This window comes from Ochlerotatus camptorhynchus, unplaced genomic scaffold (genome assembly GCF_037179485.1).
Source record: "Ochlerotatus camptorhynchus isolate MF236.1 unplaced genomic scaffold, CSIRO-AGI_Acam_v1.1 ptg000213l, whole genome shotgun sequence".
NCBI lineage: Eukaryota > Metazoa > Arthropoda > Insecta > Diptera > Culicidae > Ochlerotatus > Ochlerotatus camptorhynchus.
Window position 1 is genome coordinate 5,335,807 of NW_027040703.1, and position 265,141 is coordinate 5,600,947.

Sequence of the window (265,141 nt, forward strand, 5' to 3'; positions counted from 1 at the left end):
ACCCACTGGGGCGGTTTTTTTTTCATTCCTACTGCCGGTGATGGGTTGAGGATGTGGTTTTCTGCTTCTTGAAGTAAGTTTTGTTTCTAATGACTACAACACAGTTGAAATAGCACGACCACTTCTAACGAATGTTTACGACGAACTGAGAGCAGATGGTCGGTCGTTTACTAATCAGTAACCCATTAAATAGGAGCAGGAACACTTAAGTGAATAGTCAGCTGCTGATGGAGAAATGTATGGGAACAAGTAAGAGAGAGAGAGAGAGAGAGAGAGAGAGAGAGCTTTCCTCTTCCTTACATATGATGCATGTAGCTTTTCCGAAGAGCTTCATGAAGGAGCTTTTATTTAAGGGTGATTTCACCTATGATGAAGCTTGCTGTTCGGTTTCAGATGCTTGCAAGTTTTCTAACATGTATTTTACTCGTTTGGAGGTATTGGTACATGACTACATAGATGTTACCTTGCTGGTTTATTGCGAAGCGTTTTAATTAAATTTAGAAAACAATTTATGCTTACAAAATAATTGACGCTCATACCAGTAAGATAATGTAAGATTTACTCAAAGATGTACAGTATGGTGGGCCAACTTGACCTACTCCCCACAGATCATTCGACGCGTATTGAGATCCCCAACAACTCACAATGGTCGGAGATGAGAAAATCACATATACAATTGAATTGTGTATAAACTATTAATTTAATCAAAAAGGCGCTTTAGCCCACAATTTGACAATTTTAAAAATTTCTCAAAGCCTACTATGAACAAAATGAAGAACCTACACTCAGAATGATTTTCACGTCAATGCTACGTGAAAATCCATCGTACTTTTCACATAAGAGCTACGTACTTTTCTCATGCAGGGGCACTCATTTCATGAAGCTTAACCGTCACTGAATTATCACATAGAAGTTACGTGATTTGGTCGGTTAAATTTCTTTGGAGGATTCTAGTATCAATATTTTGACACTGTTTATACAAATATTTCCTTAATATGTAGATAAAATCTTTACTGTATTCATAGTAGTAAAATATAATAATATTCCTTTAATTTATTCATATATTCTAAATACATCACATCAGATTTTATTATTTTTTTTGTTTGCAGAACAAACAACCTGAACGATCATTGGGATGGACCGAGGTACTTTTTTCCTTAGAGGAAGAAACTGCTGGACAGCTTGATATCATTCTGTTGAGCACGATGAAACAGTCAGTTTGTTTTTGTCAAAGAGAATGATTCTTGGAGGCGAACCAGCCGTCAGTCCGCATCGTGCTCTCTTGCCGTGCGGATCTATTTGCTTTTTGCTTAAGGAAGTGTTACTACTACCTAAAGCTACAACAAATTTAAACAGCACTTTTCAGTGCTCAACCTGTAAAAAATTTCTACCTTGTTCAACTCCTCTTATTCCTCTTCGATCCTTGTTTGGACCCTACCCGAGGTAATCCTTCTTGGATATCGATTTGGAAAATTCCTCTTCGATCCTTCAGATTCTTATAGTAATCTGCTTGGAAGTCGATTTGGATAAAACATTTACTGCCGCCATGGCGCCTAAACGCAAAAGAAAGGGGCAAACTCTTGACCCCCCTTCTGAAGAAATTAATTTGAGTAATCAATTTGATTTGCTCACGGATGATGAGAATGATCCATCATCCAAGAAAAATTCTAGTAAACTTTCCCGGCTTAATGCCAAGAAGGAAAAGATTCCCCCTATTGTGATAACCACTACCGATTTCCATGCTCTTCGCATGGAACTTTTGAATTACGTGAAAGTTAAGTTTTCACTACAAATTGGACGTCGGGGTGAATGCCGTGTATTGGCTGAAACCTTGGACGGATTTAAATGTCTTCTCAAGTATCTTACTGAGAAGAAGCACAAATTTTTTACTTACGACACCAAAACTGAACGTGTGTTCAAGGTTGTCATGAAAGGACTGCCCAGTGGTGAATCCCTGGATCAGATCAAAGATGAACTGGCAAAATTACTTGGAGTTGTGCCACTCCAAGTAATCAAAATGAAAATGAAATCCCGTCCTGGCGATTCGCGCAACGGGATTTCTAATGATTTTTATTTAGTTCACTTCAAGTCTAGTGAACTAAACAACCTTAAGGCCTTAGAAAAAGCTAGCCTTATGCTCCATGTCCGAGTGAAGTGGGAACACTTCAGGAAGACTGGAGGAAATTTCCAAAACCTCACTCAGTGCCGTAAGTGCCAGGGATGGGGTCACGGAACTAAAAATTGCTACATGCCAGCTAAATGCATGAATTGTGGTGATTCCTCTCACGCAAAGGACGACTGTCCTGTGAAGGAAGATCCTAAGAAATTTAAATGTTCAAATTGTGGTGAAAACCACAAATCCAATTTTTGGGAATGTAAGACTCGCAAAGCGATCCTACAATCTCGTTCTAACCGACAGGTAGGAAACGCTCCACGTTTCCGACCAGGTACAAATTCCTCTGCTGTTAACAACGGTCAGCGAGGAACAAATTCTACATTCGTACCCGTAGGTACAAATATCACCCCTGCTTCAAATGTTTCATCTGTACCTACTCCCCTCGCTGCTAACAATGTTCAGCGAGTTAATGGAGCTACCTATGCTGCTATTGCAGCGGGTAGAAATCAAAATACTAACCAACGTTCTAATGGAAATTTTGACAATTTTGACTTAGGAAGCATTACTGCCCCCAAAATGGAATTTTTACAGAATTCATTAATTGACATGATTTCTGATATGCTTAAATCTAACTCCATGTTTGATGCTATTCAAACTGGAGTAAAATTTGCAAATAATATTGTCATGACTTTAAAATTCAGTAATGGATTTTAAAGCATTAAATATTGTAAATTGGAATGCTCGATCTCTTAAAGATAATGAAGACGAGCTATTTAATTTTTTGAGAGTTCATAACGTGCATATTGCCGTTATAACTGAAACGTTCCTTAAACCTGACCATAAGGTTAAGAAGGACGCAAATTACTTGATTTATAGAAATGATCGTCTTGATGGACCCTGTGGTGGCGTTGCCATCATTATTCATAGACGAATCAAGCATAAAATTCTTTCTTCATTTGAAACCAAAGTTTTTGAAACTTTGGGAGTTTCTGTTGAAACAAAATTTGGACAACTTACGTTTATAGCTGCCTATTTGCCATTCCAATGCGTAGGCCAGCAAAAGAATTTTCTCAAGGGTGACCTCCAGAAACTTACCCGTCATAGGTCTAAATTCTTCATTATTGGTGATTTTAATGCAAAACACCGCTCATGGAATAATGCTCAAAGCAATTCCAATGGTAACATTCTGTTTGATGATTGTTCTGCAGGTTATTACACTATTCAATATCCAAACAGCCCAACATGCTTTTCTTCTGCAAGAAATCCCTCAACTATTGATTTGGTCTTAACTGATTCATGTCATCTTTGTAGCCAATTGGTTACCCATGCTGACTTCGGTTCTGATCACCTTCCAGTTACTTTTGAAATATCCCAAGAAATAATTTCTAATCCCAACAGCTTTACTTTCAATTACCATAGGGCTGATTGGGAGCAATATCGAACATTTATGGAATATAACTTCGATCCAAACATTCCTTTGCAAACCAAAGATGAAATTAATTATGCTCTTGAATCTCTGACTACTTCTATAGTTGAAGCAAGAGCTGCCTCAGTACCAAAATGCGAGGTTAAATTCGATTCAATTATAATAGACGGTGATCTTCAGCTCTTGATCCGTCTTAAAAATGTCCGTAGGAGACAATTTCAAAGAACACGCGATCCTGCCATGAAAGTTATCTGGCGGGATTTGCAAAAACAAATTAAAAAGCGATTCTCTGCCCTGAGGAACAAAACTTTTGAAAATAATGTTTCTAAATTAGACCCGAGTTCCAAACCCTTTTGGAAACTCACAAAATTTTTGAAAAAACCTCAAAAGCCAATTCCAGCTCTTAAAGAAGGTGGTAAAATTTTGATCACAAATTTGGAAAAAGCTCAGAAACTTGCTAAGCAATTCGAGAGTTCCCATAATTTCAGTTTGGGTCTTACTAGTCCTATTGAGAATCAGGTTGCTCGGGATTTTCGGAATATTTTCTCTCGGGAAAATATTTTTGATGATTCCTGGGGGACTGATTTGGACGAAGTAAGGTCTATAACTAAAAAATTTCAAAATATGAAAGCTCCAGGTGATGATGGAATTTTCTATATCCTCATCAAAAAACTCCCAGAGAGTACCTTGTCTTTCCTGGTAAAATTATTTAACAGATGTTTCCATTTGGCATACTTTCCTGATAAATGGAAAAATGCAAAAGTTGTTCCAATTTTGAAGCCGGATAAAAATCCAGCTGAAGCTTCTAACTACCGTCCAATAAGTTTGCTTTCTTCAATAAGTAAACTTTTTGAAAAGATAATTTTGAATAGAATGATGCTTCACATCAATACGAACTCAATTTTTGCAGATGAGCAGTTTGGATTTCGCCATGGGCATTCAACTACTCATCAACTCTTGAGAGTTACCAATTTAGTTCGTTCAAACAAATCTGAAGGCCACTCAACTGGAGTTGCTCTTCTAGACATAGAAAAAGCATTCGACAGTGTTTGGCATGAAGGTTTGATTGCTATTTGAAAAAGTTTAATTTTCCACTTTACATTATGAAATTAGTTCAAAATTATTTAACTGACAGAACTCTGCAGGTAAATTATCAAAATTCCAAATCTAATCGACAACCTGTTAGAGCAGGAGTTCCTCAGGGTAGCATTCTTGGGCCTATATTGTATAACATTTTCACTTCGGACCTCCCTGATTTGCCTCAGGGTTGCCACAAATCTTTGTTCGCTGATGACACAGGCATTTCCGCTAAAGGAAGAAGTCTTCGTGTTATTTGCAGCAGACTTCAGAAAAGTTTAGATATTTTCTCTTCTTATTTACAAAAATGGAAGATTTCTCCCAACGCTTCCAAAACTCAACTTATAATATTTCCACATAAGCCCAGGGCTTCCTTTTTGAAACCAAGTAGTAGCCACATAGTCACTATGAACGGAGTTCCAATTTCCTGGTCAAACCAAGTGAAATATCTTGGATTAATACTTGACCATAAATTAACTTTTAAAGATCACATTGAGGTCATTCAAGCCAAATGTAACAAATATATAAAATGTTTGTATCGTCTTATAAACAGGAAATCCAAACTTTGCCTGACGAATAAACTTCTAATATTTAAACAAGTTTTTAGACCGGCCATGCTTTACGCTGTGCCAATATGGTCTTGTTGTTGCACTACCAGGAAAAAAGCACTTCAAAGGATTCAGAACAAAGTTCTGAAAATGATTTTGAAGTTGCCTCCCTGGTACAGTACTACCGAAGTACATAGAATTTCGAATGTTGAGACTTTAGCACAAATGTCCAACAAAATAATTAATAATTTCCGGCAAAAATCGTTACAATCCTCAATTGCAACGATTAATTCCCTTTATACTTAGATAAGATTTAGTTTTAGTTATTTAGTTTTAAGCTATCAATTGTTATACTGACATGCAGGTTTAAAAAACCTGTTTAAAATACTGAATTGCCAAGGCAGGAACAATGTAAAAACACTTAGATATATATCATAACAATTAAGGCTGGTAAGTTACTGTAGTAACTGGAGCACCTAGGTTAAAAATGAAATGTAATTTATTTTGAATTTGGAACAAATAAAGAGTTAAAAAAAAAAAAAAAAATCAATCAATCAAAGAGAATGTTAATAAAAAAATAATCCATAGTTTTATACTTACTTGCCACTATCTTTCAAAAATACCGAACAAAGGATATCGTGATGCCACCATGATTTTCAACGCTCTGAGTGTACCTACGTACCTCTACGTACCACTCTTTTTTAGATGTGGAAATTACATAAGCTTTACGTGAAACGCACATAGACTCAGTGTTATGTGAAAATCACGTATATTTAATTGATTATGTAGGTATGTTAAAAAGGAACTCCCTGTGAAATACAAGGAATATCACTTACATTCTACGTGAGCCACGTAAATTTGAGAGGAGAGGAAAAAGTGAGAGCTTACGTATTTTTTACCGTTGCTTCAACGCGTAGATTATTTTGAGTGTAATTTTTTTTTTGGCTGAAAAGACAGAGGGATACTTTCTTAAGCAAATTCATAGAACTACTCAAAATATGAAATTTTGTTGAAGGCAATGAGCAAGCCAGATATGCTCAGATTAAATATATTTGCACCAAGAGATATTCAACTCTGCACACCTTAATATGTTCCAAGAGTTTTGGCAGTGCCGAAATCTGTGCCATACGTTGTGCCGATCATTCCGAAGTAGGCCGAAGTGTATCAATCAAGGTGTCAATATCCCATGAGTTTGGCAACCCTGAAGTTAGACTTTTGTGATTGTGTTTACATTTTCAATTTATCTAATTCATAACTATGGTTCATGGCAAATATTGGGCTGCATTCTCATTAGAATGAGAGCGGATTGGGCAGTGGACGAGAAACTGGGAGCAATACAAAATCAAACCCAGAACTCGAACGGACGAAAGTTCACTACCACTCTAGAAACAACATCCTCGAAACAGTTCTGATCGACTCAGAACTACGGAACCTCGAAGACATCACCAAAGCCTATCGTATCGCAGTTTGTGATGTCTCCTACCATCACCCAAGCCTATCAAGTTCACGATCCTTTACAGATGCGATACCTTCCACAAGGTACCACCAATCAAAACCAATGGCCAATGTACCACCAGTGAAAATGAAATCACCAAATTTTAAAATGTCCCCCACAACAAATCTGTCATACCTCGGAAATGATGCACGATCCAGATAAACTTCGTATCTGGATTCCATACAGATCCTGTCAACGAAAGGAGTACACACACTGCCACCACCAACAAGCTTGTCCGCCAAAAGTATATCCAACTGAGGATCGTGATCTCCTTCCCAGTCACCAGAATTTGACTCGATCTGATTGAACAAATTATTCTGATCTACTACTTGTTGCTGTGTTTAACAGAAGCAGACTGATCCACACTGGCTGAAATAATCAAGATAGTAAAGTAAAGTTAATTTGTTTGTCTTGATCAGTCTTGTAAGCGATCACGGTAGTCGACACATTTTCTGTGATAATCGACTGCCTTTGCCTCCGACACTTGCAAAACAAGCTATCATAGTACAGTAATTAACTAAAATGTCATATGACAGGCTCTGTCATACGACACTGTCGCCGAAGACCGCGACGAATGAATGTTTTTAGTTTTTCTCATAATAAGAGCTGCTGATGTTGTGCTCGTGTGAATTCTGAAAATAGCAAGCAATAATGTCCTAGTAATAACATTTCTGATCAGAAATGGTTTAGTTTACACCAAATTGAGGAAACGAAATTACACATGTCATATGATAGTTATTTGATAATTTTCTTTTTGCTCGAATGTTATTCTACCGTTTGTGTTGTTTGGGAGAGACGACGGTAGAGCATGAGTGTACGAATACAAACAGACTGTCGCGCACGAAAACGAAGCGCGTGTAGTAATAAACGTCAACTGTTTCAACCCCTGGTCTTGATTCTATTATAACTAATTGTTAGTACTTACCAACAAAACCATACGAAAATCAGTCACCCAAATTTGTGTACGTACAGCATGCAGCGGAAGAGGAAAAATAAATAGATTTTCCACGCATGCATTGTGGGTAGTAATGCAGCTAAGCGGCAGCGGTACAGCGCACAATGGAACGAAATCAAAAAAGAGAGACATGGCCATTTGTGGCGAAACTATTGAGTGTAGCATTTTGATGCCTTCTAAAATGTTTCTTCAATTTTTAATCACTTTGTTGCAGTGATGATTTTTTGCCTAAGAGGGGTATACACTAAAATAAAAAAAATAAATTTTTTATGTCTTGTTGAAATTGATGATCATCTATGGAAACATTGTAGATGAAGTTATTTTAAGGAAATTTGTCGAAGACGTCAATTTTCCATCTCTCAAGTGGACGAAGCTATAGGGTGAAAATGGAGTACTAATGGTAGTACCCTCTTAAAAACCGTTTTATTTACCATAACTTTTTAGTTTGAATTTTACAATTTTTTCAATGTTCTACAAAGTTGTAAGTGCTTTAAAACCGCACATTTTTGCTGCAAAAAACAAATCGCTTTCTCTTTGTTTTAAGGATTTATGTCCCTTTTTATAATTTTCAAACGCTATCTGTAAGGGGTGTATCTTACATGTTAGCAGGTATTTCAGCTAATCTCAACGTTATTTTGTTCAGCACTTTTTAGTTTTCTCTTACATATACAATTCATAGGGGGATCCAAGGGGATGCCTAATGAATTTTCTAATGTAGTACCGCAATGTTTTGTTACGTTTTGCTGTTTTCATGACCAATTTTCTAAGTATGTACATTAGAGTGGGTTTTCCACTGCTCTTTCAATGCTTATTCTGGTCCCCAACAACTGGGAAAAATTTGAACGGATTTGGTAATAATCTCGATTAGCGGAAGGATTTTAAATTGTGTGTGAGAAACGGATCGATCCTATTCATTTGCTTACCAAAAATCCAAATATTGCTCAAATTTCACCAAAACTCGGACTAAGATAGAAAATACTATACCAAACAACTTTGTTGAAGCTACAACACACTCTAATGTACATGCTTGGGATAATGGTCATGAAAACAGCAAAACGTAACAAAACATTGAGGTACTATATTAAAAAATTCATTTGGCATCCCTTTGGATCCCCCTATGAATTGTATATGTCACAGTAGACTAGAAGATGTTGAATGAAATTACGTTGAGTTTAGCTGCTAATACCTGCTTGCCTGCAAGATACACCCCTTTAAAGTTAGTGTTGAAAAATTATAAATACGTATGTAAATCCTTTATATGAAGAGATAGCGATATGATTTTTAGAGCAAAAATGTGCATTTTTAGAGCACTTACAATTTTGTACAACATTGAAAAAACTTAAAAATTCAAATTAAAAACTACAAGGGACAGCCCTATGGTGTTGTACGTAATGGTGACGTAGGACTACGTGGTCTTATATAATAAATCTTATTTGTTAACTGCAGCATGAGCTTGTGTTTTGAGTAGGAATAGGAATTTGAGCGGGGTCCTATCTGCTTATACTCTTTAGTATGACGCGCTTGACATAGATGGCCCACAGCGACTCACGAAGAGCTACTGATTCCGATCAATAGCGCTGCGGCTTCTTCCTCCTTCTATGGATGCTTATGTGGACTGTAGCTCGCTGCTTACAGGCAGTCTTTCGTTGTATACTGCTGCTGCTGCTGCTGCTGCTGATGCCGACGACCAGACACCACCACACACGGTGATTGGAACTGAATCCGATCAGCGGTTGAGGTCAGCCTTGATAGCTAGCTGCTTGCGGGGAGCCTTTCGTTGTATACTGGAGAACACCACCACTCACCACGCAGTGATTGAATAAACACCGTTTGGTGAGACCGGATGGAATTCAACTTTGAAATCTGTGTTAGGGAAATCGTTTTTCGCAGGCAATCGGTGATAATTTTAACTATTATAGCAAAAGGTGCACATTCGTGCAATTTTTAATACTGACATTTTGAAAAATGATAAAATTTAAATTCGACAAAAGCGTCGAAATATTTCTAATCGATTGGTGATAAAATTATTGAAATTGGTCCAGGGGTAGCTGAGTTATTAACGTTCAAAATCTTTCATAATTTTGTTACATGTTCTAATTTCGGTTTTCACAAAGTGTACCCCCATATAGAAATCACAGACGTAGTCCTACGTCAAAATTTATGGTAAAAAACGGTTTCTAAGGGAGTACTAGCGATAGCAATCCATTTTCACCCTATAACTTCGTCCACTTGAGAGATAGAAAATGGACATCTTGAACAAAGTTTCTTAAGGTTCTACAAAGGGTAAGTACATTTATGTTCGTCTTCTTTTTGAAATATTCTTTAATCATCATCATTGGTTTACACATACATTCACATAATATTAATACAAAAATTCAACACTTGTATTTCATGATTTTAGAACGAAAACTTCTTGGCTAAAACATATTCACTGTATTTACATACTTGTGTTCTTCGAAGCATAGCACAATAACACACCATTGAATACACAAAACCTAAAACAGCTGCTCCTCAAAACTCTTGGTGAACAAAATTGAACACCAAGAAAACTACTTCAACTTTACTGCTTTGCCAGCAATCGTAAAACTATCATTGAAAAAGCGTTGCCAGATGTTTTACCTCTAGCAATGAATTTAAGTTTATTAAATAAGCAATTGCGAAGTTTGACTCATTACCATAGATGATTGGATGTATTTAATGGTGAATAAATATCTGAAACTGAGTAAATAAAACAAAAACGACCATTCTAGGCATTTTACCGGTCCAATTTAAATAGCCACAGAAGATTGAATTCAACCCTAACAGGGTTGATGGCAGCAGTGCACGTAGCCTGGTATTCACTTTCCCACTCAGGGGTGTAAACAAACTTGCATACAGCGCAGTCTGGCAGTGTGAATGTTTTGTCTGCTCCATTCTTATCCACTAGATAGTGTGACATCACATTTGCTGTTGTATTGAAATTAAGGAAGAAAACAGATGGTTAAGTTTTCCTCACCATACCAGTTGATATTTGTGAAACATTAGCAGTTTTGGCGTGGAGACATGCACTTCCAATGAATTTTACCAATACATTTAGAAAATGATGATCGTAGAATATTTCAAAAAGAAGAAGTAAACAAAATAATGACCCTTCTTAGAACCTTAAAATGACTTAATCTACAATGTTTCCATAGATATTCATCAATTTCAACTACAGACTTAGAAAAATCCATGTAAATTTAGGTGCTCTGAGACTGACATATACAAGCGTCAATTTTAACATAAAATTTAGTCATAATAGATGCGAAATTCAGCTCAATTAAACGTACTTTTTGTCGAGTAACGAACTTTTCAGTCTCAGAGCACTTAATTTTACATGACATGTTTGTTAACGTCTCAACCTTTATGTTAAAAATGTGTAGACATAAAAACGTTATTTTCTATCTTAGTGTATACCCCCCTTGAACAAAAATGTTCACTTCTCAATTAAAGTACTCAAAAAATAAAGACTCAATCTAAAAGAAATCAAAATGCTACACTCAATAGTTTCGTCGTAAATAGCCATGTCCCTCTATTTTTGATTTCGTCCCACTGTGCAGCGGTTAGTGCAATTTTAGTACATTGCGCATTTTTTGCTGTGCCGCTATGCCGCTGCCATTGTGTTCAGTCTTTTACTCTGAGTTACTCAAAAAAAAAAACTAAAAAATCAAAAGCTGTCTTGCCCCTAGTAAAAACCTAAGAGGAGGAGGAGACGACTGGCTTGTTACTCTTTTATGTATATCTCTATCTATATCTATCTCTATCTCTATATTACGCACTTCAAATCGTCCAATCACGAGCTGGTTCGCGTTTGATAGAAAAGTGTTTTTTTACCCCTCTTCTCTTAGCTAAAAACCCCATATCTTTTAACATACACATTACAATTAAAGAACTTACAAAGGAACGATGCAGAAAATTAGCAAAATAAAAAGAACACAAGTACAGTATTGTCAGTAAGTTAAAATAATCCTATGCCGTAGGGTCATATAATTGAAAACTTACGCCGCTCCGTTGATAGTGAACCATGAAAAGCAAAAAGACAACAGGTAGCATAAACTTCAGCAATGTAAATAAGGGGCTGTATATAAACTACGTAGACAGTTTAGGGGAAGGGGGGGGGGGTTGACATTTATTCACGGCTCATACAAATTTTAAAATTTGTGTATGGACAATTGTCTACGCAGGGGGAGGGGGGTCAATAATCCCAAAAAAACCATCTACATAGTTAATGAACAGCCCCTAATTGGACAGACACTGACCTACGCCATTAGTGGATTGCTTCCTGAGCCGTATCAAATCATTTATCGCCTTTCTATCCGATGACGGCAGGTTTCAGCGGTTCAGTTGAAGCCAAACAATGTGTAGAAATTTCGAAGAACTCGCTCAGGAGCGTAGATTTCTAATTTGACCAAAATTCTGGGACAGTCGGTTTCGCCTAGTAATACTTTTGCCTTAGATACTGCCTGGTTAACTGTTCGCCTATGTTCTAGTGTTTCAGGATCCAGGAGTAGACAACAATCCGTATAGGATGGAAGGTTCACTGGATCCAAACGAAGGTGACGAAGGCCGTAGCGAACGAATTTCTTTTGAATCGCTATCCAAACTGCAACTAGCTTCTGGCCATTGCTTTTGTCGATCATCCACTTTGACGTTTAGAATTGCTAACGGTTGAGAGTGTGGTACAGTTTTGTCTGTTCGTGTCTCAATTTTAACAACCGGTGGAAACTAACGATTTTTAATTGGCTCACTACTTGACTAGCCTAGGTCCCAAGCAAATCGATTAACGTTCCATTCTAGTCGAAATTCTAATACTACACTATGTTTTTTTTTTTGATTCGCTTTGAAAGTTTGATAGATCGAATGAGGGGTTCGTGGATTTTCCTATGTTTCGAGGGGTGTATCGATTAGCTTGGTACCGAAGAGAGTACCAGAGCTGAGCCAAAAAGTTGAGCACGTTTCTTCGGGACCTTCTAGTCTTAGAGTAACCTCTATGATTTTAGTATCTGTTCTCTCATCGCTGTCCCTTCCCAAGCCCAGTTGTAGTTGCCAACAACCATCACTCATCTTGAAAGAGATCAAGCGTACTTTCCCGTCACCGCAGTGCGTCTACCATGGTCAATCGTTAAGATTAAGATAAATACCTCGGATAAATATGTCAATCGTACCCTTGTGTACCTTTTCCTTGATCGCTTCCCTGCCTGTTAATAGATTGTAGCCCGTAACCTCGAGTAAGCCGGTAGTATTCAAACCTCACCTCACTTGTACTAACTCTAGTGTTAAGAAACACTGTAAAAAGTAAAATTAATTTCGGTTTCGTGAAGCTTCTGCATTTGAGCCTTAATAAATAAATTAATTTATACAAAAAATCTTTCTTATGACTTGAACTCTTTTCTTTTTTTTTTAAATCGTACATTGGACGATAAGCAACTCAAATTAAATTTTTTATTCTTTGAAAAAAAAAGGAAATACAATTTCAATGCATATTTTTTTCAATGAAACTCAAATGGTTGTCAACAAATAATTCTCCGACACAATTTCGTAATAATCAACATAATTTTTTGAAAAATACAGATGTGAAAACACTCAGTGGTGCTGGTGATGTAGTGGTAAGCGTGATTGCCTCTCACCCCAGCAGGCCTGGGTTCAATCCCAGTCAGCGCCGCCGGGATGTTCTGAGGCATAACATCTCTAATCACGCATTCCTTCGGAAAGGGAAGTAAAGCTGTTGGTCCCCGGTTCATGAGTTGATGGGTCGATAGGTAGGGTCCAGGTGTGGGAGCTGCCTTCCTGGCGTCGGTAGCATTGGTGCTCAGCACGGAAAACAAGATCGACAGAAAACAAATCAAGGAAAAAAAAGATGTGAAAACACATACCCTTTTGAATTTTTTTTTTCTTGATGTTAGATGGTCTCTTGGCCGGTGGAAAAAATCATAATCTCCTATACCGAAGACGTGTTGAATGTTTCGTCGTTTGCTCATTTGGCAGAGAATTTCTCCAGTCGAAGGAAAGTAATTGCTACCAGCAACGTGGGGAAGTAACACCATGGCAACTGGAAAATGTGTAAAACCTACATACAATGCGTCTTATAAACAGAAAATGTTCTTTCAATTGTTTTCTTTGCAATGCAAGTTTCTAATTAATGATATCGTAGGCAACAGGATTCTGAATGGTAGAATCCCATTTCGATAGAGCATACATTTGACCTGCCGTATACATTGTAGGTATCGTAAGATGAAGTTTTCTTTGTTTCTATCTGGCACAGCTTAATTAGAAATGTTTCACATCGAACAATAAATCTATAGGCAAAGATAAATCGTATTTCAATGCTTCATACATGTATCAATTAGCTAGGTGATGTTCTGATGAAAATGCTTGCTGGGATTCAATTCATACTCTATTAATATGCTGAAATATTACATGTCTTAGGGATCGATTGGTGATTCCACATTGTGAATGTTTTCTACCATATACCATAGAGATGACTCCACCGAACGCCAATTCGCAAAGGCCATTTCTTTCATCGATAATAAAGAGCATCAGTTCTGCTTGAATTCACGATTTATTTATTCCACGAGGGGAGCAAACCGCCCCTCCCGGGATTGCACCACATATTTGAACATCGAAGCTCGATTTAATTGTTCTTACCTGTCTAAGAGACGAAACTTTACACCATCACCTTATTGAGAAAATAGATGCTATTTTTTATGTAGACATCAAGTTGTAAATTGTTCTTTCTAAGCTAAGCCCTAAATGTAGTATTCAAGTTAATGGAAACCGCAAAGTTTGAAATTGTGCGAGAATAAGACATTAAAAATTTATCCGCTGAAACAGGAACATTCGACGACTTACGGTTCTATAGTTATAATAGGAGAATAGGAAATGATTGAAAGAGCTGAAATCCTAGTGTCATTGCTGTATGCCGGTTTTAAGCTATCTACTATATTCGTTTCTCTTGTTTTGCTTTTGCGGTTGATATTTCATTAACGACATTGATCACTGAAACGGGACCGATCGATTGCAGTTTTTGTTTGTTTCATCTTCTGTGCTACTTATCTTTTTTTTTTATTTTCAACGAACTATCCTATTGAGAGTTAAGGTAACTTCTGGGATTGTGACTAGCGCTAGAGCGCTAGAGCGTTTCTGTGGTTCTGCAATTATCGTCTGCTTCATGCTACTTTTATTCACTTTTTTTATCCGATAATCTGATTGTACTGATACAGTGCTGCTTCTTCGTTTTTTTTTTCGTTTCGATTCGATAACGATGTGAAACCAATGCGACAAAATAGTTGAAACCGATAAGCTTTTTGCTTCATTGCTGTGCAAACGGAAGTATACGATTGCTAATTATGACGCTCTGTTTTGCAGTCGTCCGCTTTTTTTGGTGATAGGAGATCCGCTTCAAAGAGACAATGCAGGAGTTACTTCAATGAATCGCTTGGACTGAGGACTTGAGAAAATCTCTGTACAATAAATTACAACGTCTAGATTTTACTCTCACCCCGGCTTGTGGACGTCAGTGGTTTAGACAAGCGAAGTACACGATGATGCGAATGCAGGAAACGCGGTGTTCTGCTGTCCCAACCATGGGTTAAAGTCGAGATTTGCAAATATGGAGAAATCATCGTGGGGCCACAGACAGTAACCGTTAACCACCGTCGATGGAGGCGTTTGGTCGTTGGTAAGAGCATCCATCGACGTTCGATCCGGCTCATCGGAAAATACGGTGAAATCTACCGACTCCGGGGACAACTGAGGGAAATCATCAATCGTGGTTATCAACCTCATCAGCTGATCGTCCAGTGCCTGCTGTTCTTCGGTAGATTGTAGTCCAGAAATCTCCTGCAGAATCGGATCCTCCAGCCTAATGGATGGTAAATTTGTAAATGACGTCTCACTTAACTCCAGCCCATTTCCGCTAATCGGCAAAGCAATCATCGAACCAGGGTTGAATTCAGCAAAACTGATGACTTCCACAAATATGCTAGAAACAGCTACCGTTTTCCGCAGACAATAGTCCGTCTCACTGGTTCGTAAATTGATATGGAAACACTCATCGGAGTTCAACTTTCGGAAGGCTGACATAAACTGTCGCTTCTCGCGATTACTGCGAAGTCTTACGTTCTTGGATATTTTCAAAGTGACGCCCTTTGGGAGCATACTTTTCCGTCTCTGCACTATGGCTGTTGCAGCAGAAACATCGGATTCACTTGGCAGTGCTGACGTTGGCAATGGCAGTGGCTGTTGGTCTTCCTCTGCTTTCGGCGTCGGTGGAGGAGTATTGAAAATTGTTTCCATTAGTAAATGATCGGAATTGCAAATTTTGGCCGGTTCGTGCGAACTTCTGGTGATTGTGTCTAGCGTTGGTCCGTTATTTTCACTGGATGGCATAGTTAAGCATTTCATTTCCGTATCAGTGCAATCGATGATTGGATGCGGTTCTTCTTCATCGTCACTGTCCAGAACGATTACCGGGCTTGGTTCGGATTTGACGATTTCTACTTCATCATCTTTATCATTGCCAGCGTCTTCGATGTGGATCTGGAAAAAATAGAGATATGTTGAAAATTACGAAAACAGTAATATTGATTAAAAATGTTAGGGGTTGCGTCCGAGACACGATCGCATTATTAACGTAGGAATACAAAATTGGTTTTGTTACATTAAATCAAAGTGTGTCGTTATTTCGTACGTGATGTTTACGATTTTCAGAGTTAGGAGGAAATGCTATACCAATATCAACATGTAGCTTTAGTGCGATAATTTATTAACTTGAAAAAGTTCTGAAGACGATAGATTGATAGTTCCGCTAGAGTATGGCAGTGTGAAAAATAAACAGAAGTTAAAATTTAGCGAGGGGCCATTACTACGACAATATTGATCAAACGTGCACTCTCTTACCTAACTCATTATATTTTGAGATTTACGGTTTAGCGACTTTGCAGTCTATTTAATTGTTTATGAGAAAGTTTGAACATACTGAGAGGTAAGCACATATCATCGGTAAGAGACGTGTGTGTGTGAGAAAATTTGCGAAAAAATCTAAGGGCACCGTTTCCCGCCCTAGTCTTTTTGCGCAAGCGTTCTCTGATACACAACAATCGTCTATTGTCGACGATATCTGCTTGTACTGCAACCACTCAGTATCAGTCGATGTGAACAAACACAGCTCATTTTTGTTGTACATCTTACATGTTGAAATATGTCCAGTACAGTATGAATATAACATTTGAGCTGCCGACCTCACCTCCGACCACCGGGCCGTAGTGATGAATATCATCAATTACTTTTTTTTTTAGTGTTCACTCGGCTGTTGACAAAAGCAGGCCACTCTCGATGTGTGCCACGCGATCGTCTGTTTTATCGGCAGCAACCATTGCACACTGGGGACAAAATCGAAACAATGTGTTAAAATTCAATAACTTCGGTGCTCGCTGGAACAAGAGACTAAAAAATAGTCATTCTTATAGAAAAAATTCTCAGAAATCGATTGGAGTGGGTTTCATCTTGGGCACGATAGGGTAAATTGGGGTTTTTCACAGGTTTGCCCTAAAATCTCCTATTTTGCATGATTTGAATGCTGTATCTCAAGATACCGATGATATAGACGGATGATTTCTTGCGCAAAGTTGATCAGGAAGTCAAGAACTGTTGGATGATGGACAGAACAATTCGGAATTCTTCCGCTAGGCGGCGCTAGCGAGCATTCGAAGTGTATTTGTTTGTGCTGCTGTATCTTAAGATCCTGACTATTCAGACGGATGATTTCTTCGTCAAAGTTGATCAGGAGGTCAAGGACTGTTGGATTATGGACAGAACAATTCGGAATTAATCCGCTAGGTGGCGCTAGTAATTATTGAAAGTGAATATATTTGTGCTGCTGTATCTCAAGATCCTGACTATTTAGACGGATGATTTCTTCGGCAAAGTTGATCAGGAAATCAAGGACTGTTGGATGATGTACAGAAAAATTCGGAATTCTTCCGCTAGGTGGCGCTAGTGAACATTCGAAGTGTATATGTTTGTGCTGCTGTATCTCAAGATCCTGACTATTTAGACGGATGATTTCTTCGGCAAAGTTGATCAGGAGGTCAAGGACTGTTGGATGATGGACAGAACAATTCGGAATTCCTCCGCTAGGTGGCGCTAGTGATTATTGAAAGTGAATATATTTGTGCTGCTGTATCTCAAGAGCCTGACTATTTAGACGGATGATTTCTTCGGAAAAGTTGATCAGGGGGTCAAGGACTGTTGGATGATGGACAGAACAATTAGGAATTCCTCCGCTAGTTAGTGCTATCTATGATCTTCTCTGGCTATTACGTCCTAACTGTAACTTAACACCTGCTCTCAACTTAGTGCTCTAGATGCACTTCCACAGTTGTTAATTGAAAGCTTTCCAAGCCTGTTCGATTTTTACATGTGTATATTGTGTGGCAAGTACAATAATATACTATGCCCAGGGAAGTCGAGAAATTTTCCAATCTAAAATCCTAGACCAACCGGGATTCGAACCCAGCCACCTCAAGCATGGTTTGCTTTATAGTCGCAGGCTCTACCGACCGGGCTTATGGAGGCCCCCTGATCTATGAATGTAATCAAACTAAAATGCGAGATGGTAGCCTAATTAACTAGTTTGAGGGCAATTTGATGAACCTAGAACGTCTTAAACATATCGAATTCAAACGTAAATAATGTGCATGATATGTTTAACCCTGTTTGGAGATGTTTTAATACAAAGGGCTTTGAATCAGTTAACCTGGATGAGAATTTGAACTGAACTCAAGGACAATTTGGAGAACCGTGAGTATCTTATACACCTCAAAATCAACTATAAACGAACAGCAGAAACTGTATAAACGTGTTTCGGAAAGTTTTGTCGGTGAGATCATCGTGCAGATTTTAGTTGAACCAGTAGATCAAATTGGTAAATCATTTGATCTGAGCTCAAGACAATTTGGAGAACCTTGATTATAAATCAAAATAAATCAAAAACGATCCGCAGAAACTTAATGAACATGTCTTTGTAGGTTTTGTCGCTGAGGACATCGTGTAGCTCATGGTTGAGCCAGTAGATCAAATAATCTGAACTCCAAAGCAACTTGGAGAACCTAGAACATCTCATACACCATCAATTACAACGAAAATGATGTGCATTATAGTCATTAACCTGGGTGCATAAACTTGCAATAATTATAAAAAATTCCCAAAAAACAAATTTCATTCTGTTAAAAAATGTCAAAATTAACCGGAAAATTTGAACCTCACTGTTTAAAACTTGTTGTCTTTGATATTTGTATGAATATTTTATAAAAATCCTAAGCAAAACCTACCGACTCTAAATTTTACGAAAAAACATCCAACAGTCCTTGACCCCCTGATCAACTTTGCCGAAGAAATCATCCGTCTAAATAGTCAGAATCTTGAGATACAGCAGCACAAATATATTCACTTTCAATGCTCACTAGCGCCACCTAGTGGAGGATTTCTGGATTGTTCTGTCTATCATCCAACAGTCTTTGACCTCCTGAACAACTTTGCCGAAGAAATCATCCGTCTAAATAGTCAGGATCTTGAGATACAGCAGCACAAATATATTCACTTTCAATAATCACTAGCGCCACCTAGCGGATAAATTCCGAATTGTTCTGTCCATAATCCAACAGTCCTTAACCTCCTGATCAACTTTGACAAAGAAATCATCCGTCTAAATAGTCAGGATCTTAAGATACAGCAGCACAAACATATACGCTTCGAATGCTCACTAGCGCCACCTAGCGGAAGAATTCTGAATTTTTCTGTCCATCATCCAACAGTCCTTAACCTCCTGATCAACTTTGCCGAAGAAATCATCCGTCTATATCATCGGTATCTTGATATACAGCATTCAAATCATGCAAAATAGGAGATTTTAGGGCAAAACTGCGAAAAACCCCAATTTACCCTATCGTGCCCAAGATGAAACCCACTCCAATCGATTTCTGAGAATTTTTTCTATAAGAATGACTATTTTTTAGTCTCTTGTTCCAGCGAGCACCGAAGTTATTGAATTTTAACACATTGTTTCGATTTTATCCCCAGTGTGCATTGTGTGGTCCTCCTCATTGTTCTTCATCTTCTTTCAGTCGATGCGTCGTCGACTTTAGAAAGCAACCGTTTCTTGATGAGTGTGTGAGTGCTGACCACGTTTTGCGTCCATCTGACGCGCTCTGACCCTCGATGACGTAACTGTCATACAATGAAACTACTGGAAGCGGCTCCAGTTCTGATGGAGAAGGCTTTTTGGATAGCGGAAGATAAAGTGTTTATTGTGTTGTACCTTTTGACTATAGTTTTAAGATGTATAGTATAGTGACCAAGAATCATCGGCTCTGTAAAATTAATTCGTTTGAGCCTTATCAAATAAATTAATAACAAAAAAAAAAATCAATTACTTTTACTTTGAGATTTACGGTTTAACGACTTTGCAGTCAATTTAATTGTTTATGTGAAAGTTTGAACATACTGAGAGGTATGTCACATCGACTGATACTGAGTGGTTTCGGTACAAGCACATATCGTCGATAATAGACGATTGTTGTGTATCAGAGAACGCTTGCGCAAAAAGACTAGGGTGAGAAACGGATTAGAAACTTAAATGTCATTAGCCAAATACATCCGTAGACCATAGGTCCACCCTTGTATAATTGGCAATGCACCCGTGTACTGAATGGGAATTGTGGGTTCGAATCCCACCGGTGCCCTTAGATTTTTTCGCAAATTTTCTCACACACACGTCTCTTACCGATGATATGTGCTTACCTCTCAGTATGTTCAAACTTTCTCATAAATAACTCATTATATATTGATAGATGGTATGTTCTCAAATCCACAGGCAAAAGAGAGTTGATTGACTTGCTCATATACTGTCTGCGGCAACCTGGGGCTTTAGTTAGTGATAAACGTTGCTAGAACTATTCCTCAGCCGCAGATAGAGCAAGTCAAACACGAATTCTTTTGCCTGTGGATTTGAGGACATGAAGCAGACGTTTTTCTCAGCAATAAGGCATATTTCAGCAAAAGTAATAATATCCAATGAATGCTACTAGTTTCTAACGTGTAAGAGAGAACTACTTCGGTCTAAGTGCTCATTTTGAAGCAGAAAACATAAAAAAAAAATCCATGATTTCGGCATTAACAGGTCAATTGTGCTTTTGGTACAATACTTTAGTCCAAATGCTACCGAACGAAGTCAATAAGAACGCGTGATATGAATGTTTGCACCCATTATTCCCAAAAACAATAGAAGCACTCCGACCGAATCAATTTTTATCTTCATCTGATAGGCTGAAGTGAATTCATTGGCGTTTAAATGGCGTTTCAATGCGTTAGGCCGAGTTTGGCGTCAAGAAGTAGTGTTAGAGTTTTGACAATATCTAAACGATTGGTTTCTTTTTATCAAATCTTACGGTACGTACTAAAAGGTAAATAAATTTGGAAGCCATCAGTAATAATAACATTCCGTTTGGTGCTAAACTGCTCTAGATGAAGAAAGACAAAGTGCGGATTGTGCTTAATAGGCCGGAAATGGGGTAGTTAACCCTATGTATACAAATGTGAATGAAGACTGGTACATTTATGGTATACAGGGTGTTTGGTTCCGGGTTTTATATATTTTTAGGGCAGATAGGGCTCCCAAAGTGATGAAAAAATAGGGTCGGAAATGACTGCTGAGTGAGTTATTCAACATTCTATGTTTTTTTTTTCTTCTCATAGCCAGCTTTGATTAGCTATATATTTTTATATACTCGATTAAAGTTAGTTATGATACATCAAAATTGAATCACCAAACAAACTGGTAAAATTTCGTACATTTTATTGTACGTGCACGGAACCACATAACATATGTCACATAATATATGTGGAACTTCATGCAAAATAACTGACGAAAAGTTGACCCCTTTTTTGTGTTGCCTGAGTGGTATAACCATAGAGGTAACTCTAAGACCAGAAGGTCCCCAAGAAACGAGCTCAACTTTTTGGATCAGCTCTGGTAGGTCCCAAGCTAATCGATGCACCCCTCGAAACATTGGAAAATCCACGAACCCTCTCATTTTATCTGTCAAACTTTCATAGCGAATCAAAACAAACATAGTGTAGTACTAGAATTTCGACTAGAATGGGACACGTTAATCGATTTGCTTGGGACCAATAGGCTAGTCAAATAGTGAGCCAATTTAAAATCGATAGTTTCGTATTGATTGCTGGTATAACTGGTATAGTTGGCCATCGATCTGTCAAAACAAAATTTTCATGATATCGACACTGAGCGTTCACAAGGACCAATGTCGAAAACTTAAACAATAGCTTCTAACGTAAATTTCTCGTAGCTCAAAGTCAATCGATGTAAGCCACCAATTCTATCGGATATGGGGACTCTCCCTCTACTTAATCATCGTGGTTTTTTACTTGAGTGGTTTTCCATTCTCGAGAAATTCGCGGAAAAAGTCATTGATTACGTTTGCGACATTGGCTCTTATGAAATGCTATGCATACTCAGTAAGCATTGACGTTGACGACTCTGCAACTCTTTACTCCTATGGTAAAATTCCAAAAGCATCTGACAATCTGTGCATGATATCTAAAGCCCGATTCAAAGTAAATTTGGACGCATTCAAGTGACCATAACTCAAGAATTAAACAACATACACGGTTGATCAAAACGTCAAACAAAAGGGTATTTATTCAGCTTTCAAACTATATACAACAAGTTATTGTATTTTACCGTTTCGAATGAACTGTCGCACTTTACTTGTGATCGATGCCATCATGATCTGCACAGTCGCTGGTGACACTGTACCGGCGAACTTATTCCACTTTAAACGCATTTGTTGTTTGTTGTTCTTTACCGCATCCTCGAAGCTTTCGCTTGACAATTGCCCAATATTTTTCGATCGGTCTGAACTCAGGGCATTTCGGAGGATTAATCTCTTTGGCGACGAAATTAACATTGTTTGCAGCATACCATTCTAGTACCTCCTTAGAGTAGTGGCAGCTGGCTAGATCCGGCCAAAACATAACGTTGGTCTTGTGTTGCCGAATGAAGGGTAAAATCCACTTTTTCAGACACTCTTTAATGTAAACCTTCGACGTCATTGTGTGAGATGTGATGAAAACCTTGGTTTTAAGGCCACAACTGCAGATTCCTTGCCAAATCATTAGTTTCCGAGCAAACTTATCAGCAAAAACATATTTATACCTGAAAGGGACATCCCGACGAACAGTTGCTAGGTAAAATTTTCGTCCGGAGATTTGTTTATAATCCATTTTGACATATGTTTCGTCATCCATTAAAATACAGCCATCAAATTTCGTCAAAACCCGTTCGTATAGTAATCGTGCTCGCTTTTTGGCCACTAAATTTTGTTTCAGGGAGCGATTCGGATGTTTACTGGCACAAAAAACCTATAATCTTTTTCTTGAAAGGATGTTACCCACGGTGGAAAAGTTTGAATCGTATTTCTTTGCCAAATCACGTATGGAGACACCTGGGCTGCTTTTCACGTATCTCAACACCTTTCTCCTCAGCTCTTTGTTCCTAGTGCCACTTTTATGATAGATGGGCTGTGCTCTATCTACACTCAGAGTTTCCTTGTAACGCTTGACTACAATACTCACCGTTGACTTTGGGAATTTTAACACTTTTGCTATTTTGGAGGCAGACCACGAAGGATTTTCTAGATGTTTGTGCACAATTAATTTTCTTTTCTCAAGTTCCATGATCCGTAATTTCGGGATGCGTCGATCAATCTAGAAAATTTTTTCACCAATTTCTTCGTCAATGAAACATAAACAAATGCCTGTATAACGTTTTTTGTTCCAATCACCAGGGACGCGGTGGTGTATTAAACTATGCCCGGCTTTAAGACCAGATTTACTTTGAATCGGTATCAGTGTAGGCACCGTCTCTTCACGCAAACAGGATCTTATTAAATTTTCATAGGAGTGAAAGGGTAAGGAAATTTCCACCATTTTCAAATCTGTCAGAAGCCAATCAAGAGCGTTATTAACCAGTTTTTTTTTCGATACAATGTTCGAACATATCTTTTGTCATAAATCTGCGCAAATAAAACCATGAAATTTTATTTCAAATTTGATTTAAGCCCTGGGGTCAAAAACTGTACCACTAGTATTACAGGTATCGAAGCGTTCGATTTGATTTATCGTCCTGCTGGAACGATGGTCACCTCAAAACACTGCATATTTTCCGGCCTAAACCAACCTAACGTTGGTGGCAGGTTATTGCATAAAATATCGATGAAAAATTTCTACTTTTTTAAATGCAAACCTTAATATATGTTTTGCTGTGTGAAGCAAGGTGATGAATTTGATAGAACCCAACAATATAGTTATAAATAAAGGACGTAAATAATTAACGATAAACAAAGGCATAAGTTCAGAAGTGCTAAGAAGTCATAGAATTATAAACGATTACTCTATATATATTATCTATTTGACAGATCGATGTCTTTCTATACCACTTGAAATCACTGAAATGGGGTCGATTTTGGATGATCAAGTTCCACATATGTTATGTGACGGAACACTTGCCAGTAATTATAGGCCAATATCAATTCTGTCGGTACTAAGCAAAGTTCTGGAAAAGCTTTTGGTGAGCAGAATGAATGATTTCTTTAAAAGACATGGTGTTCTATACAGTCATCAGTATGGATTCCGCTCCGGGTCAAGCACTCTAACTGCGGCCAATGAACTAGTTGATGACATTTACAACGCGTTGGCCTCCCGGAAATCCATGGGTGTGCTTTTTCTGGGTTTGAAAAAAAGCGTTCGATACGATTGACCATGAAATTTTGTTACGAAAACACAATTTCTATGGTATTCGGGGAACAGCAAACACTTTGATAAGAAGCTATCTATCATCAAGAATGCAGTACGTACGTAGTTGCAAATGATGCCTGTAGCTTATTCTTGATTTATGTCAACGATTTTCCTTAAATTGGGTTGCATGGGAAGCCACGTCTTTTTGCAGACGATACGTATCTGTCATATGCATCTACTGATTTGAATCAGCTTATCCAACAAATGACGGATGACATGGAGAAGTTGCAGATATACTTTGCCAAAAACTTGCTGTCTCTCAACATATCAAAAACGAAGTACATGATTTCCAAATCCACCCGGTTTAGACCATCTGTAAATCTTGCTTTAGTTGTCAACTCTGAAACGACAGCGAAAGTTGAAACATTCAAGTACCTTGGATTAACATTTGATGCCAATCTCACCTGGTATAGCCACATAAGCAAACTTCAGTCGATAATCAGCTCAACCTACCAAGAAAACAAATGCTTAGGCTTACCATCCCAAGTAACATTTTAAGTTTTATGAACTACTACAAAGCAACTATAAAACAACATTCATAAAACCCTGGTCAAGGCTATTTTGTCATTAATGCATCCACCAAAAACTCATTAAGACAAGAATATGTCTAGTTGGCCCACCCTGGAGAAGGTTCTGAAGGGTGCATTCTCGAAGCTCTTCAAGATTGATTTACTGCAAAAGGTTGTATGACGAACGCATTGAGAACCATTTGAAAGCTACAATAAAAGCTATTTAGCAACAATAAAAACTCTTTCCGAGCACTTTCCCCTATCTGCATGCTAAATCCACTAGGAAAGCATCAATCAAGATAGACAAGGATTTATGAATCCAATCTTATCGAAATAATTAAAATAAAAACTGATGGTATAAAAATCTTGTTGAATATCCAAATTTATTACAATAGTTCTCATTAAGTGGCCTAGTTTTAAGTGTCATATTAAATTTTATGTGAAATGTACGTGAAAACATCGAAAAAAAATAAGTCCACCCTCGTAAAACGTCGATTTGACTAATTATTTAACATTGAAAAAAAAAAAATATTCTTCAGATCGAGCTTACCAAGATTTTTTTTTTTTATTATTTTCGCATTTAGAATTTTGCTCATTGCTAAATTTACCAAAACATAGTTATATCTAAGGAAATATAGATTGAAAATCGAAGATTGTAAAAAACAAGCAAACTAATTGTAACATGGCGGTGGCATAAAAGTTGATTTTCTTGGGTCATATGTGAAAAAGTTGTTTTGCTTTCAAGAATTCCTTAACAAATTCATAAGGGTTTAAAATGGCTTTTATGAAGAAAACTTGCAAGCTGAATTGTACTTATCTAAAGCCATTTTGCTTGATCCTAACCCGTTCAGATTTATGGCAGCATTTATGGAGGCAAAGTTGCCTGCAAAAAGTTAAGCGTCAAAGTTTGTTTATCTTTCGATAGTTGCGCTGTGGGATCCTGGGTTCTTCCAGGTGGTTTTCTTCCGATAGATTGGGAGCAGTTACTCAGATAGTATGCTACTGTTTCACAACATTTCGCATTTCGAACAGCTGGAAGCGAAATCGTTCCCGAAAAAGATCCCCTTCTTCCGGATGGTTACAGAAGTGCACCATCCAACGCTGCAGTGATGTAAGCTTGGTGAATTTTTCGAAGAGGTGAATCGCTGCTATGGATCGGAAACCAGCTAATCTCCGCTAACTAACAGTTTCAGTGGTTTGCTGTCGGTTGTCATCTATTCGCAAGATCTGGAGAAGACTGGTATGTTGTTTAAACATTCGACAATGTTTTATGAATTCGAGGGGCCCGCTCAGTTTGCTCTTCTCCGCCAGATGGTCAGTCGTTGATGGTGTGCTGGTTCTTCTAAAGAAGTAAATTTTGCTGAAATCGACTTGAATTTTTCATCCTACTTCGTCTATCCTTCGAGATTTCCTTGTCATAAATTTGGCTTTTATTAACTATGAGGAACCATCTTTTAAGCTCAATTTGTAAACAGAGTAATTGGGGAGTTTAAGATGCACTTTAAAAAGCCTAAAAAGCGACAATAAATGCTTTTTGCTCTAATGCAAAACCTAATGGTTTTAGAGTTGCTTTTATAATGATAGAACACGTTTATAAAGTATTTTATCAAGACATTAATAAACAATTGCTAATGAATTTTTTGCTTGAATTACAGAACAGTTTTAAGGAGGGATTGAGTATTTAAATTTATTTTAAAACAAGACAGATTTTGACTTTCTTGCCAGCCTATAAAAGATTTTTTAAACAGCAAAAAGCTGAATTACTAAGTAGGAGTGGTTTACACTTTGAAATGCTGTATTTAAACTAAATGGATTGTACATTGCCGTTATAAAACCATTCCTAAATCAGAGTGGATGCCAAATGGTTACTGAATTGTTACTTGGGATGTATCATGCTTTCGTCCAGTCAAAATTCCAGTACATGGTTTCAATCTGGGGGGCTGCCAGTAAATTCAAAATCATGTCACTGCATACCATCCAAAACCGTTGTTTGAAAGCAGTTTACCAGAAACCACGTTTTTGTATTGGTATAATTGTGTGGCAAGTCCAATCATACTTCTATGCCCAGGGAAGTCGAGAAATTTTCCAACCCGAAAAATTCCTAGACCGGACCGGGAATTGAACCCAGCCACCTCCAGTATGGTCTTGCTTTGTAGCTGCGCCTTACCGGCTGAGCTAAGGGTGGCCCCACCTGTAGCTGCACTACGTGAAAAGCAAACACTAGTTCAAATGCATAATATCCTGTGGAATACTTCAACGCATCATAATCAACTGGTTCAGCAATCTCTGCATAGTCACTTCACCAAAACTCAGTCCAACCTAACGATAGCAAGAGTAAATACCGAGCTTGGTAAAAGAGCGTTCTCATACTATGGAAAAAAAAAAGCAGTACAACACTCTTCCAGCTACGATAGAAGCAGAAAGAAAGTTTAAAAAGTTCAAAGATACTGTGACGCATTTAATAAGACGCAAACTTCAAAACTATATACGTTAAATGAATTTAGTAACTAAAAGCTAGCCAGCATCGTACCCCTTTCAAAGAGATCCATTCTCACTGGGGGTGCAAATCTGCCAATTCCACTGCCTGCAAACTTTTTATGTCCTATGACCAGTTTACCAAAACAAATTGTAAGCCCCACATCGAGAAACTCTTTCGTTACCGACATAGCAGAACAGGCATCAAACAACTCTGGAATCATCTGCTACACCTAGGATCTAACCAGACATCCATCACCTCTGGGTTTTCTCATCGGGTCTACGGTCTGGTAGGACACCAGCTCTCTGTCAGGTAACAATATGTGTGTATGTGCAACATATGGTTCCAGTTTTCGATTATCCGTGACTCCGCTGACGCCTAGAATGCTGACCAGGCATCGACGGCCCCTTGGACTATCTGCCAGGTGTATCGGTCTACCAAACGGAGCGGGACCCTTCGCCGAAGATGGACGGTCTCACCAGACTTCCACCGCCTCTGGGTTTCATCATCGGGTCTACGGTCTGGTAGGACATCAGCTCTCTGTCAGGTAACAAGACTCGTATATGTCTGGCCAAAGACGCCGGCGATACTGCGCTCTTTAATTTTGTGCAACATATGGTTCCAGTTCTCGCTTATCCGTGACTCCGCTGAAACCAGGAATGCTGCCCAGGCATCCACCGCCTCTGGGACTATCTGGTAGCAGGCATGATGGAGCCTCACTCGCTATTTTGAAATGAGCCGAGCGTAGCAATTTTCTGAGGAGTAGAATGCCTACTGCCAAATCATTCCACTGAGCCTCCAGAGCTTGTGAGCGAAAGGGGATAAAATGAGAGTGAGGCTTGCTGCTATTCATGTTCATGTTTTCTATCACACGCTCTTACCATAGAAGTAACTCTAAGACCAGAAGGTCCCGAAGAAACGAGCTCAATTTTTTGGCTCAGCTCTGGTACTCTCTTTGGTCCCAAGCTAATCGATTCACCCTCGAAACATAGGAAAAACCAATAACCCCTCATTTTATCTATCAAACTTTCATAGCGAATCAAAACAAACATTGCGTAGTACTAGAATTTCGACTAGAATGGGGTACGTTAATCGTTTGCTTGGGACCAATAGGCTAGTCAAGTGGTGAGCCAATTTAAAATCGTTAGTTTCGTATTGATTGTTGCTCTTACTCTCACTCTGGGTGAACTCTGAGCTTCTTGCGTCAAACAAAAAAGTCATCCGGAGTCTCGAAAGGTGGCGCACGTCAAATCGTCCTCTCACTGAAGTTCGCTCTCTCTCTCTCTAGAAGGGTTTTTGTTTACTTCTTCCATATTCCAGCCGCCACTCACTCGAGGTGAGGGCTGGCTAAACTCGCAGGACAAGAGTGTTTTAAAACCTCCAGTGAGTTTGAGGAGCTTCAGCAAGCCTGCTAGATGTTTCGATTACCAGACGGAGCGGGACCCTTCGCCGAAGATGTACGGTCTCACCGGACATCTACCGCCTCTGGGCTTCATCAACGAGTCTACGATCTATCTACTATGCGCGTTTTGAGTTTCTTCCGTTTCTTCGACAATGGGACATATCAACAAGGATGTAGGAAGGGAAAGGTGAAAAACTTTGAAAGTTTGCATTTAAGAAAGTAAAAGTGAATGAATTGTCGTATTTTTTAGACACCTACACGCACACTCGCAATTTTTAACACTTTTTTTCAATTAGGGACGCAGTGTATATTTATTTATTTTTTGGATTCAATAAAGCTTATTTTTCAAACCTTAAAAAAAATTAAAAAATTATTGGTGGTACACTCTGTCCCCGAAGAACGCGTGACCTACTGAGTTGCACCCACCGCTTTGTCTCGGTGGGTTTTCAACCAAGCGCTCTCATTTTCTGCGAGTGACTATAGTTCTCCATTGACCCTACTCACATGCAATAAATCAGACCGACTGGTTGAAACCCCGCCGATCGCAATAAATCAGACCGACTGGTTGAAACCCCCGTCGATCGATCGTCAATCGGTTTGGACGCGTTTTTAATCGTTCCTAGCCACGTGCGTTCTGTGCTTTTTTTTTGCGTACGTTTCGTTCTCGCTGTAGTAATTTCGCGCGATAGCTGTTGGTTCCGTTCATTTCAATATGAATTGTGAAATTTGTTCATTTGACTCTTCCGTTGATTCGCTGATGTGGAAATGCACTGGCTGCATACGCACATTTCATGCAGCCTGCGTAGGAGTGACCGTGCAGAGGAATTCACTACGCAGGAAGGACAATAAAAAAGTAGGGGATTTTAATTCTTATCTTCTACCATGCTGCGACTCGTGTCAAGAGCATCTGCAAGCAAAGTTAGAATTCAATCAATTAGCGGCTCAACAAAAACTTCTAACGGAGCAACTGCATGCCAACACAGAAGTGACACATCGTTTCGCGATGCAGCAAGAAAATCCTCGAATTGTTCACGAAGCTGTCGAAGGCCTGGAGGTACTGCTGGTAGGCATAAAAAATGAACTGTCTGCAATTAACAGAAACAGCACCTTAGCTGGCAGTGTCGTTGCCCTCAAAAATCACACTACATCGCTTTTCGATACAGCTATGATGGCAACAAAAGACAGTGTGTCTACGTCATTGAGAACTGTGACGTCAGATATATCCACCGAGCTCCGAAATATCAGTAATGAAATAAATCAACTGAACCAGCTGTCGCTCGACATTGCGGCAAGTTGTACCATGAGCTCTAACTCTGTGCTGGAACTCGATATTCTTGACGAGCTGAAGTCACTGTCAGCAAATATAGCCTCAACACGGAGCGCTGCACCTTTGCAATCACCATCTGACTCGTGCCCCAGCTTGGAGGTGGAATTAAATAACAACAACGATGACTCAGGGTGGCGTCTACTTGGTACCAGGAAGGTATGGAAGGCAGACTGGACCGAGTACGATGACCGAAAATCACGCCGTTTGATACAGCAAAAAATAGCTGGAAAGGCTAGAAGGCGAAGGAAACAAAACTTGCTCAACAACAACAACAAAAACAACAATAACAACAACCACAACAACAACCACAACAACAACAACAACAACAACAACAACAACAACAACAATAACAACAATAACAACAAAAACAACAACAATAACAACAACAACAACAACAACAACAACCACAACAACAACAATAACAGCAAAAATAACAACAACCACAACAACAACAACAACAATTTTGGCAACAACAACAAAAATAACATATCTAACAATCATCGAAACAACAACACTAACCGTAACAGTTTCCGCAGCAGTGTTAGTCAGAATAGAAACAACCTACTGCCACCTGATCGAGAGCTTCTTGCGGCAGCGAAATATCGGTTTTCCAGACCGCCGCAGGCTAACTATCGACCCACGATGCAATTCCAACGAGGGGAAATCTTAAACCCCTACCCGGCGTGCGATGTATACCCACGTACCGTTCCAGCGCACTTGCATAACGGGATGGCTGCAACTGCATCATGCGAGGCGTGTGTATGCAGGAATTCGTGTTTTGTACGAAATTGACGCACCCCTTGGAGGAAGACAATGATCCGGCAGACCCCGACATTATCCAGGACTTGACGACTTCTCTACATCAAGGAGAGGCACTCGTTTTTTCTACAAAACTGACACACTCCATAGAGGAAGAAAATAACGAAGATCACGACACTTTGCAGAACGAAACAAATTCGGAACATGGATCAGGGGTAAATAATTTTGATAATAGTTTTATGAATGACAGGTTACCATCAACTTCTTCACCTAATCTTCAGACCAGTACAGAAATTTTGGTATATTGCCAAAATGTTAACCGCATGAGAAGCGCCGGTAAAATGAATGAAATTAACAAAAATATATTAAGTTCTACTTACTCTGTCATAATGGCTAATGAAACAAGTTGGGATGATAGTGTGAGAAGTGAAGAAGTTTTTGGTAACAATTATAACGTTTATAGAGACGACCGCAATTTTCAATGGTCTGGAAAAAAATCGGGAGGTGGAGTATTAATAGCGATTTCGACCCAATTGAATTCAGAAATTATTATGGCTACTAAATTTAAAGAATTCGAACATGTATGGGTAAAAGCGCAGGTAGCAGACGAAACACATGTCTTTGCTTCGGTATACTTTCCTCCAAACAATGCTCATAAGGACACGTATGATAAGTTTTTTGGAAAAGCGGAAGAAATTTTGTCTAGTTTACCCCCTGAAGTAAAAGTTCATATATATGGGGACTTTAACCAACGCAATGTTGACTTTATTTCTGATATGGACAATGAAAGCATCTTACTTCCAGTCGTTGGGGAAAATGAAACACTCCATTTCATTTTTGACAAAATTGCAAATTTAGGACTCTATCAAATTAACCATGTGAAAAATCAACAAAATTGTTATTTAGACCTTTTATTAACAAATACTTATGAAGATTTCTGTGTGACTGAATCGTTAAGTCCCATATGGAGAAATGAAATGTTTCACACAGCAATAGAGTATTCTCTATTCGTTCACATAAATGAAAGAACCAACGACTGCGAATTTGATGAAATCTTTGATTACAATTCAGCAAATTATGATAACATTAGAAATAGATTGAACATTGTCGATTGGCAAGCAATATTAAGAACTGCAGGAAATGTTGAATGTGCAGTTGACGTATTCTACAATGTGTTGCTTGAAATAATTCTTGAAGAAGTGCCAACTAAAAGAAGAAGACGTCAGAGTCATGCAAAACATCCAGTTTGGTACAACAGGGAACTGAAAAATTTAAAAAATCGAAAGCAAAAAGCGCACAAATTTTATAAAAAATATAATAGTGAAGAAACTTTGGCATACTATTTAGACATTTGCGATCAGTTAAATTTGGCCGTGAATATGGCATTTGAGGAGTATAATTTAAAAACTGAACTTGAAATAAAATCTTGTCCTAGAAACTTCTTCAATTATGTGAAAACCAAATTAAAATCTGATAATTTTCCCTCAAAGATGCATTTGGACGATAGGATAGGTGAGAACTCGGATGATATATGCAATTTGTTTGCAAATTTCTTCCAAGAAATATATACTACGTTTTCAGAAGAGGACCGTGACCGTGAATATTTTGAATCATATCCAGAATTTTCAAGTGACATCAGCGTAAGTCAAATCAAGGTTCATGATATCTTAAAGGGTTTAAACAATTTAGATGCATCTAAAGGTCCTGGCCCTGACGGTGTTCCGCCAGTTTTTATGAAAACTTTAGCAATTGAACTTACTGCTCCATTATTTTGGATTTTCAATATGTCACTGGAATGCGGAAACTTCCCTAAAATATGGAAAAACTCGTTTTTAGTGCCTATCTTTAAATCGGGTAAAAAATCCGACATACGTAATTATCGTGGTATAGCTATTATCTCTTGCATTCCGAAACTTTTCGAGGCGATTGTAAATGAAAAACTCTTTCTTCAAATTAAAAACAGAATAACTACTATGCAACATGGCTTCTTTAAAGGCCGTTCAACAACTACGAATTTGCTGGAATTAATTAATTATTCCTTGAATGCAATGGATAACGGAAACCATGTAGAAGTGTTGTATACAGATTTCAGCAAAGCGTTTGATCGAATTGACATACCCATGCTTCTTTTTAAACTTCAAAAAATGGGAATTCATTACGCACTCCTCAAGTGGCTTGAATCATATTTAACTGACCGTTATCAAATAGTAAAATACAAAGGAAAGATATCAAATCCCGTTGATGTCACTTCAGGAGTTCCTCAAGGCTCCCATTTAGGACCACTTTTATTTATTCTCTTCGTCAATGACATATCTTTCATTATTAAGAAATTGAAAGTTTTAATATATGCTGACGACATTAAACTTTTTTTGGAAATAAAAGATGCCAAAGACATCATCACATTCAAAGAGGAAATTCAAATATTCCATACTTGGTGTCAAAAAAGCCTGCTACAATTAAATATAAAAAAATGTAACTCCATTACCATTAGTAGAAAACAAAAGCTACCCGATATAACAGTCACTTTAGGAAACCAGATCGTAGAAAAATGTGATAGAGTCAGGGATCTAGGTGTTATTTTGGACTCAAAACTTACTTTCACCGATCATTATAACACAATTATTAACAGAGCTAACAACATGCTTGGTTTCATAAAACGTTTCTGCTATAACTTTCACGATCCGTATACGATAAAAACATTGTACATTGCTTATGTAAGATCGATATTAGAATATTGCAGCATAGTTTGGTCACCTTTTTCAATCACACACGAAGAAAGAATAGAGTCCGTTCAAAAGCAGTTTCTATTGTATGCACTCCGCAAGTTAGGTTGGACTGTATTTCCTCTGCCATCTTACACAGCTCGGTGTATGCTCATAAATATCCAAACATTAAAAGAACGTCGTGAATTTGCTATGATTTCTTTCGTAAACGATATCGTATCACATCGAATTGATTCAATAGAACTATTGTCATCCTTAAATTTATATACACCATCTAGGCATTTACGAAACAGAAATATATTTGCTACAAATCGTCATCGTACGAATTATGCCAAATTTGGACCCTTGAACCAAATGATGGATACATATAATAAGCACTGCGATAACATTGACTTTACAATGACAAAAACTAAATTAAAGCAATATTTTAATTCGTCGCATAACGTCAACTAGAAGTAATGTTTTAACTTTTTCTTAAGACATATTATAAAAAATATAAACAAAGACAAAATTGTAAAAATAGCACTTAAGACAACAATTGTAAAACGGTCTACACTGATTGACGACAAATAAATAAATAAAAAGCGGTGGGTAGAACTCAGTGGGTAAGGCGTTCTTCGGGGGATAGCTGTACGTACCGCGTAAATCGAATTCGCGAAATGGAGCACACGTAGCATATGGGATTTGACCTAAAAGAGGGACCAACGTGGAATACCTCACGATCCTGGACATATAGAAGGTTACTGTTTTCGGAAAAGTTGTTCAGTGGATCAAGACCTAAAGGTTGGTGGACAGAAGTTCAGAATTTTCTCACTACGCGGCACTAGTGTGCATGAATTAATGATGCCTTTGTCTTTGTGATAACTTGAAATTCTTGTCATCTAGGAAGTTGCTTTCTTCGGAGAAGTTGTTCAATGGATCAAGACCTTATTGTTGGTGGACAGAAGTTCGAAATTTTCTCACTACGTAGCGCTAGTTTAAATGAATTAGTGATGCCCTTGTTTTTGTGATACATTAAAATTCTTTCCACTTAGGAGATCGCTGCCTTGGGCAAAGTTGTTCAGTGGATCATGACCTATTGGTTGGTGGACAGAATTTCGGTAAATTCTTGCAACGTGGCGTTAGTGTAAATGTGTTGATGATTTCCTATTTTACGTGAAATCTTGAAATCCTTGCCATCTAGGAAGTTGCTGTCTTCAGCAAAGTTGTTCAGTGGATTAAGTCCTAATGGTTGTTGGACATTAGATGAAATTTTCTCACTACACGGTGCTAGTGTACTTGAATTTGTGATTTCCTTGTTTGTGTCATATCTTGAAATCTTTGCCATCTAGGAAGTTGCTTTCTTCGGCAAAGTTTTTCAGTGGACCAAAACCATATCACTGATGGACAGAAGCTCGGAATTTTCTCATTACGCGGCGCAAGGATGCTTGAATTTGTGATTTCTTTTTTATGTGATATCTTGAAATCCTTGCCATCTAGGAAGTTGCTGTCTTTGGAAAAGTTGTTCATAGGATCAAGACCTAATGGTTGATGAACATAAGTTTGGAATTTTCCCACTACGTGGTGCTAGTGTGCTTGAATTTTGATTCCCTTGTTCATATCTTGATATTATTTCGATCTAGGAAGTTGCTGTCTTCGACGAAGTTGTTCTGTGGACCAAGACTTAAAGGTTGGTGGACAGCAGTGCGGAAATTTGTAGTGTGCTTGAATAAGTGATGTTACATGTTTCTTGTTACACGTTACACGTTTCTTGTTACACGTTACATGTTACATGTTATTTGTCTTATGTTACGTGTTTTATGTTACTAGTTACATGTTACATTTCATATGTCACGTGTCATGTGTTACATGCTTCATGTTTCTTGTTATAAGTTACATGTTACATGATTCATGTAACATTTAACATGTTATACACACTTAATTTTTTCTACCGAGCTCGGCTGTGCAAATCTCGGCAAAAAAAAAGTTTCACTGAGATCTCAGCAAACGTGACATTTGATTGCTTAGTCTCGGGTAATGCTAAGCTGAATCTCAGCAAACAAATGAAATGTTTGCTGAGACATCAGTAAAACTTTTGTTGTCGAGAATTGCACAGCCGAGCTCGGTAGAAAAAACTAAGTGTGTATGTTACATATTTCATGCTATATATTACATGTTACATGGTTCAAGTTACATGTTACATGTTACATGTTTTATGTTCCATGCTCTATATTTTATGATTTTGTGTCTGGTTTTGTTTTTTTGTTTGATTTCTCATGGTTCATGTTTTGTGTTTAAATGTATATTTTACGTTTTGTGTTTTACTTTAAAGGTTCTTCGTTTTATGTTCAATGCAATATGTTATACGAACAATATACATTTAACATTTATATATAACATTTTATTTGCTACAAGTGAAAAGTTTGTTTCGTTTTTATTTTTTTTCTATTTTCACAATCACAAATTCAAGCACGCTAGCGCCAATCGGTGAGAAAATTCCGAACTTCTGTCCACCAACCATTAGGTCTTGATCTATTGAACAACTTTGCCAAAGATAGTAACCTTCTATATGTCCAGGATCGCGAGATGTTCCATGTTGGTCCCTATTAGGTCAAATCCCATATGCTACGTGAACTCCATTTCCAACTTTTTAGAAGCTCGCAAATTTCAGAAAAGTTTTATAAACATCACAGAAATTAGGCAAACTTGACAGAAAATATATGAATTGAAAAGTGAACATCCAGAGAAAATGTGCAAACTTCAGAAAAAAAATCTGCGGAAGGAAAAGAACTTCTAAGAACCTAAAAACAATACCTTAAAAATTTAGAAAATAAATACAAACTTCAGAAAAGTCCTGCAAATTTCGAAGACCTTTCGAAAAATTCAGAAAAATTTACAAAGCAACACCATTTTTTTTTTGCATTTATGCTTACATGCGATTTTTTCTAGAATTTTATTAGCTTCTCAGAGGATTGCATATTGCATTATTGAAAAAAAAAGTTTTCTAAACTTGCACAGAATAACCTCCCTGATCAGATTTCAAAATATTCCATTTCCAGTTTCAACTTGGAAAATCAACACATTTTACGGTATTTTTAAGCTGTTTGGCGTTTGATTTGACGCCGATAAGTCAAAAATTTGTACGCATAAAAATCAGCCACAAATTACTAACTATATAAAGACAAAATCGTTATACCATCGACAGCCAAGATTGTACTGACGTTGTAATCCTTTAATCTAGTTTGCCGATTCTGGTACTAAATTGAAGAGTTATTTTATTCATCAATGAATTAAATTTCTCCTTTCAAGCTTCTTTTCTTAATCAGTCAACCTCATCAGTTAAGTACCTCATTTATTCTTAATTAATCAACCATCATCAAGGACCTAGCGGATGCATCAAGCTGTAGAAAGCTATGCCATTCATTACGATAATTACTCTTGATGTCGGAATTTTATTGAAACCCATTTACACCTCTTAAATGTGCAAATCATCAAAGGGAGAGGTCGCTTGCTGCCTTGCGTTAAAACGCCAAATCATTCGATTTAGTGGCTCGGTGCAGCTTTTCCTGCGTTGCAGTTCAGATGCTGCATTTCCGCTGTTTTTTTTTTCTCGATCAGCTTCATAGACAGAGTGTTGTGTGTTCCGCAAATGCTCTGTACTTACCGGCTGTGCTTTCTCCCGATTGGATCGCCCATCACAGCAAATGGCCAGGAATTGCAAGCACATTTCCTGAATATTATCCCACACGTGCTTCGAGTTCAGTAATGCCCTGTGAACAGGAAAAGGAAATGGAATGAGCGAAAATCGAACCGAACGCTACGACATTCATTATTAAACAGGATGGAGGTGGAAAAACAAAACCTTTTGTGAGCAAGAAATAGTGTTCCCGATCGATGGGGACAGTTCTGATTCTGAGAACTTTTATAATGGTCCGTAGAAAATATGAGCGATTAAAAATTAAACTAAAGTTTCTATAGTTCATACAAAAATATACTCGGAAGTGGGAACACAACTGCATCTGGTTTAGGAATAGACATTAGAATAATTGACACTTGCCCGGTGACGCTGACTTTCGCCGACTTTCCGTTGCGGCGTCCCACGGCGGTAGCGACCCGAGGAAAGAGTGCCTTGATTGCCAGCTCCCTTCGCTTGATGGCCCGCGGAAAATCGTACGGAAGCGTTGCGAGAGCAATTGTATCGATGCGCTCCCACTGGCCACTGGCATCCTCAATCCGGTACAGCCGTTTCCACTTGACGTAGCACAACAGTAGCCGGCCGTAAGTTTCTACATTGTTGGTACCGAAGACGGAGGACGGCGACAGTTGAGAACCGGACAAAAATCGTTCGTAGACCGGTCCCAGGATCGCTTGACACTCCGGGCACGTTTCCACTCTGAGCAAGGTCAATGCTATAAATTCCTCATCGCGGCGGAATATCAATCGGAGACTGCTGATGATGGCGTTGGATTCATGCTGCAGCTGTTGTCGTTGATGGCCACTGCGTCCGGCGTTGGGCTTCGCTGGTTCGTTGGGACGTCGATGGATACCCCGCAGCAGCAAATTACATTTTCGCTGAATAAACTCGGCCAATGCATCGATGTTGATAAAATTGCTTTTGACTTCAAGGGGTGACTGCAATTAAATTTGAACGTAGGGAATAGTTTTTGCTTGCGACCAGGACAGTTGAGTAAATGGAGAAAACGGATTAAGTTTGGCTTAGATTGCTTTTCTGCTGTAGATTTATCTGTGTGCATCTGTTGTTTCGAAATGCATTTGGATTAGATAAATATTTGATCCTAAATTCAATGTTACGTCAATTTATTATACTGATTTTAATTGAGTGCTCCAAGAAGTGACCTGAAATTATTGTAAATGAGACGATGTTTGAGAACCGCTTGAGTAAGTGAGGGCTCACCCGAGTATGTATCAATGTTAGCCCACCAGGGTAAACTATCACTGACTACCGTTGGAACAGCCTATTCCGATCAGGTACTGTTATATTCCGATATTCGAGTTGAAAAAGATCCCGAGCGTCGTGGAGTTGGTTTTCTGCTTAGCCTTCAGGCTAATGCCACGCTCATCAAATAGGAGCCTATTATTGAGAGGGTAATCGTTGCTAGATTCAGAACACGGGTTCGAAACTTTACCTTAGTAAAGTGGGCAAAAGTTTAGGTGGGGCATACATTTGTTTTGAGGTTTTCAAAGCCCTTGCAAAATAAAACTATATGAAAGTCGTTTAGAGCCAGACTTGTGTGCTGTTTCGGAAGAGTTCCAGGCAAAAGTTTGTATTTATTGTTATACAGTTTTACGGTAAATACTCAAAAACGGGAAGAGATGCCACTGCGAAATTTTTATCGGTGAAAGATAAGAATTGTTTATGCGTTTTTATTTGCAATATTCCTCCATCTTGACAATTTTCATGAAAAACCTTTTTCAGCTTATATTTTTTATGGATTGCGGAGATAATGTCATTACCATTTCACTTGAAACCTTTTTTACTACGAGACTTGGACTGTGTTCCATTTGGTGAATTTTCACTTCGAAAGCTAATTATAATGTACGAAAATCCCTCTGTTGTTGATCGTCCAATTTTCGAGAAGGTGTTTGTCAAAATAGCCGGTCAGAAATTAGTCTGGTACAATTCTTCGCTGCACACATTTTTTGATTTTTTGGCAAACTCAGATAATCATGACAAATCCTGACGCAGTATGTCTGTTTTTTTTTTACATTCACGTTGTTTTCAAAGATCAAAATGTCATGATTAGCTGAGATTACGCGTCGTGTAAAAATTTACGCGTCGTGCATTGAAGAATAGCAGGTTTATGGACTTTTCTGACGTTTGTGAATTGCACACGCATTAGTGCAGATCTCGGGGTAAATTATAAGTATTAGTGCAAGAAAACCTTTGAATTTACCCAAAGTTCTGCAATTCACAAACGTCAGAGAAGTATATTTGAAAGTTTTCCGTCAGTGAAATTTAAGTAAAAATTCACCAAATGGAAGCCTTTGTTCCATGTGTTGTGGATTTTCAAAGTATGTGAATTTCGGAAAAATCAGATTTTCCGTGCCATTAGATTTCTGAGCATAGCTCAAGACTATCAAGAGACACCACTCCAAGGGGTAATCAACTCTGCAAACTGACACGCTAGGGCACAAATTGACAAGAATGACACAGAATATATTATAAAACGACATCACTGTGTTTGCTGACGATTTTCCAATAGTTGTCAAGGTTTCACACTTTTTTGACAGTCGCTGATCTTCGCTTCAGGATGAATTTAATAAATCCATCGGACTAGACGATCGTATTCCGGATTAGAAGTCAAGCCTATAGGACTTTGCTCGGAACTCTCCTGCAGTCAGTAGTTCGTCTAATTCCCTGCAAGAGTTGTTAAAGGGTGGTGATAAGTAGCAGCGCCGAGATAATAAACAGCAACAGCAATAACTAGATCACCCTCAGGGTCATCCACTTTTGCAACCAACGTGATTGCAACAATTGCTTGTCGTTTCCGGTAGCGACAATATCGGTTATCACGGTTTAATTGGGTCAATTCTACAGGCAGGGTGGCCAAATACATAGCGTCATACGAATCAATCGCAGTGTGTACCGACTATGAATCGAAAAAGATTGAATCAAGCAAGTGAGAGTTTGATCATGTTTGGGTCAAATGTTTTATTGGAAATCAAATTCACATTTTTGCGACAGTGTATTTTCCTAATGAAAGTGCCAAAAAAGGATCATATGAATTGTTTTTTAGTATTGCTGATACTATTATTTCTAAATGTGAGCCTGAAGCAAATGTTCATATTTACGGTGACTTTAATCAACGAGCAGTAAATTTTATTGTTGACGACGAAAATGAATCTGTTTTGATATCGATTGTTGGAGACAACGAAACGCTCCATTCTTTATTTGACAAAAGCGCAGAGATTGGACTTTTTCAAGTCAATCATGTCAGAAATCATAACAATTGTTATTTAGATTTATCATTTACGAATATGACCGATGATTTCTGCGTGATTGAGGCTCCTGCACCTCTATGGAAAAATAAAAATATTTCATACTGCAATAAAATTCTCCGTATTTATACACGATAACACCACAATGTTGGATGGCGATTTGTTGGAAACCTATTTTGACTTTAGACATGCAAACTATGAGCTTATCAAAAACAATTTAAATTCTTTTGACTGGCAAAATTTGATTAGAAATTCGAGCCCAGAGCCGGCAGTAGATATGTTCTATGAAATTGTATACGATATATTAGAGACGACAGTACCGAAAAAGCTAAGGAAAAAATCAAAGAAATCTAAAACTCCAGCATGGTACAATAGGCAAATAAATAATCTCAAAAATATTAAAACAAAAGGCTCATAAAGCCTACACAGATAAAAATTCTGAATTTTAATTGTGATGTAAACATTCATTCACGTAGACTTGTATTTCATTTCAAGAAACCGAGCAACTTGCAAACAATGTTGTTTACAAAGATGGGCATTTGTATACAATATTTGCTACATTGACTGGGATTGCCAGTATTTCTCATACCTTCCTGAGCCAATGAGAGATATTGTAGTTAATAATGTTACCCTCAAAGAAATCTTACATTCTCTAAATACATTGGATGCATCAAAGGGTGCAGGACCAGTATCACAGGAGATAAATAGTAAAGCCATTGTTCTGGCTGTTCAACTCTTCTCTTGAATCCTGTTTTCTATCGTCAATTTGGAAGGAATCGTATTTGATTCCAATTTTCAAAAGCGGAAAAAAATCAGGCGCAAAAAATTACCGTGGAGTTGCTATATTGTCCTGCATTCCTAAACTCTTTGAATCTATAATAAATCAAAGTGTTTTTGCACAAGTTAAACATTTAATTACAGGCAAACAGCATGGTTTTGTTAAATGACGTTCAACGACTACTAATCTGTTGAATTTTGTAACATTTTCTATTAACGCAATGGATAAGGGACATTATGTTGAGGCACTATATACTGACTTCTGTAAAGCGTTTGATAGAGTTGATATCCCTCTTTTGCTATTCAAATTATCTAAGTTAGGTTTTGGTCAACATTTATTAAAGTGCACAGTTCGAAAAAGTAGTGAAAATTTCTGTTCAGTATGATGTACATAAATGGAGCGTCACATATCATATAAGTTTACATTATATATCATGTAAAGTTCTGAGACATATCATGCAATGTAGCAAATATTGCAAACAAAAGCCTATTTTTGTAAACAACATTGTTTACAAGTTGCTCGGTTGCGTGAAATGAAATACAAGTTTACGTGGATGACTGTTTACATCACTATTAAAATTCAGAATTTTTATCTGTGTGGATTCAGTCATACTTGACCGGTAGGACACAAAGAGTAACATCTGGTGTGCCACAAGGTTCCCATCTTGGACCATTACTGTTTATTCTATTTGTTAATGATGTAGAGCACATATTGAATATTCTGAATGTCTCAATATATGCAGACGACATGAAACTTTTCCTGAAAATTCGTGAAACGTCTGATCTTGTAGTATTTCAACAAGAAATTAATAACTTTTACACTTGGTGCTCAAAAAGTTTATTAAAGCTTAATGTGAAGAAATGTAATTCTCAAGGGGTAAGTCACTCAGCACATTGTGCCGAAATTATATTCGGCACAGCTTGGGCACATCCATCGGCACATTTTCATCATACCTTCGGCACAATCTCATAGGCATTAAATTGTTGTAAATAAAATGGGAGCACTGCTGGACAACTGTCATTGAAGTTGTTCAGAACATTACGTGTTGTTTGACTGTATGTTCAGGGACATCTTCTAATTGAATATACTAGAGGAACTCAGACCAGCAGTTCACTTATAGATCTAAACATGAAATGTAGGTTCTAGAGTGGACTCAAGAGGAAGAGGCAGTTAATCAGACTTCATTAGTACCCTTAATTCAAATAATGCTGCAACTCACACAAAACAAACTAAAGAAGTCTATTGATCACCCTCTATAGTCGGTCTCCAACAATGCTCCCCACCGGTTCCAACTCTTTCCGACCGAAAGGCTAGGTTTCTGGTCTGCCTTTGAGGACATTATAAAACACTAAAATTCAGGACTTTAATTACCCTATGGATCACAAAACACCAAAATTTCACACACTCGCCACTTCCCGCGTCATCCTCAATCCGATTTATCCTCGCGATTTCAAACCAAAACATTCAAGGTGTCAGAAATACCGGGTTGCCGGGATCGGTATTTTACAAACAATTGCAGCTTGCTCTATGACTGGCACAATCGGCATACTTGCGGCACACTGACAAAAAAGATGACCCAAGATTGGTGTGCGGAGTGACCTACCCCTTGGTAATTCTATTTCATTTACAAGAAAGAAAATTATTAGACAAGAACATGTAACAATAGGGCAAAACAGAGTTGAAAGGTGCAATCAAGTTAGAGATTTAGGTTTTATACTAGATTCAAAATTAAGCTTTGTTGAACATTATAATAACATTATCTACAAGACAAGCAACATGCTACAACGTTCGAAAAATTCATGTAAATTTCTGCGAGATATAGCGCACATAAAATTAACGCTAGATTTGGCATACATTTACGTGATATTTCGTGTAAATTTAAGCGCAATATCGCATAAATTATCAATATTGTATGCAAGCTTGTAAGCGATTTCGCTGTTTATGCCAAGTATAGCTCAAAATTAAACGAAGGGATATTTCACGCGATAGTTAAAATTCAGAATTTTTTCTGTGTAGGGTTTATTAAAAGGTTTAGCTTTCATTTCAATGATCCATACACAATCAAAACATTATATGTTACATATGTTAGGCCCCTCCTTGAGTACTGTAGTATAGTCTGGGCTCCATATCAAGATACTCATATAAACCGCATTGAATCAGTTCAAAAACAGTTTCTATTATTTGCTCTAAGAAAGTTAGGCTGGACGAGTTTACCCTTACCATCTCATGAGTCTCGATGTATGTTGATCAATTTGGATGCACTTGAAAAGCGAAGGCAGTTTGTAGCACAAAGAGTGAATGCCACAGAGATTTTAGAAAATCTAAATTTTTATGCTCCCACTCGTTCCTTAAGAAACAGAAATATGTTTTATATTAACAACCAAAGAACAAACTATTCCAGGAACGCGCCTCTAAATAGAATGATGTCTTGTTATAATGAACATTATGAAAAAACGGATTTGACAATGAACAAAAATGCTCTTAAAAAACGTTTCTTTTCGAGGTTAGTCAGAGATTTAAAATTAAAATAGATATTAAGTGTTTTTGTAAATTAAACTGGTCTACATTTGATTGACGACGAATAAATAAATAAATCATCCTCCTCGGATGAGCGATTTTCATAGTCACCGGTAGCTCACCCTGTTTAAATAATCAGGATTCGTTCATCAAATATTATGATACCCTATTGTGCACTCTTCGACATATTAGATAGGCTTTCTTTAAACATTGTTTTACAGGTATACCTCGATATAAAGTATGGCTACTTTTAACTTCCATCGTCGATATCTCACAAATAACAATTCAATTATTCAAATTGCCATGAACAAACGATTGAGGATTGTCGCATATCTTCGATGGTGTTATTACATTGCTTGATTTAATGATTGTTAGCTAGAAATCAGTGATGGAAGTCAAAAGTGACAGTTACGTTACATCAAGGTATACCTGAATACATTTCAACAGCCTAAACCCGATCCTTAACCCCTTCGAACCTTCCCCTTGGCATACAACATAATCACATTGGACACCACGAAGATGTTCACCTCGACGAAATCGATAAACTTTATTTTTTTTCAAAATCCCCACTAATCTTCATGTAGCCGCCCTCCGCTTACAGCTGATTGAACAGTTCCACCTCGCAGTTGCTATCGTTGTTGTACTGTTTCATAGTCAACGCCACGGATGAAGAACCACATCCAGCTTTCCGGAATCCATCCGCCGGAGTATAGGTAAGGAACCGGCATGTACCAGGGCTACAATCAATCTTCTTGGAACAGATTTGGTTTGGTTAGCTTATTCTAGTAAAATTTCCGTGCTGCAGCAGGGATTTTAGGCTGCATACATCAATTTATTTTTATCGCGCTTCGTAAACAATCACAAAAGTCATTAAATCTTCAGGGTTGCCAAACTCATGGGATACTTGATTGACACGCTTCGGCACAGCGTTTCGCATAGCTTTCGGTACAGCGAAAACTATCGGCACAGATTGAGGTGTGCAGAGTTGTACCACTCTGAAATTTTCACCAGTGGAAACTAATAAGTAATGAAGTATGAAAAAAAATAATTAAATAAAATTTAATTTCCCTAACAATGTTTTTTCTTGATATTGCTTTTCGTGCAAAACATGTTTAAAATAGTATTTTTGTGGATTGCCGAGATGATTTCATTATCATTTTACAGCGTAACGTTCGTTCTACGATAACGCTGATTCACAGAAATTCACAGCAACATTCGCAGCTGTCAAACATAAACAATACAACAATTCCGGAATATACACGTAGACTACGAAACAAATCACAACCACGGATAATAACTATCATTCTTCGAAGCCAAGGTTGCAGCCGGATCGAACTGCTTGATGCATTTGACCTGATCCGATCAATTGTATCACTCAGGCTATACTGGAACCACATGTAACCCTACAATCTAAGAAATAATTGTGGAGACGGGGGTCCTCATGAAATAAAGCTGTGTAGTAGTCCATAAGTTGGATGGAGGATTTTCTTGTGCCAATGCGCTGAAATGCAGTTTTCATTTACTTTTCTTTTCTATCCAAAAACAAGAAAAATAATAATCTTCTCCTATTTAGATAGAAAACATCATGCGCCTTTTGATGTTCCTGATGCCAAATGTCAGTTTTTTTTTCTGATGAGGCCCACGTAATGAGGCTTTTGTTTACCGAAAAACTTTAAAAGCCCTTTCCGATACGGCCGATTGTTGATATCGTTTTCTGTTGAGGCCGATGTGTTTTTCAATACAATGGTTAATAAAATCGTTTTTCCGTTAGGAGAAGGAGAGACATAAAACTGCTTTATCCTTCATAGTGCATTACCCAACAAACATTGGAAGCAGAACAAGAGCTTATTCAGTCAAAAATTTGGTTCTTCAGCTAAAAAATAGCTTATTCAGCTTTTAAGCAGCTCAAATTGTTTGTTGGGTAGGGTCTATTTTGACCCGGTGTCACTTTAAAAAAAGCTATAACATTTTAACGAAGTAGGATAGAGACCTGAAATTACCTGACTTTTCCTAACATTCGGAAACGAACATTTTGCTGTCAAAAGAAGCTTTCAGCGACCTCTCGCTCCCAACTCGCTCCCAAAAATCCATTTTTGAACCGCTTCTTGATCTATTGGCCTCAAATGAAAGATAAAGGCTCCTAAATTAACACCCTTCCTAGGATTTCTCCAACTCCGTCATTTAGGTTACCTGGAACCGGTTCCGATAGGACACAAAAGGACTCTTCCAAAACCTCAGTACTGGTACCGTCCGACGGTTCAAAATTTATTATTTTTCAACCAGAAGCAAATAGACATCATGCCATGGATGGCCACAACTGGATCTCCAGAACCGGTTCCGGCAGGGCCCCAAAAAGGACACTTCCAAAACCTTATGGACCGGCCTACAGCTCAAAATTTATGATTTTTCATCCAAAAGTAAATAGACGTTATGCCACGAAAAAAAGGTGGAACTGGCCACATCCGATACCCAGACACGATTCAGGATAGGACACATCCTAAACCTCATGTAGTGGCCCGATGGCTCAAAATTTATGATTTGTCATGCAGAACTAGTGTTCGGAAAATCATTCTCAAATCTCATTCATTGAGTCTCCTTGCGAGAGTAAACTCGCTTGCGAATGCGGCAAACAAAATTCATGCTTGAAATTCTCATGCATCTTCACGCACTCACACTCACAAAGCCAAAAATCATTCCAGCTTTAAGCTCATAAAATCCTCTCAAAAGTCAATTGATAGCATGCTTATGCATGTTGTGTTAGTTTTCCAACCCCTGACGCACAAACAATAGTAATAACAATAAATAGCGCCAACATATACAGAAATGAATTTTTGAACCTGAAAACTCAGCGGCGATTTTAACGACGTTGAATTTTGGAAAGCTAAACTCATAGGCGCATAAACTCATGCATGAGATTTAAGTTTTTGAGTTTTTCCGAACACTGAGAAGTAAATAGACATCATGTCACAAACAAACAGGTGGATCTGGCCACATCCAGTACGCAGACCCGTTTCCGGCAGGACCCCTAATAGGACACATCGTAAACCTCATGTACTGCCGTTCTACGCATATCTGTCCCATGTTACTTTTGGGCGTTTTTCACTTTTTTTCATAAACAGTACTTTTTTAGGTAGACTTTGGATTGAAAATAGAAAAACATATTGTTTGTTCTGGGTTTGTATAAAAACAACATCAAGCCTAATTGTCCCATGTTGAAATTATGGAAACAGGATTTATACAATCAAAAGAAACAGTATGAACCATTTTGGGAAGTGGCAGTTTTATTTAATGTTGATAAATATTAAGAAACCCACGCATATTAAAACACCAGTTTCTAATTTCAAACAATGCAACATTAGACACTAACGTAGACACTCGCCACCCCCCCCCCCCTCCCATACTCCCCCTATAGTGTCTACTAGAGAGGGTCTAGTATAAAAGAGGAGCGGATTCAAAACAAACTGCCTTGGCAACCTATGCCTGGGTAGAATCTAGAAACACTGCCAATGCAGTCCAGATAGCCGCTGCGCGATTGACTCTGGCTTTGACAGTTCGTTTGGCTCAAAACCCAGGCCAGTGACAAGGCCTATACCAACAGCAGCGTTTGACAGTAGGCAGCATATCCCGGGCTCAAATCGTTTAGTTTGCTCTGCTGGGCCCGCTGTCACGGTATAGCATGTTGCCTACACGCCTGCCACTGGGCTGTCAAAACCAGCTAGTCCGTTCCTCTCTTATACTAGACCCTCTCTAGCCCCTTATATAATATAATAATACATAGTATAAAGGTCAACTCCGTGCGGAAGAAATTTGAATGTGCATGTCAACTCTTCCAAAGGATTTCTTGAAATCATCGAAGCCCACGTTCAACGATCGTGTGACGTATTGATCTTTTGTCCACAGCATCATGCTTGGCATGCACAGTTGTACACACCAACTGCTCATTTGATAATAACTTTTCACTCAGATGTTGAAATTTATTTTTCTTTAAAGTAATTGATAGATTAGGCTCATAGTTTACTATAGATATGTGAAGATTACGTAAAGCTTAACATTTGAATCAACACTAATCAATTTAACACTTAAATTCCGAGATGTGTAGTGAGCATTTCTCACCTCATTTTTACAACGCAAAAACAAATACAGTTTACTACTAGCATTAAAATCTACTTTTTTTCGCTTATCTATAACAAGCTTACACTCTATTCTATCTACTACTTCAAAAAGAACTATATTCCGTCAATTGTGTGCAAAGTTATTAGCAAATGAGCAGTTCGTGACCAAAACTGTGTATGCCAAGCATGCACAGCATGTCAGCCATAAATCTATGGTCGGACTCAAAATGATTAAGCACAATCTCCTTTAGGTCTACGTTCATCTTGCTAAGGAGAAGAACAAGATGCTAAGAAGTTTATGTTCTCAATAGTGCATTCATCATTAGTTTCTTGAGATGCCCATACTTTTAATTGTTTTATAGAAGTGTCAATAAATTTATTGTTGGTATAATTTAATGATGGAAAGCTATACAAACTATCCAGGATCTTCCAAAACTGCGGAGAACGCAAGCACACTCATGTAATCACAAGAGTAACGACGTCAAACGCAACGTGGCCATCAAAGCAACAGTTCCTTGTGGGACTAACCTGCGTAGAATTTCCTACTTCAGTGCAAATTTTTAGACATAATAGTCCCATTAAATATTGTTCGTATAAAAATAGGCTTAACTGATTTCATTGAAGATAATTTCTGTAGTTTTCACTAAAACATATTGATTCTGTTGAAATGTGAACAATGCGCTAACTTATTTTAACGTATATTTCTTCCAATGAGCAGAAATGATTCGAAACATTATTCGCGATTTTCTCAGAAGCAACTTTTGAAACGTGGGACTGATATGCTTAGAACGGCAGTGTACTGGTACCATCCGACGGTTCATTTTTTTTTTGTTTTTCATCCAGAAGTACATAGACATCCTGCCATGGACCAACAGGTGGATATAACCACATCTGGATACCCGGATCTGGTTCCGGCAAGATCCCAAAAAGGACACTTCCAAAACCACATGTACTGGTACCATAGAGGTAACTCTAAGACTAGAAGGTCCTGAAATAACGTGCCCAACTTTTTGGCTCAGCTCTGGTACTCTCTTCGGTCCCAAGCTAATCGATTCTCCCCTCGAAACATAGAAAAATCCACTAACCCCTCATTTTATCTGTCAAACTTTCATAGCGAATCATAATAAACATTGTGTAGTACTAGAATAGGGCACGTTAATCGTTTGCTTGGGACCAATAGCAACCGGTGGAAACTAACGATTTTAAATTGGTTCACTACTTGACTAGCATTCTTGATAGCAAAGTGAGGAGGTGCGACCCTCGAGCGCCTGTTCACCATGGAGGTGCGGCTCAAACAGCGTCTGTCTCGGAGCGAGCGGCTGAATAAGAAATGCTGTATCACGTCAGCTACACCTAAGGTGGCAGCCCCACCAACATGATGTAGGTATCGCGACCCCGGTAAGGTAGCATACTGAAACCCCCAACATTACTCAGAAAAACGAAGAAAGAGAAAACAACGAATGGAATTTTCGGCAACCGACCCGGCAACGAAATAAGGACAATGAATGGAAACTCGGTACTTGGAATGTCAGAACCTTAAATGAACCTGGACGAGCGGGCCTTTTGGCTCGTGAACTGCAAAAAGTGAATGTGAGCGTAGCTGCTATTCAGGAAGTACGGTGGCCTAGATCCGGAGAACGTGAATTCCGGGCGGTGGATCCCATCGCCAACACTTCCTTCAAGTATCATATCTATCACAGCGGTGGCGATAGGGCAGAACATGGAGTAGGGTTCATAGTGATCGGGAAGCAGATGAAGCGTGTTATGCGGTGGAGACCGGTAAGCGACCGCATCTGTGTATTAAGGATTCGGGGCAAATTCTTCAACTACAGCCTGATCAACATCTATGCGCCAACCAACGATAAAGCCGATGACGTGAAGGACGCGTTTTATGACAGTCTCGATAAAACTTATGATGAGTGCCCAAAACACGACGTGAAGATTGTAATCGGAGATGCAAATGCGCAGGTCGGGAGGGAAGATTTCTTTCGTCCAATCATTGGTACAGAGAGCCTACATACAGTAACCAATGATAACGGCCTGAAACTGATAAACTTCGCCGCTGCTAGAGGTATGGCCATCAGTAGCACCTACTTTGCACGCAAGAATATCCGAAAGCACACCTGGAGACACCCAAATGGCGAAACTTGCACCCAGATCGATCACATGTTGGTGGATGGCCGGCACTTCTCAGATGTCATTGATGTAAGGACTTTTAGGGGGCCTAACATTGACTCAGATCATTATCTTGTTATCTGCCAAATTCGGGCGCGTCTATCGACCGCTACGAATTCAACGAACCGGAGATCGATGCGTTTCAATATCCATCGCTTGTCAGTAGAAGGTGTTGCTGCAGAGTACCGCCAGAAGCTTGATGAGCGGATTAGCGAAATCAACGTGAACGAGGACCTCAACAATCTGTGGAACACAATCCACGGAGCGCTGAACACAACAGCACAAGAAGTGATAGGTTTTTTTTTTTTTTTTTAGTCTTTATTATAGAGATTTTTAGCCTGGGGCTAGTTCATCTCTTGAAGTGATAGGTACAGCTCAAAGACGACCACGTAATGGCTGGTTTGATGAGGAGTGCCAGAGGTTGACGGATGAGAAGAACGTTGCCAGAAGCCGGATGTTAGTGTCTGGTACCCGGCTGAACAGAGAGCGGTACAAGGTAGCAAGGGCAGCTGAGAAACGAACCCACCGCAGAAAGAAAAGGCAATACGAAGAACGCGTGATTGCTGAGGCGCAAGAAAGTATGGAACAGAACGATATGCGAAGGTTCTACGCGACTGTCAATGGTGTGCGGAGTAAAACAGCGCCATCTCCCGCCATGTGCAATGACCTTGAGGGGAATTTACTGACAGATAAAACAATGGTGGCTGCCAGGTGGAAAGAACATTTTGAGACATTGTTGAATGGAGAGAGTGAGGGAGTATCGAGGAACAGAGTAAACATCGCAGACGACGATCAAGCTGTGGAGCCTCCAACGCTAGACGAGGTTAAAAAGGCAATACGTGAGCTGAAAAACAATAAGGCTGCTGGGAAGGACGAGCTCCCGGCCGAACTTTTCAAACACGGAAGTGAGCAGCTGCATCAAGCAATCCACCGTATTCTAACGAAGATATGGGAGGACAAAGAACTGCCTGCTAGCTGGTTGGATGGCCTCATTTGCCCATTATTCAAAAAAGGGCACAGACTCGAGTGCGCCAATTATCGAGGAATAACTCTTCTGAATTCGGCGTACAAAATACTGTCACGCGTTCTGTTTAACAGATTGAGACCGCTTGAGGAGTCCTTCGTCGGTGAATACCAGGCTGGTTTTCGTGAGGGCCGATCAACGACGGATCAAATGTTTACCCTGCGTCAAATCCTTGATAAATTCCGGGAGTACAACTTGCAGACTCACCATCTGTTTATTGATTTCAAAGCAGCATACGATTCAGTGAAGAGAAATGAGCTTTGGCAGATTATGCTGGAACATGGTTTTCCGGCGAAACTAATAAGACTGATTCGCGCAACGCTAGATGGATCGAAATCAAGTGTAAGGGTTGCAGATGAGATTTCGACCTCGTTCGTGACCTTAGATGGATTGAAGCAGGGTGATGCACTTTCAAACTTACTGTTCAACATTGCTCTTGAAGGAGCGATTAGGAGAGCTGGTGTGCAGAGGAACGGTACCATCATCACACGATCGTACATGCTCCTTGCCTTTGCGGACGACATCGATATCATCGGAATTGACCGTAGAGCAGTGGAAGAGGCGTTTGTGCCTTTTAAGAGGGAGACGGCGAGGATTGGGCTCACGATAAGTTCTACCAAAACGAAGTACATGGTAGCCGGTAGACAGCGTGGGAGCAATAGTGGTGTTGGTAGTGTAGTGTTGTTAGATGGTGAACAATTTGAGGTAGTGGAAGAATTTGTGTATCTTGGAACACTAGTGACATGCGATAATGATGTTACCCGCGAGGTGAAGAGACGTATTGCAGCTGCAAACAGGGCCTTTTACGGATTACGTAGCCAGCTGAAGTCCCGTAGCCTGCAAACGAAAACGAAATTCGCTCTGTATAAGACGCTGATACTTCCGGTAGCCCTCTACGGCCACGAATCGTGGACGTTAAAAGAGTCTGACCGGAGAGCATTTGGTGTCTTCGAGCGTAAGGTGCTGCGAACAATACTCGGCGGTAAACAGGAGAATGGCATCTGGCGGCGTCGCATGAATCACGAGTTGTACCAAGTGTATAACGGTACGGATATAGTGAAGCTTATAAAACACGGCAGACTACGGTGGGCTGGGCATGTAGTGTGGATGCCGGAAGAACGACAAGCAAATATTATATTCAGCAGAGAACCCGGTAGAGGTCGTCGACTCCGGGGTAGACCTCGGACACGTTGGCTATTTGCAGTTGAGGAGGACATCAGGTCGCTAAACGTTCATGGCGACTGGAAGCGATTGGCTCAGGACCGAGTCCAATGGAGAAGAGTACTTCGTTCGGCGTTGAATCAACCTGGCGATTCGTAGCCCATCAAGTATCAAGTAAGTATTTAGGTTTAAGGCTCAAACATATGGTGTAATATTACTTGCTTAAAAGGACAAAATTATCATTAATACAGTGCATGAACTGAAATTACACTGCTTTTACTGCATTTGTTTATTTCTGTGGCCATAAAAATTAATCAGATTTTCGACACGATTGAAGTGCATCCTCTTGGATGTAATATTAAAATTTATTTTTTGCTGAACACATGAGTTTTTAAAAGTGGCCTTTTGTGCTCTATCGGAACCGTTGCCAAGTAGCCTAAATAGCCGAGTTGTAAAAATCCTGGGAAGGGTGTCTTTTTAGGAACCTTTATTTTTCGTTTGAGACTAAGAGATCTAGAATCGGTTCAAAAATTGATTTTTGAGAGCGAGTTGCAGTTTGTGTCTTTTTTCACCCTAATGCACAATGTGTAACTTTTCCATTGCATTAGGAACGTTAAGTGAAGAGCTTTGAGTGTGTTGATTTTTTCCTTTTAATTCCGTTATAATTGCTTATCTTTTGACAGATACCCGAGTTTCGTCTACTACTATGACTTCATCAGACTTCATTTATTGGCAACACTTCGAATCAATTGAAAGTTTCAAACCCTATTCTACCTAGGATCAAAGGTTTACCAAAGATTCACAAACCAGGAAACGAAATGAGGGAGATTATCTCGGCTGAAGGATCCCTAATGGCTAATAAAGGAATTTCAAAATATGCCTAAACCCTTTTCCACTCGCTCAGTTAACAGCACACAGGAATTTGCAAATCAACTTCAGGCATCAGGAGAGATTCGGGAAGATGAAGTCATGATTTCATTTGATGTCACAGTACTTTTTCCAAGTGTACCAGTAAAGGAAGCCATCAGCCTTTTAGAGGACTGGCTTCTGAAGCAACGTGAGGATTATTCTTAGAAAAACAAAGGTCGGGAAATTATTTCATTTTCAGAGGAAATTTTTATAAACAAACTAAGGTGCTCCTATGGGCAATCTGCTTTCTCCATTTTTATGTGAATAGTTCATGGCTAACCTAAAAAAAACTCTGGATGATAGGAATGTGTTGCCCAACTGTAGGTATAGGTACGTGGATGACATTTTCAACATTGTCAAAAGAGAAGATTTATCAAACATTTTGGAGGCCAAGCAACGAAGGAACATTACTAAACCAACTAAACTGATCTAGAAAAAAAACGAACTAAACCTCCGGCGAAGCTGCTGGCGAAGCAGCTGGCAAAGCAGCTGGCGAGTCAGGTCAAAATCAAACAGTGCGGAGACCCTATTGAAGAGTCTCTGTAAACCACCAATTGCACCGAACATGCTATAATTAGTTCGCTGTATGGGCAGGCCCAGCATTGAATTATTCCGTAGGGCTTGGGGTTTAACATTGATGTCAATTTGCTCAAGGAGGACAGGGCAATCGGTGCGTCCTTGCAAAATACCCACAATTAGCAATGCCCTTGCTGTATCTCTTCGGACCGACAGGCGCTCCAGATGGATCAGTTGCAAACGACTTTCGTAGCTAGGCAATCGGAAGGGATCCGTTCACGGCAGTTTACGTAGCGCATATCTCAGGAACCGTCGCTGAACAGACTCAACTCTTTCGACACCGTTGTTGTAGTGAGGAGTCCAGACACCCGAGCAGTATTCTAATATGGAGCGAGACAAGGAGCAGTTCAACGATTTAAGGCAGTAGATATCCGTGAAGTCTTTGGCAATCCTGAAGACAAACCCTAGAATTCTGGAAGCTTTGTCGACGGCGTGCGAGATGTGCTGCTTGAAAGAGAGTTTTGTATCCAGAATCACGCCTAGGTCCTTAATTTGGCTGACGCGCTCAATTTCAGTGCCTAACAAAACATACTTGAACATAATATTCTCTTTCTTGCGGGAAAAAGAGATAACCGAGCATTTGGACGGGTTAATCTCCATACGATTCAGAATACACCAATCAGCAAAAGCATTCAGCTGACGTTGAAGGAAGCAACAGTCTTCAATTGAGTGAATTCGGAGGTAGAGTTTAAGGTCATCTGCGTAAGATAATCGTGGTCCCTCAATTACCAGATTCACGTCGTTGAAAGAAATCAGGAAAATCAGCGCTCCCAGGTGACTACCCTGGGGTATGCCGGATGTGGCAGCGAACGTACGGGACTGGTGATCACCAATGACAACAGTAAGATAGCGATCGGTGAGGTACAACTGAAACCATAGCAAAAGGCAGCCGTGGATACCAAGCCTGTCCAGTTTAGCGATTGATATGCGGTGATGCAATTTATCGAAGGCAGCAGATAAGTCAGTATAAATGACATCCGTCTGAGCACGATCCGACATACTGTTAGAGATGTAGGAAGTAAGGCACAGCAAGTTAGTGGCAGTGGAGCGACCAGCCATGAAACCATTCTGGTCGATACTAATATACGGCTTACAGTGAGCGAGTAACGGTTCCATAACAACGAGTTCGAACAATTTAGCAACAGCGCTAAGCGAAGTAATGCCACGGTAGTTGCCAACGTCCTGTTTGTTGCCTTTTTATGTACTGGAAACATGTGCGCTAGCTTCCAACAGGATGGGAAAACACCGACCTCCACAGACCGTTGAAAAACGTGCAGCAGTGGAGACAACAAACTGTTCAAGTGCGTTTTGAGGAACGCCGACCCGGATTGTACGACGACTTGAGTTTCGAGGAAGCCCTGAAAAACATCTCGGGATTGATGTCAATTCTGCTCATGGTTTGGCCAGAGAGTGGTACGTAACTGGCAGCCAGTCGGACATAGTCGTCACTCAGTCTTTAGTCCGTGAAGACACTAGCAAATTTTTCAGAGAACAGCTGACAGATATCTTGCGTAGATGTGACCACGTTACCATTATGTGTCATAGACGACGGCAGACCAGCTTCATGACGTTGTTCGTTGACAAACTTCCAAAACTGCTTGGGACGTGACTTAAGCTTTCTCTGCAATCCACGTCGATACTGAAGAAAGCACCGTTTCGCAACTCGTTTGTATGCGTTATTGATCCTGACATAGTGACGTTGAAGGGATAGTGTGCGGTGCTTGGTGAACTTCCTAAGAGCGGCTCTCTTTCTGGATTTCAGTCGACGAAATTCGCTCGTATGCCATGGTGGATGGGTCGTATGATGATGAATCTTTTTCGGAACGTGTCTGTCAATAATATACACAGCTAAAAAAAAGTAGTGTAAATTTCCGTTACTATGATGCACATAAATGGAGCGTCATATATCATACAATTTTAGATTATAGGTCGTGTAAATTTATGAGATATGTCATGCAATATCCCATATATTGTATGCAACTGTCCACTTTTGTTTGCAACATTTCTTGCAAGTTGCTAATTTACGTGAAAAGGAAGTTTACATGTATGAATGTTTGCATGCATGGATGTTTACATCGCCAGTAAAATTCAGAATTTTTTGGTGTGTATGCCAAGACATTGGAAATAGTTTGAGCGGCGGACTCAATGTCAACGGTGTCCAATAAGTCGTCCCAATCTAAATTGGAGAGTAGCTCGGCGATACTACCATGGTCGGCGTTGCGAAAATCGTAGGAAACGGTGGCAGGTGAAATATTAAAATCATGCATCAGCTTAGTACTTAACGTCACCAGTAGCGACGGGTGGTGACGATCCAGTCTCACCAGAGGAGTGGGTGCCTCGCATAAGAAAGGAGCCATGTCCTGGGCGCTTACAAAACAAAGATCCAACATATCATTATATTATCTAATGATTGCATAATTCAGAAAAATATGTTTTTACAGCAAGTGAGTGAAAGCAACCCTGGTATCAAGAAAAAAATTCAAGCAGTTATCGATAAAAGAACAAGGGATCATTTAAGGCGTACTTCAACAACTCTTACACCAGTAACTGAGGGTTTATAACGGTTAGCAGTGAATTTCGACAAAAACATTACCAAACCATTGATTTAGAAGTTTAGAATTTTTAGCCTAGATTTAGTATTCAGCAGCAGGACAAATCAGCTGAAGTCACTGTTAGGATCAACAAAAGATTCAATAAATGTCATAGGGAAAGCCGGAGTCTACAAAATCTCTTGCAATAAAATTTACATTGGTCAGACGAAAAGGACTTTGGAAACAAGGTTTAAGGAACACATCGCAGAGGTAAAAAAGGCTAACAAAGAGATGGATAAAGGACTTCATTATGAATTTAAATCCAAGGTTGCAGAACATATCTTTACAAAGGGGCACAATTTGACAAAAGATAACATTAATATCCTGCGGAGTGGATCTTCGCCTTGGAAACTAGACGTAGCAGAAAGTTTAGAAATATTTAAACATAATCCATCAACATTGCTTAATAGAGATCAAGGAAACGGATACTCGAGACTCTTTAGAATGCTACCGAAAACCACATATCGTAGCATGCCTCTACATGTTGGAGACTAAACTTAGGTACATGTTTAGGTAAATTGTGACATGGCAGAGGATACATGCTGATTTTTAGTACCTATTGATTAGTATATAACTCGTAGATAAAAGATGGTTTCTTCAGTATTGTTGAGTACTTGACACTGTTGAAGTCTGCAAGTAGCAGACGAAATACGCGTATCTCTCAAAATATAAGCAATTATAACGGAATTAAAAGGAAATAAACCAACATACTCAAAGCTCTTCATAAAGGGATTCCGTTAAGAGGTTCGATAAATTTAAAAGATTGAACGTTAAATGGAAAACATTTTATTAAACGACATCTGTGATAAGACGCATCAGAATCTGGAAGAGCGGCACGAGCATTTCAGCATCGCAGTTCCGACGAGAAGCCCGTAATTTCCAAAAGGGCCATTACGCTAAACCATGTGCTTCCGGAGGTTCATTTCCAGCGGAAGAGTACACTTACATTTTTCCGCATTACACGAGAGGGGGGGGGGCATTTATAGGCAGCTTAATAACGCTTTCAATTGGTTTAGTTAACAACAAGATCCAGCGGTTCACAGGACACATTCAAGTCAAATTATAAGGTGACTCATTGTTGGTCATGGTCCAAGATAAAGCCAAAGCCACTGATCATCGTGGATCGAAAAAAAGTTTTAATTGGCTTTGAGGAACGAATCTTGCAAAAGGAAACGTTGAAGCTTTGAGATCAGAAACTGCGATGGGATACCGCCTCGTAACGCGGAACTGGCATAATAGCAGCCCAACTTCTTCCTCATCCAGTTCTTCAGCCGCAGCTTAAAAATAAAGTGTATAATGTCAATTAATAATGTGTAGTTAAGTACATAATACATGACTGGCTACATTTACCTAGAATAAATTGGATTAAGCTATTGGGTGAACTCCATTATTAAATACCACAAAAGTTTTAACTGCAAACGCTCAAATTAAATTCAACGAATCGATATTCGGATGCCTGTGGCAAAAGTGTCAAACAGGCGAAGAAAAAAACAGGTTAATCTTACATTTAAAAAGGCCCTATCAAAAGCAATAAATCCGTTTCAATCCCTCTCAACATATTGACATGGTACAATAAGAATACGGCGCATCACTCGGATCAGCTTTGAGGCTCCATCATTGCAGGATATAGAAAACATGTCTTCTGACACCCAAATGAAATTACAGTTAATACTGGAAAAGCTGACACTAAATCGCAAACGGATTTGAAAACACAGATCCGATCGAGAACGAATTCACCTTTCGTGGATGCTCTGCAGGATTGCCAACTTTGTCCAATACGATTTCACAATTTTATTAACCATCAAAGTGCACTGAAAATTCCATCAGTTTCACATTATTTGCTCTGTGATCTCGTCGCACACCATTGACGGCACTTCAGAAATTCCCCAAGCAAAATCGAAACGTGATAATATTACCGCAAATTTCATAACGCGATTGAATCGATATCCTCTTTCGCATCCGAAAGCAACTGCAGAACTCTGTTCAACTGTATATACTACTGTATATGCAAACGACCACCTCGCAAAAACAGTGTTGCAAAATGTTCGTTCTCGCACCTCCACAGGTCCACGTAATGCTGTAGCCAAGCCAGCGAGTGATATTTACTCGATTCAACTTTTTAATGAACCGCCACGGGCGCATTATCCAAATTGCAAAACTAACCGTCAATGGGGAAGAACGAAAAAATGCCAGTAGAACTGTGCCAAGTCAAACACAACTGGATGGACGCACATCAATTAACTCGGAAACGCTGCCAGCAAATTTCAATCACTTTTCAGTAGGCTTATGTGCTTCCTTGTATGCGTTCAGCATAGCACCACCGTTCATTCCGCCACAGCTTGGCGAGCTCGTTCGATTGATCTGTGTTTTTGATGTTTTAATTAATCTAATCGTGTATATCGCGATAAGGCACGTTTTAACACAGGTCCATAGATGCAATGCAAGGAAATATCATCAGTGGATTGGCGGAAGAATTATTGTTTGAGCATATTGTTTTGAGTGCAATGAGAGTGAAAATTTAACCACCAGTGATGATTTACTTGAACTTACTAATTTAAATTCCGACAAGAATGCTCTGATATAAGAATGTCTTAAGGAAACGATTGACAGAATCCTTTTTTCATATAGTTTATTTCCCTACTTCGCATTTTCTCGGGCCCATATCTGGCAACCTACTTCGTGCTTTTAAACGACTTCTGAATGTTGAGATTAGTGCTTCTGAAATTGCGATGTGGAAAGATTTCATCAATATTGTCCTTAATGACGACAATAATGTGTGTTTCTTTTACACACTCATAAATAAAGTGGAGGTGGGTCTACAATGCGCAAGCAGGGTAAAATAGGCAGGTACATGTTTCGTCGGGAATACGTTAAATATTGCTGTATTGATCATGTACCCTATGCTGTATTGATCATGCACCCTATGCTGTATTGATCATGCACCCTATATTGCTACCTTCCCAAGCAACCACAAGTTTCGCATTTTACGTTAAAATCTACTTTCAGGCTCCATAAAGTTCCAACAGAACTTTCTGTTTGCTTTAGAAATTTAATAAAGTACACGCGGAACTTCATGCTCCAAAAAGTTTTGATGCTTAGCAATTTGAAAGTTCAAAAAAGTTCCAAAAAGTTTTACAAAAATTCTATAAATTTTGAAGAAATTTTCAAGTTTTAAAATGATATTTACATGCCAAAGAAGTTGTGACGAGATCGTTGAGGTTCTGGGAACTCCATCGAAGTTTTCCGAATTTGTGGGAACAATTCTTGAAACACTTTTTAAGTCACTGTAGCTTCAATGAAGCTTGAGATTTTTTTCTAAAATGACGGAGATTTTTGATGATTTAGATTTTTTTCTAAAATTCTTGGAAGTTTCCTAACGTTCTGAGAAGAACTTTTCGATAGATCATGGATGTGGATGAATTTGCCAGAACTTCAAAAAATGTCTACTCTGACGTTTTGGGAAGAAGTTCCCTGAAGTTCTGAGATGAACTTCCCTCAAGTTCTGGGAAGAAATTCTCTCATGTTCTGGGAGAACTCTCCTCAAGTTCTGGGAAGAAGTTTTGGAAAGAATTTTTTTGAAGCTTTGTGAGGAACTTTTCTGAAATTCTGCGAAAAAGTTTCCCTGGCAGCACACTTGGTGCAAAACGGTTCAGGCAACTTGTATGTGACTTATCCTTCCGCAGATTTGTGCTGATTGGGTTTTTGAAGTTCTGAGAAGAACTTCCCTAAAGTTTTGAGAACAACTTCCCTCAAGTTTTGCGAAGAACTTCCCTCAAGTTCTGGGATGAACTTTCCTCAAGTTCTGGGATGAGCTTCTCTTAATTTCTGGAAAGAATTACCCTAAAGTTCTGGAAATACCATCTCTGAAGTCGTGGGAAAAATTTCCTAAAGTTCTAGGAAGAATTTCCTTAAAGTTCTCTGAAGAATTTCTTTAAAGTTCTCTGAAAAATTTCTTCTCAAGTTCTAGGAAGAATTGTAAGACGTAGGTTCTGAGGTTCTGGGAAGAACTTTCCTAAAGTACTGACAAGAACATTCCTTGGGGAAGAGCTTCTGGGAAGAAGTTCCATGAAGTTTTTAAAAATACTTCCCAACATAATTTGGGTATAATTTTCCTAAAGCTCTGGGACGAACTTCCCTGAAGAAATGGGAAGAATTTTTCTTAAGTTCTGGAAAAATCCTCCCTAAAGTTCATGGAAGAATTTTCCTATAGTTTTTGAACGAGCATGGAAAAACGTCCCTGAAGTTTTTGGACGAACTTTACTGAAGTTCTGGGAATAACTTCCCTGGAGCTCTGAAATGAGCTGTTCCAAAGTTCTGAGAAGAACTTTTCTTAAGTTCTCGGAAGAACTTCTCTCGAATTCTGGGTAGAACTTCTCTCATGTTTTGAGAAGAACATCTCTGAAGTTCTGCATAAAACTTCCCTGGAGTTCTGGGAAGAACTTTTCTGATGTTCTGAGTTTTTGGAAGAACTTCTTTGAAGTTTTAGCAAGAGCTTTCCTGAAGTTTTGGGAAGAACTTCCTTGATATTCTGGGAAGAACATCCCTAAAGTTATTCTTGATATTCTGGGAAGACTTATTTATTTATTTAAATCCAGACCGTAGATACCGATCGATGGATCGTACTTGATGCCCAGATCGATATGTTCTTGGATACCGAAACCGAAGTTGCCGGTCTGGGAGAAATTGTCGCGTCTCAACTCATATTCACGCACCTTCAGACCACGTTCAAGGATTTCCTCGGCCTTGGCACCACGGACAGTGCCAGCGTTCTTTTCATTACGGCGAATACCGAAGGAACGGACGGTATAACGAGCCTTCGAGTAAACTGGGGTCTGACCGGTCAGCTGCTCCAACACCTTGGCGGCACGGGTCAGCCTATCACCAGATTCAACGACGCAAATGTTCAGACAGAGCTTGCGGATACGCAGATCGCGCATAATATTTTTGGACTTGTCCTTTGAAGCGATCGTTTTGGTGGCCATTTTGGAAATTATCCGCGGAACGATGAAAATGTGTTCATCAAACAACACAAGTTACCGGAAATGTCTAGAATTTATCTGGAGCTCTGGGAAAACTTTTCTATAAATCCTGGAAAACTTTCCTTAGGATGTGGATAGAACTTTTCTAGAGTTCTAGGAAGATTTTATCAAGTCTTTAGGTTGATTAGGTTTAATTCTGAAGATCTTCAACTGGCCAGGAAGATAATAGCGTCTCTCAGATACTCACCCATGATACAAGTGTGATCAGAAATTATTTCTCTGAAATCCTCAGGATTTTTTTTTCAAGTTTTCAGGTGTTATTTTGAAGATCTTCAACTGTCGTCTCTCTGATTTTCACCCAAGATACAACGATGATCAGGAATTATTTAAAAAAAAAATCATAGCAAAACGATATAGTGGTTCTCAGAATTTCGTCATAATTGGCAGTTTTGTTCCTTATCGCAAAATATTAGACCCATATTTTTTATTTTGTCATTAGGGTGACCATTTCCATGTTATGGTTGTCCAAAAAATCGGTGATTTTGAAAAATGACGTTTTTCAAAACTGACTTGTTTCAAAAAATCATAACTTTTGAACCACTGATCAATATATCAAATGCAAGGTAATTAGAAATATTTTTTAGAAACTATCATTTTTTACAAAGTTCTGAAAACTACTATATCGTTTGGAATGGCTGCATATCAAGACCATATGTTTATCTGATTCATTTTTTTAAAGTCCGTATGCTTCCCTATTACTTGCAGAGATTTTCTTAAGTTTGCACAAATTTATTGGTGTAAGCAGGCTTGACTGAAGTTCTCAGAGTTTTCACGAAGTTCACCGCCTTTGCTGAAGTTGGCAGAATATTAAAAAAAAAATGGCAGACTTTCTTGAACTAAGTCAATTTTTTCTGAATTTCGTAGTCCTACTTGAAGTTACCAGACTTTTCTGAAGTTCCCTGATCTCTCCTCAAATTTGCAGAATTTTCATGAAATTCCAAAGCTATCCAAAAATTTGCTGAACTTTCTTGAAATTCGCAGAAGAGTTTTTGAAATGTTTCTGTTACATTCCAAAAAATCGTTAAAATTTTTCGGAAGTTCTCAGAATTTTTCTGAAGTTTCCTGAAGTTAACTGAACTTCCCTGAAGCTACTAGATTTTTTTTTTTAGAATTTTTAAATCTTTCTTGAAGTTCGATGAACTTTCATGTAGATCTCTGATTTTTTCCTAATTTCACAAAAATTTCCTGAAGGGCTTACAGCTGAGCTCGCAGAATTTTTCCAAAAGTGAGCTGACAGTCTTTATTGAAGTTTGCAGAATATTCTAGAAGTTTGAAAAATTGTATTATGGCTTTTAGAACTTCTCGTAGTTGTGCACTGAACTATAGGGAACTCACAGATTTTTTCAATTAAAAATTGGCAGATTTTAGCGTTTGCAGTGTTCCTTACATTTTGAATGCATTTTCAGAATTCTGCAGACTTTCTTGAATATCGTTATTTTTTCTGAAGTTCATAGACCATAGCAAGATGTCCTTCACTTAAATATAATTAAATTGAAGTTAAAATTACTGTACCCGTTCGATTTTGGCAACAAGCCCAAAAAGGAAGTGTTGCCAAAATCGAATGGTTTTATTTTGAAATTTAATATATGATTTCATTGATTTTGGACCACCGTGAGTCATTTTTTGCGGCACATACATTATTAATAATAAATCTTTTATGAAAAAATGGAATCACAGGCAGCATGATACATTATTTTCATGTTCCGTTCGATTTTGGCACGGTGACGGTGCATTCTGTTATAGTCATTTGCCTCTAACTTTTTTCATCAACAGAATTCCGTAAAATTATATATGAAGCTTTTGCAGATTTTTATATAAGCTACAGCTGGTGAATAATTCACATCTGTATCTCTTTTGCATGATGAACTAGAGTGAACAGAAAATGTTATTGTTTTTCAGTGAATGTAATTTACATTCATTGAAAAATAATAGTGCGTTCAGTTTGCTCTGGTTCATCATGCATAAGAGATACAGATTTGTGTTTTTCACAAAAGTTACAGCTGATTGCAAAACCTACAGAAGTTTAATATTTTATTTTACAGAATTCTGTTAATAAAAAAAGTTAGAGTCAAATGAATGTAAATGATTTTTCATGCCTGATCACCCATGTTTAATCGACCACAAGAACGACTAAATTGTTGAACGATATCGACAGACAATGAAAGGCAATCAAACAACAACAGTGTAAAACAACTAATTAACTATGTTCAATGCATATTTTCCCTTGATAAAGGCTTCAACCCATTGCCAAAACGTCGAGCAGATTACATCGTAGTCATTAAAGTGTTTAATTCTGAGAAAGCCGTGAAATTAAACAATTCCTCTCAAGTCCCAGTCGTCACCATCATTTATGATAAAAATTTCTTAACTTCGCTAAACTTTCCGAAGCTCGCAGAGTTTTCCTAAAGTTCACAAAAGTTCTCTGAAATTTACTAACCCTCATGTTGATCTCAGAAATTTCCTGAAGTTTGTAGATTTTTTGTGGAGTTCGCAGAATTTTTTGTATGTTTATAGCAAGCTCGGAGAAGTCGCAGTTTTATTAGGATCAATTTCATAAAGCTCGTAGTTCTTTCCTGGAATAAGTAGAATTTACTGAGGTTTCCAGTATTTTTCCAGAATTACGCTAACTTCAGTGAGAGACTATTTTTGAAATATCCAAACTTCGCTTAATTCAGTAGAATTTTCAATATCTTGCAGAACTTTTCTCCGGTTTGTGGTGGATAGGCCTTTTAGTATGTAGCTCCAGAAATTAGCTGCTGCTGATGATGGGAATGAAACTTTGACAGTTGGATGTGTATGGATTGGTTAAACTGCTTTCACTCATGCATACGAATAGTTTGAATGTGTCCGTGTAAGATTAAGCTCGCCGCATCGCACACTAGCTTATGTTTGTAACTTCAGTGTCAACATTTCAAAGGGGCGTAATTGCTTTTGTAAACAATGGCTTTAACCGTCGATTTCTCGCGAATAAAAGCTCACACATGAAAATCACTGACTTCAACAGGTAGATGAATGTATCCTCTACCAGCTGGAACTGTTAATTTGGAGGGGTGAGCTTTAATTTGCGAGAAATCGACAGCTAAAGCCATTGTTTACAAAAGCAATTACGCTCCTTTGAAATGTTGACACTGACTTGTTGCTCCCGAGGTTGATGTCTTGGCTTCGCACATATTTTGACACATCGGCAACGATCAATTATTGCTCTATGGCCCGTGTAGATCAACTTTGAGATCTTAAAGAGTAAATTCCAGAAACTGCACGTATAGAAATCCCCTTATACCTTTTGGCAAATTTGTATTGCTGATTAATCGTAAAGTGTATGAGTAAACTAATCAACAGACGCCTTGCAAAACGTTAATAAAGATCATGTGTTAAATGAAATGTATAAATGGTCACACATACCGTTTACGCATTCTTATATGACCTATGTGGTTGTATTATGGAATTGATAAGGCTGATGTTTTGGCAAACATGTATGTAGGGGAAATATCTCTAATGTTGGCCTATGGATCTAAGATTGGGCCCATCGCTAAAAATCTGCTATTTATCAATTTTATCTAGATGAACGCGTTATTGGGACGTTACTAATGGATATTCTTGGTTGCTATTGAAAATTTAGTCGATTGCTGAATTTATGTATGGGCTCAAATTAGGGACACTTAGTCCGACATTACCTGCATTTCCCCTATGTAACATATGAATAAAATAATTAATTTTCATTTCGTGTACAGGACAGTTGATTAAACTTCAGAAAAAAAAAATCGTGAACTAAGATGAAGAACAGAGAACTTCGCGGCAGTTTTATTATCGTCAAGAAAATTTCAGAAGCTTTGGAATTGTGGAAACTTTAGGGAAGTTTCGAAAACTTAAGGGTAGTCCAAAAAACATCAAAAACGACCAGAACTACAGGCAAGTTTTTAGATCTTTCAGATAAGTTTCGATAGCTTCATGAAAGTTGTAGAAATCTAACAGAAATTGCCAAAACTCAAGTTGAGTTTAAAGATCTTAAAGGGAGTTTCGCAGCTTCAAGCAGTTCTATGAACTCATACCATATCAGGAAAATTTGCAAAAACACTAAAATTAAAATTTCTTAAACCTTTGGGCCAGTTCCAATAAGTTCAGGAAATTGTTGGTTACGTAATAGTTTGAAAAACTACTGAGAGCAACAAGGAAGTTTAGGGAACATAAGAAACTCTTCGAAATCTTCACTGACGATTCTGAATATTTCCTGCAAAAAGATGATGCGCGATGCAAGTAGATGCGAGAAATGAAAGAAGATTGTTCGAAGATTGATTCGCAGATTTTTCGAGCATCTAGAGATTTAGATGTAACGCCCCTCTCGGTTCCATCATATACTAAACAAGCCACACAACCAGTGCACACTGGGCAAAAAGTGACAAAACCGCGAATAAATTGAATATGGCTGCCAAACGGTTTCAGTCAATATGTTAAACATATTCTCAAAGGAAAAACTCTCCTGAATCGATTGGTGGTGATCTCATTGGCCGGAGACTTTTGCGTACCGAGATAGAGGGTCGGGATCAACCCGAGTTCCCGGTAATGTAGGAAATGCCACTATCTATCGGCATAATTTTAGACTTTACTTAACATATATTACTGGAAATTGATAGTACTAAGTATATATAATGTAAAGACACCATATACGCCCTCAGGAAAACTCTACTGGCCTAAAGGAGGATCCGGAACGACCGATAAAGTGGCCACATTATAAAAAATGTCCTAGAACCTTGCGATTTTTTCTATGTTGTTCAGAATCAAGAGATCGTAGCGTATTTAACTTGGAATATATATTTTGGAATATGGTGGCCATATCATGGTTCACCGGATAATCTGGATTGACCGATAAAGTGGCCACATTATAAAAATTGTGCTAGAACCTTGCGATTTTTTCTATGTTGTTCAGAATCAAGAGATCAAAGCGAATTTCCTGAGGGCGTATATGGTGTCTTTACACCATATATACTTAGTACTATCAATTTCCAGTAATATATGTTAAGTAAAGTCTAAAATTATGTCGATAGATAGTGGCATTTCCTACATTACCGGGAACTCGGGTTGATCCCGGCCCTCTAGCTCGGTACGCAAAAGTCTCCGGCCAATGAGACCATCACCAATCGATTCGATTCCTTTGAGAATATGTATAACATGTTGACTGAAACCGTTTGGCAGCCGAGATATTCAATTTCATCGCGGTTTTGTCATTTTTTGCCCACTGTGCAGTGCTGCGTGCTGCCAACAATGTCAATTGACGTAATATTAATCTAGCACTGAATTTCAGTTCCGATACTGATATTCGTAGCAAGCATGATATCAGGCGCTAAGGCTTTCACACAACTATCCATATGAATATTACTAGGGAAAAGTTGAAACTCTTACTTTTATCTCAATAAACCATTTTTTTTTTCGTATAACCGTTGCATTTTTTTAATATTGCTGATGCGTTTTCTAAAAATTGTCCGGTCACAATTAACGAAGATAATAAAATAAAAAGTGAAAATCGGTATTTGGTTAGGTGCTCGTACCTACTAAAGGAAGAAAGGATTATTTATGGATATTAATAAATATAATCCAGAGCAGGGCTGGCAAATGTAATTTTCAATGAAAGCTCTCACGCGATATTTACAGAGATGCTTCTGTCACTATCATTGGATGAGAAAACGATGATAGACATTTTCTTCAAAATCTCATCGAATTTTTTGTCATGACAGAACGTGACAGTGTTGTGATCATAGTAATTACTGGCTCATTTAATGCTATTAAAGTTACTTGTACCGAGGAAATCTTAATAATATATTCACTCTACCGGTTACATACGGTTGTTTGCTTAAATTCATCAAAATCAGTTAGAAATGTTGATGTCAAAACCGCATAATAATTATTCTCATGAGTGTTTGATCATTGAAAAATGACAAGAAAACTAATGATAGGTAGTTTCGTCTCGTGATAGTGAGAGGATCGTCACATGACGGCCGTGATATTTACCAGCTCTGATCCAGAGTCAAACAAAATAGCTATTTGAAAAATTTGATAAATCTGTATGTATGTAGATATCTGTTTTAAAATTTTGAGAAAAATCTGTATCATTGTATATGTGGCATCACTGGCCAGAGCCTCACTCGTTCAAGCATCCATGTGTGTGTGTGCGTGAGTGCTCGTTTATTTACATCATACTACACGCTGACTTGATTTCGATTTTTCAAGTTTAGAGCAGTGTGAGTAGATCAAATTAAGTTAAAAGTGTTTATTATATTTTGAAAAATATGTTGATATCATTATAATAGAAATGCTTATATCGTTTTATTATTATTATTATAATTATTGATTCAAACCAACCATATCTATCACAGATAGTTACTTTATATGTATATCGCCAGGATCACGATTCCCTGTTGGAACCAAATGAGCCAAAATACTCCATTAACGTGGTTTACCCGCGCTCGAGAACAACGTTGATGGAAATCCCACAGACGAAAACCGCGGTAATCGGGAGATCGATGTGGTTTGTTATTGAACAGCACATTGAATAAACCCAAATTTCCACAGGTGTGGACATGTTCTTGATTTCCATTTACCATTAAAAGCTTTATGAGTATTTATCAAGTAATCCAAATGGATTGAACCGATATAAATGCCATATGGCCATCGGTGACTTTTTGCTATTCAAAACCACCCATCAATCAATTTTCCAGGTTTGAATTTATGCTTTGATATCATTGAAAATCGTCAAGCCATTATAAATGAATTGCAATTGATTCGACCAAAACTTTAGCCATGCGGTCATAGCAATATCGGTGGTGGTTGGTTTTAGAGTATACCCATCGGTGCAGATGATTAGGAACATGCTGGTTTGTTTAGCCAGTGAACGCATATTTCGAATTACGGTTCCGTGGAAATCAGCTGTTGTTGTTTGGTCGCATTCGAATGCACGCTTTGAAGGAGTAAGTACACATGTCCCATACAAATTAATAATGGATACCGAATGTTGACCCCGCTAATTACTGTCAATTAGAGCGACATATATTGCACACGTGTGTCCGAACTGCATATAAATGCTTTCAATGGTATCGAAAATTGATGGTTTAATGGTAACGAACCATTTCCAATAACCTGCTAGGACCAAACAATCACTGCTGCAGTACAGCTCATGTTGAGTGAAAGCAGTTATCGCAAAGTTCATACACGATTGAAAACTTACAACAATTTAATAGCAGAGTTGATTGATGAATCGACGGTTGGGTTGATTGAAGAAGCCCGGTGTTGGTTGTTGATTGATGAGTTGACGGTTGGTTGATTGTAGATCGTGAGATTCCCCACGTACACACATACATTCGCGACCATACTTGTGCTCGTACGCGGGGGTAAGTTGCTTGTGGTTGAGCCCGGTGCATCCTTAGGGCAACTCTTTCCCCCATTAGTCCCCTAGGATGCACCTCGGCGGAGTTGATTGATGACTTCGATGCGGGAATCTGTGAGGAAACAAAAAACTATTTATTTGATTGCATTTAATGCCATTATTGTCTGCCGCGTTAAAACGTTAGTTGCGGTCAGAAGCGAGTGGTACGGAGGACCATGAAATGTGGTTTCTATTTTTCATTTCGATTGTTGGTTGCCGGGGATGCTGGAGAAATTTATTGACAGGTTTCTCTGGTCAACAATGGCGATTTCTATTACGGACAGCGATTCTCTATATCGCAGTGCTGCGGTGTTCTGTGGTTGATGAAGAATAAAAATATATCCTGTCACTGCTTTTGCTGCTGTTTCGAAGTGACTATCGATTCTAGTCGGAACAGCACAGGACTAAAAATGGATTTGTTTCAGGTCTTGAAATATGCAATAGTCGGACATGTCAGTTCTTTGTAACGTCTGGTTGAAATACGAATATCTAGGATGGAACATCACGTATAGGTACATGTTGAGTTTGGATTATGTAGGTTTTTCTATGACAGGTAATGTAAGTACGTGCTTTTTCATGATGATTCGACGACGGGCAGATATGTGACAAAATAGGTATATATATATTGTACCATTCAATCTCTTCATTTGAATATTTAAATCACTGCCTTCCCATTAGCTTCTCATTCATTTTGATAGGCGTTAATTGGCAATATTGGATTTTTGTTAATTGTCTTTTGGTTACTTCTTAATTTTTTTATTTATTTAAATATTGCAACTTTTAGCTCTTAATTGGTAATTCTTCAATTATTTATGAAGTGTTTATGATTTTTTTTTTCTAAAACATATGTTGACTTTGAAATTTCTGTTGCCTCTTTTTTCGGAGCTTCCGGTGAATTTTTGTATGACATCTTTTTTTAATTTTACATTGCTACTTTAAAATAGGCAGTTGCAACTTTTTAACACTTTATTGCTACTCAGCAAGTGGTTTATTGGCTATTTTGAATTTGTGAATTAAAAGTGCAAAATTAGAATTCCTTAAGTGCTGTATATATTGTTGATGGATAAACATTAGGGTGGGTAACCGTTATATGGAAAAACGAAAACTTGACCTCATCATTGATTTTTTTGGGGTCCCAAATAACTGTGCAAACTATGGGGACGATTTTGTGTATCCCGGATTTCCGCATTGCGTTTGAAATTTATATGAAAATTAGTAAAGGAAAACCAACTTTTTCACATTTTCATCTTAAGTATCAGAATTTTGCTTGAAACATGCAACTTATCATGTTCAAATATAGTCCAGGAAAGGCTAACAACTTTGCCCAAGGAAGTATTGCGCTAGATTTTCTATAGAAAATGTTATAACTGTTCGAATATTTATGGTTAAAATTTAATACCAAAAATCACTTTTCCTGGTACGGAAGTCAGATTCCAACCTGAAATAATTTCGAAGTTTCTTAGCTTATCGATTTGGTATGTTCAGATGAATTATTCAAAAATAATTGCCCAATCTAATATGCGTACTTGGAGAGGGGGTTAAATACACCCCTCCACCTCCCCGGTCCCCTCACTCATATCAATGGAAGGATAGTTTCAAACTGAAATAACTTCGGAGTTTCTTATGTAAGCGTAGTTAGAAAGGATTACTATAAGCCCCACCCCTTGCATACATGCACATTTCACTAGATACGAAACGTCAATTGCCAATGCTATGATTACAAACCTTAAACTGGCAACACGGTCAGCTGTATAAAAACACAAAGCAGAGCTTGTTTGGTGAAGCATCGCACGACCCCAGCATGGGGAAACCACCGCGCGTTGACGTGACTGCTATTCCGGACGGGAAACGATCCCGATCGGACACCGCCAGTGCTCAATCGGTATCGAAGAAGCTGTTGGCGAACAATCGTTACGCCATCCAAAAAAAAAAACGGCGATGAATCGAAGGTTGAAAAGAAGGAGAAAGTTCCACCGTTCTTCGTAAAAGGATTCCCGGAAAGCTTGCAGAAGAAAATCGACTTTAAATCGGTAAATGGGTGTTTACATCTGTGCGGATTTGCTAGCGCTTGTGTACTAGCCAACTAACACGAATTTCCGTTGCTCCTGAAATCTCATGCAGGTAGGCGCTGATGCCCTGTTTACATTATGCTGGCTATTTACACTAGCGCTAGCAAATCCGCACACACGACTAACGATTTTAAATTGGCTCACTACCTGACTAGCCTATTGGTCGCAAGCAAATCGATTAACGGACCCCATTCTAGTATAAATTCCAGTACTACACTATGTTTGTACACTATGAAAGTTTGACACATAAAATGAGGGGTTCGTGGATTTTCCTATGTTTCGAGGGGTGCATCGATTAGCTTGGGACCGAAGATAGTACCTCTATGATATAAAGGTCTCACGTGTACCATGCGCCTGTGCACTGAAGGCATCAAGCTGATGGATCCAGCGATGAAGCACTACATGGATTTCGAGACGCTATAAGTACCGTGACCAGCTGTATCTGGTCCATCTGGAAAGAAATTCAACATGCTTGAAGGACCTTCAGAGCATTTGGGCCCTTTTCCACATTAAGCTAATTTGGGAACGGTACAAGCTAGCCAACCGTGATGTCACCCAAGCGCCTACTGCATGCTGTTCGGGCATGGAACGAGAAACTGCCACATGGCCTACTGCTGCAACAATTGTGGTGCAGCACATCGGGCAACCAGCAAGACATGCCCTAAGCGAACGGAATTAATTAAAATCCACAAAAAAGCCTCTACGCAGAATCAACCTAGTCACAGAAGGGTGCCAGAAAATAACGGGCAGGACTTTCCTGCAATTCCCCAACGGTGTCAAATTCCGGTGCTTCCGCCACTTCCACTCATCAACCGTTTTGCTGCTGCTGCATCGGTCCCGCAAACAGCTGGGGTGCCTAAGACTCCGGAAAACTCAAGACGTCAGTCATATGCGGCTAGCGCTGCATCCCAAAGCACCTCTCCACCTCCGGGACTCTCGTGGCAGCATGAAGGTGCTCCCCCTTCACCAACGATCGAGAACGCAAACACTCCGCTTACAACGATGGAACTTGCTCTACTCGTGACAGAAGCCATCATGATCCAGTGTACCTGCAGAACCAGAACAGAACAGCTTCATGCTCATCAATAAGTATGGTCAGTGAAGCCTTCAAAATTGACAATTGGAACGATTGCTCGCTCAAGACCAAGAGCAAGAGCATCGAGTTCTTTGAATTTCTCAACATCGATATCGCCATCACCACCGAAACACTTCTGAAGCCCGAGATTAACGTCTTCCTTCTTGATTTCGGCTTGTGAGGCTGGATCGAACCAGCTGTGGAGGAGGAGGAGTGGTCATCGCTCTAAGGAAGAACATCGACTATCGGCTGCTGCCGAGCTTCTAGTTGAAGATAACACTAGTTTACAAAACAACATAAAAAGTGTGAACTTTAGTGGTTGACCAACGTTTCTAATGCAAAATCCTACGCTGAATTCAATGCCGTGGTCAGAAAAAATTAAAGTAGAGCCATTTTTGAGATATACAAAAGTTTTGATTTTTTGAATTTTGGACAAAAGTACGATTACTAAAATGTCAATATCTTTGGAACTAGTGCACCAATTTTAAATCTTTTTTATGAAAGTGAAGCTAAATAAATTTGCTATCGTTCACTAGAATATTATGTCTTAATTAAAAATTTAATTTTGAAGTCATTTAATAATTTACAGCATTTTTTTTTTTATTTTTCCTGCGAATTTTCCATAAAAATCTAGTTTTAATCAACATTTTTAATGGGATAAAAAGATTCAAAAAATCATTCCATAATTTATTCTTAAAGTCCATTAAAAACTGGAGAAAATGAGCCTTTAATGGATGAAATCGGTTGGAAATTGTCGAAGTTATGAAATTTTTTGTAAAATCATGGAAATTGAATGTTCCAAGATTGGCCGTTGTCCCGCTCCTAGGTTCATGCACCACTTCCAGTAAGCCTTTCTGCGGACGTGTACGCATACGGTGCATTTCACTAACACTACCAGCTGTCACGCAAAATTAAATGGGATATTTTCAACAACATAATTTACGCTAGTGTTTGTGAGACCGCTCGGCGAGAACCTAACGCAACCAACTCAATTTGACAGCTTTCTTTCTTTAACATTGCTTAACGATGTATACGACAAAACGTGAATTCAAGTGTAAAAATGATCCTCAAAAGTTTTGTTACGCGTGTGGCAACTATATATTTACAAAATCGGTCAATTTCACTGCTTCGTTGCAAACTGCATACAGGCTTTATTTTAAAATTGATCCTGGAGACTTTGACAAACCGTGGATTCCAAAAGTATTATGTAGTTCGTTCAAAACGTGCTTGGCTAGGTGGATGTCAGGCGCAAGGTAAATTGATTTTTTGAATAACTTTCATATAAACAATTTATGTACAGCATGGTAGTGCTTTGTTCTTTCCTGATCGACATTATCTTATTTCATCTATTTTTGATAAGTGTTAATGTCTTACTTACTAACTCACTTATTTGTTATCTGTCAGTCGCTATTTGTCCTTTGACATGCCCACCATATGGCGTCGACCGTTTTGTCATGCAACGGATTGTTATTTCTGCTTGACAAAAGTTAAGCAACAAGGACGTCACAAAACAGTTGAGTATCCACAAGTGGCTTCTATGACAAAACCTGTTCCACATTCAAGTTCGGTCCCGTATCCTGTTTATCCAAAGCGGAAACGAGCGCCCTCTGTTGAATCGACCGTTACAAAAAGTGAGGAGGAATTCAAGGAGGAATGCGAGGAAGACTTCGAGGTGGAATTGGAAAGAAACCCAAAACTGTTTACACAATCCGAATTTAATGATTTGGTGCGAGATCTCGACTTATCGAAGGAGAAATCCGAATTGCTGGCATCACGCTTGAAAGAACACAACATGCTGAGCAAGGAGCTCAACATTTCTTGTCACAGGAATCGTCACAAGAAATTTGACAAATATTATTCTACAAAGGACAAGGCATGTTTTTGCCATGACGTAAACGGCTTGTTTGAAGAGTTTGGTGAACCATATGATCCAGCTGAATGGCGTTTATTCATCGATAGCAGCAAGTTGAGCTTGAAAGCCGTTTTACTGCATCAAGGGAATGAGAAACCTTCTATTCCATTAGCTCATGCCATTAATATGAAGGAAACGTATGAATCAATGGCTCTATTGCTCAATTTGATAAATTACAATCAACACAATTCCGATTGTGTTCCGATCTTAAAGTGGTTGCCATGTTGACTGGATTGCAACAGGGATACACAAAATATATGTGTTTTTTGTGTAAATGGGACAGTCGAGCTCGTAAGGAACACTACGTCCGAAAAGATTGGCCAAAACGGGATAATTTCACAATTGGTAAAGACAACGTTAAAAATGATCCTCTTGTGGTAAAAGAACGCATAATACTTCCACCACTACATATAAAACTTGGGCTATTCAAAAATTTCGTCAAAGCGTTGCAAAAAGAAGGGCCGGCATTCCAGTACTTGAAATCAGTATTTCCAAATTTATCTGACGCAAAGATAAAGGAAGGTGTATTTGATGGCTCACAGATCACAAAAAATTGCTCAATGATTCCGCATTCAATACAGTTTTGACACCAGATGAGGAAGAAGCGTGGAAATCGTTGCAGCGTGTTGTCACAACCTTTTTAGGAAATTTCAGAAGCCCAGATTATGAGGAAGCCGTCGATGAATTGCTCAAAAATTATGAGAAAATAGGTATAAATCAAAAATATTGTGTTTGTTACATATAATTAATTTCAAATCCTTTTATTTCACTGAACACAGGTGTGAATATGTCTTTGAAGATACATTTCCTACATTCTCACATGGATTTTCCCCGGGAAAATCTTGGTGACGAGAGTGATGAGCACGGCGAACGTTTTCACCAACAAATGAAGATGATGGAACGTCGTTACCAAGGGTTTTGGGATGAAGCAATGATGGGTGACTATTGTTGGTTTCTGATTCGAGAAACAAGTTCAAAACATCGAAGACAAAGTCATTCGATTCTCAATCATTTTTAATAAAACCTAAATAAATTTCTTTTGTATCAACTCGGTTTTAAATCCTGATATGCCTTAATCAAATTGATATGTAGAGAAAAGAATCTCCCATGAAAACTTTACATGCGATTTGGATGCTTACAACGACACCTAGAAAAGGAACTCTAAAGCTGTTGTATTTCAGCAACATTTTTAAGTGTTTTACAAAAATGCTCATAACTTCGACAATTTCCAACCGACTTCATCCATTAAAGGCTCATTTTCTCCGGTTTTGAATGGACTTTAAGAATAAATTATGGAATGATATTTTGAATCTTTTTATCCCATTAAAAATGTTGATTAAAACAAGATTTTTATGGAAAATTCGCAGGAAAAATAAAAAAAAATGCTGTAAATTTTTAAATGACTTCAAAATTAAATTTTTAATTAAGACATAATATTCTAGTAAACGATAGCAAATTTATTTAGCTTCATTTTCATAAAAAAAAAGATTTAAAATTGGTGCACTAGTTCCAAAGATATTGACATTTTAGTAATCGTACTTTTGTCCAAAATTCAAAAAATCAAAATTTTTGTATATCTCAAAAATGGCTCTACTTTAATTTTTTCTGACCACGGCATTGAATTCAGCGTAGAATTTTGCATTGGAAATGATCATCACCTTACCGAGTTCAAAAATGCTGTAAACTAGTGTAATCGAAGCCGTAGGGCTGGATGTTTCTACTGCTATCGACCCCATCACCATCGTTGAGGATTACTGTTCCCAAACAAGTCAACACCAGGGACGGTTCGGCAGCAGATCTGAGACGAGATATTGTCAACTTCATCATCGCTGGCGACCTGAACGCCAAACATCAAGCTTGGGGCAACAGTCGATGCAATCAAAATGGCACCATCCTGTGCAATGACCTGCAGGAAGCGCAGTACAACATCTTGAGTGCGGACCCTCCCACCCGGTTGAGTAGGTCCGGTGCCCACGCTACCATCGACATCTACATCAGCAACTTGGCCTACAAACATCTCGCAACCTGTGATCAAAAGCTCAGCTCGGACCACTCGGATCCGGTGGTGGCCGAAGTTGGTTCCTCGGTAACCATTGTGTCAACTGGGCTCAATATCAACACTGCGTCGACACATCCATCGACTACGATGTCCAACTGGAGAAGTTTGACGATGTTGAACGGTGTCTACAAGTAATGCTCGAACGTGTACGAGTATCATAAAAAAAATATTTATTCACCTTTTAAACCGTTTACAATGGAACGCACGCTTGAGACTAACTAAATTTCCCTGTTGCTAAACCTTTTATTAACTAACACTAACTATTCAGCACAAACCAATATCGTTCGATCGGTCCTCCACGTTGGTACGCGTTGATCGGGTCCACGTTGCTTTCCTGGCTACGCTGTATTCTTCCTGGCTCATCATTTCTACGGTGCATCGATCGTAGTCGTCGATCGATGTCGCTTGTTGGCGTTGGTCGTTTTGACGTAGCTTCCCCGGCTGTTGCTATGCTGGTTTCTCCTTGCTCGTCACATCTATGGCGCATCGGTTGTTGTTGTTATTGATCGATGCGGCACGTTGGCATGGTCGCTTGGGCACGTCTTTTCGTAACGTACATACCATCGAAGAGGCGATTTCCAGACAGGTGAGTAACACTCTGAACCTGCTGTACTATAGACCTCATTAGACTCCGTAGCACCATTCGTAGGCAGTACCAACGTTCTGATATGCCTAACTTGAAGACCAATTGTAATCGATTTACAACCATCCTGAACATTCAGGTCGGTGCATCTCCTATATAACGATTTTGACAATAAGATCCGTTCTCTCCCAGATTGTGCAAAGCCTTTCTAGAAGCTGACCAGAATCTTAAAAAAAAATAAGCCCAGACCCATTCCACAACTGGTTCCACTGAATCGTCCCGATGACTCAGTTGTTCATCTGATAACTCCTGTTACTGACCAACACTTTGTCAGCTACCATAGCCTCGGACAAAACATGACACAAGCTGAAAATGCAACCAACCTCCATCAAATTTCCATCAACTTCCCCGAAGTTTCAGAGATTTCAGCTGACAACTGTTGGCCTAAATCAAATCTTCCAAAAACATGAAGGGTCCAGGTTTCGATAACATCTTGAACCTAGAGCTCAAACATATGCGTTCTAGATTCTATGAAGTTAGCTAAAGTCATACCCATCCGCAAACCTGGGAAGGATCCTTCCTCTCCTTCCAGCTACAGGTCTATCAGCCTTCTCTCAGGGTTATCAAAACTACTTGAAAAAGCGATATACCGGCGAAAATATTTAATATCTTACTTGAGGAGCAGTTTGGTTTTCGACAAGGTTGGTCGACTACTCACCAACTGAATCGAGTAAGAAATATTCTCAGACGGAACAAGTCTGTATCGAAAACATCTGCCATAGCATTGTTGGACGTTGAAAAAGCGTTCGACAACGTCTCGTGTACAAACTACAACGATACGGTATTCCAATCTTCCTTGTAAAGGTCATTCAAAATTACCTTTCCGACAGGACATTTCAAGTCTCTCTCAATAGCATCACTTATGATGCCTTCAACATTGGCGTGGACGTTCCGAAAGGGAGTAACCTTGGGACTATCCTCTTCAACTTGTTTGCCTCCGATATTCCGACTCTCACAGATGGTGGGACGTAGTCTCTGTTTGCAGATGACACATCCATCGTCTACAAGGGAAGAGTCATCAAAGCTCTTACTGGCAAACTTCAAATAGGCTTGAATGTCTGAGTATTTCAACAACTGGAAGATCCGTATCAACGCGACAAAAACCCAGGTCATCATATTTCGACATTCCCGATCATCAAGACAGGTTCCGTCTGTTCTTCTTGAACGCTCAGTGGAGGAATGGTCCAAATAGGTTGTGTACCTCGAACCAATACTAGACAGCACTAGACTTCTTTTCAGGGAGCACATTGATAAAACTAACACCAAGTGCAACATCTTGATGAGATCATTGTATCCGCTTATCAATAGGAAGTCCAGCTTATCCCTGAAAAATAAGCTTATTAACTATGGTATGCCAATCTGGGAGAGTTGTTCCAACTGTCATCATCTTAAACTGCAAAGGATTCAGAACCACACCCTTAGGATGATCTTAAACAGTCCTCCGCGGACTCGAAACTCTGAAATCCACCTCCTGGCTGGAATTCAGACATTAAAAGAACGGAGAGTATCCATCATGGAAAGGTTCAGAGACACCTGTCTGAGATCAGATCAACAGATCATCCGTGATCTAGCTCGTAAGGTTAAGTTATACTCGTAGATAGGTAGGTTATCACATTTTTCAATTTAAATAAACGAGGTATTCTGTAAACTACTTGAAAAACGCAAATATTAAATTAGAATATCCATTGAAACATAGTCGAAGAGCCAGGTAGGCTAATCAATTGAAATGTTAAATCAATGTACCAGTGTTGGCAAAATCATCAATCAAATTATATTTTTCCACTCCCATACGTTCTCAATATCACGCGTGATATTGAAACAAAATATCAAATTGATTTTACAAGCTCCTTTGATATTGCGAGACTATTTACAACGTGCAAAAATCAAGCGGAGAGTTGACTAGACACAAAAATCATCCTGTTGCACATCGTTTTCTTAGAAAGAGAATGTATAGTTTGCTATCTCTTTTTGTGACTGCTGTCAGCCGTTATGAAAGTTCCGGTTGCGTTCGGGTGTAAAGCAAAAATCATTAAACTCAATCTCACCAATTTGTTGAGATTTGCAGCTGGTGAGTTTCGTTAGCTCGATATTCCGAGCTGCGCTGTATGCTTGTTGATTTTTGTCTACGAAAATCAGGCGTGATCTTGGGCATTGGTGAGATTATATTTTTTTGATATTTTACCATCACTGCAATGTACTATCGTAAACAACAGAAATAAACTACTGCTACTAGAGCAGAGCCCGGATATTCTGGAAGTGCAACAAAACGGTATTGTTTAATTTGGTTCCGCAGTCCGTCTCATTTGCCCTTTTTCAACTCCGTTGGTCGTACATAAAGGTGCCGATGATAGAACAATTGAACATCGCGTGCAAAAATTAGTGGTATCACGAATTCGGTTGTGAATGTGAAGATTCGGAGACACGGGAATCGGAGAAAAACCTTGTTTGCGTGGTGCCTAAGTGCAGCAGCAGTTAGTTGTCAACGGCAGTGCACAATCAGCAGCAGGAACACAGCATCACTGTCCACAACCTGCACGAGTTTTTCCCATTTCGGATCGCCTATAAGGATTACAGGGGTAAAGGTTGACGGAAATTTTCCGGTAGGGTGGAAAACCGTCCAGCGAAGAGCGCTCCGGGCAGTGGCTGATAAGTTTATCCTTAGTGTTCATCTCACAGAGTGTGATTATACGGAGGGCAAATTGCCCACATCGTTTCGGCAGCCGCTAAATTAACCAAGGAGGAAGCAGCGGCTTTCAGTGGTGGAAAAACTTCACTTGTGCGCAGCAGGAAGTTCTGCAGATCCGTTCCGTTGGTGGCATACTCGGAACGTGGAGGTCAGCTGACGGCTAGCGGAGACATTTTGGATTCGTTTGGTTGGTGCCTGAAATTGTGTCCTTATCTAAAAACTCTGCGAATATTGCCACCAATTATAGTTATATTTGATAACTGCAGGCAGTATTTTCAAAAAAAAAAACTATATAGGGGAAATGACGGCTTCGGCATGTCAGACTATTTTCGGCAACCCAAATTGAAACACTATTTTCACTGGATTTTATTACGAAAACACTTCGCTGAATGCATGCAAACGATTCTTTATGCTTTCAGCTTCAATTTGACTATATTTTTACCACTGAGAAAAAGCAATCTAGCAAGGTTTTCATGAAATGAAACACACGCACTACAAATTGTAGCTGATTTCGAGTTGCCGATAATAGAACAGCAGATTGACATGCAGCTCAAATGGAACGGTTGCCGAAGAAAAACTGGTTGCCGACAATACTCGCTCTCACTAGAGAAGATTGGAGCTTTGTAAAAGTGTTTCAAAACAGTTTTTGACAATTCTTTCGACTGAAATTGTTAGAGCAGCTGGCAGCAAAAGATTGTAAACAAACCAATACTGCATATGTGTGCGTTTCTTAGAGAAAAAGGCTATAGAAAGAAGGTCGCTGCTTAGGTTGCCGAGAATACGTAAATTCCCCTATACACGCAAACCAAAAATCTATTACAATGAATGTTAGTTCCGTTTCCTATCATCCTCTGTTCATGAACATCGCAACGAATGTTAAAAGTTGACCTTACAGGCGATGTAATGGTTTTTTGTCTTTTTTATGTTGTGTTCTATCTACGCTTTTGACTATACCAGTAAGTTTGTAGAACGACGCACATTGTAGAACATTGTAGAACGACGCACACACTTGCCTCGAATCTCTCCAGCAGAAAAAGCATACGAAGTCGAGTATGCGAGAAAATGAGCGCTTCATGTTTGCTTTTAGGCTACCCATTTTCAGAAGCATGGAGAGAGCAGTGGAGAAAGCACAGGTCTGGTAATCGCAACGTTCGTGGTCAATCTGTTTCCTATTTTTTTCGACATAACTAATTTACCTAACTAATACACTCTACATTTTTCGGTCTCCAATTTTCTTGCATTGGACCGCAGCTAGGTATATCGCATCCTCGGTTCATGCGGTCTCCACTAACATCCTCTGATGATGAATCCCACATAATTGTAAGCGAATCTTACATCCCCCGGTTGGGTGTATTTTTTGTTTGTTTATTAATTGTTTAATTTAAACATATTGTTAGTAGTTGACACGTTATCTGAACTTCAATTTTATAGGGTAGAGCGTTACTTCATCGCAATCTATCAATTAGAAAAGATAAATAATATAAATGATTTCACCGTGCACAAATCAATAATAGGTTTGTTCCGATGCGTTAGTTCATTAGCTAGAACATAAATCCTATTTGAGCTCATTGTATGAATATTTACGCTCATTGTTCTCAAAACAAAAGAAGCGCTCCACCCAACCGGTGGATGTAAGATTCGCTTACAATTATGTGGGATTCAGCATCAGAGGATGTAAGTGGAGACCGCATAAACCGAGGATGCGATATACCTAGCTGCGGTCCAATGCAAGAGAATTGGAGACCGAAAAATGTGGAGTGTATTAGTGAGTGAAATGAATTATGTCGAAAAAAATTGGAAAAAGGTTGCCGACTGGACTCGAACAACGAACGTAGCGATTATCAGACCTGTGCTTTCTCCACTGCTCTCTCCATGCTTCTGAATAAGAATAGCCTAAAAGCAAACAAGAAGCGCTCATTTCCTCTCACACTCGACTTCGTATGCTTTTTCTGCTGGAGAGATTCGAGGCAAGGGTGTGCGTCGTTCTACCATGTTATACATAAAAATCAAGGCAAATGCTTGCTTGTGTAGGTGAAAGCACAGATAGAACACGAAATAAAAAAGGCAAAAAACCATTACATCGCCTGCAAGGTCAACATCTAACATTCGCTGCGATGTTCATGAACAGAGGATGATAGGAACTGGAACTAACATTCATTGTAGTAGATTTTTGGTTTGCGTGTAGCGAATCCCCTTTTTCTACGTTTATCCGTAGGACGAAGAAAACCTAATGGCGTTTCAATGCGTTAGGACGGAATTGAAACTCGTATGACGAATTTAAAGTCAAGAAGCAGTATTAGATTTTAAACAATATCTCAACAATTTGTGACTCTTTATCAAATCCAAAGGTACGTAAGGAAAGGTGAATAAATTTAGAAGTATCTTTGACAGAAATATTCCATTTTTTATCAAACCGTTAAAAAAATAGAGGTAAAGCGCAGGTTGTGCTTAGTAGGATGGAAATTAGATCAAAAACCCTATAGAATAATATTTTTTAATGCAATTTGAGATATTTTAGGTTTTTATTTAATTTAAAAAAAAATGTTCCAAAATACACAATTGTTTTTTTCTTCAGTGTATATATTTTCTAGAAAGGCAAAATACTGCTCTACAACTTTGGCAAAGACACCATTTCGATCAAACATATCGTTCTCGAGATAGGTATTTTTGAATTAATGGATATCATTTTTGCACAAACCCTTTTAAAGAGTTAGTTGAGTACAACACTATGGAACTAAATGTATAAAGTGGAATAAACTATAACAACTATGCAAAGTTTAAACTTAATCGGTAACGATCGGTTAAAAAATTCGAAAAAAAAACAAATCGACATTTGGAATGGAACCGCTCTGGTCCAAATGTGGTATAAATTTGGATCTAAAACAAACCACCGTTAAATATGCTTTTAATCCAGAAAGCGTATTTCGGATAATTCCTCACATACTAGAAACTGGAAGTACCAATCTTGCATTTCAAAATGGCGTTAAATATTGATTTGTGGCATCTTCACCTCGGCCTTTTTCCGTAAATATACCCATGTTGAACGATAGCAGATCCTTTTTTCATAACCCGGAATATGCTCCTTATTAATTTTAAAATGGGATCCGACATTCATTTCTAGCTTTAAGTCACCACCCCCAAATATGCAGCTGCAGTTTTGAATTTGAAACAGTTTCTCAAACCAAAAGCTATCATATCAGATTCCTTAATCTCGATATTTTTCAAGGTAAAGTCACTAGGTAGCGTACTGGGTGAAAGCACAGACAAACAGACGTAACTCTTTGAAAAAGTTTTTCTTGAAAACATAGTATCTCAGAACATAGGACCTCAGTAACGACATCTCTCAGGCTTCTCACGGAAAACAAGCTTGCTCCCTAACTCGCAAACAATATTGCATGAAAGTTCTATAGAATGTATAGAAACGTCAAAGTGATCCGATGCTAGCGCTGCGGCGAGTAGTTCGCGAAACTGATAATATTCAAATCAACCGTTAAATGCGCGAACGAAGATACACAATAAAGAGTTACGTCTGTTTGTCTGTGGTGAAAGTGTCCACTGGATTGCTCGTGGCATCAATAAGTTGACCATCTTGCTAATTGAGTGTCTTTGATATAAGTAATGCCATAAGGATTTTTACCACAAATGAGCTAAATGCTAACAAGTACTTATCAATGTGTACGAAAAGTTACCTTTTTGTTTATTCTAAAGATATTGTTAAATAGTTCAAATCTCCAGGAGGTTTAAACAAACATCGAATCTCAATTATTAATATCGGCATCGTTCCATCACATTGAAGGAGTGATATTTTCATTAATTACCATAAAAACTATCTTTGTTCATGCATTTATAACCAGCCTTTGCTCCGGTGGAGTAAGTCGTACCACAGAGAACAGACGTTCAAGCTCGGTCATAAACTTGTGTAAAATAAGTGGGAACGTCGCCGTTACGTGGTGTTAGCATCTCCTGATTTTCTCTATAAATTTTCCACTTTCGACCAACTTGACGCTAGTATCGATACATTTTCTGTTGAAAATTTCCACTTGGCGCTACTAGCACTTAGTGTCTAGTGTAATTTGTGCAACGCCAGCGCCATCATGTTGTCAAAGAGGGTTTTTAAGTGGGGAAGTCGCCGTTACACAAGTTTTTAGAGAAATTTTGTTCGAGCCTCCATGTCTGTTCTCTGTGGTCGTACGATGAGTCTTTCCAGGTTGAGCCTCAATCGGTTCTATCGGCTGCTAGTTCAACGCTTATCGACGGTTTCGCTTTACATGGCCTCACGCAGATCAATCGAATAGGAACACTCGCTTTCTAGACCTTGTTCTGTTTAACGAAGCTGCAACTCTAGCATGCACCGTTTCGGAAACCATAGAACCTCTGATTAGACGTCCTGATGAACCTCCCAGCGCCAATCGTTTTTGAGGATTGTTCCGAAAATAATCGTACACTGGATTTCCGTTTAGCCGACTATGTTGCGATTTGTGCTGCTATTTTCGGTATCGACTGGCGATCATTAGAATTAGCTGGATGTGTTGTCGATGCCGTTGAATATTTCAATCAAATTATTTGGGATATCATTCCAATTGCCCACCCCGCACCAAAGCCACCGTGGTCTAACAGTCACTTGCGTCGACTGAAACGGTATAGGGCTAAATCACTAAAAAGATACTGCCAAAATCGTTCGTACATTACGAAACAGGAGTTCAACCGCACAAGTAACGACTATAGGAAATACAACAGATTCCTGCATCGACGATATGCCTTCCGTACGCAATCATCTCTTCGCAGAAATCCAAAGCGTTTCTGGTCGTTTGTGAACTCTAAAAACAACGAAGTCGGTTTGCCATTGTCAGTTCATCTCGGTGAGCAAACTGCTAAATCTGATCGGGAGAAATGCCGCCTTTTCGCTCAACATTTTATGAGTTCGTTCAATGAATCTTCGGCCTCACCAAATCAAGTCACGATTGCTATAAGCGATTCTCCAACAGATGCATTTGAGCTCTTTGCGTTTCACATCAGTGAACATACCGTCAATCTAGCTCTTCAAAGATTTAAAATTCTCGTTTGCTGCCGGGCCACTCCTGCGTCCGTTCTGAAGCTGTGTTCGGAGTCGTTGCTCACTCCATTGGTGAAGTTATTTAATCTGTCACTACAGGAGAGCAAATTTCCTGAGGCGTGGAAATTTTCGTATGTGTTCCCCGTCCACAAGAAAGGCGATAAGAGGAATGTCCAGAATTTCAGAGGCATCACTATATTGCTGCTCCAAAGTATTCGAGATCATCATCAATGAGGCGCTCTTCAGCTCTTGAAAAAAATACATCTCCACGGCTCAGCATGGATTCTACCCAAAACGATCAGTTACAGCCAATTTGACCGACTTCGTGTCACTCTGCGTTCGGACCATATGGACTCTGGCGGACAAATCGACACTGTTTACACTGATCTCAAGGCTGCATTTGACCGAGTAGACCTCAACATTCTGTTGAGCAAGCTTGAGAAACTCGGAGTGTCTGGATCCTTCATCTCGTGGTTCAAATCTTACCTTACGAACCGTTCGCTTTGCGTTAAGATTGGAGCCTTTCGTTCTGAAGTGTTCACGAACGTTTCCGGCGTTCCGCAAGGAAGTAATCTGGGACCCCTTCTGTTTTCGCTTTTCGTCAACGAGCTTTCGTGTCTACTGCCACTTGGATGCCGGCTATTCTACGCTGACGATGTCAAAATGTATGTGGTTATCATTTGCATCGCTGATTGTGAGGAGTGCAGCTGACTGTGGATCGTATGCAGAGTTGGTCCTCTCGTAACTTCTTGACGCTCATCAACAAATGCAATGTGATATCATTTCACCACAAACAAAACCCGATAATATTTGATTATTCCATTTCCGGGCAAACATTAGAGAGGATTAGCCAGATCAAAGATCTGGGAGCAGGCATGGAAAATCATTTAAATTCATTTCATGCATTCATTTACATTCATTTGCCTCTAACTTTTTTCATCAACAGAATTCCGCAAAATAGTACAAATTGCGTTTGTAGGTATTATTATTAGCTACAATTTTTGTCCAAAACAGAAAACTGTATCTCTTATGCATCACGAACTAGAGCGAGCACAACTTGCTACTGTTTTTCAGTGAATGTAAAATACATTCACTGAAAAACAGTAGTGACTTCTGTTCGCTCTGGTTCGTCATGCATAAGAGATACGGATTTGAGCTGTTGACAAAAGTTGTAGCTAATAACAAAGCCTACAAAAACTCCATATATTGTTTTACGGAATTCTGTTGATGAAAAAAGTTAGGGACAAATGAATGTAAATGAATGCACGAAATGAATGCAGATGATTTTCCATATCTGTTTGGGAGTAACACTCGACTGTGAATTGACCTTCAAACCGCATTATAAGGACATCCTGACTAAAGTTAACAGGCACCTTGGCTTTAAGGTGTATTCAGATCTAAGCGTACATTAGCGGAGCGGAGCAAAATTTGCGTTATAACGAGAGAGACAGCTTGTACTTTTCTCCCTCTCGTACTTTCGCAAAATCTCTCTCCGCGCGTGAAATATCGCTCAGATCTGAATACACCTTTATGTTCAAAATATCTGAAGACTTTCGCGATCCGCTTTGCCTGTGGGCGCTGTATTGTTCGTTAGTACGTTCAATCTTAGAGTATGGGGCTGCCGTCTTGTGCCCGTACCAAGCATGCTGGATAGCCAGATTTGAGAGTGTACAGAGAAAGTTTGTTCGCTACGCGCTTCGTCATCTGCCCTGGCGTGACACGGCTAACTTGCCGTCTTACGTGGATCGCTGGAACAAAGAAGACGGAACGTTCAAGCTGTGTTTGCTGCTAAGATCATTACCAGCGAGATTGATTCCCCCGAATTACTTCGGCAGCTTTTCGTTTACGCACATATGAGAGAGTGATTAGACAGCGTAATTTTGAACATCTCGCAGCTCGTAATCGGCGATATGGGTTGAATAAACCTATCGGTGCCGCCGCTAATGCGTTTAATGAAGGCTATGCATTGTATGAATTTAATGTGCCGTTAACTGTTTTTATTAGAAGACTGTCCTGAATTAGAATGTGCCCTGTTTTTGTTTTAATAATACTTTTTTAATTCATTAAGACAACCATATGTCAGATGAATCATTGAAATAATAAATAAATAAATAATATAGTAATATATAATAAATATTAGACCTGTTCATTTTAAACGAAATGTTCGGAATGTAACGGGTCAACCGTGATTACTGTTCGTCGTGTTAATTTGAACTTCTGTGCAAATTTTCAGCAAAATCGGTGATGATTTAGAGGTGCTTCAAGTTAATTTTATGTTTTTAAGGTAATTTACGGCTTACAATATTTGTATCTCGAGACTGAAACAACGAAAGCTGCTGTAACAACTTTCATAGCAAAGTTTAATGTGTTATGTATCAACTTTGTAACCAAAGGTTGACTATTCGAAGTGATTTTATTGAAGTTTGACTTAGTTTCATGCTCGAAGATATCTTAAAAAGTGAAGAATTTTAAAGTATTTGTTCTACGAATTTTCCACCCATATGATATAAAAATGTGTAGTGTACGACATAATGTTCCTCATATTGTTCTAGAAGTTTCGTTCCAACATAGTTTTCGTGTATATTTCATAGATTGAGAGATAAAAATCAGAAAAGAGGCCGTTTTAGCAAAAATTCACAAGACAACAGAACCAATAAAAGTCAATTAGATTGACAGAACATAGTTGCATTGCTTTTCAATGACGACCGATGACTGTTTCATTGATATATGATTTTTTCATAAATATGAATCCTCAGTAGACGTGTTTTTTTTATCAAAGGCAAGTGTCACTCGAGCCATTCAAATGTTCGTTATTTTATAAATTGCTGTTATGGTTCGAGTGACACTTGCCTTTGATAAAAAAACACGTCTACTGAGGATTCATATTTATGAAAAAATCATATATCAATGAAACAGTCATCGGTCGTCATTGAAAAGCAATGCAACTATGTTCTGTCAATCTAATTGACTTTTATTGGTTCTGTTGTCTTGTGAATTTTAGCTAAAACGGCCTCTTTTCTGATTATTATCTCTCAATCTATGAAATATACACGAAAACTATGTTGGAACGAAACTTCTAGAACAATATGAGGAACATTATGTCGTACACTACACATTTTTATATCATATGGGTGGAAAATTCGTAGAACAAATACTTTAAAATTCTTCACTTTTTAAGATATCTTCGAGCATGAAACTAAGTCAAACTTCAATAAAATCACTTCGAATAGTCAACCTTTGGTTACAAAGTTGATACATAACACATCAAACTTTGCTATGAAAGTTGTTACAGCAGCTTTCGTTGTTTCAGTCTCGAGATACAAATATTGTAAGCCGTAAATTACCTTAAAAACATAAAATTAACTTGAAGCACCTCTAAATCATCACCGATTTTGCTGAAAATTTGCACAGAAGTTCAAATTAACATGACGAACAGTAATCACGGTTGACCCGTTACATTCCGAACATTTCGTTTAAAATGAACAGGTTTAATAAATATATAATAACCAATTATTGGGTTATAGAGGATTCATATAAATGTAAGCTCAAAACCATTCAATACACCGTCAACCATCCATCTTCATCGCCCCAGATTCGAAACTTGGATAATTTATCTTTTCGTCAACATGGTCCTCGAAAATGTCCACTTCCTAGAACAATCATTTTTCAACCAGAAAATTACAACACTTTACCTCTTCTTTTCCGCTCGTCCAACAATGAATGGAATAGATGAATTGCCATATTTATGCCGCAATTTCACGGCATAGAATGACATAAATCGCACAACTTTTCCACTTCGACTTAGCTGAAAATTTTTGCACACAACCAGCGTCATCGTCATCCGCACCACTCACTGACGCTGACGGGTTCGATTCTCTACGGTGATTGAAGAACGCTGTCGGTGAGATAAGCAAACTTTCCGGGTAAATTCAAGTTCTATACAATCTTTTTTTTGCAGCAAACTCAGGTCCATCGTTGCATGCTGCTGCTGGTGAACGAAATTGAATAGATTCGGTTAGCTGCCATGAATGACTTACCAGTTTCGGTTCGTTTCGTTGGAAGAATCGCTTTTCATATTCACGGAAATAAATTGCACAAAGTTGCTCGATTTCCATCAAATCCTTCGCTAGGAGGAATCTGGAATTGAAGAGAATGCAGAAAAGGAGAACAGAATGTTAACAGCTGCTTGCGTTGATTTTATTTTTAAATCTATAGAAGGCAGAGCGAACAATCCCAGTCCTTGGAAAAGTTGTCAAGATTTAAGGATTTCTTTATTTTCTTAATACTCTGCACGGTCGTACAGACCGATTCAAAATTGAGTCGACGGAACTCAATTCGAAATTCAAAGTGGATTTACTCAAAAGGGAGTTGAATTTTTCCGATAGATGTTTCACTCAGTCCATAAGTATACTTCTGGACTGTAAAAGATTTTCATGGATTTTCCTCATATTTCCTGGTTTTCCGCGGGTTTTGCTTGGAAAATTCAACTCAGTTTTGACTCAGTCTGATCGACCGTGGGGTCTGCAACAGATCGTAAATAAGCTTATTTACTAAAAGTTTGTTATTGAACAGAACTTTTCTGCTGACGCCAACTTAGGGGAGGGGCGTCACAGTTTTACCATCCTCCACCCCACCCCAATAGTTTTCTAAATTCAATATTAACCATATGTTAAAAGTCCTTTTGCCCCCTCCCCCAATGCTTGAGTCAAATTTGCGCTACTGGCGGTGATGGTTTATTACAACGCGCAACTTATCGTTAAAATTGATTTCAACCAATACGAATGAAACGGCACACGTGGAAGCAGCAGGGTTTTTTTTTTTTTAACTTTTGGACAAATTGGCGGAAGGTTCTCAAAATTTTATGAACGTTTACGCACAGGTAGATTTTATGGTTATATGAACGAAAACAAAAATTAAAAAATAATCGGGGAGCTTAATTTTTCTGGAAAATTTTAGTTCAAGCTTTCAAGGATTTTCCCGGACATTACGTACTTTGGAAAAAAATATATCACGCAAAATATCACGAAAAAAAAAAAATATTTCGAAAACCATGCACCCTACCAGAAAAAAAAAATCCTTTTTGTGTAGGGGTGGTTCTCTATTTTAAAATTAAATTTTTTGGATTTTTATTTTTAATGATTAAAGGAATCAACAACGTTATAGATAATCTAAATTCAAGCAACATTGCTAAAAAAAGATCAAAATTCTGTCTCATGCACATATCATTCTCTGATTTTTTTTCGAAACTCTATTAGGGTGGTTTTGAAGAAAAAACAGCTTTTTTTTATTATAGTCTCTTTAACACTCTTGGGTCATTCGTGACTTGTCCGGGGGTGAGATTTGAACTCGTGACTTTGGCGTGAGAGGCATGAATGCTAACCACTACGCTGGGGTCGCCCCCTTACAACAGTTTTGTTGTACTGTAACTTTTTTATTTTGATTTCATTTTGAGAACCATCTTCGGATGACTTCAAGAGCATGAGAGGACACATCTTTTGAAGGTTGTTGATGATGTAGATCCTCTTTTATTAGGACACTTTTCTCCAAAAGGAGCAAACATGAGCAAAACTTTTACGCATATTCTGAAAGTTGTTACGATGTAATTATATTTGAGTTTTTTGTGTTACAAATGAATTAAGTTATACGCGTAACAAAGAAGAACGGGAGTCCTTTTTTGCATCGAACTCAAAGATGAACGGCAACGGCAATCCAAAACCGTACCGCTTACTGCAAGCGAAAGGCCTTTTCATTCGAGTTTTCAGCAGCAAAGCATAGACTTCTCTGCCACCGTTAGTATTAGCAACCGGTGGAAACTAACGATTTAAAATTGGCTCACTACTTGACTAGCCTATTGGTCCCAAGCAAATCGATTAACGTACCCCATTCTAGTCGAAATTCTAGTACTACAAAATGTTTGTTTTGATTCGCTATGAAAGTTTGACAGATAATATAAGGGGTTCGTGGATTTTCCTATGTTTCGAGGGTCGATATACCACGATATATAGCTTGGGACGAAGGTAGTACCAGAACTGAGCCAACAAGTTGAGCACGTGTCTTCGGGACCTTCTGGTCTTAGAGTTACCTCTATGGTATTAGCATAGAGCTAACTGTTTTACATTGTTAGTCTAGCACTTTTGGTTTAGAGAGATCTTGCGGCAAGAAGTCTATTACTGCATGATCGAATAAGATACACCACACGCACACCATCACACCTTTCGACGGTCAAGTGTGTACGACGGCAGCAGGCAGAGTAACATTTAGCAATTATGTTCAACTGCAGGTGACGTAGGTGAGTTATTTAGTGCTCAAATTTCCCAATTTAGTAGAGATTAATCTTTATTTAATTGAGCGTATTCTATTTACTGTTGCCCTTTTTGCCATTTTCACCGCTCACATTCAAATTATTAAAATAAGCTTCCTATTTGTTTATTGCCTTTTCTTCATTTCTATTGCAACTTTTGTTTTGTTTATTGGTGCACCCCTGTAGTATTTAGTAGCCAATTTGAGATTTTTAATTGCTTGTGCTTTGTTAATTAGGGTACGTATATATTTTTTTTCCTTCGGTTTGTTTTCCGTCGATCTTGTTTTCCGTGCTGAGCACCAATGCTACCGACGCCAGGAAGGCAGCTCCCACACCTGTACCCTACCTACCGACCCATCAACTCATGAACCGGGGGACCAACGGGTTTACTTCCCATCCGAAGGAAGGCGTGATCAGAGATGTTATGCCTCAGAACATCCCGGCGGCACCGACTGGAATTGAACCCAGGCCTGCTGGGGTGAGAGGCAATCACGCTTACCACTACACCACCGGCGCCGCTAATTTGACAGTTAGACAATAGATTTAGCTGTCACTTTACGAATCTAATGTGGGTGGCTCTTCACAGTGGTTAACAGAATGAATACTCATAGATCATAAAACCACTGATTGTGACTCTCTGAAAGCAAAATCTCGCAGCGATCATCAAATCTCTGATTGTGACTGCCCATTTTTTAATGTGCCCATTTTGCTCATTTTTCTGCAAGTTGTATGAAAATCTAGCTATACATAACTAAAAAAAAAATTTCGATTGTTCCTTCCATATTGAACGATCTGCCTCTGATCAAACAAGCAAAAATGGCACTGCTTCCAGCCTACAAACCCAAGATCATCAAGAAGCGTACGAAGCAGTTCATCCGCCACCAGTCAGATCGCTATGACAAACTTGCCCACAACTGGAGCAAGCCGAAAGGTATCGACAACCGAGTGCGTCGTTGCTTCAAGGGCCAGTACCTGATGCCCAACATCGGTTACGGATCGAACAAGCGCACCCGTCATATGCTGCGCAATGGCTTCAAGGAGTTCCTGGTCCACAACGTTCGCGAACTGGAGGTGCTGATGTTGCAGAACCGTATCTACCCGATTACTTTAAAATTGATGCACCCCTTGTTAAATATAACTAAAGCAAGCAACAGCAAGTACACGGCCTTTGAGAATAACTCAAAGATAGAGTCACTTACCATACATGTTTTGTAGTGTCAGGTACTCTATTTTGTAACCTGTGAAAGGGAAACCACAAATCGAGTGTCAACAAAATACATGGCATGTTGAGAGATTGAGCTCGTGAGAAAGAATTTCTCCCTCAAATTTGAATTTTTTTGGCTCTCTGGAGACTGGTAGTAAAGCAGGTAAAATTGTATGGGAAAAAATCTTTTTTATTTAATTGTAGCTTGTTTAGCATTAATTTCCGAGGAAAAACTGAACGACAAAGCCCCTGACTAATTTCTTTAGGTTGTCGTTCACTTTTTTTTGACCTGAATATGCACCGAAAGCGAATTATTCCCACTTCTCTCAATTTCTTTATGGGGATTTTTATCACTTCCTAACAGTGGAACAGCGCCATCTCCGTGGAAAATGGTCGAATAAAATGATTAATTGACGAATCCAACTTAAACTAATGCGCGCCTGGTGACAGGAAAAAGCACTATCCGACGGTGATCAGCTAGTGGCAGCCCTTGGAAATTTCATTATTTTTTATGGAAATTTGTTTAATTACAGTGCTAGTTCGTGTAAATATGCTATTAAAATGAATGAATCATGTACAAAACCTAAAAAAAAACTATTTCTGAACTAAACCTTAACTAAAGGGTGATACGGTCAAAATTTGGTCAAGTGTAAATCGGTGAAATCGTTTATTTAAAAAATCAAATTAAATTTCTTTTTCAAGTTCAATTAGTATAAAATTCAGGAAAAATATTCAGTTAGGCTTCCGCTTTTCCAAATCCGAATTGCCGGGCCTTACGCTTGACCCCTGCCATCAGATTTTGTACAGCCACCTTGTCCACCTTCTTCGCCGCAGAAAGCCAGTTTGCCTTGAACTGCTGCTCGCCCTTAGCAGTTTTTTTGGTCTTCTTTAGGTTCCGCTTGACAATAGCCCAGTATTTCTCAATTGGGCGGAGCTCTGGCGTGTTGGGAGGGTTCTTGTCCTTGGGAAACACCTGCACGTTGTTGGCGGCGTACCACTCCATGGCCTTTTTACCGTAATGGCAAGATGCCAAAGCCGGCCAAAACAGTACGGAACAACCGTGTTTCTTCAGGAAAGGCAGCAGACGTTTATTCAAACACTCTTTCACGTAAATTTCTTGGTTGACAGTCCCGGAAGCTATGAAAATGCTGCTTTTCAAGCCACAGGTACAGATGGCTTGCCAAACCAGATATTTCTTTGCGAACTTTGACAGTTTCATGTACTTGAAAACATCTGCTACCTTTCCCCTTCCTTTTGCCGTATAAAACTCCTGTCCCGGAAGCTGCTTGTAGTCGGCTTTGACGTAGGTTTCGTCGTCCATTACCACGCAGTCAAACTTCGTCAGCATCGTCGTGTACAGCCTCCGGGATCGCGCTTTGGCCGTCGTATTTTGTTTATCATCGCGATTTGGAGTCACTACCTTCTTGTAAGTCGATAGTCCGGCTCGTTTTTTGGCTCGATGCACGGTTGTAGACGATACACCCAGCTTATTTGCGGCATCTCGGAGAGAGAGGTTAGGGTTTCGCTTGAAACTACCGGCAACTCTCTTTGTCGTCTCAGCGGCTTCCGGTTTTCGATTTTCCCCCGATCCAGACTTCCTGGCTGTCGACAAACGTTCCCCAAACACTTTAATTACATTTGTAACGGTTGATTTGGCAACTTTTAGCGATTTTGCCAACTTTGCGTGCGAGTAGCTCGGATTTTCGCGATGCGCGAGCAAAATTTTGATACGCTGCTCTTCTTGCTTGGACGGCATTTTGACAACTGAAGAGTGAATTCCAAAATCAAAATAGGAGCAACATTCTACACACACACACCTTCAAAATGAGGGGTGTTCAGGTTTTTTAAATGCAAAATTGAAAGAAATACGTCAAGTTGATATTGACCAAATTTTGACCGTATCACCCTTTAAAACTAAACTAAACCTTAACTAAAACTAAACCTAAACTATTTAAACTAACTAAACTAAACTATCGACGGAATTCTTCTCTGAATTTTGCTCCAAATTATTTTATAGTACAGCAATGACCCGATTTTGTCGGCCCTCTTTTTGAAAACAATTCTTATGTTCAACAAAACCCATGCGATTTTTCAGTGGTCTTATTGCACCAAAGCATACATTAAACATCTATTTTGAAGATGAATGAGAATGATTTGGAATTACGGTTATGTAAAATTATTGAAAAATAAAAGTCTGATGCCCGGAGGGGCTGACAAAATCGGGTCATTACTGTATACCATATGTATATTTTTTCAATGCCCCTCAGAATATCCTTAGTATTCTCCTCTGAATGCTCTAAACAATGTCACCGAAACAACATTGAAATACAGTAGTTCCCTTGAAATTCTTCTAATACTCTTGAAAATTTTGTCGGAACTGTCTTTGGAATTCAACCCCCTTGGAATTTTTCCCGGAATTCCCTAGAAAGTCTTCTCAGAATTCTTTTGGGTTTAATCTCACCAATTTTCATTGCGTACTTTACAGAATTGCCTTTGTATCATAGGCGTGGAAGTGTAGCACTTTTTCTCACCAATAATTTTCGGATTCCCATACAAAGTCTAATTTCAAGGTGGTTTTTCTCCTCCTTCCTTTGGAAGTCAATTCAAATGAATTTGAAATTTAAGTCAGAACTCTATTGGAACTCGTTTGAAATTCTTCTGGAATATTTCTCAAATTTAATTGTAATCCTCATTAGCATGTCCTAAAAATTCTCCGATAATTCCCATGGATTTTAATATTTCGGATTCGTTTTCGATACTTTCAAAAATTTCCTGAAACTCTTCTCAGAATTCTTTTGGAGTTTTTCTTGGAATTGCCTTAAACAAATCTTCAAAATTATTCTCAGAATTCTCATGGATTTTTTTTCAGAATTGCTTACACACTTAGAAAAAATCACCGACTTCGGTAATTCATTTACCGAATTCTCAACAGCTGAACGGTCGGTAATGTTTTCGGTAATCGAGAAAATTACCGAAAAATTTGTAAACTGAATCAGCAAAATTAGCTGTCAAATTTACCGAACGATCGGTAGCGTTTACCGATGTGCATTGCTTGATTTATAGTTGACTTTACCGGAGAACTGTAATTTTGAGGACGATATGCAAATCGAAAATTACCGAGAGGTCTGTAATTTTTTAAAAAGGTCACCGACTCAACTGTAATTTGCTTTAATATTGTTTCAAGGTGGCGGTCATTGCAACCCATGCAAAAGTTTGGCTGCAGTCGTGATCAATAAGTTAGTGTTGCAAATTGCACCACCAATGAACAAAACCGTTGGCGACGATCTGAAAACTTAAGTTTTGTCGGAAAGATTCGGCGCTACACTGAAAACAAGGAAGCATTGGAAGAAGATTCCAAATGCTGTTTTCAGATCGTCGCCAACGGGAATGGAACTTGGACCGACAGAAAAAAAAAACAAACAACAACATCGGCCATCTGTAATCGGCATTTATTTAGATAACGGAAATTAATTATTTACGGGAAATATCTACGATTCGCTCATCTTGGCGTTGCCGCGGGCGTTGCATAACAGCCTCTATAATTTCACCTTTTTTATTTTTCACAAGCACGAACGCTTTTAATGTCGATCAAAAATAACAATATGGTGGATTTGACGTTTACCTAGACCGTTACCGAACTCAGTAATGGAACGCTTTGATAACCGAAACTTCAGTAAAATATTTCACCGAAGTCAGTGATGAAGCTGATTTACAGACCTGCTAGTAAAAATGTTTACCGTTTTCGGAAAATTAAAATAACATTTCCAAAATTCGGTCATTCCATTTACAGTTTTCAGCAATAAAGCGAGAAAATATCGAAACATCTGTAATTTTTGTATTACCGATCTAAGGCGGTTTTTTTTTTTACCGAACTCAGGGTCTCTGTTTAAGTGTGTAGTAGCTGAAATTCTAATGAATTTTCAATAAAATTTTCTAGGCTGTTTCATTGAATCTTATACAGTATTCCTTAGGTCTATTCCGATCTACCTTGGAATTCTTCTTAGGTTTTTGCAGGAATATGGAGTTCCACAGAACTACCTTGAAAGCAATCCTCAGAAAGTTTTGAAATGGCAGATATTTCAATGAAAGTTTATTTAGTAATTTGATGTTGACATTTTCTGTGACTATGAGAAATGAAGGTTTTGATGTCAGATTTTCTTCAATGTAAAATTATCTAGTTATTTGATGATTATTTGATTCTATAACTATGAAAATTACGAGCGCTATTTTTAACCTACAAATGAGTGACATTTATAATTAATACGAAGATATTATTAATTTGAATGTTATCTAATTAACTGAATGTACTTTTTTTTATTAATTTATTGATCAATCATACGACGACCACATAACAGAATCTATATAATCGGTAATTTGTTACAATTTGTTATATCTTTTAAATCAAATTAACTTACTTTTACCAGTTGAGTGAACAAATAAAAGTGTCTTTGTTGTTCAAATCTCTGCATGATATTCACGCAAATCTATCCTGTCTCTTGAACACTCATTAACGACATGAAAAGCCACTGCAAGAGAGAAACTACTCAAATCACATCCTACAAAAAAATGCATACATTGTAAGATGGGGAGTTTTTAGAAAGCACTTTCCCATTACCGAACTCTTTCTTCTCCCTCTGACTTCCAGCAGAAGCTTTTTTTGTCGCTCTATTATTCCAGTGTCCTGCTCATGAGTGATGCTGCAAATATTATTTTGCCAACGACACTAACAAATCGTTTCCCAGAGGAAAACTCTTTTATTCGCCAACAACATTAATGCTAATGGATCCTTTCCTGGAAGCTGGTTGTGGCATTGCAAATATGCATTCAAGATTTCGAATACATTTTACCTTCATAAATCATTTTGGCTGCTCGCTGTCTGTGGTATCGTTTACAGCTCCCATGCTCATCATACTGTTTGAATGAATGTGAATGCAAACTGCTTTGATTAATACATGCAATCTTGATCACACAAAACCTTATAATTTATCACCTTTCTACAGTGGAGGTTCCTGTGTATCCTCGAGTAATAAGAATTTTAAAAAGGTAGAGTTTAAAACTATGCTGGTAAAAGGAATCAAAGGAATCTTTCCGTCTGTTTTTAGCAGAAATCGTTGCTAAACGTTCTTGATTATTCATGAACCTTTCACAATACGTCCCTCATTTTCCGTGAATAGAATAAACACACTCACCTGGTTTCATCTTCCTGCTCCTTGGCAGAGGCGCTCAACCGGGGCAGCATTTGCACAAACGGTAGGTCCTGCTTTGACTCGGCCGGTGGACATCGGGGTGGCAGTATCTTGAGCGCCAGTGCATTGATAGCATCCTTATCTCGGCGAGCCGGAACCATTGCCTTCCATTTCTTGTAGCAGAGCAACAACCGCACGTAGTACATGATGCCGAACGGTGCGACCGAGCGTCTCGCCTGGTTGGCCAAGATCTGCTCGAATACCGGATACATCAGGGCTACGGCCCCACTGCCGGCCAGCAGATCCATCTTCAGCAGCGTGAGCGTGACAAACTCACTGTCACCGTCGAAAATGATGTACAAACTGCTCACGATCTGATTGCACTCTGCCAGCAGTACCGCCGGATTGCGCTCCCCGGCCAGGGCCGAGCATTTGTGGCGGATGTAATCAACCAGAACATCCATCACTGTCAGCCGATATCTCCGGGTCTCGGGCGGAAGCTGCAACGAAATACAAGGTGGAAAAAAACATAAGCCAACAACAAAGATACGTATCACCGGAGCACAACCTTCCCCCCTCCATTCAAGGATTATGAATGATAACAAAAACAAATATGGGATGATGTTTTACTCGCGGATGAACATGGGAACAAAACAAAAAAGGATAACGTTGTCGGGAGTTGTTATCCGAGAATATTGTGAGCTTTACAAATATATACAGTTATATACAGATTTTACTCCACTCATTGGGTTGAAGGTTGAAGGGGAGGAATCTCTAATTTCAATTAAACAGAATGGGAAGTTTGAGTCTATGCTGTTCACTAGAATGCAGAGCAAACATATTTCCGGTTGTAACCGGCTTCCGGACAGGCAGACTGACAAAGATGAAGACGCCCGCAATGGTTACTATTGCTCCACATTTAGGAGCGATTTAGTCATATACGGTTTAAATGTACGTATCATCTCCGGTGGAGAATAACCAACAACGGTGTGTTAATGAGTGATATTTCGGAGAAGATACATAGTTGGGCTTGTCAGTTGATTTAATAATAATTAAGGGTTGAGTTCCAAGCTTCCGCACTATTGACGTAGGACTGCTAGTTTGTTTTATTTTTGCTCAATTTAATAATAATTACAAAATTATTGATTAATACATTTTATTCCAAAATGAATAAACATTCAATATCCTTAATTGAATTCAGTTTTCATATTTATAAATTCAGTTCCTGTCCCATGCAAAACTAGGTTCCAAATATGTACAACCAGTTTTCAGAATAACGTTCGTTAACAGTTATCTGAGTGAAAATTTTACTAATTAAAATGCATTTCATATAACAAACAAATTTAAAGTACATATAAATAAGTACGTTGTACTATATTAAAACATTTTGATGTTGTTGACTGGAAACTGCATCTCATTTGAGATAATCTTTTATCTGTGTTCAAACAATCCAAATCTATCAAATAGCGAACGCTGTAATTCAATAAATTGAATGTCAATTAAATTGTTTCATAGGGTTACGGTATGTAATGTGGGTCTAGTCCTTTCATTCGGCCTATCACGCAAATAAATAATTAATTAAGGAATATTACACAAAAAATAAGGAAAATATTGATCACTGATGGTTGATAAATGTGTACCACACACAAATCAATTTATATCACAACATTTCAATACATTTTCAGCTCTCGTAAGTAATAAAACTGGTTGAGAATATCACAATGTTCGGAGTTTTTAGCCGCCATGACTTATAAGGTTAAGATGGGAAGGTTGACTGACGATCATCAAATGGCCTGATTATGGCATTTATTGATTGGAATTACCTGATAATACACACTAGACGTAAAACTTACAGTTGCTGTTTGAATATTTTATGTTTATTTTAATTGTTTAACAACGTTTTCACAAGTAAAACATGGACCCAACTTTAGGGACACATTTCTTTTCTATGTTCCTAACTATGGCCCATGAAATTCATTTGACAGCATATAGCAATAAGAGTAACGTCAACAATGTTGTTTTGCATTTGGATGATAAGGAACGAACAGGAAGGGAGATTTTTTCTGCCAAACCTGTATAATGAACATCACAATGTTCTGATTTAGATATTCTGCGGTCAAAAGACGATAAGCGAAATTTTTAATTTTTAATTTTTAAATTGAGTGATTTAATGTAGTTTTCGTAAAATTTTCTCTAAGAAATGTTTTGAGGAATGAAGAGCATTAAGTTAACAGTGATAGTGATAAAAAAAAATACATCAGAAAACGTTACCAAGAGCGTTTTTTTGAGGATCAAACAAGATAGGACGAAGTTGCATCCATAAATAGACCCAATTTGGGGACAATAGACCCATATTACATACATTTCCCTCGTGAGTTATTGTCTTAAAAAAAGTAAGTTTTTCAACTTTTCGTGGTTTCTGATAGCAAACGACATGATAAGCATATCTAAGCATACCATTTAGCAGTAGAATATCGTTTGCAGGTAAATTCATTGATGAGTTATGATTAAAAACGTAATCGATGGCTGCATATTAGACCGAGGTTAGGGACGTATACCCTATTAACATATTTTGTGAGTTTTAACAGATCTATCCTCGTTTACATAAAGCATATTTTTTTTTGTAATTCGTTTATTTGTACAGGCTCAGTCGAATAAACTTTACAGAGCCGAGATGTTCTTTTTCTTCAACAATAAGAATCTTAAAACTAGAGTTAAGGGGGTTTAACCGATTACTCGCGGTCGTCTCGAGGTTAGGGAGTTTTACAATTTAAGGATGGGGAAAAGTTGAGAGGATTACGAATTTTATTTGTTTTAATGTGGTAACTATTTCTAAAACACTTACTTAAATCTAAAGAGCTGATCATTTCAACATGAGATGAACATGAATACTACAGAAGGAATGTATATACACACACACACACTTTCTCGCAAACACATTCATCTTGACAAATATACCAAATTAAGAAAACAAACTATCTACAACCTAAGGTTAATGAATTTTAAAAATTCATATATGAGTTTCATATATTCCAAATCGCGCCCAGCCAAGATATCTCGAACCGGAACATTGGGTTGTCTACCTCGAGCCCGAAGGAATCATACAAATGTGTTCTGACTCCACGATACTCCGCACAAGACCAAAGGATGTGATCAGCGTCCTGGTAACCTTGTCCACATTCACAGAGATTGCTGTCTCCCAACCCCACACGGAACAAGTGAGCGTTTAGACAATAGTGATTGGACATGAGACGAGACATCACGCGTATGAAGTCTCGACCCAAGTCCAACCCTTTGAACCATGCAAACTTCGACACCTTAGGGATAATTGAATGTAGCCATCGTCCCAAGCTCCCTTCACTCCATTGATGTTGCCAGCTAACGAGCGACTGCTGACGATAAATAGAGACAAATTCACTATAGGCGATCTGTCGATCATAAATGTCGCCTTCCTTAGCGCCTACCTTCGCAAGTGAATCCGCCTTCTCATTGCCCAAAATTGAGCAATGCGAAGGGACCCACGCGAAGGTGATGATGAAAGAGCGCACGGATAAAGTACTAAGCAGTTCTCGTATTTTCAAGAGAAAATACGAGAAGTGCTTTACCGGCCTAATGGAACGGATAGCCTCGACAGAACTGAGACTATCCGTAAAAATAAAGTAGTGGTCTGGAAGAAGTGAAGCAATAGTTTCCAAAGTGTAGTGAATTGCTGCCAGTTCAGCCACATACACAGAACAAGGAGCTTCAAGTTTTCGAGAGGCGCTATGAAATTCATTAAATACACCAAAGCCAGCGGACTCCTCTATTAGAGATCCATCTGTGAAAAACGTTCTTGCAGAATCAACATGGCCAAACTTTGCAGCGTATAATGACGGAGCAATCATAGGACGATGATGCTCTGGAATTCCGCGGATTTCCTGCGTCATAGATAAATCAAAATTCACCGAATTGCCGAAATCGGAGAAGATTACACGATTGGGAATATTTCTTGAAGGGCTGACATCCTGTGTTAAATATAGGTAGTACAAAGTCATAAAACATGTTTGAGGATTTAGCTCCAGAAGCTTCTCAAAATTTTCGATCACCAGTGGGTTCATTACTTCGCAACGGGTGAGGAGCCTCAGAGATAACTCTGAAAAACGGACGGATAGTGGCAACATGCCCGCCAGCACTTCGAGACTCATAGTATGAGTCGAGTGCATGCATCCTAACGCGATACGAAGACAACGATACTGGATCCGTTCCAGCTTGATGATGTGCGTTTTAGCTGCCGACTGGAAACAAAAACTACCATATTCTAGAACCGATAAAATCGTTGTCCGGTACAACGTCAGAAGATCTTGTGGATGGGCTCCCCACCACGTTCCGGTAATTGATCGAAGGAAATTGATCCTTAGTTGGCATTTTCGTCTCAGATACTCAATGTGTGATCTCCAGGTGCATTTGGAATCGAACCAGACCCCGAGATATTTGAAAGACATGGAATGAGTGATCGGTTTACCCAAAAGTTGAAGCTTCGGTTGTGCTGGGCTATGCTTCCTAGAAAAAACGACCAACTCAGTTTTCTCCGTGGAGAATTCGATACCTAGCTGAATAGCCCAAGTAGACAAATTGTCCAAGGTATCCTGTAAGGGTCCTTGCAGGTCAACCTCTTTTGGCCCTGTGATAGACACTACGCCATCATCTGCAAGTTGTCTCAACGTGCAATTGTCACTAAGACAATTGTCAATTTCTCTAACGTAGAAATTGTACAAAAGGGGGCTTAAACATGAGCCTTGGGGGAGACCCATGTAGCTAAATCGAAAAGCTGTAGAGTTTCCATGAGAAAAGCTCATATGTTTTTCTGACAGCAAATTGTACAAACAATTATTCATTAATGGAGACAATCCACAAGCGTGGAGTTTCTCTGAAAGAACTTCAACGGATACTGAATCAAAAGCCCCCTTGATATCCAAGAACACAGAAGCTATTTGCTCTTTCATAGCTAAATCCAACTGAATTTCCGAGGAAAGCAACGCGACCAACGGAAACCAAATTAAGTATCTGAAAGAAGGTGGTTCGTCTCAACCCATTTGTCGAGGCAAAAAAGGATCATTTTCTCCATTAATTTCCGAATACACGACAGCATCGCTATGGGCCGATACGAATTGTGATCCGACGCGGGTTTATCAGGCTTTTTAATGGCTATCAACCTTACTCGTCTCCAATCGTCGGGAACAATATTGAGCTCCAAGAACTGATTGTACAAGTTCGACATGCGCCTCTTAGCGACGTCTGGGAGGTTTTTCAGCAAGTTGAACTTGATTCTATCAGATCCCGGGGCAGAATTGCCACACGAAAGGAGAGCGAGTGAAAGTTCGAACATTGAAAAAGGCTGACTGATTTCGTCTACCGAATTCGCGGTTTCGCGAGGAATCAACTGCGACGGCACGGAATCCGGACACACTTTTCGCGCGAATTTAAGAATCCATTGATCCGAGCATTCCTCGCTTTCGTTGTTAGTGGACCGGTTACGCATTCTTCGCGCCGTACTCCAAAGCGTATTCATAGACGTTTCGCGCGACAATCCGTCTACAAACTGCCGCCAGTAACCCCGTTTTTTGGCCTTGATGAGGCTCTTGAGTTCGCGTTCAAGAGATGTGTATGCGTAGAAATGCTCGCGTGTTCCGCGTTTCCGAAAAAGTTTAAACGCGTCGGACTTTTTACGGTAAACCTCCGTGCATTGTTGATCCCACCAGAGCGATGGTGTTTTCTTACGAATAGACGATCGCGGCACCGGTCGTGTTTGAGCTTGAAGTGCGCTGTCGACGATGAGATTAGAGAGGAAATTATATTCCTCCAACGGCGGAAGCTCTTCCACTGACGATGCTGTATCGTCTATCGCGGATTGGAACTTAGTCCAATCGATGTTACGGGTTAGATCATACGCAACGTTAACGGATTCTGACGAGTTGAACCCACTGGCAATCGAAATTTTGATCGGCAGATGATCACTACCGTGCGGATCCTGGATTACATGCCAAGTGCAATCCAACGATAGTGAATTGGAGCAAAAGGTGAGGTCTAATCTGCTACCATTCGAGGATGGACCAGCCAAACGTGTTACTTCTCCATTGTTAAGTATTGTCATGTTGAAGTTGTCGCAGAGATCATAAATCAAAGTAGAACGGTTATCATCGTACAGCTCCCCCCAGCCTGTACCGTGGGAGTTAAAATCTCCCATGATCAACCATGGAGCGGGAAGTACCGCACATATGTCGAAAAGTTGTTTGCGATTAACAGAGACTCTAGGAGCAATATATACAGAAGCAATACAAAGGCTCTTACTTTTAATGGTAGCCTGACATGCGACAACTTCAATACCGGGGAATTCGGGAAGATTCACTCTATAGAAGGAATGGCACTTTTTGATCCCCAAAAGTACCCCTCCTCCACGTGAATCCTCACGATCCAATCGAATAATGTTAAAATCATAAAAAGGGAGATCAATTTCTGAAGAGAGCCAGAGGGCAAATGCATCGCAATTATTATTATGGACTAAATATTTGAACGAATCTAATTTCGGAATAAGGCTTCGACAATTCCACTGTAGAACAGTGATCAAATCCCCGACCTCGTTTGGAAAATTACCCATCGAAGGAGATGATAGTTGCAAGAAGTGGCCATTTTGAAGTCAATTGCTTCAAGAAGAATTTCACAGTGGGAAGCAATGTGAGGACAATGCTTTTCAGAGGATCAGAAATGTTGAGGTATTTGAGAATACCATCCACAATGTCATCAAATGAGAACAACCCAGATCAAGAAGGGGTTTCTGTTCTTAAAATTGGGGCATCAGGGGTTTTGGATGTCCCCGGAAGAGGTGGAAAATCCTGGGTATAGTCAGTTCTCCGGAATCCAGGAGGAGTAGAAGTCTCCTTTTTTCCACCACTCCTTGATTTGGGCAAGCTGATTTGGGGTTCTTGATTGTCAACTTTCCGCGAACGGATGCGTTTTCGTTTCCGTGCAGAAAAACGAAAAGAAGTTCCCTCCTCAGCCAAGTCAGAGTCAGTCTCGTCATCTGACAAAAGAGAAAAGGGATTTTTGTCATTGGTCGATGGCGTGGCTGTCTTCAGCATTTCTGCAAAAGATCGCCTGGAACGTTCTTTAAGGGAGCGTTTCATTTTGTCCCCGAGTTGTTTGTACGCCGGGCACGACGAGAGAGCATGAGGAGGGGTTCCGCTGCAGTACACGCATTTTGGTGCAGTAGCTGCGCAGACGCCATCCTCATGCTTCTCCCCGCATGTGGAGCAGCGTGCCTTGTTGCCGCAGTGGGAGGCCGTATGTCCCAACCGCTTACAATTCTGGCAGTTCATGACCCGAGGTACAAACAACCGCACAGGAAGACGAAGTTTTCCAAGCTCGATGTATTGAGGAAGGGCAGATCCAGAAAAGGTCACCTGAAACGAGTCTGTGGGGGTAAAACTCTTTTTACCCTCGCTGAGCGATACTGCTTTCATTCTATGAACGGCCAGTATCTTTACCGGAGGAAGCAAGGGGTTCTTGAATCGGCCAACCGCTTGCTTCTCCAGTATCTCGGGGCTCAGGCTCGCCTCAGTGACCACGCCTTCGATCTCCACATCAGCCCGAGCAGGAACCGATAGCTAATCGATAATAAATGAATATCTTAATGTGGTATGATACCAGATTTCGGTATGCTTGTGGTATAAAACCTTGTTTTGATATTATTCAGTTATCAGATTTGTATTTTACAAACAAATCTGATAACTGAATAATATCAAAACAAGGTTTTATACCACAAGCATACCAAAATCTGGTATCATACCACATTAAGATATTCATTTATTATCGATTAGCTATCGGTTCCTGCTCGGGCTGATGTGGAGATCGAAGGCGTGGTCACTGAGGCGAGCCTGAACCCCGAGATACTGGAGAAGCAAGCGGGAGGAATAGTGTTTCAAGTAGGGGATAGTCGGAGTAACAGTAGTAATAGTTGTAGTAAAAGTTGGAAAGTAAACGTACAGAGGACAATGTTTTGCAATACCTTCTTAATTATGATCTTTTTGAAATGTTTGAGAATCAGTGACAGTCAGTGCCATTGTCTTTGTCGAAATCTTAACGTTTGTCAGTTGCCATTGTCATTATAGGTGTTGTCTCAACGTATATGTTCTTGTCAATGACAGTATTGAAAGTATCCGTGGAAGTATTTTTCACTGTGTGTGTTTATGTGTGTTTTCACCAAATGATTATATGTCTTCCTCATCTCCTAGTTTTAACTGCGTTCAAGTATAATTAACTAAAAAAAAAAACAAAAATGTAGCAAAAGTTCATACTATAACATGTCTTACTTACTATCTGCTTTTGTTGACTAATACCTAAATGTAATTTTTAATCTTTAAATTTGTGGAACCTCTTCGGAATTCCTTTATAAGGCACTTTGAGTGTGTAATTTTTAATTTTATGACGATAAGTTACTCAAAATAGCAGCCTGTAATTCTGTAACTATTGAATAGTTGGGTAAAGAAGAATTGCATTATAACACACCATCGACTGGAAATGCTCTCGCAAACGTGGGGCTTTAGGCAGCGATGAAACGTCACTAGAACTATTCCACAGCCGCAGTCAGTTATGAGCAGAAGGAGGACGCACATCTTTTGCCTGTAGACTTGAAGACATACTTCAAGTCTCCGCGTACATCGTACGGGTTAGGCAAAAGATGTGCGTCTGATTTCAAAAACTGTCGCATTAATGGCCCTTCGCTCATTTTCAACTTCTATTCAATTTTCATACTGCCGTACTCTAACGGAACTATCCACCTACCCTCTTCTAAAGATCATTCTCTAGCTAATAAATTATCACACTAAAGCTTCATGTTAGCATTTCCAACCAACTCTGAAAACGCTAACTTCACGTATGATGTAACATAAAAACACTTTGAAAATATATTAAAATAAAATAAAATTTTAATAAAATGATAAGCAAAATTTACTAGAAGATCATTACTTTATTGGTGAGAAGTTTCTAATAAGCCCTCCCAGTTCTTCTGTATACAGAACAAATCAGATATTATGATCAGAATTGCTCAGTCTGCATGAAGCAGCCGATTTCATCAAGGAAGTTCTATCAACAACCAAGAATTAATCGTTTGAGACATACTGAAGCATTAAGCAGGTGATATGTGTCACTATAGGAAATCATCATCGTTGGAAATATAAAGAAATTAAACATAACCCTTGGCTTCAGTACCGTCAACCTCCATGTTCATGGGGAGGGAAGAATAATAAGAACTTGAATTCTGAACTAAACTGCACACAATCCAATAGGTCTTGTGCATCTGAACAACTCGACCAAAGGCAGTATGCCTCTTCGTATAATAGTGCCGGCTGGTAAAGAAATTTTTACAATAGGTCTTATAAATCTGATAAACTTTGCCAAAAACAACAACTATTTATCTAGTTGAGCTTTCAAGTTAAATCAAGTAATTATAAGTCAAATCGTATATTCACGCTGCCTGGTGTTAGAATTCAGAACAAAGCTGTTAACAGCAACCTTCTATCTAGTCGAGATGTCGACTTAAGCAAGTCTTTAGTATCAAATGGCACTAGTGGTTGGTCATTCAGAACAACTTTACTGAAGACAGTAATCTAATCTTAATGTCAAGTTAAAGCAACCATCAGATGTATAATTGCACACTAGCGTCACCTGATGAGTGCATTCTGAACAGAGTTGCCCATCATATAATATACACAACGGAAGGATGTAAGATTTGCTTACAATTATGAGGAATTCATCATCGCAGGATGTTAGTGGAGACCGCATGAACGGAGGATGTGATATACTGAGCTACACGGTCGAATGAAAGAAAATGGAGAGAGAAAAATGTGGAGTGTATTAGTGAGTGAAATGAATCATGTAAAAAAATAAAAAAAAAGTTGTAGGCTGGACTCGAACCACGAACGTTGCGATTATCAGACCTGTGCCTTCTCCTCTTTTCGTTCAATGCTTTGGAATATAATTGCAAAATTTTAAATTTTCGCTCCACGGTGCTCAAACGGTTTCAAATTAGATCCTGATTAGCCTCCCAAAAATTGAAAAAAAAAAATTGTATGTATTCTAGTGAAATTGATTTGGCATAAACCTTATGAAGTTTAAATGGAAATTTCTATCGAAAAACCTTTATCTTTTGTTCATATATATCTCAAAATTCATCATTTCACTCTGCTGTTAAAAATGATAGCTTGTAGGAAAATTTCTCAGCTACAACTTTGTTCAAGACCACTTTCCGATTAAATGTAAGGAATAAAAGTTAGTAGTGATTCAAGTCACTAATGTCTTATGATTATGCTCAATCAACTGTTCAGCAGGCTACATTGGTGTTTCTGGCACGTATAATATGGCTATTATGTCACACTGCAGAATACAGTGTTGCCCACAAAACAACTGCTTGATCATGCCATAAGATTGTCAATCTCTTAAACAATTACTTCTTCTTCTTTTTTCGAATATGATGGTTTCTGCCAATCGCGTATTAGCTTATTGCGTGCTCTCAACTTAGTGTTCTAAAGGCACTTCCACAATTATTAGCTTTCGAAGTCAGTACCAAAAAAACTTTTAAATCAAATCTGAATGAAAAAGTGTGAACAGAATTGAAATCCATCAATAAATGGCCAAGTTATAGGCGTTTAAAATCTGACACTATTTCGTCACACATTTTTTTTTATTTGCACCCCAACATAGTGCACAAATACGTAATTCCACGTAAATAATTGCATAACCGGTATATTGGCTCCTATTACGAATAACTGCATCGTAGTTCTGTTAGTCAGTTTTTAACCAAAATGTGTTAAATGAGTCCTTGATTATTCATGAACTTTTGATCGCTGGGAATGCTTGTGAATATTTGAGGTGCACAAAAGAGTAAACAAAGAGGTGAACGCCTAAGCTTTTTCACATTTATATCGTTGTGAACCAGCTAAATTTTGTTGTGCGAATTTATATCTGTAGCTGTTACCAGTTCGTTTTGTTTGCTATTCTGGTTAAGATGACTTAATCATCTTAATCATTTGTAGGGGTCTAGGGGTCTAGGGGCCAGACAGCTTTAAATCATGAGTAATTTTTAAGCAAATTTTGAGTAGCTCTGAGTTACTCGCGCTGCTCAATGATTGAGATGTGCAATATTCTTGATTTTATAGAAAGACAGTTTGGTTTTGTACCATCTTCGCATATTGTTCCTAAGAACTTTCAATCGTTTTCGATCCGAGTACTGTTTCGTCATTCGTTCGAACATCCCTTCTATTTCCGAACAGAATGCAACAAACGATTCTCCTTTCCTTTGCTTCCTGTCTTTAATGTCTTGTAAGATCTTACGATCCTTGTTGGGGTCACCAAAACGAATTTTCAATTGTTTAGAAAATTTATCCCACGTTTTGTACTTCTTTTTGTAGGTAAAGTACCAGCGACGAGCTTCACCCGCGAAAAGGATGTATGCTTGATCAAGGAACCTGTCGTTTGGAATCCGCTCAGCGATGATTAGTTCGTTCACCTGGAAAACGAAATCCGAGACGTCCATCCCATGAGAATCTCCGGTGAACTGGATACCCCATTTATCTAGGCGGTAATGCTGGAAACGATCATCTCGTCTTCTGTAATCCTGGGATCTTTCCGTGAGAATACTGGAGTCGGAATCGGAGCTAGACTCTGAAGAGAGCAGACTGCTCAACGAATCCAGGGATGAACTTTCACCTTCTGATGACGATTGTTTCGGTAATTTCTTCTTTTTATCCCTTTTTGACCCTGTTTGTTCAGTAGATTTGCTCTTTTCTTTTTTCTCTTCCTTTCTTTTTGGTATTGCACCCTGATACTTGTTTAATTTCTCTTCTTTTTTGTTATCAGACCCTATTTTTTTCTGATCGACATTCAGAGTTGAGATGTTTGGTAATTTTTTAAAATATTTTTCAATTGATTCATTAACCGTCTTTGTAATTAGGTCTTGATCAATAGATTTTCGTACTTTTTTTTGATATTTTCGACAAAACTTGCTTCTGATTGTTTTTTTTCCCGTTTCTTCTGTTTCTTTTTTCTAACTGATGTTTCGGAGTCTTTAATCTTTGCTTCCTCCAGTTCATCTTCTGAATTGCTTAAATTCATCAATCTAATTGCTGTTTCTTTGTAAATTTTAGTAAGGCTTCTGATTTTAGACAAAATGTCTACTTTCTGTTCTCCTTGGGCTAAATCAAGGACCTTCGATCTATAAATTCGATCTTGCCAATGGCGAAGTTGTGTAATCCACTTTACCTGGAATGTTTCCTTAAGACCAGTTTCGATCTCCTCAAGTTTTCTTGTTACTAAGGGTAATTCATTGACGAAAAAACTATCTTCGTCGAGGATGATGGTATCGTCACCTTCTTCAAGTAAAATATTCCTGAGTCTCCGTCTTCTTTGGCTATCCGTTTCTTCGTAATATTTATTTCTTATTGCCAGCTCATAAACTAACTCTTCCTCACTTAAATCATCCACATTCATTCTTTCTGCATAAAATTTTGCTGAAGCCATAATACTAATTTGTTGTTTTTCTTTTGTTTCAGAAAATTGGTACTTTAAAAAAAAAAAAAAAAAATTCAAAAATATATAGTAGAAAAATAAGGAAAATAGTAATATATACAAATCAAATCAATTCACAATGATGTTTTTAATCAATAAACCTTACCTCCGACAATATTTCTGGGTACGCTATAACTTACGGTAATTCAACTCTTATCCTAAGAAATTCAAATAATATTAACTTGTAGAGTGCTCAAATCAATTATTTACAACTAATAAAATATAACTTATCATTAGAATTTCAATATCAACAAAAATAATTCAATAAATTTCAATTCTGAGTGGGCCGTGCCATTTGAAAGTTGGGCGCCAATGTAAGGGGGATCCTGCTAGGGTTTTCAAAAAATTCCGGCTTATGCGCCAGACGAAGAAGTCGTCTGCCGAGAATTGCAGATATGTGTGCCCAGCTAGCAGTTTTCTCAACCCAGCAGATTCCACCCACTAGAGTAACCCAACGACCAAAAACCATCAACGTCCCAAGTCCAATAGTCCAATCGTTCCTTTTCCCCCCCAATTTTGTTATTCTAATTTTATCTTCCAATTGTTTTTAATTGATTGAGTAAATTTTAAAATACGGTTCATGTGAAATAGGTTTATTAAAATCAAGTTCAGTAAAGTCAAATTCGATTTAACGAAAAAAAACCTGGTTTTGAAAGGTTCAAAAAATCCATTTATGGTTTGCTCGTTTTAATTTTTGTTGTTGTTGTTTTATTCACAAAACCCTGCTCTACCTTTTTCTCCTATGTGTGACGTCACTCTTCCATTCCCCCCCTTTTGTGTTCCCTTGTGAGTCGTTCTAACCCCTAAAAAAGCTTTCTTCCCCTACTAAATATAATTCAGGGTCCCTACTTATAAATCGGTGTGCTTGTGTGTGTGAGGAGAATGGTTCGCGTACTTACGGTTGCTGCTCAACGGTACCTGTTCGAGCCACACTCGTCCGTAGTGGGTGGCTCTTCCGTATGATGATGGACGATGATGATCACCCCGACCGTTGCCGGGGGGGGGGGGGAACCAATCTACTTCAGACCGGCTCGATGATGCTCGATGGTTCGGTGCCAAGTTGTTCACCGCGACCAAGATGAAGATGCGACGGTTGGAGATCGCTTTGACCGCAACGATCGCCGGGTCAGACAACGCCGTATCCTAACCTCAAAAAGGGAGCGTCGCCAGAGTGGCGACCAATAGCGTGCACCGGGTGGGGCGGATGTCGTCGAGTGACATTGCCGGGCGAAACTCGCTAGATAAGAAATTCACCGTTTGGGATAGTTCCAGTGTGCACTAGCGTCGGTGGGCGGTTTTTCTGTGGGGTGGTATCGCACGGAGGGCCTCCGGTTTTCAGGACGTGAGTCGGGCGGATTACGCTGGCGTTGGCAGCCTTCCCCCTTGTGGACCTTCCCACGAAACAGGCAATCACTTTAGGCGTGTGATGCACGTGGGGCCGAGTTCTTCATCCGATGACCAACGCTCTCCGAATGTCCTATAGTGGTACGCAACCACGAGGCGATAGGAGCACTCAGGGTAACCAAGCCTGATACCACCAACCAAGGACTCAAATTCACTCTGGGAGGTGAACCGATGGAAATACCGTCCAAAATAAACTCGCAATATGTTTAGCGAACGTTCCTGCCACAAGCCCAAATCGCTGTTGCCACCGCTCAGTGGCTTCTGTAGAAACAAAGAAAAACTCCTCAGAAACACATCACACATGTTTTTATCCACTACTTTACCTGAATTCTCAATCTTTTCACTTAAATTACTCCGACTCACTTTTAGCTACCTTAGCCTGTTTTTCTAGAAAAACCTTTCAATAAAAATTTTAACTGATTAGGAAACTATCTTCACTTTTGCAAATAAACTTCGCTTACTTTTATAAACAATTTTCGCACTCGTGACTCACGTTTTTGTGTGCTTTTTATAAAAAAAAGGTTAATAAATTCTGAAAAAATAATTACACCACATTACAACATTTTCATTTTTTTTCTTTAAGTTTTCACCGTACTTGATTTTATTATAGGTTTTGTTCACTGCACTGATTTTCTTAAAATTCTGTACTGATCTTCTTCACTCGGCGGTCCAAAAGGGAAAGACCAAATAGCTCTCCCTGACCAACCAATAAACTTCCCTTCTATTCATTTCTTTTTTTTAATATTCCAAGTTTTGTTTCCGGTTCTATCTTGATTTCTAAAATTCATCATTAGATTTTCCCTGTCATTAATCATTGACATGGGTGAAAACACAGTCACCCCACTATCATCGTCATTTCAAAACAAATTGATTCGAGCACTCGAATTCACCTATTGCCTAAGCACTAGGAGCAACCAACTCTAACGCTTCTATATGAAACGATCGTTTGACCGTTTCAGAATATCGTTGTCAACATGTCAATATGTATCGCAGCAACTCAGTCAACGAGAGAAAAGTTTTGATCGAGTTATGTGTCACTCACCGGTGAAAGTTCAAAACAATTTTGTAATCTGTTGATACCTTGTCGTAATGTTCTTTTAATCTAGCGTATCAGTTGCATTGCTGGAATTTTACATAACTTTAATTACTTTGGTCAGCCATGATTGAGAAACAACCCAACAAATAATTTGAGTTGATTAACAGCTAAAAAGGCCATTTTTTAGCTGAAGAAGCTTATTTTTGCCTGAATAAGCTCTTATTCAACATTCAATGTTTGTTGGGAAGTCGCTTCTACCATAGAATTATTCCAGACATCGCAGCTTGTCTTGTCAGTGGAAGTGGCACACCGACAACCCTGCCATTAGTTCCTGAAAATCCATGAGCTTTATGGATCAGTGTAACATATAATTGAAAATACTTTCAAAGAAACTAATCAGTTGTAAATAAATAAAACATCATCATTTATTTCTTCATAACTGCATTTAAGGACAATTTCGAAATTTTGAACATATTTGAAAGATATATATGAGTCAGCTTAAATTGTCCAAATTCGTTTCAAAATATGAGGTTGTACTGGAACTGTGTCAATCGTTGGCCATTTGATAGGGATGTGCAGGTGGTTCAAAATGCTGCAGGTCCGAAAAAATATGTACATAGACTCACCAGAGTTGACCAGGTTTCTATCCTTTATTTTTTGCATTTTACTTGTGGTTCTACTAACGCAAACAAAACAGGAATAGTTCTTGATGATCTGGGAATAATAATACGGGTTTTAATCAGGGTAAATCTTAACAACGGTATTAGCGCAGAATATTAGTTAAAACACAATTCTTGCCGTTACTACCGAATGTACAAATAATAGGATGACTAACTATACAATTACTCCCGGATCATTCCTGTAAATCCATATTAGTTGTTGGAATTCGTATGATCGATGTTGGAATATAGACATACGTTTTCAGTTCGTAGCAGTATCTATATATACTTTAAAAAGAAAGCTTTTTGGAGGGAAAAATAAATTACTTGCAATTAAACAACCATAAACTGCAGCTGAAAGTATCTTTGATAAAGAAATCTAAATCTAAATTTTAAACAAAACTGTTCATGATAGCTGACGTTATTTTGTTTATAAATACGACAGATTGAAAAATTAAGGCTACTTCGTTATTTTTTGAGTAGCTACGAGTAACTCACAGTTACTCAATGTTAATATATTAACTCAGAGTACAGCTGACTTGCCCCTAGGTAGGGGTACGAAAAGGGACCATCATCACCATCAGCTTTCATTCGATGTTCATGCCAAAATCCTAATAAAACAACACTGTGTCGACGCGATATCCTACAAAGCACCACGGACCTCAAAGATCTGCTGCCGGAATGACATGTTTGTCTGAGAAGCAAGTCAAACAGCTACACCCACCTTTGATTTCATTTACCATGAGTAGAGGAATAAACTATCCATACTCACAGTGAATGGGTTGCAAAAAAACAACTGAACTGGGACAAGGTCTTTACCAAAATCACGTTATTCCGATCCATATGATGTGAAAACGCAAGCTTTTGCATTCTACTTCCGTCAATGTGCCTTTTTTCCTGCAGCTGGCTGTTATTTATATGTGATTTTCAATAGAAAGTTTAACGAAAACTTAACTTTTCACTGAAAGTGCATACAGCTTTCCCCCGGCGAACGCGCTACCCTCTGAGTTCAACCCACCACTTTTTCTCAGCGGGTTTTCAGCCAATCGCTCTGATTTTCTGCCAGTGAATATAATAGTTCTCCATTGACACTACATACATGCAAAAAATCAGACCGACTAGTTGAAAAACCCCGGGGAAAAAGCGATGGCTAGAGAACTCAGTGAGTAACGCGTTCTTCGTGGGATAGCTGTACTCAGTAACTAGGAATTTTTTTCCAACGCTTTGCTTTGATGTTGTGTTGAGATGAAAAAAATGGCCGGATTTTCCGACATTTTTGTGCAGCTTGGTTTGAAGTGTGTCTTGATTCTTGTCTGCTGCATCGTAGCATTAAGATTTTTCTATTTCAGTCCATATTTCCCGAAACATTAAATTTCGCTAGTTTCCCCAAAATTCTTCTTGAATTTTCCCACCGCAAATGTAATAGGAACTGCCTTTCGGATCCATTTCCTTTCGACGAAGCTGAATCGTTCGGCAATAGAGAGAGAGAACCGCAAATAATGAACAAACAGAGACGTGTGATGTTCTATAGACATTTCCGTCTTGCTGCTTCTGCTCGCAACGCTCGTGTACCCATCGATATACTCTGCTCTAATGGTGCCCGGTGGGACCTGGTCGGACTATTTTCCGGTTTCTTTGCTGCTTCCACCGTATACCAAGTTCCTTCGTACATGGTGCGCCTGGGAAGACGTTATTCTAATCGATGAAGATTGGTCTATTAAAGTGCCCTTCGGTCTGCGTCAATATTGTGGCAAAACTGGTAAGCGTAAGCTGATGAAGACACAAGACGGTCTAGTCTAGAGTCTAGAGCTTTAACCATTTTGCAAGATAAATATTTTTACTCGTTTCTGTTCATTGGAGGCGGTGACGGAGTGAAAATGGAAATTAGTTCGTTACGGATAATCATAGTTGTAACGGAGGATTCGACATGATAGACGTTGTTTTATCATTGTCCGTTAGTTACTGTTGATTTTTCTAGCTCTGCTGTTGGTTCCAATTAAAAGATGTGAATATTTGAAATTAAGAAGAACTCAGTGGTGCATTTTTTCAGCTTTTTGTGTGCTTTGGCAACTTGACAGTCACAGTCACTGTTCCATAAACTCTTAGCAGTAGCGTCGACTTTGGGAGCTTGAATGGTGTGGCGTGGTATCGGATTACGTTTTTCTCGATTCTGGAATCTTGAAAAAAAAATGTAAGTTGCTGGAATTACAACGCTTTACTTTAAAATCTTAAAATATTTTTCATAGTTCAAAATCATCATAGTTAGGGATCTTGAACATTTGTCATTATCATTTTCTAAATACATGGAATTTTTTTATAGGAGACTCAGCAATCAAATGTCACTTTTGCTAAGACCTCAGTGAAACTTATTTTTGCCGAGATTTGCACAGCCGAGCTCGGTAGAAAAACTTAAGTGTGTAGCATTGGTGCTAGGGAAATATGGTGATGTGAAGCGTGTAGTTCGAGAGAAATTTCCAGCTCCCTTGGGCCTCGATATGCATACAGGTGTGCGGGGTCTATAGGGTAGAAGTATTATATTTCACCACTGTGTTAGTTTTCGCCTTTAGGTAAAACATTGCCCGATTTTTTAATTAACAATAATTTATTTAATTTATTTATTTTGTTTTTCTTCATCGGACTTAACGTGTCTAAATGAAGCCTGATGGGGAAAAGCCTAGAAAAGGCGTAAAAACACCATATCTTTTCGAAATACATGAATCACAATAATACAATACAATACAATTACAACGAACATTAATCAAGTCTATAGCATAAAAAAAGTTATCCTCCTATGGCATAGAGTTGTCCGTGAATCAGGTAGAAGTCCTCGTCATGCAGTTGAACCGGAAACAAAAAAAAAAACAGGTAGCGCAATCCTTCACGTGTTCATTAAATGAACAGCTACTCACCTTCTCAGAAGTCTGCGTTGAATACGGTGACGAAAGGTTTCCGCTGCACAGTTGAAGTCGAAAAACTCGTAAAACTCGTTGAAACGCCCAGACATGAAACGTATTGGGTCATGCAAGCTGTAGTTCGCAGCACGAGGTCCAAGATGCAGGAAACTCCTCGACCGAAGAACTCGTTTGGGTGCGTAGATTTCGAATTCAGCCAAGATTCCTGTAGAGTCGATATCACTAATAAGTACTTTCGCTGCGAACACGGCCGGACTAATCGTCCGCCTATGTTCTAGTGTTTCAAGACCCAGGAGTTGACAACGATCTTCGTACGGCGGAAGGTTCACAGGGTCATTCCAAGGAAGGTGACGAAAGGCATACCGAACAAATTTCCTTTGAACAGATTCAATCCTCGCTATCCAAACTGCTTGATACAGGCACCATACTACCGAGCTGAATTCCAAGATCGATCGCACTAGAGAGCAGTATAGAGCTTTTAGACAAGCAGGATCGCGAAACTCGTCAGCGATCTTGAAAATGAACCCGAGCTGTCTGTTAGCTTTCGCAACGATGCCCGAGTAATGAAGCTTGAATGTTAAGGCACAGTCCAGCGTGATTCCTAGGTCACGAACATTGTCCACACGTTGCAGAAGTTGGTGATTTATCGTATAGTTGAATGCCACTGGTTTCAGCTTGCGATGAAATGAGATAATATTACATTTTTGTACATTCAACGTGAGATAGTTTCTTGAGCACCACTCTTCGAAAGTATCGATTAGGTGCTAAAGCCGCAAGCAATCGGCGAAGCTACGAACAATCACATAGATTTTCACATCATCCGCGTAGAACGGTAGGCAACCAGTTGGAAGGATCAGTTCGGCCTCATTCACAAAAATCGAGAATAGCAATGGTCCCAAGTTGCTACCTTAAGGAACACCGGAGCTGTTTGTAAAATAGTCCGATTGCTCTGATCCGATTCTAACACAAAGTTCCTGATTGGTCAGATAGGACTTGAACCAACGAGTTAAACCCGAGGATACACCGAGTTTTTCAAGTTTAGCTAGCAGTATGGAGTGGTCAACCCGGTCGAATGCAGCCTTGAGATCTGTATATACAACGTCCACCTGCGCTCCAGCTTCCATACTCCGAAGACATGAAGAAATGAGCGGAGCTAGATTTGTTGAAACTGATCTCTTGGGATAAAAACCGTGTTGGTCAGGAGAAATGTAATTTCTGCAGTCTAGAGAATAATGCGTCGTTGATGATGATTTCAAAAACTTTAGAGCAGGCACTGAGTGATGTGATCCCTCGGTAATTTTCGACGTTTCTCTTGTCTCCTATCTTGTAGATCGGGAACATGAATGACGATTTCCAACGCGTAGGGAACTCCCCCTGCTGTAATGAAATATTGAACAGCTTCGAAAGCGGTGTTGCAAGCTCTGAACAGCATCGCTTCAGGATGCTTGAGGGGATCGCGTCAGGGCCAGCAGCATTAGAAAATTTCAGCTTCTTGATGGCGGATTCGACGAGGTCTACTGTAACCAAGGTAATCGAACAATTGAAAGCATCACTGGGAGTGTCCCTCACCGCTTCAGCAACTTGGGACAACGAAGCCGTAGTGTCATTGAAAATGCTTTTGAAATGTTCTGCCAGAAGATTGCATTTCTCAAGGGAATTGCTGGCGATTCTATCACCCAGGTGAATTTCGACTGGTAGCCCCTCCTCGTTTCGTTTGGTATTCACGATTGACCAGAACTGCTTTGGATTAAGCCGTAAATTAGCCTGCACACGCCTTGTGTAGCTCTTGTAAAGAATGCGGTTATATGTGCGATATTCGTTGCTCGCTGTTGAAAATAATCGTTTGGTGAATGGGTTACGAGTACGACAGTATTTACGGAGGGCCTTCGATCTCAGACGCTTCAAATTCCGTAGTCGAGCATTGGACCATACGGGTTTGGGAGAGGGTCTCCTCAATGGGACAGAATCAGTTATTGCCCGGCCGACGACCTCAGCGAAGTAGTTGAGGGCTTCATCAATAGATGAACACGTGTCAAGGAACTGCCAATCTGCCTGGGCAAGCGAGTGACTCAGCGCGACGAAATCTGCTCTACGAAAGTCGAGCTCATGTACATCAACAGGGGGGTTATCGTAGCGAACAGGAACAGATGGGTTGATGGAAACTTCCAACGCAGGATGATTGGTGTCGATGCCAATCAAAGGCTCTGGGGCTTCTAGGATAGAACATTCCAGTCCTGCAGCTTCGTTCGCCAGAACGAGATCAAGCAGCCGAGAGTTGCTATTCAGTATCGAGTTGATTTGCGTTAAGCCAGGCAGGTTGAAACCATCAAGGGGAGCACAGCATGATGCGGGCATGTTCGAGCGAAGAACATCAATGCTAGGAAGATCGTTTGCAGGAACGTTCCATGAGAGCCCAGACTGATTGTAGTCACCAAATATCAGAGCTAGGTCGTTTTGTTCTAGTCGAGAGAACACGGTACCAATCGAACTGATGTGGTTTGCATAATTTTATAACTCTAGCCACATTGCAAATAGATGCACGCAATAGTTATTGATACCTCAATATATTCAAATTATACGGTAGTTGATATTATTGTCGAAAAACTCTGTGTCTAAAAAATAGTGACACAATATTGAATTATTTTTCGATCTATTGAAAAAATGGCAAATTAGGATAGGCAATGACAACAGATAGGACCTTTTGAAATGTTTATCTAGAAATGGAGATGAAACTTCATTTCAATTGAACCCCTAAACAAAAACCCTTCTCGCTTTACGTGGGAGTCGCAATGTTTACGATGTTGAGCGATGCTCCAGTAAACTCAACATAACGACAATGTTTTCGTTCTTCGCTTCTGGGGAAACTATTCCTCTCACTATCATTTACCGCTATAAAACAATACCAAAATCTGTGGTAAATTCAGTTCCCCCGAAATGGGGCATCGCCAAGTCTGATAGCGGGTGGATGACTGCTAATGTCTTTCGTGACTACATTCGAAATGTCTTGGATCCCCATCTGGTGGCTAAACAGGTGAAAAAACCTGCCATTATTGACGGCCACAGTAGCCATATCAATGTGACTTCACAAATGTGTCGAGAGCTGAATATCATTTTGATTGCGTTGTATCGAAGACTACAAATCAACAAGACTGGCAACTCTGCCAAAAATCAGGAGACAGTAAGGGCAACGCCTCTTCTGAGCAAAAGTGGAACCTGTGTATGATGGTGTGTGTGTTACCTCACGAGTGCATTCACAAACATAGATAGAAATAATTAGCTGTCAATCATTGGTTTTATTATGATTGTCGTAAAAAGTGAAACGTTTCGTTCTTTGCTTTATTCTGACAACGAGTTAAACATCCAGCTGTAATTGAACAGATGCGTAAGTAAATTTGTTTTGAAAATTAAAACTATGGCAATGATGCCATTAACAATGATGGTGGGACCTTCCTCGATCATTAATTTACTATCTCAGAATTATCTTCCACTTTTCCTAAGCCCTTTAGTGATGTTTTTATGGGCATTCGTATGGTGCATTAGTAAAATGCATGCCCGTTCTGCATGGCTTTAACACCTGGCCACAACGAGGGGAGTTAAGTTGTGACGCTCGGCAACTTGGCACAGTACTCGCTGACCATTTGAATTTCACTGGTCAATCCGACACTGTTATCATTCTCTGGAAGGGGTTGATCGATTACAAGAATTGTTAATGCATACAGAGGATCACATGTTCTGACAACATCTAAAATGGAAATATATACCGTTTGGGATTGTAGTCCTCCAACCTTTCATTTTCATTTTTTCCCAACATTAGATCCTGCTACGCCTTCCGTTGGATCGTGATGTAGGTACCGGATCTTTCTTCTTTTTGAATCCTTGAATTTTCAGCAGCTTACGAATGACGGCAGTTCACTCAAAGGAGGTGGAAGCCGCCAATTCCTTATATTTGATTGCTTCCAACAGGCAAAGTAAACAATATTTCGGTTCATCGTACACAAGTAAAAGTTACTTTCACTAGGTATCGATTCAAGTTTCAATCCTCTACTTGATCCACCATGACCAGTTTTTCGGTTTGGAGTTGAAAAACCACCGGCTTGCTGTGATTAGGATACAAATTGCCGTGAAATTTTGTAGAGCAAACCAAAAACAACAACGAATACTGTGTTATGATTATTCGTTTAGGTAACATTAGGTCACACACACACTCACTGTTAATGAGCAGTCTCTCAAACACTTGTGCTTCAAAGTTCCACCTTTGATTGTCAGAGGCGCTGTTATCAGTGACGTTTGTCAGTTGTATGGCAGAAGGGAACAGTTGTCAGTCTTCTTGATTTTTAGTCTTCGGTTGTATCCTAATGTAACTAGCATACTGCAGCCGGCAGATGTCGCTGCATTTAAACCATTGAAAAATGGATGACCAAATGCTGTACAACGGTTTCACGATGGAAATCCTGAAAGTTCTGTTAATGCGTCTAGAATATTTTCAGTCATATAGCAAAACTACTCGGACATAATGAAAACAGATTGAGAGAGCGTCAAAGGCAATAGACAACTATGTGACTTTGATTATGTTGAGGTAGTTGAAACACCTCCAGGTGAGAAAGACACACCTGAAGAGTCAGGAGCACCATAAACTAGTCTTGACCAAACACCAATGTTGACTCCTGATGCTGCAGTTCCAGGACCTTCCAGAACACCATTGAAAAACTTTCTCAATACACCGCCATCTTCAAAACGGTCTTCTAAGCGAGCATATAAATTAAAAACGCTATCACGTGTTGACTTCCGATGAATTTGTTCACGAATTTGCGCAAAAGGAAGAAGAGAAAAGGCGAACTGAGGAAGATAAGGAGAACAGGAAGCTCATTCGAATGCAGAAAAAAATTGAAGCAGAAGCGGAAAAGAAAAAAGAAGCAAGAAGAAAAAGTCTTGAAGTAAAATCTGAACGATAAAGCTTTCTGCGTGCTTCATTGTAACTACTGCAACTAGCAACATGTTTCTCATTTTTGTTGTCATTTAAGTTTAAATAAACGTTACTTTGGTTTATTGGCTATTAATGTTCATTATTTTCGTGGCTGAGTAGTTAAACGGTGAAACATTAGACTAGGATCATGCATTTCCTGATTGAGGCGAAAACTAGATCTCAAGGGTGGCGAAAATTAAAAACCTATGGCGAAAATGGAAAACAATATTTGTTTCAAAAAAAAAAGTACTCAAACAGCCAGATAGTGACAATTTGTTAATGAAAAGGCATTTTAATTTGAAAAAGAAGTCCAGCTCTCGATATTATGTTAATTCATTCATTATTGTTTTGCCAAATTATCTCTTATTACGTGTTTTCATTGCAAAAATACGTTTAGTATGGCGAAATATAGAACATCTACCCTACATATATGGATGTAAAAATATATTTTTTTTTTTATATATCTTTATTAAGGAGACTTTCAGCCGTTGGCTGGCTCGTCTCCGAAAAGGATGGATGTAAAAATGAGGATTTCTAACTCACTTGCATTTCCTCAATCGAAAGGGGAACATATTCTATCAAGGGGCAGCTGATCAATTCCTGCCCCAAGCGCAAGGAGAACAAACGGAAGAAGAAAACCATCAACGGAATGAGGATGAAATCAGTACAGCGGTGCCGGTGGTGCAGTGGTAAGCGTGATTACCTCTCACCCCAGCAGGCCTGGGTTCAATCCCAGTCGGCGCCGCCGGGATTTTCTGAGGCATAACATCTCTGATCACGCCTTCCTTCGGAAGGGAAGTAAAGCCGTTGGTCCCCGGTTCATGAGTTGATGGGTCGATAGGTAGGGTCCAGGTGTGGGAGCTGCTGCCTCCCTGGCGTCGGTAGCATTGGTGCACAGCACGGAAAACAAGATCGACGCAAAACAAATCAGAGAAAAAAATCAGTACGTAGGTTAGTGTAGTGACTAGAGGTCCATCGCCAATCAAGGAAGCGGTTGAGGTTCTGGAAGAAGAAGCAGTGTTGGTGATGGATGTGTCGTCTCCGGACGCCGAGAAGAACAGTGGAGAGGAAGCAAGCCGCCTGTTTTCATGTGCAAATGATGCGTACTACTACTACAAACTCGGGATAGTGAACTATTCCGAGAAGAAGCGTATAAAGGACGAAGATGAAAGCGGAAGCTAAACTCAAGCCGCCTTCAAGGAAGAGTAAAAAGAACTCGTAAACAAAGTCCCTCATTAATAGTTTACTGTAAATTCAATCAAAGTGTTTTGCTACTTCATACTGTAATTTTTAAATTATTCAATGGTTTTCGGCTCCATGGAGTTCTTTTGGATATTTGAGCATAACAAATAAACTAATTTGAAAAAAAAAATTGACGAGATGACCACGGATTCTGGAGGGAAAGAAGAAATGATCTCATAGTATGTCTCTCTACTTTTTTTTTTAATTTTAAATAATTTAATAAAAACATCCATATTACTCGGGCTTGTAAAGTTTTATAAACATTCAACCCTAAATAAATAAACGGCTTGGAAAAAGGTCCTATGATCTGGAGGTTTTTTCCAAGTTCGGGATTTTAATAATTCGTCTAAACCAGAATTTAGATTTTTGAATTCTGAAACTAAGTTGCCAGCGTGTACAGGGGAGGGTAAGTGGAGGAATACTTGAATAAAGGAACTCAGACTTCGGGTAAGTGGTGGCAATAAGGGAACTCAGATTTCTTCGAAGTTCCAAAATAATGAAAAATATTCTATTCCCTGAACATCGATTTTATTGGAATTGTCTTATTCATGACTCTTGAGAGATGGTGTAAAAATAAAGACCAGAGGGTCATTCAAATGATATTTTATGTGGTATTAAAGGTAAAAAAAAACAAATTTGAAACACCTAACAAAAACAGATAAATTAAAATTTATGTAAAATTACATTTAAAAATGTAAGCAAGGTAAGGAGAGTTACGATATCTTTCAAAAACATAAGGTTTAAAGCTTCGGTATGAAGCTTTTTACTTTTACTTCTACGTATTTAGAATAGAAAACTACGCTTATAAAGTACGACGAGGAGACCAAGCAGCTAACGCTGGCAGATCAAACACAGATTGGAGAATTAAAGAAATTACAAGCACTGAACGCTGGCGCCGGTGGTGTAGTGGTAAGCGTGACTGATTTCTCACCCCAATGGGTCTGGGTTCAATCCCAGCCGAGGTCGGTAGGATTTTTCTGAGGTATAAAAATCTCTGGTCACGTCCTTCAGAAGGGAAGTAAAGCAGTTGGTCCCGGCCCATGTGTGTTGAATGGGTGCGATATTCTACGCAGGTGTGGAAGCTGCCTTCCTGCACATTCGATTGCCGTCAATGGATGGCAATCGATGTTCGTTGGTGATTGGCACTAGATCGACGTTAAATAAAGAAAAGAATCAAGCACTGAAGAAAGCAGAAGTAAAAATGAACTCGCATTTCCTCTAGAGCGTCTTTTCAACATGTCTCTGAAAAATGGAAAATTCCCTGAAATTTGGAAATCATCTTATTTGTTACCTATTTTCAAATCAGGTGCAAAATCAGACATTCGAAATTATCGTGGAATTGCTATTATTTCTTGCATTCCAAAACTTTTTTTTCAATCGTAAACGGCAATATTTTCAGCAGGTGATAAATCTAATTACAAGTAAACAGCACGGCTTTTTTAAAGGTCGCTCAACTACCTCTAATCTTCTAGAATATGTATCTTTCATTCTTAAAGCGTTGTACAGTGACAAACACGTTGAAGCGCTATACACCGACTTCAGTAAAGCATTTGACCGCATCGACATACCATTATTAATCCTCAAATTGCAAAAAGATAGGAATGGAGCTTGGACTTGGACTTTTGAATTGTCTTCAATCATACCTAACACATCGTAAACAAATAGTCCGCTTTCAAAATAAACATTCAGAACCAATTTTAGTCACCTCTGGGATACCACAGGGTTCTCATTTAAGCCCACTTCTTTTTATTTTGTACATAAACGACATTTCCTGGTACATTTCCATTTGTGGTAAAAGTCTACTTCAACTGAACGTAAAAAAATGTACCGCAATAGCATTTAGCAGGAAAATTGAAGCACCGCATATTGAAATATCATTAGGCCACCAAATAGTAGAAAAATGCAAAATTGTAAGAGATTTTGGTTTAATCCTAGACTCCAAACTAACTTTTATAGAACATTATAATACTATCATTAGTAAAGCAAAAAGAATGCTAGGCTTCATTAAAAGGTACAGTCATAATTTCGAAGACCCATACACTATTAAGCTATTATATACCACATATGTAAGGCCAATTCTGGAATACTGCAACCTAGTTTGGAATCTACACATTTCCATACACGAAGAACGCATAGAATCTGTCAAAAACAATTCCTTTTATATGCTTTACGTAAATTGAATTGGACTGCATTTTCATAACCATCTTATGAAGCGCGCTGCATGCTCATCAATATACAAACACTTAAGGAGCGCCGCCAATTTGCAATGCTTTTCTTCATCAACGACATTATTTCAATGCGCATAGATTCGGCAGAAATTCTCGCACAATTAAACTTTTACACACCTTGTCGATATTTTAGAACACGGAATTTATTTTCTGAAAAATCGTACAGAACAAACTATGCAAAAAATAGCCCAATCAATAAAATGATGCGCCTGTATAATTTGCATTGCGGAACTATTGACATCACTATGTCCAAGCAGCAAATAAAAACTAAGCTAAAACAGACTAGAATTAATGCATAGTATGTAAGTAAACATTGTAATAATCATTGTATGTAGTCTACATTGGCTTGACGAAATAAATAAATAAATAAATAAAAAAGCATGTCACTTCCCACGTGGAATGACTCACACACTGAAACAGAGACCCAGAGTTCGGTAAATAAAATTACCGTCTTAGATCGGTAATCCTAAAAATTACAGATGTTTTGGTATTTTCTCGCTTTATTGCTGAAAACTGTAATTAAAATTACCGAATTTCGGTGATTTCATTTCAATTTAACGAAAACTGTAAACATTTTTACCGACAGATCTGTAAATCAGCTTCATCACTGACTTCGGTGAAATATTTTACTGAAGTTTCGGTAAACAAAGCGTTCCATTACCGAGTTCGGTTACGGTCACAGCGGGAAACGTCAAATCCGTCATATTGTGATTTTCGACCGGCTTTGAAGACGAAGTGCCACACTTAAATTTTTTCGCCGAGATTCCAACAGCCGAGCAGTTCTGCAATTTATTTCGCTGAGATTCAGTAAAACAATTGCCGAGACTCAGCTAACAAATAACATTTTGCTGAGCTATCAGCTAACAAACAGATATTTTGCAGAGATATCAGCAAAAGTAAATGCCGAGGTAATCGGCTGTTGGAGATTTTACCGAGCTAGATTAAGTGTGTGGACACTGATTATGAACAATAAAAAGTGAAATGATGGAGGCTGTTTTGGACCAGCTGCAACACCAAGATGAGCGGATCGTAGATATTTTCGATACAGGTGAGCCGTAAGGTGCAATCAAAATTAGTTGTTTTATTAATATTTGTTTGTTCTAGCCCGAAGATAACTTTCCGCAGGATAGTGGAAGCATCCCACTATTGGTAGTACGAGGAAATTTCTCTGATAAGACAGCAGGATGGGCAGTATGCTTGGGTTGGTGACGATCTAGAAAAAGCATTTGGTATATTTATCCAATACTTCCATGTGTTCAGTGTTGCGCCAAATCCTTCAGTCAAGAACTTCTTTTTGTTTATCGGTGGAGCAATTTGTAACATTAACATATTGACCACGACTGGAGCCCAATTCTTGCATGGATTGCAGTAACCGCCAGCGCTACATGTAAGTTTTTGAGTTTTCGTGTTACATAAAATATATCCGTAAGAAGAAAATTTTATTTTATTTTCAAAATCAAGAAAATTTCTCAAAACAAGAATAGAACAAATTACAGCTGAGTCGGTAACCTTTAAAAAAAAATACAGATCTTTCGGTATTTTTGATTTTCCACATCGACTCCAAAGTTACAGTTCAACGGTAAACTCGATTACAAATCAAGTTTGTTTTTTCGGTAAACGTTACCGATCGTTCGGTAAATTTGACACCTAATTTTGCAGATTTTTCGGTAATTTTCTCGATTACCGAAAACATTACTGGCCGTTCAGCTGTTGAGAATTCGGTAAATGAATTACCGAAGTCGGTAATTTTTTCTAAGTGTGCATAATACCCTCAGATTTCTTAATTCTTTTCTTCTGTAGAGCTATTCGATGTCAGTCGGCTCCGTTGTTTTATTTTTTCAAAAAACTTGAACAAATAAAAAAAAAATATATTTTTGGTACATAAATTGTTATTGAATTCATATTCGAATTTGTTAAAAATGTTGTTCAATTAATTTCATTCGTTTGAACGCAGATACTTTATGGACTTGCTTGGATATATCGTTGATAAAGGCATTCCTCCAGTCTTCGACTACTCCTTCGGTTATCTTGATATCAAAAGGCATACCAATGATTTCCGTTCAAAATTGTACGTGTAAGTGCTATGACAGCCTATATTTATTATGTGATATCAACTATAGTCTGAACATGCTATAAGACAAAAGAGGAGAAGGTTGTTCGTACGGTACTTTTAGACAGCTAGATGTTGACAATACTCCTGAGCTCAGGAAACCAGTTTGCCCCCTCATCATTCAATTCAGAACAAGTCGGCGGCGTCACTGTCTGGTTCTTGTACAAACTTTTGGACTGCGGCTGGAGTTGATTAAAAAAATAATGGAAAAAGAAAAAGGAAACTTCATTTGTTAGGCAAATCCGTCCTGCACTCTTTCTTCAGTTAAACTCTTTGGAAACCACCTTTCCCCATGGTGTTTTTCTTCTATTTCTGCGAAAAGCAAAAGCGCAAAGTTCACTCCAGGAGACAGACTGTTGAAACACCCGAAAAAATAGTTTACATTTAATACGGAAAAGTAATTGCTTCACTTTATCCAGTCGAGTGGTTTTTTCATGCCTAAAATGCTAGGATATATTTAACAGGAAGACACGAAAATTGAATAACGCGGAATCGGACCTGGGTGGACGGGAAAAAGTAGAAAATATATACCCATGTACGAAATAACACAGCGAGAGATTTAAAACATTCAACTGAGATAGACTTACGTGCATGCTGAAGCACGTACGTAACTCTCGTGGACGATGTGTATCAACAGAGCGATGCGATACTTGTATATTATTTGACGGTAGAGAATTTTTCATAAAGGCTTGTCTGGAGTGTAGATAAGCAACCTCCAATGGAAAAAGAGTAGAAAATAGCAGCCGGGGTGCACAGGATTGAAACACTTGCTCCCTGCCTGGAATAGGCACAAGCAAGTGGTTGTAGGTCCTGAAAAAGATAGACTCCCTGTGGTTCTGTAACAATAAAGAACATTTGTCAACTATTCTTTGCTTCTTCCATTGAAAAAGATATCGAAAAACCAAAACTAAACTTGTATAGCTATAGGCCAATTCCAAACTTTAATTTGGTTTGCTTGTCTTGCCAGTCGAAGACTTAAATGTTGACAATTCGGTGTCATCCTTTCATTATGGCGAAATTGCTTTGGTAAACAATGACAATGACCGCCGATTTTTCGCAAATAAAAGCTCAATGCAAACCATACCATTCATCTACTTGATAGTATCGTTAGTTTGCTTGTACCATTAAACAGGGTATCTTTGATAATGCGGGTAATTTTGATAGTAGAATATAATGATTAAATTCACTCTCTGCAATTTTCCCGTATTCGAAACATTGATTCTATATTGCAGATAAGAGTATTGCCCTTGATATCGTATAGAGTTTTATAGAGTTTTAGAATGTGTTACAAATTTTTCAAACATATTAAAAACAATTTTATTATTTTTATAAACGCCCGCAAAAGGCACTCAAACAATCACTTATGACATGTATTTCACATATAGCCATCACAAATTCAATGTTGTCTTATTTTTGCTAATGATGTTTTCTGATTATATACTCATTCAGTGTTTCATATTTCTCGAACATAATTGTTTGAGTTTCACGCATGTGTTTCTACATTCATAGAACATCATCAAAGTATGTACTAGTGCGCAAAACATTTAGGTTCAATGAGTCATTTTCATAAAAATATGAACAGCCTCATGAGAGTCTCAATTATTGGGAACTAAACGAGTCAGTGACAGCAGAGCACTCAGTTAGTAGTTCACTCAGCACGTTTATTCTGCCGTTATGGTACCCAATTCATGTTTTGAATGACTGAGCGTACATTTTCTGAAAAATGCCTCAATTACCTACATACTGTGTGAGCGAAGGAAAGCGGTGTGAGTCTAGGCGCTTAATACAAAGTGACACACAAGGAAGAAATGTTAGTTTGTTTACTAAAATGAACGATGCCCATTTTGTTATGGCAAGTTTTGCTATAAGAAATGCTTGTCGTAATTATTAGCAAAATTCACATCAAAGGTTGATTAATTGCTTAGGAAATCAGTTTGGCACGGCATTTGTGACCAGTATATACCTTCCGGTCGTATGAAACAGGTCAAAAACTGTCCAAACCCGCCTATAAACTTTTCGTGAACATTAACGGCAAAGAACTCACCAACACTGGGAGACCGTGAGCTCCTGCCCACCTGTGATAGAACCGTCTCGGGTGTGAGTCGCCTTTTCGTGAGTGACTGAATGTTTTTGTTGGCGCTTTCATTTCCTCGTTTTTTACCGTTTGGTACATAGAGATCTTCAAGCGCAATCTCACGAACACTAAAATCCAACATCCATATATTCGGGCACAAGACTTAAAAAATAGTTCAAATGCAATAATTTCCTCTAAACATATTCCTAACGAATTGATTGTAGGATAATCAGTACTTGTTCAAAAATAATTAAGTTTGAAAAATATTCATTGTTGTATATAAAATTTATAATATACTAAAAAAAACTATCGATGCTACCCCGTTTTACGGTATGATCTTTTACTCACGAGAAATCGATGGTTCACACAAGCAGTTTCGCTCTTTTAAAATGACGATGAAGAATTGATTTTTTAGCTGCAGTTTCCTATTTTTGAATCAATCGTATACTAATGTTATTAATTTTTTTAAATGCTCTGTTCTAAATGTCAGTCATCTGTAGAAAGTGGCTGTTGCAGTCAGTTTATTGAGCGGAGTAATCATATAACTGGCAATACACCAAGGGGTGATCGACTCTGCACATTGTGCCGAAACACATCGTGGCACACTGATCGGCGTGTCATGGCACACGATGACAAGTACAAAATACAATATAAAATGGCATCACTGTTTTGTGTTGACATTTTGCCAATCATTGCTAAGGTTTACTTAATAGACTTCTTCGTTTACTTCAAAGTAAGGGGAAATGAATTTTTTGTTAGTGCCATTTTCCAGTAAAATTGTCCCCAATCATAATAAGAGATTGTATAATTGACGAGACTCTCTTTGTCCTTATGCCTTCTGGGCGATGAACCTCTACAGAAAGTCTACATGGCTTTTGAGAGATGTCCATAGTTTCAGGGAACTCCAAACGACCCACGTCCGCAGAATAGGCCAGAATTAACTAGAATTAAGTATAAACTTGATGGCCATAGGATCCGAGCCGAGAGTCAATTGTATGGGTTAGGAGCATTGCAGCGATAATGTACGATGTCAACAACACCCCGGTGCAGCTGTTTCTCCCGCATAACACCCCGGTACGATTGATGGTTCACCAATCAGTCAGCCGTGTTCATTATATGGACTGAACTCGGATTCGATTGACTGTGGAGGTCTCTCTACACTCTTTCGCAACTGTTCGTATCACCGATGGCAACAGTAACATTAAGAAAGATGATGCACGGCGAATGAGAACGACCCAAATTTGAGTTTAGTTCACTCATAATCGCCAAAAGTGCAGGAACTCAGCGATGAGTAAAATTTGTCTCATGGTTTCCTGTGGAAAACCTAAAAAAATCTGCCGGAAAATAAGGAAATTGACGGAAATTTTATTCAGACTCGGAGTAGTACCAATAGACTGAATGAATCCAATCTTTACTTTTCTCAAATTCGGGATTTTTTCCCTGGAAAAACCTGGGAAAACATGAGGCAAATTTACTCATCGCTGAGTTCCTGCACTTTTGGCGATTATGAGTGAACTAAACTCAAATTTGGGTCGTTCTCATTCGCCGTGTGCTAACAGAATTGTGAAGGTAACCACACCGGAGGTAACAGAGCCAATCTGAATCGCGGTCTTAATGAACGCAATCGGAACCGGCAGCAGTTTCAGGGAGATTAATATGTGATTCCAGCATGACCAAGGATAATAAAAAAAAACAGGCAGATACAAGGAGGAGGTAATTATCAAACGACTGCAACCAGTATCGAGATTCTGGACCGACATTTGGATAAACCATGGACGAAGTAGTTTGAGTCAGACGAATTTAGTACCTAACCACGACTGCTGACGCTGGAAAGCTACTGCAGGTCTATTGCTGCTACTACTACCGCCAATGCACAGTGGTTCCTCTTAGAACAAAAGTTGGCCAAAACCTCAAAATTGTTGCAAATAGGCAAAAACAGTTGAAATAAATGTTTTTTAGCTGTGCGAAGAAAACTTGACAATCAAGACGTCACAAAAAGGAGTATAGTAGAACCTAGCTACGAAAGTCGTTTGCAACTGATCCATCTGGAGCGCCGGTCGGTCCGAAGAGATACAGCAAGGGCATTGCTAATTGCGGATATTTTGCAAGGACGCACCGATTGCCCTGTCCTCCTTGAGCAAATTGACATCAATGTTCAACCCCGAGCCCTACGGAATAATTCAATGCTGCGCCTGCCCATACAGCGAACTAATTATAGCATGTTCGGTGCAATCGGTGGTTTACAGAGACTCTTCAATAGGGTCTCCGCACTGTTTGATTTTGACCTGACTCGCCAGCTGCTTCGCCGGAGGTTTAGTCCGTTTTTTTCTAGATCAGCTTAGTTTGTTTAGTAATGTTCCTTTTTTTTGCGAGATGACTATCTATGTACTTATTGATGTTTTGTTTTAGTACTTTTCATGTTTAGTTTAAGTTACATCATTGGGGCAAATAACGCCTGTCGATGTTCAGTCATATAAATAAATAAATAAATAAAACCAATGCACAATGCACTATGGGAAAAGTGGTAGCCAAAAATCGAAAAATTGACTTGCTTTGAATGACGTATCTTGTAAACCATTTGATAGCCAGATAGTTCAAACCTAGATGCCCAAAATTTCAGCCCTCTGTGATGAAAACTCATTGCGCCACAGACATCAGACTTAGGAAAATTTTGAAAATTGTAGAAAAAATGCATTTGAAACAAATGCAATTTTCTCAGCGAATAACGGTCTAAACATTGAATTTAATACACCATTGGAAAGCTAATTGTCTAAACTTTAAAATGGGTATGTTGATAAGGTTACACGGTTAATTAAAATTGGTTAAAAATAAGCAATTATTGAAAAAAATGTTTTTTTGCCTAAGTTGGACTATATCTAACGAGCAGGGCCGAGCAGTCTCAAGAGACCACCACTACGTTTTAGTTTAGGGTCTATACTATCTGCGAAACAAGGATCCAGCTGCGTATAGCTGCGTATGAGCGTCATTTTGGCACAAAGTCGTAAAAATGATTTTTTAAATGTTTTTTTTTTTGTTAATTACATATATCGATTATACGAGCATTAACCAAAAAAATCGTACAAATTAAACACTGGTTGAAAAATGGAACTGTTAAATGTCAAATTTGGTCTTAAAAATGTTACACACTTAATTATTATTGTTGTTAAAAATGGGTAAAAACAGACCGAAAATTATCATTACATATAGAAACCGTATCTACCCAACTGGACTAAAAAGTTTTCAATGTTTTCACGATAACCTTTTGATATTTTCAATACATAATAACCAACGGAAAAAGAGTTTAAGTTAAGTTTAATCGAAAATCTGAAAACAATTGTTTGTGATAATATGGATCATAGGAGCATCGTGTTACTTTTTGATCCAAAAGAATCTCAAGTAGTCAATGCAACAAAAGAATTTGAATATATCAAGAAAAAACATAATATTGATTTTGCCAAAGAAGAACAACTTCTTAAAAAGATGAAGTACGTAGCACAACATTTTTACAATGCGTGGCAAAAGGCTCACCGCCTACAAGAGCGCTTTGAGAAATACAATAAGGATTGGCTCGATAGTCATTTGGAACTTGCAGAGTACATCGCAGAAACACCTTCAACGTCAACTGGCCATGATGGACGCGGACGTCCACAAAAACAGTTTGATGAGCGTAGTGATAGAAGTAAGCGAAGGAAAACCGATGAAATATTTGGCGGTAATGTTGGCACTATAGAAAGGACTCTTTTACTCACAAGACAAATTGCGTATAGACATGGGGATTCAAATATGGTGAATTTGATTGGCCATGTTCTCAAAAATCGAGAAAGTGCATTTAAAATGTTTACGACTCTCAAAGATTCGCATGGAATGATGTCACCTGGAGAGGCGTACGAATATTTTTTCGACTGCGATTTTTCTAAATATGCATATGAGCAAACAGTGAAAAAGAACCCATCAAGATTTCCGAGCTACAATGTAATTAAGAGAATGAAAAAAGTATGCTCACCTTCAGCCGAGTTAATCGAAGAGTCATCATCAAAAATTCAGGTAGACATAAATATCCACATATTTTTCCAGTACACCATCTTTAAATGTTTCTTTCTTTTCAGGTCAAATTACAGGCACTCATGAATCATACAACAGAAAGAATCATTCAAATCATCGATGCGAAAATCGTCCAACAAATGAATATCAACGATGACACAGAGCTAGTGCTTTTAAGCAGCTGGGGTATGGATGGCTCAACAGGCTATTCACAATACAACCAAGCGCTATCAACGCCAAATCAAAAAGATGACAGTGACGTCTTTTCAGTGACAACTACTCCTATACAACTTTATTATAAGAACAACAAGAAAAACATTTTGTGGCATAATTTAACACCCCGAAGCATTCGGTTCTGTAGGCCAATTATGCTGGAATTTATCAAAGAGTCAAAAGAGATGGTGCTTAACACCAAGAGATATTTTTTTTTTTTCCTTTATTAACGAGACTTTCAGCCTTAGGCTGGTTCATCTCTCCAAGAGATATATTGAAAATCAAATAAGTCAGCTTGTTCCAGTAAAAATCCAATTATCGAATGGAGAATATGTTTTGGTTGATTTTATTTTCGTTATGAGTATGATCGACGGCAAAGTTCTTAATTATGTAACTGATACTTCTTCCATGTCCAACTGTCCAATTTGTGGAGCTACTCCGAATGCAATGAGTGATATAGAGGTAATATTTTTTTTCAAATTTTAAGGGCCATAAAAATAACAATGTTTTTTTTTTTATACTTTACAGAAGTTTGAAGCAGGATACGATTCGAACAAAGATGCTCTGCATTACGGCATATCTCCACTGCACGCTTGGATGCGATTTTTTGAGTGTTTATTACATATTTCCTATAGGATGGAAATTAAAACGTGGAAGATCACGAAGGATTTAAAGGCCAAATATCTTGAACGGAAAAAAAACTCGTTACTCAAAAAATGTACGAAGCGTTCGGAGTACGAGTTGATCAACCCAGAGCAGGCGGAGCTGGGACCAGTACAACAGAAAAAGTGTGTCGAAAAGCATTTTCAACTCCTAAATTACTTTCCAAAATTTTGGATATCGACGAAGAGCTTATTATTAGATTTCGTATAATTTTAATAGTAATCAATTGCCAAGACCCGATCAATCCTAAAAAAATGGATGACTATTGTAAGGAAACATATCGGCGGTATCTTAATTTGTATGATTGGTATAAAATTCCAGCAACAGTGCATAAAGTACTCGCTCACGCTGGAAGCATAATAATCCATTCACCTGCTCCTCTTGGCATGTTAGCTGAGGAAGCAGCAGAGTGCCAACATAAACTACTAAAAAAATGTCGTACCCATCATGCTAGGAAAAGGTCACGAGTTGATAATCTACATGACGTCTTTATTCGAGCTATGAACTCATCTGATCCTTTGATAAGTTCAATAAATCTAGGTAATAGAATCCGAAAGCAGGTATCACTTGAATATCCAGATGTTGTGAAATCACTTTTAGTATTCGAAGATCTTGACAGCTCTGAAAATATAAACACTGAAGGCAATGCACTAGATGCATTAATGGATGATGTTGAACAACTGGATGATGATTTTGGTCTTGATGAAAATGTAGAAAATGAGTAGAATTGCTTGTGAATTTAATTTAGTTTTAAGAGAAAGTTATTAAATAAATTTTATTATGACAATTAGTCAAAGAAAATTATGTTTTATTTTGTAGTATATTCATCCCTGCAGTATAAAAATGTAGTTCAACTTAGTTAACGATGTTGATATGTGTTCAGTAAAAATAATGGAAACATAGTAAAAAAAAAAAATCCTTTCGACTAGCTTTAATGATTTATTTCTCGCCTTGAGTATCATAACGACATAACTGCATTGATCGATTTGTCTTCATCGATTTTCTCTTTTGTTAATAACTTGACCAAATCGAAGCCGATCGACGTGATTTTTTTACTGACGGGAAAGGATCATAACCAGTGCTGCAAAATTTCGACACTAAAAACTGATAATAACAAAACAACCCTGGTCACTCATTTCAGCAGAGAGTCACCATCAGTAGCAATCAATATCAATTGTCAGTGATATTACTATCAGTGACGACGATGTGCAGTTTTTTTCATTTGCTGAATTACTATCGAAATCAAATTAATTTAGCAAAACAGTTACATAGAACCATCAAAGTGAATACGAATCATCATCATTATCAGCCTGGAGAACAATAATGTGACACAGAATGTGCAAATTCACAGTTTTTTCACCAAGGGAATCTTTGTCACTGACAAAGAAAAGAGTGAGATTTTGACAAAGGAAATTTTGATTTTCAGTTCTATCAGTGTTGCTGCTGAAATGAATTTTGTCTATATCCACTGAAGTTCTCTCAATGAAAATGACAAATCGCAGCACTGATCATAACATCTTGCCACAGTCCAAAAATTGCGTCGATCGGTTTCGGTTTGGCCAAGTTATTAACGAAAGAGAAAATCGATCAATGCAGATACGCCCTTATGATGCTAAAGGCGAGATTTGGAAGGAAAAAATATTTTCAGTAGAGGGGAGGTTCGATAGACAAATAATTCTTCATCAAAATACCTGATTGGTAAAACAATACTCTTATATCACATGTATAAAAAAATGGGGGAGGGGTCAGGTCTTGGCTAGGAGGGGGGGGGGGGTTTCCACCTCCACCTTTCCTATTTAATCTTATGCACAGCAACCTTATTCTAGTTTTGATTTGCATTTGAACTGTCCCTAAAATTAAAAACAAACTTTCAAGTTTATTGTTCAGGAATAAGTAGCTCATTACTGGGTTTAATACTAGTTACACCTTCCGGATGCGATGAAAATACATAAATATGACTAATTTTATGCTTAACTTACTATAATACCATCAAAAAGTGCGGAAAAACCAATAAAATATTTTTGGCCACCACTTTGTATTGAGCCGCAATGGTGCAATGGTCCCAAAGCCGTATTTAGGAAGACAAAAATGTTTGCGCCCAAACCGTCAGTTTTAGGTATATGGTTTCTTAGGAAAAGTTGCTTCATATTTTTTGTTCAATCTTTTAATGTTTCTAAAATTAGGGCGGTCATAAATTGGTGAATTAAAAATACAAACTTTTTTATTATTTGGGATAGACCAAGGCAGTGTTGTAAACAGTTGTAGAACAATCAATTCAAAGCAACTTCGTTGAAGACACAACGTTTTAATCTCTTATGGTTCATGAGTTATGATTTTTTTTAAACAAGCAGGTTAGGGTGGCCACTAAAATCGGTTTTCTTTGAACATCTTTTCATGCGTTAATTTCTCGTAAAAACATTGTTCCGATTACATTTAGAACTTTTGATGACGCATATTTTTGCTCAAGCAACTTGGTTACTATCTTTTTGGATTAGAAAGTTAAAGGCTATTTTCTTCGAAAAAATAGCTCTTTTCAATTGTCAATATCTCAAAATGGAGCAAACCAATTTTCTAAATGTTTGAAAATTGGTTTGCTCCATTTTGAAAAGAGCTATTTTTCTTAGCTTGGAAACATAATTTTTCTCATGTTTGGTAAAAAAAACTGCAGGAACTTTTTCTGTTTAAAGCATTTAATTTAATTTAAACAAAGTAATATTTTTCAGCAAAACCTAGCCATAACTTTTCAAATAAAAGAGATAAAAATTTAGCAAAAATATGCGTCATAAAAAGTTTTTAAAGTGTCTAGCATAAAAATTCACGAGAAATGAACGTATAAAAATATATTTAAAGAATGCCGATTGTCTAGGAGCCACCCTAACCTCCTTGTTTAAGAAAATCATAACTCATGAACCATGCGTGTTGTATGCGTGTTGGTGTGCTTTGAAAAAGGCATTGTGAAGCTTGCTACAGTATACACCGCATATTATATAACTTAGAAACAGATATTTTCCAAAGAACACTTTACTTGTGATTCCTAATTTCAACATCTTTCGCAAAAAATCGCAAAACACATTAAAGCCTATAAGAAAGCTAACTTTTCTAGCTATCTTTTGGTTACTAAAGGATAGTGGGCGAATGTGCCCGTCATATGTTTTGCTTAGTCTAAATGTGAAAAAAAGTATATTTATGCCAATTTTTTATTAGAAACTGTCACTTAAAACACTGCAGATGCTCTTTTTTACCATGCATTTGATGTGAAATAAGTCGAGGAAAATTTTTCTGAAGCAACCAAGTTGATAAACACATTATTTTGTTGCTATATCTGAGCAAAACAGTATCAAGAAACATTACGATTTTTTTCAAAAAATTGTGATATCGCTACACTATAACAACCATCAAAAATATGTATTCAATAGAACTGCACAAATCATTCAATTTAAGATACTTGTTAGATGTATAAATGATAAAAAAAATATTGAAATATTCAACTTTAATTTTTGAGGTTTTGGCCAACCAGGAACCACTGTGCGATGGGCAGTTTAAGTCGAGTCCTTCCTATTTTTCAGATTGTAGCATTGCCCGAGTTGTATGACAATAATGCAGACAAGATTCATGTTCCCCTTGCCGGTTGGGTTCTTGGTTTTGGCAAACGTCTGCCAGAATGACGCACGGTAGAGAACTGTCTTTTCCTGGATGGACTATCAGTCACCCTTCCCCTTCTCGCGGAGGGGCTAATCTTCGAGTGCCACTTCCTTGAAGCGGATGACCGGCAAGCAGAATATTATCACGACTTTTTTCCGTCCTTGACTTGAAAATGTAAACACAAAATCTCAAAGGTCATAAGTGCAGGGTTACCAAACTCATGGTTTACTGAGACTGATAGCTTGATTGCCACACTTCGGCACGTTCAGCACAACGCTTGACCTAGCTTTTGGCACATACAAAGAACTCAGCACAGATTGGGATGAGCAGAGCAATGCACGGCTTTCAAACCGACGGCCTATTTGAAGTGAAAACTTGAATTTAACGAAGTTCAAAAGATCCGTGCGAAGAACATGGAAATCGGAAGTGGTTATCACAATGGGGGGAAATGTTTAATGGAATATAGCCTGGATGATGTATCATTGCCGTCATCCGTTAGCATATCAAATTGATCGCTCAAATAAATTTCATCAAAAGGGGGGTTCAAGAGATTGCCCTTTTCTTTTATGTTTAGGCCAAGGGAAGAAAGTTTCTCCAAATCGACTTCCAAGCAGATTACTATAAGAATCCGAAGGATCGCAGAGGAATTTTCCAAATTGATATCCAAGCAGGATTACATTTGGTAGGGCCCAAACAAGTATTGAAGAGAAATCTGAATAGAACAAGGTAGAAAATTTGCAAGTAATATTTAGCACTGAAAAGGGCTGTTTAAATTTGCTGTAGCTTTAGGTCGTAGTAGCACTTACAGGAGAGCTGGATGCGGACTGCAATCGTCAGCATTATTTCAATGGACATCTCCAGTTGTTTGCTTCCAACGGGGCAACGATAAGGAGTTCCTATCGAAAAACAGACTATCGCGCGACTCAATTACTAATTGTTCAATGTTTTAAAGAAGGAGTTAACTACATTAGAGAGAAATAATTTTGTAGTTTTTCGGTTTGGTTACTGAAAGCCTAAGCTTGCTCTACTCAGTATACTGCCTTTCTGACCTTTCAATCTTAGGATTAGTAATTTCCATTTAATTCCACTACCTTATTTGCTTATCCTTGACAGATACGTGTATTTCGATGTGCAGACTTCTTCAGTGTCTTGTACTAATACTCGTCGAGTATTACTTATACTCGTCGAGTATTAGTACTACTAATTAGTCGAGTATTAGTACTACTAATTAGTCGAGTATTAGTACAAGACACTGAAGAAGTCTGCACATTGTAGAAGAAATACGCGTATCTGTCAAGGATAAGCAAATAAGGTAGTGGAATTAAATGGCAATTATTAATCCTTCTCTCTCTCTCTCTCTTTATACAGGTATTCCACTAAGACGCCCATATTCATCAGGATTCCTTCAATCTTTTTATTATGTGATTAACTGAAAGTGATTTCACCTTTTGATTGTCATCCATTGGCCATTTCAATCTTTGGTCCGCTCGACTTTTTGTCCCTTTTAATTTCATGCGAGCTTTTGCCTATTCAACGTTTTGCCCATTCGATCATTTGTTCATTTCGACCTTTTGTCCATTTCGACCATTTGTCCATTAGCCTTTTGTCCCTTCGACATTTGCAAGAGAGTTCATGGGACAATACCAGGCGGGATTCATGGGTGCCCACGCTACCATGGATCACATTTTTACGTACACTCAAAAAATATTGAAAGCTAAATAGTATAAAAGTTACGCTAAATCGCAACTCTCCGTGCTGACGTAAAGGTCGGTATAATGGGAGTGAATGCAGACTTAGTATAAAAATGATTTATGCCTGCCATAGTATAAAATCGAAAAATACTTCCAATGCATACATACGGTTTATTCGAGATAATGTATTTTCTGCTTCTTTTTTGTTTCATGATTAATATTATTGTTTTCAAATCAAAATTCAAATTGCCTTAGGAAGGTTTCTTAATTATTTTCATTTTATAAATATTTATTTTTATGAAAAACACGTTCGGTTTTGAAATGGATGATTCGTCAGACAGTGCTCTGAGAACCAGATTTTGGGATATCGATCGCTGGGCGGCAACGTCTCGAGCGAAGGCATAACGCGCCTACAGAAGCGATATTCCATATCTGGGGATGCGAAGTGAAGCAGGATATTTTACACAGAGATTTTCTCAAGAATAAGGATTCTGCAACGATCAATTCTTCTCAAGCGATGGTTATTAATAACAATTTTAAAAAAAATACCAATCACTCAACTATCTTGGCACAAAAATAAAGCTATGCAAACAACCAGGAATGGAAATTGGGAAACAGTTATAATTGTAATTGTATTTAAATAAAACACTAAACGCACGACACCAACGCGAAATAAAAGCAACAACAAAATAAATACACTGACCGAATTCAACTCCGATAGTCAGATTTAGTATAATTTTTACAAAAAAATAATCGTAACAATGTATAAATTTCGATTAAACATAGAATGCATACAATTTAATCTTTATTCGTTTTGTAATATTTTTGAGTGTAGATAAGCCTACACATCATTTGTACATAGATTACAATACAATCTATCGAGATCAGCCATGGCAGATTATGCACGAGTACGGATTTCTGTTTAAACTGACGCGATTGGTCAAGACAACGATGGATCGAGTTATGTGCGTTGTTAGAGTGTCAGAGACTCTCTCGAGTCCCTTTGAATCTCGAAGGGGATTACGGTAAGGGAATGAACTTTCAACATCGCGTTAGCAGATGTGATCAGAAGAGCTGGGATAGACTCGAGTGGCACAATCTTCAGGAAGTCCATCCAGCTTCTTGGCTTCACCGATGACATCGAAATCATGGCACGGAACTTGGAGACGATGGCGGAAACGTACACCAGACTGAAAGCTGAAGCTAGGCGGATTGGACTTGCCATCAACACATCGAAGACGAAATACATAAGAGGAAGAGGTTCTAGGGAAGACAATGTTAGCCTCCCTCCCCGAGTTCAGATTGATGGTGATGAAATCGAGGTGGTCGACGAGTTTGTGTATTTGGGTTCACTGGTGACCGCCGAAAATGGCACCAGTAGAGAAATTCAAAGACGCATTATGGCAGGGAATCGTGCCTACTTTGGACGTCGGAGGACGCACCGGTCGAATAAAATTCGCCACCGCACGTTGACTGTCTACAAGATGCTGAGTAGACCGATGGTCCTCTACGGTCACGAGACCTGGACTATGCTCGTGGAGGACCAACGCGTCCTTGGTGTTTTCGAACGGAAGGTGTTGTGTACCATCTACGGTGGAGTGCAGATGGATGACGGATCGCGTAGGAAGCGAATGAACCACAAATTGTACCAGCTGCTGGGAGAACCATCCATCGTCCACAATACAAATATTGAGCGACTTTGGTGGACTGGGCACGTCGTAAGAATGCCGCACGACAACCCAGTGAAAATGGTTCTCGAAAGCGACCCAACAGGAACAAGAAGAAGAGGCGGGCAGCGGGCAAGGTGGATCGACCAAGTCGAAGGCGACCTGCGGACCCTTCGCCATGGATCGAGTACAGTGCAGACGACTTCTTAGGACAGCAGAGGACATCAGAGCCTAAGCCTGATTGGTAAGGTAAGTACTCAAAGCCTATGCTTGATTTACTTGCTTTTCTCAGAATACTGCCTTTCTGACCTTCTAATCTTTTAATTTGGTGATTCACTAAAAGTGATTTTAGCCGGTGCCGGTGGTGTAGTGGTAAGTGTGACTGCTTTCTCACCCCAATGGGTCTGGATTTATTCCCAGCCGAGGTTAGTGGGATTTTTCTGAGGCGTAAAAATCTCTGATCACGTCTTCCTTCGGAAAGGAAGTAAAGCCGTGGTCCCGGCCAATGTGTGTGTTCAATGGGTGCGATATTCTACGCAAGCGTGTAAGCTGCCTTCCTGCACAGTCGATTGCGATCAATGCACAGTGGTCCAGGAGGGTGTTTTTCAGGTAAAAACTAAAAAAGTGCATAAAAATGCAGTTTAATCAAGTTGGTATCTTGAGACAAGTTTAGATTTGAAAAAAGGCGCATCTGATGAAGGGGTCGTCCATAATTTAAATCCGTTAGAACAAAAAATAAAATTTCTAAATTTTTTCTATGCGGTTTAGAAAAATAAAATGTTCCACAAAGTTGTAGATCTTATCATTTCCATAAACTTTGCGCAAGACATCAAAGGTTTAAATCGTCGTTTTCATTGAGATATGAAGTATTTTTTAAGGAAGGTCCCTTTAAATCGTTTTTTCAACCATATGTTTTTTATTTGATTTTTTCATGGCATACTATGTAAGAAGGAGTTTTTTCATTTAGCAAAACAAGCAACTTTCTAGAATACTTTAACACTCTACCTCACAAATGCAACATGTTAAGAGCGCTTATGTGTTCAAAACATAAGATATTCTGGTGGATAATTTGCAAATTGGGGCAACCAGTTTTTTAAACTAATGACGTGATAAAATTTTACGTGATGAATATTTTCATGTAAAAATATCAGAGGGGAAGTTATTTTTCATTCCAGGACAGCTAATTTAAAATCATGGTTTTTAGCTCAATTTTACTTAAAATTGGCTATTTTCTGAGCTTACTTTTATACATGGTGAGTTTTGGATCAAGTTCGATTCTGCTCACTTCCCTGGGGGCATCCGGAAAATGCCTAGAAGTGGCTAATGTGATCATAGATACTTAATATGGACACCATTGATCATGTTGTTGAATTTTGGTGTATTGTAGATGACCTGAACGAAACCGACACATCAATTTCCTTCAGGTCATCTTCTCTGTTGACAGCGTTTAGATTTTTCCCCACACGACCACAAATAGGTTTGGGTATTGGTACAGGTAACATAATTCACAACTTTTGATCGATTGGATTCAGCTGACCGATTTGCCTTCCCTAATAAACTGGTACCATACACTAACGATATCATAGATGATATGACCATACCACATAAAGTTGGGATGATATCCCGAATTGGTGGTTATGCGCTTCTTATGGTTATTGTTTATGCGGGTTTCCATATGCTCAACTTATTGTGACATTAATTGTGCATTTTCTATGGAAAACAGTAATTTTCTTGGGCGACATAAAGTAACTGATGATGGTAAAGTATTGACCCAAACAATTTCCTCCGTAGCTGACCCGGTTTTCTTTGCTACTATACGCAGAGGGGTCGAGAATACGGATATGTGCGAGTCACTATACTCCTTAACTTCACCGTCTTTGAGCTCGTGACTAAAACCTTTGCTATATTTGGCGTGATTACTGTTGCCATCACATACCCACTTGTAGATACCGGTTAGTTCATAGCTTACATAGAACTGTTGCAGTTTTTCAACAGGAACCTGACTGCTTATTAAGCGGATCTTAGTGTGGTCCAGAAGTTCTTGAAGCCTAGCTACTGCCACGGATGGCGAAATCGATATTCCTGTATAAGGCATAAGTGTAATAACAGTTTTAGTTCATCCTATACTCCCTTTTAAAATTTACCAGATGGATAATACATTTCCTTTGCTCCGAGAATTTTGCCATACGCTGGATACATATCTACGCCGTTTTGAAGAATACTAAGCCGAATACTCGTGTATTGCGCTTTCGAGAAATTATGTTTACATATAAACGCAAAATCTTCTTCTGGTCGTATTCCCCAGAAGAAGCATTTGCGTTTATATGCAAACATAATTAGATTTTGGTTTCTGAGGATACCATTAAACTTGGTGCTTTCATGATGTTCTCTAAAATCTCGGCATTCTTCTTTCCTGTTACGTAAAATAAGGTAATGCATGTGACATTAATTTCAAATATCATCAAGCCAGGTATTAATGGCGGTTCAACACTAGATGCTGCGGCAAACATCAGTTCCTTTGGAGAAAATTGCTCCCGCAATTCATCCGCCCTATTTGTGCTCGACTATGAGAACGTTTTCTTGGGGCGACCCTTGACGTACTTGAGACGTTCAGCGTCTCAAAAATTAGTTTTCCCTTCAACCAGTTCAAACAGAGTTTTTCAAATATTCCCCAATGATGGCTGCTTTTCCTTCACCAATTGTTGAACTTGGCAATGATGTCTTTTTTTTCGCTTCCGTGATATTCAACACACTACTAAATATTTTTTTTTACATGATCCAACATCTCGGTCACAACTTCCCTTCCATTAAAAGGTAAACCAGCTCCTTGTTTGCAATGAATATTTCTGTAAATACTTATGACTAATAAAAGCCCTACAATACTTGTGAAAATACACTTACTTTCCGTTATCTTCAAACCCTTAAGCTTCAGCGCGTGCAGTTTTCTTATAAAATACTGAATAGTAATACTGTAATACTGTATAATAATACTGTAAAATACTGAATAATGAAAACTTCGACTGATTCATAACTGGCGAAACTAGAGAATATCCATACTACAAGGCTGGATACTAGAGATTCGATTGAAATTCGCTTCGTCAGATTATTTTCGGTTAACGATTCGCGGTATCGAAGGTCTTGAATAGTTCTGATCATAATGTCAGTGTTGATACTCTCCGAACCAACTAAATCCAAATGCATAGATAACTTCGTTCATTCATATTGACGTATGAACTACGTCTTTGTGGAATAAACTGGGGTGCAAATCGACAAAATAGTGTGACGAAATAGTGTCAGCTTACAACTTGCCCAATTATGGATGGATTTTGAATCTTATTACACCATTTGATTGAAAATTGATGTAAGATTCGTTTGGTGTAAATATTATAGTAGTTTATCAATAGTAAACTATAAAAAAAATGATCAAACATTTTTACCATAATCAACCATTTAGTGCTCGCTTGCTAACGCACTTGCTACGACTATCAGGCAGATAACCGATAGTGAGGTTATAAAAGAGTGCACCTGTAATTTGTTGTGTTAGTTCATCTGCGGATGTATTAATGCAAGAGAAAGTTAGTGAAGCGAATCGATCAAAGGAGATGGAGTCTTTTTAAATGTTCATCGATATTTGGCTTATAGTTTTTACAAAGCCGTTCAAAATTACACAAAAATGTGTAGAATAGGATGAATTATTTTCGGAGTAAACAAAAGAAATTCAAAAATAGGCAAAAGCTTTGCCAACAATAAGGTAAAAACTTACTTAAAATTAATTAATGTGTCGAAGTCAAATTCAGTAGGCCTCACCTGTTTACGCTCATTGATTTTCCATATGTGAATTTGGTTCCAAACATCGTTGATTATGGCTTGTTGTCGTTTGCAACAAGTTGTGCGAGGAAGGCGACGATTGCTCGTATTTAAATTTGACAGTCACCTCCCCCCTTGTACTGCACCGGTTGACCATGACTGTCGGGGAGGGGTCTAAAATCTCTCAAGGGTCTAAGGGTCTTTCCATAAACAACGTAAACAGCTAAGCAAGGAAAGTAGATGAGTGTCTTCGGTTTATTAAAAATGTTTGAACACAATTTGCATGGATGATTGTCTACGCAGGGGAGAGTGGACCTAAAATGCCTCCTTTACTCTCTACGTAGTTTATGGACATCACTGCATCCAGAAGTGGCGCATTTACTTCACATGAATACATCATACATGTTTGTATGTGCGCTGTACAACATGGAAGAATCGTTTCCAAGGCGGAAAATACACAAATCCCTCGATGAGCGCGGTGGGTGGTGCTGTTCGCCCACTCCGATGTCTCGGCTATTTTTCAACTGATTAAGCTGATTTTTTGTATGATATTAACTAAACTAACCACCTACAGAAAACCAATTTTTCATATTGTCGAGCAGTTTTGGGACGACCTTCTACCAGTGATTTTAAGAAAAATGAAGGAATGGTTGCAGTCGAAGAAAAATATTGTTCCTCAGTAAAGTTCGAGTGGTAGGAAACGTCATTTTAAACTAATCGAATTATGTGATCCATTTATTGAAGAACATATGAGAAAAAAGCGATGAAGAGATGGCACCACCCATCGCGCTCTTTGGGGGATACCTGTATTGCATGAACAAAAAATAACAAAAATACCACCGGCTAGGTCAGACATATAATTCATCATATCGGGGGTTGGAATTGTTTATGCTTGCCGGTTGGGTGTAGTAAAATAATAAAACAATAAAGAACAACAAAGCAGCAGACTGGATTCAAAGGGGAAGCTTCACATTATCCATGTAGCACGTCGATTCTCTACGTTACCCTCCCGGGAGATCAAACTCGCTCTACATCACTTGTAAATACTTCAAAGAACACTAAGTTGAGAACAGGCAAAAGCTCGTGTAAGCGCATAAAGGTCCAGTAAAGGATAAGTACGGTAAAGCAAACTGCATACCTTATGAATATTAAGATTCATGCTTACAAACTCGCTAGGTCAAGCAATCTAATGGCCGATTTGAGGATTCTGTGATATCCATAAAAATGCAATCATCTTTATAAAAGCTCCCCACAAAAAAAAAATCGGTAGTTAAATTACAGTTACTGAGGATTCTAAACACTAGTCGTAAAGTGGCTTCAGAGTGCGTTCAAGCAGTCTCAAGACCTGTAACAATTCTATGACCGTGAACCACGTGGAAACACCATCGTCCCTAAACGGCAATTCAAGCTTATTCACTTTTTCGCCTAGCAATTTTCACTCCATGGGCGACGCTCCTATTACTTGCTATATATTATTACTATGTCAACTTTCGTTCAACACTTGCTCTAAAATACGTCTGACGGCACCATCCCGACCGGAACTCGGCACATGAAGACAGTCATATAGACATACAGTAGTGCTGCTCTGCTGCTATGACAATATCGTTACAACAATCGCGCATAGTTCTACAGTGCTGTCCCTATGGTGGTTTGGCTCTAGGATTCATTCTCTACCCAGGTTTTTTATTTGCCTAGCCTTGCATGAACCATTTATTTGCAAAGCGATAGATTTATTCAACACGGCAGCTTTTGTGCGGTTGTCACCGGCTCAGACTGAGATATTTTTTTTTTTGTTTCATAGTTGGGAGGCAACTGAATAGTTGCCCTTTGGAAGAATGATTCAAAAATTGCATTCAACCAAGCTTGGATTTGTATGGCGGTTAATCCATTCATTGATTCGTTGAAGGTGTCATTTTAATTATGATTGAAACGATTTAACAAACCCCATGATCGACATTGAATGTTGATGCACCATTGACGGTGGATCAATTAAAAAGGGCAATTTGCTGTAAATTAACCGGTCGAGAAGGTTTATTGAAATAATGTTATCATTTAGTATAAAGTGCCAAAGTGAATGATTTCCAATCGAGTCACATAATATCCTACCTGATTTTGTTTTTTTTTTCATTATCTGAAAATTATCATCCCCTGCATCCCCTGCATCCCCTGTTTCCCTGCAGTGTAGTGAAATCTGTTGTGTTGAATACGTTTTGTGCAATGCTAAAGAGGTGAGTTTTCAATTATCACAATTGCATTCAATTATACGACCAAGTCTAGCTAAACGCATTGATACTGTAAAACTTCTTACTCATGTTGAGTTATGAATTTTTATACGACAATCAACGTACCCGGAATAAACAGAATAAACTTTGACATCCTGTTTGGAGTTGTTCTCGGTTGCAACCTCCTGTCCGTGGATTGTGAGATGAGCATTTACAGTGTATCTCAAAATTGAGCGTACACCTGAAGGCACAAAATTTTTGAAACACTGTGAATAGATAGCTTTTTGAAATCTTTGTTGGTGGTTGAGCAAATATTTATTGATTTATCCGTATAGTTTTGGACTTAATTGGCAAAGCCTATATGAAGTTTAAGTTTAAAATTAGCGGCATATGAAAGTTCTTTATTATGACTACAAATGAGCAAAATATCAAAATTTTTGGTTCGTTGAATTTCAAGAAAATGTGATTTAAATAAAAATGCATTTTTCTAAAATAGATGCAACTTCTTACACACTAAACCAAACAAGCTCAATACTATACCGATAACCGATAAATTAATGAGACAACAGCGAAAAAGTTGTGCTCGTACAGCTGTTATTCTTAAATAAAAAGCGGTACCACAAACGAAGTGACAGACGACTAACTGGCGAATAAATCAATTATAATAATGTGGTTCACTGTAATAGAATTTACTTAAAAGCTTGTGCCATCATCCACCAGATGGGCTAGTATTTTTGTTTTGATTTGAGCAAAGTTGATTTTGTGTGCATTGATATTTGACAGTGTGCAAAGAGTGTATCATTTTGTCATTTTTTATGCATTTCAGTTTTGAGTAGAGTGAAAGAGATAAAACCAAAACATTCTAGTAAATTTAGTGTTGCCCTGTGGTACTATCCAGTTGTAGTGTTGTACACTGAAAAAATGCAATAGCAGGTTCGTCACCAAACTTTTCGAACCGCTCCGTCTGTCACTTCGTTTGTGGCCGTACGCTCAATTTTGAGATACACTGTACAAATGAACACAACTATCCCGTGTTAGCAACCAGTACCAGTGAGATATTCAATTAAAATTTCATTCCAAAGAAATACAATTAAATATGATTGGCATACACCGACGACGACAACCACCCAGGACAGGATGGGGTGCAAAACTTTTGCTTTGCATAGCAATTTCCGAGATGCGTTTGCGACGGGTTACATGCCATGAAGAACCATAACATACAATCTTATACAACCGAGGTGGGGGGTGAAAGCATAAAAAAGATAAATAGCATCCGAGCATCTTCGTTTCGTGGCCGCATCATTCCAGCAAGTGCAAGCAAATCTATTGTTGTTGGAAACTATTGTCATCAAACGTCCGGATGGCATCGATTGGGATGTCGATGTCGAAAGAAAACGGGAGAAATTCTCGACAAAATTGCATTCCTTCCCGGAACGGAAAAGTGTCATCTTTTATCAGCGAGATTGATGTGAGAAGAGCTTGCAGCCAACCATTCCTTGGCGCATTAGGATTGATACATTTAGAAATAAAAATATGTTATAACTGAATAAAGACAAAGACAAGACATGAATTTATACAACTTGGAGAGATTTGATTCTTCTAGCTAATCGTCAAGTTTGCACTCAGGGAAGAGAAGTCTAAGTTAATCTGGGACAGATAGCGAAGAAAAACGAATTTCAGACTTTACCCGCTCCAATTTACATGAAGCTTTGCATACCTAATTGATCGCTATGGGCTGAAATTCGGCCATTTGAAGTCCAGTATCACACCAAGGTCGCCCAAAGCAGCGAGATCGGAATCCAATTCACGACGAAGCAGCGAAAAAAGATTGCCAGATCTGCAAAAGACATCGGCATCGCGTCAATGAGTGCATGGTCTTCCTTGCATTATGAGTTGATGACCGCTGGAAGAAAGCGCAAACTTTGCAATTGTGTGCAAGTCCCAGTACGAAGCGCTGTGAAGTCGACGGGTGTCAATATCGGCATAATCTACTCCTACATTATATTTCCAATGGTAAGAGGCAACGAGTCTCACGAGTCAGGACTACTCCATATACTTCATATTGCATTGCACAACGGTCCTAAGACTGTAGAAAGCTTCACCTATTTGGACAAAAGGTCGTCCGTAACCATGATCGCAACAGTTTGACAAAGGAATGGGTACGAAAAACCACTATGCCTTAAGTGGACCGGTGACATCACCAGAAAGGAACGTGACTTACAGCGAATTTCAATTCTCATCTCCATTCAAAACTATATATAGCGAAATCAAAATTCGAAACGATATAGGGTAGAGCGTTACTTCGTCGTAATCGCCCATTTCCGTTCTATTGATAAGAAAAGATCAATAATATCAATGATTTCACCGTGCACAAATCAATCATAGGTTTGTTCCGATGTGTTTAGTTCATTAGCTACAACATAAATCCTAAAAGAACGCATTGTATGAATATTTACGGTCATTGTTCTCAAAACAAAATAAGCGCTCCTAGTGAATCCCCTTTTTCTACGTTTATCCGTAGGACGATGAAAATCCAATGGCGTTTCAATGCGTTAGGACGGGATTGAAACTCGTAGAACGAATTTAGAATCAAGAAGCAGTATTAGATTTTAAAAAATATCTCAACAATTTGGACGGAATTTAGATCAAAAACCCTATAGCAGTACTTCGCCAAATGACGAGGGTGCGACACATCTACTCTCAATTCTAGATGCTCAAAAAACCTCACACTAGCGAATCCATCTTTGAAAAACCTTCTCTCATTTTTCGCATCTACTTGCATCGCGCAGCATATTTTTGCAGGAAATCTTCAGAATGGTCATCAATCTTCATTTTATCTACTTAGCGTGTGCGCAGCTAGCCACAGCAAAACACAATCTTCCCTGCATCGTAGTTAGAGTCACCCCCCTAGTCAAATGAGAATCGATCTGATTCAACTATTGGTTTAATTTAGCCCCCTGTAAAATTGTTACTAGCATTACTTATTTTCCTTACACATCAAAATTATTCGCTAATTGCCTAATTGAGGAGTTTAATAATTAAATTTAGCCACCCTAGCGACCTTCTTCGATTTTCATGAAACTTTGCATAATTATTTGCTATGGTTATGGTTATGGTTATCATTATCATTTGAGCTCAAATTCGGCCATTTTGAATCCCTTAAAAAAAAACTTCGAAATAGCGTATTCGATATCTTTCAACAAATCATAACTCGAACACGTCACCTCGCACGTCATTTCCAATCGAAATAACGTGTAAGACAAACAGGAACTTGAAATAATTCCTTCTCAGGAAAAAAATATACCTGTATAATAATTACCTTCTCTATATTTCATTCAAAAAGATTGAAAATTTGACCAAAAGCTGTTATTCATTTATTTAATTTTTTAATTCTTATGTGTCCAACTTGAAGTTTTCACAGAAAATAGCATTTTTCATAAGCTTTTTTATAATTTAAGTTTAAATACTTTTTTTTTATTTTTGTGAGCAAAATCACTTGAAATTTTTTACCGTGTAAATTTTTCCGGAAAAGAATTTATTTATTCTTACAAATTTGTCTCAGAAGTTATTTCGATTCGAAGTGGTGTTTTCGAGTTGTGATTTGTTGAAAAATATCGAAACCGCCTTTTTGAAGTTCAAAATGATTCAAAATGTCGGAATTTTAGGTCAAATTAGCTTGTAACCAACTGTTGGTTTAGCTTAATAATAGAGACTTTCTTTTCCTTAATTTGTTGTCCGTCGATCTTGTTTTCCGTCGATCTTGTTTTCCGTGCTGGACTCTACATATCGACCCATCAACTCATGAACCGGGGACCAATGGCTTTACTTCCCTTCCGAAGGAAGGTGTGATCAGAGATGTTATGCCTCAGAACATGCCTCACTACACCACCGGCGCCGCTTATAATAGAGACTTGCAACACCTGGCTGGTTCGTCTTTCAATTTTAGCTCAATGTGATTGATAGACCACCTAAAACAATCATGCAAAGTTTAGAAATTCAAATTTTGTTTTGCTATTTGTTCTGAAAAGGCTCTGTATAGAATAAACGATCTTAGAACAATTATTCAGACATTGGATCAGAGTCTGCCAATCGGCAATCTGGCAATCTACTCACATTTCTCTAGACTTTATATTCGAGGATTCACAATGCAGTTCTTAACTCTTTTTTTTTATCCAGTTGATGATGATGATGATGGTCCCACCTCTTACCCCTACAAAGGTTTGAGCTGGACGATTTATCTTTAAGATAATTATATATGACATTTTAACCAGATTGGCAAACAAAATCGAACTGGTTTCAGTTACAGATATAAATTCCCTCTAGAGTTTACAGTTGCTTCACAGCGATATAAATGTGGAAAAGCTCAGGCGTCCACCTCTTAGTTCGCCTTTTTGTCCACCTAAAATATTCATAAGTATTACAAGCAATCAAGAGTTAATGAACAATTAACAAAGCATCCTATTACACTAGCAACCCCACAATCTGATGCTATCATAATTTTCAGCAATGTCAGGAATGCTCACGAACCCTCAACATTTGCCAGAAAACTTACTACTAACTCAAGGTATCTTTCAAATAAGCTTCAAAATTGCATTTTTTTTTTAATCAAATGTTAAATTCAGTCCTCTATATCCGTAGTTCGTTTATTTGGAAGGCTCAATCGTGCTAGCTTTACGGAGCCGATTATTCATTGTTCATTATTTGTAACACAATGCGCTCAATTCTATGACTAAAGTTTGAGTCATTTAATATCTGGTCGCAAAAAACGGATGTATCTCGAAACCATTTTAATGAAAACAAAATGCTGAGTACTCAAAATGTAGGTAATTTATTGCACTTTAAAAGAAAAATAGTGAAACAAATTATTCCAATTTGGTGTTGATGAAGTCTTGAACTTTTCTTCGAATACCACTCACACCAGCCAACGAGAGCGGGGCGTTTGGACTTGTACAAACTCACATATTTATCTTTTAATTAAATCCCATTCGAGTCCGATTTTATCACATTGACTTTCAAAGGCACGCTATTATTAACGGTTATCCATCGCTCTGGTTCCCGCTGGTTGGCCGGCGCTGCATCGTAGATCTGGCCATTTACGATTGGTCATTGTGGATAGTTATTTGGCTGTTTTCACGGAACGCCAAGAGATAAGAATCTGACCGGATCGATCGAAAGATTGATCTTTTCTGTGCCTCATTCTGATACACACACCTCCTCGTCCCCTAATCGTCACCGATGGAACCCTTCTTGCTAGGCCAAGTATATCAGCTAATCGGTTTGGATTCCCTTCTATTGACTTGTGTTTGGTACCTATGAACTTTGGATGTTTGGAAGTTCACATTGTAGTTCCATTTTCCCAATTTTCCTCGTCAGAGTGCCACAACCGCTGTGTGGTTGTGGTCACCGGGAAATGGATTGCTCCCATATGTGCCGTAGCAAGTTTCATTACGTACCTGCTAATCGTACACTGAAACACCACTGTTGTGACTGACTGCGCTGGCTAATCTAAGCTCATTTTGCCAATTTTTGACGCATTTTGAGTGCCAAACTGCGTTCGTTCTTCCCTCTTGGAGCTGCATTACACAGAGTGACCTAGTTGCTGAAGTATCTGTCACTCTGTTGGCTAACCTGATGTGCCGTTTTGTTCCACCATCTCTTCATTTCTGTCACATCCAGAGTCACCTTTCCACTTTTAAATAAAGCAAAAAAGCCTATCTTCCATTTAATTCCACTTAATTCATTTTGGTATCTATGACAGATGCGTATTTCGACTACAATGTGTAGTCTTCATCAGTGTCATTCCCACAAAAGGATCTAATATCTAACCCCCTGAGTACTTACATCCCCTAGGTCAAAATGTCAAGATCACAGGTATAAAAATGAAACTACAATGTGTAGAATCGGAACCTACCTAACTAAAAAAAACAAAGATTTAAAAATCTACCCCGTTATCTCGAAACCACTGTAGAACTTCTCCGGTGTAGTAGCAGCTTGTCAAATCAGGCCAAAACTTTACAGGTCCATTGTGAGCCTTAATGTACGGAAGAATACGTTTTCTCAGGCACTCCTGCATGAACATTTTGGAATCCATAGTCTTGTTGGTCATGAAAACCTGGGTTTTTGTCCGCAGCTGGAAATACCTTGCCAAATCATAAGCTTTCTAGCAAATTTATTGGTAAAAACGAATTTGAACTTGCTAGGGACATCACCTCGACCAGTGCCTTTATAGAACTTTTGTCCGGGAAGCTGCCCATAATCCGTTTTCACGTACGTATTGTCGTCCATGAGGATGCATCCTTCGTACTTTGTAAAAACCTCATTGTACAACTTCCGGGCATGTCTTTTGGGCACTAGATTCTGCTTCAGTGTCCTGTTTGGTTGCTTACTGGCCCGAAAAGATCACAATCCTTCTCGCTGACGAATCCTTCTGACGGTGCTTTGGCTGGCATTGAATTTCGTGGTGATATCATAAACCAACAGCCCTGGCTTTGCGCTAACCGTTCTCAACCAGTGCTGAGATTTGTCATTGTCATTGACAGACTTTAGAGCGATATTAACAAAATAGTTTTTCACATAGTCACTGACAGACTTTATCCTCAAAAAATCCTTCGTCAAAATCTCATCCATTTTTTCGTCAATGACAAAGATTCACCTGGTAACAAAAAGTATAATTTCGTGCCTTCTGTGCCACATTATTGTTGTCGAAGCTGTTCAGGACGTAGATGCTTGTTCACTTTAACGGCTCCATGTAAATGTGTTGCTCAAGTAATTTAATTTCTTTACAAATTTAGTTAATAATAAAATCTATACATGTTCGTCACTGACCGAATTGTCATTGACAATTGACATGGTTTGGTTTGCCTTGACGATGACTGTTAGCTCAAATGAGTGGCCAAAACAGAATTGTCAATATCACCGTGTATCGTCAAAATTTTACAGCACTGTTCTCAACACCTTCAAATGCAACTTTCGATCCTTAGTTCCACTACTCCGCTTGCTATGATCCTGCTGATCGATAGGCTGCCGCTCACGGAAACGTTTGAGAACACTGCACACGGTCGATTTAGCCGATTCAACGACTTCGTGATTTTTAAACCTGACCACGTCGGATTTTCCAAGTGGATATCCAAAACTAATTTTCGATTCGCGGCTTTCCATCAAGTATAACTTCATTTAAGCAAAATGAATCGTGAAGAACATTTCAAAACAAACTGCTGTCAAAACATTCTAGATCCGACCGCTAGGAGTACTGCAGTAAAATAAACAGTGCGTCCAGATATTAAATGACTCAAGCTTTAGTAGGAGTTGGGCCGAATACTCGTGGCTTACTCAAGGATAGAAGGGTAAATCAACAATCAATACGAAACTAACGATTTTAAATTGGCTCACTACTTGACTAGCCTAATGGTCCCAAGCAAATCGATTAACGTACCCCATTCTAGTATAAATTGCAGTACTACACTTTGTTTGTTTTGATTCGCTATGAAAGTTTGACAGATAAAATGAGGGGCTCGTGTATTTTCCTATATTTCGAGGGGTGCATCGATTAGCTTGGGACCGAAGATAGAACCAGAGCTGATTAAAAAAGTTGAGCTCGTTTCTTCAGGACCTTCTGGTCTTAGAGTTACCTCTATGGGTACTTTATCGAAGGATAGGATCAGGGAAGGAGCCTGAGGTGACGTTTCGTTGTCTCATCAGAGCATTTTCGCCAATTTGAACGGTGTGCGGTTCTAGCTTCGTCTGGAGTTCAACCGGCTATGGTGACTAGTGGGCGACGATGAGACTTATCAAAACCGGCCGATGAAACAAGGTGCTCAATCCCAGGCAATGAGAAGGCAGCCTCTCTCGCAAAGGTGGGCGCACAAAAAGGCGAGATTTATAATAGAAGAATTTCACATGATGAATTTTTTCCCATTAGTAGTTTTATTTATTTAATTAAATCTTCAACATAATGTTGTACAGATATTTTCTAGGCTAGGTGTCGAATTCTATGTCTGTAAGTAAACTTACTAATGTTTAAATCATATACATCAAACGTTTCATTATACACACGACAGCACAAAGTCCACGGTTCGTTGAATCCATAGTTGGTCCGATGGGTAGGTTGCCACAGAAGTGTGTAACTACGTAGAACTCTTTGAGGAGCATTGATGTAGATTTGGCTCACAAGAGAGTTGCAATCCACGTCACCGTTAAACAATCCAAACACGAAGAGTCGCTGAAGTAGTTTCCTCCTTGCTGCCAACGTGTCCAGGTCAATCAGCCCGCACCGTTCTTCGTAAGGCGGCAAATTTACCGAATCGTTCCAGGGCAGAACACGTAAAGCGTATCTTACGAAGTTTCGCTGAATGGCTTCGATTCTGTTAGCTTGAATAGCGTAAACAACACAACAACAGCATACTCTAGAAGACTGCGGACGAGAGCACAGTATAGTGATTTCAGCGCGTAGATGTCCTGGAATGCGTTTGTGTTTCGTTTCAAGAAACCTAATGTGGCGAATGCTTTAGCAGTTATCATGGAGATGTGCTCATTGAATCTGACTTTAGAGTCGATGATAACACCCAAATCCTTAACTGAAGAAACGAAGAGCAAACTACTGAGTCCTACCCTATAGTCATGTCGTAAGGGCTCGCGTGAACGGCTGAAAGATATTGCGCAGCATTTTGTGACATTAACCTGCCTACCGTTCAATGTACACCAGCGCAAAAGGGAATCAATATCCTTCTGGAGTGCGCAACAGTCAAGTCTTGTTTCGAAGAACACAGTCGACTACACAGATCGTTCACGAACAGGATGAAAATTAAAGGCCCCAAATGGCTACCTTGGGGAACACCAGAGGGTATCTCGAAACTAGGCGAATTAACACCGTTAATGCTCACATAGGCTGAGCGGTCAGTTAAGTAAGACTGTAGCCACTTCGTGGCCCATTTAGCTAATCCCATACACCTCATTTTGTCCACTGCAAGCACATGTGGAACCCTATCGAACGCCTTACTGAAGTCCACGTAGATCGCATCAACTTGTCGTCGTTTTTCAATGGAGTTGATCAGCGAATTGACAAACACCATTAAGTTGGTTGTTGTAGAGCGTTTCCTCACGAAGCCGTGCTGATGTTCGGTAATTATTGGCCTAACCGCTTGATATACGAACAGTCTGGACGAGGGCCTTTAGAAGGATCTACAGATGAAAGAACTTTCATCACCTCTTCAACAGATACATCCAACTGCGGCAAATGCAAGTTGTAATGAGTTATGCTGCTCATCCAGTCACGACGATCATCCGGAGAATGTGCGGGAGGGGTAGTCGAAAAAACATCCTTGAAGAATTTTGCGAAGAGATCTGAAGCTTCTTCCGCGGAGTCAGCACGAGCTTCTTTATAGGACACATCGAGTGGTATACCGCCATTCCGCCTAAGTTTCTTCACGTAGGTCCAAAAAGACGATGGATCCCGCTTTGCCTCCGACTCAATGCGCAATACATATTCATGGAAAACTGTGTTCAACCGGCTGGTGTAGTGCTCCTCCATGTCGTGAAGTAATCGCCTGTCAGTCCGTTGTTTGAAAAGACGTTTCCTTGCTTTCCGTAACCTGTTTCGGAGGTTCCTAAGTTCCGTGGTCCACCATGGTTGATTGTAGTGAACACGGAGGCAATGTCGTCGAATAGGAGTATATTCGTGGATGATATCGAAAATGGCACCATAAAACCGGAAAACAGCATCGTCAACGTCACAATCAGTCAAATGCGTCGTCCAGTCTATCGAGCCTATCCGGGCGTTGATAAGGGGTTCATTGTAGAAGTTGAAATCGTAATAACAGCGGTCCAGCCCAACGTCGTGAGTATTACGAAGGTAGTCAAATTTGATGATAAAAGATTTGTGATGAGAGTCGAGTTTTAAAATTCCACAGGGCGATTCGAAAAGTTCGATTCTGCCAGTATCACTAACGAAAGCCAGGTCATGTACTCTCTCGTTTACGTTACGTACATCCTGAACCTGCTGTAATCCACATGCAAGGATCGACTGGGTCAAAGCGATTTCTTGTTCAGATGAAGCGTTCGTCGGGATGTAAGAATTCATGTCGGAATCAAATTGCCATGATAGTCTAGACAGATTATAGTCTCCCAAAACTATGACTGTATCGATAGTTTCAGCAAGCTCACACAATTCATGAACACAATATGCATGATTGGAGTACGTCAGAGTTCTCTTTTATGTTGGCAAAACGATTGGACAAGAAATTCTCTTGGGCAGTGGTTACATTCCATTATTCCAAATGTTTCTTCGAGAGCGTGGTTCAAAGGTCTGGATGTATATCGGGGCTTCATTTGCATGATGTCAAGACTTATGTTTAACCACTACTCGTTAGACGCACATCTCTACAGAATAAACCTCGTTGACAGCAATATATGTAGGTGTAGAACCGGTTATGATGACATCGATCACGCAGTTTGGTATTGCCCGGGTAATGACGCCTCCAGAGCACGACTGTTGGATACCCTAGTGGCCCGAGGTAGACAACTCTTCCGTAAAGTAAGAGATGTATTGGGAACCCATGGTCTTCCCTACATGCAGGCAATCTACGAATTCCTTTGTTTGTCTGATGTTAGAGTCTGATGTGACCATCCCCTTCTTTCCAAACAACTTCCAGTCATTGTGTCCAAGTCTTAATATCCTCCTGATTCTGTGCTACTTTCCCCTGTTTAGCCAGGATTTGGTCAACCGTCCGAGAGTAGTATCTGAAGGAGGCTTCAGAAACCAGTTTCCTACCTAGCTACTTCCAATCAAAATTGTTAACCATTAACCTCGAGTCCGCCACGAGTAATTGTTACCCAATACTAACCTAGAACTGCTGCTGTTTAAAATGTAAATTCAAGCATTACTGATTTTTGGCTCCGCAAAGTTTCACACACGACTGAGCCTAGTAAATAAACGAACTAGTTTAAAAAAAGACGGGGCGACAAGAAAAACTATTATAGAGAGAAAAAATAGTTCTTAAATTGTTCATCGGTACCGACAACCAGAGACTGTAGCTTCCGTTGAAGTCAAGTGGTCAAAACGCGGCTAGCCTGGTGTGTCTACGGTGGCCAGCTTATTCAGAAACATCAAGAATACAACTATCACAACTGAGAAGTTCACGCCAACTGACGAATCAATTTTATTATACCGTGAAAAAAAAAAGTTCAAAAATTTCACTAAAAGTTTATGTTTTACTATTTTGGTCAATTTCCAAAAGTCCATTGTGTCTATTTTAGTAAAATTAGCATTTTGAATAAGCTATAAAATAAACAAAAGATTAAAAATCTTAATAATGTACTTTATTTGCTATCGAAGTTTTTAACAGTTTTCATAATTTAAAATTTATAAAAATTTTATCATCATGTATTTTTTTCCTGAAAAGGCAAGGCAAGTTTCCTACAACTTTGCCTCAGACGACATTTCTATTAGATGAACCGTTTTCGTACTATGATTTATTGAAAAATAATGAAAGAACTTGAGCATTTGAAAAATAAGGCGGGAGTCAAAATGGTCGGGGATCAATAATACAAAGTTTCATAAAATTCAGAAAAGTTAAATCTAATATTTGTTTATTTTGTCTTTTATTGCTCAAAGTCAGCTTTATTGTTTGCCTCCAACGGCGCCGGGTGGTATATGGACAGCACCTTAGTATATTGACCCAATCGTGGATTATCTAGTACATCATTTGGTCTGACGTTTGGTGAACCTACGACCAGGGCTGAAAAGCGCCTTAGAGCATTTACAAAGCAACTTTTGGATCGCACAACACTCGAGAGCAGTTGAATTTTTGAATCGACTTTCATCGATTTGTTTGAAACTTTGCGTAATTGTTTGTTATGGGCAGTGATGGATCACACTTTTAGGGCTTTTTATTATAAAATGCTAACGTAGAATCCAGTTGAATTTTCACCTAATCCATCGTAAAATAGATAATTTAATGCTATTAATCTCCTATCAAAATGCAAAGTTTCCGCACCGTAGAGCCACACTCTTTGTTTTCACTAAAGGTGCAGCTCAAGTGTGCATTCACTGAAAACACAGGTTGTGGTTCTGCAGTGCGGCAATTTTGAATTTTGATAGGGAGATTAATAGCACTAAACGATCTATTTTAAGATGGGCTAATTCAATTGGAAAACGTTAGCCTTCTATATTAGAAAGAAATGAAAAAGTCCCAAAACCCCGATCCATCCCTGATTATGGGCAATGAGTCTTTTTTTTTTGCAAAAATTCAGTCATTTTGGATCTTGTTAAACTTTTGAAATGCTAAAAATTGTAGCATGGAAATGATTGAAATTACGTCCGAGCGTAAGTAGTAGAGACAAAAAAAAATCTTGCTTGGAAAAATATCAAACAATGTCTTTTTTAATTTATGTTAAGGAAAAAAATAAAAATTAAAAAAAAAAACCATATAGGGGAAATGGATGTAATGTCGGCCTAAATGCCCCTAATTTAGGCCCATACATAAATTCAGCAATCGACTAACTTTTCAATAGCGTCTTTAAATATCTATTAGTACCGTTCCAATGACGCGTTCATCTAGATAAAATGGATAAATAGTAGATTTTTAGCGATGGGCCCAATCTTAGATCCATAGGCCAACATTTGAGCCATTCCCCCTATCCCTAAATGTTTTCCCCGATTATTTCAATTTTTTTTTTGCAAAAAAAAAGCTTATTTCTTTTTTTTTTTTTTATAATTACTTTATTTGTACAGGCTCAATCGAATAAACTTTACAGAGCCGAGTTATCCTTTGCGTTATACATTATTACTGTCTTAAATTTAAAGTTAAAGGAACTGGACCGAGTACTCGCGGTTGTCTCGAGGTTAGTGGAGATTTACATTTTTTTGGATAGGAAAAGGGAAGAAGGAGGTTTGAAATGTGGTTTACGATACAACTATTTAATTAATCCTAAAGCATGAAATTATTTCTATTCATCTTGAAAACAAACATTGAAAAAAAAACCCACACGTACAAAATACAAACTAAGCACAAGGTTAATCAAACTTACAATCTAAGGTTAATATCCTTAAAGTAAACATATATGAGTTTCATAAACTCCAGATCGCGTCTAGCCAAAATATCCCGAACTGGAACATTAGGTTGTCTACCTCGAGCCCGAAGGGAATCATAAAAATGTGATCTGACTCCACGATACTCCGCACAAGACCAAAGGATGTGATCAGCGTCCTGGTAACCTTGTCCACATTCACAGAGATTGCTGTCTCCCAACCCCACACGGAACAAGTGAGCGTTTAGACAATAGTGATTGGACATGAGACGAGACATCACGCGTATGAAGTCTCGACTCAAGTCCAACCCTTTGAACCATGCAAACTTCGACACCTTAGGGATAATTGAATGTAGCCATCGTCCCAAGCTCCCTTCACTCCATTGATGTTGCCAGCTAACGAGCGACTGCTGACGATAAATAGAGAAAAATTCACTATAGGCGATCTGTCGATCATAAATGTCGCCTTCCATAGCGCCTACCTTCGCAAGTGAATCCGCCTTCTCATTGCCCAAAATTGAGCAATGCGAAGGGACCCACGCGAAGGTGATGATGAAAGAGCGCACGGATAAAGTACTAAGCAGTTCTCGTATTTTCAAGAGAAAATACGAGAAGTGCTTTACCGGCCTAATGGAACGGATAGCCTCGACAGAACTGAGACTATCCGTAAAAATAAAGTAGTGGTCTGGAAGAAGTGAAGCAATAGTTTCCAAAGTGTAGTGAATTGCTGCCAGTTCAGCCACATACACAGAACAAGGAGCTTCAAGTTTTCGAGAGGCGCTATGAAATTCATTAAATACACCAAAACCAGCGGACTCCTCTATTAGAGATCCATCTGTGAAAAACGTTCTTGCAGAATCAACATGGCCAAACTTTGCAGCGTATAATGACGGAGCAATCATAGGACGATGATGCTCTGGAATTCCGCGGATTTCCTGCGTCATAGATAAATCAAAATTCACTGAATTGCCGAAATCGGAGAAGATTACACGATTGGGAATATTTCTTGAAGGGCTGACATCCTGTGTTAAATATAGGTAGTACAAAGTCATAAAACATGTTTGAGGATTTAGCTCCAGAAGCTTCTCAAAATTTTCGATCACCAGTGGGTTCATTACTTCGCAACGGGTGAGGAGCCAAAGAGATAACTCTGAAAAACGGACGGATAGTGGCAACATGCCCGCCAGCACTTCGAGACTCATAGTATGAGTCGAGTGCATGCATCCTAACGCGATATGAAGACAACAATACTGGATCCGTTCCAGCTTGATGATGTGCGTTTTAGCTGCCGACTGGAAGCAAAAACTACCGTACTCTAAAACCGATAAAATCGTTGTCCGGTACAACGTCAGAAGATCTTGTGGATGGGCTCCCCACCACGTTCCGGTAATTGATCGAAGGAAATTGATCCTTAGTTGGCATTTTCGTCTCAGATACTCAATGTGGGATCTCCAGGTGCATTTGGAATCGAACCAGACCCCGAGATATTTAAAAGACATGGAATGAGTGATCGGTTTACCCAAAAGTTGAAGCTTCGGTTGTGCTGGGCTATGCTTCCTAGAAAAAACGACCAACTCAGTTTTCTCCGTGGAGAATTCGATACCTAGCTGAATAGCCCAAGTAGACAAATTGTCCAAGGTATCCTGTAAGGGTCCTTGCAGGTCAACCTCTTTTGGCCCTGTGATAGACACTACGCCGTCATCTGCAAGTTGTCTCAACGTGCAATTGTCACTAAGACAGACATCAATTTCTCTAACGTAGAAATTGTACAAAAGGGGGCTTAAACATGAGCCTTGGGGGAGACCCATGTAGCTAAATCGAAAAGCTGTAGAGTTTCCATAAGAAAAGCTCATATGTTTTTCTGACAGCAAATTGTACAAAAAATTATTCATTAATGGAGACAATCCACAAGCGTGGAGTTTCTCTGAAAGAACTTCAACGGATACTGAATCAAAAGCCCCCTTGATATCCAAGAACACAGAAGCCATTTGCTCTTTCTTAGCAAAAGCCAACTGAATTTCCGAGGAAAGCAACGCGAGACAGTCGTTCGTTCCCTTACCCCTACGGAAACCAAATTGAGTATCTGAAAGAAGGTGGTTCGTCTCAACCCATTTGTCGAGGCGAAAAAGGATCATTTTCTCCATCAATTTCCGAATACACGACAGCATCGCGATGGGCCGATACGAATTGTGATCCGACGCGGGTTTATCAGGCTTTTTAATGGCTATCACCCTTACTCGTCTCCAATCGTCGGGAACAATATTGAGCTCCAAGAACTGATTGTACAAGTTCAACATGCGCCTCTTAGCGACGTCTGGGAGGTTTTTCAGCAAGTTGAACTTGATTCTATCAGATCCCGGGGCAGAATTGCCACACGAAAGGAGAGCGAGTGAAAGTTCCACCATTGAAAAAGGCTGACTGATTTCGTCTACCGAATTCGCGGTTTCGCGAGGAATCAACTGCGACGGCACGGAATCCGGACACACTTTTCGCGCGAATTTAAGAATCCATTGATCCGAGCATTCCTCGCTTTCGTTGTTAGTAGACCGGTTACGCATTCTTCGCGCCGTACTCCAAAGCGTATTCATAGACGTTTCGCGCGACAATCCGTCTACAAACTGCCGCCAGTAACCCCGTTTTTTGGCCTTGATGAGGCTCTTGAGTTCGCGTTCAAGAGATGTGTATGCGTTGAAATGCTCGCGTGTTCCGCGTTTCCGAAAAAGTTTAAACGCGTCGGACTTTTTACGGTAAACCTCCGTGCATTGTTGATCCCACCAGAGCGATGGTGTTTTCTTACGAATAGACGATCGCGGCACCGGTCGTGTTTGAGCTTGAAGTGCGCTGTCGACGATGAGATTAGAGAGGAAATTATATTCCTCCAACGGCGGAAGCTCTTCCACTGACGATGCTGTATCGTCTATCGCGGATTGGAACTTAGTCCAATCGATGTTACGGGTTAGATCATACGCGACGTTAACGGATTCTGACGAGTTGAACCCACTGGCAATCGAAATTTTGATCGGCAGATGATCACTACCGTGCGGATCCTGGATTACATGCCAAGTGCAATCCAACGATAGTGAATTGGAGCAAAACGTGAGGTCTAATCTGCTACCATTCGAGGATGGACCAGCCAAACGTGTTACTTCTCCATTGTTAAGGATTGTCATGTTGAAGTTGTCGCAGAGATCATAAATCAAAGTAGAACGGTTATCATCGTACAGCTCCCCCCAGCCTGTACCGTGGGAGTTAAAATCTCCCATGATCAACCATGGAGCGGGAAGTACCGCACATATGTCGAAAAGTTGTTTGCGATTAACAGAGACTCTAGGAGCAATATATACAGAAGCAATACAAAGGCTCTTACCTTTAATGGTAGCCTGACATGCGACAACTTCAATACCGGGGAATTCGGGAAGATTCACTCTAAAGAAGGAATGGCACTTTTTGATCCCCAAAAGTACCCCTCCTCCACGTGAATCCTCACGATCCAATCGAATAATGTTAAAATCAAAAAAAGGGAGATCAATTTCTGAAGAGAGCCATGTTTCACAGAGGGCAAATGCATCGCAATTATTGTTATGGACTAAATACTTGAACGAATCTAATTTCGGAATAAGACTTCGACAATTCCACTGTAGAACAGTGATCAAATCCCCGACCTCGTTTGGAAAATTATCCATCGAAGGAGATGATAGCTGCAAGAAGGGGCCATTTTGAAGTCAATTGCTTCAAGAAGGATTTCACAGTCGGAAGCAATGTGAGAACAATGCTTTTCAGAGGATCAGAAATGTTGAGGTATTTGAGAATACCGTCCACAATGTCATCAAATGAGAACAGCCCAGATGAAGAAGGGGTTTCTGTTCTTAAAATTGGGGCATCAGGGGTTTTGGATGTCCCCGGAAGAGGTGGAAAATCCTGGGTATAATCAGTTCTGCGGAATCCAGGAGGAGTAGAAGTCTCCTTTTTTCCACCACTCCTTGATTTGGGCAAGCTGATTTGGGGTTCTTGATCTGCAACTTTCCGCGAACGGATGCGTTTTCGTTTCCGGGCAGAACCTTCCGGAAAACTGAAAGAAACTCCCTCCTCAGCCAAGTCAGAGCCAGACTCGTCATCTGACAAAAGAGCGAAGGGATTTGTTTCGTTGGTCGATGGCTTGGCTGTCTTAAGCATTTCTGCAAAAGACCGCCTGGAACGTTCCTTAAGGGAGCGTTTCATTTTGTCCCCGAGCTGTTTGTACGCCGGGCACGACGAGAGAGCATGAGGAGGAGTTCCATTGCAGTACACGCATTTTGGTGCAGTAGCTGCGCAGGCGCCATCCTCATGCTTCTCCCCGCATGTGGAGCAGCGTGCCTTGTTGCCGCAGTGGGAGGCCGTATGTCCCAACCGCTTACAATTCTGGCAGTTCATGACCCGAGGTACAAACAACCGCACAGGAAGACGAAGTTTTCCCAGCTCGATGTATTGAGGAAGGGCAGATCCAGAAAAGGTCACCCGAAACGAGTCTGTGGGGGTAAAACTCTTTTTACCCTCGCTGAGCGATACTGACTTCATTCTATGAACGGCCAGTATCTTTACCGGAGGAAGCAAGGGGTTCTTGAATCGGCCAACCGCTTGCTTCTCCAGTATCTCGGGGTTCAGGCTCGCCTCAGTGACCACGCCTTCGATCTCCACATCAGAGGCTGGAATGTACACCCTATATTCCAGTGTGAAAAACTGGGAAACAGCAATTTCATTGGCCTGTTTCAGGTTAGCGACGGTCACACGAAGTTTGTTGTGCCTAACCTTCGTTATTTCGGTCACGGCAGAGAATCGCTTTGTCAGATCATCAGATATCTGAACAACATTCAAGGGTTTGTTTCTGGGCTGAAAATAGACAACCCATGGGCCAGTCGAGTCATTCGGGTAGGCCCGCAATCTGGTGCTTTTCTCATCCTGCCCATTGACAGACTGAGACGACGAACCAGGGATGACATCATCATTATTCTGAGATGAATGGTCATCCATGTCGTCTTCTGACAAAACATCCATTTTGTTCAACTAGTGGGAGCGCAAAACGCTCTCCCACTGAACGCACAGACACAATACACAGAAAACACTACAAACACAGAAATACAAAATGAAAATTTAACTAATGGAGGAGGAAAAGAAACAAAAAAAAACAAAAACTTATCTGATAATTCTATACTTCTACCACCGAGCGTTATATGTGTAGGCGTTTACACAGATGGCTGGTAGAGACGCGTTGCGTGGATGACCTTCGTTGTGGTGCACTTGATCGAGGCTCGGTACTCAGCGCACACAGGCGCACGATGATTGATGAACGATGTAGATGTAGAAACGGGTGCTCACACTCGATGATGATGATACGTGAGCGGGTATGCGTGAGCGCGTATGCGCAAATTACCAATAGCACGGATTAATCGTTCCGAGAATGACACTTTCTACTACAAAAAAAACTCACTTTTCGATCAATTTACCGGGAACTATGCCAGGAGTCACTTAGTGAGAAAAAACTGATAATTTATATCAAGCGAATACCGAGAAAACTTCCAAAACAACGGAGCGCGAAACAAGTCGACCGTACTTCTTGCTAAGACGCAGTGAGATGCAAAAAAAAAAAAAAAAAAAAAAAAAAAAAAAAAAAAAAAAAAAAAAAAAAAAAAATTTGTTAATGTTCAAAACCATGGACACTTGAAAACTTGCAGAACTTTTGGTAAAATGTTTTAACTTTTTGATAGTAGAATTTTGTGTGTATGTTGTAAAAAATATATTTTTAGATTGAATTAAATTTAAAATAACCCATTTTCATCAACTATTATATTTATACATATAGGGGAAATGGCTCTAATGTTGGCCTATGGATCTAAAATTGGGCCCATCGTTAAAAATCTGCTATTTATCAATGTTATCTAGATGAGCGCGTCATTGGGACGGTATGATTGGATGTTTTTGGTCGCTATTGAAAATTTAGTCGATTGCTGAATTTATGTATGGGCCCAAATTAGACCGACATTATATCCATTTCCCCTTCGCATGTTTTCTGGCGCATACAAGCTCACTCAAGTTTATAATGTCTGCACTACAATTTCGGTCTAAATTTGGACACATATATCCGAGCATATATCAAAACCGCCCCCTATTGAACATATTTTGAGGAATAGGATTAGAAAAAGAGACCCGTACATTCATCAGAATTATGTATCACCTATACGCTTCTCATTCGATTATTACACAAGACTCACAGATTTGAAGGATGTTGAATGACATTTTGGCAAAATCAACTTGAAATTTCATATCAATCAATATCGTGTCCTGTGAAAACCTATCGAACTCAATCACGTCCAGCAAAAGGAGACGTAACTAAATCCTTCCATTACTTATGCAAATCCTTTATTATGTGCGATAAGCTGTCAGTTGTTTTCTCGCTCGATGGGCTGCTCTCGAAATATCCTCTGCTGGTACAGATAAAAGCAAGCAGATAGAGTTTGTTCCGACGACGGATCAGTCTGATGACAACCTTCGCCGGCGGATGTGGGATGGAAATAAATCCGAACATAGCTGCTACAATCACGTCAATCAAACACAAAATCATTGATTAACCTCCCACCGTACACTTTCACATTGCATTTCCGTGACAACAAGAGCTTTGTCCTCGCTGCGAGTGTGAAGAAAAGCCTTGTTTTCAATACCTACATTGTTTATATGTATATTGTTTTATCCATTGAGCTGTAAACTTTGAACCAAGTTTGAACGATGCACTGTCAGGCAAGTCCTTATACAAGCAGGGATGGATCGCTCTTTGGTGTATCGTTCATTACTTTATAATAGAAAGCTAACGTTAAGTCCAACTAAAATTTCAGTTAAACCATCTTAAACCTTCAAAACTGTTTTCACTGCAGATTCAGTTCACAGTCGGGTGCACCTTCAGTTAAAACACAAAGTGTGGCTCTACGGTGCGAAATTTTTGAAATTTGATCGGAAGAATACTAGCACTAATTTATCTATATAAATATAAATTATCTGAAAATTCAACTGGACTTAAGGTTAGATTTCTATAATTAAAAGAAATGAACGATACTGCAAAGAGCGATCCATCCCTGCACACAAGGATTGCTTAACTTCACACCGGAAGGCTGGAAGGGGGGATACGAGCTGGGAATTGTTTGTTTTTCGATTTGGTTAACGGTAGGCCACAAAATAACCAACTGGACACGTACGACGAATGCTTTGATAGTTTATGGAAGAGCGGAGCTAGTTGGCCGTAGGGGCAAGTTATTCACTGGTGATATCTCCGAAACTGCATAGAGACAATTTAAAAATTGACGTTCGCAAATATTTCGACATTTTTTGATCCGCTACCATCCAACAAAGTGTGTCCGGTCCTCTTCGAGTGACTAAAAATGGCTACCAACTGAAACATGGACACAGCTGGGTGCCGCAGCCTAATAGGCAATGTTGATAATAGCACAGTGAGGAGATGCGAAGCAAACACTGTCACGGTAATCATAGAATGGCGATTATTGAATCAAAATCACCCCCCCCCCCCCTGGTTAATATAAAAAACTAGCAAAGCGATGATGACTTCAAAATATCCATTCTATCCATTCCAATCGACAGAATTGTCCAAAACAGACTGAAAACATTTTTACAGCGCTTCAAACTTCTCAGGTGGTGAGTGTGACCTCATTTTCTCCGGCAACCTTTTCATTTGAACTACGTGTTATCCAGCTGTTCTATTTACGGCTACTCGAAATCATCTGTATTTTGTAGTGCGTATATTTAATTTGAAGAAAAACCTGACATAACAGGTTTGGTCAGCCGTAAAAATTTAATCAGAAGGAAGCTGAAAGACTAAGCAATCGATTGGATACATTCAGCGAAATGTTTTGATGAGAAAATAACGTTTAAATTTTGGTTGCCGAAAACAGTCCACCCATTGACTGAAGCCATAATTTACCCTATGTGTCCTGGAACGAAAAATAAATATTTACAGTTTTAGCATTGCTGAAATCTGCCAGCTGCTACAGAAAATTTCTCAAAAATAAAGTGAGACACAAGTGGCAAAGTGAGAAGTTCAGACCTTACCCTTGATGTGGCTTCTGCTTCAGAAACGGCTGACAAAACAGTCCCGGACCTGACCGTGACTCCGATCAATGGGGGGGGGCTCCATACAATAGTCAGACAAAACCTCAAATGATTCTGAATCTGGCTAAAAATCACATATTAAGTAAATTTTGGGATGCTGATTTCGTTTTTGACGTACTAAAACATAATGAGTACTGAAAACTCGGTACTCTATTTTACTGAGTTTTAGTCATTTACCGTAAATCTGTTATTTTTCGGAAAATTCAGTAGGGGTTTTGATCTAATTTCCGTTCTACTAAGCACAACCCGCGCTTTACCTTTCTTTTCTGAACGAGTGTAAACAAAAAATTGAATATTTCTGTCAAAGATGACTTCTAAATTTATTCACCTTTCCATTGGATTTGATAATGAGTCACAAATTGTTGAGATATTGTTTAAAATCTAATACTGCTTCTTGATTCTAAATTTGTTCTACGAGTTTCAATTCGGAGAAAAATGGGAGCGCTTCTTTTGTTTTGAGAACAATGAGCGTAAATTTTCATACAATGCGCTCTAATAGGATTTATGTTGTAGCTAATGAACTAGCGCATCGGAACAAACCTATTACTGTTTTGTGTATGGTGAAATCATTGATATTATTGATCTTTTCTGATCGATAGAACGGAAATAGGCGATTACGACGAAGTAGCGCTCCACCCTACTTGTTATAGATATTTTCACGCCTGGTTGGATTGGTGCGCTGTGTGAAACTGTGTTACACTGAGCGAATTTATCATGTCGTCATTGCATGATTAATCATTCAGAGCTATCAGATTTCTTTAACATCGAAAATAATATGAGATAGATCGATTGACTGATAATTGACATTAAATGGGATGATTCATCATACATATCATAAAAAAATAACATCAACCACTTAATGAAGTACCGTCAATAACGAAAATCATGCAACAACTGTCATGTGATTCATTTTGATATCGTTTCAGTCTCCCATTGCGTTTTGGTTTTTTGCGAGGGGGGCGACACATCTAAATCTCAATGTTAGATGCTCAATAAATCTCGCACTAGCGAATAAATCTTCGAAAAATCTTCTTTCATTTCTCGCATCTACTTGCATCTCGCATAATCTTTTTGCAGGAAATCTTCAAAATCGTGATAAATCTTCTTTCTATCTACTCAGCGTACGCGCAGATAGCCACAGCAAAACACAATATTTCCTGCATCGTAGATAGAGTTGTCCCCCTCGGTTTTTTATTAGGTAACAACGAACGAAATTGGTTTCTTGTCGGAACCGAATGTGTAGCCGGGGTTGGTCAAGAAAGATCATTGTGGGTTTCGACGACCAAGGCTGACATAACCGGAGGTCTGAGTTTAACGTCTCGCTAAAAGGTATGTTCTTTCCATCTTTCTTTCATAAGGGAAGGGTGGCCACTGATCGGGAAAGCCGAGAAATAGCTGAGGCTCGGACAACAACTTCTAGTAGAATTCGTAAATTTGCATGATTTAATGCAAGTTTCCTAAATCAGTGTAGTGAAAATCCAAGGAAAACACATAACAAACCGCTGTCAAACTCATTTTGACATATCTAAGTACATACATTTTTAGGTTAGCCCGAGGAAAATAATAAACAACTTTACACGACGATAGACCTGAGACGGGACTTGACAATCGGGTAGCGATTTCGAGCCAATTTTCTGTCAAATCCGAGCCAGTTTCTGATTGGTCGATTTGACAGTAGCAATCGTGGAATAAAAAGGACAGAGGGATCGCATCAATCTGGCTGGCAGTGATGCCGGAATCAATGTTGACGTCAATGGCGTTGTTAATTGTTGATATTTGCGAAAGGAAAGTTGAAAAATTGAGTGCACTGTGTGTTTTAAGCGATGCATATTGATGTTTGTTTATGGTTGTTTTTATTGTGTTGAGCAAAAATCAGGCATAACATTTGATAACGGCACAAAAGCATTTGTAAACAAACTTTCTAAGGCCCTTTACATACGAACCAAAGTACGCTCACGCAAACCAATACCACTTTTGGAAAGGTGATAGTTGCCCCTATCCGATGATTTTGTTAGTTTGCGTAGGCGTACTTTGGTTAGCGTGTTAAGTGCCTTAGAAAGTTTGTTTACAAATGCTTTTGTGCCGTTATTGAATGTTATGTCTGAAATGATGTTTAAGCTGCTTAACTGCGGTAGAAACTCCAAATAAAATCCAAATTAAAATAGAAAAAAATATTTTACATTCCTGCCATCATTGGTCAACTCCGTCAAACACCACGCACATCTTTCCCAAGGGCATACTTCAAAAACCTTAAGAAGAGTAAGAAGCTCGATTGTCAAGTCCCATCCCGGCGATAGACCACGGACGAACCGACATGCCACTGGAGCATTTCGATTTGTCAAATGGTTGGTTGGATGGTTGTCTTTATTAAGGAGATTTTCAGCCAGACGCTGGTTCATCTCCGGGATTTGTCAAATGAGCGATTCGATCTGGCAAACCACCCGCTCATAGAAGCTACATTCAAATTCTTGCCAAAGACGTCATATTTAAAATACGTTAAACACGACCGCCATCTACTCATCCGATCGCTTCTTATCGTAAGTAACACTCAAAAAATTTGTCACATAAATTTTACTGGAAAAAAAACACGTAACCTTCATATATTAAAAATTGTCTGAAAAGTACATGACGTTAATAAAATTCATTACAAATCGCATTAAAAGCAATGTAATAAGCTTTGAAACTTGATGAATATATATACGTTTCAAGTGAATTTCATGTAAGATAATTTCACTTAGATTCAACATGAATTTATAGTGTGAAAATTTCTGAGTAGTGATGGCACAAAAAAAACCTAACATGGCGTCCGAACGGTGCATTGCTGACAAATTGTTCCTGGATTCACAAATACCATATTTTTGTCATGATACACCATTTATTTATGGTTTGGTTCTAGAACGAGGAATCGATGGACGAGGATTGATCTCACCCGAAAGATTGGCAGAGAAAGTGCAGCTGAAAATTTAAGTGAAAACATAATAAAGTTTACTTGGAAAGTACCATAAAATCTATATTGCTTTCTAGTGGATTGGGCAAAGATCTTTTCACTTTGAATAATTTTCACTTAGATGCTACATAAAAATAAAGTGAAATTTACTTCCAACGCCTATACTACCTATTAGAGTTGTGTGTGGATTTAAATTAGAACTTTCAAACCGATCTACATATGAAAAACGTAAAATTTACGTGAAAAACTAGATGGAAACAATCTATGTATGTTTTCATGTAACATCTAAGTGAAAAAATTTCTGAGTGAAGGATACGAACACACGTACAATTTATATTGACTTGGTTTGCGTCTCACCTCGTTTGACAAATCTGATGGGCGATCAGATTTGTCAAACGAGGTGAGACGCAAACCAAGTCAATATAAATTGTAGTAGATGAGTAGATGGCGGTCATGTTTAACGTATTTTAAATATGCAGTCTTTTGGCAAGAATTTGAAAGTAGCTTCTATGAGCTGGCACGTCGGTCGACCCCCGTTAGTGTGCGTGCGTTAAACGTCAATAAGCTATAGTACCGTATTCAGTAGTTTGTCGAACATCAGTACTTTTCTTAAGAATAGCTGAATATTCGGTATTCTTTGTGATTTACAGTTTGAGAACTGTAAAAAACACCGAGCAGGGAAGTTGTGATTAAGTGTGTATATGAGCATAAAATTCAAGTTTCAAATATGGGAAATTCAGATCCTCGTTCGCAGAGCAATGTCACCTTAGGTGAATGAATCAACACCGTCCAGAAAATTGTCATACACTATCAGTCGTGTTCAGCATGCCGTTGAAACAGGGAAGGTTCGCTTTGAGTTCTCATTTATGCTCTGGAAAAAAGGTGCCAATTTGTGAGCGGTGATAAGAAAATGTAAACAAAGGCAAGAAAATCAATATTTTTCAAGCAAAATAATTTAAAGTTGATGACTATCGCTATATTTATAGTCTGGCGGATAGAATTTCGATCTATCAAAAAGCGGAACCAATTCAATATATTGTAGACCAACTATTGAAAAGGTACTATCAACTTTTATAAACAAAACGTTGATTATTCTTTCCTCGCCAATCGAAGGTAAATTACCAGCATCATCGGATAGGGAAAACTTTCCTTAACCTAAAAATAATGTTAGTTTGCGATCCGAGTAGCAAACCAACTACAAACAAAAATCGTAATCTCTTTTTGCAGCAAGTAACTATTTTTTTTAAATTTTATTATAGAGATTATTAGCCGAAGGCTAGTTCAGGTAAACAGTGAGCTGTGAAAATTAGGAGCGATAATGAAATATGTACCATCCCAAGTAACAATTCTGCAATCATTTGGCATCCACTCGGATTTATGATGGTTTTATAATGGCAATGAATAATCCATTTAGTTTAAATACAGCATTTCACAGTGTAAAACGTTCCTGCTTAGTAGTTCACTTTTTCGTTGTTTTAAAAACCTTTACAGTCTGGCGAGAAGTCAAAAACTGTCTTGTTTTAAAATTTAATTTAAAGTAGTTCTCAATCCCACCATAAAACTGTTCTATAAATCAATCATAAACTTCATTAGCAATTTTTTATTAATGTCTTGATAAAGTAATCTATAAACCTGTTCTATCATTATAAAAGCAATGATAAAACCATTAGGTTTTAAATGAGAGCAAATGGCATGTATTGTTGCCTTTTAGGATTTTAAAAGGGTATCATAAAATCTCCTCTGTTTATAAATTGAACTTTAAGGATAGATCCTCATAGTGAAATTTATAAAAAAGGATATCTCGAAGGATAAACGAAGTTGAAGGAAAAAATCAAGCGATGCTTCCGAAGGGAAGTCGATTTCAGTAAAATTTAATTCTTTAGAAGAAACAGCACATCTGGAGGAACGGGTACCATCAACGACTGAGCATCTGGTGAAGTGAGCGTGGTCCTCAAATTCGTAAAACATTGTCAAAACATTCTGAAAACAGACCAGCCTTCTCCAGACCTTGAGAATAGATGAAGATCGGAATAACTTGCATCAGTACCGACAGCAAATCACTGAAACTGTCAGTTAACGGACACTAGTTGGTTTCCGATCCATAGCTGCGGTTTTATTCGACGAAATCACTTGAAAAAAAAAATCATTCAACCGTACATTCCTGCATCGTTTGATGGTGCACTTCCAGGACCATCTGGAAGAAGGGGATCTTTTCGGGAATGATCGAGGTTACAGCTGTGCAAAATGCGAAATGTTGTGAACACTTTCTGAGTAGCTGCTTCCAAGCCATCGGGAGAGAATCGCCTGGAAGAACGCTGATTCGCGATTTATCGAAAGATAAACAAAATTTTACGTTTAATATTTTGTAGGCACACATTACCGCCATAAATGCTGCCATAAATCTGAACGGATTGGGATCAAGCTAAATGGCTTTAGATAAATGCAATTCAGTCTACATGTTTTCTTCATAAAAGCCAATTCAAAACCTTATGATTTCTTGAAAGCAAAATAACTTTGTCACAAATGGCCCATGAAAATCAACTTTTATGCCTTCGCCATATTACAATTATTTTGTTTGTTTTTTACAATCTTCGATTTTCAATCTATATTTCCATGGATATAACTTTATTTTAGTTAATTTAGCAATGAGAAATATTAAGAATGCAAAAAAATTATGAGAAACAAAAATCTCGGCTAAGCTTAATGATCGAGCTGAAGAAAGTATTATATTTCCTTAATGTAAAATAATTAGTAAAATCAATGTTTTCCGTGTGCGGGCTCAAGTTTTTCGATGTTTTCACGTACATTTCACATAAAATTTTAAATGGCTCCTAAAACTAGGCCACTTCATGAGAACTATTTTATAATTTTGGAAAATCGAACTATTTTATAATTTTGTAAATTTTCTCGACTTCCCTGGGCATAGAAGTATGATTGGACTTGCCACACAATTATACCAATGCAAAAATGGTACAGGCATCGAAAGCTCTTAATTAATAACAGTGGAAGTTCATCTAGAACACTGAGTTGAGACCACGTAATAAGCTAATATGCGATATGCAATAAGCTTGAAATGCGAAAGCTTGAAATGCGAAGAAAAAGAAGAAGAAGAAGAAGAAGAAGTCGTAGAACCATTTTGCGGTAAATCAATCTTGAAGAGCTTCGAAAATACACCTTTCAGAACCTTCTCCAGGGTGGGCCAACTAGACAGATTCTAGCATCAATGAGGTTTTGGTGGATGCATCAATGACAAAGCAGTCTTGACCAGGGTTTTATCAATATTGTTTTATAGTAGCTTTGTAGTATTTCATAAAACTTTAAATGTTACTTGGGATCTCTGTCACTCTTTCGTATTACACTGAAAATGTACACGTGTCATCACGGTTACTGCTGTTTACGATCAGTCCACATTGTCGAAACTGTTTTTCTTTCTTGAAAACTAACATGGTGCACAAAATATATTTTTGCACTTTTATTGAAATACAGTACGACATTGCATTAAACGATTTTAAAATTCTATTTAGTAAACAGAAGTGTGAAATTAACTAATTTGAATGGAATACGGCAATCAGTTCAATGATATATGCTTTTATTTATCACATATGATGTCAAATGATGGATTATTTTTAACTGTTCGTATCGTTCTTCCATGAGATTCATTTTGACTTATTTAACTTTCTATAATTATGAAATATTTTGTCCCATAAAATCATAAAGCTTTGAAACCCAGAGATGTGCTAGACACTCTGAATAATCAGACGAAGATTTCATATCTTAAATATTTAATTATTGCTCAAAATATGTGCAACATGTCCAAAATATATTGTTCACCCCATTTATCGAAGTTGATAGGGTGCACTTACATTTCTGCATTAACTACTCAAAATAGATTTAAAAAATTTAATTATTTTCACAACGAGTTAATATTCAATAAAATATAGCTAGTCGCTGTTGAATCAGTTCATCAAAGCTCCTGATAGCAACCCATTTCTATTGTATTTATTTTCCAGTGAACCTTCCATAAATAACTACTTGCCGTTGCATTAACTTCATGTTTATTGAATTTAATTGTCTTCCCAGCACAATAAACTGCATCCTATGCTCCGGGTTTAATCTACCCCCACGCGGAGTCGTCGTTGTTTCCGTCGTCATGTTCTGCTCATTAGCAGGAGCATCCTGAATGGCAAGTGTTGAATAGTCACATACTCAGGCAACACCGATCGGAGCAACGCGTTGTAAATTACCGCCGGAGCTGCAATAACGCGATACAGACTCCACGCGAAAAACACCGATGCACATTAATCTGATCAGGATAACGAACATGGGGTGGCTGGGATAAGTCTGCAGACATGCTCGCTCTCAAAGTCACGACGATGCCATGATGGCGATGCGTTCGTTTGCCTTCCGTAGCTCAATATCCCGTTGCCTTTTCCGGTTCCAGCCCTGTGCATCTAGAGTGCAGCGGGGAGAAATTTTTCCGCTGCTCCTGCGGATTATGTGTTCCGCTTCTAATCACACCGTTGTTGCAGTTGGCTGGCACCCTAGGGCCATGTTATACAAGTCAATTTGCTGCAAAGTCTGCCAAAGTGCAGGAAAAGGAAAATGAAAAAAGACCAAAACTCACATCACTTACTTCGGGAACGTTGCAGGCAAGTTGATTCAGTCTAAACTCCATACTCCTGAGACACGGAATGGAGGTTAATACATTGTTCCAGATAGACAAACACGCACACATTTAGGAAAGTGCACGTGGAGTGGAGCCCGCTAGCAATGATCATGATGTGACGAAAAATATTTCATCAAAACACGTTGTCTGTTGATTGTTTCGGTTTCGAATGGGTGCCATGGAGGTATGATCCCAAAGCTTGAAATATGAAAGTTTCAACAATGTGTCGGAATGAAAACCGAGAAAACATAGTACAGGGTGGGTTGCTTTGGAATTCCCCCATGTGGAAAATAGATGCACGGGTACGCAAACACATGCACGTGTAGGTGAGACTCTGCTGCCTTCCTGTCATTTAAGCAGATTAAAATTTCAAACATTGTGAAAGCATCTGAACTGTGCGGAATACTGAGCAGCGGGACTTCTGAGGGCCACACGAGTAGCAGGTGTGCTAGTGCACGGAACCAGACCTGCCATAAAGAGGTTGCAATGTTGTGTGACTCATTCCGCCACGAAATGGATGCACATTAGTGGATGCACTTGGGGCATACTTGTTGATTGCTGGTTGCGTTTTCATATCCTGATTTTCAGTTCAAACTTGACTGAGTGGTTCTCCCGATTTTCAAGACCATTTTCGAATCAATCTATTGTATTCTAATGGTAAACATCTTTATTAAGGGGTCACCCTTAGCTCAGTCAATGGGTTATATAATTTTTAAATTCCCTGTGCATAGAGTATCATTGAGGGTGGACGTGAAGTTCCAATTGTGTTGTAATGGCCTAAGAAGAAGAAGCGTATTTAGTTCACTATATCAAATATAAAAGCTTCAGGAGCACTACCCAACAAAAAATTTGAGCTGAATAATGGCTGAATAAGCCATTTTTTAGCAGAAAAAGCATTTGTTGCCTGCATAAGCTCTTATTCTGAATGTAGTGTTTATTGGGTATTAGCGGCTTAGCATAGCTCAATCCGGACATCCCCGTCTAAATCCATAAGGCCATACGAGAAGTAACATACATTATATGAAAAGTTAAAGACGTACTCATGTTTCATACAGTCTACGTTCCACCAGGTTCCACCCGGTTCTTGTTGGATGTATTTTAGAATGCTCAAGTGACAAACAAAATCACCTGGAATGACGTTTCTCATCCTTTTAAGCCTTAGAGTGCTTCTTATTCTCCTGATTGCACGTATTCATACAAAAGCATTAGAACTGGGGATAGCATCTTATATTTACGACGATGGGTCCTACGCATCCCTCGAATAATGTATGCGCTTTTACAAAAGAGCAAACGTTTAGTAGCCCCCGTGATAGCTGTTCCATTATGCATATTAATTTAAATTTCTGTATGTTTCAGCACAAAGTGAATGCGTATGTTTAAAAAACTTTTCACCACTGCCGTATACACGGCTCAGAGAGATCAATAATTTGTTTGAAGAAATTAATCGTTGGTTAATTTTGTATATGTATCAAAAACTTAAGCGTTAAAAATTTGAAACAGTAAATTATACCTACAAGTCGATATTGCGTAATATTTCTCCAGTGATTTTAATTTCGATTTTATATTTCGCTTTCAATTTTTGCTCTTCCCGTTCCCACCTTCTTTCCCAGACAACTAGAACGCACGTATATTCTGAATTGTGTTCGTGATATATAAACATATATACAAACAAACAATTCGTATAGAATGCAAATAAATGGCTTATACGTACAAAAGTGGAGGCCATATACGTGCATATTTTAATTTAATTTTAAACGAGTTGATTTAACATCATATACGATTTAATTTGTATTTAAGTATTTGGAAAGTCTTACGATGTAATCCGATTTAATTTGTGATACAGTACGACGGAAAAATAAGTCATTGCATATAGGTCGGAAATTTGCATTCTATACGATTTAACTTAAACATAATGCGAGGTATGCCATTCTTATATGCGATTTTGACTTATACTGTAGCAATTTACGATACTGGCTGTACATTGTTATACGACTTCTGGTTGTCTGGGTTCTTCTTCCTCGCATATTAGCTTACTGCGTGCTCTCAACTTAGTGTTCCAGATCCACTTCCACAGTTATTAATTAAGAGATTTTGATGCATGTACCATTTTTGCATTAAAATAATTGTGTGGCAAGTACAATCATACTCTTATGCCCAGGGAAGTCGAAAAATTTTCCAACCCGAAAAATTCCTAGACTGGATCGTGAATCGAACCCAGCCCTCCATGGTCTTGCTTTGTAGCTGCGCCTTTACCGACTGAGATAAGGGAGGCTCCACCTTGTAATACATATATCTAACACTTGGTTTAAATGACACTTCTTCGGATATTTACTTTTGACCCCTTTGTTCTCAAACTTCCAGCTGATCATGTTTACATAACAAAACCAGCTGGTGGATTCATTTGTGCGCGAAAACGGTATGGAAAAGCTGAAATGTTAAGAGTTCTAAAAGCCACAGAATAGTTTGGCAGCTACCACATTTCGTCGAGAAAGTCTAAATATTCATAGAAAACGCAATAACATGAAAATAAAAATAAAAAACTCTCACTAGAACCGTGGGCATATTTTCTACAGCTCTACGGTCTTCGTCAAAACTACTCAGTTTACAAAGAAGCTACTTTTTAAGGTTTCAGTTTAGTTCTTGTTCCCACCGCCTAGAATGCATTCGATTTTATTTTTTACTAGAGGGAGAGGGTTTCTTGAGTAAAGTTGTGCATTTCACAATATGAAGTAAGCCAGAACTGGGAACCAGAAGAAGGTGGGTAGTACAAACTATTTATTGACATGATGTTGCAAATACTCATTCCAGCAAAAAATGTGTTTCGGAATAATAAAACCAAAAGATGGTATCATCACATGTTTACTGATAAGTTACAAGAAGAGGTTACAAAGTATGTGTTTGACACATAAAACCTAGGTGAAGATGCCAAGTTTCAAATAACAAACTTAAAGTGGTCATTTTATACGATATATGAGTAGATGAAAGCATAGTGTTGATAGTTCCGTTAGAGTACGGCAGTGTTAAAATTGTATATATTGAGTAGAAAGCGAGTAAAGACAACTTTGAGCAAAGTACTAATCGGGATAATCATCTTTCTTTACCAAACTCCAAAGGGGGAGTTGTCCAAATTTGGTTTCGACATAAACTCCCAAAGTTTCAAAAACTTTGGTTCCTAAAGAAGAAAGAATTTGATGTTTGATACGTCTATGAACAATGATTGCAACGCCACTACAGGCTCCATCAAGACAATCATTACGATAAATGAAATAATTTGCGTCCCTTTTAACCTTATGGCCAGGTTTAAGGAGAAGTTTACCGGCCCAAAACTAAAAATTTAGTTTTGACTCGTTTTTATTTTTCTAAAAATACTGGGAAAAATTATCAAAAATCCAAGAAAATCAGTTTTTTCCTAAGATTCTTGACAAAAATAACATGTAACGGCGCCAGTGGTGTAGTGGTAAGCGAGATTACCTCTTACCCCAGCAGGCCTGGGTTCAATCCCAGTCGGCGCCGCCGGGATGTTCTGAGGCATAACATCTCTGATCACGCCTTCCTTCGGATGGGAAGTAAAGCCGTTGGTCCCCGGTTCATGAGTTGATGGGTCGATAGGTAGGGTCCAGGTGTGGGAGTTGCCTTCCTGGCACGTCGGTAGCATTGATGTTCAGCACGGAAAACAAGATCAACGGAAAAAACAAACCAAAGGAAAAAAAAAAAAAACATGTAATCATATTTTTTTTCTATCTTATCATGAAAACAAATTGGACTATCAGCAAAACCGAAAAGTCGATTTTTTGTGGTTTTTGAGTCCAATTTTTCACCTGATTTTTTTTATAAAAAATAAGAAAAAATGTGATATTTTTAGATTTTTGATATCTTTTTCCAAAAATTTTAGAAAAATCGAAACGTAATAATTTTTTCGGGGCCGTGAACTTTCCCTTAAGGAATGTTTCAGTTTTAACGACGATGAGCTCTCAAAAAGTTAAATAGCTCGTCCTCATTATCTCTAAGAGATCGAGCAGTCCAATCCAAAATATTTAATGATTTAAAATCCATTACTAAATTTCAAAGTCATGACGATATTTTTCGTAAATTTAACTCCAGTTTGTATTTCATCAAACCCGGAGTTAGTTTTTAGCATATAAGTAATCATATCAATTAATAATTTCTGTAAAATTTCCATTTTAGGAGCAGTAATGCTTCCTAAGCAAAAATTATCATGCTGCAATAGCAGCATAGGTAGCTCCATTGACTCGTTGAACATTGTTAGCAGCAATTGGAGCAGGTATAGATGAAGATTTTAAAGCAGGGGTGATGTTTGTACCTACGGATACAAATGAAGAAATTGTACTTGATCGGGAACGTAGAACGTTTCCTACTTGTCGGTTAGAACGAAATTGTAGGATCGGTTGCACTGAGCGAGGTTTTGAAAATTTCCTCCAGTCTTCCTGAAGTGTTTCCACTTCACTCAAGGGGGGCTCAACTCCAAGTAATTTAGTCAATTCATCTTTGATCTGCATGCCGTATCGAACGACAACGGCCAACGATGCGTGAACTTTGCAGCCTCTCGGAGTATGGTAGTTCGAAGTACCTTTTTCCCCCGCAAGGATATCCACAAAGCCACCTGGAGATCACCTGACCAACACACAGAAAACCTAATCGATCACGTTCTAATCGACGGGAAATTCTTCTCCGATATTATCAACGTCCGCACGTACCGCAGTGCGAACATAGATTCGGACCACTATCTAGTTGCAGTATGCATGCGCTCAAAACTCTCGACGGTGCATAATACCAGTCGAAGTCGAACGCCGCGACCGAACATTGAGCAACTACGGGACGCCGGAGTTGCCCAGGACTACGCGCAGCAGCTGGAAGTTGCACTACCCACGGAAGAGCAGCTTGGCGCAGCTTCTCTTGAAGATGGCTGGAGGGACATCCGTTCAGCCGTAGGTAGTACTGCTGCAGCGGCACTAGGTACTGCAATCCCGGACCGAAGAAATGACTGGTTTGACGGCGAATGCAAACTGTTAGTAGAGGAAAAGAATGCAGGAGAGAGGAGGAAGCAGTACTATGACGAGCACCTCAACGGTGAAGCAGCAGAAAACGAAGGTGGCACGGCAACATACCTTGGAGCACGCGCAGAAGACGACAGGCTACCGACCCCTGATCTTCAAGAAGTTGAGGAGGAGATCGGTCGGCTGAAGAACAACAAAGCAACTGGTGTAGATCAACTACCAAGTGAGCTATTAAAATACGGTGGTGAAGCACTGGCTAGAGCGCTGCACTGGGTAATTTCCAAGATTTGGGAGGAGGAGATATTACCGGAGGAGTGAATGGAAGGTGCCGTATGCCCAATCTACAAAAGGGCGACAAGTTGGATTGCTGCAACTACCTCCCGAACACACTGCTGAGCGCCGCCTACAAGGTACTCTCCCAAATTATATGCCGCTGCCTGTCACCATTTGCAAGAGAGTTCGTGGGGCAATACCAGGTGGGATTCATGGGTGCCCGCGCTACCACGAACCAAATTTTCGCAATTCGACAGGTTCTGCAGAAATGCCGCGAATACAACGTGCCCACACATCATTTGTTCATCGATTTCAAATCCGCATACGACACAATCGATCGAGATCAGCTATGGCAGATTATGCACGAGTACGAATTTCCGGATAAACTGACGCGATTGGTCAAGGCGACGATGGATCGAGTGATGTGCGTTGTTCGAGTATCGGGGACACTCTCGAGTCTTTCGTGTCTGCTATTCAACATCGCGTTAGAAGGTGTGATCAGAAGAGATGGGATAGACACGAGTGGCACGATCTTCAGGAAGTCCATCAAGCTTCTTGGCTTCGCCGATGACATTGACATTATGGCACGGATCTTTGAGACGATGGTGAAAACGTACATCAGACTGAAGGCTGAAGCTAGGCAGATTGGACTTGCCACCAACGCATCAAAGACAAACTACATGAAAGGAAGAGGTTCTAGGGAAGACAATGTTAGCCTTCCACCCGAGTTCAAATTGACGGTGACGAAATCGAGGCGGTCGGTGAGTTCGTGTATTTGGGCATTATGGCAGGGAATCGTGCCTACTTTGGACTCCGGAGGGCGCTCCTGTCGAATAAAATTCGTCGCCGCACGAAGTTGACTGTCTACAAGACGCTGATTAGACCGGTGGTCCTCTACGGCCACGAGATCTGGACTATGCTCGTGCAGGACCAACGCGCCGTTGGTGTTTTCGAACGGAATGTGTTGTGTACCATCTACGGTGGAGTGCAGATGGATGACGGAACGTGGAGGAGGCGAATGAAACACGAATTGCACCAGCTGCTGGGAGAACCATCCATCGTCCACATTGCAAAAATTGGGCGACTACGGTGGGCTGGGCACGTCGTAAGAATGCCGCACGACGACCCAGTGAAAATGGTTCTAGAAAGCGACCCAACAGGAACAACAAGGTGGATCGACCGCAGACTACGAGGCTGGCGAACTGTGGCCATGGATCGAGTAGTGGAGACGACTTCTTCGGACAGCAGAAGACAACAAGGCATTAGCCTGATTGAATAATATAATAATCTTTGATCTGATCCACCACTGTGCTTACCTTTCAAGACAACCTTGAACAGACGTTCAGTTTTGGTGTTGTGAGTAAAAAATATGTGTTGCCCTCAGTAAGGTAATTGAGAAGACGTTTGAATCCGTCCAAGGTTTTTTTTTTCCAATACATGGCATCCACTCCGACGGCCAATTTGAAGTGAATAGTTAAATTGAACGAAGTTCAGAAGTTCCTTGCGAAGAGCATGGAAATTGGAAGTGGTTACGACAATAGGGGGAACCTTTTCCTTTTTGGCATTAAGCCGGGAATGTTTAATGGATTTTTTCCTGGATGATGGATCATTCTCATCATCCGTAAGCATATCAAATTGATTGCTCAATTGAATTTTATCAGAAGGGGGATCAATCGGTTGCCCATTTCTTTTTGGTTAAGGCGCCTTGGCGGCAGAACCAAGTTTCTCCAAATCGACTTCCAAACAGATTACTCTTAGAATCCGAAGGATCGAAGAGGAATTTTCCAAATCGATGATAAAGCAGGATTAGCTTGGGTAGGGTCCAAACAAGGATCGAAGAGGAATAAGAGTCATACAAGGTAGAAATTTTAAAGTCAATATTGAGCACTGAAAAGTACTTTTTAAACTTGTTGTATATTCAGGTAGCAGTAACACTTCCTCCAGCAAAAAGCAAATGGATCCTTACGGCAAAAGAGGACGATGCGGACTGATTGAATTTATTCTAATGTCGGGTTTTGAACCACACTCTGCAAAATAAATTATCCAAATTCACAAGTTTGGATTTCATAAAGCCTTAGGCATGATTATCTTACGCGGATAGAAATCCCCTTATACCTTTTATCAAATTTCTATTGCTGATTATCAATAAAATGTATAACTCAACTAATAAGCAGACACCTTGCAAAAAGTTAATGATGATGTATAAATGTTAACATATCCCGTTTATGCACTCTTATAGGACCTATGTGGCTTGTCTTATGGAATGTAGTTATAACGGTAGGGCTACCATATCAAAAACTTGAAAAGGAGCACATTTCATTTGAGGCTTGGAGAGTAAGGAGGGCAATGATTCCTTTTCCTAACGTTAAAGGAGGACAATTGGTTTTTATCAAACGTTTTAATAATATGTGCGCTATCACAAAATTCATGATTTGCAAAGGTTCAATTGAGATTGTTCATAACTTGTAGTCGTAGTCAATTCAATTCATCTCATCGTTATAAAGGGCGAACACGAAATTATTGCGACACATTCAACAGTGTGTAACTTTTTTACCATTGGGTAAAAATCGACCAAATTTTGCACACTTTCTCATTGATGTGTATTGTGTACATGCTGTCAAACTCGAAGTCGTGTTTTTCGATTCAACGAAAATGGAGGTGAACCAACGCGAGTTGAGAGAACAAATTCTTTCCAAACACCTGGAATTTCCTGACCTGTCGCACCGGCAGTTGGGAAAAATGTTGAACATTCACCATTCAACCGTCTCCAGAGTGTTGAAGCGGTTCCAGGAGCGGTTGACGTTGGACAACGGCAAAGGAGCTGGAAGAAAACCGGGACCGGAGAACAAAAAGACGGAGGGAAAGGTGAAGCGGATGATTAAAGCAAATCCCAACGTCTCAAGCCGTGATTTGGCTAAAAAGATCGGCATGTCGCAGAGCTACGTCCAGAATGCAAAGAAGAGAGCTGGACTACATACATACAAGGTACAGAACTTCCCAAACCGCGATGAGCGGCAACAATCGACGGCTAAAACTCGGGCACGGAAGCTCTACGAGAAGATGCTGACAAAATATGGCTGCTGTGTGATGGACGACGAAACGTATATAAAAGCCATGTTCCAAAGGACATGAATCCGCCAAACTGTCCGGACCTGCGCCCGGTGGAGCAGTACTGGGCAATAATGAAGCGGGAACTTCGGAAGAGCAAGAAGACAGTCAAAGACGAGAAGCACATGTTAAGAAAATGAAAAAAAAAAACTGAGAAACTGGTACCGGATGACACTGTAAAGACTTTGATGGAGGGCATCAAGCGAAAATGCGTTCAATTTTACACTCAAGGCTCCATCGATTAACTTTTGTTTTGATTTTTGAAGTAAATATATGTATAAAACTACCCTAAAATTTTGGTTTGATTCTAAACATTATAAGAAAATTGGCATGACATTTTCGGTGTCGCAATAATTTCGTGTTCGCCCTTTACTTCTGGAAAATGCATTAAACTAGCGTTCATAATTCTTTTTTGATACTTGGAAATGATCTAAATAGTCTAGCTGATTTGCAAGAAAACTAAAGCCTTACAGCCTTAAAACCATCCCAAATTTTATCATGTTCAAAAATCAGGATGCATGTCATCGCTGATTGAAACCAACATAGAACATCTAAGCAACCTGTTAATTTTACCATTGATTCAGCACAGGACTCTAAAGGCTGGCGCACAATGGATAAGTTTTCGGGTTTTTTGACAGATAATACATGGGCTAACTGTCAAAAAACCTGAACACTTATCCATTGTGCGTCGGTCTTAAGGCCGCTGCCATAGTAGGAGCGAAGAGGTGCAAAAGAATTCCTATTATTGATATTATTTCTTACATTGGATTTTACGATTCGCGTGCCTCTTCGCTCTCAGTATGGTAGCGACCTAAACAAAATTTTGTTTAATACCTAAAATTCCATAAAACCAGAACGTTAAAATCAAACAGACTTACAAAAAATAAATTAAAATGTTCAAAAATCCCGCTGGTGTTGATCATCCGATTTTCGAGAAATTGTATGGCAAAATTGATTCCTGGTTTGTCTGAAAAAAATCTGGTAGAATAGCAGGTTTATTTGAAAATTTTCCATCTGTCAAATATACGTTAAAATTCTCGAAATGGATCGCAGCCTAAACGTAGGGGGGTTGACAGCTGTAGTATACTCCTAATCCCTCCATGAAATGGCATTTGGTATATAAGTTGCGACATAATTAAACAAATAAGCTCTGCAAACAACGCTCTTTGAAAACAATTTTATGAATATGTTACTGGAAAAAATGCAATGATTAAAAAGGAGGACATTTTCGGGTAAAAGGAGGATGTAGAAAAATTATTGAAAAAAGGAGGACATGTCCTCCTTTAGGATACCATATAGTAACCCTAGTTATAAGGCTGATGTTTTGGCAAAAATGTATATGATTAAAATAATTAATTTTCATTTCGTGTACCATTAGTGCTTCTTATACAGCCATTGCATAGCAAAACGATATAGTGGCTCTCAGTATTGCAAAATATTAGAACCGATATTTTTATGTTGTCACTAGGGTGAACATTTCCATGTTAGAGTGGTTCGTTTTTATTCGATTTTTTTTTTTTTCAAAAATTATAACATTTGAACCAGTAAGCCAATTTTAAAGATCAAAATATCAAATGAAATAATACAGCAAAAGAGAGGTTATCTTCCATTTAATTCCACTTAATTAATGGGATGAGTACTTAAGGGGGTTAGATTTTGATAAGTCCTTTAGTGGGAATGACACTGATGAAGACTGCACATTGTAGTGGAAATACGTATCTGTCATGCATACTCAAATTAATTAAGTGGAATTAAATGGAAGATAACCCTTTTATGCTGTTTTATTTAAGCATTCCGCTAACAACCCAATTTCATTACTTCATCAAATGAAAGGTAATTAAAAATACTTTTTGAAAAAAAGTAATGATATTAACGCAGTTTGAAACAATTATTTTAGCTATTAAAAGCCCATAATGTTATTCATAACAGTGTCAAAAAGTGACACTTTTCAGTAAAGAGTGCTAAAAACTGTTGTATGCAACGGGTTGCAAAATTCAATTTTTTCAACACTAGCAAACCAAAAGTATATTAAATTGAATTTTAGTTGGACATACTATCAGTTGGGCGTGCTATCAGTAGGCCATGCAGACAGTACAGTGGTTTTTTAAGTTTTTTTATTTCGTGTTCTGTGTACGCTTTCGACTATACAACCAAGCTTTTTATTTATAACATTGTAGAACGACGTACACACTTGCTTCGTTTCTCTACAATTCCCGTTCAGCAGAAAAATCATGCGAAATCATATTATCGTACTATGAGCGCTTCATTTTCGCTTTTAGTCTAACCATAATCCGAAGCATGGAAAGAGCAGTGGAGAAATGTTAATCGCAACATTCATTATTCGTGTCCAGTTGACATCCTTTTTCTATTTTTTTCAACAAATTTAATTTTACTCACTAATACACTCTAAATTTTCCAGTCTCCAATTTTCTTGCATTGGACCACAGCTCGGTATATCTCATCATCCGTAACATCCTGCGATGATGAATCCAACATAATTGTAAACAAATCTTTCATCCCCCGATTGGGTGCATAACTCGTGTTGAAAAAATCTTATTTTTGCAACTTGCTGCATAAGTGTAGCTATTTTCTATCTCTAGATGCACTCTAAACCAAGTCAAAAGGACGGTTTGCAGATTTTTGTGCCCAACTTTGGGCCATGAAAAAAAAAATTACACGAGAATTTTCTTCAGCAAAATAGACAAAATATTATGTTTTGAGTTTTTTTATATCTTGTTGCAAAATTTATAGAAAAGCCAGGACGTAAGTGTTTTAATTCGGGGCGGTGATCTTCCCCCTAAAAATGGAAAACAAACGGTCTGAAAAATTAAATTGATGAAAACCCAAAAATACAAATCCCATACTTTCGAGCCTTTGCAGCAGCTCCAATATAAAGCTTAAGCTGAAAATGAAACACCTCGTTTTTACAACAGATTCAATAAATGGAAACTGACAGTAAAGCCAGAAGTATACAAACACACGCAAAAAAAACATATTAATCAAGAAAACCGTAGCTTCCCATTATACGAAAACCATAAACCAACCGGACGGTAAATAATGAACCATGATGACCAAATGCTGTTCACACCACATTCATGAGTGCTGGGAGCATCCAGAACATGGGTTTTTATTGATTTTGATGAAAAATTATCCTGAATGTATAGATAAATAATAAATTGTACGAAGCGTCATCAAGATAACTGCTTTCATAAATTATGTCTCATGAAAAAATGTGCATACTACCAAGTTGTGAACATGTACAGTAGCTGCACTGCTATACTTTCGTAGATACATGCAACAGCGAACGGCAGAATGCAAGGTCGATCGGTGCTGTTTATTCAACATTAAATACACACAGCAGTAGTAGCACTATTGCCGTGTACGTGCAATTGAACCGTTCGAACCATTTTCGTTCCCCATTCAGAATTGCAATTCAAACATTTTCCTTGTCACTGGTAAGTGCTAGACAAATTGATCGTCATATCACGCCAAATGTTGAGAGGGTGAAACGTGTCTTGTTTTATAGCATTCAGATCTGCTGATCTGACCCGGCTCAAAACAATATCTCAAAATCACACAATCGATGAAGGTAGCATTTCCGATTCATTATTGCACCAATTTCAACCGTCCCGTTGAGACGGAATAATGGCAAACATTCTTGTCCCGATTACAGAAGAATTCCCATTGCTCGGAGCTATCAATTTACATGTGCAGGTATTTATTACTCCCGAACGTACCAGAATTATGAAGTTCATAGTGCAACGAAGAACTCCACCCTCTTATGCCACCTTCTTCAACTCCCTACAATGATGACGAATAGTGCACTACAGCTAAAACTCTTCACCAAAAGCACTCCATTAGCATTAGCTCGTTCACTCGCTCGCTCTCTAGTCAAAAGTATGCCGACTCAAGTACCCAAACACACACGAGCATTCTTCCATGCAATAACGTACCTCCCTAGGGTATCCTCCACTAGCCGCCACCGCCGTCTTCGTTGTTGTTGAATTCCTGCCACCGTCATCGTTCGTCATCGATTCCGGTCCAATCGCCCGGAGCAGGAATAAAAATTTCAGTACCTGCTTCCAAGCATCCCGTTGCTGTGCGACGTCCTGTGCATTGTTGCTAAACTTACGTCGCCCGAATCGCTGCACCAGTTCGGCAACTCGTTTGACCACAGCCGTGAAGCGACGCCGCTGTTCGTCGGCGGGTACCTGGTACGTACCGTTTCCGCCAGTACCATCCTGGCCAAAGTACAGCTTTAACGAAAGCGCTTGAAGCGGCCTTAAGAGCTGTTCGGCGATGGTATCGCAGGCGTTGGCACTCATTCCACCTGGCTTGCGAGGTTTAGGATCTGTTTTTTTGGAGGAAAAGAAAACGGTCAAGATAAATTTTCGCTATAACTATGTGGCCTTGTTTGATTTAGTGCGGTAAAATGTTGAAAATTTAATGAAGCGTAAAATATGTAGCATAATTATCGCAAATTGAGCACGGTTCTCTGCTTCATGTTGATTGTCGGTTGTAAGTTTTCAACTAGACTTGTATCATTATTTTGTTTTGCCCGAGTGGAAACTTGCAAGAGTAAAATCCGTTTTATGACAATATAACGATACCTAATTATTGATTACTTACGGGTTTGATCATTCAACCCGTCAATTGATCTGTTAATCGCAAGCAAATATTATATAAGTTGCATGTACCTCAGTTTTAGTGTCACTTGAGAGGTATAAACAACTGTCATAACAGACGATATTCTGACTACCGGAATAATTTTTAATAATGTAAACTAAATGTGGTTTGAGATGGTTCAGTTTTGAACCATAAATATGCACCATACGTCTCCATCGTCGGTTAGTTGACATAACCTTTTTCTCAAAATATAATAGGGTTTTTGATCTAATTTCCGTCCTACTAAGCACTCTTCCCATGGACATGGAGGTTGACGGTACTGAAGCAAAGGGTTATGTTTAATTTCTTTATATTTGCAACGATGATGATTTCCCATAGTGACACATATCACCTTCTTAATGCTTCAGTATACCTCAAACGATTAATTCTTGGTTGTTAATAGAACTTCCTTGATGCAATCGGCTGCTTCATGCAGACTGAGCAATTCTGATTATAGTATCAGATTTGTTCTGTATACAGAGGAACTGGGAGGGCTTATTAGAAACTTCTCACCAATAAAGTAATGACCTTCTAGTAAATTTTGCATATCATTTTATTAATATTTTATTTTATTTAAGCATATTATTTTTGTTACAGTCAATTAGCATTAGCATACAATACAAGAGATTTAATATTACTTGCTCGGTTTTGCGTAAAATAATCAATATGTATTTTGCTTGTAATTACCTTTGATTTTTTTTTTTGTGATTTCAAAATTTTCCTAGTTTGGTTAGAAGTTTCGAAGCTAACACATGTCCACAGGCCTAATAGAAAGATAGACAGACAAAGCGTATCATGAAGAATAGTTGCATGCAGGGTTGCTTCCACTCACTTTCTATAGATGAGTGATTTTCGGAGTTTTGAATTCGTTAGATGTTGTAATGGAGGTTTGTGTTGTTGGATGCGGGATGAGATTGGAGGGCGGGCATAGAGCCTGTCAATTTCGCTTTCAGAGTGTCGCAGTCAGCGGTTTTATGATTCGTGAGCGCTCGCGATTCGTAGAATCGTTGATTGTGACTGCCAGTGGATTTGGCGGGTTTTGTGTGTCGGACGCTTGCTTTTTGGCCTTTTCTTGCGTCTAACATGTGCAGAGTATCATTATAGCGTCTAATGGTTTTGAGATTCCTGGTTGCGTGAAATATACTTGTGAGAATATCTTTTTGAGATTTTAGTAGTCACGTTTTGTTTGTAGTTTATATGTTATTTCTTTCATGTAATTATCGTAAATAATAGTTATTCAATAATAGATAAATCATCCATATATTCAATAATAAATTTACGAATGACTATAATTTGGATACCTAACAATTGGACAGAATCACTAGCAAGAATAGGTTGTGTTCGCCTTCGAAAATATCGATTCGTTTTTTCAGGGTTGTAGTTTTGGTTTTCATCAGTGGCCCGGCTCTGATTGTGAACGATTTAGGTAGTATTTTTAGGTAACTATTTAGCTTTTAGCACAACTTTGCTACTACGAATCCACAAAAGACATTAAATTGGAGGCGGATTCTGGTACGGAATTACAGGCTGCTATTCTGAGCAACTTATCTTCATAAAATTAAAAATTACATTTAGGTATTAATTAGCAAATATGAATAGTAGTTAACTTTAACATAATTTTGATAAAACAATCATTTCATCCAGTTCACTTTAAAACAAACAAGTATGAAAGGAGATTGCTTAGAATAAAGATAAAAGTAATAAGCGCAATATTAAACGACGTTAAATTTGAATCTGATACGGTAGGCCATATAACAGAGTCGATAGCCATTGCAAATCAACCATCTCTACCTGCTTATTTTCCTAACTTTCACTATTATTGCTGTTACTCTGACTATCCCCTATGTTCAACAGCTTTCCTTACTATCCGGTATCGTAAACAGGATTCATTTGACCCCTGTGGTTATTATTCTGTGATGCCAAATCTATACCTCTACCCTGGTGCAGTATGGACAGCGATTTTTCGCTGGTGACTTGGCCCTATGACCCCCTTCTGTGCTTGAAAATGAAAAATGAATTTCCGTCCTACTAAGCACAACCCGTGCTTTACCTCTCTTTTCTGAACGAGTTTAAACAAAAAATGAAATATTTCTGTCAAAGATCACTTCCAAATTCATTCACCTTTCCATACGTACCATTGGATTTGATAAAGAGTCACAAATTGTTGAGATATTGTTTAAAATCTAACACTGCTTCTTGATTCTAAATTCGTTCTACGAGTTTCAATTCCTTCCTAACGCATTGAAACGCCATTAGATTTTCTTCGTCCTACGGATAAACGTAGAAAAAGAGGATTCGCTAGGAGCGCTTCTTTTGTTTTCAGAACAATGAGCGTAAATATTCATATAATGCGCTCTAACTGGATTTATGTTTTAGCTAATGAACTTACGCATCAGAACAATTCTTATATTATCTATTGATATTATTGATCTTTTCTGATCGATAGAACGGAAATGGGCGATTACGACGAAATAGTGCTCTACCCTATGTTGAAACCTTTACAAATTTGATTGTTATGATCAGAAACGCGAAGAGTGGGTGGGACAACAATTGTGACATGTACTACGCACAAAAATACCTGGGGTGACAAAAGATGAATTCTCGTGTGACTTAAGGTAACGCATGATGGATTTTGGACCTGCTAGAAACTAGGACCGGGGTACCCGAAACATGGGCGGATGTGGCCAGTATAGCCAACCGGTCAGCACTCGGGTTTTTTTAAAGTTTCCATTGGGACGCCATATGTGATTAGCCACGGTCCCTTTCAAATTGTCTCATTATTCATAAACGGCCCTCATATTTGAGAAGCGTTAAAGTTTGCTTTCTTTTCGAAAGATTCACAGCGTGACCGGTCCATTCAAAAGTAGGAACCCACCTATACAGGGTGTTCGATTCCTTAGTGCAAATATTTTAAGGAGTGATTAGAAGATCATATTTGATGAAAAAGTTGTTCTACGCATATGATCAAATCTCAAAGATTACTGAGTTATTGAACTTTTTCTGTGTTGGCATAGGCCATAAATTGGCTCTAACTAAAAAAATATGGTATTTAGCACAAAATTATTGTCTCTAATGGACAGCTTCATAAATTTCCTACTTACGGTCCGTTTAGACTATCTCATTTCTTGGTCTGATTTTGACCGCCGCCATAATGGAAATTCTGCTTGAATTTACTTTCGACATACTTTGTCGAACCCCTGGTGTTCACACTGCTTGCACATGTCGAAAGAACTGTCAATTTAGATTTCAAAACAAAACTGTATCAGGAATCAAAAGTACATAAATACTTCCATCATGAATTACCGGAAAATTGCTCTAGCTTCGGTAGGCGTATTAGCTTTTATTATTTTAAATAAAATGAGAAGGAGGAACTTTGTGGAGCTGAAAGTCTCGCTAATAAAGATAACCTAACTTAACCTTTGTGGAGTATCATATCCCAAGTAACCAAAAGTTCTGATAAAAGGCTATTCGTGGCTTAAGCAGCTTGGTTGAAGGTGGTCTATAGAGTTCTAAGCAACCTCATTTATAAGTCGTTATAAGAACTTGAGAGTTTCGGTACCATAATTGAAGATAATTCTAAGCAGCTTCTGGCGGAACTTGAACGGAAGTTTTAGAAAATAAATAAAAAAAGGTTTTTGTCCTCTACAGCAATTCTATATTTAGTTCGCACTTTTATGAAAGTTATATCTAAAGGCAGGTATTAATGTGCATTGATTTATTAGCATTAGTAGTAGAATTGGAGCTGTTTGAAGAATTAAACCCAGTCCTTCTGCGTGAGAGCCCCAGCATAAACCGCTACGTCATCTGAGATATATTAAAGTGAGCTGTTGTCCCGCCTACTGTTGGAGTTTTCAGTGCCAGCTGACTGACTTGAATACGAAACACAACACCTTGATGAATGGTAGAATGTTGATGCACTGCATAAATAGGGGAAATGCAGGTAATGTCGGCCTTAGTGTCCCTAATTTGGCCCATACATAAATTCAGCAATCGACTAAATTTTCAATAGCAACCAAAAATATCAATTAGTAACGTCCCAATAACGCGTTCATCTAGATAAAATTGATAAATAGCAGCTTTTAAGCAATGGGCCCAATCTTAGATCCATAGGCCAACATTAGAGACATTTCCCCTATAAGAATTATGATTTATTCAGGCCACTGATAATTTCACTTGTGCGGCTTGAGCTTGAAAGTTCTGTCGGAACTTTATTTGAACTTTATGGAACTTGAAGGTTTTTTCAGAATTTTATTCGAACTTTATGGAACTTGAAAGTTCTGTCGGGACTTTATTCAAACTTTATGGAACTTGAAACTTCTGTCGGAACTTTATTTGAACTTTATGGAACTTGAAAGTTCTGTCGTAGCTTTATTTGAACTTTATGGAACTTGGAAGTGATTTTAATCGTTGAATGCGGAATTTTTGGATACTTGGGCATTGTCAAAAAAACCTGAGTTTTTGTCCGCAGCTGCAAATACCTTGCCAGATCATAAGAGTTCTTGCAAATTTATCGGAAAAAACGAATTTGAACTTGCTAGGGACATCACCTCGACCAGTGGCTTTAAAGAAGTTTTGTCCGGGAAGCTGCCCTAAAATCTATTTTCACGTACGTTTCGTCGTCCATGAGGATGCATCCTTCGTATTTTGTAAGAACCTCATTGTACAACTTCCGGGCACGTCTTTTGGCCACTAAATTCTCCTTCAGTGTCCTGTTTGGTTGCTTACTGGTTCGAAAAGATCGAAATCCTTATCGCTGACGAATCCTTCTGACGGTGGTTTGGCTGGCATTGAATTTCTTGGCAATATCATAATCTGACAGCCCAGGGTTTGCCCTAACCGTTCTCAACACCTTCAATTGCAGCTTCCTAACGTTAGTTCCACTACGACGCTTGCTATGATTCTGCCGATCGATAGTATGCCGCTCACAGAAATTTTTGAGAACACTGCACTGCACTGCACTGCACTGCCAATTTCAACGACTTCAGAATTTTTGAACCTGACCACGTCGGATTTTCCTCGCGGATTCCATCAAGTATAACTTCTTTTAAACAAAATGAATCGAGTTTTTGAATTGCGGAACTATTCGAAAAAATTTAAAAATCTGTTAAAAATTCAAAGTTGAGAAAATGTGATACGAAAATTTACAGACTTACTTTTCTTAATTTCGTTTAATGATGAAAAATAAAATTTGTCGATTTTATCGAATCTATACGGTTATTTGAATTTTAACCGAGTTTTTCAGTATTTAAAAAAATACTGACTCCTGTAAAAGTGTGTACTATTGTGATAGGCTTTTATCTTTTTGAATATGTAAACTTTTGTTTATATTTCTTTTGCTTGATACTCCTTCGATTACAGTTTCCATTTACTTTCCTTTTCTGGTTTCCCGGTAATTCCTGGAAATCGGGAAATATTTTTATCATTTTTCATCTCTTGGAAATTACTTCGAACTTTCCCTCGGATTTTTTTTCCACCTTACAGTTGTTTTGCAGTTCAAAGTTATTTCAACTACCATTGCAGCGTTGCCAGATATTTCTTAAAATTTCTCCAGAAGAGCTTCTTTCATCTTTCTCTGGAAGTTTATTCGGCTTCGTTCAGAAGCTAATTCAAACATTCCCTGGAAATTTGTTCCGACTTTCCTGGAAAGGTAGGTCTTAAATAGAGGTATGAATCTAAGATTTTTCAACCTGAAAAAACAGTCCAAGCCACTCCAATACGAAATATCTCTTGACAAAGTTTATGCATTCCACAAGCTTTTGCAAGATAAATCGTTGATACCGATGGGCTTGAAAACAATCTGGCATCGCTCAACTAAAGCTCCACGTTGCTGAAAGCCTTTCCAGGCGATGGTATGTTATAATGCAATTCTTCTTTACCCAACTATTGTGTTGCTCCTCTCGTCATGACTAGAGAGGGTCTAGTATAACGGATTCAAAACAAGGAGTGGATTCAAAACAAATTGCTCTGGCAACCTATGCCTAGGTGATTTCGAGCAACACTGCCAATGCAATCAAGATAGGCACTGCTCGATTGGCTCTGGCTTTGACAGTTCGTTTGGCTCAAAACCAGCCAGTCCGCTCCTCTCTTATACTAGACCCTCTCTAGTCATCACCAATATAGTCATCTCTGAGAGAAAAGCAGTTGCGTTCTGTACCATTATTAGCATTATTAACGGTTACCCTCGCCTGTACATGCTTTCGGCAACATAGGTAGTCATAAACGTCACTAGAACTATTCCTCAGCCGCAGATAGTATATGAGCAAGTCACACGTGCACTCTTTTGTCTGTGGATTTGAAAAACTACGAGGGACAGCCCTATGGGGTTGTTCACAAGGGGGGCGTAGGACGTGTTCTTATATAATAAATCTTATTTGTTAACTGCAGCAGGAGCTTGTGTTTTGTGTAGGAATAGGAATTTAAGCAGGGCTATCTCTGTTTATACTCTTTAGTATGACGTATTTGACATAGATGGCCCACAGCGACTCAGGAAGAGCTACTGATTCCGATCAATAGCTGTGCGGCTCTCCACCTTCTATGGATGCACATATGGGCTGCATCTCGCTGCTTGCAGGCAGCTTTTCGTTGTGTACTGGAGAACACCACACTCACCATGCGGTATTGAATAAACACCGTTTGGAGAGACCGGATGGAATTCAACTTTGAAATCTGTGTTAGGGAAATCGCTTTTCACAGGCAATCGGTGATAGTTTTAATTATCAGATGACATTTTGAAAAATTATAAAGTCTTAAGTTTAACAGATGCGTAGAAATATTCCTGATCGATTGGTGGTAAAATTATTGAAATTGGTGCAGGGGCAGCTGAGTTATTAACGTTCAAAATCTTTCATAATTTTGTTACATGTTTCATTTTCGGTTTTCACAAAGTGTACCCCCATATAGAAATCACAGACGTAGTCCTACGTCAAAAAAATCTTCAATTCTCCACATCCAATAATGGCCCTTTGCTCAATGTAATGGCCCTTTGCTCAATTTCAACTTCTATTCAATTTGGACACTGCCGTACTCTAACGGAACTATTAACCTATCCTCTTCAGATTTTTCTCTAGTTAATAAATTATCACACTAAAGCTTCATGTTGATATTAGTATAGCATTTCAAACCAAATCTGTAATTTATTACTGAAGAATTATTCTCTGCGGATCTATTAAGTTTGATAACTGAATGAAAATAATGAGGAAAATAAAATGTTTAAATTATAAAATGCATTGTATTCTTCAAAATAAGTATTTGAAAATTATCTGTGCAATGATAAGATTCCCTGAAAATTCCAGGTTTTTTCAGGAAAAAAAAAGATTCTACTATCAAGAACTATCATTCATTATATTACATATTATTAAGATACGGCATTCATTATATTTTTGGTAATGGTAAAATGTACGATATAAAATGGTCGAATGTTTCTTGACGCCACGATTTTGATCACGTTTGCGCCATTTGGTGTTGTTACAGCACTGATTTCAACTCATAATTATATCCACACCGACTTGGATGCCAACATGCGTTCCGCACAACCACTGGCGCTGTCTATTCACAAATGTAATCTTTTACGGCAAATGGAGTGGCGAGTAGTCTAATTAAAAAAAAGTTACTGGAATGGGTTGAAATTTCAACTTGAATATTGTCAAAACTAAAGCAAATTGGGCACTCGTTGAAATTCTTTCATAGTGTATCGGTACCTACATACATGACATTGGATTCTACATCTGACCAGAAGTTTTCGACTAGAAACTCCTACCAGTGGACCAACGGGAAAGCAAAAGAAACGATAAAACGACAATTGCCACTCGGAAGTTTCATCCTAACTCGCTGTGCAAAGTTGGGCACAAGATTGGCAACGGATATGTGTTGCATACGCGTTTGAAATTTGAGAGTACGAGCTCGTTTCGCAATGACATGCAATCGACAAAGTCTAGCTGGTGATCGAACTGCAACTGGTGGAAAACATCGCCTAGAGCAATCGAGAGCCCACTTGTTTATTGCAAAATACCCAACTATCGTCTACTTTGTTAATGAAATTGTAGATTCGTTCTTGAAAATGGTCTGTGCACCAATAAACGCTTTTTTAAATCGATTTCCTCTCTTGACGTCGTTCAAATATTACGTTCACTTTTTAGGAAGGGCTTGCACTGTAGTGGAAAAAGTAGATCACGCATATCGCTGTAATTCTAAGGAAGGGCAATCGATAATGAGTGTTTCTCAGTGGTCTATAAAATGGTTAGAATAAGCAAGGAAAATCAACACGTCTCAAACAAATTTACATCCGATTTCAAAGTTTTCAATCATGATGTAAGTAAAGTAAATAGTGGAGTAAACGTGAGCAGAAGCTTCAATTAATGAGCTTTAATTAAACAAACTGATCGATTTTATATCGACATGAATAGATAAGTCCTATTGAAAATTTGTTTGAGAAGTTTTGGCAGATTTCGTTCATGGTTCTCCTGCGTTGCAACTGCATCTCTATTAGGAGGATGATTATATTTGCCCGGACATGCATCACAACTTCATATCGATCGAAACGATGATGTTTCCGTGAGGTTGTACGACATATATGAAACTTTGACTCCCACTGGGCAGCTCTCTCGTTCTAATGTTTACATTTGCTTTGAAGTCAGCATCCGTGATTTTCACAGAACATGTATAATATGAATTCGATTGGATTATCCTGCAGCGTTGCATCCATTCGTCGCACATTGCAGAGCAACTAATTTCATGAATTTTATTAATTAAAACTAGTGCCCTGCTAGCATTCCAGTCCTGATGGCAGGCATACCGTCAGCATAATGTTTACAGTAGTAATTTTAATTTTGATAAGCACTTCGTTCGGGAACAACAAAACAAAAGCGCAGTGAAACTACTCTAAAAATCGCGCTACAAAAAAGCTGATGCTTTCTACGTGGAATTGCTCTCTGCTGTTGAACTTTTCACAGCTAGTTGGGATAAAATATGACTACAAACAGGGTAACGTTTTCTCACCTTTTAAAGAGCTTCCCGGTGAAACATAAACTCTATCGGCCATAGAGCACAACACATTTTACCTCAGAGCATTGATTGCTAGAGAGCTAGTGCAGCGAGGTTGAGTTATGGTGAAATAATGTGTACACTTTTAGCCGACTACGGATGGTATGGTTCGTTTGCTCGACCATCCAAACCAACCAAACAGAACAGCAACATCGCTATTCATGGTAGGGAAAAACATTGCTGAGCGGTGAATGTTTTTGTGCCAAACGATGAATTTCCTCCGTTTTATGGATAGCACACGTGCGGAAGTAGAAAGTTAGTAAAAATGTGAGTTATCAAAATGGTTTATGCTTGGACCATTTAGAAGTGGAATAATCATTTTCAACTATTACAGCGATCCCAGTGGACGCATTTGGAACCTTATGACGACACCCCATTAGGCATAAATATGTTAGGCATACGGATGCTAGGTATACGTATGAAATTTATGCCTTACGGCTGGCATGAAGATGTTAGACATAAATTATATATGAAGAATAGAAGGGTATGAATAATTTTTGACGGATTAGAAGATAAACCAAAATATATTATTCTGCTTGAGTTTGAGATCAATTCCATAGTTCATTTTGGGAAATATATTATAACAACAATATGGTTCACTCTTCTCTTTTCTCGGAGTCACGATTTTCGACCAACAAAAGCGCATTCGCGTCAGAAAAGGCATCTAATGTATTCTAACAAAAATTGCGAGGAGTTCTACAAGTTACCACAGATACTTAAAACTAAACTTCGCGTTCCCACAAGTATCTACAAGCTTAAGCAATGTGCACACATGGGGGGAAGAAGCATACACAGATAAAAATTCTGAATTTTAATTGTGATGTAAACATTCATTCACGTAGGCTTGTATTTCATTTCACGCAACCGAGCAACTTGCAAACAATGTTGTTTACAAAGATGGGCTTTTGTACACAATATTTGCTACATTGCATGAAATGTGTCAGAACTTGACATGATATATAATATAAACGTATGTACGTATATGATATCTCAAATAACAATTTTGGTTGTATGAGGGTTCTGTAGACCATGATTTAGACTTGTAGCATGCTTTAAAACCTCAATAAAACTTGTAATGTTACTTGGGATGTGACGCTCCATTTATGTGCATCATATTGAACAGAAATTTACGCTACTTTTTCGAACTGTGTATAACCGAAGACAACAAATGAAGAAGACTGGCAACTTTGCCATAATCCAAGCGACAGATACAGTAGCGCTGCGCTTGAGTGAAGGTAGAAGCAACGCATAGAAAAATAATCAAATACACAAACCTTTCTTCTGAGGATTTGTACGCGATTGTACCTGTCTCATAGCCTTCGTATGAGAAAATGGAAGAGTTGCCAGTCTTCTTAATATGAAGTCTTCGATATAACACACGGAATTTATTTTATAGCTTGTTCTTTTTGTCATGGAAATTTGTGCCATTGAAATCAAATCAAAATAGGCGTAGCAAAAGAGCCTGTGTTGTGATTGTTTCAAATTGTTCAGTGTTCAGTGAGCATATGTACTTTTCTGTTTTATATTTTAACATACCACTAAATATTTCGACAGAAACCTTGGTTAACGGTATCTTTCAATACGGATTTGAGTATATTCAATGAATGAATTTAAAAAACGATGTCCCATTGTATAAGATAGCTGGATACGACAGTTTTTCATAAATTACTTTACGCAAGATTTCAATACCGCCTTGTGGATTCTTGTTCAACTGTAAGAAAAGCATAAACAAACTGCTTGGCTCCCAATGACGGTTTATGACAGCATGATTCTGTCTCCTTTTGACGTTCATATTATTCAGGTCTGGTTCTTCCTCCCAGGTGCTTACTTTTTTCCTGATTATAGTACTGATCAAAATAAAGTGCGCACCTCTGATAATGACAAGGTTTTTGATTTTCTCAATATTTATTACAGACAGTTTTTTTAAGTGTTCGCACGAAGTTAGCATTATAGATTTACTATCCAAATGTGCTTTGTTCCTGGTCATCATAGTGGTTAACTATTTGATTACAACATTTATTGGGAAACTGTCCAATTCTGAGTGGACAAAATCAAGTACGCATTACAATAAATTCAGCATTTTCAATGCTTATTCTTAAAATTAATACTTAGCATGACCACCTTTTGCTTCAATGACAACTTGCAAGTGTCTTGGCATACTTTCAACAAGGTCCAATCCAATTCAAAATAGACCATAAGTGTTCAACAGGATTCAACCCAGGGTTTTGGGCCAGCCATGTCAATAGTTCGACACGAGAAACACGGAAGTAGGCAGAGGTTTTGACGTATCAAACATCAAATTCTTTCTTCGTTAGAAACCAAAGTTTTTGAAACTTTGGGAGTTTCTGTCGAAACCAAATTTGGACAACTTACGTTTATAACTGCCTATTTGCCTTTAAAATGCGCAAAGCAGCAAATTTTTATTCTCAAGGGTCACCTTCAGAAACCCATCATACGTATAGGTCTAAATTCATTTACTTATTTATTTCGTCAAGCAAAAGCAGACTACATACAATGGTTACAATGTTTTACTAACATACTATGCATTATTTCTATTATGTTTTAGTCGGTTTTTAATTTCTTCTTTTAAAATAGTGATGCTAATGACTTCACAGTGTAGATTATACTGTCGCATCATTCCATTGAAGGGGATATTTTTTGCGTAATTTTTTTCTGTGTGATTTTTCTGAGAATAATTTTCGTGTTCTTAGATGTCGACAGGGTGTGTAGAAGTTTAATTGTGAAATTCTTCATAATTGGTAATTTTAAAGCAAAACACCGCCCTTGGTAATATTCTATTTGATGATTGTTCTGCAGGTTATTACACTATTCAATATCCAAATAGCCTAACATGCTTTTCTTCAGCGAGAAATCCCTCAACTATTGATTTGGTAACTGATTCATGTCAACTTTGTAACCAATTAGTTACCCATGTTGTATTCGGTTCTGATCACCTTCCAGTAACTTTTGAAAAATAATTTCTAATCCCAACAGCTCTACTTTCAATTACCATAGAACTGGGGGCAATATCGAACATTACTGGAATAAAGCTTTGATCTAAACATTCCTTTGTAAACCAAAGATGAAATTAATTATGCTCAGGAATATCTGACTACTTTCATAGTTGAAAGCAAAAGCTGCCTCAGTACCAAAATGCAAGGTTACATTCGATTCAATTATAATAAACGATGACCTTGATCCATCCTCTTGATCCATCTGAAAAATGTCCGTAGGAGGCAATATCAAAAAACACGCGATCCGGCCATGAAATTTGTCGAGCGGAATTTGCAAAAACAAATTAAAAAACGATTCTCTACACTGAGGAGTAAAACTTTTGAAAGTATTGTTTCGAAATTAGACCCGAGTTCCAAACCCTTTTGAAAACATAAAAATATTGAAAAAAAACCTCAAAAGCCTATTCTAGCTGTAACGATCAGGAATTTTGTATAAATTTGTATATAATTTAATAGGTTCAAATTATTTGAATTAAATTCCTTATGGTAGGCAGTAGGAATACACAAGCATTTTTCTGCTGAAATCTTTCCTAAGACGGGTCCATTTAATTTATGGATAAGGTAGGAAAGGGACAACGGCACTTCTATCTGCCAAGTTATCTTTCGTGTCTTTGGACTCACGAGTACACGATGGCTTTCGAGAAAGATGGACTTCCGGTCCGTCCAAGCCTTACATTTCCTTAATCTGAGGATTCACAGGCTCGATCATTTCCCGAATTTCCCGGTAAGTGCCAACCGGCCGGAAGCGGACAGATCCGTAATCACATCGGTCCGAGGAGGCTCGAGGGACCTTCACGTGCACACTACTAAAAAGTCATGTAAATTTTGGTTCCCTGAGACCGACACATGTAAGTGGGCCTTTTGACATAAGAATCAGTTGAAAGAAACGTGAAAATCAATTCAACCAAACGTTCTCTTCGTCGACTAGCTGCTGTTTCGGTTTGAGAACACTTAATTTTACATGAAATATTTCTTTACGTTCTATGATTTACGTCCTATGTGGATTACGTCTCGTGTAAAAGTATTTATTTCTAAGTGTGTGGACAGAATCCACACGCCAGCTTGTCATCAAAATCGGCACGGCATAGTAGCCGCCATCGTATCGGCGTGCGAAACGCCGAACCGCCATTTGCCACCGTCATCAAAGGGGTGACGAGGGTGGGGCTTATTTTTCAAAATCTTTTGGGGACACGTTTTCTCATGTGGAAAATGATTACTAGGGCCAAACGAACAACATATCCGAAAATGAGCGTTTTTCGTTAAGATTTAGAGGTGGCGCCAGAGGCCTAAGTCCAATATATCGAACGAAGCTGATTTTCGAACAAGTCTAGTGCGTCTTTAAGTAAACACGTGATATCTTTAACCATTTTCGAGATATACGGCATAGCAGGTTTGGACTTACACCCACGAATATGATCTAGTGCAAACAGTAATCTTGGCAGTTCTAGATGCAGTGACCGTATAAGTACGATACAGATCGAGCGAGAACGCGAGACTGAGAGAGAGAGCAAGAGAAGAGAGTGAGAGAGAGCGAGATACGACAGTGAGAGAGAGAGAGAGAGCGAGAGAAGAGAGAGAGAAAGAGAATGATTAATTAAATGTGTTCAATATATTTGTTTGAAAATGTATTAATCCATAAAATCCAATTCTCGAATATGACCTCACTATGACGAATACTTATCAACAATAGAACTTTTCTTCAAGTCAGCTAGGTTTTTCTTGTGGAAGTTAACGTTTACAATAAGATTCTGGAAACTTTCTTCGTTTTGAGTTACATTACGATTATAATCATGAATTTGCCGGATAACCCTTTCAGCGTGGTCGTTTACGACTTTCAAATTATCGACAAAGTTCATACCATGAATATAGGTTTCATTCTTGATCCAGGACGATTCAGGGACAATGAGGAAACTGCTGTTCATACCTAGTGTATCAAACAATTTTGCTTTGATAAACATTTCAAAATGTCCTATCTGCATTTATCGATTCTTTTCCGTTAATAACTCAGCTGTAAAAGCTTTCCCTATTGTATTTGACGTTTGGGATGCTAGATAAGAATCTCCTTTATCAAACTATGTTGTAATCTGTTTGCATAGCAGTGGTTATCAAAAGAGATAGTCGATGAAGAGAATCGATCAAAGCAGATAGGACCATTTGAAATGTTCAACGAGATTTATTCATTCTCTCTCTCTTCTCTCACTCTCTCTCTTACACTCTCGCGTTCTCGCTCGATCTGTATCGTACTCATACGCTCACTGTATCTAGCACTGCCAAGAATACTGTTTGCGCTAGATCATATTCGTGGGTGTAAGTCCAAACCTGCTATGCCGTATATCTCAAAAATGGTTAAAGATATCGCCAAACGTGTTTACTTAAAGACGCACTAGACTTGTTCGAAAATCAGTTTCGTTCCATATATTGGACTTAGGCCTCTGGCACCACCTCTAAATCTTAACGAAAAACGCTCATTTTCGGATATGTTGTTCGTTTGGCCCTAGTAATCATTTTCCACATGAGAAAACGTGTCCTCGAAGGATTTTGAAAAATAAACCCCACCCTAGGGTGACGCTTTCTACGCGATCATTGAACGCGACAGCGAGTGCGTCGAACCCGCCGACCAGTCATCGACTGTGACCGTTGGCAGAAACCCACGTAAGCTACTATAAGCCATCATCTGGTGAGTCAACCAAGCTTTTATCTTTTTTCTGGAGTGTGGCGTCTGGTGAGGGCGCCACGGAGTAGTTATTTGAGTCGAGTTTCGTAACGACTTGCCGAAACTCGTTACTCGTCGATTCCGCTAAAAGCATGCGCGCGTAATTCGACGCTGCAAATCATTGTCACCAGGAGCACATGCCTTGGTAGAGCTGAGCTACCGATTTGTGACGACACCCAACAACACATAACACCGAGCACATGAGCCCATGAGAGACAAAAACGAGAATGAGAGTATGCTATGGAGAGAGAAAAACCGCACACAGTAGGAGAGCGAATAGGAACAAACACACAGAAACAGAAATAAAACGAATTTTGTACAAATGTAAATAAACAGTATTAGGCACTCAATATATCGTCGTTCATGTTATAAATAAATCAGTGCCAACATTTCAAAGGGGCGTAATTGCTTTTGTAAACAATGATTTTAGCCGTCAAATTCTCGCGAATGAAATCTTATCTCTCTTCAAAATTACAATGCTAGCTGGTAGAGGAAACATTTCTCTACAATAGTTGGGTAAAGAAGAACTGCATTATAACACACCATCGACTGGAAATGCTCTCGCAACGTGGGGCTTTAGGTAGTGATTAAAACGTCGCTAGAACTATTCCACAGCCGCAGTCAGTTTATGAGCAAAAAGAGGGACGCACATTTTTGCCTGTGGACTTGGAGACATACTTCAAGTCCCCGCGTACATCGTACGGGTTAGGCAAAAATGTGCGTCGATCTTAAAAAACTGTCGCATTAATGGCCCTTCGCTCATTTTCAACTTCTATTCAATTTTCATACTGCCGTACTCTAACGGAACTATCCACCTACCCTCTTCTAAAGATCATTCTCTAGCTAATAAATCATCACACTAAAAGCTTCATGTTAGCATTTCCAACCAACTCTGAAAATCGTTAACTTCGCGTATGAAGTAACATAAATGCAACTAACCATATATGTACCTTCCTGCACCTAAGAAAAATTCATGCGTCGAAAATATGGTGAAAAAAGTGAATTTTTTTTATCAATAATTCCTTCAATTATAATGCTTGGAGTATATTATATTTTCGAGACAGTTGTGTATTTTTACCATCCAAACAACTTTGTGGAACATTGTGAAGATGTAGAAGTTAAAAATAAATACATTTAGCTATAAAAACTATAAATGGTGTGATTTTCTTTTAATAGACTTGGCCAGAATGAGCGTAATTTAGGTAAGCAAATAAAAACAATATTCAACCAGGTATAAATTTGCGCCATACCATAAATTAATTGTCAGTAATCGTCGATTGAAGAGATAAATTTATTATTTTATCGGAAGAGCACAGTACTGCCCCATTGAAAGTATATCAGCATCCATTACAAAAGCCAGAATCCCTGCAAAACGATGTACCAAGCTTATGTTAACCTTTCCGCATGAATGGTCAAACGTTTGTGTTCTTTTCATATGCATAAACATGCAAAAAACGAAAACATGCTGTGTAGGATAAAACACGTCCCAATGCTACACATACCTTGGTGGAAGCCAAAGAACAGTCCCGAAATCTAGCCTAGGCTAGCTCGCCACAACAATGGCTCTAATGATGCATAAGTGATAGTACAGTCTGTACTACACTGTTAGGTGCTCTTGTGGTTGTGTTGCTTTGGAAATTAATACCGCAATCCTATACATCACCAGTTGCGTTGTTCTATACACGCAATGCAATTAAATACCTTAAATGAAGGGTGGGAATCACAGCACTTTAAAGCAAACCTGCTACAGACGTAATAAGTGCTGTTGAAATTGAAGCACGGAATAACTTCTGTTGGTTTATTTTTCTACCATCGAGGCTGGGACAGACGGCAGCCACAGCAACTAATAATTAATGACTTCTGTCATTTGGCTTTTCAACCTGCAGTTGACTAATCGTTCTTATATCATATAAGCAATAAAAAGTATATCGACATTCCGTGTTAAAGTGCATTATGAATGGCCAGCAGTACACAAACTAAATTGTATGGGAAAAACTAATAACAATATCCTATCGTGGAGGTCCTTAAATGCGATGACACAGTACTTTGCTTTGCAGGAAATTAAACTGCACTTTGGAGCCGTCCATCAACGGAAGTGGCATTTGTAGGGAAACCCCCACCCTCGTCATCATCTCTTTTGTATTTATTTGGTCACATCACCTCGTCGTCGTGTCGTTGTTACCACGTGTCAAACCGTCCAAACCGGATGGTTCTAGTTTAAGCAGGACGTCCGCAATTCACATTACATTGCGGCTAATGAGCATTGCTCTTGGCGGCATGACGTTAATATGCGTTTAGGATTTGCTGCTGCTGCCATATGTGGGCGTGTGTGGGTGAGCAGCCCACGGATTGTGGTGGTATCGATTTTTCATCAGTATAATTTAGCGGTGAAAATGTCATTTTCGTTCATGTGAGATAATTTGGTAAATTATGGCATCCAAAATGTTCAATACACTTAAGTACCCGATTTCCTGGAAGGCATGCAATTTCGGGTTAGTGGCCGATGTTTTTTTTTTATTAAAAATCGATAACCAACGTGTTTGAGGCATAATTGGTTGTTGGTAGCTAACAGTTATGTCATGTTGATTCCGCTTATTATAGGTACTCACAATGGTTACCCCGATATCTTGGGGATACCCAAAGAAATATTCAAAGAAGCCTAAGCGTTTTTTAGGTGAGAATCTTGAACAACTTTCTCGATGAATTTCTTTGGCAGGTAAATTCCAAACCATATAAGTCTAGAATCTTGCTAGATAGTTGGAAATTCGATTATTTTTTTCATTTTCAATTCATTGTCAAAAAATGTGTGTTTTTTTACTAATTTAAGGCAACTCCTTCTAATAGTAGTTTTTTTTTTTTTTTTTAATCTAGATCGTTTATTTGAAACAATGACGTTAGCTGCTTGGAGCCGATAATTCAATTTTGTTACAGTAAGAATTGAAATTAAATCGAAGTCTAGTATGAACAGGAATCATACAATTATCAAGGTCATACAATTATCGAGCCAATGGTATCAAGTACGTTGGTGCCTCAAAAATCCAGCGGCCGAAGTTATTGGAGCGTGAGGAAGAGCCAGAGTAGCAGCAGGGCTGGACCTATACAACCTGCCATGGATAAAAATTTGAATTCACCCCAACGCTTGGAATCTCGATGACCGATGCAAGGTCCTGGAATTCGGTTCAGAATCCTGTGCCGCAAGGTCGTAGGAAACAGTATGCAATAATTCGATCTCTGTGCGACCGATGACATCAAATCCTACCACTCACCTACAGATTTAATCTCATCAAACAGTTCTGTCAGGTAATTTGGAATATGTATGTATATATCCTGGCAAAGCCAGGATTTCAGAAAATGCACTCTGAGGGTTTATTTTCATTTCTTCCAACGGTTCACGTCAACGTTAGTACAATACAATCGTTGACATCCACTATTGACCACCCTGGGCCGAACAGCTTCCAAACCAACGGTAACCAGTCCGTTGGTGCCTCATGAGCTAACCAGTTAGCCAGCAGTCCAGCGATCGGAATGGCTGGGGCATGAGGAAACGCCCAATATCTGCTGGTGACCACTCAGGTTCGAACAGCTTCCTACCCAATGGTATCGAGTTCGTTGGTGCCTCACGAGTTACCAGAGAGCCATAAGTCCAGCGACCAGAGTCGCTGAGGCATGAGGAGTCAAGGCCGTTGCGCTTTCAAAATTCGCACAGCAACAGTCAACAGGTCTGCAGTTTGAAGTCAAGAATCGAAGCAATCAGTAAACAGCAGTGCCAGTGAACTAGGTATCAGCAACCACCGGAAATTATATTGGAGTACGGATGTCAGTATCAACAGTGAACGGAAGTGTCAGTAGCAGACCTAATACAGTATACAGTTATTTACTCAGATAAGCACGAACTCTAGAGAGGATGTGAGCGTAACTGAGTGAATAACATCCCATCAAAACAACAGTGAACATAGTCCACAAGGGAAGCCATCACTCGATGCATGCAGCACAGTTCAGCTCACAATAAATGTCGATACAAGAAGCTTTATCAGGTAGCATGCAAAGCGTATTGGATAAAAAGCGTAGGATTTGAAGTCAAGTTAGGACAAGTAGAATATGTTTGTTTGAAAGGTGTGCCAATCAATCGTATCAGCGTAGAAATGTTTTACTGTTACAAGAAGGATTCGAGCAGTTCTGAACTATTCAAGAATAATACGGTCACCTAAACTAAAAGCCATTTTCTTACGGTTCGGTTTTACCGCGCAATTATAACAATCTCAGAAGACTATAAAAGGTCGATACTGCCCCAGACTGTTTAGTATTAGTCTTAAGTTAATGTAAAGTAGTTATCGTAAACTTAGATTAAATGTACCTGACAATACCGGAGCTAAGTGTTCCGTGTTAAACACTCCGAATACGGTGGGTAAAATACTTTACGCCGACCACGAAGCCTCCGAAAAACGTGTAACAGCAAGTTTTCAATGACATAACTTAGACATTTCTTGAAAATTTTCAAAAATTGTGGTACCTCTAGAATTCCTCGGCTCGGTAGATTATTTTAGTTGCAGAAAGATTGAAAATAGGGTCGTTTACATTTTTTCAAAAGCGAAAAGAGTCGTTACACGTTTTATTTTTTTTTTTTTTAAATTGCGTTTATGGGTTTTGCAAATTCCTTAAGATCCATAATCTAGATTAATGGGCACAAATGTTCTTAACTAACCAGAATACAGTCATGGTTCATATATATATATGGAACCTGGAGATAACGGAACCGTCCTCGAAAGATCTGGAACATCCGTAAAAGTGGTCTATCCATAAACCTGATCCTAGAACTCCACGGTTTTTTTTTTTCTAAAATATTAGGAACTGTGATATAAGAAAGAATTTGGGTTCATAACATAAACATGGACCAGGATGGCCATAGGACCGTCCTGCGGAAGATCCGGAACATCCGGAAAGTGTTCAATCTATGGAATTGATCCTAGACCTCCACGGTTTTTTTTTTCGAAAACACTTGGAACTGTCATATATAAATTAATTAGGGGTCATGATATAAACATGTACCTAAAAGGCCATGAGACTGTCCTCCGGAAGAGCTGAAACATCCTTAAAAATGGTCAACCCATGAAACTGATCCTAGAGCTCCACGGTTTTTTCGAAAGCATTAGGAACTGTGATATAAGAAATAATTTGGGATCATGACATATACCTGAATAGTACCATCCTCCGGAAGATCCGAAACATCCATAAAAGTGGTGCATCCATGAAACTTATTCTAGAGCTCCGCAGTTTTTTCGAAAACACGTGGAAATGTAATATATGAAAGAATTTTGGGGTCATGACAAACATGGACCCTGATAGCCATGAAACTGTCCTCAGAAAGATCCTGGAACATCTGTAAAAGTTGCCAATCCACGAAACTGATCCTAGAGTTCTGCGTTTGGCAAGTGGCCCAAGATCCATAAATTAGATTAATGGGCTCAAATGTTAATAATTAGCCATAATACAGTCATGGTTCCTATATATGGATCCTGGAGACAACGGAACGGTCCTCCGGAAGATTCGGAACATCCGTAAAATTGGTCAATCCACGAAACTGATCCTAGAGTTCCGAGGTTTTTTTTGAAAACATTAGGAACTGTGATATAAGAAAGAATTTGGCTTCATGACATAAACATGGACCCGGGTGGCCATGTGGCCGTCCTCTTGTAGGTCCAGAACATCCATAAAAGAGGTCAACCATTGAAACTGATCCTAGAGCTCCGCAGTTTTTTCAAAAACATTAGGAACTGTGATATAAGAAAGAATTTGGGGTCATGACATAAACATGCACCGTACCTGCATGGCCATGGAATCGTCGTCAAAAGATCTGGAACATCCGTAAAATGGTCAATCCATAAAATTGATCTATGAGTCCCCGGTTTTATCGAAAACACGTGGAACTGTGGTATAAGAAATAATTTGGGGTCTTCACAAAACATGGACCCGAATGACCATGAAACCGTCTTCCGGAAGATCCGTAAAAGTGGTGCATCGATGCGTCTAGAACTTCGCGGTTTTCTCGAAAACACTTCAAACTGTGAAGTTTTCGAAAAAATCACAGTTTTTTCGCAGTCTCATGTATGAAACACTTTTACGGATGTTCCGGATCTTTCGAATGACTGTCAAATGGCCATCCACGTTCATGTTTATGTCACGACCCCAAATTCATTCTTATAACACAGATCCTAATATTTTTTGAAATAAACTGCAGAGCTCTAGGATCAGTTTCATGGATCTTTCGGAGGATGATCCGATGGCCATCCGGGCCCATTTTTATGTCACGACCCAAAATTCTTTCTTAAATCACGCTCCCATGGCCATACGGGTCCGTGTTTATGTCATGAACCCAAATTCTTTCATATATCACAGTTCTTAATGTTTTCAAAAAAACCTCGGCACTCTAGGATCAGTTTCGTGGATTGACCAATTTTACGGATGTTCCGAATCTTCCGGAGGACCGTTCCGTTGTCTCCAGGATCCATATATAGGAACCATGACTGTATTATGGCTAATTATGAACATTTGAGCCCATTAATCTAATTTATGGATCTTAGGCCACTTGCCAAACCCATAAACACTCCTTTAAAAAAACGTGTGGCGGCTCTTTTCGCTTTTGAATAAAGTAAGCAACCTTATTTTTAAGCTTTTTACAATCAAAATAATCTACAGAACCTAGGAATTCGAGAAGTACCACAATTTTTGAAATTCAAGACCAACAATTGAAATGGCCTTAACTCCATTTTGTAAACAAACCTTGTACGGCCATTTTCTCGCGCACCGAAGTCCGCAAAGGCAAACCAACACAATGAACAGGTAGGGGAAATTCTCCTCTACCCGATTGTGGTTTAGGTTTGCGAATGAAAGTTTCGGTTCGCGAGAAAATAGCCTTACAATGTTTGTTTACAAAATGAAGTTAAGGCCATTTCAATTGTTGGTCTTGAATTCATCAAGAAATGACTAAGTTATGCTATTGCAAACTTGCCGTTACACGTTTTTCGGAGGCATCGTATTCGGAGTGTTAATAAACTGACTAGAAGTTAAATTACTCCGTGTTATTCGTGTTGTGCATTCTTTGAAAAATAGTGGACAAGTCCAATCATCAATTCCCTTGTTCTTGTTCGTACAATGATTGTCTCAGAACTGACCAAATTCATGGCACCGAATCAACAAACGTTTGAATGTGCGCGAACAGAACCCTATAAAAGCGTTGCAGGATTTGACGTTTCTGAAAGGTAAGTATGAAATATTTAATAACATAGTCTCTCACAACGAGATTGCTAACCGCAACCAAGGAATATTTCAAAAGCAGCCTGGAAAGGTTTTCAAATTTTTGAAGAGCTGATCAATTGTGGCATTGGATTTTGGATTGGAGACGGTGAAACGTAAGTTATCTATTTTCTGATTTCCTCGACATCTTCGTTAATTAACATTAATGCAAGAGCCACATGTGAAAAGGGCATACAAGCTTTTTGTAAACAAACCTTTGTAGACCCTCTTCTTGCCAACCGAGGGTCGCCCACGCAAATTAACCACATAATCGGGAAGGGGAAAGCTTCCCCTATCCGGTGATGTTGATGGTTTGCGTTGGTGTCATATGGGTGGCGAGAAAAGGGCATAATAAGGTTTGTTTACAAAAAGCTTGTATGCCCTTTTCACATGTGGCTCTTGAATGTATGCATGCTATAGCATCTCGTTAATATAATTCCACCTGTGTTGCAACCGGAAGAAGAGATTTAGTAGACGAATTTCATTCTGGAGGAGGAACAGAGCATGCAGCATCATCGTGAATGTTTAGGAACCATTTTTTTTTTTGTGATCCTTGTCGGGTGTTTTCATCACTGCGACCATTTTTGTGATCTATTGTGATCTATTGTGATTTATTCCTTATTTGTTTTAGCTATATCATGATGCCGTATCACTATTATTAGGAGTGATTGCCATTGTTCGACTAATAGCATTATCCCAGCAAGGCATTACACTTCAAATAAAGTTCACTGACGTACTGGGAGTTGTTCTCTAAATTTCAAAAGGTTCTATCAGCCCTTGTCGAAGAACTTACGCCTTTTATTGAAAATTACTGGCATAGCAAATGTTCCGAGTCTTCCTTTATTATACCACAGAAGCGACGTACATCATCTTGAAGTTTTCCAATCAGCTTCAAGTGATAACGGCTCGGACTGTTATATGCTAAGATCTTTCTTAGAAAGTTCCACGATTTTGTGGGTCACAGAAATGTTTGGATTAATGAATCGCTTGGTCTGTCTAGCAATAGAAGTGTTCTTCCAGTTTTCCTCCACTTTTGAAGATTCCCACGCTTTTAGCTCCATTCTAAGAGATGCAGCCAATAAGCCACAAAAGTGCTCTAGCCCTATGAACTTATGAGAAGATCCGAGTCTTGCTAGTGAATCAGCTCTTTCATTTCCGTCAATCCCGCAATGACCAGGAACCCAGTATAAGTTATGACAAGACAATTTTTGAAGTGATTGAACACACTCCCAGACAAGTTTTGATGTACATGTCGCCGATTTTAAAGCATTTAGAGCAGCTTGACTGTCGGACATTATGCATATTGTTGAACTCTTATAGTTTCTACGGAAACATATAATAGAACACTCTAAAATTGCTTGGATTTCAGCTTGGAACACAGTTGGCCCACAGTCTGCCCATAGAAACCGATATGTGTACTCCTGGGCCAGTTACTCCTGCTCTTACTTGATTGTTCAATCTTGAACCATCTGTATAAAAAAACAATCGATCCTGGACGAAGAATCGGCATTGGCGTAGCTAATGGGGGTGCCGGCCCCCTGACCCCCCCCCCCAGAGTTGTCTAGGCCCCCTCCAGAATTTTCGGTTTTTTTTTGTTTTGACTCACCGGTATTTTGTCAAGCTTGTTAAGTTCGATGCTACTATTTAACAGTGATTAATAAAATTGAACCACCAACAAAGATTTTTTCAAGTCCTTTATGTTGATTACTTTTTTTATGTTCTATACTAGAAGAAACAATTTTGAGAAATTATATTATATCAAATCGATGGCAATAAAACGTCTTTAGGCCATGAGCCCAGGGATTTTTCTTTAGCTTTTGGGAACTTCGTAAAACTTCAAATAGAAGTTCAGGGAAGATCGTAGAAATTAAGTAAACTTGGTAGAAATTCTGGGAGCTTCATAGACCTTCAGAAAAATTCGTAGAAAAAAAAACTGCGTAGAAGTATAAAAGTCATTTAAATTTGAGAGCTTCGTAGAAGTTATTGGAACATTATTTTATTTTAGGGAGGCTCATCATTGATCGGAAACCTCTACATATTTTCATGTTCTTTTTTTTTTGCCTCATGGACTTCGAAAAGTTGTGGAAATTACGTACAAATTCAAGAAATTTCGTTCATGTTTGCGGAAAATCAACGAGAAACGTAGCATTTTGAAGAGCTGTGTAAAACTTCATATAAGTGAAAGGAATTTTGAAAAAGTTCAACTTCTTCAACAACTTCTAAGAACTTCAGGAATCTTCGCTTCAGTTTAGGGAACTTCGTTGCTGTTTGTCAGAGATCATAGCTCCATCAAAGCTCCATGAATTTCTTTGAGGTTTTAGGAACTTCGCTGAATTTCAAAGAACTTTCAAGGTGTTCAAGAATATTTGTAGATGTCTTAGGTGTCTTTTCAGAAGTGCAAATATGTTCAGAGATCTTTGTAGAATTAAAAGGGATGGAAAAATATAGAATTTGGAATAAACTCAGGAAACTTCGTAGAAGTTGAGGAAATTTTGTAAAACTAAGGTTTGTAGATGTTCAGGAAACGTTGCATAAGTTTTACAGCTAATGGAATCAGATGGAATCTTGAATGATTAATCGTGATTTTATGGTCATATTTGTACATTCTCTATAGGGAGGACCCGTGCCTTGGTGATTTAGCTATATTGTCAAAAATGTGCCCTCCAGCAGCTCAATTCCGGGCAGAAATTTCAATTTCTGCATATAGGGGAAATGGATGTAATGTCGGCCTAAATGGCCTAAATGGATGTAATGTCGGCCTCCGTAGAAATATAGTAAACTTGACTTTATATATAACTCCGAATGTTAGTTAGTCCGATGCATCAAATAATTTTACTCTCGAGAAATGCTATGAGTCTCAGAATCTAGGTAAGTTTCCTAAGATCTTGAATTACTAATTTTGTAGACCAGGAGATTCAAAACTTGTCTAAGTCAATAATATCGAAAACTTTTTTCATCGAAATTTTTTTATCAAGCACATTCATTTTGTGGAGTTTTTTTTTAACTTTTGATAAGGTCAAACATAATATAATTATTAAAATTCTTATTTGTTTTTAACATTAATGAATTAGATTTTTTGTGAAATAACTTACTAGGAAAAATCTTAAAATTTTATCTTAGTCTTATAATTAGGACAATTGATCTAAATTCGTTGTCTTTCGTTTGCATTTGTATCCGAAAAATTTATACTTACAATCTGTATCAGAGATATCCTTTTTTATTAGTTACAAAATCTTGAAAACATATGGGTTTGGGATCCCAAAACTATTTTTAATTTAACATTCACAATGTTAAGAATTGTGCATCTGTACATATGCATGTACGTAATTGGTGGATTTGTTAGTTATTTTTACGCTTTCGAACAATGCTTAACATTTACCATTTTTTAGTTCCTATCGATGTGTGAAGATATTTCTGATCGATTGGTGATAAATTTATTGAAATTGGTCCAGGGGCAGCTGAGTTATTGACGTTCAAAATCTTTCATAATTCGGTTACATGTTCCAGTTTCGGTTTTCACAAAGTGTACTCTCAAATATAAATCACAGACAAAGTCCTACATCAAAAAATTGTGCATCTTGAACCTTTTCCTACGTCCTAAATGTATTAAATTTATTCTTAGTGCACTTAACCTTGAAACAGCCAGAATTTTATGAAATTATAAAATTCCAACTCCTAGAATTTAATTTTGGTTCCTAAGCCTGATATTTGACTGATGGTGACATATTCAAAACCTAAAAAAAAGCTAGTTACAAAATTCATGAAATTACCTAGCTCTGAGAATGTTCTTAAGTTTGAGATGCTTACATTTACAAGTTCCGGACTGTGATTTCATTACAAAAACCATGAACAAACGATCAATGCTTGTTCAAAATCAGTAAGCGTTTAAGGCTCTCCCAATCGAGGTCCCAATCGTTGTAATGGAATAAATATAATCAAATTTATTGTTTCACGATTAAAATAATAGTAAGCCTCAATGTCATATTATTGCTCACAGAAAAAAATGTACCCAAAAATAAGTTGCCTTGACGTAATTTGAGTGAGTTTTTATTTAACCGTAGTTTTGAAAAATTAAAAAAGTGCAGCAGGCTCCCCTTAGGCCCCCTCCAGATAAATTTTCTAGCTACGCCAATGAGAATTGGACCACCAAATTGCCATGAATTACGCCCAGGGTCAAATACTTGAAAAAGTCGATTGTGTATCTTTTCTCCATCCAGTCTTCGTTGTTCCTTACTAGAGAGTTGATACTAACTGTTTTTAGAATCCTAAGATGTACTCTTAGGTCTCTTTCAAAGAGTTTCACTGACCTTCTAATCTTTAGAGCACACTTTTTGGCTTCTTATTGTACAAATTGATGCAATGGTAGCATGTAAAGCAAAGTATGCAATGCCTTCGATGGTGTACTTCTCATTGCACCTGTTATTGAGAGAGTTGCTAACCTTTGGAGTTTTTCTAACTTCTCTGAGCAACACTCCATTTTTTTTTGGCCACCAGACCAATGCACCATAAGTAACCCTGGGCTTCACAATTGCCGAGTAAATCCAATGAATCATTTTCGGTTTCAGTCCCCATTGTTTACCGAATGTTCTTTTGCATATCCATAGAGCATTACCCGAGTAGCACATTTCCGTCACAATAAGTTGCAGCAACTTGTTTATGACTGATATAAGTTGTATATAAGTTGCCACAACCGATTTGTGACAAGCGTGCTACTAGGGTACTAGCTTTGTTTATTGCCTGATCTAGTTTACTATCAAGGATTACTTCAAGATATTTGACAGCATTAGAAAGTTCCAAAAGTGTGCCTATCAATCTTTTGTTGTCTAATGAAATTTTTTTTCTTTGCGTAAATGGCACAATAATAGTTTTAGAAGGATTTATGTTCAATCCTTCTCTATAACACCATGATGAGAGAAAATTTAAGGCAATTTTCATTATGTTTGCGATAATACAATCGTATTTGCCCCGTATTTTTTTAAGGCTTTATTAAAGAGATTTTTAGCCTTAGGCTAGTTCATCTCTATATTTGCCCCGTACAATTATGAATATATCATCTGCGGAGTGAACTATTTCGAAGCCTTGGGCTATTAAATTTTTTTGAGAAAATCATCAACTATTGAAGACCACAATAGAGGTGATAATACGCCTCCTTGCGGGCATCTTTTGGTTGCTTTTACACTGATGAGTGCGCTTCCAAGGTTTGGTTAGGAACCATACTCCAACCATATAATTGAGAACAAATATAATTTTCATAGTTTTGCATGTTAGATTACATAAAAATTCATAAAGAATTTCTCAAACGGATGAATAAATTCTGGACTTATGCATAACGTTTTTTATTCGCTTGATGACAACATTCATAATGTATAATTATAAAGCTGGGTTTAGACTAGCCAAGTCAAATTATCAACTCAGTTGAATTCAATTGGCTTGAAAAGTTGAGCCTGGTTCAACTTTTTTCAATTCAAGTGAATTGATCAAGCCAGTTGAATGGCATGGTTTACACGTTCAATTCGCGTTTTGAATTCAACTGACTTGATCAATTGACTTGCCCTGTCTAAACCCAGCTTAAGTGTGTGTTTCAATTTGAAACAATCTGAATGCATCATTATAATTTAAGATTTGCATTATTATGATTTCATTACCAAATCCTTAAGAAATGCCTACGAAATAATCTGCCCAAGAAAATATATTTCATAATGTATTGTATTGAACAACATGAGAATTGCTTGTGGCTGAAGTTCAAAAGGTTTTTTCATTCATTTATTATGTGCTGTTACCTGCGTGTACACTGAGGCAAAACAATCTTAAGAATTCCAAAGGGCATGACTTATGAACCTGGACCATTTTGATTTCGTAAGATACTTATGAATTCCATAGGCATGAGTTATGCATTTCATAAGCACGACTGATTATCATAATACATGAGGTACTACGAGTGGTTTTAGACACCTTTAACCTATTCTTTTTCATGGACACTCAGGATTCGATTCCGGTCTGCTACATTTTATATTACTTTTTTCAAGTTTCATAAGCTAACTTATACATTCTATTCCATAAACCAAACTTATGATGTCCATAAGAAATCCTTTTGTCGAAATTTCATAAGTGTTTCTTATGGAATTCTAACGTTTCATTGCCTCAGTGTACACTTCCGTTTCACCAAACTATAGCACAGAAATTTTATGCTTGCCGAATGGCTCATGCACTAAACCGTCAAGGAAGAAGTCCAGCACTCGTGGTCCCACCAGTCTGTCTGGAAAGGAAACCATTTCTCGTGTCGCCGATGGAATGAAGATCAGGATTATCATGAGGAGGCTTAGCCGTACACCACTATGTTGAACGTCGCCAAAAAGTGCTAGCCGCTGGGAATCAAGACACAACAAGACTCCAAAACTAAGTGGCACGCTATTCAATCAAGATTGGCTGCATTGAAGGCGTTACCCCTAACCTATCGAAATCAACCCACCGGAAAGGAGGTAGCCGTGGTCGTCGTCTGTAAGGCATTCCGTTTTAACTTTTTGCTTAATTCATGTCATGTGCCCTGCATCTTCTGGATTTGTTCTACATCATATAAAAAAACTTTCCTTGATCAACCTACGGCAATATTTTACCTTTTGGAGTGGAATTATCTTTATTGGTATATGGTGAGTTGAATTTATTTCAAAATTATCGTGATTTCATTGCAATGTACCAGTTGTCTGTTGAAAAAATCACTACGACCAAGAACTGGAGCACCCATACGGCCAATAAAGATACAACTGATGCCTAAACTGGTGCTGGAGCTAGAGGTTTAATATCAATTAATTTGATTCTTGGGATGCAAAATCAATAGATTTAACATCGTTTTATTTTTCAAAATTATTTTAAGTTCATTCGACACTTCATTCGTATTACCGAGGATAATTTTTAAATTGATCTTCTGGTAACCATATGAGCATCGGGAAGCCGTGTTTCTGGTTGTTGTTTTGTTTTGAGTCTGCATTCCGTTGGACAATGTTCCAATTCAGTTTACTCCATTCAATGAGATAAAATGAGCCATTTTTAGTTTGCGCGGCAAGTAGATTGGCGGGGTTCATATTCACGCAGGCAAAACGTAAGAATTTCATAAGAAACACGTTGCAAATAATAAATCGGAGCAGACTTAAACCGAACCACGAAAGTTGAGATTACGGGGCCCGTGTGTTGACCACTCGTCTTTCAATGCTTGGGAAAATGAAATGGTTAATGGCGTTTAAGAGCTACCGCATGTTACTCCAAAATCATTCATAAGTCACACTTATGAAATTCATATATGTTGTTCATAAGTCGAGCCTTATGAAATTCTTAAGTCTATTTGCCTCACTGTTAAAAAGTGGTGTTCAGATTAAGAATGATCAGATTGCCGGGCGCCCACGGTAATGGTATTATTTACAACACCACATGGGGGTATCTATTTTAGTAAATGTGTCACCTACCCGATTTATTGTCAGACTGTATTTCTTGATTTCAGCGAAGCGCCTTAAAACGAATTGAGGCAAGTATTTACAGCATTTAAACCAGCGGATAAATCCAAATAATTCCACGGAATGTTTCACTTGATTGATTTCATTACCTCAAGCACTAAAGTGCCAACAACAGAAAATCTAAACTTCAGTGCACTGACGCAGTCACAACGCCCATGTCACTTGCCGCATAATCCAGTTGATTGATCAAAGCGACAGCATCACTTTCGAGTGCAATTATGTTAATCAATTTATTTATTTTGCTTTTTCTTTGCTGCCACTTGCACATTAGCACTCATCAGTCAAGCACCCTTGATGAACTATAATTATACCGCAGAAAGAGAATTTGTATACGATTAGCTTCCGAATATTTTCACATTTTCATTCCCATAAAAGCTGACAAAAATCGATAGTCTTGCTAAAACGGCCATGCATTAGCGGAGGAAAGCTTCGCGTTGAAGTTTCACTCATACACATGCCCTGGCATCTGCAGTTGCCTACAGTTAAATTAATTTACCCCAAGGCCATGATACTCCATTTTTCGCATCAATTACTTTAATTAAGTTATAATCCCTGCATTAAAAATTTACCAACAACCATGCGTCTCCGCTCAATTAGTTACAATGTGTTACGACGAGCTGCAACGTGCAGAGCAGAGCACAGCAATTCCATTTCCGCATGATGGTTGGCATCAGTTGGGTAGTAGGGGAAAATAGCCCAAAATGCACCGCAGGGCAAAACACCCGATGTGATTTTTCATAGCATTCTCGTTATTAATTCATAAATTTGACAAGCCTGCTAGTTTAATACTTAAACTAGCATTTCGGCACAAAAAAATCCCAGAATTAAGAGTGGAAATGCTGTGAAAAATCAAATCGGGCGTTTTGCCCGGGTTGCATGTGTCCCCTGTTCTATGTAGGTAACTATTAGACTGATGCAAAATTTGAAATTTTCGCTCCACAGTGCTCAAACAGTTTCAAATCAGGTCCTGCTAAGCCTCCCAAAGTTTAAACTGATTTGGTAAAAACTGACTTGGCACAAACTATTCGAAGTTTGTATGGAAATTACTATGCGAATACCAAACTTTTTGTTCATTGTTTTCTACCCATTTTCCATATTGCTTTTTTGAAAGTTTCTATAACTATTCTTACGGGAAATTTTCTAAGCTACAACTTTGCGGAATACTGTTTTTTAGCCAAATGTCAAATCAAATTTTTATTAATTGTTTAAGAGATTGATAATCTTATGGCATGATCAAGCAGCTGTTCCGTGGGCAACACTGTATTCTGCAGTGTGACATAGTAGCCATGATATTTGTGCTCTTTTGTTCGCACCAGAAACACCAAAGTTGCCTGCTGAACAGTTGAATGAGCATAATCATAAGACATCAGTGACTTGAATCATTAATAACTTTTGTTCCTTACATTTGATTGAAAAATGTTTTTCAACAAAGTTGTAGCTGAGAAAATTTACTACAATCACTGCTGTTATTTTTAAAAGCATAGTGATGTGGTGAATTGTTAGATATATATGAACAAATACATAAGTTTTCCCATAGTAATTCCCATATAAACTTGAAATGGTTTGTGCCAAGTCAGTTTCTTACTAAAGTAGTTCAAATTTTGGGAGGCTGAGCAGGATCCAATTTGGAACCGTTTAAGCACTGTGGAGCGAAAATTTCAAATTTTGCATCAGTCTAGTAACTATGCATGCTCGTGGGTACAGCAAAATCGAAAGGAAAACAACACCCCCGTCCCACCGATATTCACCCGCCACCAACCCACGTGTTACATTCTGGCACTATACTCACCATGCTCGCCTTCCTCGTCCGAATCCAAACAAATCACATCGCTTTCCATTATTTCCAGGCTGTTACATTCGCTCGCTTACCCCGACGTCGCACTACGGATAAACACTCTCGCACACTACCAGAAGCCGTCTCGTTTGCTACGTTTTAGCTATATGACTAAGCTGCGCACTATCGCCTGCACAGGAATGGAACTCCGCTGGCTGGAATTGGCAAAGGTGCGATAATCCTGTTTTGCCCACAGTTATCCTTTGCTCAACGATGTTGAAAGCATCACTTCAACAACTTGCCCACCTGCTCACGGATTGATACGTGGTGAATATGTTTTTATGCTGCAAGTGATTAGGTCAGACAGTCGGAAAAAAATTGGCTGGTATCGGATGCATGGTACGCCTTTTTCACATCATCATCGTCACCATCACCAGCATCGTTATCATGATCACACCTGTCTCATCCAGAAAATGAATCATTGGCATTGGTGTAGTAGAAAGGTACTATGCAGTCACAATCAGTCGGCAGTCAGTCGATTTATGGTGGGTTCAAAGACCACTCGGAAAGGTAACCTTTTTTCCACTAACGTAAATCACCTCACATGGTTTAACAATCAGCAATTTACACAAGATAAATAAAATCGAAAGTAATGAATTGGAAAACCTGAAAGTTTCTGATTGATTGATTCTGCAATTGCATCAGTAGCAACTGCACCACTCTCGTTGACTAGGTCCGAAACTATTATTGAGTTGCGATGGAGGCACATTCTTTTGCATGATCCTTCTTGTGATAGAAGACAAATGTAAAATCGTAGGAATGCCAAACTAAGTACATTCACAGCAATAGAAGGAATGCATCGGCATTTTGTCCAAACCCAATGCCACAAGCATTTCCCATATTGTGAGCTTGACAATAGGCATAAAGATATCGAGCAAGGCGTTCCATCCAGCCATGGAAAATGGAAACGTAGGAGAGAGCTTGGTCGGAACTATGAGCATCTGTATCTACATTTTTCATATTAGGAACATACACAACTTTCTCCGTTACTGTGGGTGGTGCCGTGTCACAAGGACTCAAGAGTTTCAAGGACCAAGTTTCCAGTTCCAGTAGCCAGCGTGGACTTCAAATTGCCAACCATGCCAGTTTGGAAATTTCCAAAGACTCTTGAAACATGTAAATGTAGGGCAGATAATATTCTTAAATTATAGGGTAGTAGTGTAAAAAACGCCCCCTTACATTTATATGAATATAACGCTTATTTAAATGCAACAATGAATGGCAACCAAAACAATTAGTGAGAGCACTCTACTGTGCAAGTTTGACAGCTGGCAAGTGTCTAGAATCTGGATTTTCTGTGGAAGGTTATCAATGATTCCCATGGTAGCGGTCATTTGCCAATCATCATTTCAATTAACGGTTTCGAATCAACAGATACGCTTCCACCATTGGAAGAATATCGATTCCTTGCCGATTTGATATACAAAAGTTCACTGGAAGCACAAAAAAGAAAGTTCCAAGTGCACCCTTCTAAAGGAGACCAGCCACTGGATGGGACGAAGGATGCACAAAATTGTATGTAGAAAAATTTGATGCTTTCAGAGGGACTCTCACGAGAAACCTCAATAGGCCCCTTTGAGGGTGGCTCGCAACATGCGTAACCGCTCATCTTCTAATAAGAGTGAAGAATACTCCAACCGATGTTTGTCTAAAAAATGTCTGTCCGGACTCAGTTCCAGCACAACATATTCTTCGAGAAGCGTCTCTAAGCGGCGGCTCTCTGGATAGACCATTCACAATGCTGGAATTCTCTATGGCTCTTCCTTCATGGAAAAACTCCTCCCATGTATCGCAAAACGAGGCTAGACTTATTCAATTCCTTAATAGAAAACAACACTATACCGCCTAAATGGAGACAGGTCAAAGTAATAATTATTAAAAAAAAAACCTGGCAAACCAGCGTCTGACCATAATTCATACCGCCCAATTGCTATTCTTTCGTGCATTAGGAAATTGTTTGAGAAAATGATCCTTAGGAGACTCGATCAGTGTGTCATATAACTTGCTATCAAATACACAATTTGGATTCCGGATTCCAAAGGAACAAACGATTGTCTAGCGCCTTTGCGCACAAGGAGCAATTGGCTTTGAAGTATTCTTGGACATTAAAGGGGCTTCTGTCAGACAACCAGAAAGCACGTATATTCAAAGTTGTTTTCGTGATATACAAACATATATACAAACAAACAATTCGTATAGAACGCAAAGAAATGGCTTATACGTACAAAAATGGAGGCCATATACGTGCATATTTTAATTTAACTTTAAACGAGTTGATACGATTTAATCTATAATAACAAATTCATTTTGAAAAGTCTTACGATGTAATCCTATTTAATTTGTGATACAGTACGACGGAAAAATGAGTCATCGCATATAGGTCAGAAATTTGCATTCTATACGATTTCACTTAAACATAATGCGAGGTATGCCATTCATGTATGCGATTTTGACTTAAACGGTAGCAATTTACGATACTGTCTGTACATTTTTATACGACTTCTGGTTGTCTACCCAACAAACAATTTTAGCTGCAGATCAGCTTATACAGACAAAAATTAGCTGTATAAGGCAATTTTCGGCTGTATAAGCTAGTCTGCAGCTAAAATTGTTAGTTGGGTAATTCTGTTAGAAAATCTGCACAGATGTGGTCTTTCTGGAATTTTAAATAATTTCTTGTATAATTTGTTGCCAGAAAAGCAAATGAACTTTTCCCCTGGACAACTGACTACTTCCAAAATAAGCTACATGGGCCTGCCCCAAGGCTCATGCCTCAGTCCTCTTCTTTATAACTTTTATGTCAAAGTCGACAACCGTTTGCGTTGCGGACTCCGTTTGCGTTGCGTTGACGTAAATTTGACAGTTAGACAATAGATTTAGCTGTCACTTTGCCGCAACGCGTCAGATCCGGATCTAATGTGCGTGGGCCTTACCAGTTCAGTTTTCTGCGGTGAAAATTCGATCCCTAAATTCCTAGCTCAAGAAGACAAGTTAGCTAAGGAATTTTGCAATGGTCCTTGCAAGTCCACGGCATGTGGACCTCTTATGAAAACCACACCGTCATCTGCAAGTTGTCTTAGCGTGCATTGTTCTGCCAAACAGTTGTCGACTTTGACATAAAAGTTATAAAGAAGAGGACTCCGCTAATGAGGGTGGCCCTGTAGTGTTTACTCGAAAGCGGTACCCAGCCCAAATGCAGCTTAATCTTTTGGGCAGAAACATTACGCAATCATTGTCTTTCAAGTACCTTGGGGTCTGGTTTGAGTCAAAGTGCACTTGGAATACTCACATTACCTATTTGAAACAAAAATGTCAGCAGAGGATCAACTTTCTCCGTTCAATTTGCGGCACATGGTGGGGTGCTCATCCGGGAGACTTCATAACGCTTTAAAAAACAACAGTTCTCTCTGTTCTAGAGTACGGCTCTTTCAACTTTCTCTCGGCAAGAAAAAGTCACCTAATAAAATTGGAACGAATGAGTCTCGAGGTTCTGGCAGGAGTAAGACCACCGACGAACCGACGTGATAGCTCATATAAGCCACATTGAAATTCTTGCCCAAGGCGCCATATTTAATATACGTTATACACTACCGCCATCTACTCATCCGGTCGCGTCATATCGTGAGCAAGGACACGAACACACAATAAATTTATATTGACTTGGTTTGCGTCTCACCTCGTTTGACAGATCTGATCGCCCGTTTGATTTGATAGATCGAATCACTCATTTCTCGCGTCACTTTTCAAAAAGACCAATGTAACAAATGTAAATAAATCGAGTTAAGCGATACCAACTATTGCTCTTCTATCAGTGTATGTGATACAAAAACATCCATCCAAATTTACTTTCATTTATTTAAGATAATCATAGGTCAAAAATTGTCCAATGTACAATTTGAAATGATGGGTACATGTTTGTTACTTCGGTCATTCGGACTGCCTAATTGACATGATTGGTGATCATTTTCTAAAGGCAGGGCCAATCTAAAGTTAGGTACTCTACTCTGAAATCTGTGAAAGGGAATCTAGTATCATGTAGAACAAAACGTCCAATGTAACACTCATTGATTATGCCATTGAGAAAAATCGTTCAATGTAACATGTCCGATGTACAACTTGACTAGTCAAAACGTCCTATGTGTTTTTTTTTCTAATTGTAGCATGAAATTCAAAGTAAAATTGTGATTTTACCGTTTCTACTGAATTTTCAACGTTATTATTCACTGACTACATTAAAAATAGTATTGCAAAATGTATTGTTTTTAAACAGTTACAATAATAATCTGTCGAACTTCAACTTCGATTTTCTCAAAATGGTGGATATATAGAATGAAGAGACCAATGTATATTTGAAAAGTGACGAGAGATTTGACAAATCGAATTGCGGACAAACGAAATGCTCTAGTGGCATGTCGGTTCGTCGGTGGTAACACCTCTCCAGAAACGTTTCTGGGAGCTCTCTCTCTCAGAATACTAATCAAATGCGGAGTGACAAACACACTTCAAATTGCAAATTTTGAAGAAATTCTTGGTCTGAACATACAATCTCGATTTATGAGAATCTACCATTACTACATACGTATCGTCGGATATGTGTCTTCCTTGTCATACTCCAGACCGTGCTCACTTCACCATTAGCAGTTCATCAATTGAATATGATCTGACCATGGAAACTACAGATCAACTTCGACCTATCACACATAGTTTACAGCATATTTGATCTTTGTACGCTGATGTTCATTTCCCATGTAAAATCATGCGAAGAATCCAAAAATGTAGTTAAAAAAATCACAGTAGGATAATTTTCAAGATATAGCTAAAAAAAAACTTAAAAAAAATGTGTTTACTAAAATACAAATATCTCCGATTGTAATGAAGTTATAATAATTATTTTGACGTCAAACTAAAGGTGATGAAATTTTCTTTCGATTATTTGAACACCATTTTTAGATTCGATGAGATTAGTGGTACAACCACTACAAACATTTTTATTTACACTGCTTAAAAACTTAGCAGAAATTCATTTTGTTTCTGGGAAAAATGGGCAATATAAAAAATTTAATAAACAAACTATTAATTATCAAAAATACCACTAATCTTACTGACAATTGATATGAAATTGATCGAAAGAAAATTTTCTTACCTTTAATTTGACGTTAGAATAATTTGATATAGTTTCATAACAACCGGAGATATTTGTATTTTTGTAAACAAACTTTTTTAAAGTAAATTTTCATTTTTTTTTTTAGCTGTATCTCGAAAACTATCCTACTGAGATTGTGTTTGACTACATTTTTGGATTCAGCGCACGATTTTACATAACAATCATTGGTTAATGATTCAAGTTCCTCTTGTTTTAATTCTATTTGTAAACTAGCGTTATTATCCCGCGTATTTTTACTGAAAAGTACCAACACGTCAATTGCGTGAACAGATATTTTACAGACGGGTCCCGTCTCAATGGAAACACTGCCTTCAGTGTCTTTAATGAAAAGTCTGGTGCCTTCCGCAAACTTCAGGAACCTTGTTCCGTTTTTGTTGCTGAGCTCGCGACTCTCCATTTGCATGGGTTAAAATCCAAGCCTCATTACATTACTAAGTTATCCAGGCCTCTATTGTAGAAAATCGTTAATAACAGAAATTCGAGGAACAATTCAGAAAAGTAATAAGTATATTCAGACAAAAGTGACATTGCAACATTAAGAAGCTTCTTGTAACCGATAACACATAGCATATGTGGAACTCGATCTTCAAAAATCGACCCCATTTCAGTGATTTCAAGTGGTATAGAAGGACATCGATTTGTCAAATTAATTATACCACCTGAAAAATGAGAAGGGGGACACATAACATATGGTTTATAATTCTATGTGTTCTTAGCACGCCTGAGCTCATGTCTTACTATTTATTTAACCATGTAGGTCCTTTATTTAGAATTATATAGCAAGCTTTAACAAATTCATCACCTTGCTTCACACAGCAAAACTGTGGTAAACTTAGAAGAAAAATGTACCTATGTAACGTTTTCTTCTTTGGACATTTTATAATTTTTTGGAACCAATTGCATCAAACTTTGATTGCATTAGGTTTCATAGGTGGAAAAATACGACCGCATAAATTTGGAGTTAAGTGCTTACATTTTGAAGTCCAGAGAGAAGGAGCAAAATTTTGCAACAAGTTGTCAAGGTTTATACAGAAGTACCATTTGAAAAATATGCAGTGTATGAATGTATGAAATATGAATGATACATAGAAAAAATTCTGAATCTAATAAAAAATCTGACCTATCGCGTAAAATCTCCCTTCGTTGAATTTTGAGCTATACTTGGCATAAACAACGAAATCGTTTACAAGCTTGTATACAATTTTGCAAATTTATGCGATATTGCGCTTAAATTTACACGAAATATCGCGTAAATTTATGCCTAATCTAGCATTAATTTTACGTGCGTTATATCTCGCAGAAATTTACATCAATTTTTAGAACGGTGTATGGTTTTTTGTGCAAATTTCGCTAAATCTGGTCAATCACGGAGTATAGCAACTACTGATATGTATGGTCGTCAATGCTCATGCTCATGCTCATGCTGAGCTCGCGACTCTCCATTTCACAGAGAGTCACGTCACCACGACGTGACTTTTCTTACTTCACTTGTGATAAAACAAACTTCGACTCCGGAATAACCTCCATTTAATGTTGGCGCCACCGGGAATTATTTAACAATTTGCACAAATATTTGAGAATTAGCCTTAATGGCGACTTGAAGAGTATCTGGATCTCTAGTTTTCAAAATTTCTTAACTGTTTACAATAGATTAGGTTGAGTCCATCTGATCAACTTTGCCCAAGACGAGAGCCTAGATAGAAGGCAAGATGATAAGTTAGGGAAATCAATTCAAAATTAATGTAACACTAGTTAAACGGCGCCGGTGCACAGTGGTTCCCCTTAGAACAAAAGTTGGCCAAAACCTCAAAATTGCTGTAAATAGGCAAAAAACAGTTGAAATAGATGTTTTTTAGCTGTACGAAGAAAACTTGACAATCAAGACGTCACAAAAAGGAGTATAGTAGAACAAAAACCAATGCAGAATGGTCCCAAAGCCGTATTTAGGAAGACAAAAATGTTTGCGCCCAAACCGTCAGTTTTAGGAATATGGTTTCTTAAGGAAAGTTGCTTCATATTTTTTGTTCAATTTTTTTATGTTCGTAAAATTAGGGTGGTCCATAAAATTGGTGAATTAAGTATACAAACTTTTTTATTATTTGAGATAGACCAAAGCAGTGTTCTAAACAGTTGTAGAACAATCAATTCAAAGCAACTTTGTTGAAGACACATTGTTTTATCTCTTATGGTTCATGAGTTATGATTTTTTTTTAAACAAACAGGTTAGGGTGGCTACTAAAATCGGTTTTCTTTGAATATCTTTTCATGCGTTAATTTTTCGTAAAAACATTGTTCTGATTACATTTAGAACTTTTGATGGCGCATATTTTTGCTCAAAAAACTAGGTTACTATCTTTTTTGATTAGAAAGTTATAGGCTATTTTCTTCGAAAAAATGGCTATTTTCAATTGGCAATATCTCAAAATGGAGAAAACCAATTTTCAAACATTCAATTTCATTGGAAACATCTTTATTTTTCTTTATTATAGAGATTTTTAGCTATATTGCTAGTTCATCTCTTTATTGGAAACATCGTTTTTTCTTCATATTTGGTAAAAATAAACAGCAAGAGCTTTTTCTGTTTAAAGCATTTAATTTAATTTAAAAGAAGTAATATTTTTCAGCAAAAACTAGCCATAACTTTTCAAATAAAACAGATATCAACTTAACAAAAATATGCGTCATAAAAAGTTCTTGAAGTGTCTAGCATAAAAATTTCACGAGAAATGAACGTATAAAAATATATTTAAAGAATGCCGATTGTCTAGGGGCCACCCTAACCAGCTTGTTAAAAAAATATACCTCATGAATCAAAAGAGATAGATATATGGTGCGTGTGTGTATGTGTGTGCGTGTTGACGTGCTTAGAAAAAGGCATTGTGAAGCTTGCTACAATACACTGGAGTCGCTTTTTACGCGGTTTTTTTTTACACGGTTTTTTTTTACGCGGTTTTTTTTTACGCGGATTTCGGAATTTACGCGGTTTTTTTTTATGCGGATTCCGGAATTTACGCGGTTTTTTTTTACGCGGATTTTGGTTTTTTTTTACGCGGATTTCAGAATTTACGCGGTATATCGCTTTTTACGCGGTTTTTCTTCCACGGTTTTTTTTTTACTCGGTTTTTTTTTACGCGGATTTCGGAATTTACGCGGTTTTTTTTTACGCGGATTCCGGAATTTACGCGGTTTTTTTTTACGCGGTTTTTTTTTACGCGGGACGTATCACCCGCGTAAAAAGCGACTCCAGTGTATACACCGCAGATTATATAACTTAGAAACGGATATTTTCCAAAGAACACTTAACTTGTTATTCCTAATTTCAACACTTTTCGCAAAAAATCGCAAAACACATAAAAGCCTATCTGAAAGCTAATTTTTCTAGCTATCTTTTGATTACTAAAAGATAGTGGGCGGATGTGTCCGTCATATGTTTTGCTTAGTCTAAATGTGAAAAAAGTATATTTTTGCAAAATTTTTATTAGAAACTGTCACTTAAAACAGCGCAGACACTCTTTTTTACCATCCATTTGATGTGAAATAAGCCGAAAAACATTTCTTCTGAAGCAACCAAGTTGATAAACACATTATTTTTTGCTATATTTGAGCAAAACAGTAACAAGAAACATTACGATTTTTTTCAAAAATTTGTGATATCGCTTTCGCTACACTATCACAACCATAAAAAATATGTTATCAACAGAACTGCACAAATCATTCAATTTAAGATACTCTTAACATGTAAAAATGATAAAAAATATTGAATTAAAAAAATATCAAATTTAATGTTTGAGGTTTTGGCCAGCCAGGAACCACTGTGCGGTGGTGTAGTGGTAAGCGTGATTACCTCTCACCCCAGCAGGCCTGGGTTCAATCCCAGTCGGCGCCGCCGGGATGTTCTGAGGCATAACATCTCTGATCACGCCTTCCTTCGGATGGGAAGTAAAGCCGTTGGTCCCCGGTTCATGAGTTGATGGGTCGATAGGTACGGTCCAGGTGTGGGAGCTGCCTTCCTGGCACGTCGGTAGCATTGGTGCTCAGCACGGAAAACAAGATCGATGGAAAAAACAAACCAAAGGAAAAAAATGTAACACTAGCGCTGCCGGGTGAGTGAACTCTTTACCTTAGAATAGACCTTGATCATCTGAACAACTTTACCGAAGACGGAAACCTTCTATCTAGTCCATCTAAGGGCAAACAGTTCAAAATGAATGTCATACTAGCGCTGCCTGGTTAATAAATTCTGAGCTAAACTTTTTACCACAAAATAGGTTTTTTCATCTGAACAACTTTGCCGAAGCCATAAGCTTTCTATCTTGTCCATCTGAGGGCAAACAATTCCAAATGAATGTCCACTAGCGCTGCCTGTTGATTAAATTCTGAGCTGAACTCTTTACCTTAGGATAGTTCTTGTCCATCTGAACAACTTTACCGAAGACAGAAACCTTATATCTTGTCCATATGTTATGTTAGGGCAATTAATGAAATATGAATGTCATACTAGTGCTGCCTGGTGAAAGAATTCTGAGCTGATCTCTTTACCATAAAATAGGTCTTTTCCATCTGAAGAATTTTGCCGAAGTCGGGAACCTTCTATCTAGTCGAGATGTTAAATTAGGGAAAACAATTCAAAATGAATGTCACACTAGCGCCGCCTGGTGAGTGATTTTGAAGTATTTTGTTTTTCTCTTTAAGATAGCTCTTGTCCATCTGATTAACTTTGCTGAAGACGGGAACCATCCATATGAGAAGGATCTGTAGATATCGTTATATAATGCGAACAGAAAAAAAAATCTGAACTTTACTGGTGCTGTAAACATCCATGCATGCAAACTTCCTTTTCACGTAAACTAGCAGCTTGCAAGAAATGTTGCAAACAAAGGTGGACAGTAGACTGATGCAAATTTTGAAATTTTCGCTCCACAGTGTGCAAACGGTTTTAAATCGGGTCCTGATTAGCCTTTGAAAGTTTAAACTCATTTGATAAGAAACTGACTTGGCACAAATCATTTGAAGTTTATATGGAAATTACTATGGGAAAACAAAACTTTTTTTTATTGTCTTCTAGCCTTTTTACATATTGTACTGTTAACAAATTCTATTGCTATTCTCATGGGAATTTTTATCAGCTACAACTTTGCAGAAAATCGTTTTTCAGCCAAACGTCAAATTAAATAGTTATTAATTGTTTAAGAGATTGATAACCTTATGGCAAGATTAAGCAACTGTATTGTGGGCAACACTGTATTCTGCAGTATGACATAGTAGCCATGATTTTTGTCCTCTATTCTACGCGCCATAAACACCAATGTTGCCTGCTGAACAGTTGATTGAGCATAATCATAAGACATCAGTTACTTGAATCATTAATAATTCTTGTTCCTTACATTTGATCGAAAAGTGGCCTTGCACAAAGTTGTAGCGGAGAAAATTTTCAACAAGCTCAGCTATTATTTCATAAAGTAGATTGAACTGGTGAATTTTTAAATCGATATGAACCGAAATTATGGTTTCTCCATTGTAATTCCCATATAAATGGTTTGTGCCAAGTTAGTTTCTCACTAAATGAGTTCAAATTTTGGGATGCTAATCAGGGCCCAATTTGGAACCGTTTGAGGACTGTGGAGCAAAAATTTCAAATTTTGCATCAGTCTAGTGGACAGTGGTATATACTATAATATATGGAATGTTGCATGACATGTCTCATAAATTTACACGATCTATAATGTAAACTTGTATGATACATGACGCTCCATTTATGTGCATCATAGTAACGGAAATTTACACTACTTTTTTTAGCTGTGTGTATTTAAGGTAGTGCATATTGATCATTTTCGGGTTTAGCACCCTCTAGTGAGTAAATTCCGTCATACTCTATCCATAGTTTTGAAGACCTTGTATTCTTAAAAATATTTACAGAAGGAAGCAATATCCTAATTGGAATCGTGATATAAACATCTCTAACTTCAAAATATGCCAGAGCGATCCGCCCTTCCAAAAAAATTCTGATAATATGAACATAAAGCTCACTTAATTTAATTTACAAATCATCCGGAATTTCATAAATTCATTTAAATTTTATCAAGATACGGCAATTTGAATTTGAGGTCAAATTTACCCCAGGGTACTGACATCGTAAGTATTCCAATAAAATGTTTATAATCAATATGTTACCATGTTTTTTTGGATTAGATTTCATCTAATACTACAGAGCTTCGTTGGACGCATCTAGTCACGAAAGAATTAGTAAAATCCATCGACAAATAATTAAAAAAGGTTAAAGCCTTTAAGAGTGACCTGGGGTCAAATTGACCCCAAGGTACAGACAAAGGGTTAACAGTTCACGTTTATTTTATCAAATCAGCTTATATTACTTATTAGCGAAAAGTCGCATTATTTTAGATAATCGGTTTTGAAAGCTATTGGTGCCTAGTTTTGAAAATGGCTTATTTTGACTAATGATGCACCCAATACTGCTCTTCGGCCAGGAACTCGGCGTTTGCACCAAAATGTTACTTGATGTTCGGCCTTTTGCCACATAACAAGTGGCCGACCAGGTGTTTGAGCAGAATTTGGAGACTGCAATGCTTGATATTCGACCTAAGTATTCGGCCACATATCGTCCACTAATATTGACTATTAGCCCTAACTTGAACAATTTATAATTATCGGTCTTTATACCAGTTGACCTTTAGTTTTGAAAATGGATCATATATACTGTTAGCGCCAACTTCAATTATTAAAAATCACCGGAACTTCGGTGCAACATAATCAAGATCTCAAAATAAGACAATTTGTTATAACGGCTGATAACTAAAAATTCGATCAGTCAGTGGGACGTCACGAAAAAGTTCAAGTGCACGGAACCTCACATCTGTAAATCTAGAGCTCCCGAGTACACCGATTAACAAATTTTGAACGTGAAAACCCAATGCCGTTGGATGACAAGAAATTACTCAGGAAAATGTCTCGTTTTGGATGATGGAAGTTACTTTCCTCTCTCAAAATGTCACATTCCTGCAAATGATCGATATTATTCAGATAATAGTTGTACAACATTTCCAAATGTAAGATTCAAGTTCAATCACAAGTTTGAACAGAAAGTGATGATGTATATCGCCATATCGGGGAGAGGAATTTCTAAGCCATAGTTCAAGCATAGCTATCAACAAAGAAGTGTGCCAAAATCAATGTTTGAGAAAATATTGATTCCATTTCTTGAAAAATTTCGCCCAGACGGAAACTACGTTTTTTGGCATTAAGCTAAAAAAACACTAACCTTCTTGGAAAATCAAAATATCCCGTATGTACTAAAAAATCACAATACAAAAAACTTGCCTTGTCACTCAATTGAAGATTTTTTTGAAAACATGAATTCGTTGGTGTTCAATTGTAGGGCCAAAACTTGTAATCTGCTGATAAACCGAATCAAAAGTTGCATTCGTAAAATCGATTTAAATGCTTTACAACGTTCATATTCTCACATCATTACAAAGCTACGTCAAACAGCTGACAACGGACCTGCTTTCAGAGACGTCACTTCATTTGAATAGCTTTTTGCTAAGTTATGTAAGAGGCCCAGTGGCTATAGAGCAACCGTTTTTGCTTGATGAGTAGAAGATCATGGGTTAAAACCCAAGCCTCATTACATTACTGAGTTAATCTATCATCCAGACCACTATTGTAGGAAATTTTAAATAACAGAAATTGGAGGAACGATTTAGAAAAGTAATAAGTATATTTAGACCAATGTGACGTACGCCTGATCCGGTTCGGAAGACATGGTTAACAACTTTGGGGGATTTCGTTTCATCGTAATAGCTTCTTGTAACCGATAATGAACGATCGTCGGTCGTAGCTTGTTGTGATGTATGGGGCACGGTGGCCTTAGAGCGACTGTTTTTGCTTACTGAGCATAAAATCGTATTTTACAACCCAAGCTCCTTTACATCATTTTCTTAACAGACTTTAAAAGATCGCATCACTGCCCAATGTGAATCCAGATCTAACTTACCCTTCCCACTAACAAAAACAAGAGATTTTTTTCGTCGATCTTGTTTTCCGTGCTGAGCACCAATGCTACCGACGCCAGGGAGGCAGCTCCCACACCTGGACCCTACATATCGACCCATCAAATCATGAATCGGAAAACAACGGCTTTACTTCCTTTCCGAAGGAAGGCGTAATCAGAGATGTTATGCCTCAGAACATCCCGACGGTGCCGACTGGGATTGAACCCAGGTCTGCTGGGGTGAGAGGTAATCACGCTTACCACTACACCACCAGCACCGCTTAAAAACAAGAGATGCAGAGGTATACTCGGTCTCTAGTAACAACGGTTGTTGAAATAACAATCCTTTCCCTCCCCGATGACCGTAAGGACGTGGCCTGCGCCGTTATTAACCTCAAAAATAATGATTCTCCGGATTTTGTACATGGATTGCTAGTCCCAAGCCCCATTCATATGGTTCTTTGTGCAAATTTCGCTAAATCTGGTCAATCAAGAAGTAGCAACTACTGAAATGTATGGTCGTCAATAGTCATGCTCAGGGATGGAAAATTATTTACATTCATTTCGTGCATTCATTTCGTCATGCATAAGAGATTCAGATTTTACTTCGACTATATGTTTTTAGTATTACTTCTACGTAAAGTCAACGATTTACATAGTTGAAGATGCTAATTTCAAATAACAGACTGTAGTGGTAATTTTTATACGGTAGATGGAGTAGATGAAAGCATAGAGTTGATAGTTCCGTTAGAGTACGGCAGTGTGAAGATTGTATATAGATATTAGACAAGCGAGCTAGGACAACTTTTAAGGAAGGTACAAATCGGTTTTTTCATCTCTCTTTACCAAACTCCCCCTTTGGAGAGGGATGGTGAGGGGTGTCCCCCCCCCGCCACCACTGGCAAAAAGAGATGAAAACCGACCGCTCAAGTACCAACGGTGTGTTTGAAACAGTTCTACCGATTTTTTACCGCACTTCAGTTGTTATTTGAAGGAAGGCATCCAGTCGTAGGTTTGGAAATTGCAACTATTGTTTACCCCTACCACGATATGTGCTCCTGTCATCGTCGACTTGACGATCTCGAGGGGACACGGGTGGGGTAGGTGCTGCTACTGTACCTTTCGACCATTGACAGTAATATCAGGAGCACATATCGTGGTAGGGGTAAACAATAGTTGCAATTTCCAAACCTATGACTGGATGCCTTCCTTCAAATAACAACTGAAGTGCGGTAAAAAATCGGTAGAACTGTTTCAAACACACAGTTGGTACTTGAGCGGGTCGGTTTTCATCTCTTTTTGCCAGTGGTGGCGGGGGGGGACACCCCTCACCATCCCTCTCCAAAGGGGGAGTTTGGTAAAGAGAGATGAAAAAACCGATTTGTACCTTCCTTAAAAGTTGTCCTAGCTCGCTTGTCTAATATCTATATACAATCTTCACACTGCCGTACTCTAACGGAACTATCAACTCTATGCTTTCATCTACTCCATCTATCGTATAAAAATTACCACTACAGTCTGTTATTTGAAATTAGCATCTTCAACTATTCAGATTTTAGTTTTTAACAAAAATTGTAGTTAATATCAAAAGCTACAAAGCTTCATACATCATTTTACGGTATTCCATTGATGAAAGTTAGTTTAGAAGCAAATGAATGTAAATGAATGCATGAAATGAATGTAAATGATTTTCCATCCCTCATGCTCATGCTATCAAACATGTGTTTTTTCATGAGACCAAATGAAAATTCTCAATTTTTAGTTATCACCCGTTATGACACGCCAACTCGAGTTGTTTCGGATTATTGGCCTTGATAGCTGCTGGTGTCATTTTTTTTTAAATCGGCCGCAAATTATTTAAGATCATCGATATTGATGCCTGTTGGCGTCAATTTATATAATCCGATCATATGAACTTTAGTCTTCAACGTGAATAATTTTGGAACTTCGATGTTTTCTTTAAAAGTTATCATCAATATGTTACTCAAATCAGTCACCAACCCGAATTATTTTATATCAGTAAAATAATAAATAAATAAATAAATCGAGCATGAGCCGTTTGCCCTGGTTTGGAAAATTGGTCAAAAGACTGTTGGCATCAACTCGAATTGTTGGTATTTATGACTATTGGCGTATTTGTTTAAATCGGTCATTGACGCCATCTCGAACTAGTTTTACGCTTCAGTGTCATTGACAGTTTTCTTAAATTTTTGATAATCTTTTCGAATAAGTTTATATTTTTTATTTCTTTTTATCATAATCATTTTAACAAATTTTGTAACAATAAAGTTACAGCGATGTTTCGAATTTCGAGTTTCGATCTATTTCGCCTCAACCTTATATGAAACATATACCCCTCATTTTGACCTTTATGATTTTTCGATGTTTTGTTTAGTTCTTACATTATATCTTTAAGTTTTTAATTCTTAAATGCCTTTGCAGTTTAAATTTATTTTATCACTTTTCCGGTAATTTGTGAAAAATCGTTGACAGTTCCATGTCTCAACTGATATATCGATGAAGAAGTTTTGCAAAAGTTATAAAAAAATTAACAAAAGGTGCGCATTTTACTCCTTGTTCTTGAGACAAACCCTTTTAGACCCAAGATCCAAGGTTCAGCACTTGACTCAAATGTATGATAAAAAGGGTACATTCTTGAGCACTGACTGCCACGTTAACAACATTTTTAGTATTCAAAATTCTTGATGTAGATTTTGAACGGGCTCATCCAACGGTATAATGTCATTCGTATAACTTGTTTCTCGTATATTTTACTTCATACGTTCCTAGGCTTAGCAAATGCCAGGCCCAACTATCGAAAGTTCAACAGAAGATTTACATACAGTGATGTAAGATGCATCATTTTGCATTCCGAAAAATGTTTTCCCAAAAATCATAAATTCAAATTCCAACATCCTCCGAAGCAACATTGTAGCTCCATTGCATTTCCCAAACTGCTGGAATCCCGGACTTGAAACAACGAAATCCATAACACGCACCATCATTATTTGCAGTTCACTACCGAATTTTTGCTGCATATTTTTCCCCAAGTCACATCCACGCATGCATAGAATATAATTAACGCAAAAACGTGCCTACATCCTATGCCAAGCGCTCCACTTCCTGGATACGTCAAACTGTTTACCAGACCACACACTCCATGCGACTGACTGTGACATTTCGCTTTTTGCTGCACACAACACCGAGAATGGGATGCTTGCAAGACCGACATCACATTCCATATCTGTATCACACTGTATCGCATACATTCTATGTGTCCGTTCACTTGAAATTCCTTCCCAACAAGGCGTACTGTGATTTTTCATGGCACCATTTTTCACCCATAACCAGTTCCAAACGCTGATGCTTTGCAGAATTTAATTATTCATTCCATTTCCTCCACTTCGCTTTTTGCTGAAGTGTTTTTTTTTTTTGACTGCCCAGACAGATATCACTAAACTGAACCGGAGACCCCACCCCCTATTTGGACAATTCCCAGCCCAACTGACACTGTACAGATAGAGAGCTCGAAGCTCGGATTGGGGCATTCAGAGTCGCTAATCGAATTTCACGCGGGATTATTTTGGCAGTTTTCAGCAAACCATCCACAAAGTTGCACTCAGATTGTGACCTAGAAAATCGCACTCAACGTCTATGCTATTTGTAATTCCTGATGTCGGTGACACACACGTTATGAATAGCAAATTTTTCACTTTGTGCACTATAACCTAGCACACCAACAAACACTTTCTAGCCCTAGGCGAATCCTGGTGACTTCATCCTCCGTTCAGTTCTAGGCCAAATCAAGCCACACAACCAAGTCCGTTACCGCACAAAACACACTAACGAAACTATGCCTTCTAGTGTATCCGCATTACATTGTCACCCTATTCCTAACTGCCATAGCCCAAACGACTATCGTACATGCAGCAATAGAGATATATGGTAAAGTGGCAAAAAGTGCTTTCCAGCTAGCAGCCTTACAACAGCTCTCGACCGAACAAGGAAACGTATTCACTGCGCTGCACCTCGATTTGTACTGCATTACATGAGCTACAACAGTGTAGTTGAGCCACAGTCAGTTTACTGCACACATTTATATAGCAGACAGGAACGCCAGGATTCGGTCCCCGTCTCCCCCGTGTGCATGCTTGACTTCCGCTCCGGCCCCACCGGGGTCTGATCCTCGTTGGAGTCCTCGTGGCTGTAGTTGTCGTCGTATTCCCATCATCATCGTCATCGTCATCATCGGTGGTCGTGGACGATCCTTCTACAGCCAGTGAGTCAAGTGGAGACGTATACACACATTATTGCCTGCCACTACACCGTTGCTGGATGCACCCGAAGGATATCGAAGTCATCATCATCGTTCGTAACGGACCCCGAAGTCGGGAGACGGCGTTGGCGAAGAGTGCGCTGGTGCAACATTGAAAACGAATATGAAAACAATCATAAAAAAAAGTTGGCACGACCGGCATACCATATGGACGGAGGACGGAGCGCATGGAATTGCACCGAATGCGCTCCTGTGTGTGGGAAGGGTGGGGATTGGGAATGGGTGGAAGAAATCGGTGTAATATTGGCGACGAAGCACTACGAAGTGCATGTTTGTTGTAGTTTGTTGTAGTACATAGTTGTTACTGTGGGCTAATTTCTGCAAGTATTTTTTTGTTGAAATTGGCATCCTCTTTCGTATTTCACGCCTTTAGACAGGGTTAAGGCTTCTGCCATCTTCTTCTTATTATTATTATACTTCTTCCCGATTTTGACACTCTTATGGCTCTTAGACGAGCTTATGCCCAACTAAGTGTTCATTGAAGCAGTTCCACAGTTATCAATTGGGGTGCACGACGTTAGGCATACATACGTTAGGCATAATGAATGGTTGGCATAATGGACGGTAGACATAATTCATATTTAAATGAAAAATCACAAAATTCACCATTCTTTCTCTCATGAGCAATTCTTTGCACTATCTTAATCTTCATTGTACATTCATGTACAAATGCTAGCTGTGTTTTAAAATGGGTAGTTTTTTTTATTATGGGTCATTTGGCTGAATCACAAAATTTACCATTCTTTTTTTTTGAGTGTGTGATTGGGATTAGTGAAAATTATATGAAAGTATCATTATTCATATCAGATTATCCTCCATATTTAGAATTAACAGCACAATATTTGTGACACATATGTTACAAAGCTGCCATTGGATCTATTGATTTAATGTATTTAAGTTTATCAGAAGTTTCCTTAATGAAGAAACAACAACAACAACTTATTTAAGTATATTTATAGTTGCTGGATGATGAGACATCTTTAGATTCACTTTTTTCAGCCTTCGTTCAGGTTGAGTTTATTGATTAAAATTTATTTTCAGTCCTTCGATGTTGGAAAATCTTTAGATTTCTATTACACACCCGTTTTCTCGTTTTCGTTCGAGCCGTGTTTTCCATACAAAAAAATATAACCGCGTTAAGGAGATAATAATTGAGGCCTAATTGCGATTTGAGAGGTTGGGGGTTTAAAATCTTTAATCGCGTTTATCTCTTTAATTAAAACCCAAAATCGCGATTTGAGGGGTGTCCAGGGGTTTAAAATCTTTATTACCGTTTATCTCCTCAGTTAAGGCCTAAATAGAGATTTTTACAACAAGTCGATGAAGGGTCGAAGTTATTGAGCGTGAATTTTCGAAATCTTCGAAGTTCAGTTTTTTATAAAGAAATAGCGACGCGATAAAGTTACATTTTCAACATCGAAGTGCGATTGATTTTAAGCTTAAGAAACATGGAGGGCTAATTACAGATCATTCGGATGAGATCTTTTCCAGTTATTTGTTTAAATTTAATTCAATCTTTAGCAAATAACGTCTCAAAAAAGTAGAAGGGTCTGTTCCTAGGGGCACGAACGAAAGCTTAACGAAGGACCGCTAGTGGACGGAATAAATGTGAAGAGCATTTAGTTCTTTTAATTGATCAATTATCTATTATCTCAACTCTTTCCGTTTTTGAATTGTAGGCGTACCAAATTTGTAGAAAATTTTTTCAAAGAGAAAGTTGATTAAGAGAATCAATCAAAATCACTTGCACCCCTGCTTCCAAGTTTGGTTACAAGATTACAACTTTGGAGAGCATTTTGTGTGGTCGTTGTGGGCTTGTGGTTCTGAATATAAACAGACAAGCACAGATAAATTCTATTCCAACTTTTTACTGATGTAAGCTTGATGGCCCTGAAAAGGGCCGTTTTATTGAAGAGGACATCCATGGCCACTTACGCTTGGCGTATTTAGTGTAGGTGACAGCATCACGGACCTCATTTTTCAGGAACACCTTCAGCACACCTCGTAAATCAGACCGGAGATACGTCAGACACCGCCACGACGAGCCAGACGACGGATGGTGGTTATCTCGAAGAATTTGCGTTTGGTTCTGAATATGGCGATGAGTGTGCAAAATATTACGTAATTTCATCCTCCCTATTTGCACGCGCCCGAGGATCGGAGGCGAATGCCACTTCGACTTGTTTCGTCTACTTACTACTCTCTGACGACTGTGCTGGGGAAGCAGCATATGCATGTGGATTTGTTAGTTAATTCGACGCTTTTGGACAATGCTCAACATTTACCAGTTTTTCAATAGTTTCTTGTTGAAAATCAACATTCGGAAGCATTTCTGATCGATTGGTGATAACATTATTGAAATTGGACCAGGGGCAGCTGAGTTATTAACGTTCAAAATCTTTCTTAATTTGTTACATGTTCCAAATTTTGGTTTTCACAAAGTGTACCCCCATATAGAAATCAAAAACGTAGTCCTACGTCAAAAAAATAATTATGGTGCTCCCCTAGCCATCAACTGTCACTTTTGCTTACTGAACAGAAAATCGTCTGTTTAAGACATGTTGATCGGAAATCCATATCAAATCCTTCTCAAGAGCAGTTGTTGTCGTCGTCGGTGAGATCGCCACCGCGACCAAAATCTAGTAACAACAAGTTGAACGGGAACTTGATCGTATTTTTTTGTGAAATAAGAAGCAGTGATGGAAAAAAATCGCATCGCATAACGTTCAATTTGAAATCATTTACAAACATGTTCTTGGAAATATTTCAATCTCAGTTACCATCTCTATAGACGAGTGCACGGATGGATTTGAGTTCACTCACTCGAAAAAAAAGTGACACAACAGCGGGGCCCTGTTTACTAAAAATGAACACATATGTGTTCATTTTTAGTAAACAGGGCCCCGCTGTTGTGTCACTTTTTGTCGAGTGAGTGAACTCAAATCCATCCGTGCACTCGTCTATGGAGAGTAACGCATTCCTGTGAATGAAGGAGAGAAAGCAAAGGAAAGATAAACATACGACAGCGATCATTGATGTTTTTGTTCATGCGTTGGTTCATTCCTACAATGCATTCATCGTTTTATGAATGACAGACAGAAGAATCGTTTATGAATGCATTCATTGATTCACAAAGATTGTTTACAAAACATTCATCTGGATCGTTCAAAAGTGGGTTTTGTTTTTCTCGGCTTTGTTCACTGCTATTTGGATTAATTTTGCGATTTCAAGGTGCTAGGTATTTGATACCAGTGTGATTTCACAGGTAAGTACTATTTAAGGAGCTCGGTGGCCTATTGGCGACCGAAACTATTCGAGATAATTATAAATGATGCTCTGTTCGCGTCCTGCAAAACTTTTATCGATGCGGATCAACACGGCTTCTACCCGAAGCGCTCGGAATCCACGAACCTGGTTCCAGTTTACTTCTAACTGTCTGCGATGCTTGGATTCTGGATGGCAAGTCGATGCTGCGTGTATGGATCTAAAGGCCGCATTTGACACGGTGGACCATAGAATCATGCTTGCAAAGCTGAAGATACTCGTCAATGGTTGGTTCAGATCTTACTTGGTACGCCGCTCTGTACGGGTCAAGACTGGCCCGTCAGAATAGGAAGTTTTGGAAGTTGGGATCTGCTCCAGAAAGTATGGACGCACCCAGCTTTCAGTGAAAAAAAAGAGGTGGAAATTTTATTTTTATTACATACTAGCTGAGTGTGCCCGGCCTTGCTCGAGATTCAATATTAGCTTGATTTTATGCGCCGATTAAAAAAAAAGCATGCTTTATTGTACGTAGCCCCCCCCCCTCTTATCTAAGGGGCTACCCCCTATGACCATCTCCTTATACCTTCACATGCCAAATTTGGTTCCAGTTGCTTGATTAGTTCTCGAGCTATGCATAAATGTCTGTTTCATTTGTATGGGAGCCCCCCCTTATAGAGGTGGGGGAGTCTCGAACCATCATAAGAAACTTTCCCGGCCCCAAAAACCGAATTTTCACGCCGATCGGTTCAGTAGTTTCCGAGTCTATAAGGGAGACAGACAGACAGACAGAAATTCATTTATATATATATAGATAGATAGATACTGTTAAGATTATATTAACACAACAGATCAGGGTTCTCAATATTTGCTATCGAACGTATGCAAGCTGGCGCACCTACTTGCGAACGTTCTTCATAAGATTCAGCACAGACTTCTTGGCGACAAGTTTGGAGACTTTCTCCCAATGCTTTTCAAACTGTTGAATAGTTTCTGCTGCGGAGACATGTTTCCTGAGATGTGCCTTGCTCAATGCCCAAAATTTTTCAATTGGTTGAATTTTCGGGCAATTAGGAGCATTCATGTCCTTTGGAACGAATGTTACATTATTGCAGGTATACCATTCTACCTTTGATTTCGCGTAATGGCAAGCAATGCCATTCAGAGAGACTCGGAACATCCTGTCTGATAGATAGTTGTTTATTATCTTCACTAGGAAGATTGGAAGACCGTACTGCTGCAATTTGAACACCAGGCCATCATGCCAGACTTTGTCGAACGCTTTTTCAACGTCCAACAACGCCATGGCAGATGTTTTCGAAACAGACTTGTTCCGTCTAAGAATGTTTGTTACTCGAGTCAGCTGGTGGACCGTTCTTTCCGAAACCCAAACTGTTCCTCGAGTAACAAGTTGTTTTCATCGGCAGATGTTAGGAGCCGGTGGTACACTGCTCTTTCGAACAGTTTTGATAACCCTGAGAGAATGCTGATTGGTCGATAACTTGAAGGAGAGGACGGATCCTTCCCAGCTTTCCGGATGGGTATGACTTTAGCTGACTTCCAACACGAGGGGAAGTAGCCAAGTCTGAGGCACTGATTAAAAATCAGTGCCAGATGGTTGTAGAATCTGGAACTCAAGTGATTGAGTTCCAGATTCAGGATGTTGTCGAAACCTGGGGCCTTCATGTTTTTAGATGATTTGATATAGGCGAAGGTCAGCCGTAATCTCGGAAATGTTAGGAATCTGAAGAAGATTGGTTGCATTTTCAGCAACCTTAGATTCATGAGGGCTGACGATGTTTTGTCCGAGATTATGGGAGCTGACGAAGTGTTGACCTATCGCGGCAGCCTTCTCTTCAGGAGTTATCAGATGAACCACTGGGTCACCGGGACGATCCAGTGGGGTCAGTGGTAGAATGGGCCTAGGCTTGTTTTTAAGAATTTTTGTAAGTTTCCAGAAGGGCTTAGCACAATCTGGGAGAGAGCGGATCTTACTAGCAAAATCGTTATTTCTGAGATCCACCATCCTGGCCTGAATGATCTTTGTTAATCGATTACAATTGGTCTTCAAGTTAGACAGTTAGGCTGGTACTGCCTACGAATGGTGTTACGAAGTCTAATGAGATCTTTGGTAGGGCTGTCAAGGTTCAGAGTGTTACTCACCTGTCTGGATACTGGCACGTGTTGTTCCCTGGCCCGGAAAATCGCCTCCTCGATGGTTTGTAGACACCGGTGAACATCTTCGGACGTCCCCGGTTGGACATCGTAGTCGATGGTTGTGTCGACGCAGTGTTGATATTGCGCTCAGTTGACTTGATGGTAGTTGCGCCGGGAAGCTTCGAATCGGTTTACCGAGGATCCAACTTCGGCCACCACCGGGTAGTGGACCGAGCTCAGCTCCTGGAATGCCACAGGTTGCGAGATGTTGTGTCCCATGTTGGTTACGAAAATTTCGATGGTCGCATGGACCCCAGACCGACTTAACCGGGTGGGAGAGTCCGGGGCCAAAAATGGTATAGTGGCCCTCTTGCAGGTCTTCATTCAGGATGGTGCCGTTTTGATTGCTCCGACCGTTGCCCCAAGCTTGGTGTTTTGTGTTCAGATCACCAGCGATGATAAAGTTCCCACTCCTCCGGGTGAGTTTGATGATGTCTTTCCGGAGGGCCACTGACGACCCGTCCCTGATGTTGGTTTGTTTGGGGCTGTAGGCCGCGATGATGGTGATTGGGCCAAGTGATGTGCTCACCTCTACTCCGATGGCTTCAATTGTTTTCAGCTGGAAGTTTGGTAGCAGCCGGCAACTGATGTTCCGTCTTGCAGCGATGGCCACTCCTCTACCTCCAGAACAGGTGCGATCAAGTCTGACGAGCCAGAAGTCGGGAAGGAATACGTTCAGTTCGGGCTTCAAATGCGTCTCGGTGATGATAGCAATGTCGACCTCCTTGGTGTTGAGGAAATCGAGTAGCTCTCTATGCTTGTTCGTCAGTGAGCAAGCGTTCCAATTTGCAATTTGTATAGCTTCACGGTCCATACCTGGTGACGAGTGACAAGGCAGCATGAAGCTGTTCAGATCGAGTCTTGCAGGTGCGCATGATGATGATGACCTCGGCCACGAGCGTCACAAGTTCCTCCGAGGTGAACGGAGAATCGTCGGCAGATTCACCTGAGACAGCACCAGCGTATGATAAACCAGGGGCGGTGGATAAACCTGGAATTGGCTGGGTCGCAGCAACAGCGAGGCGATGCTGAACTGTCCGACTGTTGGGAACCATTTGGATACTCGCATGTTGGCTTGTTGGTTGTTGAGCGGAAGCGGGGCTAGGTTCGGAACATATCGACGGGGCTGGAGAGCTGGGTACTGGACTTCCGTGAGTACAGGAGGCGGACGATGATTACGGAGGCGACCGAGCTAATTGTTGATTGTGGCCTTCCGACGGATATTAATTTCCACTCGCTTGGGACATCCGCGATTGGAGGCTTGGTGGTTACCACCGCAGTTGACACACGTTGGCTCGATGTCATCATCTTGCTCACAGGACGCAGTCGAGTGAGTTCCAGCACACTTGCCACAGATAGTCTTCATATGGCAGTTTTTGGTGCCATGGCCGTAGGAGAGGCAGTTCATACACTGCGTAACATCACGATGTTGGGATTTGTAATGCTCCCAACTGATGATGACCTGAAACAGGTCCCGGATTTTGGATCTCAGAGCCGCTAGACTGGTGGATCCCTTCGTGAAGTGCACCAGGAACAACTGGTCACGGAAGCTGGTGTTGTGGTTGGGACGCCGGTTCATCGGGTACACTGCCTCAGGCTTGAGCCTAAACCGCTCCAGCTCGGATTTCACCGCAGATTCCACCGCAACCACCTTCAGTGGCTTGCTCGATGGCAGATCATGCGTGAAGAAGTCCACGTTGTTGTCCTTCAGGAAACATCCTATTTGTTTGTACTCCTCCAGGCTGGAGCACATGATTTTGGTACCGATGCTGCAAAGCTTGAAGCGAGGCAGCAGCTTGTGTTTTGCCAGTTCGGCACCCAGCTTGGCAACATCCTTCATCGGCGTGAAAAGCGGGGGAATCCGCTCTCTTCTTGCAATGGGAACGGCGTCACCATCGCCATTTTCATTTTCTTCCGGGAGTACTGCATACTGGTTGGCTTGCAGTACTCGTTTTCCGGCGTCATCCTGCGACGCACTGGGCTTGATTAGCACCTTCTTTGAAGGGCCCGCTGCTGAATCATTGGCACGTTTACGCACCATTTGTTTCGTGTTTGCAAGTTCAAGTAAACTTGCCAGAACGCGAGAAGGTGGCAACACTTCCACGGCGCAACGCGACAGCACAAAACGAAATAAAATTGAATCGAGAACTCGAGCGAAAATACGGACTGAACAGCTAGACAGTCGAGCAAAGAATCATCATGAGCAAAAGCACGACAGTAGCGCTGTTTTATATCTTTTCAGGTTCAAGCAGAACGATGTGCAACCGCAACTGATAGAATTTCTCGCCGTTTTTTTATGAATGGGGCGGGGCAGATGGTATCTTTTGTGCAGAATATGTAAAAAAGGCTGTACTTCGGATGTTAATCTAATTGCATATATAGAGGTACCAGATATGTTTTACAGTCAGTTGTTGGTAATTCACCAACAGAATAGAATGTATGCCTTTTTTAAGCAAAATGTTTCTCAAATTTGAAAGTTTTGGCTCTATGGTAAGCGGGTGAAAAATTAATGGAATTTAACTTTTGCTTTTACTTATAATTGTAGTTTGCTTATAATTTATTTCCCGAAATAAAGTGATAAGTCCATGTCTTTTTCGGGTTGTCGTTTAAGGCGGGGGGGGGGGGGGGTGGTGTTTTGCATGTATAACTTTTCCAAGTTCCTCATTGCCTCATTGTGGTAGGTGGTCACGCCATGATCCACCTTAATCCGCTGACTTGCTCCTGCTTGCTGCAGGACCAAGTGTCACGCCGCTTAAAGCGGTAATGAGCAGCAGTTCTGTTTTATATCTTTTCAGATTCAAGCAAAACTATGTAAAACCAAATGGTACTCGATTATGACGACTGGGTTAGGGAAAATCGTTTATTTAATAAAAACAGACATAAAATTATGATTTGTACATTTTTCAAATGTTTTTTGTGGAAAATTGAAAAAAAAATATTAATTTCAGCAGATTTGTAATGAAATATCCTATCGATTGGCGTATTTGGATTTTATTTTCATCTATAAATGACAAAGTTAAAAGCGTTCAAAACCTAACACTATTTCACCACACATATTTTTTGATTTGCACCCCAGTATAGTCAACAAAGACGTAGTTCTACGTCAAAAAATAACTTTAAGTAGTCTACAATGGTCTGAGCCTCACGCGCGGAATACAGGTAAAAATGGATATAGTCCTGGCACTGCGAAAGCTTATACGTGTAAATTCCAGGTCCGTATAAATAGAAGTATTGTTGAGGATTATACTTGGACTCTTGGTAACTGGTAACACCTGTGAGTGTTTTTGGTTGATGCCTATAGCATATTTAACAGGGAATTTATATCTGTAATTGTAACCAGCTCGATTTTGTTTGCAAACCTGGTTAAAATGTTTATATTTAATTATCTTAAAGATAATTCGTCCAGCTCAAACCTTTGTAGGGGTAAGAGTTGGGACCATCATCATCATCAACGTAACTTTTAGGTATATTGTACTTACGATATCAGTTACTTTTTTGATTTTCTTGAACCGGCCAATAATCGAAGCAAAATATACGCATCAGTTTTAGGTGTTATCCCCAGGACCAAGAGTCTAAATGTGATCCAATAATTGAAGATTAATATTTTTCTGTAAGTTTTACATGGTTGATGATGTATTGCAATTGATCGTTAGATAAAAGAATAACCAACATTTTTTCTGTAAAGATAAATTAATATAATTTAATTTTGATCTAGGGAAATTTACTTATTCACTTCAATCTTAGCAGCGTCCGCATTTGCTATTCTATCCATTTCAATCAACAGAATCGTCCAAAATGGGTTGAAAACGTTTTTACAACGCACTAAACTTCTCAGGTGAGTGCGACTATTGTCGGCAACCACTTTTTCTTCGGCAACCTATCCATTTGAACTGCATGTTAACCAGCTGTTCTAATGATCGGCAACTCGGAATCAGCCGTATTTTGTAGTGCGCATGTTTCATTTGAAGAAAAACTTCCCAACTAACAATTTCCGTAATGTAAACGCTTTAATAATTTCAATTATACAGCCTCAAGCTGTATTCAAATGTTATACGATATGAGGAAGCCTTTACTCAACCTCTATACAAGCAAATCTGGCGAACTTAGTCAGCTACTTGAGGCTGTTTGAACGGTTAGGACAAGCTCTTATTGCATATCCATTAACGCTTCTATACAGCTGTTATCCTGCTGTTAAGTTGTGTGTGAACTTGAAAGGCGCTTACTCAACCTTTACCCGATTATCCAATAATCACTACACAGCTTTCTCTTGACGCCAGGTCAAATATTGTTTACACTTTTTGACGTAGGACTACGTCTGTGATTTCTATATGGGAGTACACTTGGTGAAAACCAAAAATGAAATATATAACAACATTATAAAAAATTTGGAACATTAATAACTCAGCTGCCCCTGAACCAATTTCAAAAATTGTACCATCAATGGATCAGAAATATTTCTACGCATCTGCTAAGTTTAAGACTTTACCATATTTCAAAATGTCACTCCTGATGAAAGTAGGCGTCTTAGTGGAATACCTGTATAATGAGAGAGAGAAGGATTAGCAATTTCCATTTAATTCCACTACCTTATTTGCTTATCCTTGACAGATACGCGTATTTCGTCTACAATGTGCAGATTTTTTCAGTGTCTTATACTAATAGTCGAGTATTAGTACAAGACACTGAAGAAGTCTGCACATTGTAGACGAAATACGCGTATCTGTCAAGGATAAGCAAATAAGGTAGAAAATGGAAATTACTAATCCTTCTCTCTCTCATTATAAAATGTCACTGTTGAAAATTGCACGAATGTGCAACTATAACTATGTTACTTAAAAATATCACCGATTGCCTGCAAAAAGCGATTTCCCTAACACAGATTTCAAAGTTGAATTTCATCCGGTCTCACCAAACGGTTTTATTCAATCACTGCGTGGTGAGTTTTGGTGTTCTCCAGTACACAACAAAAGGCTGCCTGCAAGCAGCGAGCTGCAGCCCACATGAGCATCCATAGAAGGAGTAAGAAGCCACACCGCAATTAATTGGAATCAGTAGCTCTTGGTGAGTCGCTGTGGGCCATTTATGCCAAGCGCGTCATACTAAAGAGTATATACAGAGATAACCTCGCTCTAATTCCTATTCCTACACAAAACACAAGCTCCTGCTGCAGTAATAAAATAAGACTTAATATAGAAGACCACGTTGTCCTACGTCACCGTTGCGTACAACCCCATAGGGCTGTCCCTTGTAGTTTTTTTGATGGAGGAATTTATTGAGTTTATTTAGCTGTGAATCAAATTAATCGAAATTAGTTATAAGCAACACCACCAAATTAATTATACTGTACCGGAGAACCTGGAATCGAACTCGAGACGACCGCATTGGCGTACCTTGATACTACCAACTTCGCTACTCCAACACTTTGAACTGACGTAAACAAATTTACATGTCCTTCTACAACAAGATCGCTGATTAGAGGCTTTATAATAATGCACATGAATCACTTTTCTCGACTAGTTAATTCAGCTTTGTAAAGAAGCAAAGTAAAAGCTGTAAAACTGCACAAGTCTAAAAATAAATCTAGTAGACTGTGAATTAGCTTCCAAAGTAGCACCGTCAAATAAGTAATATTTTCGCTATAATAGCTTTGTGTTGAAGCTAAAAGTTGAAAGTTGATTAATATTGGCATAGAAGTGACATTTGAGTTTATTGGGTGATGTTATTCAGTGCGACTGACAAACTGAATAATGGTTGTGAAAAAGTTGAGTACTATATGCTCTCCAAAACTATTTTGGTAGCTTCTGTTTGTAGCTGTATCGGCAGCTTTGTTTCAGCTGCTTTACAGTACATTGCTGGAAAAGTTGGCTTATAAAGCTGAAAATGTTAGTTGGGTTGGGCTAACAGGTTTTCTCAGTAATCAGATTGAAGCTGAAGATCACTAAGGAATCGTCTAAATATATTCAGCGAACTGTTTTGATGAGAAAATACAGCGAAATTATAAGGTGCCTAGCCATATTTTACCCTAAATAGTACCTAATAGCTTATTTTACAACCAAGTATTATTAGTTGAAAAATGAAGAAATCGCTTGAAATATGCACAATGTTACGACATTTGGCTCGCGAATCAAAAACTTTGGGCACTCCTGGTGTATCTGAATCTCTTCATCCCTCTGCTTTGATGGAGACGCCTTGCCGCTTACTTATTATACTGCATAATTTGTACATATTTCATTAGAAATCCAATACACCCAACCTCAGCCCACTGCCATGCTGCCGACGTTGTCTATACGGGATGTAATGAAATCATTCCGTTGCCTTAACCAGAATCTCACCGCCGCCATTATTGGCATCAGCAACCGAGAGCACATCACACACAATCCTGTGCTCTTCTCCAGTTGCAGTAGTTTGAAGTTTTCCCGCCCTACCCCACTCGGATCAGCACGTGTTGGCCATAATCGGACTCGACCTTCAAAACTCTGCTGCGCGCACTCTGCCACTCTGCATTCGGTCAGATCGGAAACCGGTACTTCGTTGCCGGGTGGCAGCAGGGGGTATGGTCCCGGCTTCGGTTACTTAGTCATCGTCATCGCACACACCATACAACGTAAAAATGCATTGCAGACCATCATGCAACATTGCAACGGAGCGAGCACACCAAAACAGAAATACGAATACCGTAGGACCCGAACCAAACCGAACGTGTACGTCGTCCTTCCTTGTGTTGTTGTAACGAGAAAGGAAAATACTTGCTGCACTCGACTGACTCGGATGATGATGATGAAGGTGGTGAAGGTGATGATGGTTACATTGTAGGTAGGCGTCTACAAACACAACCATAAAGTCAATGCTACAAGGTGCATCCACACCACATGCAAACAACCGTCGTGTGCTTTTGGGGTGCTCCTAGTGGCAAAAATGACGCCAATGAGCATCCACATCGACATCAGACTGAAATGGCTTGCCTATGAAGAGAAGGGGGCTTGTTTTGATACGGCACTTGAGAATCAAGAGATGGATTTCACATCACAGCATAGATTCATCCCCTAATAGGTGTTATCTCACAGTTCTGCATTTGTGCAATCTCGCAATGCATGAGAGAATTGTGTAATTAGTGGTTTATTGCCAATCGATGAACGGAAAGGTGCGACCCTTTGTTCCAATACGAGAGTACATCTTTGGTTGACCGTTTCCGTTGGTATTCGAGCTTAGATGGAATAGATTTGAATTGCGTTGAAGACATGAATGAACAAAGCCACTAAAACTCGAACGGAATTGGTTCATCGAATCACGCAGATGAAGTGAAGCATGACTAAGTGTATTTGCACAGTGCATGGACGTCGCAGGACGGTCGTATATACGAGTTCTGAGTTAGAACTTCCAAGAACTATGTCAACAGACGTTTCCACCCCATCTCGTCGGCAATGCTTTCGAACGCTCATTAGTGGTTCGATTACACACGTGTTGATAGGACAGAGAAATTTGAACATATTTCACATTTTGCACAATTGTTCCTTTGTAGACCTTCTACGATTATGTTGAAACTTTGCACAGTTGTTTGTTATTGTCCAACATGCCATTTGAAATATTTGGCTCCCTAGTTTTGTACACGACTAACACTTGAAAAGGGCTTATGCAAAAATCATACGCATCAATAGAAAAACATATATCTTGCGAACGATTTGTTTGATTGAGATGGTGTCTTCGAAGAAGTTGCGGACAAGTATTGTGCCTTTCAAGAAACAATATACACTATAAATTTATTTATTTTTTTACAACAAACATCAAAATTATCAAAAAAATTAAAATTACTCAAATTGCATATTTTTTTTAATTATTTTTTATATTTATTTTGTAGTTTAGATAGAGTAATACCTACTGACACTGTGCATTTGCTGGGCAAATCATAAACAACAAAGTTATGAATTATTGAAAAAATAAGTATTTTCCAAAATACTACCAATAGTCAACGAATATCTTTGAAATAGTGTTAATATTAAAACACATTAAATTTACAACAATAAAGCTCCTGATGCTTGAATTGCCCAAAGTTGTTATTTTCGAGATACTCGTAGGTTAAAATTCACTTGTCGCATAATTTGAGCAATTCTCATTCTTTTGAGATGTTATTCGTGAGTGTTCAATCTTTAAATTATTTTTAAAAAAAGCCCAATTAATTTCCTTAAACTTTGCTGTTCACAGCTTTTCAATCATACGCTTGAGTTAAGATATAATTAATTATGAGTAAGAGACTGAATGGGAATGGGAAAAGTGTATTTTTCTGTTTGGCCCCATATAAGGCTACTGCGTTACCTGACTTATAACGAATATACGTTGTATACGAGTACCCCGAATACAACGTATAACTCGTCTAATTTTGCATAGCATTTGCAATGTAAAATTAGACGAACTATATGTTGTATTCGGGGTACTCATACAACGTATATTCGTTATAAGTCAGGTAACACAGTAGCAACAATCAATTCGAAACTAACGATTTTAAATTGGCTCACTACTTGACTAGCCTATTGGTCCCAAGCAAACGATTAACGTATCCCATTCTAGTCGAAATTCTAGTACTGCACTATGTTTGTTTTGATTTGCTATGAAAGTTTGACAGATAAAATGAGGGGTTCATGGATTTTCCTATGTTTCGAGGGGTGCATCGATTAGCTTGGGAACCGAAGATAGTACCAGAGCTGAGCCAAAAAGTTGAGCCTGTTTCTTCGGGACCTTCTGGTCTTACAGTTACCTCTATGACAGTAGCTAGTTTAGCTGCAATTTGAGTAATTTTAATTTTATTTTAATGATTTTAATTTTTTTTGTAAAAAAAAATATAATTTTTTACAGTGCATATTTTTTCTTGGAAGGCACAATATTTGTCCGCAACTTCTTCTAAGACACCATCTCGATCAAATAAATAGTTCACGAGATATATATTTTTCTATTGATGCGTATCATTTTTGCATAAGCCCTTTTCAAGTGTTAGTCGTGTGCAAAACTAGGGAACCATACATATAAAATGGTATGTTGGGCAATAACAAACAACTGTGCAAAGTTTCATCATAATCGTAATAGCACAAACGAAGTGACAGACGACTAACTGGCGAAGAAATCCATTTAAATAATGTGGTTCACTGTAAAAGAATTTTCTTGGAAGCTTGTGCCATCATCCACCAGATGGGTTAGTTTTTTTGTTTTGATTTGAACAAAGTTGATTTTGTGTACAATGATTCTTTGACAGTGTGCAAAGAGTGCGTATAATTTTGTCATTTTTTTATGCATTTCAGTTTTGAGTAGAGTGAAAGAGATAGAACCAAAACATTCTAGTACATTTGGTGAAAATGCTAGTTCAATCTAGTAGTAGTGTTGCCATGTGGTACAATCCAGTAGTAGTGGTGTTGCCATGTGGTACACTGAAAAATTGCAATAGCAGGTTAGTCACCAAAGTTTTCGAGCCGCTCCGTCTGTCACTTCGTTTGTGGTAATAGGTCGATCCGAAACGATTTGCGAATCTGTGTGGAACTGCTCACTAATGAGTTAAAATATAAATAATTCGAAACGGTTTGTTGGATTTATATGGTGTTTTGAGAAAAGTTTCAAATATTAATTTGGTAATTTGGAAAAAATATACACTGTGATAATTTTTGATTATTTCGATGAAAAAAAAATGATTTACCAAGTTCCAGTAATTGTACGAAGAAAATTGATTCTTTGTTGGCATTTTTGTTTCACATACGCAATATGTTTTCCCCACGTGCTTTTGGAATCGAACCAGACACCTAAATACTTGAAAGATATATTTTGAGTGATTGTTCTACCCTTTAGTTGAAGCTGTAACTGTGCAGGATGATGCTTCCTAGAAAAAACAACCAACTCAGTTTTCTCCGGAGAGAATTCGATACCCAGCTTCATAGCCCAAGTAGACAAATTGTCTAAGGTATCTTGCAATGGTCCTTGCAGGTCCGGTGCACTTGGCCCTATAACGGACACAACCCCGTCATCTGCAAGCTGCCTTAGCGAGCAATTTTCATCAAGACAACCATCAATGTCTTTTACATAGAAATTGTAAAGAAGGGGGCTTAAACATGAACCCTGGGGGAGACCCATGTAACTATTTCGTGAAGTTGTCGAGTTTCCATGAGAAAAGCTCATATATTTCTCCGACAACAAGTTGCTCAAATAGTTGTTTATAATTGGTGAAAGCCCACTATCGTGGAGTTTATCCGAAAGGACATCCATACAAACAGAATCAAAAAACCTCGCTGTTCGCGTCGGTGCAATCCTTATCCCACCACGGGGTGGTGGGATAAGGAACACGTTTCGTCTGTGCTCGCAGCGCAGAATCGATGATAAGACGCGCGAGAAAGGAGTACTCGTCCAGCGGAGGAAGTACGTCAACCGATTGGCTGGCATCAAGAACCGCGGTCGCGAATTTTCGCCAGTCAATGTTTTTTGTAAGATCGTACGCGATGTCGACCGAACGAGTAGAAGATGAACCATTGGTAATAGAAATTTTGATTGGCAAATGGTCACTACCGTAGGGATCTTGAATTACTTTCCACGAGCAATCCAACGATAGTGAACTCGAACAAAGTGAGAGGTCTAATCTGCTTATTTTTGCTGGAGGTTTGGCTACTCGTGTTGCTTCCCCGGTGTTCAGAATTGTCATTTTGAAGAAGTCGCACATGTCGTATATCAAGGTTGAGCGGTTGTCGTCGTACAGTTCCCCCCAGCCTGTACCGTGAGAGTTAAAATCTCCCAAGATCAACCGTGGCTCCGGCATAGCCGTGCAGATATCCGAGAAACTTTGACGAGAAATCGCAGTTCTCGGTGGAAGATACACTGAGGCATTTACCTCGAATGTTAGCCTGACATGCAACAACTTCAATGCCTGTCATCGAAGGCTGATCGATTCTGTAGAAGGAATGGAGCTTGTTGATCCCCAGAAGCACCCCTCCATACGAATCTGCGCGGTCAAGGCGAATAATGTTGAAATCGTGGAAAGCAAGATCGTTGTCTGAAGAGAGCCATGTTTCACAAAGGGCAAATGCATTAGAAAATGAGTTGTTAGCTAAAAATTTAAATGTGTCAAGTTTTGGCATAAGACTTCTACAGTTCCACTGAAGAACAGAGATCATATCCCCGACCTCATTCGGAGAATTATCCATCAAAGGATATGATCGTAGTTACTCATAGCTAATGAGTAACTGCAGTTTTTTTTTTCAAATATGAGAAAATTTCGTATTGAAAGAAAATGCTCTGAGTCAATTGAATTCAGTCGCTGAGTTGTTTTGCTTCTTTCTGCACAGACATATCTTTTTGACTATATGCATTGCTTGGCTTATAGGGTAGAGAACTACTTCCGCATAATCACCCATTTTGGGCCTATCGAGCAGAAAACTTCAAATAAATCCATGATTTCAGAGTTAACAAGCCAATTATGCGTTTGGTACGATATTTTAGTTAATAACCCTAATAAAAATTGTATGGTTAATTTGCTTAACGACGTGTTCTGGTTATCATCCAAACCATTTGTGGAATAGTTCAATGATTTGGGTTATCGTTCGTTTATGGTTATTTTTTATTAGGGAAGCTACCGAACAAAGTCAAAGAGAACGCGTGATATGAAGGTTTGCACCCATTATTCACAAAAACAAAAGAAGCGCTCCGACCGAATCAATTTTTATCTTCATCCGATAGGCCGAAGTGAATTCATTGGCGTTTCAATGCGTTAGGCTGAGTTTAGAGTCCGTAGGCCGAGTTTGGCGTCAAGAAGCAGTGTTAGACTTTTGACAATATCTCAACGATTGGTTTCTCTTTATCAAATCTTACGGTACGTACGGAAAGGTAAATAAGCCATCAGTAATAATAACATTCCGTTTGGTGCTAAGCTGGGCTAGATTAAAAAAGACTAAGTGCGGGTTGTGCTTAATAGGCCGGAAATGGGGTAGTTAACCCTATCATCATCTTAAAAAAATGTATGACTCCCTCTTTTGTTTCACCACTTAAGGTTTTACCATATCTTGCGGTTTTTGACGAATGACCTTCCTTTTTCAACGAAGCCTCTGTTGCAATATATCTACTACAGTGTTACCTGACTTATAACGAATATACGTTGTATATGAGTACCCCGAATACAACACATAGTTCGTCTAATTTTACATTGCAAATGCTATGCAAAATTAGACGAGTCATACGTTGTATTCGGGGTACTCGTATACAACGTATATTCTTTATAAGTCAGGTAACACAGTAGCAATAAATTGATGCATAACTTATAGTGAATACCATTACTTTTGCAAAACGATAAAATTAATTATTTTCTAAATTAATTCATTTCATCAGCTTCAGTCTGTAACGATTCTTCCTAATGCCTTCGTTGATTTCACGGTGCTTCTTTTCGGGGGAAGTGAACGTAGTTGAGCTTTCCCACGTCTATCGGTCATACCTGGATTCCTGCAATGCCTCGGTTGAATATTTTGATGTTGACTGGTTGAGTGTCGCTGATGGTACAGTTGTAAGGCTGTCAAAGTTTGGGACGTCAGATGCTATCGCTGTAGTTGGCACCTTTGAGCTTCCGGTAACATGCTGTTCCTCGCTTGAGATGAAAAGAGCTTGTTTATCAACACGAAGACAGCAGGACCTAATAGGGAATTTGTTTATTATTCAGTTCCAACCTGGATCGGGTATCAAGATCGGGTCTGCTTGTTTTCTTGCAAACGTCAGATTGATCGTTTGTTTTTAAAACCTAGCTCAGGTTGAGGTTCGCACTAACAAAAAGTTCGGTTTCGCACTGGGTTGGAACTGGTTCCAACCCCGATAATAAACAAATTCGCTATAAGAGAAGAGGTGACAATGTATGTGTGTATTCAATCCAACCTCCACTGGCCGGCAGTGTTATTATGGAAGAACTCTCTCTCTACAATGTCGCATTTATGGTCATTGTAGACAGCTTTAGTCCGGGAGTTAGAAGGTGATAGCTCTATTGCAGATCCAGCAACCCATTTCAGAATGCTTGAAAGTCACGCCCATTCCGATGTTATTTTCACTTACAATAAGCCCCGCATGTATGCATCACCGTTATCAAATGGATATTGGTATTACATACACGCTTCCAGGTTCGAAAATATATTTTTTCAAACCTGGCATGTATTTAGTTTAGTTTTGATATATATATTTTTAAATAATTTGAATGCTCTCACCATATTCTGCTTTTCCGCCGTCGTTGATTACTTTATTTGGAATCTCTTAAACTTTTTCTCTAACGCTTCGTATTACATTCCGTGCTTCACCAGCAATTTCCTTCCGTAGATCGTCCTTGGTTGGTTATAATATGATTTCGCCTTTTTTGGTCGGTTTCATTGAATTGAAATGAATTGCCATGGTGATCTGGGACGAGGCTCATATCCAAAGTCGCTGTTCCACCGAGCGCTCCGTGTGCGAAAAGAAAATGAAAGAAATTCAAAAGGGATCAGTTTCAAAAAGTGACAGTTTCATCAGATTCTCCAACTAACCATAGTCAAGCAAAGTAAGAATATACAAGCTATATCGCGACTATATGGTTACTTGGGTACTCATATAGCCGTCGGAATGGTTCATCGGTTGCGAAGTGAAATATTTCTGAAAGTGATGCGTTATATTTCTCAATGTTTTGATTTTATCCTAACGTTACCTCCATGTTATTTCACAGACAAGCAGACACAACACATTGAACACTTATCATTGTAAACCCTACTAGAGTCGGTGTATAATGAGTCACGCCAAGAGAAAAACAGTTGAACTCGCATCCCGGCTTTCGAAAGATTCCCTTTCTTTTCACTTGGCAACAAAAGACTTCTGCATCAACTTCAAATGACTTCTAGCGAGGAAAAAAAGTAACGGCTGTAGTAAATCATTAATTTAGTGATTTTGTCAATTTATCTTTAGTACAATTAGAATTTTTTTTTCGAAAAAAATTTTGTTGGCTTAATTTACTCTATATGTATCTGGGAATGAGCCTTTAAAAGCATAAAGCCGTCCGGAACTTATTTAAAAAGTTATACGCAATTCAGTGAGTGCATGTCAAATGGCTGAACATGTCAAAGTTGAACTTTAAATGCTTCTACTGAAAAGTAGTGTTTTCAAAATCGCCGTGCAATGTACAGGTCAGAGTTTTCATTCAAATCGATTCCGGTTTTCTGTTTTATGTTCATAATTAAATTCTCCACAACATGAATAGAAAGATTTTTTAGATTTGTTTGTTATAACATGTTTTTTTTTATAAACAAAGTCGAAAAAAATAGGGTTTTTTAAATTTTTTTTTTCAACTTCAAATTTTTTTGTGAAAAAACCATTATTTTTACATACGAATTAATTCATGTTGTGCGCTGGACCTTCAAATTTAATGTCCTGTTTTTTTTTGTTTCAGACGTGATCATGGAGGTAGGGACTGCACGGCGCGAAGTGCTGCTTTAAAAAATTGACTTCACATTATTTATAATAATTGGGCTAAATTGCAAAATTTAAAAAAAATGTCACTGATAATTAATCTTCATTAAATCCTTAATAACATACGTAAAGAATCGCTAACATTCATTCATTTCCCTACTCGCAATCCACTCTCAAAGATAGGCCTCATTTTAGGCCTTCTAATTGTACTTCCCCCCTTAACGAAAAATAGTAGAAATTCTCACTACTGACCATTACAAAACGTATCGCATGACAAATGTAATGCTCACTGCGTGTTTATGATCATTTGTTCGATTATATTTTATATTTAATTGCAATACCTTTCGTGGACCTTTCATTGCATCGTAATGCTTTTTACTTTGTACGATAGGTAGCCGGTTTGACAGTTCAATAGGTAGACTTGGCTTCACTCTTGGCGTGACTCATTATACACCGACTCTAAACCCTACCACCATCTGTTGTATATACTTTCATGGGCAATACACTCAACAGATGGTTGTAGTATGTAAACGTCAAACGCTAGAGAATTGATTATGTGCACCACAAGTGGCGGTACTACCAACTAACAAACATTTAAATTGACCGTTAAAACGATTTCTATGAAGGTTTTAAGAGTGTTATGTCTGTTTGTATGTGATCATACCTTCACTATCGCAACTTCGGGTAATCTGCGAAAGTATTTACATTTTTCTCAGGCACTTTTGATCTAACTGCAATTACTCTCTCTCATACTGCATATTTGAAATGTTCCACGACCGAATTGGCACAACGACGCCCTATTCGCTCTCTAACCGAAGCGCAGGGTTCTATTGACGTTTGCTGGGTTTACACATAAATGCACGGCGAATGAGAACGACCCAAATTTGAGTTTAGTTCACTCATAATCGCCAAAAGTGCAGGAACTCAGCGATGAGTAAATTTGCCTCATGTTTTCCAAATTTGAGAAAAATAAAGATTGGATTCACTCAGTCTATTGGTACTACTCCGAGACTGGATAAAATTTTCGTCAATTTCCTCATCTTCCGGCAGATTTTTTAGGTTTTCCACAGGAAATCATGAGACAAATTTTACTCATCGCTGAGTTCCTGCACTTTTGGCAATTATGAGTGAACTAAACTCAAATTTGGGTCGTTCTCATTCGCCGTGCATGTGTAAACGCAGTTTAGTCATTTTATGAGTACACAGAAAAAAAAGTTGTTGAATATTACATCCAAACAGCTGCACAGAGGTCATTCCGTCGGTTGTGTAATATTACGTTGTACGATGTACATCGATTTTGCGAACAAAATTACATCCATTGATGTAATATTGTATCTGCTTTTTGCTATTACATCATTATTTCATACATCAGCTTGAATTACGTTGATCAATATTACATTTTTTTTTTTGCTGTGTAGGCTACTTTTTTCACGAAATGTGTGAAGTTTTACACACGGTTAGAAAAAAGTACCCAAAAGTAAGTTCTTTTCACTCATCTCGGCACTATAGTGCAGGAACCCAAAAATAGGTAAAGCGGGTCAAAGTAGTTTTCATTTACTTGTGTGCAATTCGTATGGAATTTTCCACTAGCTTTCAACGCAAAAGTAAGTTAGTTGTACCCAACAGTAGGTAAATATTATTATACTCAACGTTGGGTTCCCACACGTTACTACCCCTGTTGGGTGGTTTTGCTCCTCCGTTTTTGACAACATTAGAAGGAGAAAAGGAGACAAACTAGTCAAAAGTAGGTAAAAGTGAACTGGCCGTTGGGTACTTTTTTCTTACCGTGCACATTAATGTGTTTACGCTGGTTACCGTGCACCAGGTAAGCGTGCACGGAGAAAAAATACTACCCAAAATTTGAGTTCTTTTTACTTAATATTGACTTCAGCCTTTCACTTGCACTCGTTATTGTTGTCAAAAAAGGAACGAGAGATTTGACCCAACGATATAGTTCAGCCCAATAAGTTTCGTTTGAGTAAACTGCATATTCTCAAATTTACGTGAAATAAACTTAATTTTGGGTAGAATATACTTAAGAGTAGGTAATTTGTTTGCTGGTGTTAAATGGAAACTACTATTTGCGATTTACTCAAATTTGGGTTATTGGGCTGAACCCCGAAATTGAGGGAAAAGTACTTAATTTTGGGTAGTTTTTCATCTCCGTGTTTTGCGACTCATCACCTCTTGTGCTGATTTTTGCAACGCACAACTATATCGGCTCACATCTTTTAATTCTAGTAACGTCAGAATCTGATGCCAGCACGGAGAAAAAATACTACCCAAAATTTGAGTTCTTTTTACTTAATATTGATTTCAGCCTCTCACTTTCACTCGTTATTGTTGTCAAAAAAGGAACAAGAGATTCGACCCAACGATATAGTTCAGCCCAATAAGTAACTTTTGAGTAAAATGTATATTCTCAAATTTACGTGAATTGAACTTAATTTTGGGTAGAATATACTTAAGAGTACACGCTAACTTGAAAGTACCCATTAATGGTTGAAAAATACCCATTTTGAAGAAAAGTGGCTTAGCTCATTAAATGAGTAAATTTTTTACCCATTAATGAGTATCTGTTACCCATTAATGAGTAATTGTTAATCATTAATGGGTAACAGATACTCATTAATGGGTAAAATTGTTTATTCATTAATGAGTTAAGCCACTTTTCTTCAAAATGGGTCCTTTTTTACTCATTAATGAGTACTTTCAAATTAGCGTGTAGATAATTTTTTTTTGCTGGTGTTAAATGGAACTACAATATGCGATTAACTCAAATTTGGGTTATTGGGCTGAACCCCGGAATTGAGGGAAAAGTACCTAATTTTGGGTAGTTTTTCATCTCCGTGAGGGAGCCCAAGCGCATAAGTTTAGTAATCAAAACAATAGTTCGTTGATTATCTTCAGGTGAGATTAAATCAAATTTTGATTCATAATAAATTACCAGAATAATAACTTTTCGAAAGGTTTAATTTAGACTGCCAGGTTCCTGTTCGTTCATTTAACATAGCCCTAAACGCATCATGGAGGACGATTACGGTGGCGTTACGGATTCCCCCAAACGCGGACCAACCCTTTCGACTTCAACGTCCAGCTTCGAACCGTTTGACGCCCACGATCCCAACCTGTCCCGGTTAGCGACGAAAATGTTCCAGAAAACGGGGGAATACATAAGCCACGAGCTGAATACAACGGCAAACGATTACAAGCTGATCGAGAACATGAATAAAGCCATGATGGGCAAGGTGCTGGAGATGAAGCAAATGTCCGAATCGATCGCGGCCAAGAATAGTGAACTGAACCGGAAGTATGAAGAATTGGTAAGCATACTGGTAAACATTTTGCTATTGGTTACAGTGAGACTGAATTGCGTAAATGGGATTTTAGAAACCACTTCTGCAAAAAGTAGACGATATCGAGTCCACCGTGGATAAACTGGAAGCAGCCGCGTTCCAGCTGGATTCCTATACGATTAGGCTGGAAAATAAGTTTAAAGCTCTGAAAGCTAAGAAATAACAGATTAATGTGTGAAATAACCAAAGACTAATCCGTAGTCACACGTAAGTTAGTTTAAGTTGAATTTTATTTATAATACAAAAATATCAAATCAATATGAATCGTTGGTGTTTCCTGTACAATATGTATTACCCTAGTATAATCTTAAATAGTATCGCTACAATATTAAAGAAGATCAACGGAACTAGAAAGAGAACATTTAGTTTTAGGAAACATGGGAACAGAAATAATGACGTGGAAGCTTACTTTTGGCAACAGTTCGGATTGATCGTACTAGGTTCAATACCTGTGATTTTACAGTAGGAGCTTCGCCAAATCCTTGCACCTGAGCGGATGCACCCCATCCAACTGGAACGATTTGAAATATTATTTTAACTTTATCCTGAAACATCTTGAGTAATACAACTATGTACTTACATTTAGATAAAAACCGCTCCTCGTGCAGGATACAAACTGCATTCAGACAAAGCAGGGTGGCTTCAATCAACGACCACAGAGTGAACATTTTAATATAAAGTTTAGGACTTCTAGTGTAAACCTATCGCAAATTTTTCAAAAAAATCTGCGAAATAAACAAATCTAGATAGAGCTGGAATAAGGGCGAATGTCGCAAGTGTAAACAAACTGAGGTTAATACATCACGTTATACAACTATTAGAATGCTACAAAACTATACTAAAAATGTTTGGACAAATAATGTACTTTCTTAAAAAAACGAAAAAAAAATAAGGGCGAAACCAACTTTTTTTTTTATTACAAATTGAGTTGGCTCTTACGGCCGCTTCCTCCCATATACATAGATGGGGCGAAACAGACATATTTTCTCCATACAAGGCGAAAGATTTAATTTGAATCTTTTCACTACTCCTTGCAATTACCGGTTGGTAATCAAAAGAAAATATTGTTAATCTGATCGAAATAAGCGAAAACACCCCAACACATGAATTTATCTAGAATCCAACAAACTGCAATAGGTCGATAGTAACAAACCATCAGGAAAAAGAACGTAAACATTGAGGCGAAACAGACAATGTCAAAAACTAGCAGGCGAAACATAGGGGCGAAATATCATCTGTGAACGCAGCCGGGCGAATAACCTCAAGGCGATACAAGATACTATAAATCAAAAGGGCACATGCAACATTTTCATTTTTTTCGAGCTGTAAATAAAAATAAAAATATTTTTATTTATCTCACCATAATGCTAACCAATAATGTAAGAATTAGGAACAGTTCATTTCTAGAAATGGGTTTAAAGTTTAAATTATATTTAATAATTTTTGTTCAAAACTTCAGACTCATTTTTCTCAGTTCAAGCCCATTGCGACATTGGCCCTAATTCCAGCTCTATCTAGAAATTTAGAGTGAAACTGGGTGAGAGAGAATGTTTTCATTGAAATTGACACTGTTGCGAAACGTCATTGACAATTCTAGAGTAACATTTGAAATAGGCCTATGTCCAAAACGTAAACAAACCAGAAAATAAATTTTAAATTTTGACCGTCATTATTCAATTCATATTTAAGAAAATTGAAGTATTTTAGGCATTTATATTGTTCACAATAACAATAGTAACTGTATCTCAGTATACAACATCCAAAATATGCGAAAAGCTTTCAAAATTATATGAAAATCGATAACAATATAATTTCTTAAATTAATAAGCCTTTTTTGTGAATCTTTCAATGGATAGGCCCTTTTTGTTAAGCCGTTGTGCTTGTCATCAGAAATGGTAGGCCCTTTGCTAAGCCTTTTCGCAACGTCAAATAAATTCAAAACAAATCATCGGCCCTGCCTCAAGCAGTAGGGCCTAGCTTTGGTTTGAAATTTTTCAATCATCGGCCCTTCTACGTCACTAGGCTTATCAATGAAATGAAATAAATGAATGGTTGGCCGTTTTAGCGTGCGGGCCTATTAATGAATCGAAAAATTTCGTTGATCGGCCGTTTCGAAAATCGAGTTATTTTTAATGATTTTTCTCGATTATGCGGAACTTTCCTACACGATTAGTAGCTATCAAGCAGTGCTAAAGAATGATATCAAAACCCGATTTGTTTACGTTTTGGACATAGGCCCATTTCAAATGTTACTCTAGAATTCATAACGCATCGTAAATCGTAGCGTCAGTAGTTGTTGTTGTTCGTGTGGCATACCTTCTTCTGCGATGGTTATACGGTCGTTCAATCTCACTCAGAAAGAGAAACTTCTACTCAGGGATTGCAGATGCCTGGCATTCATAAAAAATCCATAAAAGATGATACATATATTATGTCACGCGCTATGGAGGAAGGGGGAGTGTAAGATTTTGTGACAAGCTATGCATTAGGTATACGTATAGGGTTACGGTATGTAATGTGGGTCTAGTCCTTTCATTCGGCCTATCACGCAAATAAATAATTAATTAAGGAATATTACACAAAAAATAAGGAAAATATTGATCACTGATGATTGATAAATGTGTACCACACACAAATCAATTTATATCACAACATTTCAATACATTTTCAGCTCTCGTAAGTAATAAAACTGGTTGAGAATATCACTCTGTTCGGAGTTTTTAGCCGCCATGACTTCTAAGGTTAAGATGGGAAGGTTGCACTGACGATCATCAAATGGCCTGATTATGGCATTTATTGAATGGAATTACCTGATAATACACACTAGACGTAAAACTCACAGTTACTGTTTGAATATTTTATGTTTATTTTAATTGTTTAACAACGTTTTCACAAGTAAATCATGGACCCAACTTTAGGGACACATTTCTTTTCTATGTTCCTAACTTTGGCCCATGAAATTCATTTGACAGCATATAGCAATAAGAGTAACGTCAACAATGTGGTTTGCATTTGGATGATAAGGAACGAACAGGAAGGGAGATTTTTTCTGCCAAATCTGTATAATGAACATCACAATGTTTTGATTTAGATATTCTGCGGTCGAAAGACGATAAGCGAAATTTTTAATTTTTAATTTTTAACTTGAGTGATTTAATGTAGTTTTCGTAAAATTTTCTCTAAGAAATGTTTTGAGGAATGAAGAGTATTAAGTTAACAGTGATAGTGATAAAAAAAAATACATAAGAAAACGTTACCAAGAGCGTTTTTTTTGAGAATCAAACAGGATAGGACGAAGTTGCATCCATAAATAGACCCAATTTGGGGACAATAGACCGATATTACATACATTTCCCTGGTGAGTTTTTGTCTTAAAAAAAGTAAGTTTTTCAACTTTTTGCGGTTCCTGATAGCAAACGACATGATAAGCATATCTAAGCATACCATTTAGCAGTAGAATATCGTTTGCAGGTAAATTAATTGATGAGTTATGATTAAAAACGTAATCTATGGCTGCATATTAGACCGAGGTTAGGGACGTATACCCTATATGAATAGAAAAAAACGACGAAATGGGGGAGCGAGACTCAATTTTTAATATAATTGAGGTTATAGTTTCAGTTTTAGTTTATAGGGTACAATACATACAAGGTCCTGGCTCACCTGGCTTATTGGCATCAGTGAAATGTGAAAATATTTAGTGGTGTTCATATTTAATCGCAATGTTTATCTTTTTACACAAAACAACTGTTCAGTGCCAACATTTCAAAGGGGCGTAATTGCATTTGTAAACAATGGCTTTGGCCGTCGATTTCTCGCGAATAAAAGCTCACTCATGAAAAATAATGACACCAGCAGGTAGATGAATGTTTCCTCTACCAGCTAGCATTGTAATTTTGGAGAGGTTAAATTTCATTCGCGAGAAATTGACGGCTAAAGTCATTGTTTACAAAAGCAATTACGCCCCTTTGGAATGTTGGCACTGTGTTTTATGTGACGTCAGTCCGTTATTCGCAGTATGAATATTGTGCTGGCGTGACGTCGTCATTCGCGTGCTCAGCAATATTTACAGCATTTTTGCTACTAACACCAGCAAGCTGGCCTTTGTTCCATACTTTATTTGATTGACATCGAATGGGATAGTGTTGCCAAAAACGTTAAGGACCGGTAATAAAAAAGTATAATTAAATTTAAATTCCAATCCCTTTATTATTCTCTTAATTATAAACAATCATTACAACTTTGAGCTTTCCATATTCGAAAGTAAACGTGTACTGCATAAATCATCATAATCCTATTTTCATAAATCGATCGTACCAATATGATGAAAAACACTAAGTAACTGAATACAGTCACACTTTAACCAACAAGTCATTGTATATAGTAAAACAATAGATGCTACCAAAAATGAATGCAAAATTGAACCATAAGAGAAAACTTAATGAACCCTACCGTTATAACCTATTCAAATCCTATAAGCTAGTCGATCAACGCCAGTAGAAAATTAGCGCCTTCTACTACATACCCTCTAAGGACTACCAACCGCCGTCATTATACCTGATTGCTAAATGTGCTTTCACAATGATCGCGTTCTTTTTAGGAATATATTAACCGGTGAGGAACCAAGCATTTCCGTATTTGATCTCTTTTCATCCGATGCAAATAAGAAATCTTGCAAATGGTAATTTACTGTAGTAGGGTGTGCTGTCTTGTAATTGAACTTTTCCATTCGCTAATTTTCTATTTACTTATGTGTAGGTAAAAGGGTTCTTACTTATTTTTGTCTTGCTGTATCTGCTTTACCTGGCCTGTTTCCGCTATTTATAAATCGT

At 38.7% G+C, this 265,141-nt stretch overlaps 4 protein-coding genes across 7 annotated transcripts; 1 reads left to right on the forward strand and 3 right to left on the reverse strand.

Moving 5' to 3' along the window:
- Nucleotides 1-14,650: 14,650 nt before the first annotated feature.
- On the reverse strand, nucleotides 14,651-236,763 carry LOC135703420 (uncharacterized). 4 transcript variants are annotated; one of them, XM_065224639.1, is made up of 8 exons: nucleotides 236,697-236,763; nucleotides 219,496-219,937; nucleotides 187,434-187,831; nucleotides 97,133-97,629; nucleotides 88,476-88,575; nucleotides 37,743-38,317; nucleotides 37,350-37,455; nucleotides 14,651-16,173 (listed from the first exon to the last, which is right to left on the reverse strand). In XM_065224639.1, exons 2-8 carry the CDS (start codon nucleotides 219,542-219,544, stop codon nucleotides 15,157-15,159), a joined length of 2,742 nt encoding a protein of 913 aa, XP_065080711.1. In that variant the 5' UTR covers nucleotides 219,545-219,937; nucleotides 236,697-236,763; the 3' UTR covers nucleotides 14,651-15,156. The 4 variants fall into 4 exon arrangements, with proteins under 4 accessions (XP_065080711.1, XP_065080712.1, XP_065080713.1 ...); XM_065224640.1 differs by having other exon boundaries at nucleotides 219,496-219,824; nucleotides 236,697-236,744; XM_065224641.1 differs by having other exon boundaries at nucleotides 219,496-219,786; nucleotides 236,697-236,738.
- LOC135703467 (large ribosomal subunit protein uL5-like) lies at nucleotides 61,066-61,525 on the reverse strand. The gene has a single exon (XM_065224719.1). The coding sequence runs from the start codon at nucleotides 61,468-61,470 to the stop codon at nucleotides 61,066-61,068; it is 405 nt and encodes a 134-aa protein (XP_065080791.1). The 5' UTR covers nucleotides 61,471-61,525.
- A 23,170-nt stretch (nucleotides 236,764-259,933) lies between the features above and the next one.
- Nucleotides 259,934-260,522, forward strand: Blos2 (biogenesis of lysosome-related organelles complex 1 subunit 2). The gene is made up of 2 exons (XM_065224580.1): nucleotides 259,934-260,276; nucleotides 260,344-260,522. The coding sequence occupies exons 1-2, from the start codon at nucleotides 259,980-259,982 to the stop codon at nucleotides 260,470-260,472; spliced, it is 426 nt and encodes a 141-aa protein (XP_065080652.1). The 5' UTR covers nucleotides 259,934-259,979; the 3' UTR covers nucleotides 260,473-260,522.
- Nucleotides 260,523-260,571: 49 nt separating this feature from the next.
- Nucleotides 260,572-261,050, reverse strand: LOC135703387 (immediate early response 3-interacting protein 1). The gene is made up of 3 exons (XM_065224583.1): nucleotides 260,890-261,050; nucleotides 260,719-260,820; nucleotides 260,572-260,656 (listed from the first exon to the last, which is right to left on the reverse strand). Exons 1-3 carry the CDS (start codon nucleotides 260,975-260,977, stop codon nucleotides 260,601-260,603), a joined length of 246 nt encoding a protein of 81 aa, XP_065080655.1. The 5' UTR covers nucleotides 260,978-261,050; the 3' UTR covers nucleotides 260,572-260,600.
- Between the last annotated feature and the right edge of the window lie 4,091 nt (nucleotides 261,051-265,141).

Excerpts from the sequence above, each read along its gene's own strand:
- LOC135703387 (XM_065224583.1), bottom strand. The coding sequence starts at position 260,977 with ATGTTCACTCTGTGGTCGTTGATTGAAGCCACCCTGCTTTGTCTGAAT. Across the intron at positions 260,821-260,889 it reads GGAGCGGTTTTTATCTAAAT|TTGGATGGGGTGCATCCGCT; the intron begins GTAAGTACATAG and ends AAATCGTTCCAG. Across the intron at positions 260,657-260,718 it reads AATCCGAACTGTTGCCAAAA|TTCCGTTGATCTTCTTTAAT; the intron begins GTAAGCTTCCAC and ends TTCTCTTTCTAG.
- LOC135703467 (XM_065224719.1), bottom strand. The coding sequence starts at position 61,470 with ATGGCCACCAAAACGATCGCTTCAAAGGACAAGTCCAAAAATATTATG.
- Blos2 (XM_065224580.1), top strand. The coding sequence starts at position 259,980 with ATGGAGGACGATTACGGTGGCGTTACGGATTCCCCCAAACGCGGACCA. Across the intron at positions 260,277-260,343 it reads ACCGGAAGTATGAAGAATTG|AAACCACTTCTGCAAAAAGT; the intron begins GTAAGCATACTG and ends ATGGGATTTTAG.
- LOC135703420 (XM_065224639.1), bottom strand. The coding sequence starts at position 219,544 with ATGGAAAGCGATGTGATTTGTTTGGATTCGGACGAGGAAGGCGAGCAT. Across the intron at positions 88,576-97,132 it reads GAGCAGGAAGATGAAACCAG|ATTCCTCCTAGCGAAGGATT; the intron begins GTGAGTGTGTTT and ends CTTCAATTCCAG. Across the intron at positions 38,318-88,475 it reads AACGAAACGAACCGAAACTG|TCACCCCTTGAAGTCAAAAG; the intron begins GTAAGTCATTCA and ends ATTTAATTGCAG.